General features: G+C 43.8%; 1 protein-coding gene across 1 annotated transcript; it reads right to left on the reverse strand.

The window, feature by feature from the left end:
- Nucleotides 1-24,220: 24,220 nt before the first annotated feature.
- pemt (phosphatidylethanolamine N-methyltransferase) lies at nt 24,221-167,919 on the reverse strand. The gene is made up of 7 exons (XM_078558691.1): nt 167,698-167,919; nt 148,085-148,192; nt 109,234-109,349; nt 88,586-88,731; nt 49,971-50,082; nt 32,947-33,021; nt 24,221-27,326 (listed from the first exon to the last, which is right to left on the reverse strand). Exons 2-7 carry the CDS (start codon nt 148,175-148,177, stop codon nt 27,272-27,274), a joined length of 597 nt encoding a protein of 198 aa, XP_078414817.1. The 5' UTR covers nt 148,178-148,192; nt 167,698-167,919; the 3' UTR covers nt 24,221-27,271.
- Between the last annotated feature and the right edge of the window lie 120,439 nt (nt 167,920-288,358).

The raw sequence follows: 288,358 nt of genomic DNA on the forward strand, positions 1-288,358 counted from the left end.
ACGGTGCCAGCAGACACCGCGTGCTCCCTCTCCAGGGAAACCCGGTCGGGAACATAGTCGCGGAAGAGGGGCAGACAGTCAGGTCGGATGACCCCCTCGATCGCCCGCTGCCTGGACCTGTTAATGGCCGACTTGGCCAGGCCCAGGAGCAGGTTCACGAGGAGGGCCTCCTCCCTCCCGGCCCCCCGCATCGGGTACCCGTAGATCAGGAGTGTGGGGCTGAAGTGCAAACAAAACAACAGTAAAAGATTTCTCAAGAAATTAAAAAGGGGGTGCAACCTACAACAACCAACGTTCCTGTGGTCCATGGACTTCACAAGGCTGCAATAGGTGTAGGCATCTTGGGAGTCCGTGAACCTACACATTCTCCAATTGTAGGGGACTGCTGCGTGCAACACCCTCTACCCCAGGTCCCCGATCGAAAAGGGGAGGACACCCCTGTAGAGGGCCCCCCACTGGGAACCTCCGCTGCCGGACGGCAACAAGGCACACCAAGGGGGTGTCCGGGCGGCAGGCGAGGGCAAAGAAGTGAAGGGTATGCAGCAGCAGCCGGTACAGGAAACCCCTCCACGCCGTGCTAAAGGGCATGGAGGGCATTTCCGTGAGGCGAGTTGGGTTGCGGGACACCGGCTCCCGAGGGAGGGTTTGGGGCTTGGGGCCAAGGTGGAATTCCGGCCGAACAGGGGTGTGCTTGGACAGAAGACCATCTCGTACCTGCACCACCTTGAGGCCCAGTATGATATCGGGTCCAAGCACCACCGTCCTGAGGTCATGGATGGCATTGGCCGCGAGCCGGACGTCCACCAACGCACGTTGTGCCAACTTCTGTGGAAGCATCCAGACCACTCCTCTGCCACCCAGCACGTCCTCGATCCTGGTCACCCCGGCAACCACAGCCCTCCTCTCCGCCAGCCACTGAAAAGGACGGAGGGGCAGATCCCTGAACAGCGGCTCTCTGACGATAGCTGCTACTCCTGATGGGGGAGAGCTGCGTTGCGAGGCGACCGTGTTACAGACTTTAATCAGGTCCTGGTAAAAGACGGGCAACAGCTGCAAGGAGCAACGAAGGCCCCTCAGGTCTACAAACAGGAGTTGCACCTCATAATTCAGGCCGTGCACCTGGTGGAAGAAATATGTCGCCAGGGCACACCATCTTGGAGGGGGCTCAATGTAAAGGTATCGCTGCAGGGCCTGAAGGTGGAAGGTCGCCACCTGGGTGCGTAGGCACACCAGCGCCTGACCGCCTTCCCTAAGCGGGAGACTCAGAACCTCAGTAGTGACCCAGTGCAGCCTTTTGTCCCAGAAGAAGTCGGTGAGCATTCCCTGGATTTTTGTGACAAAGTCCAGGGGAAGGGGTCAAAGTGACCAGCCGGTACCACAATATGGCAGCAATCAGCTGGTTTATGACCAGAACTCGACCCCGGTAAGACAGCACTCGGAGCAGTCCTGTCCAGCGCCACAGGCGAGGGATGACTTTGGTCTCCAGCTCCTGCCAATTCGCTGGCCAGGATTTCTCAGCAGGGCAGAGATGGACCCCCAGGTAGAGGAGGCTGGTCCTGCTCCAGGTGAAAGGCCTGAGCTCCTCGGGTAGGGGATCCATCTGCCACTGACCAACCGGGAGTCCAGAACACTTGCCTCAGTTGATCCTGGCAGAAGGCGCAGAAGAGTAGATCTCCTGGCAATCGCACATCCTCCGCAGGTCAGCCGGGTCGGTGAACATGAGGGGCACATCATCGGCGTAAGCCGAGAGGGCCACCCCAATGCCCGGCCCGCGCAAAACCAATCCCGAGAACCTCCTCCGCAAGAGGCGCAGGAAAGGCTCCACATGGATAGAATACGATTGGCCAGACAGGGGGCAGCCTTGACGTACCCCTCTCCCAAAGCGAAGGGGCTCCATCAGGGACCCGTTAACCTTAACTAGACACTCTGCGGCAGTGTACAGAAGTCGGATCCGGATGACGAAACGTGTCCCGAACCCGAATGCTCCCAGAGTCCCGAATAAATATTCGTGATCCACCCTGTCAAACGCTTTCTCCTGGTCAAGAGACAGGAAGGCGCTCGACAGACCAGCCCTCTGGGAAAAATGGATCATGTCCCAGAATAGATGAATATTGTCAAAGATGGTACGGCCCGGGATGGTGTAGGACTGGTCAGGGTGGATCATGTGGTCCAGCACGGTGCCCAGGCGAGAAGACATGGCCTTGGCAAAGATCTTGTAATCCGTGCTGACGAGGGAGGCTGAGCACGGGTTCTTAAGGTGGCGGAGATCCCCCGTCTTGGACAGCAGGGCAATGACTGCCCTGCGCCACGAGAGGGGCATCTCCCTGGTAGCGATACCCTCCCCCCGGACCCCCAAGCAGTCATTCCCCAGGACGTCCCAGAACGCCCTGAAGAACTCCACAGTCAGCCCGTCCAGCCCCGGGGATTTGCCCCTGGAGAGGCTGTCGAGGGCGCCGGTCAGCTCCCCCAGACTTATTGGGGAGTCAGGCTTTCCGGTGCCCTCCGGGCCGACCTGCGGCAGGTCCTCCCACAAAACTCTGTGAGCATCCTCGCTGGACGGATCCGGAGAGAACTCAGCAGTGTAATAGTCTCGGGTAATGGCCCTGATGCCCTCCGGATCCGAGACAAGGTCGAGCACTTCCTTCTCCAACTCCTCGACCCTGGATTTCCGCCTCTTTGTCGACCCCCTCGTGTACTCCTGACAGAAAATGCGGACGTGAGTCTTGCCCACGTCCCACCATAGCCTCAAGGAGGGGAAGTCTCCCCGCTTCCTTCTCCAGCCGGCCCAGAAACGACGGAACGAGTCCAGGAACCGCTCGTCCTCCAGCAGCAGGTTGTTAAAGTGCCAGTACACGGACCCCGTCCGAGCACAGGACAGAACAAGTTCGCCCACACCAGACAGTAGTCTGAGCACCATACCTGCTGCACGGAGACCACCGGAACGCAGGACACGTACACGCCTTAGAAATGTAAACACAGTCGAGTCTGGACGCTCCAGCTCCAGGCAACATGAAAGTGAAAACGCTGGAGTCGGGATGGAGATTTCGCCAGACGTCCACCAAGTCGAAGGACCTGACGAGGTCCTGCAACTTACTCACACCGAGCGAGCGGTGCTGGGCATTGAGATGGTCCCAGGCCTCGAGGGTACAGTTGAAATCCCCCCCGAGGACGATGCACTCGCCCGCGTCGATGGAGCCCAGATGAGTGGAAACTTCCTCAAAGAAGTTCACTTGCTGCTGCGCACCCAGGGGAACGTACACATTCACAAAGTGAAGCGCCGCGCCCCCCAGGCGCACAGTAAGGTGCAGCAACCGGCCTGGCACCGGCCCCTTCACCCCCAAGGTCTCCGGCTGAAAACGTGGGGCCAACAAGATAGCCACCCCAACAGAATTGGAGGCTGGGTGACTCATGTAGACCCCCCCTCGCCATTCCAGGAGCCATGTAGCTTTGTCTCCTGGAACGGTCTGGGTTTCCTGCAGGAAGCACACCGCATACTTCCCATCCCGGAGGACTGAGAAGTTCTGGAACCTGCGCTGTGTGTCTCTGCTGCCATGGATGTTGAGGCTGGCTATGGTAGTCTTCATTGTCAGAAGTATGTGCTACCTTCCCCATGCCTGGTGTAAGAAAGAGAGGATTATTTTAATCCTTCCTCTCCTTCAGGAGCCTAGCGAGAAATGTGTGGACCCTCCTCTTAGCGTTCTGGTCCAGCCCAGGAGCCTTGAGGGCCTCGCGGGCAGACCAGAACACAAGAGGAAAAGAATGCCACCTGTCTCGGTGACCACGGTTACTCGCTAAATAATCCTGGAGCGCCCATAAAGGGTTGAGAGGGGAATCGGTGGGGGCACCAGGGGATCCACGACCTCACCCGACAACGACTCTAAGATAAAGGCAAAATACTGCGGATGCTGGAAATCTGAAACAAAAACAAAAAGTGCTGAAAAAAACTCAGCAGGTCTGACAGCATCTGTGCAGAGAAAGGTGGTGTTAACATTTTGAGTCCGTTTGACTCTTCTTCAGAACTAAAGAGAAGTAAAAATATGGTGAAATATGTACTGTTTAAGGGGGGTGGGACAGGTGAAGCTGGAGGTAAAAAGGAGAGGTTGCAAACGATGTCATAAACAAAAGGTCGAAGGGGTGTTAATGGTGGTGATACTGGCTAAAGGAGGTGCTGATGGTGACATTAAGAGCAGAAAGCAGGATGAGTAGGAATGACTCTAAGTCTTCCCCGGTGCTCACCACTGAAACCCCATCCTCCTCCAAGTCATCGCCTTTAGCTTCCAACCCCTCCCCTGTATTGAGTACGGGGGCTGGTTCAGAGCTGCCATTTGGCTCCACTTCCACCTCGATCCCACCCCCAAGATCAAGGCCAGAGGGGTCCTCTCTGGTCTCCCTTTCAGGTTCTGGGCCACAAGGTGGCAGTGGCTCAGAGCCCTGCTCCCCCTCAGGCACCGGGTCGCCCGGCATCTCTGGGGTACAAGGTGGGTTGGGGTGGGGCAATGACACAAGGGCGATGACCTCACAAACTTCCGAGGGGCCCTGCTCAGAGGACTGCAGCAAGGGGTCGGGGATTTGGGCTCCCCCCAGAGGGCAGAGTGAGGACTTTCAGGGCAGAGATGCCACTACTTCACTGGGGGAGGGGACACATCCGACCACGCAAATCGTGAGGTCCTCCCCCTCCGAGGGGTGGCACCTCTTCCAGGGTAGGCTGGAGGCTGGGGATACCTCCATCTGCTGAGGCCCCCGCTGCCTTGTCCAACCCTCCCGGAGCCTCCACCCTGTGAGGTTTGGTCCCAGCACATGGCGCTGAGGCACACACAGGCCCGGGAACCCATCCCTAATTGCCCTTGAGAAGGTGGTGGCGAGCTGCCTTCTTGAAACGTTGCAGTCCATGTGGTGCAGGTACACCCACAGTGCTGTTAGGGAGGGAGTTCCAGGATTTTGACCCAGCGACAGTGAACCCCTGATAGCCCTTGTTTTCCTTGCCTCACAAGAATCAAACTCAGAGGATTCAGAACAAATATGCTCCCACAAAGAAAAAGGTTCATTATAGAATCACCGTACCCCCCACACTCCACGCCCCGCCAGATTGCAAAGAGCATGCAGAGTTAAATAAGGCAAAAAATGAAGGCTTATGTCAGATGCCAAAAGCTCAATACTTCAGAAAGTGTAAAGCAGTCTTAATTAGACTTAGTTCCTCCGGTCCTGTGCGGGACAATGGGCAGCAAGACTATATCACCAGCCCCGGACAATCGCACTCTCCTTCACTCTAGCCCAGGTGGTGTCCTGCTCTTGAAGGTCCTCCTTAAATGTACTTCACCAGGTCTTCTGTGGCCAGCCTTCTCTTCTTTTTCCATCTGATTGTGTCTGACACTCTGGTGGGACGTACTTCAAGGAGCCGAAATACATGTCCTGCCAGCCTCAGTCATCTCTCTGTCACAATGTCCCACAGGTGCTTCTGACCAGTCCTCTAAAGCACTTCCTCATTGGTGATGTTGTCTCTCCATGTGATGCCCAGGAACGTATGTAGGCAGTGCTGGTGAAAGACGTTCAACTTAAGTGGTATCTTTGCTGTCCTCTTCCATGTCTTGCTGACATAGATTGCTGTTGGTACTATTGTGGACATGTAGGGTCGCAGCTTCATGGCCGTGTTGATGGTTTTGGATGCCCAGACTGTGTGGAGCTGCAAGAAGACCGATACTGCTTTTGCCGATACTTGTGTGGACATCGATCTCTGCATCTCCTCCCTGGAGATGTTGCTTCCTAGGTAGGAGAAGTGGTCATACGAATTCATTGCAGGAGTAGGCCACTCGGCCCCTTGTGCCTGCTGTGCTAATTAATAAGATCATGAGTGATCTGATTGTAACCTCAAATCCACATTCCCACTTACCCTTGATAACCTTTCACCCCTTTGCTTATCAAGAATCTATCTAGCTCTGCCTTAAAGATATTCAAAGATTCTGCTTTCACTGCCTTTTGAGGAAGAGAGTTCCAAAGACACTCAGTCCTTTGAGAGAGAAAAATTCTCATCCCAGTCTTAAATGGGTGACCCCTTATTTTTAAACAGTGACCACTAGCTCTAGATATTCGCACAAGACGAAACATCTTCTTCACATCTACCTTGTCAAGATCCCTCAGGATCTTAGGTCTTTCAATAAAGTCACCTCTTACTCTTCTGAGCTCCAGTGGATACAAGCCTAGCCTGTCTAACCTTTCAACATAAGACAACCCACCTATTCTAGGTATTAGTCTAGTAAACCTCCTCTGAACTGCTTCCAATGCATTTACATCCTTCCTTAAATAATGAGACCAAAACTGTAAACATTATTCCAAATGTGGTCTCACTGATGCTCTATATAACCCCAAAGCATAACCTCCCTACTCATGTATTCAATTCCCCTTGAAAATAAATGATAAGATTCTATTAGCTTTCCTAATTACTTGCTGTACCTGCATGCTAACCGTTTGCTATTCAGACACTAATACACCCAAATCCCTCTGCATCTAAGAGTTCTGCAATCTCTCACCATTGAGACAATAACTTTTTTATTTTTTCTGCAAAAATGAACAATTTCTCATTTGCCCACATTATACTCCATTTGCCAGATTTTTGCCCACTCACTTAACCTATCTAAATCCCTTTGTAGCCTCTTTATGTTCTCTTCACATCTTACTTTCCTACTATTTTTGTGTCATCAGCAACCATACCTTTGGTTCTTTCATCCAAGTCATTTATATAAATTGTAGAGTTGAGGCCCCAGCACTGATCCCTGTGGCACACCACTCATCACATCCTGCCAACCAGAAAAAGACCCTTTTAAGCCTATTCTCTGCTTCGTGTTAGCTAACTAATCTTTTATCCATGCTAATATGTTACCCCCAACACCATGAGCTTTTATTTGTTGCAATAATCTTTGATGTGGCACCTTATCAAATGCTTTCTGGAAACCTAAGTAAAGTACATCCACCGGTTTCCCTTTATCCACAGCACATGTTATTTCTTCGAAGAACTCCAAAGAATTGGTTAAACATGATTTCCCTTTCACAAAACCATGTTGACTCAGCCTGATTACCATGAATTTTTCCAAGTGCCCTGCTATGATGTATTTAACAATAGCTTCTAACATTTTCCCTAAGACAGATGTTAAGCTGCAGTTTCCTGCTTTCTTTCTCCCCCCCTTTTTGAATAAATGGGTTACATTTGCTTCTTTCCTGTCTAATGGAACCTTCCCCAAATCTATGGAATTTTGGAAAATTAAAACCAATACATCAACTATCTCCCTAGCCACTTATTTTAAGACCCTAGCATGAAGTCCATCAGGACCCAGAGACTTGTCAGCCCACATCTCCAACTATTTGCTCAGTACCACTTCCCTGGTGATTGTAATTTTCTTGAGTTCCTCGTTTCCTTCTGTTTCCTGATTTACAGCTATTTCTGGGATGTTACTTGTATCCTCTATAATGAAGACTGATGCAAAATACCTGTTCAATATCCTCGGTGTTCTGTTGCCAGAAAGTGATAGGAAGGCCTTGCTGCCATCCAGCCATCGCTGTCTTGGTCTTCTCTCAGCTGATGAGAGACTAAACTTGGTTCCACTATTCTCCAGACTGGTGATCATGTCTTGGAGCACGTGCGATTCTTCAGTCCACAAGGTGATGTTGTCAGTGAAATCCAAGTCCATCAATCAATGGTGTTGCCATGGGATGTCAAAGTCTGCACCCACCATTGCCTTCCTCATGATGAAATTGATATCCAAGAGGAAAAGGAATAGGGATATGCAATCAACAGGGGAAAACCCAAAGGTGTTCAATAAATACATAAAAGCAAGAGCTAGTATGCAGATAAAGCAAGTAATTAGGAAAGCTAATTGAATGCTATCATTTATTGTAAGGGAAATTGATTGCAAAAGTAGGGAGATTGTGCTTCAGCTATACAGGCATTGGTGAGACCATATCTAGAGTACTGTGTGTATTGGTCTCCTTATTAAGGAAGGATATAAATGCATTAGAAGCAGTTCAGAGAAGGTTACTAGACTAATACCAGGAATGGGCAAGTTATCTTATGAGGAAAAGTTGTTAGGCTTGTATCCATTGGAGTTTAGAAGAGTATGAGGTGACTTGATTGAAATCTTTAAGACCTTGAGGGGTCTTGACAGGGTGGATGTGGACAGGGTGTTTCCTCTTCTGGGAGAATCTAGAGCTAAGAGTCATGGTTTAAAAATAAGGGGTCACTCATTTAAGACAGAGATGAGAAGAATTTTTTTCTCAGTGGCTCGAGAATCTTTGGAACTCTCTTCCGCAAAAGGCGGTGGAAGCAGAGTCTGAACTAGATAGGTCCTTAATTAACAAGGGTAAATTCTTAGCGTGTGTATGAGATAGGGAACAGACTATCTTAGATTTGATACTGTGCAATGAGAAGGGGTTAATTAATAATCTTGTTGTGCGGTGTCCTTTAGGGAACAGTGACCATAACATAAAATAATTTTTCATTAGGATGGAAAGTGAAGTGGTCTGATCTGAAACTAGGGTCCTAAATCTTAACAAAGGAAGGTACGAAGATACGAGGCATGAGTTGGCTAAAATAGATTGGGGAAATTCATCAAAAGGCATGATGGTGGATAGGCAATGGCTAATGTTTAAGGAACAAATGTATGCATTGCAACAGTTACACATTCTTTCTGGTGCAAAAACACAACAGGAAAAGTGCCCAACCATGGCTAACAAAAGAAATTAAGGAAAATATTAGATCCCAAGAAGAGTCATAAAAAGTTGCCAGGAAAAGTAGAAGCCTGTGGATTGGAGTTTAGAATTCAGCAAAGGAGAGCCAAGAGATTGATTAAGAGAGGAAAAATAGAGTATAAGAGTAAACTTGCATGGAACATAAAAACTGATTATAAAAGCTTCTATAAGTATGTAAAAGAAAAAGGTTAGTGAAGACAAATGTAGGTCGCTTACAGTCCAAAACTGGAGAATTCATAATAGAGAACAAGGAAATGGCAGAGCAATTAAACAAATGTCTTCACGAAGGAAGACACAAATAACTTCCAAGAAATATGAGGGAACTAAGGATCTATTAATAAGGAGGAATTGAAGGAAATTAGCATTACTAAAACAAAAGTGCTGGAGGAATTAATGGGACTGAAAGCCGATAAATCCCCAGGGCCTGATAATCTACATCCCAGGTTACTAAATGATGTGGCCATGGTAATAATGGATGCGTTAGTTGTCATCTTCCAAAATTCTGCAGATTCTAGAACAGTCCCTGCAGATTGGAGGGTGGCAAATGTAACTCCACTATTTAAATAAGAAGGGAGGAAGAAAATAGTGAATTACAGACCGGTTACCCTAACATCACTAATAGAGAAAATGTTAAAGTCTATTATAAAGGATCGTGATAACAGGACGCTTAGAAAATATCAACGGGATTAGACAAGTCAGCATGGATTTATGAAAGGGAAATCATGTTTGACAAACCTACCGGAGTTTTTTGAGGACGTAACAAGCAGAATAGATAAGGGAGAACCAGTGGATGTGGTGTATTTGGATTTTCAGAAAGCTTTTGATAAAGTTCCACATAAGAGGTTAGTGTGAAAAATTAAAGCACATTGGATTTGGGGTAATATATTTGCAAGGATTGAGAATTGGTTAGCAGACAGGAAACAGAGAGTAGAAATAAACAGGTCTTTTTCAGAATGGCAGGTGGTGACTAGTGTAGTACCTCAGGGATCAGTGCTTGGGCCTGTCAGGAAGATACAATAATTTTCATAATGTTATTGGGATTTATAGTAGAGTAATAGTGGGGTCTGTGTCTATGGGTGTGTGTGTGTGTGGGCAGAATCTTCGGCTTGGCGAGCAGGGGCGGGGCATGCTCGCCAAGGCATAAAATGACATGTGGTGACGTTGGGCGTGCGTCCCGAAGTCACCGCGCGTCATTCAGATTTTCAGTTCGGTGGGCGTGCAGGCAACTCAGCTGCATGCCCGCTGAACTGTCAAAGGCCTATTAAGGCTGGTTAACTATCAATTAAAATAATAAACTGAGCTGCCCGTCCAACATTAAGGTTTGTGGGCAGGCGAAGAGCCCAGGCGGCCTTCGCATTTTTCATGGAATCTCATCCACGGGCAGGATGAGGTTTCATGAAGGTTTTGAAACTTGTAAAAATTTTTAATAAAATTAATAGACATGCCCCAGCTCATGTGACAGTTTGAGGGGACATATCTTAAACATTTTTTTTCCCCCTTTATTAGTTTTGAACTTAAACTAATCTCCCTGAGGCACAGAGCTGCCTCAGGGAGATTACTGTGCTCTTTCACGTGCATGTGCGAAAGAGCGCAGGCTCCGACTCAGGCAACCCCCCCCTACCACTTGCACAGGGAGCGCTCAGCGTTTCCAGGCACGTGTAAAATGGCGGCACTCAGACAATTGTGGACGGCGATCATCTGCGCGCACGCCCATGCCCAATCCCGCCCAGTCTCCTCAACAGGGAGAAAATTCTCCCGTGTGTGTGTGTGTGTGTGACTTAACTGAATTAAAGGCAGTTGGTCTGAAGGCTTTGATGTGTCAGGAGATAAGCTAGGTTTTAACTGTTAAATAGGTAAACATGGGTGAAGTTTTAGAATGTGAGGTGTAAAGGGAATATTTGCATTTTAAATAAACCAGACTAGCTTGAATTCAAAAGAGGGGGTGAAATGTTTCACCTAGCCAGGAGAAGTTAAGAAACAGTGTGTTTATTTTTCCCAAAGATTACTGGTAAAATTGGAACTATGATAGATTTTTATTATTAGAGGGGTAAAGTCCAAAGACATAGTGAAACAATGGGAATTTGCATTCAAAGAGGAAAATATGTATAAAGGAGGGAAGGTTGTGTGTAAGGGCAGGAATTTTAAGATCTAACACGTGTGAAAAGCCTCCGGCACCTAAGCCTCAAGCTGCTGTCTACAAGGAACCAAAGCTGAGAAAAACTCATTTTGAATTCAACTGTCCAGGGTGTGTGCTTTTTCTGGGTCTGTTTAAATCTATGTTGTTTCACTGTTGCCTTAACGGGGGTGTAACGGTGAGTTAGATTAATAAAGGTTTAATTTAGTTTTGTAAGAAACCTATAAAACTCGGTTGGTCTTATTACTACTGAATTCAAGGCACACATCTCAAAATATATATATATTGCAAAACAGTTCTGGCAGTTGTTTCAAATTTCTCTTTGGGATTTGAACAACTCAGCATTTACCATCGATTGTGTCATAACAGGCCCCAGCTATTCACAATATGTATCAGGGATTTGGATGAGGAAACCACATGTAATATTTCCAAGTTTGCTGATGACATGAAACTTGGTGGGAAAGTGAGTGATGAGGTGGGTGTTAAGAGGCTTCAAGGTGATTTAGACGGGTTGAGTAAGTGGGCAAATACATGGCAGATGCAGTATAACATGAATAAGTTTGAAGTTATCCACGTCGGTCAGAAAAAACAGAAAGGCAGAGTATTATTTAAATGGTGATAGATTGGGAAATGTTGATGTACAAAGGGTCATGGGTGTCCTTGTAAACCAATCACTGAAAGTAAGCATGCAGGTACAGCAACCAGTTAGGAAGGCAAATGGTATGTTGGCCTTCATTGCGAAAGGACTTGAGTACAGGAGCAAGGTTGTATTACTGCAGCTGTACAGGGCCTTGGTGAGACCACACCTGGAGTGTTGTGTGCAGTTTTGGTCTCCTTACCTAAGAAAGGATATACTTGGGATTTAGAAGAATGAGAGGTGATCTTATTGATACATATAAAATCCTGAGGGACTTTTGAGGGTGGATTCTAAAAGGATGTTTCCCCTTGCGGGAGAGACTAGAATTAGGGACACCGTTTAAAAATAAGGGGCCTCCCATTTAAGATGAAGAAAACACATTTCTTTCAGAGGGCCGTGAGTCTATGGAACCCTTTTATCCCCAGAGAGCGGTAGGGGCAGGATCATTGAATATTTTTAAAGACGAGGTAGATAGATTCTTGACTAACAAGGGGATCAAAGGGTATCGGGGGTCGGCAGGATAGTGGCATTGAGGCCACAATCCAGATCAGCCACGATCTTGTTGAATGGCGGAGCAGGCTTGAGGGCCTGACTGTCCTACGCCTGCTAATTTGTATGTTTGTTTGTATTATGTACTCCTCCCTTAGTTATCCTCTTACGAACATAAGAATTAAGAGCAGTACTAGGCCACTCGGCCTCTCGAGCTTGATCTACCATTCAATAAGATCATGGCTGATCTGATTGTAACCTCCACTCCACATTCCTGCCTACCCCGATAATCTTTCACCTCTTAGAAACAGAGAAAATAGGAGCAGGATAAGGTCATTCAGCCCTTCGAGCCTGCTCTGCAATTCAATATGATCATGGCTGATGATCTATCTCAATACCGTACTCACATGGTCTCCCCATACCCCTTGATGCCTTTAGAGTCTAGAAATCTATCTGTTTCCTTCTTAAATATATTCAGTGAATTGGCCTCCACAACCTTCTGTGGTAGAGGTTCACCACCCTCTGAACAAAGAAGTTTCACCTCATCTCAGTCCTAAATGGCCTACCCTGTATCCTGAGACTGTGACCTCTTGTTCTAGACCTACCCCGCCCAGTCAGAGGAAACATCATTCCTGCTTCCAGTCTGTCCATCCCTGTCAGAATTTTATATGTTTCAATGAGATCCTCTCCCATTCTTCTGAACTCCAGTGAGTACAGGCCTATTTGACCCAAGCTGTCCTAATACAACAATCCTCCTATCCCAGGAATCAGTCTGGTGAACCTTCGCTGCATTCCCGCGGTATTGAGATAGATGATCAGCCATGATCATATTGAATTGCAGAGCAGGCTCGAAGGGCTGAATGACCTTATCCTGCTCCTATTTTCTCTGTTTCTAAGAGGTGAAAGATTATCGGGGTAGGCAGGAATGTGGAGTGGAGGTTACAATCAGATCAGCCATGATCTTATTGAACGGTGGAGCAAGCTCGAGAGGCCGAGTGGCCTAGTACTGCTCTTAATTCTTATGTTCGTAAGAGGATAACTAAGGGAGGGGTACATACATACATACAAACAAACATACAAATTAGCAGGCGTAGGACAGTCAGGCCCTCAAGCCTGCTCCGCCATTCAACAAGATCGTGGCTGATCTGGATTGTGGCCTCAATGCCACTATCCTCCCTACCCCCGATACCCTTTGATCCCCTTGTCAGTCAAGAATCTATCTACCTCGTCTTTAAAAATATTCAATGATCCTTCCCCCTCCGCTCTCTGGGGATAAAAGGGTTCCACAGACTCACGGCCCTCTGAAAGAAATGTGTTTTCTTCATCTTAAATGGGAGGCCCCTTATTTTTAAACTGTGTCCCTAATTCTGGTCTCTCCCGCAAGGGGAAACATCCTTTTAGAATCCACCCTGAAAAGTTCCTCAGGATTTTATATGTATCAATAAGATCACCTCTCATTCTTCTAAACTCCAATGGATACAGGCCCAGCCTGTCCAACCTTTCCTTCTAAGATAATCCCCTCATCCCAGGAATGAATCGAATGAACCTTTTCTGAACTGCTTCTAATGCAACTGTGTCCTTTCTTAAATAAGGAGGCCAAAATTGTACACAGTATGACAGATTTGGTAGGACTAATGAGAGTTTCAAAATGTTACTTGTGTGTGGAGATGGAAGATATGGTTGGCATGGTTCTTAGTGAATACTTTGCATTGTTTTCACATAAGGAAGCGAGGGAGCAGACATTGTAATTAAGGACGAATGTGAAATACTGGATAGGATAAAAATAGTGAGGGAGGAAATATTAAGGTATTTAGCATCCTTGAAATAAGTCACCAGGCCTGGATAAAATGTCTCCCAGGCTGCTAAGGGAAGAAATGGCTGAGGCTCTGATCATCATTTTCCTTTCCTCTCTAGCTACAGGTGTGGTGCCGGAGGACTGGGGAGCATTGTTTAAATAGGGAGGGGAAGATAATCTGAATAATTACAGCCGGCCAGCCTAACCTTAGGCTAATTATTGGAAAAAATTCTGCCAGATAGTATAGAAATTTAGGGAGGCATGAATTAATGAAGGGCAGTTAGCATGGATTTGTTAAGGGAAGGTCGTGTCTGACTAAGTTGATTGAATTCTTTGAGGAACGAACAAGGAGGATCAATAAGGGTAGAGTGTTTGATGTAGTCTAGATGGATCTTAGCAAGGCCTTCGGCATGGTCCCACATGGCAGATTGGTCATTAAATTAAAAGATCATGGGGTCCAAGGGAAAGTGGCAAATTGGATCTAAAAGGAAGGAAAGGCGATGGCCAATGAGTACTTTTGTATCTGGAGGCTGTTTCTAGTGGGTTTCCACAGAGCTCATTACTGGATCCTTTGCTGTTTGTGGTATATATCAATGAGTTGGACTTAAAGGTAAGGGTCATGATTAAGAAGTTTGCAGATGATATGAAAATTGGCTTTTTCCCGATAGTGAGGAAGAAAGCTATAGAGTGCAGGATGATGTCAGTGGTGGCCATGTGGGCAGAAGCATGGCAAATGGAATTCAATCCATAGAAGTGTGAGGTAATGCATTTGAGGAGGGCAAACAAGGCAAGGGAATACATAATAATTGGTAAGATTCTGAAAAGCATAAAGGAGCAAAGGGGCCTTGGAGTGCACACCCACAGATTCCTGAAGGTAGCAGGACAAGAAGATAAGGTGATTAAGAAGGCATACAAAATACTTTCCTTTATTGGCTGAGGCATAGAGCATAAGAGCAGGGAGGTTATGTTAGGATTGTATGAAACACTACTTAGGCTACAGCTAGAGTACTGTGTACAGTTCTGGTCACCGGGTTACAGGAAGGATGTGATTACACCTGAGAGGGTACAGAGGAGATTTATGAGGATGTTGCCAGAAATGGAGAATTTTTCCTATGAGGTAGGATTGGATCGGCTGTGATTGTTTTCTTTGAAACAGAGGAGGCCTAGATAGAGTGGATAGGAAGGACCTATTTTCATTAGTAGAGAAGTTAGTAACTAAGGGGCAAAGGTTCAAAGTAATTGGCAGAATGATTAGAGAAGAGTGGAGGAGAAGCTTTGTTATCTAGGGGGGTGGTGGGGGTCTGGATCTTTAATGCCTGAAAAGGTGGTAGAGGCAAAGACCCTCACCACAGTAAAAAAACACTTGAAAATGGACTTCAGGTGCTATTATCCACTGGGCAGTGGACCAAGAAGTGGAAGGTGGGATTAGGCTGGGTAACTATTGTGGCCGGCCCAGACAAAATGGGACAGGTGGCCTCCTTCCACTCTGTAAATGTTTACATGTTTCTCTTAAGTTTAGATTGTTTTTAAAGCATTTCTACAGTTTTTCCCTTGTAGTTATGATGAACAGAAGGATTTCAAAACTGAAATTGATGAATTTTGGCGAGGGTACTAAGAATTACAAAGCAAGATTAGATGGATGGGTTTGAGATTCAGGGCAACTATGATGTAATTAAACTGACTTGAGGGGCAGGATATTCTACTCCTGTTCCTAGAACCCTGCAGGAGTTCACCCTTTGAGAAATAGTTCCTCTGCTGTCACTGGGTCAAAATCCTGGAACTCCCTTCCAAACAGCACTGTGGGTGTACCTACACCACATGAACTGCTGCAGTTCAAAAAGGCAGCTCGTCACCACCTTTTCAAGGGTAATTAGGGATGGGCAATAAATACTGGCCTAGCCAGCAATGCCCACATCCCATGTATGAATACAAATTTTTTTTGATCATGTTGGATCATCATTGTCATTCATTAGAAAATACAACTAAATTACATACTTTAAATTCATTTTCTAGGCTGAGTTAAATATTCATTATATTTACTATCCTTGAGGTTAATGTTCATGTAGTAATTATGGTTTTATTTAGTGTGCAATGTACCTTTAAGAATAACACTTGTTAGGCAAGATCACATGATCTGTAGTAAACTATGGAGGGGTACCGAGGGCTACTTCAGCAGTCAGTGTAGAGATAGGGTTGGAGTTGAAAGCACATGTAGCTGCTGCTGAGTATATTGTAAATAAACTTAATATTTCCACCCAAGAAGTGTCTGCTGATCAACTCTATCATTAATAGTAAAACTCAGCCACCCTACAACAAACTGGTGATGAGGGTAAAACAGGATTAAACAGAAGAAATCAAGTTAAAAAGAAATCAGCACTATACCTTGCCCAATGATTGTAAGTAGCAAGGTCTGTTAGAATTGAAGAAGTTATTCCCTCTCAAAATGCCACAATTTTGGAGAATTGATCCTTTTGAACCTGCCAGATGATTGGTCTCAATACATAGGCCTCATGTCCTTTTTTCAGGCAAATGAGATTATGGGGGAAGAGGCGAGCGATCCTCTTGAGTACTTGTGGGAGCAAAACTTACAGTCTGATTTGAAGTTTGACGGCACCCAGTGCCTCAGATTCGAAGAATTTCAGTGAATTGGTGGACCTCGTGAAGGGTCACTTTCAACCCAAGCCCTCAGTCACAATGCTGAGGTTCAGGTTTAATTCACGAAATAGAGCCCCGGGTGAGACATTTGCGTGCTACGTGACAAATTTGAAGTAGCTAACGGAACATTGTGATTTCGGTACTACTCTGAATGACATACCCAGAGTATCGTTTAGTGTGTGGTGTGAAAGATGACTCTATTCAGAAAAGATTATTGTCCAGAGTGAATCTGGATATCAAGAATGAGCTAGAGATAGCGCTGGCCATGGAAAGTGCAGTACGAGATTCAAACGCAATACAAGGTGCGCAAAATGATGCCGTCCTCCACACTGGGCGGGAAACCTCAGCCAAAAGAGGCACGAAAAAGCAAGACTCCGCTGAGAAGTGGGAAGCAGCCCCCGCTAGCCGAAGAATAAAGAAAAATAACTTAGCAGTGAAATCGAAGAATAATTTTAATAGAGGTGGAAACAATCAGTCTTTTAGCAATTTAAAAAATTGTTTTAAAAGGCAGTTAAAAAAATTGAATGCCACTATTGTCATAGAAGTGGAATTATAGTGAGGCAGTGCAAGGAAAGATTCAAGCAGGCTTGTAAACAAAAGAAGAAGCCCAATGAAAAAGACCCTGAAACAACAAATTCGGACATTTACCCGTTGTTTAATCTGAAAGTTGGAAAGACAGAGCCAATATTTGTCACAGTGAAAGTAAATGGCAAACCTGTTAGAATGGAAGTGGACATGGGAGCTTCCACTACAGTAATTGGGGAACATACCTTCAGATACTTGAATGATGGTGAACATCAAATAAGTTTAGAAGAAACAGCCACCAAGCTAAAAACATACGGGTGAAGGCATTCAAGTAAAAGGCACAAGCAGAGTAACTGTTCATTATGGAAGCCAATCAGCAAAGATAGCCTTAATGGTGGTAGCAGGTGAAGGTGAAGCAAGCCTCCTGGGGCAAAATTGGTTAAAGGCAATTAATTTAGAAAGGGCTGAAATTTTCCAGTTGCGAGGAAGTGGGCTACCAGAGCTAATTAGAAAGTATGCCACCATCTTTAAGGATGAACTGGGGAAAATCCAGGGCTTGCAGGCCAAGATTCATGTGGATCCAGAAGCAACCCCTCGCTTCATGAAGGCGAGACCGGCGCCATATGTCCTGCGAGAAAAAGACAGACTAGAGAAATGGGGGGCAGAATCTTGCCCTTGGTGGGCGTGCGGGCCCCACCGGCTCGGCGGCGGGCGGACAGCCGACCCCCACCACCGAAACGGGGCCCCCCGCCAATTTGAGTGGCCGGGCCAATTAAGGCCCGCCCAGCGGCCTGCCCGACAGAAAGCGCTATGTGCTTCCTGTGCGGGGGGGGGGGGGGGGGGGGGTGTGGGAGGGAATCCCCAACTGTCAAAATGCACTCTTTCGCGCGCATGCGCACTGCTCCCTGAGACAAAGTGCTGTCTCAGGGAGATTACTGACAGTCCAAAAAAACTTTAAAAATAGAAAAATTAAAAAATTATTAACATGTCCCCCTCATGTGACAATGTCACATGAGATGGGACATGTTAATAAATGTCACATGAAATGTATTAAAGTTTTTAAAAACGGACATGAAACCTCATCCCGCCAGTGGATGAGGTTTCATTTATTATGAGAAGCCCACTGAGGCTCCTGGCCTGCCCGCCAGCCTTAAGGTTGGACGGGCAGGTCTTTAATTATCTTAATTACTCTGTCAATGGCCTCAATTTCGCTGTCTGCCCGCCTTCCTAAAAATTTAAAGGGACAGGGATGACGTCGGGGGTTCCTCCTGACTTCATCCCGCGTTATTTTCCCGTCATCGAGTGGGCCCTGCTCCCAAATCGCCGATGGGAAAATTCAGGCCTGAGTGTTTTACAAACTGTTCAGTTCTCAGAATGGGCAGTACCCACAGTCCCCATCCTTAAACCTAACCAAAGCGTCTGAATTTGTGGAGACAACATACTGATGGATAATAAGGTAGCTAAGCTAGACAGGCACCCCATTACAAAAATCGAAGACCTGTATGCCAAACTGGCAGGAGGGACAATGCACACAAAGCTTGACATGAGTCATGCTTATCAACAACTAGAGTTGGATAATACCTTCCAGGAATTTGTCACAATTAATACCCACAAAGGGTTGTACCAATATACACGATTGTCTTTTGGTGTCTCCTCTGCTTGTGCCATCTTTCAGACAACAATGGAAAGCTTACTGCAGGGACTGCCCCAGGTTGTAGTCTATTTAGACGATGTATCGGTATGATGTAATTCACTAAAAAAGGACCAAACTAAGAAGAAGTCTTAAAATGTTTCTTACAAGCTGGAGTGCATTTAAAAAAAGAAAATGCCCATTCCAAGCAAGGGAGCTAATCTATTTGGGTCACTGGGTAGGTTCACAGGGCCTCCACCTGGTTGAGGAGAAAGTGAGAACCATGAGAGGCACCTGCACCAAAGAATGCCTCAGAGCTCAAATCATTCCTGGGAATTGTAGGTGGTTCTTACCCAATTTGTTTACAGTGCTGGCCCCCCTGCATTCTCTACTCAAAAAGAACCAACGTTGGTCTTGGGAGGCGCCCCAGAAAGAAGCTTTCATAAAGGTGAAACAATTGTTGCACTCGTCCAATCTATTAGTGCATTATGACCAGATGAAAGAATTGGTGCTGACATGTGATGCATCTCCCTACGGAGCGGGAGCAGTGCTCTCTCATCGGATGGATGACAGCACAGAACAGCCAATAGGTTATGTATCAAGAACGTTCACCACAGCAGAAAAGGGATACTCGCAGATAGAAAATGGCCTGTCCATTATCTTTGGTGTCAAGAAATTTTACCAGTACCTACACGGCTGCCATTTTACAATTGTTTCAGACCACAAACCATTGCCAGGATTGTTTAGTGAGGACAAGGCTATACCACCCATAGCCTCAGCAAGAATACAATAATGGGCTTTAATTCTGGCAGCATACGAATACACTTTCGCACATAGGCCTGGCAATCAAATTGCAAACGCCGATGCCCTTAGTCGTTTGCCTTTACAAGAAAATGATGATCATGTCCCAGTTCCACAGGAACTTGTTATGCTGTTAAATTTCTTAGAGTCCTCACTGGTATGTGCTCGGCAGATCAGAGACTGGACAAGTTGGGACCCAGTCCAAGTATGAGAACAAGTGCTACATGGTTGGTCACAGGAGCCCGTATCTGACGAAATGAAACAGGTGACATGAAATAACCAGCCAGAATGGCATCTTATTGCGGGGAGCCCGAGTGATAGTTCCTTCAAAGGGAAGGGAGCCACTTTTAATTGAACTACACAGTGTCCATCCAGGAATTTCCCAAATGAAGACCATAGCACGCAGCTATCCATGGTGGCCTGGGATGGATGGCGAAATAGAGAGTTTAGTAAAGTCCTATGTGCAATGTCAGCAACTGCAAAAGTTTCCAGGTTCATTACACCCATGGGAATAGCCAGGTAGACCCTGGGTGCAGTTACACATTGACACCCTGGTCCACTCCTCCATCACCCCCTCCAGTTCAACCCCCTCCCATGGCACCTTCCCACGCAACCGCAGAAGGTGCAACACCTGCCCCTTTACTTCCCCCCTCCTCACCGTCCAAGGGCCCAAACACTCCTTTCATGTGAAGCAGCACTTCACTTGCACTTCCCTCAATTTAGTCTACTGCATTCGCTGCTCCCAATGCGGTCTCCTCTACATCGGAGAGACCAAACGGAGACTGGGTGACCGCTTTGCGGAACACCTTCGGTCTGTCCGCAAGCATGACCCAGACCTCCCTGTTGCTTGCCATTTCAACACACCAGCCCCCTCTCATGCCCACACGTCCGTCCTTGGCCTGCTGCAATGTTCCAGTGAAGCTCAACGCAAACTGGAGGAACAGCACCTCATCTTCTGACTGGGAACTTTACAGCCTTCCGGACTTAATGCTGAGTTCAACAATTTCAGATCATGAACTCCCTCCTCCATCCCCATCCCCTTTTTCCAATAATTTATAATTAAAAAAAATGTTTTTCTTTTCCCCCACCTATTTTTAAATTTATTTCGATCTATTGTTTTATCTCTACCTTTTAGCCCATTTCGATCCCTTCCCTCCACCCAACCCCCACTAGGGCCATCTGCCACTAGCTTGACCTGCTTGCTACCCTTAATGTCCCCATTAGCACATTCCTTAGATAATATCACCACCATCAACACCCCTTTGTCCTTTTGTCTATGACATCTTTGTCAATCTCTTCTTTGCCTCTACCTATCACTGGCCCCCTATCCAGCTCTACCTGTCCCACCCCCCTCTACCAGTTTATATTTCACCTCATTTCTCTATTTCCTTAGTTCTGATGAAGAGTCATATGGACTTGAAACATCAACTGCATTCCTCTCCGCAGATGCTGTCAGACCTGCTGAGTTTTTCCAGGTATTTTTGTTTTTGTTATACATTGACTACGTTGGACCTTTCCTGGGAACAATGTTTCTGCTCATTGTCGATGCCCATTCAAAATGGTTGGACGTATATGAGATGAAGTCACTAACGTCGGGCGCTACAATTGAGAAACTACGTCAGAGTTTTGTCATTCACGGACTACCAGATGTAGTCGTTTCCAATAAGGGCACAACATTTATGAGTGCGGAGGTTCAACTGTTTATCACTTTCAACAGTATCACTCATGTGAAGACTGCACTGTACCACCCTTCCTCAAATGGACTGGCCGAAAGGGCGGTTCAAACATTCAAGGCAGGCATGGAAATGCTAACAGGTGATTATTTGGCAACCAAGCTAGCACGCTTTCTTTTTCATTATAGGACTATCCCTCACACAGGTGTCACAGCCATGGAGTTATTGTTGAAACACCATCTCAGGGTGAGGATTGAGCTTAATAATGCTGAATTTAGAGGGGGAGGTGGAAAGGAGTCAGAGAAGCCAGAAAACTAGACAGGACTGGCAAAATTGCGAGAGGAAATTTACTGTGGAAGAGCCGGTACACGTGAAAAGTTTCGGTGGGTGGACCAAAGTGGTTACCAGGTGAAATAAGTGCGGTGACTGGACATCTATCTTACCACATGGAGGTGGAAGGCCTGATCATCCATAAACATGTGGACCATTTAAGGGAGAGAAAATCACTAAGATTTGGTTGCACCAGTGACCATGACCATGACAGTGACCATGTGCTTTCTGTTGAGCATACTTGACCCAGGACTGACATGTCAGATGTTCCTGTAAGAGTTGAGGATACAGAACTGCAAGTGCCCACAAAGTACCTGATGTTCAGGCAACTCCGAAAAAGGAGGTTCCTGACAAAGAATCTGAAGTTGTGGAGCTGCGACGTACCACACGAACCAGGAAACTACCTTAAAGACCGAACTTGTAAATTCCTCACCCAGTGTAAATATTATGTTGTCTTGGAAAATATGTACTTGTAAATATGTATAGACGAGTTAAAGGGGGAGCAATGTAGTAATTATGTTTTTTTTTAACTGTGTAATGTACCTTGAAGAATAATACTTGTTAGGCAAGATCACATGATCTTAGTAACCAATAGGAGAGTAGTGCGGGCTACAACAGGAGTCAGTGCAGAGTTAGAGTTGGAGTTGAAAGCACATGTGTAGTTGCTGCTGAGTATATTGTAAATAAATTTAATGTTTCCACCCAACAAGTGTCTGCTGATCACTTCTATCATCAATAATACAACTCAGCCACCCAACAACAGTTCATGGGAAATGATGTATTCAAAATGGGGATCATTTAAAAGTTTTTATTCCCAAACACCAGTACATGACCATTGGATTGTCTTCGGGTTAAATCCACTGGAGATGTCAAAATACTTCCTCAAATTCTTGCACACGCTTTTTTTATGTTCATACTGGATTGCCTATATATTATTCATATTTTCACATCAAATTCCTATATTCAATTGATATGTTTGCATCAAATTCCTCTAAATGCAATTTATGTATTTGTAGCTAACTGCTATTTTAACAAAGGTGCGTGAATTGGTCTGGTCACCAATTATGAAATCCCTTCTCTTAACACATGAAGTAAGATGTTACCAATAAAGTGCTTATATTATGGTGGAATTCTGTGCTGATCAAGATGAGATGTCTTTACTGAGGCATGGAAAGAGCTTGCACTTTTTTGGACCCAGTATAACCATTAACTGCTGACAGGTCAAGTAAATTACGTGCACAGTAAGTGAACCTTTACATTGATCCAACAAAGTGTCTCACTTTCCAACCTCAGAAGAATACTTGTACTGTATTTGTGCGGCACTCCTTTTTCCATTCCAGCTTCATGTTTTCTTCTACATGCCTTGGCTCTGAATCAAGGAAGTTTCAACATTGAACATTTGACCACTGATCCATGACTAAATTGACTCTCTGATGATGTCCGTTCATTGCGTAGATAAGCAAATTGCTTTTACAAAAATGTACGTTGCCTAACCAGTAAAATCATTGATGGATCAGTGTGTACTTGCACTATCTGATCCCACTGGATCATTGCCTGGAAAAGTTCATTCTAGACTCCCAAGGCCTATAGTGTCCTAGAGGCCAGATTAGTTCCCCGGCACCATGGTTTCTTTTCTAAGTTTAACTCTTTCAGTGCAAGCGAACAAAATTGTTGTGGGGAATTACCATTCAATTGTTAAAAGGGTCAATATGTTAGCAGGCAGCACTAAACAAAATAAAACTCACAATCATAATTACTATATAGGTCAATTCACAATTAAGGAAGGCACAGAATTAATAAGCAATAAAGTGACGTATGGATGACTTGTTTGCACAGAAGCTGTAAGTTGAAAGGCGTTAGTGTTGGTCAACATCAAGAGCTCGGAGGTCAGGTACCAGTACATCTACACTGCCAGATTGACTCTGGGTGAAGGCTTTGCTAAAGCATTCATGTAAATAAAATATCAACACTGCAGCTAGATGTTTTAAACAGCAGCAGCTCAGAGGTATTTTCAACCAGAAATAGCACAGGCAAAGCTGGAGAAGTGCTGCTCCTGCAAGACTCATTTTGTCTTTGAAGCAGATGGTGGCATAGTGGGAATGTCACTGGACTAGTAGCTTTGTTCAACTGGGACCAGAGACCTAGGCCAATGCTCTGGGGGCACGGGTTCAAGCCCCACCACGGCAGCTATTTAGGGATGGGCAACAAATGCTGGTCTCGACAGTGACTCCCATGAATGAACATATAAAAAAAAACCTGCGAAGCTCAGAAATGGCCTGATTATCTTTACATAAAGTCCTGAGAATAACATTATATTTTCAAGGTGTTTGGAAGAATACAACAGTATCATTGTGAAGCTGATTAAGGAGTATTTGGTGATCTTTACAATTGGATACATGACTCCAAAAACCACAATCAATTCCTTTATATGCTAGGCATGACTCTAGCCAGTGGGAAGTTTTCTCCTGATTCCCATTAACTTCAATTTTGCTAGGACTCCTTGATGCCACACTCAGTCAAATGTTGCCTTGATATGAAGGGCAGTCACTGTCCCCTCACCTCTGGAATTCAATTATTTTGACAATGTATGGACCGAGGGTGTAATGAGGTCTGGAGCTAAGTAGTCCTGGCAGAACCCAAACTGAGCATTGTTGAATACATTATTGATGAGTATATGTGCATGTTTGCATGTTGAGGACACCTTTCATCGCTTTGTTGATGATTGACAGATTTATCAGGAGCTAACTGGCTGGGACAGATAAACCCAATTATCTCCACTGTCATTGTAATACAAATAGATGCGAAACACTACAAGGAGAAGAAAATCTAATATTTAATTATACAAATCAACCAAAAATGTAAAAACAATTAACATTCTTGCACAAGATAAAAAACCACAAACATTGTAATGAAGAACACAGCAGAAAACATTTTACACTGTACCCAATGTTTCAAATTCACAAATATAGAATACACAGGAAATCTGCTTTAATAACATAGTTAGTAGTCTCTAATTATGTCCATGCTCTCAGAGTTCAATTGGTGGTCAGTCAGGGTCAAGTGTGGTTTCCTCCACTTTTCACAGATTGTGTTAGAGAGGAGAAGCTTTGAGGTTGTTCAAATTATAGCAAATTCTCTCCGCTAGTATTTTTCCACCGTGGTGGTAAGGAGTGAAAACGGAAAAGCTTTTTCCTCTTTTATGGAAGGTAGAGTATTTGGCATTTGATTTGTTTTGTTTATGCACCCAAAGTGATGGATAAATTAAATAGTAATATCTGCTATTACTTAGCATTGCTGTCCTTGTACTGAAGAATTACAGAGGTGATAACTTGAGTGCTTGGATTTACAATGTGAAATAAATGTCCCAGATAAAACATATAACATCAGTTAATCTGGTACAAATTATCTTTATCCTTTCAAAACAAAAATTGTGACACGCATTTTAAAAGGCTATAAATTGAAAGATATAAAACATATTTTAAATGGTAAGACTCCTCTGTAATCTGCTGCAAGTATTTATATAGTGTATATAGTATAAAGAGACTGGACGCACTGACCTCCTCAGTTTTTATAGAGCAGATGCAATGAAGTGAAAGGTCCTTGCCCATGTCACTCCAGCAATCTGTTACATGTGCCAGAAAGCAACAGAGGAATTCTGAAGATGGAAATAATTTTAAAACCTTGTGTTGTGTTAATGAAATATGATATGACACAGCTGGCATAGAATTGCTAATACACTGAAAATACACTTTCTGCAGAAGTAGAAACCTGCTCATACATTTGGGCAGGTTGGCTACAATCTAGTTATAAGATCTGATTACCTCATGTTGCTCAAACAGAAGTGCCTGTTAAAATGAGGCAGCTCGAAGGCTGCTACGGGGGACTTGGACCTGGTCTTTAGTACAAGGCAAGTGCATCGGTAGGTTCGGGGTGAGAGGGAATCATGGTGTGTAGCAGTGGAAACCTGGGGCAAGAGAATCCTTGTGGGTCTCAGAGGAGCAATCCTGCTTCACCTGGTTAACAAGGAAACCTGCAAACAAAAGCTAAAACTTTAAACTTACCTGGGCCTCCTCTGTTCCTGGAGTTGGATCCTGGCAGGTTTGGCCTTGTGGGAGAGCCACCGCTACTTTTTGTTCAGGCCTCAGGTGAAAATAAGGCAGAGGCCCTGTTGACATGATTGGAGCCCAGCCTACACATTTGAAAGACACTGCCTTCAGCTGCCAATCAGGTCAATGGAGAACATACTGGGTATAACACCCACTCCAATTTACTGCAACTTGCCAAGTTTCTGTCAGATGGAGGGAGTTAAAATCAACCCCATTATTTTATTCTTTTTGTGATACAAATGGAGAAAATTTTTGTTTTTCCACTATTAATAGCGAGATTGCAAGCATTACACCAACAGTCTTTTTACAATTTCACTATACCCCGCAGCAATTTTCCAAGACTTTTTTCGCCTTTTCTTAAAATGTTCTCCTCCCCCCCACTCCTTTTCAGTGAAGATGCTTAATAATTTTGAGTTACGGTGTCATACAGCACATTATAGAAATAGACATTCTTCACATGTAAGCTGAAGCATTCTGTTTCAGTATTCTATTTAACTGCTGGAGCTACTGAATCATGTTGTCCTCACCCAGAACTATACTTGTACATGTTCCATCAGAGGGTCACTGATAGTAATCAGGAACAGGAACTCCGGGTGATTTTTGCTTTCCCTTGCACAGAGACACTGGGGCCAAGTTCCTATTTCCAACCCAGGTGATATCAACTAAACCAGGACAGACCAGGAATTGAACTTGGAACTTTCCAGTCTATATGACATCAAAGTGTTTTTTACCATGATGGTTCAGTCAAGGATAATGGGGAACAGATTCTACTGTATATAAAAATACATATTTTTCTTATCCATTAATATAAAATACAATTTAGTATACATTAGAAATATCATTGTTCATAATATGCTCTTTCTGGCAGAATACTTTTTTTGTAATGCTACAATATTTTTAGACCTAGCAGGTTTGCACAATATCCAATAGCATGCAAGCGTTTGGAAATAAAAGGTCAGAAATGCTAACTGTGTAATATTTTCTATTAGTACTGTGTTCTAATGTAAGAATAAAAGAGATTTTAGCAGGTAATCTAATCTTCTTTCCATTTTTTACTGTGCCTGCAAGGATTCATAATACAATTCTTACTGTCCCACTGCAAGACTCATGATAGATTAATGGAAATGACAAGTCCAATTTCTATGAATGATTCCAATCTTGCCAGCTGTCAAAGAGGAACATATTTTTAAAAATCAGACTTACATGTTACCGTTATATCATCAGGTGTGAAGGCAACACTACATTCAGAAGGAATTTATGAGATCACTGGCATGGCAGCAAGAAATGTTCACGTAAATTTATCACTGACATAGCAAAATTGAATGACCTAGTTTGAGATTATTAGTTTAGGGAATGGCAATAACATGATTTGATATCTTTGGTTTAATAACCTGTCCAGGTCTTAACAGACTGATGTTAAGGCAGGTTCCATTTATATTTGCATTTACAGTGAGGTCATACCAAACAATTTGGTGCTTGTCCATTGGCAACATAAATGAGTCCATCATTACTTTGAATTGTAATAAATATTCTCGAACTCTCGTGATCAGGCATAAAGTACTAAGCATCATCCTTCAAATTTGGTTACAGAACTTTATATTTAAATGGACCATAATTAGTAGAGTATCACATCTTAACTAATTAATAGTTATTAAATATTGGAAGCCATTCAGAAATCACTGTGATTCCAAATTGAAGCAAAGCGAGGGATCCAACTGAATCCAATTAGATAGTGCCCTCTTATCAAATGTCCCAGCCATTCAGTTCTCCTTCATCGCCTTTTCTTTTTGACGATACACTTCATCTGTGAATGGGCTGACATTTACAAGAAAGAGATAAGTATCACAAAGGTTGTTAGAGTGTGGCTATAATTGAAAATGCTGTTAATGCAGTTCTATTCTCATATTTTGCCCAAAAGACTTCATCATCCTGTGAACACTAAATTTTAGTGTGTATGATATTATGTGAAAAGAACCAAAAGTATAGTGAAAAGGTAAAATTCCAATCTATTAATAATAGACTGACTTGGTTTTATATAATTTGATGTTTACTTCTTTTCCCAGAATATCTTTTTGAATTTTATATTGGTAATATAAATCCCCATTCCAGCCATGTTGTAACAGCCAACAAAATAACTCAAGTATGAAAATGAACAGGCATATAATTTATTCTTTTATATTGCTGGCAACATTTTATCCCTTGCCAATTTTCTTTCCTCTTTTTTTTTTCTGAAAGCATTGACTACTTGCTGAATTATAGCTTCCTGAGTGCAAGTTGCCACTCTGTGACATGGCCAAACAGCCAATATTCATGTGTGCACCTGAACTATGAATGTTGGCATGCTATTTGCCTTTGTGAGTTCAACCAGATTCTGTCCTTGATTGATAACCATAGATAAATGTTTCCATCAGAGGTTTCTGTATAGCAGGGACTCTAACCAAATTCCCTCTTCTTAAGACAGGGGGCTATGCTAATGTCCAGTTAATGTCATCTAAGTACTGACCTTTCTGCTGTGTACAGCTCAGCCACTGACTGGAGACTGTATTGATCCACTGAGGCAGTTGGATGGAGTTTTTTTTAATTCTAAAAGTGTACTAGTACCTTGATCAAAAGTTATAAAAGTCAAAGTGACTTACACATAATGATGACGTGCTTGAAAAGCTAGTCATTGGACTAGTAATCCAGAGGCCCCGGCTAATGCTCTGGGGGCGTGGGTTCAAATCCCACCACATGGCAGCTGGTGGACTTTAAATTCATTAATAAATCTGGAATTAAAATGTCACCATGAAACCATTGTCGTTTGTTTTAAAAACCCACCTGGTTCACTAGTGTCCTTTATTGAAGAAAATCTGCCGTCCTCACCTGGTCTGGCCTACATGAGACTCCAGACTCACAGCAATGTGGTTGACTCCTAAATTCCCTTTGAAATGGCTTAGCAAGCCACTCAATTGTATCAAACCACTAAGAAGTCTAAAATGAATGAAACTGGGTAGACCACCCGACGCCGGGAACGATAATGGCATACCCAGCCCTGTCAACCCTGCAAAGGCCTTATTATTGAACCTGGGGGCTTGTGCCAGACAGTTGCCCCAAAGACTAATCAAGCCTGACATAGTCATACTCTCGGAATCATAACTTACAGACAATGTCCCAGACACAACCATCACCATCCCTGGGTATGTCCTGACCCACTGACAGGACAGCGGCACCAGAGGTGGCAGCACAGTGGTATACAGTCGGAAAGGAATTTCCCTGGGAGTCCTCAACATCGACTCTGGACCCCATGAAGTCTCATGGCATCAGATCAAACGCGAGCTAGGAAGCCTCCTGCTGATCACCACATACTGTCCCCTGTCAGCTGGTGAATCAATGCTCCTCCACGTTGAACACCATTTGGAAGAAGCACTGAGGGTGGCAAGGGTGCAGAATGTGCTCTGGGTGGGGGACTTCAATGTTCATCACAAGAGTGGCTTGGTAGCACTACTACAGACAGAGCTGGCCAAGTCCTAAAGGATAAAGCTGCTAGTTTGGGTCTGCGGCAGGTGGTGAGGGAACCAACAAGAGGGAAAAACCTACCTGACCTCGTCCTCACTAATCTACCTGTTGGAGATGCATCTTCCATGACAGTATCAGTAGGAGTGACCACTGCAAAGTCCTTGTGGAGATGGAGTCCCTTCTTCACATTGAGGATACCCTCCATCCTGTTGTGCGGCACAGCCATTGTGCTAAATGGGATAGATTTTGACAGATCCAGCAACTCAAATCCATGAGGTGCTGTGGACCATCAGCAGCCGCAGAATCATACACAACCACAATCTGTAACCTCATGGCCCAGCATATCCCTCACTCTACCATTACCATCAAGTCCGGTGATCAACACTGGTTCAATGAAGAGTGCAGGAGGGCATGCCAGGTGCAGCACCAGGCACACCTAAAAACAAGATGTCAACCTGGTGAAGCTACAACACTGGACTATTTGCGTGCCAAACAGCGAAAGCAGCATGTGATAGACAGAGATAAGCGATTCCACAACCAACGGATCAGATCTGCAGTCCTGCCACATCCAGTCGTGAATGGTGGTGGCCAATTAAACAACCCATTGGAGGAGGAGGCTCCACAAATATCCCCATCCTCAATGATGAGGGAGCCCAGCACATCAGTGCAAAAGGCAAGCCTGATGCATTTGCCGTCGCTTTCAGTCAAAAGTGCCAAGTGGATAATCCATCTCGGCCTCCCCAGCATCACAGATGCCAATCTTCAGCCAATTCGATTCACTCCACATGATATCAAGAAATGGCTGAAGGCACTGGACATTGCAAAGGCTAAGGGCCCTGACAATATTCCGGCAATAGTGCTGAAGACTTGTGCTCCAGAACTTGCCGTGCCCTGAGCCAAGCTGTTCCAGTTCAGCTACAACACTAGCATCTATGCGACAATATGGAAAATTGCCCAGACATATCCTGGCCACAAAAAGCAAGACAAATCCAACCCGGCCAATTACTACCCCATTAGTCTACACTCGATTATCAGCAAAATGATGGAAGTTGTTGTCGACAGTGCTGTCAAGCAGCACTTGCTCAGTAATAACCTGCTCACTGATGTTCAGTTTGGGTTCTGCCAGGGCCACTCAGCTCCTGATCCGATTACAGCCTTGGTCTAAAGTGGACAAAATAGCTGAACTCAAGAGGTGAGGTGAGAGTGATTGCCCTTGACATCAAGCCAGCATTTGGCGGAGTGTGACATCAAAGCAAAACTAACATCCTAGCAAAACTGGAGTCATTGGGAATCTGGGGGTAAATGCTCCACTAGTTGGAGTCATACCTAGCAGAAAAGGAAGACAGTTGTGGTTGTTGGAGGTCAATCATCTCAGTCCCAGGATATCACTGCAGGAGTTCCTCAGGGTAGTGTCCTAGGCCCAACTATCTTCAGCTGTTGCATCCATGACCTTCCCTCCATCATACGGTCAGAAGTGGGGATGTTTGCAGATGATTGCAGTGTTCAGCACCATTTCTGACTCCACAGATTTTGAAACAGTCCATGTCCATATGCACCAAGACTTGAACAATATTCAGGCTTGGGCTGATAAGTGACAAGTAATAAACAGCTACACAACAGCCAGGTAATGACCATTTCCAACAAAAGAGAATGTAACTATCTCTCCTTGACATTCAATGGCATTACCATCACTAAATCCCCCACTATCAAATCCTGGAAATTATCATAACTGAACTGGACCAGCCATATAAATACTATAGCTACAAGAAGTCAGAGGCTGGGAATTTTGTGGAGAGTAACTCACTTCCTGACACCCCAAAGCCTGTCCACCATCTACAAGGCACAAGTCAGGAGTGTGATGGAACGCTCCCTACTTGCCTGGATGAATGCAGCTCCAACAACACTCAAGGAGCTCAATACCACCCAGGACAAAGCAGCCCGCTTGATTGGCACCCCATCCACCACCTTCAACATTCACTCCCTCCACCAGCGATGCACAATGGTAGCAGATCATCTACAAGATGCACTGCAGCAACTCACCAAGGCTCCTTTGACAGCATCTTCCAAACCCATAATGTCTGCCACCTAGAAGTACAAGGGCAGCAGACACACGGGAACACCACCACCCACATGTTCCCCTCCAAGTCACACACCATCCTGTCTTGGAATTATATCGCTGTTCCTTCACTGTTGCTGGGTCAAAATCCTGGAACTCCCGTCATAACAGCGCTGGGGGTGTTCCTACAACACATGGACTGCAGCGGTTCAAGAAGGTGGCTCACCACCACCTTCTTAAGAGCAATTAGGGATGGGTAATAAGTGCTAGCCTAGCCAGCAATACCCATATCACATGAAGGAATAAAAATCAGCCACAGCACACTAGAAATATTTCTTTTTTTGTAAATTCACTTTTTCATAAAGAACATGCCTTTGAGAGCAATGTGAAAGCACTTTCACCCTAAAAGTGTGTTGTCAATCCTCCAGTATTGACCTGGAGACTCTGGGAATAAAGATTAATTTCTTGGACACTATCATAAACAACCCAGGAGAAAATCCCAGGGAACATTAAAAGAATTGTGTGAATTCTTTTCATTTTCTCATTGAATAATTTTATTCATTAATTATATAAAAAAAAGATGTGAACAAATGTTTATTCACCGAATGACACAATTGGTGGCTGGAGGACACGTGATGAAACGCTCAAGAATACGTTCAAGCAGACAACTCAACTCACCTGTACCCATACTCCTGTCACCAGCATTCTGTAAAGTAATGGATAGGTCCAGGTTCACAGAGACCCAATGACAGGCCTTCACCTAAAACTAAACTCTCCTCTTCTAGTTATGGGAATCGTGGAACCCAGTCTCTTGATTATGAACAATGGGCATTAGCTAAAGCATACAAGACAGACAGTAGCAAACTCTCTAACAGCACTGTGGGGGTACCTACACCATATGGACTGCAGCAGTTCAAAAAGGCAGCTCACCACCACCATGTCAAGGACAATTAGGGATGGGCCATAAATGCTGGTCTAGCCAGCGACGCTCACATTCCCTGAAAGAATATATTTTTTAAAATCATCTCATGAAGGAAGCTGGCACACAATTGATCAGCAACAGCATTAGTGTAAAGCAAAGGCATAAAATGCTTTTTAGGCATGCAAAGAAATAAACTTGAACATGAAGCTATGGACTAGCATGTGTCCTTAAAGTATCGAGCACTGCAAAATATACTGTATATACTCTAGTAAAAGCCAATCTCATATAGAAGTCAACCCCAACTTTTGGTCAAAAAATCCTAACTCTTTCTACTTACCACCCACTTGCCACATCCCTCGCATGCTAACTCTTCTCCTTCTTGCTGACTCGCCCAGTTGCAGCCTCTCCCACAGGCTCACTCTTCTCCCTCTCACCGGCTCATCCAGTCGCTGCCTCTTCTGCAGGCTGACTCTCTCCCTCGTCGTTTTCTCTCCAGAACCTTTGCTGTAATTGGGAGAGGGACAGCAGGGAGGAGGAAGCGAGTGAAAGGAGCTGGGCGCAGGAGAGAGTCTCCGGAAGCAGAACATGCCTCTCCAAAATGGTGCCGATTGGGTCATGCACGTTCCGTTGGCACCGGTGCGAAACAACGGTAAATCTAAAGTCCCAAAGTATGTCATCATACCCAAGAACATACATGGAGTTCAATCTTTTGAAAATATTACTCATATAACTCAACCCTCTACTTTTGGTGTAAAAATTTGGGCTCAAAAAGTTAACTTTTAGATGAGTATATACGGGTACTTTATATATGAGTTAGTTAGCATATTTGGCACTATTACTTTATTCAAATGTACACTTGAAAAAAAATAATTAACCACGCGCGTAACAAACATTTCCAGAAGTCTCCATTTTGGGAAATCCAACTATGGAGATTAATCCAAAGCAGACAATACAATACCCACCTTTCAATCAGAATTGCAACCTTGTACACAGCTGCTACCCAAGCAGTGAGGACCAGTCCTGTTGGACTAGCGTTCCTGTTGATTTATACCAGAAGGGAGAGAGGTAAAACAAGGAAGATATTACTGCCAAATTACTCATAGGTCCTCTGAAATTAGATACTTGGTGAAAACAATTTCACAGAACAGCAATACAAAAGCAAAATACTGTGGATGCCGGGAATTTGAAATAAAAAGAGAAAATGTTGGAAATACACAGCAGGTCAGACAGCACCTGTGGAGACAGAAATAGAGGGGAGAATTTTCTCCCCATCGGGGTGGGGGGGGGCTGAACGGGAGCACAGCCGATCACTGCCCACGATTGGCTGTGTGCCGCCATTTTACGTGGGTAGGCGAATTAAGGCCCGCCCAGAGTGAGACACACCCGGAATCACTGAACGCTCCCTGTGCGGGCGGGGAGGGAGAGTCAGGGCCTGCGCTCTTTCGTGTATGCGCGCGAGAGAGCGCAGGAATCTCTCCGGGGCACGGAGCTGCCTCAGGGAGTTCAATTTCATTATGAAAAATTTAAATAGGGAAAAAAAAAATTCAGGTATGTCCCCTCATGTGACAGTGTCATCTGAGCTGGGACATGTCAATGAGTTTTAATTAAAAAATTTATTTGATTTACAAATCCTTCATGATCTCATCCCGTCTATGGATGAGGTTTCATAATAAATACGAAGGCCGCCTGGGCTCTTTGCCTGCCTGCCAACCTTAAGGTTGGACAGACAGCTCTGTTAATTCTTTTAATTAGTTTTTAAATGGTCTTAATAGGCCTTTGACAGTTCGGCAGGCGGGTAGCCGACTCTGGTGCTTGCCCGCCGAACTGAAGATCGGAATGGCGTGCAGTGATGTCGGGATGCACGCCCGACGTCACCACCCGTCATTTTACACCTCAGCGAGTGGAGCCTGCCCTCGCACGCCAACCAGAAGATTCAGGCCAGAGTTACTGTTTCAGGTCTGTGACATGATGAAAGATAATGACCTAAAACATTAACTCTCTTTCTTTCTACACCGATGCTGGCCGACTTGTTGGGAGAGAATTTTCCCCTTGTTGGGGGGTTGTGTGGGGGTGGGCGCGGGCCCAATCGGGTCCGTGCCGCCATTTTACATGGGCGGGCCAATTAAGGCCCGTCCAGCATGATGCGCGCCCGGAAGCGCTGATCGCTCCCTGTGCAAGCAGGGGGAGGGGGGGTTCCCCGAGTTGGGGGTGCGCTCTTTCGCGCATGCGCACGAAAGAGCACAGAAATCTTCCTGAGGTGCCTCAGGGAGATAAGTTTTAAGTTTTAAAAAGTTTAATAAAGAAAAATAAAATTCAAGATATGTGCCGTCATGTGACAGTGTCACATGAGCTGGGACATGTCAATTAACTTTAATGAAAAAATTTATTTAATTTATAACCCTTCATGAAACCTCATCCCGCCCATGGATGAGGTTCCATGAAAAATGGGATGGCTGTCGGGGCTCTCCGCCTGCCCGCCAACCTTAAGGTTGGACAGACAGCTTTCTCAATAGCCTTACTTAGTTAATTAATGGCCTTAACAGGCCTTTGACAGTTCAGCAGGCACGCAGACAACTCAGCTGCGTGCCTGCTGAACTGAAAATCTAAATGAAGCATGGTGACATTGGGCGCACGCCTGACGTCACCCAGTGTCATTTTACGCCTTGGTGACAGGACCTGCCCCAGTTCGCCGAGCCGAAAATTCTCCCTGCTGAGTATTTCCAGCATTTTCTGTTTTTATTCTTAAAACAGCAGTTTATCGATCGATTGTCAAATAGATGCAGTATCAGTTTTTGCACTTCAGTAAATCCCAGGATAAAATCATTGGATATTCCCAGGGAAATATTATTCAGGAAAAAAGTCAAGTTAATTTCTCAAGCCATTTTCCTCCTTATACCATGATCAACTTTAATTTCAGTTACACTGTCATGGTTATAACTTAGACTGCAAAAAAACCTTGAAAATTGTTCAGGTTTATTAATTTCATTAGACTTTATTCATCTGATGCTCTATTCTGCTTACTTCACCTTTAGTTATCATGTTGTATTGCCATCTTGCAAATAGAGCCAAAATCTAACTTGTTACAAGCACAATTTTACCTCACTTGGCAATGTTCTCACTTTCTTCTTTCCCCAAATCAATGACTTTGATTCTCCTCACCCAACAACTACAGGCAGGCAGACATTCCTGGTGATCCAAACTAATTCAATAATTATACATCACAAAATATAAAACTAGCAAACACTGCCCAACAGCTATAAAAATGCTAATATGTATAGGCCAATATGCAGTTGTGCTAAAATTTAATTATTTCACAAGGATTAGAACATTTTATGCTTTATTCCATTTATTCAATTATTTGCCCTGAAATTAATTTTATATTTATATATAAACATATATATATATATATATATATATATATATATATATATATAAAATATATTTTATATATATAACACCTGGAGCTCAAAATCATAGTAGCATGCCTTTTACAATGATATATTATAAAAGGAACGCATAAGTGAGGTACTTAGCAGGTAATGTGCCTGGAGAAACTGAGGAATTGATGTATGTTGCTAGTTTACAGAACAAAGCAATTATAAGCCAAATGGTTTATTAGGAATATTAAGGCTCCAGTCATAAAAAAAATTGCCATGAGATAAAGGATGCAGGAATAAGATTGTTAGGGATTTCCTATCCAGTGAGAGGGCTTCAAATGAATGACTCAAAGGACATTGTAGGTAACTTAGGAAGTCAAAACTACTTGCTGGATAAATGTACTTCGTGGGTCCTTTGAGCTTTCCGTTTATATGGTGGATATAATACTGGCACTATAAATGATAAGTTTAAAATAATCATCAGAAATTAACAGACATACTGGCATAATAATATAGAAACAGATTTATTCGCAGAAGAGGCCAATAAGCCTTTGCCTGAACATAAAGCATGTGGTCTCACTGGAACTCATCCAAGCTCATTTTTATTAGTTTAATACATGCTATCATTCTAAACCTGTAGAAATGTTTTTATGGGCAGAATTTTCCGTCTGGTGGGTGGAAGAGGGGGAGCAGGCATGGACCCGATCGCCACCATTTTACGCAGAAGGGCCAATTAAGGCCCGCTCAGCGTATTTCCCGACTCCCGAGATTAGCAGGAGTGTGCGGACAGCGGCGGGTGTGCACAGGCCGCCGGGTCCAATGGCGACCCGGCAATCTGTTTAAAAGGCCTACAGCTTTTTGTAGGCTGCTCACAATGGCCAGTGCTAGGCCGCAGAAGAGGGGTTCGGGTGAGCAGGCCAGGCTGGAGGGTAGGCCAGCAGGGGGCCAGTGCGCCCCTCACTTTTCTGCACTCTCCAAGGAGGTGGCAGCACGGCTGAAGGTGTTGGTCCCCCAGGATGGGAGGAGGAGGCCCCCCTACATGACGAAACGTGCCTGGGAGGAGGTGTTAAGCTCCCATGATGTGGACCGGCGCACCTGGATCCAGTGCCGCAAGGGCTTCAACAATTTGTTGCGCTCTGGTACGGTGAGTACCATGTTGGCATTGGTCACTTAACCCAGCAGGTAGCCTTACCCTCTGCACCCCCCACCCCACCCCTCCCTCCCCCCACCCTCCCAGTCTCAGTGTCATGACTGCATTGAATCATTGACGGCACTTTTCCTTTGCTGGGTGGGCAAGCGGATAGTGCCCATGCTGAGGTCAGCCTGAGTGGTTCATGAGGAGTGGAAGGGGAGTTTCAAGGTGGCGTGGCAACGAACCATCTGTTGCCCTCTACGTTGCACGTGCTTGTGCCTCCTTGCTATGGGAGGAAATACTGTGTGGTTCCTAATGTGATGTAGGCAGCATGTGTCCAGGGGGGGGGGGGGGGGGGGGGGGATGTGGAGCAGGCCTAGCATCTTTGTGTGAGTGATTGGCAGCGGCGGGGTGAGGAGGCACTGGAGGCCTGATATGTCCCACTCTGGTTGGGGTGTGCTGTGTGGGAACAGAGTCCATGTGCAATTTGCCCTAATCAATGCTTTTCTCTCTTTTTCAGAAGAAGAATGCGCACAACGAGGCCGAGCGTGTGAGGACTGGAGGTGACCAGGCACAGCTCTCCATAGTAAGCTGCTTCGAGCAGGAGGCCCTTGAACTGGAGAGGCGCCATGCGCCCAGATATACTGGTGTTGGTGAGGCTGGGGTGCCATGGCCAGGGATTTACGCCCAACAGTGAGGTCAGCATTGCCCTACCAACAGCCATAGCATTGATGATTGTTAAATTAGTTATTGTTGCAACATTGCTGGACCATTGCTTGTGGAAGGTTGAGCGCATAATGAGCAAGGGGGGAAAGGGATGAACTTTGTCATTATCTGGAAGCTAACTGATCCACTGTCCTTTTTCAGCATCATCAGAGCACGGCTGGCAGGAGGAGCAGCAGATGCCCCCTCTCACACCTGAAGTCTCACCAGCTTCACACCATTTCTGCGAGGCAGGCACCAGCACAGATACTAGCACCTCGGTGGGAATTAGAACAATGGCTAGTGTCCTGGGGCACAGTGGTGAGAGCACTTCACACTCGCTGGAGGAGCTGGCAGAGACAGAGAGTGCCCATAGCGCCAGCAGTCAGAGGACTGCAGGGGACCAGGCACATGCTCAGTCGGTGCCTGATGATTTGCCTCTGGAGTCCTCTGCGACGCAGCAGGGGCAGGAAATGCGGCCGGGTGTGCGGGAGCATCTGGGCGAGATACATGAGGCTACGCTTAGCATGGTCTCCGTGCTGGAGGAGTCCACGTGGACGCTCGCCGAAGCAATGAGCCACATGTCTGAGCACCAAGCGTCCTCCATGGATAGAGTGACGACTCTCATGGAGAGCCTACTCCAGGAAACCCGCCAGGGCTTCTTGGGGATGCACACTGACCAGCAAGCCCTCACATCAACAATGACCTCAGCTGGTCCGTGCCAGTGTGGGAGATGGTCTGGGCATCAAGCTTCCCAGCTCGGTGCCCATCCATCCACGGTGAGCAGGGAGGTCCGAAGCAACCTTACGTTGGTGCAGCAGCTGCCTGTCGTCTCCGCGGGCTCCTCTCAGGGCACTCCAGGTGAGGGCGGCAGCTCCTCCATTCCTCTCCCAGTGACCGTATCATCTGGTGAGGCTGCGACGACTGGGGAGATGCCAGCTGTGGAACTGGCAGCTCCCTCCCAGGCAGGACCAGCACAGGCTCCACGGGCCAGAGGACAACCGCCAAGGTCATCGAGGCCAACAGAACAGCAGAGTCAGCAGGCTGGCTCAGGTGCCACTCCGAGCGATGGGGCAACACCAAGATGTAGCACCTGGAAACGAAAGCATAAGGTGCCTTAGGCACACCACGGGTTTTTCACTGGCGCTTTTGTGTTGACCCGAGATGAGGTACTTATGATTTCTTTTTGATTGTTAACACTATTGTTTTCTCTTTGTGATGTTTTTTTGCTTCACACATTAAATGCAGATGTGTGACCATGGCTGAAGGTGCCTCGCTTCCTCTGCATGTGTATGGTTGACAAAAGTGTAATGAGTGATTTGTTGGACATTCAGCTTTATTTACAAGGCCCTTAGTTAGTGCTGCTGACCTGGCAGATTTAGCACTTAGGTGTCCAGTATCGAGGCGGCAGCCCAGGCTTGTCCTGGTGATCCATTTGTGTTGTGTTAGCTGAAGGTTCATTGGATTAAAGCATCCCGGGTGTCCTTGCCTCCCTGAAGTAGTCCCGGGTCAGTGTCTACCCCCTCAGCATTCACTGTATCTGCTCATCCTTGGAATCACTGCTGGGCTCATCGTGTGCAGCCGCAGCCACTGTGTCGTCTTCATCATCCACTGCATCCCCCCTTTCCAGCGCAAGATTGTGGAGAGTGCAGCATGCAACCACTATCACCGAGACACGATCTGGGGGGTACTGGATTGCGCCCCCTGAGCAGTCCAGGCATCAGAAGCACATCTTGAGAAGACCGATGGCTCTCTCCACCACAGCCCTTGTGGAGGTGTGGCTCCTATTGTAATGCTGCTCAGCTGCTGTTCTTAGATGGCGGAGAGGCGTCATAAGCCACCTTCTGAGGGGATAGACCTCGTCACCCAGCAGCCATCCATCAAGCCGGGCCGGAGGACTGAAGAGCCCCGGCACCTGGGAGTGTCTGAGGATGTAGGCATTGTGGGAGCTGCCTGGGTACCTTGTACAGACTTGTAGAATCAACATCCTGTGATCACACACTATCTGCACATTCATGGAGTGAAAGCCCTTCCTGTTGATGAAGGCAGGGTTCTCCTGCTGGCACCTTGATGGTCACATGTGTACAGTCTATTGCACCCTGGACGTGGGGAAGCCAGCAATGGCCGCAAAGCCTCTGGCTCGCTGTGTCTGGCTTGTCTGGTCCCAACGGAAGTGGACGAAGGTCAATACACGCCTGAACAGAGCGTCTGTGACCTGCTTGACACAAGTGTGGACAGCTGATTGGGACACGCGGCAAACATCACCCTCCGAGCCCTGGAAGGAGCTAGAGGTATAGAAGTTGAGGGCAGCCGTGACCTTCAGAGCCACTGGCATGGGGTGTCTGCCCAGACAGTTAGGAGAGATCTCAGGCCCAATCATTTGACAGATATAGTTGACTGTCTCCCTTGAGAGACGGAGCCTCCTTTGGCACTGCACCTCAGTCATATTGAGGTAACTGCTTCGCTGCCTGTATACCCTGGCAACAGGATAGTGGCATCTTCTGCGGCCACTTCCGCCTTGGACTAACTCTTGGCCCTGCGCCCCTTGTGCCTGCGCCTGTCCTCCCAAAGGTGGCTCCCCTGGAGGCTGAATGTGCACTCCTGGCCACCTCCCCCTTCTAGCCCTCCCTTCCTCCTCAGAGGAGCTTCCTCCAGTGGACAGATCAGCTCCCAGGCTAAGGGAAGGCGTCCTGAAACCTGCAGGCCTGGAAAAGATTCCTCACTGCAGAGTGCTGACCTGAAGGTTAAGAGTCCAGAGAAAGCAGCTGGGATGCATTCTGAAGTACTGCAGATCACACAGGCAAGTTTTAAAAACTTTCAACAATAAATACTTCACAGAGCAGATTCACGGCCCCAATGAGCCCTCTTATCCTGTGGATGAGGTTAATACAAATGTCTCTTACCCGCCTGCCTGCTGCGCCCGTGCGCTGACCCGAAGATTGCACGGGCGCCAAAAAATTGGTATCAATTGAACACTAAAGGGCCTTAAGTGGCCCGTTAATTAATGGCGGGCGCGCGTCAGACTTCATCGTGCACCTGCCCAACAAAATATCGCGATGGTGCACGGTGACGTCAGGATGCTCGCCCGACATCACTGCGCATGATTTTACACACGGACGTGCGGGGCCCGCCCGCACGTCACATGGAAAATTCTGCCCAATGGAACATGCAATTCTTTCTCACAAAGATTGTTGAAGGACAACTTGCAGCATTTTTAAAGGGGAAATTGGATAGATATGTATCCAATATAGAAAGAGAGAGATTTTGGTTGTGTGAGGGTGAGTGTGTAAGGAAGTGAGTGAGAAGCCATGCTTAAAAGATGTCTAAGAGGGCAGTAGAATACAGGTCATAATGCAAGAAGAAAGATACGCATGCGAAGTGAGTGGAAACAATCAATGTTGCCACTCTGAGAGCAATTGCTCTTAAGAGCTCCTGCTGACATCTTTGAGGCTACAGCGGTCTCCTGTGCCTTATGGATGTCCAACTTAACTACAATCTGAAATACCTGAGAGGAAACGAGCTCTACCTGCGTGTGAAATCTATGTTCCCGTTTTAAAGCCATGTTCATCATGAACTCCTTTGTGAACAATATTATTGAGTGCATCGTGAATGAAGCATCCTGCTTGGTCCATTATAACAGATGGCTGGGAGATTCAGATCCCTGTGTGTCTGCTGCTGCCCAGGGTGGCTGTTTCTGCATTCTACAGGAAAAGACACCTTTCTCCTCATTGTTCACTCCCAGCTTTCCCCACTCATTGATGTTCTATGGTTTCCTCTGTGATATTCCTTCTGTTGCATTAATTAGTGGGAGTCTCCAGGATTTTGCTTCATGAAGTAAAGTGCCATGACACTAGTTGGTGAATCAAGTACAATAATGGGCAATGTGGGCTGCTAGACTGCTCAACAGATCTTTTTTTCTCTAAAGTTCTAGCAGCTGTGAAGGATATTCAATTTAGGAGAACATCTTGCAATTTGTGAATCAGAAGTTGTGACAAGCAATGACGGAGAGCTTTCAAGATAGTCAGCATGTTTGCAAACAGCAAACGCATACAGTACTGTGATTTATCCAACCAATTCCAATCGGAACCTGAGAAATCTTCTCCAACTCTTGATTTCCCAGTGTCTTCCTGATGTGTCTGAAGAATTTCCCTATGTTGACTCTGGGACCTGTGATACTCCTTTATTTTGGTTGTGCATTTTCTTCTCCTTTGCAAAGAACATCATGATGTAGAAAGGCTGCAGGCTAATTCAGAGTGTTCTTTCACCCAGATGTCTGCAGGTATTCCATTGTGATCATGCTTTTAATAGTTGTGGAGTTTTACTTGGAGCTGGTGTACTTGTGGTCACAGCCTTTGGCATTTCTGACTTGACAAGCTTCCTGGGCGGCAGCAGCAGACACACAGGGATCTGAATCTCCCAGGCATCTGTTATAATGGACCAAGCAGGACGCTTCACCCATGATGCACACAACAATACTGTTCACAAAGGAGTTCATGATGATCGTGGCTTTGAAAGAGATGCTGTGTCTGAGCGAACCCGCTTCATCACTCTGTACATGTACAAATTCTCCTTCCTTGAGCTGCTCTGCTTCATTCCAGAATATGCTGTGACTTTACCCACTGTTTCCTTGATGCCTTTCCTGGGAGTGGCTTTCTTCTCAGTTACTTTCAAACTCAATTTTAATCGTGATTTCAGGTGCACGCAATGCAGCCACCTCCACTTTTCAGTTTCACACCACAGGAACTGTTATATGGAAGAGTGAAATGGTAGGAGGAAGATGTGTGAATGTGTGTAGAAGGGGCAGGCGTTTAGCAAGGTTCTATTGTGCTTAATGACAGTGTCCTTCATTTGTGTGGTCCTGGATGGTGTGGATATGAGCCATGCTTCCAGTAGTATTTCAGTGTGGGCTCTTGCTTATTTACTTTGAACAATCTGGGAAGGTCAGTCAAATGTTTACCGCATCGCACAGCCATTGGTGTGGTCACCTGAACCATCTCCTTTCTGAACCTCCTATTTCCGGGACTTCCTTTCCTCAGTGCCATTAACTGTGTCAACATGACCTCCATTGTAGCTTCAAAACATCTTGGGCCGGTGGGGGGGTGGGGGGGTGCGCGGTTTAGCTAATGTAGATCTTTGTTGCCCCTTCCTTCTGCCACCGGAATTGTAAACTGACCTCTAGCTCCAGCCCTCTCCTAATTAAATTACTGCGTTCCTGACTCTCTAAACTTGAGGTATATAACTATATAAGATCCTGTACGGTGTTGACAAGCTGGATGTGGAAAGGATGTTTTCTCTGGTGGGTGTGTCCAGAACTAGGAGACACTGTTTTAAAATTAGGGGTTGTCCTCTTACGGCAGAGATGAGAACAAATTTTCTTCTTTCAGAGGGTTGTGCGACTTTGGAACTCTCTTACTTCGAAGGCGGTGGAGGCGGGTCATTGAATATTTTTAAGGCAGAGGTAGATAAATTCTTGTTAGGCTAGGGAATCAAAGGTTATCGGGGGTAGATGGGAATGTGGAATTCGAAACACAAACAGATCAGCCATGATCTTATTGAATAGTGGAGCAGGCTTGAGGGGCCAAATGGCCTACTTCTGTTCCTACTTCATATGCTCGTATGTTCGTAGGCTGTTATCCCTTCATTGGTGAAGGAATGGGAGTCCCTATTATAAACTCACACTGAATAGTAACTCTCCCTCCAAAAGATGCAAGCAGGATCAGGTTGCTAGGTAGGGCTCTCAAAGTGATAGATCACAGTTAAGTGATTGTACCTGGCTTTATTCCAAACATTTATAGATAAAAACTCTTCATTCGTGATCTATAGTCATGGAGTTGAGACTGAATGGGCTAAAAATTAATAAAGGTGGGTATTAGAAAGGCTGGCTGTAGTTAGTAAGTCACCAGAACCAGAAAGGATGCATGAAAGCGTATTGAGAGAAATAAGGGTAAAATTTGTGGTGACACTGGTCATAATCTTCCAATCATCCTTAAGTAAGACCAGAGAACTGCAAATATTACATCCTTGTTCAAAAAAGGATGTAAGGATAAGTCCAGCAACTACAGTTTAACCTCAGTGGTGGGAAAACCGTTTAGAAACAACAATCCAGGACAAAATTAACAGACACTTGGACAAATGTGGATTAATTACGGGAAGCCAGTACAGATTTGTTAAGGGGAATTTGTGTTTAACTAATTTGATTGAGTTTTTTGATAAATTAACTGCGAGGGTTGATGAGGGTATTGCAGTTGATGCGATGTACATGGAATTCCAAAAGGCAATTGATAAAGTACCACATAACAGGCTTATCAGCAAAATTGAAGACCATGCAGTAAAAGAAACAGTGACAGCATGGATACAAAGCTGGCTGAATGACAGGAAACAGGGAGTAGTGGTAAACAGTAATTTTTCAAACTGGAAGAAGGTATATGGAAGCCCCAAGGATCTGTATTATGCTTTTCTTGACCTATATTAGTGAAGTAGACTTGGGTGTGTCAGGTACAAGAACAAAATTTGCATGACACAAAATTTATTGTATTGGTGATCTATGAGGTGGATAGTGATAGGCTTCAAGAACAAAAGTAAAAATATTTGCTGAAGATTAGATTGGAATGTAAACTGTGAGAAAGACACAAAGAGGCCATTGTGAGGCAGCCAAAAGGGGTAATTGGCACCTTTTTCAAATGACAATGAATCATTTGCTGCTAACACCTGCAACAGCTACGGTCTGATGACAGAATTAACTTCAGCTCAGAATGTGAGATATTTCCTAGCTGTCTGTTTTTGCAATGGTAAATATTGTATACAAAGGGGATATTCTGATGCCAACAAATAGATTTCTGCATTTTTGATATTACTGGTTCTGGGTTAGCATCCATTGAAGCAGTAATATTACTTATATAAAAGACTAGCATCTTGTCGATAAATTTAAATTGTATCTCTTTGGAAATGCAACAAAAATATTTTTAAAACCATGAAACAGTAATTAGAACAGAGAATACTGCAAAAATATATTATCTCAAGTTAAGTCAGGTAATTATTTAATCAAATAATCATCTGATTCTAATAAGGCTGATCCAGATTGTTTTTCAAATATTAACCTCATAGCTTTTGGACATTCAGTACATAACAAATGTATGATACAGATTTACAATGTCCCGTTCAAGGACATTAATTTCATTCCAAATACATAAAGGTCTTAATAAGTGATTTTGTACAAAATTTTAAATTATATGACCATGCATTTATTATGGACATTATGGAAAGGCCTATAAACTCTAGGAGCAGATCTGCATGTTTCATTGCAGCACTAAAGCCTGAAATTGTCAATTATTGCAGATAATGAGCAAATTTAAAATGCTAATTTATTACTATTTGATTAGCGCACCAGACTGGAATACTATTAGTTTGTTTAGTTATAATTTCATTATCTTTAAAGAGGAGAACTGGAAGTACTGCACAGTAAAGTAGCATGTTATAATAAAACAAAGTATCAGAGATCAAAGCACGCCAGCCAAGATCAAAATATATTTCTAACAATTATGAGGTAACATTAACAGCATTAAACAAATCCTTGGCATTCCCCTCCCAAGTAACACAAGATCCTGAGGCACTACAGGATGTCAGAGAAAGTTATATATTTTTCAGCACCTATATAGAATTTGCTGCAGGTCATTTATAGACTGGAAAGAGTCAAGGTATACTTTCCACATTCAATTTATTGTGCCAATTTAGCACATGCTAGACACAGCATGGTTAAAGACAATGCTACCAATTTGGTGGAAAAATAAAAAAAATAAACAATACAGTATGCCACAAAATTTCTGTTTAAACAACATAAAAGGTTTTGCCGACTAGATTGTGACAGAATGTAGTGAAGTACATGGGCAACCGATCAAACAGTTTTCTTAAACTGTCTAGCATGTGCTAAATTGGCACAATAAATTGAATATGGAAAGTTTACCGTTACTCTTTCCAGTCTATAAGTGATCTGTGTCAAATTCTATATGGGTGCTGGAAAATATATAACTTTCTCTGACATCCTGTAGTGCCTCAGGATCTTGTGTTACCTGGGAGGGGAACGCCAAGACTCTAAAATAACTATTAAACTCTTCATCCTTGAAATTATAAACAATGCATTCCATTTTTCATTATTTTACAAAATCATAAAACTTTACCACATAGAAGGTGGCCATTTGGCCTATCACAACTAGGATAGCTTTCTGAAAGAGTCCATTTAGTCTCATTAGCCCGCCCTTGCCCCATACATGTTTCTTATGTTTATAAACACTTATCCACTTCTTAAAAATTACTGTAGATGTAGTAGTGGTGCTTCCATCACTTTATTAGTAGGGCATTTTACATATTAAAAAAATCAAGCTCAAGTTTTCATTCTTTTGAATTATTTTAAATTTATGCTGTCTAGTTACCAACATACCAAGCACTGGAAATTGATTTTTCTTACCAAAAAACCCCTCGTACTTCTGAATGCTATCAATTTTCCTCCTAACCATCGCTATTCTATCGAAACCAGCCTCAGTCTCTCATGTCTCTTGACATAATTAAAGACTCTCATCCTTCATATCTTCTTGTTGAATCTCTTCTGTACCCACTTCACAGCTTTGACATCCTCCTAAATCAGTGTGTCCAAAACCGGACATGGTATTCTAACTGTGGTCTTACCAAAATCCTGTATGGATCAATCAATGCTCCTTTTATTTTTGTGCTCTGTGCTCCTATTTATAAACTTTCAAATCCTCTTTTTTTAAACAGTTATCAACTTGCTCTCCCACTTTCGAAGATTTGTATCACCTCTGTGGCTCTTTACACTCTTTCTTTCATTATTCTTTTCCCCCAAAAAGATGTCACTTTACAATTCTCGTAAATTTTCATCCTACATCAATTTGCACAATTTACTAATCTGTCTGTGTACCCTTGAATATATTGTACAGTCCTCCGCATTTAACTATGGTCCTTATTTGTGTCTTATACACACTGCGATATTATGTCCCGCAGTGCACCAAAGGGGTGGAATTTAATGCCCCCCGACCCTCAGGAGCAGGCTGAGAGGAGGGAAGGCATGGGGTGGGGAGCCCATTCCCTTCCTGACTCCGCCCAATTAAATCAGGGCAGGGAAAGTCGAGGTCAGCCTTCCTACCCCATAGGCCAATTGAGGCCCTTAAGTAGTCAATTAAGGGGCACCTAGGGGCCTCATCCTATTGCTGCTGCGAGGGTTAGGTGCTGGCTCAGATCACATGGGCAAGCTTGGGCCTGGGGATGTCCTCCTACTCGGGTACCCCATAGATGTCCCTGGCGGAGGCAAGGGCCGTCCCAGAGGGAAAAATCTTCATGCCCTCCACACAAACACCCCCGCGGTGGGCCTGTCTGACCGATCCTGGCAAGAACCACCCCCTGGCAACTTAGCTTGCCTCCATGGAATTTCCTCTTCCTAGTCCTCCTGCAGTACCAGCAGAGGCGCCACTGGTGCTGAAGAGGTGGAATTCTTGGTCTGAAGATCCCTGGAACCCTGGGGGCAGGCAGGCAAGTGCCTGATTGAGATTTAATCCTACCGGGACTCTCAGGAATGGCTGCAGCAGGGTTTCTACTGCCTCTCTGGCTGGTTAACAGGGCCTTCGCCTCAGCCATTAAGTTCAGTCTAATTTATCTACTAAAACAAGCAATGATCTCATAGATTATGAGAATGTCAAGAGAGCAGGGGTTCTCAAACCTTTTCATCCAACGACCACCTCAGCAGGACAAAAGACCCCGTAGGCCCCGGCTGGTCCTACCCCACCAGCTTTTGCTTGCCACCACAGAAGGCCAATCAGAATTAATGGGAAGAATAGCACTGCTTTTAAAGAGACACCAATGAGGTGATGTCTGGCTCCAAGCTAGAGAGCTTCAGTCTCACGTCAGTCTCCATGTTCAGCTCCACAATGCAATCACGCAGTTGCGTGTTGCTGACAGCGGCAGCAGGTGCTTCAGAGCTGCGTTGGCAAGTCCAGGATACTTGGACCGTGTGTGAAGCCAAAAGTCCATCAAACCTTTCTTGCCGAACACCATCTTTAACTGTTTCCTTGCACTTATGAAGTCTCATGCTGCGCATGTTTGTTTTGTGATGTCATGGGAGTGGTGGGGGCAAGCTTGTTCCCTCGTATGGCCTTGGTCATGGCATTGCACGCTAGTGACTCATTTTGAACCAGTCCATGGATCATATGGAGGACCCTTGCGAACTACCAGTGGTCCGGTGCTGAACCACTCACATTTTCAGAACCACTGCACTACAGCAGGTCAGAGACTGGGCATTGTGGTGAATGCTTCATCTACTGACCTCCCAAGGCCATTCTACCACCTATGGTAGAGTATGATGGAATATTCTCCACTTGTCTGAATGAGTGCAGGTGGAACAGCATACAAGGCCAGAACAATTGGCAGCCCATCCAACAACTTAAGTTCTTTAATAAAAACAAGTAACTACTGCGGATGCTGGAAATCCAAAACAAAAACAGAATTACCTGGAAAAACTCAGCAGGTCTGGCAGCATCGGCGGAGAAGAAAAGAGTTGATGTTTCGAGTCCTCATGACCCTTCAGCAGAACTGAGTATAGTAAGGAGAGGGGTGAAATATAAGCTGGTTTAAGGTGGGGGGGCGGGGGGGAGAGAAGTTGAGGGGGGTGGGTGGTTGTAGGGACAAGCAAGCAGTGATAGGAGCAGATAATCAAAAGATGTCACAGACGAAAGGATCAAAGAGGTGTTGAAGGTGGTGATATTATCTAAGAAAATGTGCTAATTAAGAATGGATGGCAGGACACTCAAGGTACAGCTCTAGTGGGGGTGGGGTGGAAAGACTGACAAGGTATTAGTTGTAGATTTAAAAATAATGGAAATAGGTGGGAAAAGAAAAATCTATATAAATTATTGAAAAAAACAAAAAGGAGGGGGAAGAAACGGGGTGGCGATGGGGGGAGGGAGTTTAAGATCTAAAGTTGTTGAATTCAATATTCAGCCTGGAAGGCTGTAAAGTACCTAGTCGGAAGATGAGGTGCTGTTTCTCCAGTTTGCGTTGGGCTTCACTGGAACAATGCAGCAAGCCAAGGACAGACTTGCTGCATTGTTCCAGTGAAGCCCAACGCAAACTGGAGGAACAGCACCTCATCTTCCGACTAGGCACTTTACAGCCTTCCGGGCTGAATATTAAATTCAACAACTTTAGATCTTAAACTCCCTCCCCCCATCGCCACCCCGTTTCTTCCCCCTCCCTTTTGTTTTTTTCAATAATTTATATAGATTTTTCTTTTCCCACCTATTTCCATTATTTTTAAATCTACAGTCAGTCAGTCTTTCCACCCCACCCCCACTAGAGCTGTACCTTGAGTGTCCTGCCATCCATTCTTAATTAGCACATTTTCTTAGATAATATCACCACCTCTTTGATCCTTTCGTCTGTGACATCTTTTGATTATCTGCTCCTATCACTGCTTGCTTGTCCCTACAACCACCCCCCCCCTCAACTTCTCTCCCCCCCCCACCCCCACCTTAAACCAGCTTATATTTCACCCCTCTCCTAACTATACTCAGTTCTGCTGAAGGGTCATGAGGACTCGAAACGTCAACTCTTTTCTTCTCCGCCGATGCTGCCAGATCTGCTGAGTTTTTCCAGGTAATTCTGTTTTAACTTAAATTCTTTCCCTTGCGTGGCTGCAGTATGTACTGTCGCCTGCAGCAACTCACCAAAGCTTCTTTGACAGCATCTCCCAAACCAGTCACCTCCCCTGTCTCAAAGGACAAGAACAGAAGGTGCTCGAGAACACCATCGCCTTCAAATTCTGCTCCAATTCACACACCATCCTGACTTGACATGTCAGCATTCCTTCATATCACTGAGTCAAAAGCCAGGAACTCCCAACCTAACACAATATAATAGCACCTTCACAACATGGGCTGCAGCAGTTCAAGAAGGTGACTCATCAACACCTTCTCAAGGGCAATTAGGGATGGATAATAAATGCCAATGTTTTTAGCGATGATCATTTAGGGGAGATTGTGGCATAATGGGAGTGTCACTGGACTAGTAATCCAGAGGCCCAGGCTAATGCTCTGGGGGACAGAAGTTCAAATCCCACCACAGCAGCTGGTGGAATTTAAATACAATTAATAAAAATCTGTAATTAAAAGCTAGTCTTACTAATAGTGACCATGAAATTGTCATTTATTGCCGTAAACCCATCTGGTTCACTAATGTCCTTAGGGAAGGAAATCTGCCATCCTTACCCGGTCTGACCTACGTGTGACTTCAGATCCACAACAATGTGGTTGACTCTTAACAAGCAACTCAGTTCAAAGGCAATTAGGGATGGGCAATGAATGCTAGCCTTGTCAGCGACGCCCACATCCCATGAAAGAATAAAAAATATCCCAAGAGTTTTTAAAAAAAATATGCTGCCAGTCCAAAAATAGCCATTAACCACTACTCCTCCATTTTTGTCCTTCAGTCAACTTCTCTTTAATATCACATGGTTTAACTTTAAGACAGCGCCTAATCAGATGTGTTTTAAAAATGATTCCTTTATTAATGTTCTCCTTTAATAAAAGTGTCAACTATTTTAACTCATGCTTTAAAAGAGTACACTGTAATAGCCACGTTAGCATTCGTCATCTCATCATCTCATGATAATGTCAAGGCCTCTCTGTGTTATGAAAGGAAAAATGAAACTTACAAGTGAGAGAGGAAGGTAAGAGGCAGGAAGAAATGCATGATGATTTTAAATTTACATACTCACATGACAGCCCAGCCCAAGTAGACTAATGTGCTCCCCCAATACATAGGATTCTCCATTATATTAAAAGGAAATGTCAGTACCTTGGCCTCCATCAAGACTCCAAAATAGTCTCCTGTGAAAAGTATATGCTAATTTTAGTTGGCTTGTACAATCAGCGCAAATCATTTCTTCAGCAAAGCTCAAGGTAAGTATGTTATGGGTTATACATAGATGTGCCGATAATCCACTGCTGGAAAACCTATACTTGTATCACAGAATTGTTACAGCGCAGGAGGGAGGCATTGGGCCCATCGTGTCTGCACTGGGTCTCTGAATGAACTCACCTAGTGCCATTCCCTGCAACCCTGCACATTCTTCCTTTTCAGATAACAGTCTCATTCCCTCTTGAATGCTTCAATTGAACCTGCCTCCACCACACTCCCAGGCAGTGCATTCCAAGTTATCTTTATGGTTAGGAAAGAAAGATGTGCATTTGTATAATACCTTTTACAAAGTCCTTGTCCCAAAGTGCTTTACAAGCAGTGAAGTAATTATCTGAGATGTAGGCACTGCTGTAATGTTTGAAAACATGGCAGCTAATTTGTGCACAGCAAGGTCGCACAAACAGCAATGAAATAAATGGTCAGATTATTTGTTTCAGTGACGTTGGTTGAGCAATAAATATAGGACAGAACCCGAAAAAACACCACCTGCTCTTCTTCAAAATCGTGCCATGGGTCTTTTATGTCTACCTGAGAGCGCAAATGGGGTTTGGTGGGAATGGGTGCGCAGAGGGGGCCCTAGGGAGATTGATGTAGAAGTCCATAGATGGAAAGCATGAATACAACTATGCGGAATTTTAAAAATTTGCATATTTAGCCAAATGCCAATGCAGGATAAGTTACTTCCAATGAAAGGTTTCCTGTACCACCCATAAGGCAGGAGAAAGTCTGCTAATAGTGACAGTGGAGCTAAAGGTGTGTGACGTCACAGCCATTGCTATAACAATTCAATTTACATCATGCCACTTCTATCACCCTCACTGTATTTTATATATATCTGGCACTAAGTTTAAAGCACTAATTTAATTTTACGCTGGTTTTTAATTTACTGTCACATTCACTAAAATATTCAGATATATGATTCATTGGCTCAGAGATGCAGAAGGCGAATCTCACTAGCGATAACTCCAAACCAGAACAGAATACAAAGAATTTTGTTTTAAAGCTGCAAGTAGCATAAGATAGACTTGCCCTTGTAGTTTATGCCATCAGAACCACCTGACTAAGTTACCACCTTAAAACTCAACTTCAGTCGCTTTTATGTATTTTCTAAAATGAGTGAAAATACTTCACACAATCTATCAACCTGTTTGGTTTCTGAGGTAACACTACTTGATACAGACCTTTACATCACTGAGCTATTCATTTATTGCAAAAAACACTGATAATTTTATGTTATAAAATAAAATATCAAGGTGGCTTTTTCAACTGTGATCTATCTACATGTTGAACCATGTCTGTTGTACGACACTTTATCAAATGCCTTTTGGAAATCCATGTGCACCACGTCAAAGGCATTATCCTCATCAACCCTCTCTGCTACCTCATGAAAAAACCCAAGCAAGTTGTTAAACATGGTTTGACCTTAATAAATCTGTGCTGGCTTTCCTTAATTAACCTGCATTTGCGCAAGTGACTATTAATATTATCCTGAATCACTGTTTCTAAAAGCTTCCCCATCACTGAGGTTAAAGTCATGGTGGAATGGGCAGACAAATGGCAAATGAAAACTAATGCACAGCAATGTGAAATGATTCATTTTGTTAGGAAGAATGTGGAGAGACAATATAAGTGAAAGGGGCCAATTCTAAAGGGGTGCAAGAGCATAGAGACCAAGGTGTAAACACATATAACCCAGAATGAAAAAACAGTAAAAACTAGGAAATAAGAACACCGGTCTGAACTATTTTTTCCTTCTGGGAAATCACACTGGGTGCTACACTTTAGGAATGATGTGAAGGCATTAGAGAGGTTGGAGAAAAGATTCACAAGAATAGTTCTAAGGATAAAGGTCTACAGTTACGTAGGTAGATTGCAGAGACTGGGACTCTTTTCCTGGGAAAAGAGATGGTGGAGAGGAGATTTGATAGAGGTGTTCAAAATCATGAGAAGACTAGACAGAGTAGATAGGGAGAAACTATTCCCAATGGAGGAAGGATCAAGAATGAGGGGGCACAGGTTTAAGGTATTTGGCAAAAGAAGCAATGGCAGCATGAAGAAACTTTTTTTTACGCAGTGAGTGGTTACGATCTGGAATGCACTGCCTGAGAGTGTAATGGGGGTAAATTCAATCATGGCCTTCAAAAGGGAATTGGTTCATTATCTGAAAAGGAAAATTTTACAGGGCTAGGGGGAAAAGGCAGGGTAGTGACACTCAGTGAATGGCTCTTGCAGAGCCAGTCCTGTAACCACTCTTTATAACCATGGAATGCGCAAATCTTTAGTGAACAAATTGGAAAGGTGGTATGCAGGGAGTTTCTACACAGCCCAACTAGCTCAATCAGTAGATAATGGGACTCTTAACCCCAGGGTCATGGTTTTGAGCCCCACATTGAGTGACAGAGTTTTTGTTAAAAGATTTTCAAAATACATTTTAAAAAAATTTTTACCAAATCATTAATTGGAATTCTGAGACAGCGTTAATAACCCTTTTTCCCAGTGCCAGCTCCAAGATCCATCTGAATTTGTTCCTAGATCAGTTTGTTATTAATAAATAGTTTTCTTATTTTGTTATTTATTTTAAACATAAATCCACTTCACTTTTATTTCTCCCAATGGTGCCACATTTACTTTAAAGAATTAGGGAACCAATTCCCTAACCCAGCCAGGTAGGATGTCACTGGCTATGATGCCATTGACTGCAAGTGTCAGATAATGTTCCTAGTGTTGTGGCATCAATAAATACAGCCTTGAGAAAAAAGGCATTTGGAGGTCGGAACAACCAAGGTGTAGAAAATTACAAGCAGGTGCACACAAGCCATTCTGATTTGCATGCAAACTACAAGCTATGAAAATACCAATTCAGAACAAAAACCTTTGAAAGTCTATCAATCGCTTAAATGTAGGCGGAAGGGCAAGGTGAAATCATGCAAAAAAGGCACGTGGTCAACAACAAGATGCATATTTTAAAACTTAAATTAAATGTGCATGTAATTAAATATTCCATGTGGCATCCAAGGAAAATAGAACTGAACTTTCCTGAACTTTTAACATTCTATCACTGTTTAAACTTAAACAAAATTGCAGTGCCTGAAGGAAAAGGGTTATATTCAAATAAAATCTTCAAAACAAATGGGTTGAGCCAGAACTTGTATAGAGATGCAAATGCTTGTACTGTTTGCATATTTCAGTAAACATCAGCACCTATCATGGAAACAAAACCTGATGGGGTGCAAAAACAAGTTATCAATTTGCAATTGTCCCATTTTGTGCCACTAACAAATGACCAAATTCACCTTTACAAAAACAAAATACTGTGGATGCTGGAGATCTGAAATAAAATCAGAACTGGCTGGAAATACTCAGCAGGTCGGGCAGGAACAATGATCTCAGGTCAATGATCCTTCAGCAGAACTGAAAAATGTTAGAAATAAAAACAAAAAGTGCTAGAAAAACCCAGCAGGTCTGGCAGTACCTGTGGAGAGAGAAACAGAGTTAAGGCTTCAAGTCCTACATGACTTCTTTTTGAACTCAAATGTTAAAGAGATGAAAAATGTTAGCGATGGAACAGGTTTCAGGCACGTTCGGAGGCTGGAGCTGTTGGGGGTGGGTGGTCTTGTGACGTAACCTCCCAGAATATGTCCAGAGTTAGCAACCATCAGTGGTATCAATAAGAGGTTCTAATCAGTAGAGTCAGGGCAGAAGAAGGAAGCACCCCAACCCCAAATTCCATTGTGGAGACCAGAGACCAAGTTCAGGATCTGAGTACCTGTGCACCTTCACTCCCAGAGCCTTAAGTAACATCACACCCCAATCTTCTTTTGCACAATGTCATGCAAGCAAATTCAACATGGTAAAAACAAAATACTGCGGATGCTGGAAATCTGAAACAAAAACAGAAAATGCTGAAAAACTCAGCAGGTCTAGCAGCATCTGTGGAGAGAGAAACAGAGTTAACGTTTCGAGTCCATATGATCCTTCTTCTGAGCTCTGAAATTCAACATGGTGGTACATTCAAAGCATGTCTATAAAATATTAATACTTGAAATTTCATATGAACACAATATTTTAGATATGTACTATAGAATCATACAGCACAGCAAGAGATCATTTGGCCATCATGGCTATGACAGCTCTCAGAAAGAGCTGCCAATTAGTCCCACTCCCCACATCTTTCCCCATGCAATTATTTCCTTTTTAAGTATTTATCTGATTTCATGTTGAATACTATTATTAGATCCACTGTTGCCACTGTTTCAGGCAGTGAATTCCAGATCATAACAATTTGCTGAATAAGAAAGGTTCTCATCTTTACCCTGGCATTTTGCGAATTATCTTAAATATTGCTAAAAAAGACACTTAATGTTGAAGCTTTTGAATTCCTGTAAAAAACAGATGTCAGATTATCCAAGGTAACATAGCTGCTGAAAATGATTCTTTACAAGAACAAAACTATATAGTTGCAATCTGTCAGTTTGACCAATGCAGTCCAATAGCTGTCAATATGTGTCGCAGGAGTAGTTGGCTAATGATTCTGTCTGCATGTGAAGACTACCTCGTAAAATATGTGTATTTTACAGTTCATCAAAGAGCCCTGAGACAATTCACAATAAATTCCCAGAAATTCTGAACGCCATGTTATTAAATAGTTTTTAATCCTCTTGGCATTAGAAAACAATGATTTAGAGCAAACATTTGTTCACTAACTTCTACCCTTATTTGAACATTATCATATATTTATAGGGAAGTGCTGCAGGCAATGAAACCTATACATATTTATAAAACATTATAAAAAAGGCATGCATTTTAATTAGCTATTTCTATGCTTTTTATGCTTTCACAGAATCACAGTGCAGAAGAGGCCCTTCGGCCCATTGAGTCTGCACCGACACGTGAGAAACACCTGACCTACCTACCTAATCCCATTTACCAGCACTTGGCCCATAGCCTTGAATGTTATGATGTGCCAAATGCTCACCCAGGTACTTTTTAAAGGATGTGAGGCAACCCGCCTCCACCACCCTCCCAGGCAGCGCATTCCAGACCGTCACCACCCTCTGGGTAAAAAGTTTTTCCTCACATCCCCCTAAACCTCCTGCCCCTCATCTTGAACTTATGCCCCCTTGTGACTGACCCTTCTACTAAGGGGAACAGTTGCTTCCTATCCACCCTATCCATGCCCCTTATCCAAAAATTATCAAGACAGATTATCAAAGAAAATGGCACAAACTGTTATTGCATTTTTTCGTTGCAAACTTGAAGATATTTAGATACGGAATCAGATTTCAAAAGTGTTTGTAATGATCATCATTGCCATAAAAAGGAAGCAAAGCCCTTCATTGAGCTATTTTTCAAACATTATCTTGCTGCTACATTTGGATTACTTGTGTCATCAAAGGCATCTCTGTAATGTTTGCATAATGTGCTTTTGCAGCATAGCAACAGGAGGATGCCATTCAGCACCTTGGGTCAGCTCTGGCATTCAGTGCTGATCAGCACTTTAGCTTCATTTACTCGTCTTTACTCCTTGGTATCTTTATCCAAAAAAGTCTGTCAACCACAATAGTGAAAAGTTCTAATTGTCCTAGCATTCACAATATTTTGGGGGAGAAATGGTGAAGGAGTAAAGATGGTAAAGTACATTACCAGCTGTGCTAGAGTCAACTTGTTTCTTTTCCTTCTAGGTTCCTTGGGCCTTTTCCACTTTACCAGTTTGTCATCCTTCCATTTTTACTCTTTTCATTCCCACAGCCACATGAATATGTTCCCCGAGTCTTATAAAGGTCTTTAATTTCTTTGCTTTCTCTTATCATGCTGGTCTCCTATGTTCCACTTATGTGTTTACCATGCCATTTATTTATTTTTCCCACATGTATGTACGTATGAGTGCGTACATGCAAGTGCATTCTCATTGCCTCTTCCTTTTTAAATGTAATAATACCCCTCAGTTTTGATAAAAGTCCATGTTCAAAATGTTATCTTATCCTTCTCTCCACAGATGCTGCCTGACCTGCTGTTTCCAACATTTTCCGGTTTGCTTCAGATTTCCAGAATCTGCAGTTTCTTGCTTCTTTTCACTAGCTGAGTGAACAACAGCAATAGCACATTTCAACTTATAGACTTTGATATTTCAGTTATAGTAACTTTATTCTATGCCAGTTCCCAGCTTAATGGAAGGATCTCTAGAGATTCAACAGCTTATTCATTATATAATATGGCTGGGTTTTGCTCTGAACAGCGAAGAAGTGATGCCAGCTTTTTGTTGCATTTGCACTTGCCCATGTAGTTTCTAAGGGTTTTTGCATGGCATGTTCCTGTCATCTAAGCAGCCAAAATGCATGGCATCATCCGCAGGGATCTCTGACCTCTTGATTGGGGGACAACTTTTAACTGCACATTAAGTCTTTATCACTGCCAAAAAAGTCTCTCTAGCAATGAAAATTAACTTTTCTATGTGTGGAATCCCATTCCTGTATGTATAGGACACACAACTGTGTAGAATCAGATTGAAGTAGTAGTGAAGAGTCAGAAACAGGAAGTACGAGTCTAAAATATTGAATTCAGTTACAGGAAGCAAAATATAAAGGGTGAAATATTAGATTAAGGAGGATAAAATATTTGTCTTTTTAAAAAATCTCTAACAATAATTAAAATCTGAAGGAATGGAATTCCACACTTAGAAAGTTAATTTTAATTGCCAGAGAGATTGCTTGAAAGTAATGAACACTTCATTAATTCAGTCAACATTAAAAAAAAGACTACTGTGAACAACTTGGCTGCTGAGAGTTCTACATTACAACAGTGAATACACTTCAAAAGCACTTAATTGACTGTGAAACATTTTGGGACAACCTGAAGTCGAGAAAGGTGCCTTATAAATACAATTCTTTCTTTTTTCTTTCTGCAAAGGTACTCATACTGGAATGGAAAAGCTCTAACCTTTTCTAGTGAGTTTAGTCTGTAGCATAAGTGCAACAACTTCATGGGCAGAGTCTTCTGCCTGTCAGGCGGGCTGGTCAGGAACGGGCACGGAGCCGATCGCTGCTCGCCACCATTTCACGTGGGCGGGCCAATTAAGGCCTGCCCAGTGTGGCGCGCACCCGGTAGCGCTCAGCCCTACCTGTGCAGGTGGGGGTAGGAGGGAGAATCGGGGCATATGCGTGAAGGAGCGCAGAAATCTCCCTGAGGCAACTCCGTGCCTCAGGGAGATTAAGTTCAATGTGAAACTTCAAAATAAAGAGAGTTAAAAATCATTTACACATGTCCCCTCATGTGACAGCACACATGAGCTGGGACATGTTTATGAAATGTTTGAAAAATATTTATTAATTTAATAAACCCTTCATGAAACCTTATCCCACCCATGGATGAGTTTCATGAAAAATGCAAAGGCCGCTTGGGCTCTTCGCCTGTACGCCAACCTTAAGGTTGGACGGCAGCCCTGTCAATTTTGTTAATTGGTTTATTAATGGCCTTGCAGGCATTAGACAGTTCGGTGGGTGCGCAGCCGACTCCGGTGTGCGCCCGCCAAGCGAAAGATCGGAATGACGCGCGGTGACATCGGGACGCATGCCCCTGCACGCTGAAGTGAAAATTCTGCCCCATGTCATTCAGTATATTTGACCAGTGCATCAGACAGCGAGATGCCATTTCGAGGCAGCTTAGGGAGGAATTTCAAATCTCGGACATTAAATTCCTGATTTCTGCTTTTAAATGTGCATGGATAGTCAGTGGAAGCTGTTGTCCAATTGCCACCTAAATAATGGCAAGCATGGTTAGCCTCTATTATTTTTACGGCAAAATCCAGCCAATAAAATGCAGCACAGTTTGTGCTGTTCAGTCAATTAAAAAAAGCAGGTACAATCTCCAAACTGAACCTTGACATGAAGAGCCAACACTAGAGGCCTTTAAAAATGTTAGGCAGTGTGTGAATGCGGATGTCCCTTCCTTCATTTATGGCAGATCCCATTTTTGCTGGCAGGGGAAGGACGCAGGGTGTGAATCACATAGGCAGGAAACCCAAACTCAGCAAGGCCATTTGAATTAAGTGCCGAGTTCAAACATAACCAATTTTTGCTGTTCCAAGGGCCTCAACTTGCAGTGTGGAAGTCACGCATTTATAGAGGAGGCATGAATGTCCTTGAAGAGTAGGTAAGGTCTGTTTAAGTATCATGATCTGAAGTTAGTTAAATACCCAGCTCTTTAAAAATGAAACAAAAGCAAGCTGCAACTTTCAGTTGAAGCAAAAAAGACACCCGCTGCTGGAGTGGATTGATTGACAAGCCATCTGGTGCAGCTTGTTAAAAAAAGCTATTTTTCATGCAGTTTCAATAGGCTTTACTTTATACTGTATGACTTTACATTAAGCTGTCTTTGATCTATTTAGTGAATAGAAGTGTGTTTGTTTTCGCAAACATATTGACCACTTAAGAGGATTTAAAATTCTTGAATGGGTTTCATGAATGACAGTTTTTGTCAGTATTAAGCGTGTATGGTTGAAAGCCCTCAGGTTGCTAGCAGTTTAATTTTTGTTCATCTCCATATGGCTCCCGAGGTCTGCCCATAGCGTATACTGGGTGAGCGTCTATGGAGATGGCATGGAGGTTATGGGGGACATGAAGGTGGCATGTGGGGCATGGAGGTTGGGTAAGAGGGGGGGGTGAAAGGTGAGAGCACGAGGGCTTAAGAGCCTTTTATACAAAAATCTCAGAGAACTGAGGCAGGCCTTCTAACCAGTGACCTCAGCACTTTCCCACCTCTGAATTGCCTCTGGAAGTGGTGGGCCCCATTTCAATCATACCTCTGCAGCCCTGGAGTGACAACTATGTCCATGAAGATGGGTCTGCCAAGTCAGGAGCCTCCCCGACTCAAACTTCCTGCTTGATGTTGAAAATCTGGTCCTAAATGCAACGTTCTCTGGGTTCCTGCCAGACATGACATTTCCAACATTTATAACAATACAGAAACTAATTGATTCAGCAAACTTCTCTCAGTGTTGCAATATGTGACGTACAGATTCCTGCTTAGTAAATGGTCCGGGGAATTGGTCAAATGTGGAAGAGAAATCTTATTCCTTTCCAAGCTTCTGAAAAATGCCTCTCTGGTTAGGGTTGTCAACTCTGGTTAGATGTGCTCCTGGAGGTTTAACCACTGACCTCCCATCTCTAACCAACCTGCCTCCGCACTCCCACAATTGGTCGCTCAACATGTCCATCCTGAAAATGTCCTCCTTTTCCATCCCTACATTGCACTGCTTTAGCATCCTGACAGTATCTTCCTTTTCCACCCTGACAATGTCTTCTTTCCCCATCCTGACAATGCATTGCTTTCCCATCCCAGTTGCATGCTGTTGCAGACTCTTCATTACTCGATTGACTGAGTCAATCCAACAAACCTTTATCCCCCAACACTAATGATTAATAAAAACAAAACCGTGGTAAAGAAAATTAAAATAAATCAACATTTTATTTTAATGTCCCTATGACTTCTCTCCATGGATGCTTTCAGTAGTGTCTAGGAGATTAATCTTTAATTCCTGGAGACTCCTGGATGATACTGGAGAGTTGGCACCCCTACTCTAGGCATTATCTTTAAAATGAACTTTACAAGTTCAACTGCTTTTCCCAAAAGCAATTGGTCCTCTAGAAATGATGCCCAGGTTCTATTTCTTATATTAACAGAACTACTACTTCCAGCCCCTCACTTCAATTCAAAAGAGAAATAGGCTAAATCACTTCGTTGTCATGGTGATAACACTTCCAGGTCTCTATCAGAATTATCTCAGGTCATAAGGTTTCTCTTACTAGTCAATTTCCTCCTGCCTAAGCATAATTGCTAAAACCAGAACTTGGTGATAAAATTTAAGAATTGCCTTATATGTGCATACCTCTACAAACATGATAATTTATTTTACAAGATAGCGGGTCAATCTGCGGCACCTTGTCTTTAACATATCATCAGTTTGGATCCAGACCAATTCTCTTTGACGCATCACTGAATGTCTTTTGAAGATCGTATTATACTTGGGCCTAGATATCATACTTTCCAAAAACAGCAGCTCCCCTTCATCAGGTGCTAAATCGCCTTGTAAGCCTCCAATATGGTGGGCAGTAAGTGCATGCTGATTACAAGTTGCACCCCCTGCCATACCTGTGGAGGCCAAAAAAATCAGCATGCAGTGTCCACGTGCGAGACAGGCATTATGCACTTTGCATATGCAAACAAGGGCTGAACGTCTGTTTGAAGCGCCACTGAGATTGATTTGTTCTGAGGTAGCTACACAATTTACATGCGACCTAACAGATTGTCCATAAATGGACTCAACTAAGGAAGGGTTCCAAAAATACTTACCTGAATGTCGAACCAAATGAAAAGGAACGCCTTCACTGTTCTTCTCAATCTCTCCAGTGCCATTATCTCTATTATCTGGTCAACACCTTGCTCTCAGTTAAATCTACTTACCAGTCACTCACAACTCCCCTCCTGCTTACCGCCACTTTCTCATGTACCAGATGCCAGCAGTGATCTGATCTTTAATCACTCTTTGCAGAAAATGGGCACACCTGAATTTCTAGGCCACCGCACTTTTATATATAAATCTCTGAACTAACTTTGTAAACTTTTAATGTTGATCATCAAGTACAATGGGATTAATTCTTAAAGAATTATGAATTTATATTAGCTTAAGAATAAACAATTGCATTAACTTTGTTCTAATTTTCATTATGGTGCATAAATCCTTTACATATCTTTGGATTTGATGTTTTGATAAGACAGTTTCCTTATGACTCTCACAGCTGTATTAAATGCTGTGGTGAATAGAACTAACGTTAATTCTACAAAAATACTTGGTTGATTACTGAATATTTTGGCAAATAGTATATAGTTAACAATATTTACTGCCAGGTATGATAACATGCAGTTGAAACCCAAAACATTAGGCTTGCTCTTTTTATAGAATGCCCCCTACTTAATATTGCCATCTTGGTGCAGTGTTAAGCAAACTTGCACTTGTGGGTTGGCAAGGTGATAAATTGAAGATGTGTCTGCAGCAATGATGGGCAATATTAATTGCAAAAAGAAAAAATTTTCAGTGCTCTGGTCAATCATTTCCCCATACAGCATCAGTTCTCCAAGAGTCTACTGTAAGCATCACAGTCTCAATTTTTAAAATGAAGAAAAACTATTAGCTGGCTTGCCTGCACCTGCACTGCAAAAGGGCTGGCCAAGCCCAAATTTCCAATAGGAATTGGAATCCCCACAATTTAATGGGCTGCAGGCTTCAGAAAAGCATGCTTGGAGAGCTTAGTTTGCAGCACACTTGGCTGGGGAATGGAAAGTCTGGCCAATGGGCAGGCCTTAAGAAGCTGCTGTTAGCCATTGAAGGGCAAGTTATAGAAGAAAACCAGTTATCATGGGGAAATTTATCATAATGACACAAGACATGTGGGCAACAATGTGCAGCTGGAAGTACTGCTGCAGAAGGCATCTCGATGGAGAACAAGGTCCTACTTGGGCCTGATGATCATTTGAAGCACAGGTACAAGAGACATCAAAGTAGGCTGCTGATCATGTTCATACAGCCAGGTTCCTTTCACCTTGCTGAAAGTGAACAAGAGGTTTTCTGGAATTAGGAGAACGGCTATGGTCAGTATGCTGCTTCCTGTTAGACTTATTTCTTTTGGGGCCTACAAAGAAGAGCAAGAAAGCTTTGTGCTGTGGAAACCTTCTTCATCCCTGTTCCTGATGTACCTGCAGATCACCATGCTACATCTTTGTAGACTTGTCTTGTGAAGGGGAAGCAAAAAAGCGATATCATCTGATGTGTCTTGTACATCACGTGGAGTGGACTGGAGTGGGAGGGTGGGGGGGGATGATGGTGTTGGTCTATAAAAGTGGATCCCAGGATTGTGAAAGGCATGAACAGACTACTGAGTCATGTTGCATCTATATTTCTGGCTCCTTGTCATATTTTCCTCATCGGAACGATCCAGCATGTTTGAAAACTGGCAAGGAATGGCCATGCTATTCAGATGCCCAGCAGCAATCAACATTAGTAGCAGCAAATAAGGAAACTTCAAAAAGATTGCAGAGGTGCCAGCAAAAATAACAAATGCATAAGGAAAAATGTAGCAACATATTTTAAAAAGAACAGGAAAACATTCAATGACCACTAGCTATCTATTTTTAGGAGACCTAGTTGAATAGTCTCACATCTGGAACGCCAAGTGCATCCATACAAAATGGGTGAGCAGCACACCGTGGGCGAGTCTCTGTTGGAAATCTGGTCAAGAGATCTAATTGGAATAATTATACAATCCAAATAAGGTCCACAAAAACTTTGAACATCCCCCAAATTATAATTATTTCCCAACTCTCGACCAGTGCGTCTGAGGCTCCACATGCCATGAACAGCCTTGGAAAATTTAATCTAAAATGTCATCACACTTGATCAATACCTTTAAACAAAAAAGATTTTTTTTCCAGGCTTTTTGCTTGAAGGTCAAATTATTTTGATGTTGGATAACTCCAGCCTGTGGCTGGACTAATCTAATGGGCTTTGCATTAATAATGCAGACTTTTTAAAAGGCTCCTTTCAAGGAACTGATATGCATCCTTACCCAATCAACTGTAAGCAGAACACAATAGCAATACACTGTAATTAATTTTTGCTCATCAAAAACTGATGCTGATAGTGGATGAATCCAAATGGCATTCCAATTGCTTAATGGTGCTTTTCATTTCTGACACATTTTTTAATGCACTTCAATGAAACACAAGAAATGATGTACAAGATTTTACCCAATGTGAATTGCCGAAAATTGGGTAAACATCCTTGTGAAGTACTGATGTGCCAGCTTCCCTGAACTCGTTTTCACATGTTGCTGCCCAGCATGAGCATTCCTGTCCCAGACTCAAGGTCATGGGTTCAAGTTCCACTTCAGAAACTTGAACACAAAATCTTGACATGGCACTCCAGTACAGTACTGAGGGAGTGCTGCATTGCTGGAACTGTCATGTTTTGGATGAGATAGTAAAGTAAGTCTGCCCTCTCGGTCAACATTAAAGCTCCCACGATATGACTCAAAAGGAGAGCATGGGAGTTAGTTCTCAGAGAGTCCAACATTAATCCCTCAACCACCACCTAAAACTGATTAAAAGTAAAAAACTGCAGATGCTGGAAATCCAAAACAAAAACAAAAATACCTGGAAAAATTCAGCAGGTCTGGCAGCATCTGTGGAGAGGAACACAGTTAACATTTCGAGTCTGAATGACCCTTCAACAGAACTAAGTAAAAATAGAAGAGAGGTGAAATATAAGCTGGTTTAAGGGGAGGGTGGGACAAGTAGAGCTGGATAGAGGGCCAGTGATAGGTGGAGATAACCAAAAGATGTCACAGACAAAAGGACAAAGAGGTGTTGAAGGTGGTGATATTATCTAAAGAATGTGCTAATTAAGGGTAGAAAGCAGGACAAGCAAGGTACAGATAGCCCTAGTGGGGGTGGGGTGGGGTGAAGGAATCGAAAAAGGCTAAAAGGTAGAGATAAAACAATGGATGGAAATACATTTAAAAATAATGGAAATAGGTGGGAAAAGAAAAATCTATATACATTATTGGAAAAAAAAGGGGGTGGAATTGGAAAGGGGGTGGGGTTGGAGGAGAGAGTTCATGATCTAAAATTGTTGAACTCAATATTCAGTCCGGAAGGCTGTAAAGTGCCTAGTTGGAAGATGAGGTGCTGTTCCTCCAGTTTGCGTTGAGCTTCACTGGAACAATGCAGCAAGCCAAGAACAGACATGTGGGCATGAGAGCAGGGTGGAGTGTTGAAATGGCCAGCGACCTAAAACTGATTATCTGGGCCAGGATTTTCCAGTCTTGCTAATTCCACCCAAAGTCAATAGACTTTTGGCTGCCTCTCAGAATTTTCTGCCCCATGCACGACTGGTCCCGCCATGGGCAGGACAGGAAAATCCCAGACCTGGTTATTGATTTAATTGCTGTTTATAGTACCTTGCTGTTGTAAAGATGCAGTTGCAATCAAGTTCAGTTGGCCAAGGCTTGCGAGTTCTACCTGACCAATCAAAACCAGCCAAAATTTGACCATAAGATCCAGCAGGCTTTGCAAGGGGGCCTGACATTAGAGGCAAAGACATTCTATGGAGACAAAAGTCAATCAACCTGGTGATCATCACAGTGTGTTTGTGCACAGGATGAAATTACTGATAAGCAAAGTTATGATGTCCAGCATCTCTTCCGATAAGAAGATATACAAAAGAATTGAGAACATGGGAGGTCGAAACCACGACGAATACTCAGCACAGATATATCTGCCGGACTTGAATCGGAGGAGGAAGTGGCAGTGTTTGACTGCTAGGATATTTGACTGCTTGGATATTGTGCTGAAGGAACATTCCAGCACACCCTGGGCGCTGTTTCAAAGCAGATAGATGATGTGTATTTGATTAACTAGCACCCGTCTCATTCAAAAGGAACATTCCAGTATGTCCCACTGAAGGTATAAAGCTTGAAGGACAAGTACAATATGGTCAACAGGAAGAGAAACGAAGAGAAGCAACAACCTGATCAAAGGGAGCTTTCAGCCACAATATTTATAAGCTACTCACCCTATGTCTGAATACTAGAAAGGTCAAGCAATAAATTGAATTTGAAACTATCTAGAATCATAGTCAATTTTATAACCCTAGAGTAAAAGAATTTGTATAAGAACTGGGCAGAGGTTTACCTTACACTGTCTACAAATTGGCTGCTACGTTTCCTGCATTTACAAGTGACTACATTTTGCATGTACTTCATTGATTATAACGCACATTGCAATGTCCTGAAGATGAGAAACGTGCTATAGTAAAAGCTTGCATTTCTTTCTTTAATATACAACTAATTGTACGACACTCATTGTACAAAATTGAAAAATCTAGAATATTCAATTGGAAAAGGAAGAAATGGCCAGCTGGGGCATGAAATGGAGGACAGTGAGTTATCACTTTTTTTTTTAAATTGTGGAGGAAAAAAGTTTCTTCCACACACAGTTTTGAGATACAAATCAGGAGGATCCAGGTTTGATCTCTAATCCACACTGAAGTGCATGTTAAGCATGTTATAAGAAAACATCATTAACCATTCAACCATTTCACAAATGTATTTGAAGAGAAGCTACTTAAATACTTGCTGGAGAATAGATTAGCAGGATATGTTTACAGATATGTTTTAGTGAATTAAGGTGAGGGGAGGCTCCTGTGGTGTATAACCACAAGCATGAACCAGCTGGCTCAAATGGCCTTGTTTCTGCACTGTAAATTCTATGTAATATTATCATAGTCTCATTGCTGTAGTTTCTAGTCTCTCAGCCAAGCACTCTGCTGTGCACTGCAGGGGATTTTTCAATCTAACACAGCTCAGTGCACACTATCTTACATTGTCTCTGTTGTGCTTGTTGGGTATCTGCTGAAGGCTGTGAAACCAGGAATAAACATCATGATAGGCAAGGATGGAACAGTGGTATCAAGCATATCAACAAAATAAAAGATGTTCAGGGTAGAAAGAAAGCTATGCCACAGTCACTTAAATGTAAAGCAGTTAACTTTATAGTCTCTGTTCAGTACTCCACCATTGTTCTACACTCTATCAAACAAACTTATTGGCACTCATGACTGTCTTATGAGTTTGGCTTAAACAACAAGTCCTTTCACTCAGGGCTGGCAAATAGTTCCTACTACTACAGCACGAGGCTGGTGTATTTCTTACACATTCCTTTATACCAATTTTTCTCCTCCCATCCCCTTCCAAAGAAGTAATGACTTACTGAGGTATTGTTCCACAGGAGCTGGTCATTGAGTGCGAGCTCTGACAGTGAAGTACTGGCAGGCCATTTGGCTGGGAATGGCTACAATATGACACAGCATCTTCAATGGGAGTCCACATGCACCTTTCCAGCAGTTGTTGATAGATACTGACTAAAATCATGGCTGATTTACTATCTCCAAGTCCAGGATGCCAAGGGTTTTTTTTGGTTTCCAACCTGAGATCATCTCACTCAATACAGACTATCAAATCTGGGACCTTCACTGGCCTATTCGCTGCCTAAATCAGCTGAGCAGATTTTCTAAGTAAAACTGTTCAACAGAAGCAATGTGTATACTCAATGTGGAATTGTGGAATTCTGGAATTCCATGGGGCAGAATTTTGCCCTAGGTTGGCGGGCGGGCCCCACCGGCTCGGGGGCGGGCAGGCAGCCGAACTCTGCCGCTGAAGCGGGCCCCACCGTCATTTTAAGTGGGCAGGCCAATTAAGGCCTGCCCAATGGGAAGCGCTATGTACTTCCTGTACGGGAGGTGGAGGGATTCCCCATCTGAGAAAGTGCGCTCTTTCGCGCATGTGCGCGAAAGAGCGCACTGCTCCCTGAGACTAAGTGCTGTCTCAGGGAGATCAGTGAAAGTTTTACAAACTTAAAAAATAGAAAAATAAAAAAATTAACATGTCCCCCTCATGTGACAATGTCACATGAGATGGGACATATTAATAAATATCACATAAAATATATTAAACATTTTTAAAGCGGACATGAAACCTCATCCCGCCAGTGGATGAGGTTTTATGTTTTTCCTATTGCCTGCTGGGGCTCCCGGCCTGCCCGCCAGCCTTAAGGTTGGACGGGCAGGGATTTTAACTACCTTAATTATCCTGTCAATGGCCTTAATTGGCCATTGACAGGTCGGCGGGTGAACAGCTGATTTCACTGTCCGCCCACCTTCCTCAAAATTTAAATGGACTGGGATGACATCGGGGGTTCCTCCCCACGTCATCTTGCGTCATTTTCCCGTCGGCGAGCGGGCCCCGCCCCCAAATCATCGATGGGAAAATTCAGGCCACGGTCTGAGGTTAAAATTAATACATCTAAAGTAAAAAGGTGCAAATATCTATATATTAAAAGTTTTGCATCTAACATGAATTTCCTGTTTGTCACACTAGGCCTAAATTTAATGGCTGCAGTGGTGAGCCTGTCCACTTACTAGAGAGGCGTTGGCAACCCTATCACAACCATTTCTAGGAGCCCCGATGGGATTAAACCCCAATTAGACACTTGCCTGCTATCGGGTTTCCCGGCTCTTTCTGAACAAAGATCCTGTCTCCAAGACTGGTCCCAGGGGAGGTTAGTTTGAAAGGGGGCTTTTCGCAGAATGGCCATTGTTACCAGCCCTCTATGGGGCAGAGTGTGCCAGATCCAGATGTCTCCCACCAAGCCTGCAGCTAGGCCAATAGGATATTCCTGTTGGCCTGCCGATATGGTGTGGGCCCCCTCTCCCGCTGCTGATAGAGGTGGAGGGATAAGGCTCTTAGGGCTATAAGTGACCCAATTGCCCACGAAAGGGCCTAAATTGGCCAAGGGGCAGGAAGGCAGACTTCGCTCTGCTCTGCCTTGGCTGTAAACAGGGTAGTTGAGGGGGCAATGGGCTCTCCATCCCACCTGATTAAACGGCTGCCTTCCCCATTTCCTAGCCTGCTCCCAGGGGTGGGGGGCATTAATTTCCATCCTTCCTTCCAGTATCAAGGCTATGGTGAAACACCTAGAAGAGCTTTTAAATTGAGGTTTGTATAAATTTCCAAACTTACAATTATTCATTTTTTATCTTTCTAGCCCAACCCCCTACCTTCGTTGCCTAATTTCTCCTCTAAAACTGATTTCAGCTCCACCATCAGCCTGTCCTACACTGAGACTTATCTTCAAAAATGTACTTGGTGTTGGAGGTCCTGTGGTGCAGTGGGTAGCATGCCTACCTCTGAGCCAGAAGCTTGGGGTTTGAGTCCCACCCAAGACTTGATGGCCAAGGAAGGTGTATTCGTAACGCAGCCAAACTGGTTGAGTATCAATCTGCAAATCCTTCCAACACACAAATGGCAGGCGGTAAGAGTGGGAGAGATTCCTGATCAGTCATGTGATGGAAAGAAAGTTGGAGCCTCTAATATCACTATCCATAGTTCCAGACTATAACATGCATGTAAAAGCTCATGTTTGCACCAGTGGTGTAGTGCCAAATTTTGAGGTGCAGGGGCTCTAAGAAAATGTGTTGGCCATATCATTTCTAAATCTACTATTACGGTGTTTTCCTATGAATTAATCATTTGAGTCCCCAAACGTCAGTAAAACTATGTTTCTAAAGTGAAAAATATTAGTGCTGGTAGGCATTTTATTTCGAACCATGTGGCATAAATGGGTCTTTTTCTGGTTGGCAGGATGTGACGAGTGGTGTGCCACAGGGATCAACTGGGACCTCAACTGTTTACAAATTATATAAATGACTTGGATGAAGGGATGGTTGCCAAATTTGATGACACAAAGATAGGTAGGAAAGTAAGTTATGAAGAGGACAAAAGGGGGCTACAAAACGATATACCTAGGTTAAATGAGTGGGCAAAGATCTGGCAAGTGGAGTATAATGTGGGAAAATGTGAAGCTGTCCATTTTGGCAGGAAGGATAAAAGAGAAGCATATTATCTAATTGGTGAGAGATTGCAGAGCTCTGAAATTCAGAGGGATCTGGGTGTCTTAGTGCATGAATTGCAAAAGGCTAATATGCAAGTACAGCAAGTAATTAGGAAAGCTAATAGAATGTTATCATTTATTGTTATGGGAATTGAATATAGGGAGGTCATGCCACATCTGGAGTGCTGTGTGCAGTACTGGTCACCTTACTTAAGTAAGGGTGGAAATATGTTGGAAGCAGTTCAGAGAAGGTTGACCAGACGAGTAACTGGGATAGGCGGGTTGTCTTATGAGGAAAGGTTGGACAGACTAGGCTTGTATCTGCTGGAGTTTAGAAGAGTAAGAGGCGACTTGACTGAAACATATAAGATCCTGTGGAGTCTTGACAGAGTGGATGTGGAGAAACTATAACTAGGGGTCGCTGTTTAAAAATAAGGGGTTGCCCATTTAAAACTGAGATGAGGTGAAATTTTTTCTCTCATCAGAGGGTCATGAGTCTTTGGAACTCCCTTCCTGAAAAGGCGGTGGAAGCAGACTCTTTGAATATTTTTAAGGCAGAGGTGGATAGATTCTTGATAAACAAGGGGGTGATAGGTTATTGGGGGTAGGTGGGATACAGGTTTAAAGTTACTATCAGATTAGTCATGATCTTATTAAATGCAGAGCAGGCTCAAGGGGCTGAATGGCCTACACCTGCTCCTTGTTCAGATGTTCATATTTTAAATCATTAGTCTTTAGCATAACTGGAATTTCATTATGCAACAGCTTAATTACTTCATACAAACCGACTAAAAACATGAATTACAGAAGACTTACTTCTGATTGGGGGATGGTCTATAGAGGTGCTACTGCTTTTCTTGATTTATATTTATAACCTAGATCTGGGTGTACGGGGCACAATTTCAAAATTTGAAGATGATGCAAGACTTAGAAGTATTTTGAACTGTAAAAAGGATAGTGATCGACTTCAAGAGGATATAGATAGGCTGGCGGAATGGGCAGACACATGGCAGATGAAATTTAATGTAGGGGAGTGTAAAGTGATACATTTTAGCCAGAAGAACAAGGAGGGATGACATAAAGTAAAGCATACAATTCTAAAGGAAATGCAGGAGCAGAGGGACCTGGGTGTATATGTGCATAAATAATTGAAGGTGGCAGGACAGGTTGAGAAGGCAGTTAATAAATTATACTGAATCCTGGGTTTTATAAATAGGGGCACAGAATACAAAAGCAAGTAAATTATAAACCTTCATAAAACACTGGTTCAGTCTCAACAGGAAGGATGTGAAGGTTTTAGAAAGAGTGCAGAAAAGATTTATGAGAATAGTTCCGACGATGAAAGACTTCAGTTATGTGGATAGATTGGCAAAGCTGGAGCTGTTCTCCTTGGGGAAGAGAAGATTGAGAGGAGATTTGTAAGGCGTATTCAAAATCATGAGGGGTCTGGAGAGCGTAAATGGGGAGGAATTGTTCCCATCGGCAGAAGATGGAGAACCCAAAGGTGATTAACAAAAGAACCAGAGGCAACATGAGGAAAAACTTCTTTATGCAACAAGTGGTTTGGATCTGGAACGCACTGCCTGAGCACGTGGTGGACATAGGTTCAATTGTGGTTTTCGAAAGGGAACTAGATAATTATCTGAAGAGAAAAGGTTTTACAGGGCTACAGGGAAAAGGTCAAAGAGTGGGGCTTGCTGAGTTGCTGCGGCAGAGAACTGACACAAAGACGATGTGGTGAATGGCCTCCTTCTGTACTATAACTATTCTATGATTCTAGTATAGATACTTCTAAGGAACTCGATAAACACATGAGGAAGAAAGAAGCTGAAGGTTACCCTGATAGTGTGGTCATGAAGGGTGGGAGGAAGTTTGTATGGAACATAAACAATGGCAAAAATGGGGTGGGCTAAATGGCCTGATTCTGTAAATTCCAGGTAAAGCTGCCAGCAGGAAATACAAATGCTATACTGTGTTTCACGTCCTCAGGCCATCACAGCCAAGGGAGTATGTGAATCACTCTCCCACCCCACCCCCTGCCACACTCTCCCCCTGCCACAGCCTCTCTCTCCATCTCTCCACACCACCACCCGCCCCCACCCCCCGTAATGGTCCATGATGGGATGAGTGCGCTGTGAATTCCAGTCCCATTTCTCCACAGGTTGCAACAATAGTTTAAATGCTGAATTCACTCTCAAAAGTAGCCAATTGTTACCTTTGATACTGTTATTCCCAGCATATAAAGACTCTAACCAAGCCTCTTTCAGTAAACACAAAAAAAATTGATTTATTATAAAATGAACATTTTTTAAAAACAAGCTAATAAACTGGTTAGCATATAAGTTGTAGTTTCGAAGTGTAACGATTTTCCTCTTTTTGAAAAAAAGATATTTGAACATGCGTGCACGCACACAGGCACACACACAAAACAGGACAAAATGAACCCAGTTCCCTGCAGAGGTTGGAGTATGGGAACATTTCTTTGAAAAGGATAAAATTTGACAAGATCTTGACACTGTTGATCAAACAGAATTCTGGTCACGATAGATCTGGATATTCCTTCAGACAGATGTTTTGGTGAAACTGTCCTTGATGACTCTTACATATCACAGCTTTGCAGACTTTAAAAAACAGATGAATAATCCTGATGAAACATTTCTGAGGAAAGTTTAACATAAAAGTGGGGCAGAGAGAGTGAAACAGAATATTTTCCTTTCAGCCTGCCTCTAAGGCACACACACTCTGACCGAGAGTTTTAAAAAGACTGAGATGTTTAAGGAATACTTCTCTTAGGCCAGGTGTTTTGAACCAATCAGCAAAAGCTTTTAGCCTGGCAACAGCAGTTCTTTGTTAACTTAGATATACAAAGTATTTTTTCCCTTTCCAGGTGTTCACTGCTGGACATCTATCTTGACCTGGGGATTTTTTGAAGAATGGCATATTTACAGCCCCAATTAATATTGCAAATTTTAAAATAACTCAGGAGGAAGAATGTCCACAATTCAACATCCTTCAAATTTTCCCCAAACCGGTTCTTTACACCCACCACACTCTCTCTCTCCCCCTCACACTCACTCACTCTCTCTCTCGCCCTCTCCTTCACACTCGCTTACTCAGATACTGGTGGGCCCCACCGCTCCAACTGTCTCGCGGTCTACTCAGGCTCCCCTGGGCCCTGCCACTCCAGCTTCCTCACTTGCCACTCGGGCTCCCCTGGGCCCTGTGCTCCAGCTGCCTCGCGCGCTGCTCGGACACCCCTGAGCTCCGCGCTCTGCTCGGGCTCCCCTGGGCATCTTGCCCCAGCTGCCTCGTGCTCTCCTCGGTCTCCCCTGAGCCCCAATGCTCCAGCTGCCTCATTCTCCCCTTGGGGTCCCCTGGGTCCCACCACTCCAGCTGCCTCATGCTCTAGGGCCTGGAACTTACCTTCAAAGCTTACCTTTCCACTCTTTGCTGCTCGTCTAATCATAGGCTGGTTTCTTCCTGCATTTGCTGCTTGATAGGCTCACTGCTGATAGTGGATGAGCAGCTTTACACCATTTTTCAAATATAAGTCATTTGAATGTCCAACGAGTTTGGCAGGCCACATGGAGTTGGACAAGTCTGCTTTAAATAGAAGGTGCAGGAGTGGTGCTGCGGTGCACTCCAGGAGCAATATACCATTGGTTGCCACAGCAACTTGGACTCCCCAAGTGATCCATGACAGGTCCTTGGTCCATAGTCTTTCGCTGCATTTCCTCATTGGTGCTCTCTTCAACCCCCATTCAGGCTTTCAGGAACCCATCTTTTATAGCTGTCCACACCAGCCTTCAGTGTCATGGCCATACTTGCAATCCCAGTACTTGCTGTTCCTCATTCAATTTGGCCTGTTGCATCCAGTTGCTGTCCTGTTTCAGCTTTTCTGTTCAGTTGAGGGACCATCTTTTCTCAGATTACTGTAGGGCTGGGCAATGAAGAGGTGGGGAGAAGAGCACCAGGCAACACTAGTCACAGCATGTTTACGAACCAGCATTCAGGAGTTTATCAATTTTTAATGTGAATTATACTGATCCAATAAAAACAAAATGTAAGTGCAGTTAGTGGTATTTTTTTCAAATGCTCAAAAATTGCAATAAAATACTCGGAAAAAATGACTGTGCTGGACATCTGGTTACAATTTGAAGGAAGTGGGTTGTAGAATATGAGTGCGCAGCAGGAATATATCATGGAGTGAAAGTGACCTGATATGAGCAGTATAAAGGGTGAAGCCGGCAAGTCTGTGGTCAGCCCACAGTAAAATGCTGGCAGTGACTGGAGAATTCTTCTAGTATAAAATCACTGATCTCCTTGGGAGTGGCAACTTCGAGCAATTTATATCAAGTAGCTTGGTTATCACTCAGTGTAATCTCACCTTATTGCCTGTGAGACTGCTCTTAACATGGGGTCTACATATTTAGCAGATGGTTGGAATACTAAGTAGGAGGTGCAGTATGCTCCAGCTCAGCAGCCTTTCACAAATATAAGTTTATAAGATTGTTATGTTTTGGGACTCTGTCATTTCTTTAGGGTAAAATGGAGGAATGAAGGGGGTCCTGAGACCTGCTCTGAATTCTGCTGACAAGAAGTCTAGGTGGCTTGATAAAGGGGATCCAGGTTGCTTTACTGGGAAGATGATGTGAGATATTCACACCTGTAAACAATCACCAGGGCAGTTGCGCTGACAGAGGATAGACTGTTAAGTCTCCAAATCACAGGGAAGTCTTAGGAATGTCTGGTTTTGTAAATAGTTATACATTAAAAGGTCTATTCAATTCTAAGATAGAATGGAGTAAAGGCTGAGAATTAGGAGTTAACTAATTGCTGAGGATACAGGATAAGCATTTGATGGGGGGAAGACTATGAAGAATGGGAGTGAGAGGGAAATAGGCTGTGAGTGAGTGTTAGTGATGTCGGTTGAGATGGAGATTTGAGAACAGAAAAGAAAGTGTGTTGGTCAGAGGAGTGCCATGCAGGAGAATGCTAAGGAGGTTAGAGATTAATGGTTGCCTGGCTGCATCTCACAAGATTATTAAATCTGTTCTGACACTGGATCGACTTCTCTCTCTGCCCTCACTTCATGAATCATCTCCTTCAGGGAGGAGGATGTGAACCAGGGGACAGACTTTCCGTCTTCCATCCTTACTTCAGGTCTTTGCTTCCGGTCTTTGCTCCCTCACCCTGCATTGTTTCCTGCAATCACTGCTGCCATTGAGAGAATGGCCAGGGTTCCTTTAAATACAAATCCTTCATTGCTAGTTTAGATGCATCAGCCCACCCACCCTCCCTCTGATATGTTTGGAAACCCAGGGGCAGGTGATCATTAGCTTGCTCTGAGAAAAAGCAATGTCAGGGCACACAATTTAGTTGGTTGGGCTCTCAACTCAATAGGGACTAAGTGGAAAAGATTCTGGCCCAGGTTTTCGTCCCTGGGTCGGGTGCGTAGAGTTGGGAGATTTCCTGGCTCAGCGAACCCGATTTTTAAAAATGTCTGCCTGCAGCTTGGATTTTTGGTCAGGTGTGGGGGGTGTTGGGTGCAGTGCTGAAATACAAGTTGGGGTGGGTGACCCAGAATGAGTGCGGAGGTTGCCAGGTGTGGAGGTGGGCTGGCGCAAGACCTGCCTCTGTGCCCCAGCACTGTTTTTAAGTAAATAAAAAAAAACATACATTCCTCCAGCCCTCAACCTCCACACACTCCCTATGCCCCATCCATGTCACCCCACCCAAACCCCCATGGCCCCTCACGCCTCCATGCCAACCCGTGCACCTTTACCCAACCCCATGGCTGCTCATACCCCTATGCAAACTTATTGTCAACTCATGCCCCTCACCCACCTTTGTCCTTATCCCCTCTCTGCCAAGTCACCTAGAATCCTTTGGCAGTTCCTTGACAGTTTTGATACTTCATGGACGATTCCTTGACGGCTATCTAGTTCCCTAATAGTTCCTTGACAACAGAATAGTTCCTTAACAGCTTAACAGTTCCAATGAGCTTGTGTGTAAAAAGTGAATAGCCATGTTTAATTCTAACAATCCCAAAGGGTGTCCCCTCCTCTCCCAAAGGTAGCTGGGAATCCAGAGGTCCTCTTACTTGGTCTAATCTGCACATTCCGGGATTCATGCAGCTAGAGTTCAAAAATTGGAAGCCATGAGGTATCTGGTATTTAAATAGCCAGCTGCCTCTGCGATTCACACATATGCGAACGCCAGGCCGACTGCAGTACCGTACCCATTAAGATGGGAAACGTAACAGTCAGGGAGGCGGGGGCGGGGTCTTTGAAATTTCAGCCACTTCTGGGATTTTTGCTAGAGAGCCTCTCCATCATGGCAAAAATCTGGGCCTCTGTCCTTTGCGTCCTTCTCACAGCTTACTTTCTGACCTAGATTTGTATCATCAGTGATCTTGGATACATTATACTTAGTCCCTTCATCTAAGTTATTGATATAAATTGTAGATAGCTGAAGCTCCAGAAACTTTCCTTACGATACCTTACTTGTAAGAACCTGCCAATCTTAAATGACCCTTTTATTCCTGCTGGCTGTTTTCTGTCCTTTGATCAATCCTCAATCCATACTTATATATTATTCACAACTCCATGACCCCTGATCATGTGCAACAACATTGTGTGCCACCTTATTCAATACATTCACGGACTCCTCTTCATCTACCCTACTAGTTACATCCTCAAAACACTCTAATAAATTTGTCAAACATGACTTCCCTTTCATAAAACAGTGTCACCTGCTAATACAATATGGCCGTGCAAGATGGCCACCGACACCCATCTGTGCATGCACACTGGTCCGCACATGCGCAGGAAACCAGCAACACTGTGCCCAGTGTATGACTTTGATTTATATTGCATATTCTGAGTATTTACATATTCTGTATCAGGCTGACTAAAGCTGTACTTTGCTACTTATGCATAGAAACAAGTCCAGCTCTCAAACCACCTCATTTATTTTGCCCTATTTTCCTTTCAAGTACTTAAGATAAAGAAACTCTTAATGCAACTGCATATGTCATACAATGAGAGTAGTGCAGTGCCACACAAACCTCAGAGCACCACTTCACAATTTAATTGTGCTATAGCTTCATCAATTTTATCTAATTATCACATTTAACAAGAAAGAAAATTAGACATTTTGGAGTTTGTGAGGGAAAACAACCCTGCATTCTGTCTTTGCTTGCTTTTTATTTATCAGCTTCTTGTAATGCATTTGAGGGCAGCTTGCTACTGCATTGCCGTAAGGAATCAGATGGAAATTAGAATCCCATAAGAGAACTACATGATCTTTTGAACCAAGATGAGACAACTCAAATTTGAATGGCCGAATGTACAATGGGTGCCTTCACTGATAAACAGTGAAGTCAGAAGTGTGTACACAGACATCACCAGCAAATGGAACCTGTCACTCGCAATGATGTCACGTTGATACAACTGCACATGCACTGCGATGGCAGCAAACATAACTTTCATAAAATCATGCTGATTCTCCTTCATCATATTTTGATTTTTGAAATGTCCTGTTAGCACTTGCTTAATAATGGACACTGGCACTTTCCCGGTGACTGCTATCTGGCAAACTGGCCTATGGTTCCGCTTTTGCTCTCTCCCTCTCTTCTTGAATAGTGGTGTTTTATTTGCTACCTTCCAACCCACTGGAACCTTTCCAGAATCTAGGGAATTTTCAAAGATCATGACAAATTCAATGGTTTAATGAAGAGTGCAGGAGAGCGTGCCAGGAGCAGCCCCAGGCACATCTAAAAATGAGGTGTCAACCTGGTGAAGCTATAACACAGGACTACTTGCATGCCAAACAGCATAAGCAGCAAGTGATAGACAGAGCTAAGCAATCCCACAACCAACGGATCAGACCTAAGCTCTGCAGTCCTGTCACATCCAGTCGTGAATGGTAGTGGACAATTAAACAACTCAATTAAACAATTCACTCACCACAAATATCCCCATCTTCAATGATGGAGAAATCCAGCACATCAGTGCAAAATATAAGGCTGAAGCATTTGCTACAATCTTCAGCTAGAAGTGCCGAGTGGATGATCCATCTCGGCCTCCTCTGGAAGTCCCCAGCATCACAGTTGCCAGTCTTTAGCCAATTCGATTCACTCCACGTGCTATCAAGAAATGACTGAAGGCACTAGATACTGCAAAGGCTATGGACCTTGACAATAGTACTTGTGCTCCAGACTTGTGCCCCAGAACTTGCCACGACCCTAGCCAAGCTGTTCCAGTACAGCTACAACACTGGCATCTACCCAGCTACGTGGAAAATTGCCCAGGTATGTCCTGTCCACAAAAACCAGCATGAATCCAACCCAGCCAATTACCGCCCCATCAGTCTACTCTTGATCATCAGTAAAGTAATGGAAAGGGTCATCAACACTGCTAACAAGCGGCACTTGCTTAGCAATAACCTGCTCACTGATGCCCAGGGCCACTCAGCTCCTGACCTCATTACAGCCTTGGTTCAAACATGGACAAAACAACTGAACTCCCCAGGTGAGGTGAGAGTGACTGCCCTTGACATTAAGGCTGTATTTGTCTGAGTGTGGCATCAAGGAGCCCTAGCAAAATTGGAGTCAATGGGAATCAGGGAAAACTCTCCGTTGGTTGGGAATAATACCTAGCACAAAGGAAGATGGCTGTGGTTGTTAGAGATCAGTCACTTAATCAGTCAATGCAGGAGTTCTTCAGGGTAGTATCCTCAGCCCAACCATCTTCAGCTGCTTCATTAATGACCTTCCTTCCAACATAAGGTCAGAAGTGGGGATGTTCGCTGATGATTGCACGACGTTCAGCACCATTTGTGACTCCTCAGATACTGAAGCAGTCCATGTCCAAATGCAGCAAGACCTGGACAATATCCAGGCTTGGGCTGACGGGTGGCAAGCAACATTTGCGCCACACATGTGTCAGGAAATGACCATCTCCAACAAGAGAGAATCCAACCATTGCCTCTTGACGTTCAATGACATTACCATCACTGAGTCCCCCACTATCAACGTCATGGGGGGGGGGTTACCATTGACCAGAAACTGAATTGGACTAGCCAGATAAATACTGTGGCTACAAGAGCAGGTCAGAGGCTAGGAATCCTGCAACAAATGACTCACCTCCTGACTCCCCAAAACCTGTCCACCATCTACAAGGCACAAGTCAGGAGTATGATGGAATACTCTCCACTTGCCTGGATGAGTGCAGCTCCCACAACACTGAAGCACTAGACACAGTCCAGGACAAAGCAACCTGCTTGATTGGCACCACATCCACAAACATTCACTCCCTTCACCACCGACGCATAGTAGCAGCAGTGTGTGCCATCTACAAGATGCACTGCAGGATCCTTTGATAGCACCTTCCAAACCCACAACCACTACCATCTAGAAGGACAAGGGGAGCAGATAGATGGGAACACCACTACCTGGAAGCTCCTCTCCAAGTCACTCACCATCTTGACTTGGCAATATATCGCCGTTCCTTCACTGTCGCTGGATCAAAATCCTGGAACTCCCTTCCTAACAGCACAGTGGGTGTACCTACACCACATGGACTGCAGTGGTTCAAGAAGGCAGCTCACACCACCTTCTCAAGGGCAATTAGGGATGGGCAATGAATGCTGGCTCAGCCAGCGAAGCCCACATCCCATGAATGAATAAAAAAGAAATGCATGCACTAATTCTGTAGCCACCTCCTTTAGAACCCCAGATGTAGACCATTGGGTCCAAGGGATTTGTCAACTTTCAGGCCCATTAATTTCTCAAGTACTTTTTCTTTACTAATATGAATTACTTTAAGTTCCTCACTCTCATTAGGTAGAACTCTGGTTCCTCACTCTTTCTATTGTGTGTTTTCTGTCTTCTACCATGAAGACAGACACAAAATATTTGTGTAACATGTTTGCTATTTCCTTATTCCCCATGATAATTTCCCCTTTTTCAGCCTCTAAGGGACCCGTATTTACCTTTGCTACTCTTTTCCTTTTTACATACTTGTAGAATCTCTTATCGTTTTTTTATATTTCTGGTTTGTTTACTCTCATTCTATTTTCTCCCTCTATCAATTTTTTGGTCATCCTTTGCTGGTATCTAAATTTATCCCAATCCTCAGGCTTACTACTCCTGGCAATATCATATCTCTCTCCTTTCAATGTTATCCTCTTTAGTTGGCCACAGATTAATCACTTTTCCCATGGGGCTTTTAATTTGCATTAGAATGTAGATTTGTTGAGGATTATGATTTTTTTTTAAAAATGCACACCATTGCTCAGCTACCATCATACTTTTAAATCTAATTTCTCAATATACTTTAGGAAACTTGGCTTTCAGGCCTATTATTTATTCAAGTTCAATACTCCAGTTTCGGACCTATGTATGCCATTCTCAGACTCAATGTGAAAATCTATCATATTATGATCACGGTTTCCCAGAGAACCCCTTACTATGGGATTACTAACTAATCCAGTCTCATTACACAAAACATGATGTACAATATCCTCTTTGCTGGTTGGTACCATGATGTATAATTCTAAAAAACTGTCTTGAATTTATTTAATAAACTTGTCTCTAAAATATTTTTGCTGATGTGATTTGTCCTGTCTACATGAAGATTAAAGTCCCTCACGTTTCTTGCACTGCTTTTGTTTTGAGCTCTTATTTGTTGATTAATGCTCTGTCCAGCAGTATAGCTACTGTTAGAGGCTTATAAACAGCTCCCACCAGCATTTTCTTATCTCTACCTACACTGATTGTATTTTCTGATCTTCTGAGCCAAGATCCTGCAACACTATTGTCCTTACATCATCCTTTATTCAATGGGCCACTCCACTCCTTGTTCCATTTTGTTCAGAATTAAATTGAATAGGCAGATAAAGAAAAGTGGTTAAAGGAATATCAGATGGTAAATGCCAAGCTGCCCAAATCCCAGAGTGAAACTTGAAGCAGCTGCCACAACTATCTGCAATTTGTACTTATTTCAAGATGCAGGCTTTGAATTCAGTAAAAAGGCAGCTGCCAAGTCTTACAGGTTTCTTAAAAACTAAATTAAAGCTTTATAAAAAAAAAATGATTTTAAGCACATACATAGATTAACAAATTACTACTATAATGACTTCTAGCTTCCCTGATTAATCTAACTCCCAGTTATACCTCCGTAAAGACAATAGTAAAACACATAGATTTAAAAAGACCCAGGCAAAGCACACACCCTGGACAGTCAAATTCAAAATTAGTTTTTCCTCAGCTTCAGTTCCTTGTGGACAGCAGCTTGAGGCTTAGATACTGGAGGCTTTTCACACTTGTTAGATCTTAGAATGCCTTCCCTTGCATACAGCCTTTTCTCCTTTGTACATATTTTCCCCATTGAATACAAGTTCCCATTGAAGACTGGCATTTGTGAATCTGGGAACCTCCAGAGGAGGCCGAGATGGATCATCCACTCAGCACTTCTGGCTGAAAATTGTAGCAAATGCTTCAGCCTTATCTTTTACACTGACGTGCTGGGCTCCCCCATCATTGAGGATGGGGATATTTGTGGAGTCTCCTCCTCCAGTGGTTTGTTTAATTGTCCACCACTATTCACGACTTGACGTGGCAGGACTGCAGAGCTTATATCTGATCCATTGGTTGTGGGATTGCTTAGCTCTGTCTATCACTTGCTGCTTATGCTGTTTGGCACACAAATAATCGTGTGTTATAGCTTCACTGGGTTGACACCTCATTTTTAGGTATGTCTAGTACTGCTCCTGGCATGCCCTCTTGCAGTCTTCATTGAACCAGGGTTGATCCCTTGGCTGGTAATGGTAGAGTGGGGGATATGCTGACCATGAGGTTACAGCTAGTGTTTAAGCACAATTCTGCTGCTGCTGATGGCCCACAGCACCTCATGCATGCCCAGTCTTAAGTTGCTAGATCTGTTCAAAATCTATCCCATTTAGCACGGTGGTAGTGCCACACAACACGATGGATGGCATCCTCAATGTGAAGGTGGGACTTCGTCTCCACAACGACCAAGCTACCGATAATGTTATGGACAGATGCATCTGTGGCAGGTAGGTTGGTGAGGATGAGATCAAATATGTTTTTCCCTCTTGTTGGTTCCCTCACCACTTGCCGTAGACCCTGCCTAGCAGCTATGTCCTTTAGGACTCGGCCAGCTCGGTCAGTAGTGGTGCTGCCGGGCCACACTATATCATGCTGTTGCTTGACTACTCTTGTGAGACAGCTCTCCCAATTTTGGCACTAGCCCCCATATGTTAGTAAGGAGGACTTTGTAGGGTCGACAGGGCTGAGTTTGCTGTTGTCGTTTTGGGTGCCTAGGTCGATGCCAGGTGGTCTGTCTGGTTTCATTCCTTTTTCAGTCCTTTCATTCCTTCATAAATGAAGGCCAACTCAATATCATGCATCACATTTTCTACAACCCCCTAACTCCATAAATTAACCTTCCTCTATATGAGGTGACCGATGGAAGGGTTATAGCCAGAATTGCACGGTCTTTCACATATCATGGTCATGCCCTGCATCCTGCTGTTCTGTGGTGTTCAGGGAACAAATAGCAACACGAATAATCTGACAAGTCTAGAGCTATAAGGTCAGTGCTAGCTCTTCTCATTCAAGAGAGAGTGTCTACAACCTCCAATACCCACCACCACCACTATGTAGGCTAGCATATCTCATATATCTCAATGCTAGTTGTAAGAAAATATATTTCTCTTGTGGTATAGTGAATAACAAACAGGTGAATTAAATATCTGTAGGTTATATGCCTATCAGAACTATAATGTGTATCCTCCACCTGGAACTGGGAATATACCAAGCAGTCTGGGGTTTGTTCTTGAAGACAGTTTGAGTTGAAGTAGTCTCCCACTCCTCAGCACAGCATCCCACCCAATGGCACTGAGCAGCACTGGACCCAGCTGATGTGGCCAATATATCAGGCTTATTCCATCTGGCTGAAATAACCTCAAGGTTCCAAAATCAAATAAGCTACTTTGACCCCTGAGCTGTATTACCCAGAGTACAAGCAGTTATCAGAAGAAACCTGGCTGTATCAGTCTTGCTCGCCTGCTAGCATATGTATATAGTGCACTTAAATCTACTGTGCCTCAAAAATATGTGTGAATGTATACGTAACTATAGTGTTTTCAAAAAAATTGTTTTCAATATGGAAACATGCACTTGAATACATAATGGCTGCATACAGTGGACTTGAAGTTGCTGAAAAAATAGCATCTGAATGACACACACCGTTATTAACTTGCAAATCTTCCAGCAATTAATGGCAAGGAAGCGATACCACATGAACTGTGAATTACCACAAGATGTCACCCGATTTGGGTTGATCTGGTGTTATCTTTGGGAAAACAGCCTCCCTGTGATTTGCATGAAGTTGTTGCACTTTCACATTTATACCCATTAAATTTACCACAGAACATTAAGTCTAGTAATTAACAGTGCAAGCATCCTTTTAATGCCTCGATAACTGTTAATTACTGCCAATTAACCTCTCTTACCAGAGTGTGAAAAATCAATAGGTGTGGGTTCTCATTCCTTCAAGTGTTGGGGGTTTTAAAGATACCCAATTTTACAATTAAAATTCTTTCCATCCTTTTCTTTTGTCTCTTTTTCTCTCTCTCTCTCAATGCAATCTTTCCTTCCCTCGCTTTATTTCCCTTTCTAATTTAACAATGAATTCACTTTAATTCACCCTCATTCTCAGCCCTTCCTCTATTTATTTCTGAATCTGTTAGTCTCATTGGCTGAGTCTCATCCCTGTTGGTCCCAATGTTACCCTTACCACAAGTTGTTGGCTGATTTGACAGTTAATCAGGTCTAACATCCAGGAACTTCGTGGCCAAGCCTTTGAGTTGATGGATATCAGAAAAAGTCTAACTAACAGGGCACACTAGTGGGATCCCTCCATCCCAGCAAATTCTTGGCTCAATGTACGCTTAGATTTACAATAGTTTCAAAAAAATATAGATGTGAATGTACTTTCTTGAAACCTCAATATAAACAATTGGAGAAGAAAAGCAGAAGAGGAGAGGAAAAGAAAATACGAACTGGGTTGAGGAAAATCAAAATAGCAACAAGAAGACAAAAGACACAGGTAGTAGAGACGTCATATATTGTTTTACAATGTAAAAAAGCCACAGGAGATACATGGGCACTTATAAACTTGCGGATACTTACTGCTGTGCTGTTTTGAGCTTGTGAGCCACACAATATAGTGCTGTGAGATTAGTTGCGTCACTCAGGCTTGGGAATGGAATGTCAAGGCAACATATAGTCCAGAGGGGAATGTATTTTCATCTTCTGTTGTATCATAATATATTATGCTAAGCTCTGCAAAGTTCTTTTAATCCAAACCTATTTTGAGTTGGCAACATATAATTTTAAAATTGAGGCAAGTTATAAATTAGTGGCAAGTATAACCACAACTATTGCTACAACTTGGCACTTGCTGCCCAGTGCATCATTCAAAATCTTATAGTGCAAACACTAGCCTTGATTTTAACTGTGGGTAGCAATTACGCAGGCTGGGGATGAGTGAGTGCTAAGCACCCCATCCCACCCCGTCCCATTTCCAGATCTTGGCAGCAATTTTGCTGCCCATCTGAAAACTGCTGTTTAGTTGCCCATTCAAAACAGGAAGCAGCAGCTGTTGAGCATGCAGAGGCAGAATCTAGGCAACAGGAGGCCACCAGCCAGCACTGAAGGACTGGTTCCTGGCAGCAAGGTAAATTGTGTGGGAAGAGTTTCAGGAGAGGTTCATGGGCAAGGTAGGCCTATACTTTCCTTGTGCAGTCCAGAGGAGCAGGAGAGCAGGGGAAAGAAACTTATGTGTTTGGCCTCTTCTGGCCCTGGACCCCCTTTCCGCAATCTTACTTAGCAGAAACGCAATGGTTTCCCTGATCAGGATCAGTGGATAAAATTGCAGTTATGGCCTGACAACATCATCAGGCCCAGATGTACATATTTTAAGATGGGTCCATCAACTTCTACTTCCATGTATTTTTCTGCATGCATAGGACAGGTATTGGGGTAGAAATTTGTCTCTGGCTGTGGCACAAATCGAGCGGTATCAGATTGGCTGCCAATTATACACAGAGCCTGTCACTTAATTCCATTAGCTGCAATGGAACTGAATATCAGAAATAAAGACTTGCATTTATACAGCACCTGTCATGACCATCTGACATCTCAAAACACTTTCAAATTGATGAAGTACTTTTTGAAGTGCAGTCACTGTTGTAATAAACACACACCAGCTTTTCCCTTGCCCCACCTCTACCTGCTCCAGGCTACACCTCCACCTGCTCCACACTCCGCTTGCCATGCTTGCCCATCCTGCCTGCCCGTCCCAAACTCCAACCACTCGACACACATCCCAACAGATTTTCCTTTCTATAGGCTTCAATTCCGTGGGCAGAGTCTTCGGCTCGGCGAGCGGCGTAAAATGACGCGCGGTGACATCCGGCGTGGGTCCCGACGTCACCACACATCATTTAGATTTTCAATTCGGCCGCCGCATTGTCAAAGGCTTATTAAGGCCATTTGAAAAGCCAGTAAAGCAATTAGCTGAGGTGCCCGTCCAACCTTAAGGGTGGCAGACAGGCGAAGAGCCCAGGTGGCCTTCACATTTTTCATGGAACCTCATCCACAGGTGGGATGAGGTTCCGAGAACATTTTTAAAGTGTTTGAAAAAATTTTAATAAAATTAATGGACATGTCCCAGCTCATGTGACAGTTTCACATGAGGGGACATGTCCTTAAATTTTTTTTAAACCTTTCTTCAATGTTTTATAAGTGAAAGTAATCTCCCTGAGGCACCTCTGTGCCTCAAGAAGATTTCTGCGCACTTTCGCAAAGAACACACTCCTTGACTCAGGCAACCCTCCCGCCCGCACAATGAGTGCTCAGTGCTTCTGGGCACGCATCACGCTGGGCGGACCAAAGGCCGGCCCACATAAAATAGTGGTGCCCGCCCGCGCCCAACTCCACCGACAGAAAGAAAATTCTCCCAGGTAAGTTTTCGCCAAAGTGAAAATTACCCCAAAAGTCTTCAGAAGACAGCCACAGAGAAAATCAATAAGTAACAGTCAGAAAGCAAGTTAAACAAGTACATAGTAAATTATAAATTCACTTAATTTTTCTTTCATTTAAAAAAGTTTCCTTAGAATTGGATAACAAGGACATGCACCTTTAACGTCCTCAGGATATCCCAAAGCATTCCACGACTAATTAATTGCTTTTGAAATGTCATCACTCTGGTTTTGTGCACAATTGCGGAAACCAATTTTACACATGTCAAGCTCCCACAAACGCCAAGCAAGATAAATGACTAAAAGAAAAGAAAGACAGACTTGCATTTATATAGCTCTTTTCATGACCACATCTGAAAAAGTCAAGGATGTCTTAAGCGGCTGAAGAGCACTCTGAGGGAGTAGGGTGAACAGCTTTAGGCCATGGTCCACATTGGTACCAGGTCGGTTAGCTCAGTTGGCTGGACGGCTGGTTTGTGATGCAGTATGACGCCAACAGCACGAGTTCAATTCCCGTACTGGCTGAGGTTATCCATGAAGGCCCCACCTTCTCAACTTCACCCCTCGCCTGAGGTGTGGTGACTCTCAGGTTAAACCCACCTCCAGTCGTTTCTCTCTGAGAGAATAACCTATGGTCCTCTGGGACTATGGCAAACTTTCATTCATTTCATATGTGGCAAGAAGGATGAGATCCTGCGGGATTTAGGAAAGAAACTAGCAAGCAGCACTTAAAAGGCAGCAATCTCCGGATTACTCCTGTGCATTGTGCACCAGCAAGCATAGAAACAGGAAGATAGTGCAGATGAGTGCCTGGAGAGGTGATGCAGGAGGGAGGGCTTTGGAATCCAGGAACATTGGGACCAGTTCTGAAGGAGATGGGATCTGTATTGGCCAGATCAGACGCATCTGAAGAAGGCTGGGATCAATGACATCGCGGATTTGAGAGTGCTATTGGGTAGGGTTCAAACTAACCCGGTCGGGGTGTGGGAACCAGGAGGTAATATAAGAGAGGAAAACCAAGGTGCACGGTGATTTGTGAAAGACTGATAGCACTAGAATAGAAAATACCAAGGTATTATAGTAAGGTATTCAAAGGGAGATGGTGGCACAATGGCAATGACACTGGGCTAGTGCATTGGACACCGAACAGGAGTTCAAATCCCACCGCGGTAGCAGGTGGAATTTAAATTCATTTAATTAATTCTGGAATTGAAAACAAGTCTCAGTGATAGGGACCATGGCTGGGATTTTCTATGCCCGCAGGCGTCAGGCGTGATCGTTGGCATGAGCAGACAATATGGCGAGAAGGCCAAAATCAGTTTCAAGATGTCGTGAAACCAGTTTGCGATCGTCCGCTCAGCCTGCAGATGATGGGCCGCGTTCCCCATCATCAGACGTTAGGAACCTCATTGTAATACATCAGCATATCATTATAAGGCCAGCCCGCCGGACTCACCCTCCCATTGGATCATCCGTCCACATCGGTGGGGAAACACACCGATGCGTTTCACAACAGCATATATAAGGCGTGCACTTGGCGGGTTGCACTTCCCTTGGGACTTCAAGGTTTGTTTTCCCACCTTGCTTAGGTCTGCACTCGCAGTCATCAACGCCATGCTTCACAGACAGCACCACATCACTTTTAGGGGGGCTTACAGGTAGGTCGCTACCTACTAGATCAGCCATATGTGGATGGCTTTTCAACGGCTGCAGGGCAAGGTCATGCTTGGGGAAGAGGGAGAAGTGGCCTCAGGCAAGGAAGAGGCTGTGGAATGACAGCTGTACTGGGGGTGGAGGATATCCCAAGGTGTGGGAGGGGACACATGATGATCTGTGCAAGTGGCCTCAAGATGGTGAGGGCTGAGGAGGCAGTCTCCAGAGGAGATGAGGCCAGAGGGTATGTATGTGAGAATGGGTGGTGGTGTCCCTTGAGCTGGCAGTGAGTGAGATGCCAGTGAATGTGTGATGGGCTTGAGTGTGTGAGTTTAGAGTGATGAGATGGTTGCCATTTCCTGGCTGTACAGATGAGATCATTCATCCTCTATCTGCATTGGATGGCAAACCTCTTCTGGGCAACATTGGCACTGATCACCACTGCCATCACCTACCAAGCTGGAGTGGTAATGTAGCTGCCCCTCCTGTGGTCAGAGTGGGGGCAGAGAACATCAAAGCGGCCTCCATGGCATCCGAAAGGTGCTCAAGGCCTGCAAGTCTTCTTGCCTTTCAGTCTTCTTGCTACAGTCCTGGGCTGACGTACTGAGCGTGGCTGTACTTTAAATGTGGAGCCTGGCATGATGAAGCGGCAAGGTGATGGCGTGGCAGGCAAAACGCCGTTTTACCCGCACGCTACTGCACTGGGACAATTCCGCCCCATGAAGCTATCATCGATTTCTGTAAAAATCCACCTGGTTCACTAATGTCCTTTAGGGAAGGAAATCTATCATCCTTACCTGGTCTGATCTACATGTGATTCCAGATCCAAAGCAATGTGGTTGACTGTTATCTGCCCTCTGAAATGGTTGAGCAAGACACTGAGCAGGGGCAATTAGGGATGGGCAACAACCCCACATCCCCTGAAAGAATAAATATATATTAGGTGGGGTCAGGATAAGAGGCAATGTAAGAAGGTCTAAAATTAGATGGATTGTGATAAATAGGGTTGGTGAGCTGCAGATGCAGATAAGACACTTGGAAATATAATGAAACTTGGCTCAAAAAAGAGCAGGACTGGATACTAAATATTCCTGGATTCAAGATTATTCAGGAAAGAAAAGGGTGGTATTATTGATTAAGGAGAATATTACAACGCTGGGGAGAGAGGATGTCTTAGAGGGGTCAAGGATAGAATCTATTTAATTACAGCTAAGAAATAACAAAGGTAGCATTACACTGCTGGGAGTACTCTACAGGCCATCAACTATGGGAAAGATGTGGAAGAACAAATTTGCAAGGAGGTGCAAGAATTATAGGGTAGTATTGGTGGGGGACTTCAATTATCTTAACATAGACTGGGCTATTAATAGTGTAAAGGGCAGAGAGAGGAAAAAGTTTCTAGAGTGTGTCCTGGAGGAGAATTTTCTACATCGGTATGTTTCCAGTACAAAGAGGAAAGAAGCATTGCTGGATCTGGTTGATTGAGGATATGTATTGGCCAGGACACCGGGGCTAACTCGCCTGCTCTTATTTAAAATAATGCCATGGGATGTTTTACATCCACCCAAGCAAGCAGATGGGGCCTCAATTAAACATCTTTATCCAAAAGTTGGCACCTCCAACAGTGCAGCACTGTACTGCACTAGAGTATCAAGGTTGATTTTGTGTTCAAGCCTTGAAGAAAGACTTGAATCTGGACCCTTGTGACTCAGGGGGGAGAAACAGTGCTACCATCATAGATGACACTAGTTAATTTGTTTTGTTCTTTTTGATTAAGGGATGAATGTTGGCCAGACAACCAGAAGAATTCCCCTCTTTAATTTTTTTTTTTTACATCCCCTAAAACAGCCTCAGGTCTTATCTAAAAGATGGCACCCCCAGAAATGCAACAGTCCCGCACCAAAAGTGTCAGCCTAGGTTATTTGCTCAAGTCCTGAAGAGTCTTCTGACAGGGGGAAACATGCTACCAATTGAGGCAATTGAGGCAAGCTGAATAAATACAAGATATTACTGTGAAAAGGATATTACTGAATAGGAAAATCTTAACTCTTGTAACACAGTAAATCATACTGACTATACACTAAGTGATTATGCGCCATAAAAATAATGGTAAGTTTAGATGAGAGAAGCTGAACTTAATGTAAGATGCTTATTTGCTTGGCTATCATCATCAATAATTGTTCTCACCTAGAAATGTACCGGTGAATCCCAGTGCAAAGAAGCTGCTCAGGACAAGGATGGTACCTAATAGTAACAGGATAAGGCCAATGTAAAATGCTGCAACACTGTCAAGGACTTGGACCTTGGGTTGAATCTTCATTGCTTCAGTAAAACTACAGGAAAGACACAGAACACACTTGTTAAGCAAATTAAATATGAATTGGCTTGAATAAACAGTTCTAGCTGTATTAGTTTCTGTAGCTGGATAAACAAGGTTTGGTTGTCCGTACTGCAGAAAGAGTCCGTGAAATTTAATTGCCTCGATTTTTGGGCACAAGCACGCTATGAACTGCAACCCTTGTACCTATTGTAAATGGGGTGAGTAAAACAGAACATTGGTCTATCCACTTCACTTCCATGATGGTGATGTGGAAAGGTGCAACCCTGGTGTTCATTTCTGTGCAAGCTTCAGAGGGCTGGGTGCTGTTTATTAGAAAGCATGTGTTCAGGCAGCCTCCCTTGTTTAAAGGTACAGTTCCTATATAAGGAAAATTGCAGCAATGCACTGCAGGCTACTGGACAATTGTTCTTGGCCGTCCACAGAGAAGCCATGTTGCTGCAAGGGAAGTAGAGGGCTCCCAGATTCAGCCACGCTACCCTACGGAAAGCTGAAGCCAGGAGGGAAGTCATGTTTCTCAGGGGTGGGTGGGTGGGTGGGGGGGGCGGGGGGGGGGGGAGCGTGCAAGATGCGCTCCAAAGTGGCCTTGAAAAGGGAATGGGAGCATGTCGCAAGGGTAGGCAACGCTCAGAATGTAGCACCATGGACCTGGCTTTGTGATTGAATTTCACAACCAGAGTGTTTGGCTACTGATGACTGAATTTAAATATGTAGAAAACAGGAAAATTATTCTACAGGTAAATTCTGGGATACTGAAAAAGAAGCATCATCAGTAAAAGCAAATTGACATGTCCATTATACTGCAGTTACTACGTCATGGTTCGAATTAAATTCATTACTTGTGGGTTAAAGTAAACCATCCTATATTTTGTTATACAAGGTAGAACATTATTTAAAAATATCACTGCACTGAATATCGCTAATCTGATCCTAATCTAAGGAAAAGCTTATCCTTTTAATGAGCTGTTATTCTGTGCAAACTGTAGCTTTTGGAAATCAGAAGTTACTACAGTACTGCTACTAAGTTAATGAAGTTTCTGTTCATTGAAGAGTTAAATGTAGGGTCCATTTTCTTACAATAGATATTATACAGCTCAGGAGTGAATAAAATTTTTAATATCTATCAAAGACAGAGTTGAGACTCTTGTTCCATTTGCTAGGTATTCCACAGAGTTCCAAATGTGAACAAACAATGTTTTAACTCACTATCTCCACACAACCTCTATTGAATTTGCTGTTTTTTTTATACCACATTGCCACCAACATTGATGTATTGTGCATTTCTTGGGCAGAATTTTGAGAGCACATGCCATGAATGGAACTTCATGCAAAACTGAAAACTTATTGGAAAGCTGTAATCTCTCATGTCAAATGAAGTCTCTGTGGTATGGGATTTCTGAAAGTTCCAGCCAGTGCACTGTAACCACTCTTCACTTTTCAGAATATCAGCTGTACAAGGTACAATTGGTAGTAGGAAATACATTTAGTTTAACATGAAATGCTCTTTTAATGCACTTCCCAATTTGGATGCTGCACTTGCAGTAGGAAGACAGGAGGAAATAGCAACAAAAAATATCAGCTAAACGATGAGTGAAGTTGTCATTTTCTGTGGATTTTTAAAATGAAAACAACATTTACATTTCGCATCTGCCTGCATTTGCTGTTATTGTCAACTTTCTCAATTATACATTCCTACATCTACAGTCATAACAGATGCTGCCTAAGTTAATGCGGCACACCATATCTACCCCTCCCCTCATCAGAAGCACGATAATGTCACCAATGTTATGAGGTGTAATTACGGCCTGACAAGTCCACATGAGCAGTTTCCATTTTAAGTGTGGACATAGTTATTTATAGTGGAAATACAAAACCAGGGACATAATGCATGACCTTAAATTGGGGGCTGAATCACATTTGTATGCTCTGGCTTAACTATCACCAGACTTCTAACCCATGTCATCTGAAAACTACACTTGCCCCGAGCTCAGCATTATGGGAGATCCACTACTCCATAAAATTAACAAATTTTGTGACTAACATATGTCCATAGCATCATATCTTATGAAGAAAGACACCTGGGGCAGAATTTTTCCCTCGTCAGGCAGGCTTGGCAGGAGCGGGCAGGGATGATCGGGAAGCCAAATGCCGCCCGCAACCAGCTCCGCACCGCGATTTCACGTGGGTGGACCAATAAAGGCCCGCCCTGCGTGGATCACGAGTGGCAGCGCTCAGCATTACCTGTGTGGGCGGGGCGAGGAGGGAGAGCAGGCCTGGCGCACAGTTCGCGCATGTGTGCGCAAGAGCACTTCAATCTCCCTGAGGCAGCTCCATGCCTCAGGAAGATTGAAGCGCTTTTTAAAAAAATTAATAAAAACAGTAAAAATTAAAAAAAAGTCCCCTCATGTGACTCTGTTGAAAGACAGAGTTAAGACTCTTGTTCCATTTGTTAGGTATTCCACAGAGTTCTCAATGTGAACAAACAATGTTTTAACTCACTATCTCCACACAACCTCTACTGAATTTGCTGTTTTTTTTAATACCACATTGCCACCAACATTGATGTATTGTGCATTTCTTGGACAGAATTTTGAGAGCACATGCCATGAATGGAACTTCATGCACAACAGAAAACTTATTGGAAAGCTGTAATCTCTCATGTCAAATGAATGACTCTGTCACATGAGATGAGACATGTTTTTAATTCCAAAGTAAAGTTTTTATTTATTGTTTATTTGCTTTAGGAAACCTCATCCTGCTCGTGGATGAGGTTTCCTAAAAAATGTAAAGGCTGCTTGGCCTTTTCGCCTGCCCGCCAGCCATAAGGTTGGACAGGCAGCGAAAATTTGATTTTAATTAGCTTGTTAGTGGTCTTAATAGGCCTTTCAGTTATTGGCGGGCGCGCAGCCGACTCTGGTGTGCGCCCACTGAATGAAATATTGCCCGAGTGCGCGATGACGTCGGGACACATGCCCGATGTCATCACGTGTCATTTTATGCTCGGGCATGTCGGGCACGTGCCCGTACGCTGAGCGGAATATTCTGCCCCTAGAAGTGTGAATTTAAAATGCTTCTAACCTTCAAATCATCATAGCATAGGATAAAAAAAACATGATTAGCTCAAATAATTGCTTACTGTTAAGTCACCAATCCAATACTGAACTGTGAACAAATCAAAATTATAAAATAGCAGCATTCAAATGCCTCAATTAGTCTTTAAAGTGATCATTTATGACTGGTAAAGGTACAAAATTAACCAATCAATTCACTCTAAAAGGCTCTTCTCACAGTCTTCAGCTGCCATTTTCTTCCTGCACTCAGGTCAGATACACCAGAAATAGCAATCTATAAAACAGCAAGATACCCAAGGGATAGTACTCAAAATTGGTTACTTAACGTTAGGAATGTCTACAAAATAGCTCCTTGCGTGTAGACCTGTCCTTTTTTCTGGATTTTTCCTAAGGCCTTGGCATTTAAAGAATTCTAGCCATATAGACAATTCCTGTGTGTGACTGTGAGAGATAAAGAGAGAGACTAAACACAAGGGTAAGATGCCTTGAGTTCTAGTTTCCCTGCTGTGCAAGTTCTTTGAAAGAGCTATCCAATTGGCCCCATTACCACGCTCTTTTGACATAACTGTGTGTGTCAATATTTACTAATAATTAATTTTATTTGCGTTGTCCAGATTTTGGACCTGTATCACTGTCTATTCATCTTTACATAACCCTTGTACAAGTTGCCCTGAGGCTTTTTGCCTTCCTTTGATGCTGAATTGAAAAGGGCATTATCCATGGTTGTGACCTTGGGCTTGTACTATTCTACCAATTCTGATGAACAACCTTGTATTAACTAAAAAGAATAGTGAAAATATTCTTATCATTAAGGTTAGAGACATTGGGCTGAATTTTAAGTCAAAAACGGGTGGGTTGGGGTCCAGATAGATGTTGTATTTGACTGAAAGCAGCAATGAAATCAAGACAAGGCTAGCAACTGCCTGTTCTACAACTCATCAGCTTAATGAACAATGGCGAGCATCCAACATCAACCTGCACTTGAAAAAGCAACTTGCAAAATCTCTGCTGTGGAGCATTGCACTGTATAGGTGAGAGAGCTGGACTCTCAAGAAGAGGCTCTGGCGAAAGGTCCTTCGAATAAGCCAGATAGAGCAAAGAACCAATGAGTTTGCCCACAGGAAGATCAGAGTCTCAGCATCTCACGGACTTTTAGCTGAAGCGAAGAAACGGAAAAGGAGAAAGTCTGACCACTGGAAAGGGTGGGGTGAGAGTCTGGTGTTGGTGACAATAGAAGGTGAAGCAGCAGGAAAGAACAGGCCAGGTCAGAGAACGACTGGATGGGTGGACAACATCAGAAACTTGTCGGAGGATGGAATTACAGCGGCACCAGAAGTGCAGTGGAGAGAGGGAGATGTCCACGGCCCTTTGTGGACAATGGCTAGTTATGAAATGGAAAGTGGAGGAAAGGTGATAATAGTTCCAAGTCAGGATGGTGTGTGGCTTGGTGAGGAAATTGCAAGTGGTGGTGCACCCACACGTCTACTTTTCTCTTTGTCCTTTTGACCGGTACAGGTCATGGCTTGGAAGGTGTTGTCAAAGGAGCCTTGGTGAGTTGTTGCATTGCATCTAAAAGGTGGAACACGTTGCTGCCACTATGTGCCGGTGATGGAGGGAGTGAATATTTAAAGAGGTGTATGGTGGTGCTGATCAAGCAGGCTGCTTTATCTTGGATGGTGCCGAACTTCTTGAGGTATTGGAGCTGCATTCATCCAGGGCAACTGAAGAGTGTTCCATCACATTCCTGACTTGTGCCTTGTGGATGATGGACAAGTTTTGGGGAGTCAGGAGGTGTATTACCCGCCACAGAATTCCCAGCCTCCGACCTGCTCTTGTAGCCACAGTATTCATATGGCTAGTCCAGTTCAGTCTCTGGTCAATGTTGATATTGGAGAAAATCAGCGATGGTAATGCCATTGAATGTTAAGGGGAGATGATTAGATTCTCTCTTGTTGGACATGGTCATGGTCTAGCAACTGTGTGGTATAAATGTTTCTTGCCACTTATCAGTCCAAGCCTGAATGTTGTCCAGGTATTGCTGCATGCATGCATGGACTGCTTCAGTGCATGAGGAGTTGCAAATGGTACTGAACACTGCAATCATCAGCAAGTATCCCCACTTCTAACCTTATGTTGCAAGGAGGTCATTGATGAAGCAGCCGAAGATGGTTGGGCCTAGGATACTATTCTGAGGAACTCCTGCAGCGATGTCCAGGGCCTGAGATGATTGGCCTTTAACAACCACAACCATCTTTCTTTGTGCTAGGTATGAACCCAACCAGTGGAAAGTCTTTCCCTGGACTTCTATTGGCTTCAACTTTCAAGGGCTCCTTGAAGCTACACTTCGTAAAATGCTGCTTTGATGCACGGTCACTCTCACCTCTGTAATTCATCTGGCCATGTTTGAACTAAGGCTGTAATGAGGTGGATAGTCAGGGACCCAAACTGAGCATCGATGAGCAGATCATTGCTGAGTAAGTGCCCATGATAGCACTGTTGGTGGCACCTTTCATCACTTAGCTGATGATTGAGAGTATTCTGGTTAGTTTAAGATGCATTGTTGGCATTGAACAGAAATAGTTTTATTCTGCAAATGATTGTCCATGACCTGAGAGTTCCTGTTGGTGATAAAGGAAGCCTGAAAAATGAAACATCATCATCACTTTTATGAGCACAAAAATTAGTAGCAGATTTCAGCCTGCAAAACAATAGGTTACAATTGGCTCTAATTCACCTGGATTGGTAAAGAGAACAATGGTCAGAACTCGTGATCATGATCAGTGTCCAATGGCCACAGCTGGAATTGAGCATGGGGTAAACATCATGGGGTAAACCAGTAATTCTCAGCAGTTATAGCCTACTGAGACTCATGATCAAAGTTCACGTATGAATAATACGCATTTGAGAGAGATATTGGACAGTGGCCAGTTCCCATGTGATGCAGCCTAACAAGGAAGAAAACTTCAAGAGGGGAGAAAATTGGCAGCCAAAAAATGTAAGAAAAGCAAAAACAAAATTGTGCATTGATTTGAATAGCAAGAGCAGTGGATTCAGCAGGAGCGTTTTAGTAAAATTTATCCCTCAAGTTGTCTAGTGCTTGTGGCTTTCAAATATCAACTCTGCTGCACATTACCAAGAAGAGTACTGAATTTTTGTCACCTTTTCAAATATCATGTGAATGACACAATTCTGTGAATTATCTAGCAGATGGATACATAAATCCTCCTTGCGATTACAATGTATAATTATAATAGCAGCCACTATTCTATAGAATATGAGCATACTTTCACTGCTCACAGGATTGTTATAACATCTCGCATGTGAAGTAACATTTAAGTATCATTATAAATATATACTTGCATTGCCATCCATAGTGTGAGGTTGCAAAAAAAGACTATTTTACTGGAAACAGCAAATGCCAGGCTTTAAAAGGAAATTAAATTTAAAAAAGCTTCATTAAAATTCACCTGTGATAATTACATTTCTGAGTTAATGCTCACATTCCTTCACAACCTCTAACTCATGATTCAGTCTTTTAAAAAATGTAATAAAAATTGCCCTTTATTACAAATAAGCAAACATTACTTCCAATGGTCAGTTGCATTCACACAGATGCCAACCATCTGTAATTTCCACAAATACAATGTCAGCAGTGTTCTAAACAGCAAACATCCCCCTGTTTGTAGACTCTGTTGGATAACAGTATATTACATTCTATGTTGCAGTGATTGCAAATTTAAATTTCACTATGTCCTTCAGGCAACTCAAAGCTGTTTCCTTTTCCTCCTGATCTTTGCCTTCTTACTGCGAGGCAGGCACCGTGATCTGATGATGAAGTTAAGATGATTTGGTTGATTTTCAACATCTTTTTGTTTTGAGATTGTCAGTGCAGTCCCTTAAAAGGGCTTATAGAATCATACAGCCCTGAAGCAGGCCATTCAGCCCATTGTGCCTCACTGGAGGCTCAATGACCCACTGAAAGAGTTACCAATTAGTCCAACTCCTTGATTTTTCCCCATAGCCCTGCAAATATTTCCTTTTTAAATTGAGGTTCAGTTCTCTTTTGAAAGTTACCTTGAATCTGCTTCCGCCACCCTTTCTGATTGTCCATTTCAGATCATAACAACTCAGAGTAAAAAATATGTCTCTTCATCTCCCTTTCCCCTCTGGCTTCTATGCAAATTATTTTAAATCTGTGTCCTCTGGTTCAGGGGTAGCTCAACAGTAATTATTAATGTGCTGCTGCCACTGGAGACATTTTCTCTCCATCTACTCCACCAAAATCCCTCATTGATATTTAACACCATTATCTCCTCTTCACCTTCTCGGCTTTAAGGACAACAACCCCAGCTTCTCCATTCTCTCTCCTCATAACTGAAGTTCCTCATCCCTTGTACCATTCCCCTAAAGCTCCTCTGTACCTTATCCAAGGCCTTGCCTATCTTGCTAAAATGTGATGCTCAGAATTGAACACGGTTTGAGGTCTAACCCAGTGATTTTTAAAGGTTTACCATAACTTCCTTGCTCTGGTAAAGTACTGGGAGTGAAAGCAGTTTGAGTAGTAGTGAATGGAAAGAAGTGAGCTGAGTACAGCGAGGAGTGACAGAAATTCTGACGAGGTATCAACATGTAAAAGCAGGAACAACCTGGAAACACCATTGAGTGTGAAACGCTCATTAATTAGGATGCCAGACATTGTAGGCAATGACGAGGAAATACAAACACTTCAAAAGCTGCACAGCATTAGATAAAGAAAGTGTGAGGTTTACAATTTTATCTACAGCATATTAAAATATTGCACATAGCATCCAGCTCCTTTAAGTTTTACATTTACTTCCTGTAATACTTATCCCATTGCACATTGTTCTTAATGCCTTGCTGTTGTAAAAGGACATATTGTCCGACTGACAGCGAGAAAAGCTGCTCTGCTGGTATTTATATAAATTACAAAACAACTAACAAAAAAAATGTACAAGGGGAGAAGGAACTCCAGTTGTTTGCTGCTGCTTTTTTTCTGACCTTGAAATTACTGAAAGATGCCAGTGAAGGACCCAAATGATACATCTGCTTTAGGATCAGGAGAATCTAGTCATCAGTGGGGAACATTTGTGGATTTGTTCCCAGAAATGTGCGCACACTGTCTGATTCCAAACAATTACCACGGGCTTATATCTTCCCACTACAATGTTTAAAAGTATCGTCACTCCATGAGAGTAGCTATGGCATGCATATCTCAGACAAATGTAACTTTCCATTTCAAGAGAAAATGCCTCATATTTTTCAGTCAGTGATGAAGCAAAGTCATTTTAAAGTAAGCTGCACTAAGATCTAGTGACCTCTGTAGTGTGGATTTCCCCTTTCCTGAAGTCAATTTGAACTAGCTGCCAGGAATCCAGCAAATGATGTCATCAAGCAAGGTAAGCAGCCAGTTATATTGAAGAATTCTCAGTGTGATGAAAGTATAATGATTTTCATAAGATTTTTCTGGTTTATTGTGAAGTAGCTTAATGGGGGTAAGTATAGTTGGGTCTGTGTGTGATGTAATTACATTTGGAGTCAAGTAGACTGCAAGTTTGAAATCATCAAAAGAAGCTAGGTGCTTGACATACTAATGAGTAAACATGGCTTAGCACGTAAGGTGTGAAGGTAATTTGCATTTTTAGATAAATTAAGGGATATTTGAACTTCAAAGGGATCTTAGCCTTTTTACAACTAGCCAGATAAGCAAAGCTAAGGAATGTGTTTATTTTTCCAAAGGTGACTGACAATATATATTGGCAACATGAAAGTTTTCATGTTATGAGGAAGATACAGTTTCAAAGACATATGGAACAATAGAATTTACATATTAAGAGAGAGATATACATAAAGGAGAATGAAAGGCTGTGTGTCAGAAGGCCATGTGAGATCTAACAGGAGTGTGTGAAATAGCCTTAATGAAGCCTCCAGCATTTGTGCATAAGTCTGTTATATAATGAAACTGAAGTTGGGGAAAAGCCATTTGGAATTCCACTGTCAAGTGGGTATTGTGTTAATTTGCTGGTTCTGTTTTAAATCTAAAATCTATTTTGGACTGTTGCCTTAAAGGGAGTGTAACTGGGGGACAGGTTAATAAGGAATTAAAGGAGTTTTTATAGTAGTAAGCAATTGTAGTCTTATGTATGTGCTCGAAATCTTTTATATTTTGTTAATAAATATTTTAGTTTAATTTTTAAAATCTCTAAAGGTTTTGGTGGACTAATTACTTCTGAATTCAGTGCACACATCTCGTAATACAAATTGCAAAACCGTTGTGATAGCGTGACCAAGTTTTTCTTGTGAATTTGGTCCACCTGGTACACATCATCTGCTACATCATAACAACAGACAGAAAACTAGTAAGTTAAAAGTATGTTTTAAGTATAATTTTACAGAGTAAAATAAAGATTGGAACGTACATATAAGATTAAGGTAGAAACGGATATATCATAAACTATTTAAAATTATTTTACAAATGTGAATTTTTATTTATCAATAGAGAAATTTAGCCATCCACAATTATAAAATCAGTTTTTCAAGTCTAGAGAGGTAATCAGCAATAATTATGAACATAGTACACTATTAAAAGCTAGTTCTACCTCATTCAACAAAGTGCAATTTTTTTCCAAGGGTTTTTACAGCGAGGCTAAGAGCATAAAAGGGCAACTTCTCATCAGTTCAGTGATTTCTAAATTGCAGTCTATAGGAACTCCAACAGTGCAACAGAATCACTGACAGCAACCTTTCAATTTCCATGTTTAATGACGTGTGTGCAGACTCTAGAATTTGCTGTTAGAATCGGAGGAATAATGACAATACCTCCATCATTCCTATGGCATGATCTGGGCCATTACCTCAAATGTTCATGAGTATACTCCCAGGCAGCGAAAAAGGAAACATCTCAGGTCTCTGGGCTGTTGAAGTATATCAATGTACCACTGTAACAGATTACACTGCACGAGAGGCTCCCACCTTTTCTTTGGTGAGCCTCCTTCACTGATTCATACTTTATGCATGTCTCCCTTTTTCTAAGGAGCAGTAGTTTTGCACAATTAATGTTAGCCTAGAAATAGGTGAAACCAAAATTTTCACTTCAGCTGTTTTTGATTTTAATATGAGGTCCAATCATATCACTGGAATTCACTGGCTGGGAAATTCCTCAGATCTGCTCCTACTTTGCAAGCATTACTTCACATGAGGTGCAGTGGATCCAGGAGCAGAACTGAGAAATATCCTAGCCTCTTCAACAATGTCAACTACTTCGTGGAAAACAAAACTGGCTCTTCTCTTTGTGCCTGTGATACGAGCCAGGTGCAGGATGTACAATCTTCCGCAGACAGAACTAGGGTGTGCCTGTGATCAGATTGTTTTGGGAATGGGACAGGGAGTAATGAATTGTTGGATTGCTTTGGAGGAGGTTTAATATAAGTTTAATATTCTTCTTTGTGCAAAGATTGAGAATCCAAGAGTGTGGATCATTCATTTCTCTCTCAATTTAAAGATTACACAAATCAAGCAGCAACTTAAATGAGAAGCAGGAAAAATAATTTCCCCAGAGAAATGCAGACCAAAGGGCAATAAAGTAATTTTGAGGCAGCAGCAAATTTTTAAAGGAGGGATACTTAATTATTGGCTGCATATAGCGACACCAGAAAACCCAGCCAGAATGGAGATGATTGGGAAATTGCCCCATCAATCACACCAAGAGCTGAAATGCTTTTTTTCTTGCCCATTTTTTCATGGAATACGTCACTGGCAAGGCCAGTATTTGTTGCCCATTCCTATTGTCCTTGAGAAGATGGTGGTGAGCTGCCTTCTTGAACCACTGTGGTCCATCTGGTGTAGCTGCACCCACAGTGCTGTCAGGGAGGGTGTTCCAGGTTTTTGACCCAGCGACATTAAAGCAATTATGATAAAATTCCAAGACAGGTTGGCATGTGACCTAGGGGGGAACTTGCAGGTTGTGATGTTCCCATGCATCTGCTGCCTGAGGTCATGGATTTGGAAGGTTGCAGGCGGCTTGGTGAGTTGCTGCAGTATATCTTGTATATGGTACACGCTGCTGCCACTGTGTGGTGGAGGAAGTGAATGTTTATGGTAGTGGATGGGGTGCTAATCCAGCTGGACGGTGTTCAGCTTCTTGAGTGTTGGAGCTGCATTCATCCAGGCAAGTGGAAAGCATTCCATTACATTCCTGACTTGTGCTTTGTAAATGGTGGACAGGCTTTGGGGAGCCTGGAGCTGAGTTACTCACTGCAGAATTCCCAGTCTCTGATGTGCTCTTGTAGCCACAGCTTTTAGGAGACTTGTCTAGTTAAGTTTCTGTTCAATGGTAACCCCTAGGATGTTGATGGTGGGGGAATTCAGCGATGATATTGCTGTTGAACTCCAAGGAGGGATGTTTCGAGTCTCTCTTGTTGTACACAGCCATTGTCTGGCACAAATGTTAGTTGTAACTTATCAGCCCAAGTCTGAACGCTGTCCAGGTCTTGTTGCATATGGACACAGACTGAGGAGTTGTGAATGCTACTGAATATTGTGCAATCATCTGCTAATATCCCCACCTCTGACCTTATTATGGAGGGTTGAAGCAACTGAAAATGGTTGAGCTTAGGATACTACCCTGAGGAACTCCTACAGCAACTCCTGGGGCTGAGATGATTGACCTCCAACAACCACAGCCATCTTCTTTTATGCTAGGTATGACTCCAACCAGTGGAGAGTTTTTCCCTCCTAATTCCCACTGACTAGCTTAGGCTGGAGTATTGGTCCTGTAACATTATCATCATGCCACCATCACTAATTGTCTGGGATTGATTTTAGGCACATTTTTATAGATAACCATTTTCCACTCATTGCATTTTCCCAGAGAAATAATCCTACTTTACTCAAGCAGCTTTGCTATAGTCTCATGATTTCTATGGCTGTGGTTGGTAAACACTCTGTTAAATAGACTATATGCTGAGTAATTAGACAGCCATAAAATAGACTGCTGCAAAACCTGCCTGATGTCCAATCCCAGCTTTAACTAATTGGTTGACACAGTGGTGTCAATGCTCACTTTGTTATTTATTCCTTCTAAATATCATGGAGACCCAAGGACTCATGAAGACCTTACTGCAAAAAATGTGGATATTTAAGAATAGTAGAACTTTGAGTAAAGAATCTGTTAACAGATTTTTGAAGCAGAATGTGGGGTGAGGGTTATTTTTTGCTGCTCTATTTATTTCTCTATGGCATTGGGACCCAGCGGTCATGAGCACTTTTGAAAAAACATTATGCTGCACATAGGTACACTGATGAGTACTGACAAATCTTGTAAATTTACAGCGGATACCTGAATGTTGAAGCGAAAAGCACCTGGAATCAACCCAAAAGAGTTGAGGAGAGCGCAACAGTGCCACCATGGAGAAAAGATGCATTGTAAAGATTACCAGTTAGTGCATTTCTTGGGAACTTCTGCACAATACCATTAAAAGTTAGTTCTGTTTATCAAAGCTAGGCAGGTACCCGTTGTGTCTATGTTGGCAGCTCTTAGTTAAAACAGATTAAAACAGTTTAGCACGGAGCTATTTGGATCACTCTGTAAGCATTAGCTGGTGCACCTTGGTGATAAAATTACTCAATATTACTCACATATCTATCCTTAGCTTGTTGCTTTGAAGCCTTGAAGTTTTTGATTGACAGGTTTGAGTTATTTTGAAATCATCCCTTTATCTTTTGTGGCGCCCTGTTCAAAAAAACCTGAAGATTTGCAAAGGTCGAGTCCTTGTTCACCAGTTCCTTTTTTGCTGTATCATTGTACAGCTGGAGGGAAATGGAAGGGTCAGTTGTTGCCTTCTCGAGCAAAAGCTTTTCTTTACACATGTATGCACCACGATTATGAAAATTAATGGTTCAGACACTGTTTTAAAACAATGAGTATTACTGAGAAATTATTGATTATTTAACAGTACATGGTCAGCTAATGAATCCATTCTGTGTGCTATTTCTATTTCTTCCTAAAATTGAGAATTTTCAACCCAAATCGTACCCCGTTTGTGTCTTATTTTTTGCTGACTTGAGAGATTAGCAGTGCTTCTGGAATGCTATGCGATTTCAATATTTCGTTAGCGAAAGGGTTCATCTTGTGTTCTACAAATTACTTTGTGCTTAGGATCATGCTTTGGTTCACAGGCAACAAGGGCTAGCAAAAGAAAACGGATTTGTGTATTAGGAATAAGAAAAAAAGTGTCCGGTGGGAGCTTAAATCGTAATAAGGTTGTCAAGCAGTTAAATAGTTGCTAACCTGAAGAATCTCATAACAATTAGCCCCTAATTGACCTCCGAACCTATAATCAGCCACTTCCCCACATTCAGTACCTGAATGGTGGCAGATGATGGGCCATGTTGAAAAACTGAACAACAACTTTCATTTGCATAATGGACTTAATACACAAAAATGTTCCAAGCCTCTTCATGCAGTGCAAAATTAAGGAAAAGTGAATGGACACTGAACCATTTTGGGATAGTTAGAAGAGGTAACCTCAAATATGTAGGTTTAAGATGCCTTTAAAAGGCAGAAGTAGAGGGGTGGAACTATTTATGGAGCGAGTGTGTGCATAAAGCTATCTTCTCTCTGGCTTGCAATAACAGTCTCAGGTGCTTGTCAAGGCCAAATGACTTAGAAGTTGCTATTTTTTCATAACAAATTCCTTTTTTAAAGTATATTTACATTCACACTTCCATTATCATTTGTAAAACCTAACACAAAATATTTATTTAACATCTCCACTCCACTATCATATTCCACAACCAGATTTCCCCTCCATTCCTGAGTGGATAAACTGTTGTTTTAATATACTTATTAAAAAAATTACCATCTGTTAATTTACGGCTCTTCTAATCTCCCTTTTCATTTTGCACCACACTTTTTAACTTCACCATGAATTCTTTTACTATTATTATCTCTAGTTTTATTAAATGCTCCCTTTTCCAATTTGATTAGTTTTAATCTGTTTATTCATGGAACTTGATTCTTTGATGATGTGACTCTTTCTGTTATAGGAATGTATCCATTGCAGCATATCATATTTGAAGGTTCGCACTACGGATCTATTATCTTCAGAGCCTCATTAATTTGAGCCAGATCCCTTCTTCCTTCACTGATTTTATTTGCCTTATTCCAATCCAACGCCCTTATCTTTAACTACTCAACATTCTTTTTTATTTTAATGCTGAATCTAACTACATTATGGTCATGATCTCCTAATTGTTCTGCCATTCTGATCAGTTAGAAGAAACAAATCTAGATTTTCTCGAGTTCAGCATCACAACATTCTCCAGTAAGCCATTCCCATTGCCCCTTATGATTCGAAGCTTACCTTAATAACCAACATTTACCTATACAGCAGTGTGATCCAGAGGGTCATAACTATGAATCAGCTTATGATATGAACTGCATGCTATAATCCTGCACATGCTACCATGCCCATTTCTCCAATCTTTTGAAAGGTAGATTGATTAACACTAAAACAAGGCCAAATATAGATCAATAAACAGGCTTATCCTATAGTCAGATTATTAAATGTCCTGTAAAATAATATAGTAAGTTCAAAAATATCACAAGTTCAAGCACTTTAATAGAATTCTTTATTAATTCTACCATTTCTTCTTCTTCTATCTACACCTCTTCTGAAACTGTTATTTCTAGAAATATTTAGTTCTCACTTACATCCAAACTAATGCTGTCATTTCAGTATTGCTGTTATAACACATTCCTTTGTCATTATTAACGCTTTCAACCCGATTTTATTTTGTATAGCCAATGCATATTACTCACTCTCAACACCATTTTCTTCAACATTAGCCTTTATTGTTTTACATAATTTTCTCATTTAACTGTTTGATATTCCTTGCCTTACCACTACAGTGTTTTTTTTACTCTCACTACTTCCCTTTTCTCCTCAGAAAATAGTTTCAGTAATGGTTTCTGCTACTATTCCAACAGCTCTATGAAGCCTGCTTCATTTCTCTCGTCACATGCCTCAACTTTCCCCACTCTGTCCAAGTAGGAATATATGAACCTAGTAGCAGGAGTAGGCCATTCAGCCCATCGAACCTGCTCTGCCATTCAGTGCGATCATAGCTGATCATTCACTTCAATATCTTATACCCACACTATCTCCATATACCTTTATGTCATTGGTATTTAGAAATCTGTCAATTTCTGCTTTAAACATACTTAATGACTGAGCTTCTACAGCCCTCTGGGGTACAGAATGCCAAAGATTCACAACCCTCTGGATAAAAAAATTCTCCTCATCTTGATCCTAAGTGGCTTCTCCCTTATTTTGAAATTGTCTCTCCTGGTTCTAGACTCCTCAACCAAATGAAACACCTCACTTGCATCTACCCCATCTATTCCTTTAAGTATTTTGCAGGTTTCAATGAGATAAAGTTTAAACCCCCTTTTAGCCTACATACTTGTTCAAGAACAATGGTGCCATTTGTGTTCAAGTGAAAAGCGCTCCTTTGGTATAACCTTTGCTGTTCCAGAAGTTTCCCCAATACACCAAGAACATCAAGCTCTCTCGTCCATATCAACACTGCAGCAATGTGTAAATCTGCTTCCACTTTCATTCTATAACCTAGCCAGAGTGTAACTCAAGAACCAAACTGGAGAGTAATTCTCCTGAGATTGTGTTTTTCAATCTAGAACCTATCTCCTTAAACGTGCTCTGCGAGACTTCAAATCTGCTTTGACTTGTACTCATCAGGTCAGGCAGCAACTGTGGTGAGAGAAATAGAGTTAACCAATTTCTGACAAAAGGTCACCAACCTGAAATGTTAACTGTCTCTCCGCACGTGGAAAATGGTGGCAATACTCAGATCAGGCAGCATGTGTGGAGGGACAGAGTGAACATTTCAGGTTGGTGACCTTTTGTCAGAACTCAGTTAACTCTATTTCTCTCTCCGCAGTTGCTGCCTGACCTGCTGAGTATTGCCACCATTTTCTGTTTTCATGTCAGATTTCTATCATCTACAGAATTTTGCATCTATCTGTAGCAACAACTTTTCACTACTGTCTTGCCCTCTCTTGCTAGTTTTACCACACATGCCATGAAATCTTTCACTCTGACATCAAGAAGGTTCTATACCATTTAGTATTCCAGTCAAGGCAGCAATAAGTGTCTCTAATCTTCAGATTAAAGGATTTTCCTCCTAGTCTTGTGATCCACCTGTGTTCTACAACTTGGATAGTCCTCTGCTCCATGGTACGATAATGCTGCTCAGAACCATTCTCCTCTGAGTCATAATCATTGTCCAACTCACAAATCCTGAACACTCTTATCTATTGAAAGGTTTCTATAAGTCAAGGGTTCCAAGCTTTCTGTCTGCCTCTTGTTGCCCCTACAGATGGTACCAAATTCTCTTTTTCTGCACTATTCCTGCACCCTGAACTATCTATCACAGCCTCTTGATTGACCACATTCAGGACAGTGTAATCTGAAAATGTCTCTCTCTTATTCTCTCTCTGACTAAGGCTTCGCGAAGTCAATTGCTCCCTGAGCATAAAAATGCTCTCCTTTGTAGGCTCAGTTTTCTAAATATTTTGTGAAGATGTGTTACACTTAAGACCCATAAAGGGACTCCACACATCTGTTTTTCACAAACGAGCTTAAAAATGTAGATAGTGTTAACCTTGACTCCCACTAACACCAAACTCTGTACTTACTCAGTAGTCTTATCTCTTATTCTCAGAGACATCGTACTGGGATTTGCCTTTCTTCCCCAGAATTTTTGTGATATTGGACACAGATTTTTCTCTGTTGGTTTTGGCTTCCCCACAAGAGTTATGATGACTAGTTATTGGGAAGGTGATGTACTAGAATGCACTGTCTAAAGACAGGATGTGTGGGTCTGTTAAACTTTTATTGTCCTTTTTTGCTGTTCTTTTCTTCAGTGAAAAGAAGATATTGCAAAGTTTTGCTGCTTTCTGCATGTGCTGATCTCTCAATTCTGTATTAACAAGGAAAACTTTTAAGTAATGATTTTCTACTACAAATATGATGGGCTGGATTTCCAATTCTGAGGGATGGGGTGGGGGGTTCCGTGCACAGTGTGCAGTCAGAGCAGAAATGGACGCAGCACAATTTACGATTTGAAAATTATGTTCCCCAAGGGCAGAACTGGACACTAACACCTCTGGAACATGGTGCGGTTCAATGCGAGGGCTGAAGGTGGTGGATCCGGGGCCGGGCCAGGGGGGGTGTGGTGGGATGGTCAGGAACCTACACGACCATATGGAGTGTCAGAAGCTTGTTGTTGAGCAAAGAAATCTCAGTGGACCAGTTTCAGATTTTCAACTGACAGTCACACAGGAAACGCAGGGCAGAATCGTCCCAGATTTGCACAAACTGCAGTAGCGGGCGGGAAAAAGAATGTTTTACCCACCGGCCACAATGGCAGCTTTTCACACCGTATCATCCCATTCCTGGTGTGTCCTGCCTCATTAATAATGCATTCATGGGAAACACGCAGGATCGCTGCCAGGCGGGCTTGGATTTGCCCACCATGCCGTGACCTCAGCGCTTGTTTGCTTCGGGCGCCATATTTAAAGCGTACCAGAGCGCAGCCTACTTCATGTCTACAGACCAGGACTGCTCCAGGTGACAGATGGCCTTGAAAGATGGGCGGAAGCCCCCAAATTTAATGACGCCTCTCTGAGGCACCTGCTGAATGCAGTGGAAGGCTGCCGCGATGTCCCTACCCCAGCTCTGGCCGCAGGAAGTCCACCACAGCCACCAATCCAGCCTGGGCGGCATTAGCAGCAGCGGTCAGTGCCACTGGAGCACAGAGGAGGTCAACCATCCAATGCAGAAAGAGAATGAGTGCTCTCATCCGTTCTGCCGGGTAAACCAAGTCAACCATCTCATCACTCTCAACTCACACGCTCACAAACCCATCACACATCCACAGGGATCTCATCTCAAGGGACAACACCACTAACTCTCACACACACCCTCACATCTCCATCAGGTTCAAATCCTCTGGAGCTCATACCCTCATCCTGTCCATGGCTCCGCTAATCTCACAAACATTCCACGCAGTGTCATGCGGCATGCTCACACCCTCTCCATCTGTTTTCACGCAGGAGAAGCTGGTTCACAACAGTAGGAAGAGGTCGCAGGCCTGGGGTGAGCGGCCCACATTAGACTCCTCACTCGCTTTGAGGAGTGTGCCATCGCGCTGACTGGTTAGGACACGGACCCTGCCTGCAGCGACGGTGAGGATGGCAGCAAACACCAACGTGAGGATCCTGAACCCTATCATCCCTCTCTCAACGCAACTTTGACTCTGCTGCCATGCACTAATTATCTCTACTCTGGTTTACAGTGAGTTCTGCCAAGGGACTGACGCCCTCAGCCAGCCAATCCCTCAGCTCCATCCACATCATCACCTCCAGCCAAGAGGACACCTCCTCCACTGAAGAGCTGGAAATAAGCAGCCCAGAAGACCTGTCACAGCGCTTACCCACACCCTGCACCAGCATAGAGACACACATCTCGTTGGGACCTAGATCTAGAGCAGGCTCAGGTTCACAATCTGGTGGTCACTGCATGGACATGTGTCCACAGCAGGAGGCAGGTTCAGTCGAGCTCTCAATGTGAGGACTGCTGGGGAAGAGACATCTGTGAGGATAGAGTCAGATGCCAAACCTCTGGAATCAGCCTTCCAACTCATCGTGGAGGGTCAACAGAAGGCGGAGGAAGCCCTTAGCAGAGTGGCACGCGAGTTGGAGGAGTGCATCCACCTGCTCTCTGATGAAGTGGTGCCCACATGTACACGCATGGAGGTCTCCATGGCGGGGATGGCGAACTCCATGGAGACCCTGGTCCAGCAAAACGCTGAGATGTGTGCAGACCTGCACCCCAATGTGGTAGCTATGGGTGAGTTCCTGCAATGGCAACGCGAGAGGGTCCGGTAACTGTCGGGCTCCAGCATCCTCTGATCCTCAGATGTCCGTGATCTGAGCAAGGGCCTAACTGTAAGTCCTGACTTCTGCACGTCGCACTTGTCCAGACGTGTTCTGGGCCGGCATGTTTTCCTGCCGGCATAACGGAAAATCTGGTGTGAAGGTCAATTCCGGTCAGGCCTTACTTTGCATCCCATTAGAGGGGTGCAAAGTGGGTTCACGCCCCCCTCCAGTGAGATTGACGTTCTGCCATGGCGGACACCATTGGATGAATCTGCTGTACTTTCACGCTGGCGTGAAACTGATTTTTGGCCTTCACGTCATATTGATGCCACCGCCCCCCTCTCCCACCCCCTCCAATCCCCCACCCCCGACCTGCCATGATGCCTGATGCCAAAGAGGCCGGCAAATTCCAGCCGCAGTGTCTAGAACACTGTTCCCATTTATACTCCCTCAGCTGGCACTCATTAGCTTATCAGGTCTTCCTTTGCCCACGGGTGGGATGAGGTTTCATGAAGGTTTTTAAAAATTTAATAGAAGTTTGAATAAAAGTGATGGACATGTCCCAACTCATGTGACAGTGTCACATGAGGGGGCATGTCAGAGAAATTTTATTTTTGTGCATTGAACATTTTTGAATTTGGTGTCGATCTCCCTGAGGCAGCGCTTAGCTTCGGAGATGAGTGCGCTCTTTCGTGCTTAGGGGATACCCCCCCACCCCTCCCCCAGTACCTGGCGGACGTCACGCTGAGCTGGCCTTAATTGGCCCGCCCACGTAAAATGGCGGCGCGTCCCCGATTGGGGGCGCCGATTAGAGGCGCACTGCACGCGCCCGCTCCTGCACTTCCCCCTGCCCGACGCGGGGAAAATTCTTCCCATGATCTATGGACTTTAATACAAAATACAGAGTGTAGTAGACTTTTCATTTTTATTCTCTAAATTAAGGAGACCTACATTTTGTAATGCATTGTAATTACTTGTATACTGGAATGCTCATAATTGTGCAATCCTGTTATATTTTATACTTTATTTTTATTTTAACGATTGTCTTTTACCATGAATTTTGATTACTTGTTTTATTTGTATTGTTATTACAATTCAACACCTGCCGCCATGATGATTTCTCAATTAACCAATTATCTATCTACCTAACAATAGAAATTACATTACATTACAATCCATGCCCACTTAGCAACAAATGACTTTTACAAAAAAAAAAGCCTAATGAGTCCTTTACAAGTGATAAAACACGAATATCTTATTATGGAATTACCTATAACATGTATATTTGATGCTAAACACCTTTATACAGGCAAATGGAACCTCTACGTCTTTGTAAAATTCTTTCCTTTCATCTCAACTCGTTACCCTCAACTTCATCTGTACTAGCACATTAAGAAAATAATCACGCTACTCACATTTTCGAAGAAACTATTGGCTATTGTCTCACCTGTAACTCCTGTAGAAGTTCAGCAGTAAAATTACAACTGCTACAGAGTAACACGCGGTGAAAGGAGAACCAAACAACTTAGTGAGAGATCTTGTTCTGTGTTCCCACCGTCCTACCTGTAAGATTAAAACAGATATGCTAGAACATCAGGCATGCATAAAAAATTCACTAATGTTTAATGTATTACGTCCATTTCACATCCACAACATATAGCCAGATAGCAGAAGGGCGGTAACAAATCTATTTTCACTGACAAACATTTTGGAAATTTAAACATTGCTAGTTTACTTCCTGTGTGGATGTATATCGATTTAAAACTGGGCAGCGGAAGTTTAATTTTGCGAAGGCCGAAAGTGGATCAGCTGCCTGTTATACACTCCGTAATGTTTCCTTTCCATTGAAATCAGTGGAAAGAAAAATTGAATGGCTATTCTGCACTTCTCTCAATGTTATATCCAGGTTAAGAAGGTTTGGAGGGCAGGGTGCTGGGGTGGAGTGGGCGGGGGAGACAAAGTAAAAGGCAGATAGAGGGAGGAAAAAGGAAGGGGTAATAGCAAACAGAGAGGTGGAGGAAAGAGTGGTGTGGGGCAAAAGGCAAATAAAAAACCTGTACGAGGAGAAACATCTTGGATTTTCATGTCTGTGCTGGGGAAGCTATACTGTTCCTTGGCCCCAAGTGCAGGTTCCTTCAAAAAGATCCAATTTTTGTTAGTGGGATATCCAAAACACAACTCGTGGGCTTTTGATATTTCAGCAAAGGATCTAAAGCTGCTGAAGTTATTAGTGTACCGTTTTAGAGAGGTCTAGGTACCCCTTTGGGAGAGTCAAATGTCCCTTTGAGGTTTCTAAAAGTCAGCATAAATGTGCTTAAAAATTGACTCAGTGGAACTGTCAAGGCATTTAAATCCCCAAGCTCTTTAAATTTTTGGGAAAAAAAATCATTCTGCTGTTACAAAAATAAATCAGTGCTTGCAATTTCACTAGCTGCCTGCAGGCACAAGCCTGCCAGCTGTTATTACACGATTAGTGCTACATGACTTTTAAAAATTCTTTCATGAGATGTGGGCATCGCTAGCTACACCAGCATTTATTGTCCATCCCTAATTGCGTTTGAGAAGGTGGTGAGCCACCTTTTTGAACCATTGCAGTCCATGTGGTGTCGGTACACCTACAGTACTGTTAGGGAGGGAGTCCTAGGATTTTGACCCAGTGATAGCGAAGGAAGGGCGATATAGTTCCAAGTTAGGATGGTGTGTGGCTTGGCAGGAACCTCCAGGTGGTGGTGTTCCCATGCATCTGCTGCCCTTATCCTTCTAGGTGGCAGAGAGTTTGGGAGGTGTTGTCAAAGGAGCCTTGGCGAGTTTCTGCAGTGCATCTTGTAGATGGTACACACTGCTGCTACTGTGCGTCAGCAGTGGAGGGAGTGGAGTGAAGGTGGTGAATGAGGTGCCAATTAAGCCGGCTGCTTTGTCTCAGATGGTGTCGAGCTTCTTGAGTGCTGTTGGAGCTGCACTCATCCAGGGAAGTGGAGAGTATTTCATCACACTTCTGACTTGTGCCTTGTAGATGGTGGACAGGCTTTGGGGAACTCAGGAGGTGAGTTACTCTCCACAGGATTCCCAGCCTCTGACCTGCTCTTGTAGCCACAGTATTTAAATGGCTAGTCCAATTCAGCTTCTGGTCAATGGTAACCCCCCAGGATGTTGATAGTGGGGTATTCCATGATGGCAATTTCATTGAAAGTCAAGGGTAGATGGTTACATTCTCTCTTGTTGGAAATGGTCATTGCCTGGCACTTGTATGGCACAAATGTTACTTGCCACTTATCAGCCCAAGCCCAAATGTTGTCCAGATCTTGCTGCCTATGGGCACAGACTGCTTCAGTTCTGAATGGTGCTGAACATTGTGCAATCATCAGAGAAATCCCCACTTTTGACCTTATGATGGAAGGAAGGTCATTGATGAAGCAGCCGGAGATGGTTGGGCCTAGAACGCTATCCTGAGGAACTCCTGCAGTGATGTCCTCGGACTGAGATGATTGACCTCTAAATCACAATCATCTCTCTTTGTGCTAGGTATGAATCCACCCAGTGGAGAGTTTTCCCCTCAATTCCCATTGACTCCAGTTTTGCCAGGGTTCCTTGATGCCACACTTGGTCAAATGCTGCCTTGACGTCAAGGGCAGTCACTCTCGTCTCACCTCTGTAGTTCAGCTCTTTTGTCCATGTTTGGACCAAGTCGGTTATGAGGTCAGGAGCTGAGTGGCCCTGGCGGAACCCAAACTGAGCATCAGTGAGCAGGTTGTTGCTGAGTAAATGCCACTTGATAGCACTGTCTATGACCCCTTCCATCACTTTGGAGCAGAATGGCCTACCTCTGGTCCTACTTTATATGTTCACATGTTTGTACGTGATTGAGAGTAGGCTGATGGGGCAGGTTGAGTTTTTCCTGCTTTTTGTGGCCAGGGCATACCTGAGCAATTTTCCAGATTGTTGCACTGATGCCAGTGTTGTAGCTGTACTGGAACCACTTGGCTAGGGGCGCAGCAAGTTCTGGAGCACAAGTCTTCAGTACTATTGCTGGAATATTGTCAGGGCCCATAGCCTTTGCAATGTCCAGCACCTTCAGTTGTTTCTTGATAGCACATGGAGCGAATCGGAGTGGCAGAAGACTGGCATCTGTGAAGCTGGGGACCTCTGGAGGAGGATGAGATGGATCATCCACTGAGCACTTCTGGCCGAAGATTGTTGCAAATGCTTCAACCTTATCTTTTGCACTGATGTGCTAGGCTCTTCCATCATTGAAAATGAAGTTATTTAATTGTCCACCACCATTAGCGGCTGAATGTGGCAGGACTGCAGAGCTTAGCTCTATCGCTTGCTGCTTTTGTTGTTTGGCATGCAAATAGTACTCTGTTGTAGCTTCACCAGATTCACATCTCATTTTTAGGTATGCCCTCCTGCACTCTTCGTTGAACCCGGGTTGATCCCTTGGTTTGATGGTAATGGTAGAGTGGGGCATATGCCAGACCATGAGATTACAGATTATAGTCGAGTACAATTCTGCTGGCACTGATGGCCGACAGCACCTCATGGTTGCCCAATTTTGAATTGCTAAATTTGTGACCATTTAGCACAGTGGTAGTGCCACACAACATGATGGATGGTATCCTCAATGTGAAGATGGGACTTCGTCTCCACAAGAACTGTGCGGTGGCCACTCCTACCAATACTGTCATGGGCAGATGCATCTGTGACAGGTAGATTGGTAAGGAAGAAATCAAGTAGTTTTTTCCCTCTTGCTGTTTCCCTCACCACCTGCTGCAGACCCAGTCTAGCAGCTATGTCTTTTCGGACTCGGCCAGCTCAGTCAGTTGTGGTGCCACCAAGCCACTCGGTGATGGATATTGAAGTCCCCACCCAGATACATTCTGTGCCCTTGCCATCCTCAGTGCTTCCTCCAAGTGATGCTCAACATGCAGGAGCACGGATTCATCAGCTGAGTGGGGGGTGGTTTCCTTGCTCACATTTGACCTGATACCATGGAGTCCAGAGTCTATGTTAAGAACACCCAGGACAACTCCCTCCCGACTATATAACACTGCGCCACCATCTCTGGTGGGGGTTGGGATGGTGATGGTGGTCATTGTCTGTAAGGTATGATTTGGTGAGCATGACTATGTCTGGCTGTTGTTTGACTAGTCTGCGGGGCAGCTCTCCCAATTTTGGTACAAGCCCCCAGATGTTAGAAAGAGGACTTTTCAGGGCTGATGTTGCCGTTTCCAGTGCCTATGTCAATGTTGGGCGATTCATCTGGTTTCATTCATTTTTTTGTAGACTTTGTAGTGGTTCAATACAATGGAGTGGCTTGTTAGGCCATTTCAGAGTGCAGTTAAGAGTCAACCACATTGCTGTGGATCTGGAGTCACATGTAGGCCAGACTAGGCAAGGATGGTAGATTTCCTTCCCTACAGGACATTAGTGAGTCAGATGGATTTTTACAACAATCGACAATGGTTACTATTACCAAGAATAGCATTAAATTCCATATTTATTAATTGAATTGATTTGAATTGAACCTGTGTCCTCAGAGCATTAGCCTGGGCTTCTGGAGTCTGGTGATATTACCACTATGCCACTGCCTCGCCTCCCCCTGCCCCGATCCCCCAATTCTACAACCTATCATTATCACGATGGGGGTTTGTAAATTCACTGTTTGATTGACAGCTCCAAGTCTTTGATGTGGGGCTATGAATACAAATGCAAATAGGGATTAGGTATTTGAATGAAATGTTTGTTTTAGAAGGTATTAACTTTTTGAAGGAATTTAAATATATTAAATTTTTACCAATGAGTGTGTTTTTTTTACTTAAAATAAAATCTGCAATAGGCACTTAGAACTTCATTTTATTTAATCTTGGAACAGCTTCTGAGGACTTCCTATGGTGGATACTGGATGAGTTGGCATGGACGGTTTAAGGGAGAAGGGTGCTAGGTGGGGGCATGGGTTGGCGTAACATTCTACCAAATGTGGCCCTTCACAAGGTCAACCATGCCAACATACCTCACAATTCTACCGTCACATGAAGGTGGATTACTGGCTGCAGTAGGTGAGAACCTTTTGATATATGTGCACATTATAGATAGTATTTGACATTGATTTATAAAGAGAATGTTAAACATTGAAACAAAGTTACTTTAATTAAATTGAGTGAGACAAATTATTTACAAACTACAAAGATAACATACCACACTGACCCATTCAGTGATCAACACAACAGAGCACTCCTAAGAAGTGCTCCCTTTGTTGCCCTGGAGGAAGTGGAGGCAACATGCTCACAACTCTGGTTCAGCAGCTCTGAGGACTGGTGGTTGGCATCGTTGTGCAGGGACCCACTGGGGCCCCGTGACTGCACTGCCTGCACCTTTAAGGGCAGCCATCGTCACTAGGACCTGTACCACAGATGGTCCCTTTTTCAGAGGGGCCAAGGAAGCCAAGGATGATGAGGATGCCGCAAGCTGCATGGAACCCTCAATCCTTCCCTTTCACATACATGGCCTTTGCTCAGTTTTCCCACTGGTTTGAAAGAGTCTGTTGCTGTGCTACAGCTGGTATCCCCTCTATTAACCATTGGGCCACCTGCACTTCTGTCCTATTTACGATCCACAGCTCCTCACGCACACTGTGCTTTGTATGTGATTTGTTCAAAATAAATTCTCAATTTTCATAGGAAATACAATTTTATAAATTATTTCTTTAGCCAAAATAACAAGAAAAATGCATGAGCTGAATCGGGCACCTTGCCTATTCCCATATATATTCTATCTTTATTGCTCATTTCCTCCTTTGGGGATTTTGGCAGTCTTTGGAAGCAGCCAACATCATCAGAAAAATCACTTGCAGAACAATGATTCTTATTCCAGAAAGCAGTTCTATAAACTGTCATGTTTTTACACGTAGGATTCGTTAAGTTTTGGGAGCGTACAGCAGAAAAGCAGTAGTTCCTGGAATGATGCATCTTTAGCATGGTCGGTTATAAATAACTATACATGGCAACTTTGTCAGGCTATCAACACCTAGAAACTTGATTGCACTGCACCTATTTTCCATATATAAAATGGACACCTAAGGGTCCTATAAAACACAAGAGCACCATCCATCATATTGGCATAGGTGCTGCACAGGAGGTCAGAGCACACAAACAGGCATTAAGCCTTTTGCACCTGAAAACTGGAGGCTTGATACCTATTTGAAGCCCTCTTTGCAAAATTTGTTTGTGACTGAATGTGTCATTGAAAAGGTAAGTTAACTTTTTTTTTAAAAAACGTGTCTTAATGTGGCTCAGGAATACAATAGCTGGCTCCAGATTAAATTCGCATGCTGCTGCCAATCACTGCTTGACCCCTTCGATTGCCTCCAGTCTTTTTACAACTTGACTGACCACAGAGCCATCTCATTTTGGTGCCTCCTGGCATCAGCAAGCTTCCTCTAGGTCAGCCTGCAGCTCACCAGCAGACTACTTTCCCCAGTCCTGTCAGCAGCCTCCTTATGCACCCCAATTCATTACATTAGCTTTGAAACCATAATTTTGCCCATTTAATAGAATTTAAGCCATTAAAAATAAAGACCCAGAAAGTTGTTTAAAATAGCGCACGAGGGCTGATTTTTCTAAGATTGCGCTACCAGTGGGGTTTATTCTCTAGCTAACAGATCACAAATTGTGGACCTTGCACCCACAATTTTCTATCCATTCACTTCATGGATGGAAAATTAAAACATGCACACGATTTCATGATATGATCAGCAGATCGATGAGGCTCTTTGTGGGTAGCACAAACTTGGAAATTTATCCTTAAGCTGTGACTTCTTTATGTTATAACTGCATAACTACAGTGAGATTTTACTTTTCTGAAACTTTTAGTATAATTTTAGATAATATCTGTGATGGCTAGTCATACATCATTGTAAATTAAAAAAACTTGCATTTCTATAATCTGTTCATCATGTTTCTCAGGAATATGTCAAAATACTTTTGTGTGCAGGGAAGTACTTTGTGCAGGGACTTGTTATATAAATAAACCTACTAGCCAATCTATATGAAACAAATGAAACAAAACCTCGCACAAAGCAAAATTTCACCCATAGCAATTGGATGTTAATTTGTTTTGGCGGTGTTACTGCAGAGAAGCATATTGGCCAGAATATTTCTTACTCTTCAAATGAACTTTGACTCCACATCTTATGAAACAAGAAAATAACTGAACAGAAATTCAACAGCATCTATTTAGAAACACAACCTTTTAGGGTCAGACTCGGCATCAGTGGTAGAACTCTTGCCACTGAGTCAAAAGGCTATGGGTTCTAGCACATATTCTAGGAGACACTTCAATGCAGTACTGAAAATGTGCAGCACTGTTGTTAAACTGTGGTATCATTTTCCCTCTCAGATTCCATGGCTCAATTCAGCAAAGAGCATTAAGTTCCCCTGATGTCCAAACAACATTCCTTAACCAATGTCACCAATAAAAAGGTTAACTGGCTATTTAACTCATTGCTGCTGTGGGGTCTTAACTTGCAAAAAAGTGGCTGCAGCATTTCACTATTTTGCAACACTACAAACAACAATTAGGCCCAGAACTTCTGTTCTTCGAGGTGGGGTGTGTGTGGGAGGGAGGGTTGGGGGGGGGGGGTCATACTTGGGAGGTAGCCCAAAAGCCAAAAGATACACTGGGCTCTGCCCCGGTAGTCCCCGCACAAGAACTGCACTGGAATTGCCTGGGAAGTTCAAACTTCCGATGGGCAATTACCCTACACTGTATCAGAGACTTTGGATATTTCTGACTTTCTTAGCAGAATAGTTACCCAGGAAAAGTTAGAAGGATTAAAACCACTTCTAATTCCTAGGTAACAATGGTACTGACACCCGTCCAACCAAACCCCCTCCCACCTCCACCGCACTGGACCCCCCAACTACCTCCCCCCACCTCTCCGCAACCCCCCCCACTATACCTCGCACCCTTTCCCCACGCGACTACCACCCCACACCCCCACCGACAAACGCCCCCCATACACCTGACTATTCCCCCACACCTGACTATTCCCCACACCCCACACAACCCTGCCTGACTACGCTCCGCACCACCCCCCAACTACTTTCCAATTATCACCCCCACCCTCTCCACACCCCCAACTACCTTCCAACCATCCCCTCTCCCCAACTACCCCACCCACCCCCGCTGACTAAATCCCCCACACCCCTGAATACCCTCCTAACCTCCCGACTGATTACCCAAACACCCAACTCATCCAAACGCACCCCCCTCATATCCCAACCCCCTCACTCACTTACCTTGCATACTTGCCTCTTCCTCGGCTTCTCAAAGCAGCCGGAACCGTTAAACTTATCTGCTTTACGGCAGCCAGTGCTGTAAAAAGTGGGTGTGGCTTTGCTTCACTTCCCCTGATGCTGCTATGCCTCACTGAAGATTCCAGGAGCCTGTACGCTGCACATTTCTTACCTGGCTCAAGTTAGAAAATTGGGTGAGAAATGTGCAGCTCTAGACTAAGATAATTAAAAAGAAACAGAGTGGTAACCCGACTGTGGTTACCACTCCTCAGAATTTCTGGCCCATAATTCAGAGGTGGTGAAGCATTTTTGGATGCTGAGGTTGTGGATGGGGCTCTATAAATTTAAGATATTCCTTTGTATTTTACATCCCCCGACCTCAAGTGACAACTTCATTTCTTTCAGCCCAAGGTGGCAAAAATGAAATGATTCCCTTATTCTATATGCCCATTTTGTTGCCTATAGTTTGTACAATAAACATTTAACAATGTTCATTAGTTAACAATTGCTCACTTTGTATGCTATGAGACAACATGAAAAAACAACAATGTACAGGATTACGACAAATCCTGTTACCAGAATCAATTCAGGACACGGAGAAATTGGAGAATAGACCAAAGACTTAGGAACATTACCGTTTCCTGACTTCTACTTAGTAGTTTTTATTACTGTTTGTCATTTGTTGATTGGTAGGTTTTGTAGAGGTTCAGCTGTGATTTAAGAGTTTTTTGAAAAGCATATTTAAACCAATCAGGTGCAAGCATGACCATCATCATGACTATCTGCTTTCACCTCTGTAATATTGCCCGTCTTTGCCCTTACTTCAGCCCATCTGCTGATGAATCACTCATCGACTCTCTTGTTAGCTCCAGACTCAACTATGTCAATGATCTCCTAGCCAGCCTCTCATCTTTCACCTTCAATAAATCTCAGCTAACCCAAAGTTCTACAGCCATCATCTGGACTCTCACCAAGTTCTGTCCACCCATCACCCATGTACTGACTAAACTATATTGGCTCACAGTCCAGCAACACCCCATAAATTTAAAATTATCATCCTTCTGTTCAAATCCCCCTACCACCACAACCCCCCCAAACCCCACCACATGGCCTCGCCCCATCCCTGAACGATTTGCCAGCCCTACAAAGCCTCAGAAATTTGCATTCTTCAAATTCTGGCCTTTTGTACATCCTTAATTTTCTCTGCCTTTCCCTTGGCAGGCCTTGACCTCAGCTGCCTAGGTCCTAAGCTCTGGAATTCCCTCCCTAAACTCCTCCTTTCAAGCACTTTGTTATCCTTTAAATGCTCATTAAAATTTACCTATTTGACCAAGCTTTTAGTCAGCTATCCTAATATCTCATGAGGCTCTGTGCCAAATTAATCTCATGGTGAAGCATCTTGGGATGTTAAAGATGCTATAAAATTGCAAGCTGTTATTGTAATTACTGGGTAAAAGCACGGGACACCTGTAAGTCAGGATAGTTCCAGCCACACTGAAAACAATTTAAACAATCTGCAAAAAATCAAATAATGCAGAGGCTGAAAATCTAAAAAACACAAACAAAAAAGAAAATGACACCCAAGAGGTCAGGCTGCATCTGTGGTGAAACAGAAGTCAGACCATTGATACTTCAGGTTTAAAACACTTCCTCAGGACTGGAAATGCAAACAATCTTCACGAGCACAGCATGCTCAAATTCCTGCTGCTTACTTCAACCTGAGATCATTATACTCTGCTCTCATTGGATCAATGCATTACAGCAACAGGGAAAAGCTATGTATCATGATTAACTCTTTTACACAAATTATATAAAAATTAATTTTTTCTATTCAAAGGAAACAATCAACAAATGCAAAATGAGATAACATTTTTATTATATTAGCCTGTTGTGTGCACCCATTACCTCAATAAGAAAAATCTATAAATGTATATTTTGGTGCCATTCATTACCAGAAAGACTTGTATCAAACTTTTCCCCCCCCCACCCCCCGAGTTGCTATACTTAAAGGAAATACTAGTATGGCACATACTATTGTGGGCCTGAGCATACGTTAGTTATGATCAATAAAACAAAAATATTTTGATGTTCCTGCCAATTAATCAAATAAATTACACAGGTACTTAAAGATGCAGTTATTACAGTACAACTTTGATTAATTCTCAGATTGAAAATTATCACAACCAGTCTAATTTCACATTAATTTAATTGACATTTTTTGAATTAACTGACAGTATGATTAAAGGCGATCTCTAACACCTAAAAGGACAAGGGCAGAACACTCCTGGGAACACCAGCACCTTCAAGCTCCCCTCCAAGTTACACACCATCCTGAATTGGAGCTATATCACCGTTCCTTCACTGTTGCTGGGTCAATATCCTGGAACTCCCTTCCTAACAGCACTGTAGATGTACCATCGGCAGATGGACTTTATCGGTTCAAGAGGGCAGCTCACCACCACCTTGTCAAGGACAATTATGGATGAGCAACAAATGCTGGCCTTGCCAGCAACACTCACATCCCATGAAAGAATAAAGAAAAGGCAAATCAGTATTTATTTATATAGGCAAATAAACTAACAAAGCCTTGGTTATGGGTTACCCTTACTGTACTATAATTAAACACAAAAAGTAAAATAGTAACAGCAAAAAGAAAACATGGGCGGAATTTTACACCGGCGGGATTTTATGGTCCCAATGAAGTTAATGGGCTTTTGAACAACTCACCGCATTTTATGGCCTGCTCCCGTCACAACAGAGCCATAAAATTCTACCCATGAATACAACAGCAATGCATTCAGTCAGACTGCAATGGTGATGTTCCTATTATTTGAAAATAAAATATATGAAAGTTCATTATGATTCATTTAGTGATATAGAGAATATTGACATATCTTTTCTGGGGAAACCCAAATGCAATAATTAGAAATTTTGCACCTACAGGTCAATAGATGTTGAAACAAATGTTTTCATAATATATTCTGGGACAACACTATGGCAATTCAAAACATAATAAAAACCAAAGTTTGATATGGGAAAAACAGACCACTGTTATTCAGAGATTTTATAATATATTTATGTTTTTAAGAGATAATGACTTTTTTTCACAAAATACAGTTTCTCCATAACAATGGATAAATACATATCTCATCTCAAATGCTGCTAAAACCCGGTTCTGTGATGGCAATCAAATAAAACGTAACCCTGAAAAAATCTGTGTGACATTTCAACTCTGCAAGGGAAAGGATATTAACAGTGGGAACTAGAACAAGTTTCCACTTTAGGCACCCTGCATCTGCCTCATTGACTCCCAGTCAGATATAGCATTCAGATATAGAGAAGCTCCCTTTTCTCTGTCTCAATGAATTGGCCTCATAAATGACATTTGTTTTCAATTCCCACATCAATCATTCAGTGAGCTTGTCAATTTAATGCCAGATTCAAGCTGGGTTATTTCATGTAGCAGCCTGTGGAAACTTTCGGCACTTACTTTTGCACGCGTATGGACCCAGATTCTTGACGTGAAAGCCCAGTGTTTAGTTTATTCCACTACAAGTCACCAAACAAAAATTACGTTTTCTACTTTGATCAAATTCACTTTAACAGTGATAGATTTTAATGAGCCAAAAAATCACAACTAATTAATTTTATAGAATGCATACTGTGATAACCCATGTGCTTTTGTGGAAAAAGCTATATTTTATGTTGAGTAATGGTCTCTTTAAGGACTAGGTTTCACTGGAAGGTGATCTCTTGTAAAAAGCGACTTGCTTCCAGGAACTGATCATGTGACCAGGCTACCTTGGAAATAAACAACAGAAAAAAGGGTCAACAAGAAGTTAATTACAGGGAGGAATTAGATTCCTGGTTATGGTTCTTTTTTTCCAAGTAGTTTAGGTAAAAACAAGCCGACAGTAGAGAACATTTCTTTCAAGCAGAATTCAGTTGAAATTCTGTGAACCAGCTAAAAGGATTAACGTCCTTGATAACTGAAGGTCTCTACTAATAGCGAGTTGGACTTCTGAGATAGAGGAAAGAGAGACAGTGCCTAGATGCAAGGCTCCAGAGTTAAAGAATATTAGAGCTAAGAAAGCTCTGACCCTAGGTAGCTCCTTAAGACGCTGGCAGCACCTGCGTTGAATTAGGAGTCTACAAACATGGGGTAACTGCAGGATATTTGAAGGGACAGCCTTACCGGAAGTAAGTGGAAGGCCCAAGAAATCTCAACTCTTCTGTGAATCTTTGAAACAATGCTCTGCTCAGGCCAAGTGGTTAATCTTCCAATTTCCGATAAATATTTGATTTGAGTTTTTTGGGATGCGAGACAAATAGGTATTAAAGAATAGGTTTGGAGTATAAGTAACTGTGTTCATTGTACTTTTAATATCTTTAACATAACTTACTACTTAAGATGAAGTGTAGTTAGTAGTATCAATGTTCTTTGGTTTTTGTGTAGTAAAAATCTTTTGTTTTAAACAGTGAATGTTGTGGCTTCATTCTTTTAGTAAATAACTGGGTTTCTGGATTTAAAAAATGTTACTGGTCTCTATTTAAGATCATAACAATATTGCCTTAAATATATAACAAGCTATGATCAGTATTTACTATATTATGTCAGAAGGTTCCGTACTCAAGTTTCAAACTAGGATTTGACCATAATTTATACTGAGATTTTTCAGTAACTCGTGCATTGTTAGAGGTAGCGTATTTCATGCTAGAAAATAAACTGAGGCCCTCTCTGTCTAATTGGGTGCAATAAAAGTTCCCACTGCACTACACAAAAAAAAACAAGGACTTCTGGTGCCCTTGCCAATATTCATCCATCAACCAATGACAGCAATCTGATTAAAATTTGAAATAAAAACAAAATACTTGAAATAGACAGCAAATCAATCAGTATCCATTTAGAGAAAAGGCAGCATGTGACAGTTAAGGTGCATGCCTTTCAAAGCTGATTGAAAGATAGACAGACATTTAAGTCAAATCAAGAAAAGGAGGAAAAAAAAAGAAAGGAAATAATTAAATTAAGGAATGTGACCTCAACGTTCCACCCATTATATCTTACGTCACTGTGGAATTAAGTTTATTAAATGCTACACAAAAAGGTGAACTTGTTCAATCTCACAGGAATTACTGAGTGACAATACAAACTTAGAATAAGACAAGTAACTCCACACTTTGTGCAATATTACAAAGTAAGGTTTATTGCTAAAGCCCCTACTCTACAAATAGCTGCTTTTCAGAAAGACAATAATAAGCATGCCCAGATTTCTACTCCTGCAACCCTGAGGCAACATATTCAAAGTTTCTTATTTCCACCCAATTTCCAGTTTTAGATGTCACCAATTTGTGATGGATAGGGCAAATTCTTATTTTTGCAGGTTCGTTGAACAAAACAGTACTCAGAGTGATGTAAAACACCATATCCCAATAAAAATCAATTCAAATCAAATTACTAGTGAAACCATTTATAAATAATTGTCAAGCTGAATTAGTTTGAAACTACAGGGCATAGATTCGTTACTTATCAAAGTCCTTATAATCAAAGCAATTTCAAGTACAAATGAAACTGACCTATGTTGGTAGCTAGATGTCTGCACAGAATCAATGTTCAAACAATGCAGAAGATAACATAGGATTAGGCAAATATATAAAACAGCTCTCAATTTTAATATTGTATGTATATATTCCGTGTTGACGTTTCAAGTTCCTAACTTGCTCTTACTCCAAATCTATAGTGTTAACCTTGTTTATAAGCTTCATCAGAGTTTCATCATTACTACAGTGCAGTAAGTGAGATACTTCACGTTATTATTGGTTCTCATCTGAAGACAGGCAAAAAACTGAAATTGGAACTTATCTGGGAGATTAAAACAGTAAAAAAAATATGAGGAGGAGAGGACATAACCATACTCTTGGAAAATACAAGAAAAAGCTTACTGAAATAAAAGGTGGGCATTAAATGTTCCCCAAATGCTTCTGAAGCCATGCAGGTCAAGCTTTACCAATACCTCTGACATTCTCACTCTTGATCAAAAGATATTTGCTGACTTGGCATAAAATTCTAAGCTATTTCAGGTGGTTTTGAGAGCTCGCTGAGGTCCTTCCACATTATGCCCTTCAAAAATTACATGTGAGTTCATTACACCTTTTAAAAAACAAATGACATTTAATTGATTCTCATGTGGTCAAGGAAATTACATTATTTCTTTACTTGCTGCAGAGGTTTCAAGCTTTACAGTAAAACCCAGTTGTTTATTTTTTCTTGCATTTTGTCTGAAAAGCATGCAGAAGTTTAAAAGAAAATCTGAACAGCCAGAGTTTCCTAAAAGGTCTTCAGTTATCACATTGATGGCATCTTGATTGTTCAAGATAGGGCCTGAATCAATATTTTATTGCTCCGCTCAAATCAATGATCACACAAGTAAATTTATGACAGTTATCCTACATAAGGTCAGGAGTAGTTTTCTTAGTCCTCACTCTGGTCAAGGGTAACAACTTGTGATATAAGGAAAATAGTTAGCCATAAGAAAAATATATCAGGCACCTCCAAAGTCAAAACTAAAATTATTCCCAGATTCAAATTTTACACTCTTATCTCAGATCATGGGCTGTTGCAATCTCAAGCTAGTGAGGTAGATAATATCGTCCAATTAATTTCCTCCCACCATGATTGTTCTTGTGAGGACTGACTCTCGACAGAAGCCTGGAACAAAATTATTGTGTAAAAAAATGGTTTTACATGAATGCAAAAATGCACTTGCAAGCACTTGTTCCATACAACACAAATACTAAAGGTGAAGATGAAGATAAGCGTTAACTACTTAATGAATGAACATAATACGTCACAGAAAAGTGTGAAATTATTTAAATGAAGGCATAAACGCTCACATCAATGAGCATCATGAAAACAACTTTTTTTATTGACTTGGATTCGACCATGGCCTGAAGACACAGGCCGTCTTTATCACAGGTAGACAATGTTTTCTAGTCCTTCTGAGAACAGATTTACTGAACACTTGGCCATTGTTATGTCTTGTGCTTCCCAGAAGTTCGAAATAATCACACTTTGAGACACAAAAGCTTCTGGAACTTTTTTCAAAAAAAGTGTTTGGAGGGTGAGGTAGTGAGGGCTGGAGGGCCTTTTTATTTTAACTGGGATGAAGTCCCACAGCACTGAGGTGGGCTTTTTAAACAGTCCACCTCTGCAACTAGCAGCCCTTGGCTGCCTCCAAACTTCTTCCCAGGTCGGCTGCCCCAACTTCAGCCCGCTCTCGCACCCGTCCCCAGCAATGAAGATCCTGCTTTTGTGGGCACTTTGTCTTGAGGCTAACAGTCCAAGCAGGGAATTTTCCCAACTCCCGCTACCTGCCTCGAGGATGAAAATCCATAGTTCCTAAATTATACTGGAATAACAAAATAACAGCCTTATTTCAGAACGAGAAAATTTATTCCACCTTACATTTATATAGTGCCTACAATGCAGGAAAGCATCCCAAAGGAGGCAAGCACACAAAAACTGATCAGAGAAAATGTTATTTGGGGAAATTACTAAAAGCTTGACCGAAGAGCACAAGAGGAAGGAGAAGCGATGAAGAGGCAAAGGTGTTTAAGGTGGGAATTCTAGAGTTTAGGGCCTAGATAACTAAAGGCATGTTCAGCTGTGGTGAGGTGAAGGGACTGGAGAAGGTTGCATGGATGGAGATTTCAGAGGTATGATCAGATGAAGCCATGGAGGAATTTCAACACGAGGATAAGATTTATAACTAGAGGCATTCATCAACCGGGAGCCATTGTTGGTCAACGTCTACAGGGGTGTTGGGTAGCAGCAGTCGGGGGGAGTGGGGGGGACGGGCAGTCTTCATGTCAGTCAGGATACAGGCATCAGAGTTTAGATGAGCTCAAGTTTATGGAGAATGCAAGATTGGAAGCAAATGCCAGGAGAGCATTGGAATATTTGAGAGGGGTGGGGGGGGGTGGTGGGGGGGGGTGGTGGTAACAAAACCATGGAAGACGCTTTCAGCAGCAGATAGGCTTAAGCAGGTGCAGAGATGGCCGATGTCACAGGAGTGGAATTAGACAGTCTTTGCGATGGAGAGGATTTGGGTACAGAAATCAGCTCAGGATAAAATAGGATATTTTTTTATTCGGCCACAGGGTGTGGGCTTCACTGGCTATTATACATCATTAATTGTCCTTGAGAAGGTGGTGGTGAACTGCCTTCTTGAATCACTGCAGTCCATGTGGTGTAGGTACACCCACAGTGCTGTTAGGGAGAGAGTTCCAGGATTTTGATCCAGCGACAGTGAAGGAATGGTGATATATTTCCACAGGCAATGTAGGAGTCAGGAGAAATGATGGAAAAATACAGCTGGGTAGCTTTTGTGTACACGTAGGCCCAGAAGTGAAGTATCCAATGATGTCACTGAGGGGAAGGAAAGAGCTGAGCAATAAGGGGAGGAGGCAAAGTTAAAGAGGTAGCCATGAATATGGGTAGGAGAATCTATGTGGAGGGAGAAGTAGGAGGACTAGAGGGCAATAAAATGAGAGGAGAAGGCAAGGTGGTTGAGATGGATGTTTAATTTACTGAGGAATTGGAGTCACTCAGTGGGGAGGCTGAGGGCAGAAAGTGAGGATACCGAGAAACTTGGGTGGTAGTCGAGAACGAAGGTTGTAATGGAGAGACAAGAAAGTGGAACAAAAGTACTCAAAGGAGATAGTGCCAGAGGAGCAGAGGAAACATCAGGGTGAGATTTGGTCATAAGGACCATAGCTGCATAATGGCACTTTGAATGCAGATGATGAAAAGTGCAGCTTGGTGCAGAGGCTTCAGTAAGAAGAAAGATGGCATCAAACATCAGCCAAGTTTTCATCAAGGACATGGATTGTCAATGCAATCATCCACAATTAACTTCATAGAGAGCAAGGGCCTTGGCTGACTGCAAGTGAATGGACATTTTGGAGATGTGGAGGAGATGGTGATTATTGATCTGCTAGCAGAGCCCAACGGCTAAGCGGTAGGACTGAGTGAGACAGGAAGGAAGTTGCTGAGATTAGCGCCCAGTGGGTGTAAGAGGTGGGAAGGAACAGAGAAAGGATGGAATGTTTGGAGTTGCTTCTCTTAAGGAAGGAGCAACAAATGTCTCAATGACCCTTTGAAGGATTCTGAGAGGGGCACGGAAGATCGTTGTGGGATGATCCAAGAGGGATTCAAATCTGGGACGTTGGAGGCAGAGTAGAAAGGCAGAAAAATAGTGAAGTGGAGTAGGAATTTGGAATGTGGAAAAAGAGTACTTGAGAGGGAACAAATGAAAAGTGAAATTACTGAGTCACATGAAGGGGAGGAGACAGGAGAGGAAGTCCAAGCGGATTAAAGAGAAAAATTTTAAAAAGGAGATAAAAGTAATGGGCTTAGGTCAGAAGTGGCAGCTAAAAAGGTATACAAGAGAAAACTCAGGTCATATAGCCACGACAAGGATATGGAGGGATATGTCCTGGTTGTCTCCTCTCTTTGCAATAAAAGATAGCCCAATATTAAAGTCAGACATTCCATGGTAGGGTGAAGTTGACTTGTAGATTTTTCAGTATAAAACCAAACCTTGTAGTACTCTCCTACATTTGCTTACTTTCATTCTGTGCCCATCCTTCGTGACTCATTACACACTGCAATGCAGCACTCTGCTGAAACAAGAGTGCTGGCAAACAAGTTGTGCTAAAATTTGAAAGAAAAACAGAAAATCCTAGAAATACACAACAGGCCAGTTGACAATGGTAAAAACAAACTAGCTTCAAATTTCAAGCATAGCCTTTCATCGGAACACTGCTATATTTTCCAGAATTTTCTGCTTTTCTCCCACATTTTTATCCATTGACAAAAATGTAAGAAATGGATAATGCATCTGCAATTTTCCAATGAGCCATACACAGCACATGATACCCAGCTAGTTCTTCAAGGTCTCAAAATTCCACCCAAGATGTTTGAACACAATGGGCAGACAGGAAAGTGTCAAGGGAAATAAATTTTACAGTGGATTCAAGACTTAATTCTAGCAATTTTTCCATGACTAAAGTCCCAATGGGGAATGGTACTTGTAGGGAATGCATCTCTGGAAACCATGAATGTCAGGCCCCAACTTTCAGTCCATTAATTTGTGAACCGAGACTCAAAGAATCATACAACACAGAAGGGCGCCATTCAGTCCATCAGGTTGTGCCATCTCTCTGAAAAAGCTATGCATTGGTCCCACTCCCCTGGTCTTTCCCAATAACGCTAAAAACTTTTTTCTTTTTAAGTAAAGATCCAATTCCCTTTTGAAAGCCGCTATTAATCCCCCAAGATGTGCCCTGTGCAAGCACCACATCCCTTTTATATTTTTAGTATTTACCAGTTTGTGTGTTTTGTATAACTTATCAATTAGAAATAAAAATATTATTTTGCTTTATTCTATAAACTTCTGGTCCACGCAATAATAGTCTCCAGTTAAAAGAAAGTTTGGTAGTGTAGCATGAGCTTATATTAAATAAGAACAGATAATGTCGGAAGTACTCAACAGGTCAGGTAGCACCACTGGGAGAGAGAAAGAGTTAATGTTTCGCGTCTGTGACCTTTCATTAAAATTCAGTGAACTATAGAAGCCTGTGTTACATTTAATAAGGTCACAGAAAAAGGGCATCCCTTTGGTACAAAGATTTAAAAGAAGGTACAGCTTCCAGATCAGTGGTGATGACATCCATTTACTGTCACTATTCCCAGACACTTGAAATAGCTTTGTGAAAATCTGAGTTAATCTATATGCTGCTGCAAGTTTATTGTCAAAGGAAATTAAAATCTCATTTTATTTTTCGGGTGTAGAAATGACACTGGGGTTGTTAAAATGTTTATCAGCAAATCAAAACGTTTGCAAGAAATCATCAGGAGCTTCACCAAAAAATAATTGATGTTGCAATAAAGACAAATCAGTCTAAAATGAAATTATACAATGAGGGCTCAGTGAAGTACAATTTCCTGATATCAGTGTGAAATCTGACCTCATACAACAATCCAGATAAGCAGTGCCGCCCCCGTCGCGACCCGGGCGCTCAATGCCAAGTTACAAGCATTTAAAAAGGAAGAATGCTTTGACCACCTGCTTTTATATTTTTCACAAACTTGTAATGTTTAAACAACTTTTGCAGCCACGATTTGCTTTCTATCAGGGCATACTGTTACAGAAGCAGATGGCTTTCATTCAATAAGATAGAAAGACCTGCATTTATATAGCATCTTATCATGTCTCTCATATAAAAGGGGACGCCTTGAAATGCAATGACTTGGCTCTATAGGTAAACAATCAGCCATTCTGCAAATAGCAATGACAATACTAGTTACTCAAACTGTTCTTTATGTTGCTGGCTGAGGAAGAAATGTTGGCCAAGACTAGAACACATTCAATGCCCATTTGAAAATGCAGATTGAGGCTTTTCCTGATGTTTCGCTCAAGGTAAATCTGACCACCACTTCCTCAAATTTTCAGTACCAGATTAAATTATTCATTGAAGTCTTGGAGTAGAGATTGAAACCCATAACCTTCTGACCAAGAATTACCAACTGAGCCAAGCTGACAAGAAAAAAAACATTTATCATTTATTAGCTTTCACTGTGCTCTGCATCTGTAAAATTATTTGCTTCACAAAAAATATTTTGTCCCAACTTTTCAGACAAAAGGGCCCCTAAAACATTTCTCCAGTTCCTCATCAGTTTAGGATCAAAGTTGTTACCTAGGGATATAATTAATTAATTTCATTAGCCTGTTAGTGAAGGGCATGCATTTTATTTGGTGTCCTGCTGCCCCCTTTTCAATGCATCTTTTAAAAGTTTATTAATTCATGAGATATGGGTGTCACCGGCAAGGCCAACATTTATTGCCCATCGCAAGTTACCTTTGAGAAGGTGGTGTTGAGCTACCTTCTTGAACCGCTGCAGTCCATGTTATGTAGGTACACTCACAATGCTGCTGGGGAGGGAGTTCCAGGATTTCAACGCAACAACAGTGAAGAAATTATGATATATGTCCAAGTCAGGACGGGATGCAACTTGAGGACAACTTGGAGATGATGGGCTTTGTCCTTCTAGCTGGCAGAGGTTGTGGGTTTGGACGGTGCTGTTGAAGAAGACTTGGGTGAGTTGCTGCAGTGCATCTTGTAGTTGGCACGCACTGCAGCCATGGTACGCCAGTGGTGGGGGGAGTAAACGCTTAAGGTGGTATATCAGGGGCCAACCGAGTGGACTGCTTCATCATGCATGTTGTTAATCTTCTTGAATGTTGTTGGAGCTGCACTCATCCAGGCAAATGGTGAATATTCCAACACACTCCTGACTTGTGGCTTGTAGATGGTGGAAAGGCTTTGGGAAATCGGGAAATGAGTCACTGAGCACAGAATACACAGCCTCTGACCTGTTCTTATAGCCACAGTATTTACTTACTTTGATTGTTACATAACCACAGGATCTTAACGGCACAGGAGGCCACCATTTGGCCCATCATGTCTGCACTGGCTCTCCACATGAGCATTATGACCTAGTGCCATTGCCCTGCCTTTTCCCCATATCCTTGCACAAAACAAATAATCATCTAATGCCCTCTTGAATGCCTCGATTGAACCTACCTCCACCACACTTCCAGGCAGTACATTCCAGACCCGAACCACTCGTTGTGTGAAAAAGTTTTTTCTCACATCACACTTGCTTCTTCTGCAAATCACTTTAAAACTGTGCCCTCTCGTTCTTGATCCTTTTACGAGTGGGAACAGCGTCTCCCTATCTACTCTGTCCAGCCCCCTCATGATTTTGAACATCTGTCAAATCTCCTCTCAGCTGCCTTCTCTCCAAGGAGAACAGTCCCAACCTTTCCAATCTATCCTCATAGCTGAAGTTTCTCATCCCTGGAACCATTCTTGTAAACCTCTTGTGTTAAATTTAAATTAATTTCTCATTTAAACCTTATATTAGCCATCAGTTACGATCAGGTGAGGAGGGGTTGAATGCTTCCTCTCTCTTCCCTCTTCTTGTTTGGCCACAACAGGCTTTTTTTAAAAAAAGATATATACTTGTCAACTTGCTAATTCAGTGAGGGTTTAACTGTTCACACACTTTGATCATAACAGAACCAGACAGGTTTTGACTTTAATAAAAAAAGAGGTTAGCTTTAAGTGAAACAATAAAATACTCTTCAAAGTCCACACACACACACACACACACACACACAACACACACACACACACGCGCGCGCGCGCACAAAATCAGGGGTGGTTGAGTCCAGAGAAATAAATGTAGCTTCAGGCCGAATTCAGTGGCCCTGGGACTTTCCCTTCTGGTCCCAATACTCCTGATTTAAAGATGTGGGCATCTGATTTGGCTGTTCTCTTGGAGACAACAGTGAGGGGTTGATTTCCTCCAAGGAGTCTCTGTCTGCAGCAGGGCAATCCAGAGTGGTCACAGTAGGCGAACAGGTTTTGAAACTTACAAGGAGGGGTGGAGAAAGAGTGAGAGAGGGAGGAAGGAGGAACCCCACTCGGGTCTTCTCTCATCAGCACCTCAGCTGCTTGTCCTCTTACTGCAGAGAAAGCAGAAGCTTAAACACACAAAGGGTGGTGCTGTCACATGACTATCACCCAGCGATTCAAATATGGTCGTTAGTGGTGTATTCCCACTTTTAATTTAATCAGTTCATGTCCAGGGACCCCCTCTCAGCTAAAGACCCTTTGTTCAAGCAATTAGGTTTAATGATTTGTGTCCACAAGTTGAATACCTCAGATGATTGCCTTGATGTCTTGCTAATGAGGATAGGGTCTATAGTTCACTCATATCCCCCAGGTCATTGTCCTTGATGGATCTTTGCAGACATGGTATCCCATCGCAATGGATTGGAATGTGGAAGGTGCAGTGATGCAAATTAGCGTAGTCAAATTTAGCTGCGAGCTCAAGTCACCTTTAGTCTCTATTTTTAGAAGTTCAATTTGGGTTTCCAGGCAGCGGATTAAAAATCATTATTTGACATAAAACACTGTTTTGTGACATTGATCAATTAAGTTTCTGGCCAACAGTGATCCCAGGATTACGATGGTGGAGGATTTGATAATGCGATTGAATGTCAAGAGCAGTTAGTTAGAATCTCTCTTGTTGGAGATGGTCATTGCCTGGCACTTGTGTAGCATGGATGTTGCTTGCCACTTATCAGTCCAAGCCTGAATGCTGCCCAGGTCTTACTGCCTGCAAACTGCTTCATTACCTGAGGAGTTACAAATGGAACTGAATACTGTGCAATCATCAGTGAACAACCCTTTCAACACTTACAACCTTAAGATGAAGGGAAGTCACTGATAAAGCAGCTAGTTGGGCCTAGGACACTACCCTGAGGAAATCCTGGATTTCCAACACCCACAGCCATTCTATGAGCTAAGTATGACTCAAGTCAAAGTTTTCCTCCTGATCCCCATTAACTTCAGTTTTATTCGGGCTCCTTAGTGCCACACTTAGTTAAATGCTACCTTGATTTCAACAGCACTCACTCTCACCTCACCTTCAGAATTCACCTGCTTTGCCCATTTTTGGACTAAGGCTGAAACAAAGTGGCAGAACCCATACTGAGCATCAGTGGACAAGTTATTGCTGAGCAATTACCGTTTGATAGTGCTGTAAGCAACACCTTCCATCACCCTGCTGATGATTGAGAGTAGACTTCTGGGGTGGTAACTGGCCAGATAAATTTGTCCTGCTTTTTGCAGACAGGACATACCTGAGTAATTTACCCTTTTGTCTGGTAAATGCAGTTAGTTTTGGAGCACAGGTTTTCAGCACTATAACAGGGTGAGTGTCGGGACCCATAGTCTTAAATAGGAATGAATCAAATTGGTTGAACACTGGCTTCTGTTATGGTGGCGATCTCAGGAAGTGGCTGTAATGGATCATCCAGTCAGAACTTCTGGCTGAAGACACTTGTGAAGCTTCAGCCTTGCCTTTTACACTGGGCTACACCAACATTGAGGACGGGGATGTTCATGGAACCTCCGAATCATTTTAGATGTTAATTGTCACCACCATTTATGACTGGACCTGGCAGGACTGCAGAGCATTTTCCTGTTCCATTGGTTGTTTGATCACTTAGCTGTCTATAGCATGCTGCTTTCATTGTTTAGCAGGCACTAATTCTGTACTGCAGCTTCACCAGGTTGACACCTCATTTTTACATATGCCTGTTGTTGCTTCAGGAATGCTTTTCTTCACTCATTAATCCCCTGGTTCAATAGTAAAGTGAGGGAGATGCCAGACCCTGTTACAGTTTATGGTGGAATATAATTCTGCTGTTGCCGCTAATGGCCCACAGCGCTTCATGGATGTCCAATTTTGAGCAATTAACGGCCAGCCAGTGTGAAAGGCATGCTGAAAGGTTCAGTGCTGCCGGGGTGGAGGCGGGAAGAGGGCGAGCACCAAAGTCAGCGTGGGCACAGGGGAGCACTCACAGAAAGCTTCCTGAAGGCAGAGAGCTGCCTCAGGGAGCTGAAGAATTCAAGTCCAATAATAACAGTTTTTAAAATCCGGGAAAAAATCCGGAAACAGTCACCTGGTCATATACAAGATGAAAATTTTGCGCAAACATTTTTTTTTAGTTAATATCGGAAATCTCACCCTGCCCTTGGAAGAGGTATCCTCAAAAAAGCAAAGGCTGCCTGGCCAATTCGCCCATCCGCCAACCAAAACGTTGGACAGACAGTGAAAAATCACAGTTGGTTAATATGTTAATGGCCTTAATAGGCCTCTTAATTGTCAATGGGCGAGCTGCCGACTGAAATATCGCGCGAATGCGTGATGATGTTGGGACATTCACCTGATGTCATCACGCGCTATTTCACACTCAAGCATGTCGGGCGTGCATCCACACGCCAAGTGAAAAATTCTGCCCCAAAAGTACTTTGTTAACTGGGATGAAGGAGTTGACTTAACAAGAATGGCTAAACAGGTTAGGCTGCTACTCATTAGAGTTTAGAAAAATGAGGGGTAATCAATCGAAACGTACAAGATTCTGAGGGGGCTTAACAGGGTAGATGTTGAGAAGGTGGCCACTAGTGGGCGAATCTCAAACTAGGGGACATAGTTACAGAATACAGGGACACTCATTTAAAATTGAGATGCGTAGGAATCTTCTTCTCTCAGAGGGTAGTGAATGTCTGGAATTCTCTACCCCAGAGAGTTGTGGAAGCTAGATCACAAAGTATTTAAAGAGAAGGTAGATAGCTTTTTGAAATATCAGGGAGTTGAGGGTTATGAGGACCTGGCACAAAAGAGGCCTGTGGCAGATCAGCCATGATCTTATTAAATGGCGGGCAGGCTTGAGGGGCCGAATGGCCTACTCCTGCTCCTATTTCTTATGTTCTAACTATGACCATGGGACAATCCGAGGTCATGAACTACATCTTTCTTTCATACAGGCCTCCGGATTACTGGTCTAGTTGCCTGGCTCCATAACACAAAGGGGAAATTCAAATCAGTTAAATTCAGTTTAAAAAAGAAAATCAACTGGCTACAACACGGTTGCCAATAAAAACTAAAGCCCTTGCTATACAAACATTACCATGCTGAACAGCTGGTGTAAAGTAGGGACACAATATTTTTAATGCTTAAAGCTTTCCTTGCATCACTTATCTTACACAAAATGTTAAAATGAGGAATTTCAGGAGGTTTGTATGTATTAATCCACAACATAATTTTGAGGGTGTAGAAATCAACATTATCAATGCATAATCTAGTACGTATCAGTCATACATGAGGAGACTAAGTCCTCATCCAGTATAGTTTTTATGAAATAGATATAAATAGCCATGAGGGTATCTATAAAATTTTTAAAACTAGACAAAGCCCCTTTAAAATGGTTGAATCTATGTCTGTCTGTGAACTTTGAACAATAGGAGGTATCTGGCATTATCAAAGAAATTTGCACCTCATTATCTCTGAACAGACATTAATGACATATTGTTGGCTGCACAGACCAAATTCAAAGAGAGCTATACAAAGGCCATCTGCATTTCATAACCCAGGTTGGCCAACGTGGGTCTAATCATCTACTAGGACAAAAGGCCCCGCCACCTTCCTTTCAATTCTTAATGGTTGAAACATTTAACCATCTCAGAGACCCAGACGAAAGATACACACCCTTTGTCAAAGACACTGAGTGGGAGTCATGTGACATGGACCTCTAGCTTGTGTAACCAATAATATTGCCTTGCTGTACTGAATAATCTCAGTCTGCCATTTTACCACCTAACTAGCTGTAACACAAAAAAGGAGCTCTGCCCAGGTTGACTACCTGGCCACATCTACGCTGTTTCTGCTGGAATTTCTGTACCATCGTCTACAATACTAATTCCTCTCTGGGGTGCTGATCTCATCATGTGTAGTCAACTCCACCAGAAAAGTGAATTATACAGCAGCGGTTTTCAACCTGCCAACTTCCATGAAAGACTACCTCCCTGGACATTGATTCTGGACTCTGGAACCCATGTGAAACATCATTTCTTTTCTCTATGGTCTCTGCACTGTAAATCTTTCTTTTCTCTATTCCTCTTTTATTGTATGAATGCAAAAGGGGCTACGTTGCAACCACCCTCCCGCATTTTGAGGATGTGCAAATAAACTAAACCTTTGAGTTTATTCCATCATGAGTTTGCTATGGGGCTATTTACAGAAATTGGATCACGCCAAAACCGAAGGGTTGGGAAACATTGCTTATAAAGAGGGAAGCAAACCAAAACACCTTTCTGTTTACGGACAGGTGGTAAGAGGAGAAAATAGCGCTGTTAAAATTAACCCCCCTCCTGTCTGTAACACATGGCTCAGTCATAGCTCTCGTGCCTCTGGAGTCAACAGGGTCCCCATTCCAGGGACTTGAACACAAAAATCTAGGCTGACGCTCCAGCACAGTACTGAGAGAATGTTGCACTGCTGGAGGTGTTGTCCTTTAAACTAGACTTTAAACTATTACCCCAACATTGGCCTCTGCTTGATAACAAGTGACGTTTCTTATTTTTATCGAAGGTGGCAAGTACTACTTTGTTCTTTCTCTATTCTTCCTTTAAGGCTTATAACTTTGTGGGAAATACCAAATTTTATCTGTCCCTTTTATTCCCTCCACCCTAATTGAATTAAATATCCTTCCTAAATAATCAGGAGAAATGAGCCTAGCATTCACGTGGAGAAGACTGAAGATATGATTCACTGCAGCCCTAGTTAGCCTCAGCCTTTTGATGCACTAACCCCTGATGCATTGAGGTATCTTTGATGCTATGTCAGGGAGATGGAGTATAACAAACAAAAACTAACAAAATCTGACTAATTTGGAGATATTCCATCTCCGGATTACCCTCCAGGGTAATACTGCTAACATCAAAGCTTGCGAGTGGAAATGGTCCCAGGTGACCTATAAACTCATTTACCCTCAATACGTACAGAGGAAACAGTTATTCACAGCCTTTCTGGCTGATAAATACCATTCCAACAGATTGTTTAGTAGCTTAAAGCATGAGCTAGACAATATTCATTACAAAGTAAAATTAAACAGGTAAGAGCAAACATGGCAGGTTTCACTAGATTGCAATAACATGTGCAATTTCTCACTAATATTTAACTCAATTTCAAAAATAATAAAACATCGACACTGAGAACTTCCATATCAGGAACAGCTTCCCTGTTGCATCTTACATTTTTAAAAAACTGATACAATATTTACACTAGTCCAAGTTCTTCCAACTGCTTAGTGAAGTGGAGATGCACTAAAGAAACCTTGATTTGAGACAATAGTATACCCTTGGATGGTTTTGACGCCCAAATTAGAATAGAGCAGAATCAAAAGAAATACTAACATACACAACCGTCAATCAAAATAGGGTTCACTGCAATTCGCCAATGCAATGTTTACAACTATACAGCAATATCTGAGTAAACACCTTTCACCCTCCCAGTGGTTCAGCGTTTTCAAATTGATTTTCTGTGTCTCCTTGTTATAGTAATCAATACTAATATCAAAATTAATCCCCGTCAAAAACCCAGGTGAACTCTAAACCATGCACCTCAACAGAGATGGCTTATCCACGCTTTGAAGTAGTTTTGGTTTAAGATAAATGATATGTATTTTAGTTTATAGAGAAGCTGTTTCTAGAATAATAAAATTAAAAGTGGTCGCCAAATGGGTCAACTACCAAAATCCAATAAGGAAATATTGAACGAATATGGTTTAAGATAAGAAAAATCTCCTATCTGTTGCATTCCAGTGACTTGAACACAGGGATCTAGGCTGTCGCTCCAGCACAGTACTGAGAGAATGTTGCACTGCTGGAGGTGTTTTCCTTTGAATGAGAAGTTAAACTGTTACCCCAACATTAGCCTTTGCTTTATAACAAGTAGCATTTCTTATTTTTACTGAAGGTGGCTTGTACTACTTTGTTCTTTCTCAGTTCTCCATTCTTGTCTTATTCCGGCGCATTTCCCATCCCCTTGATAATAACTAATCAAAAGCAAATTTTGATTTTGGTTACTTTTTTGGGTCATATGTAGTAGCATGGGGAATTTTTCTCAACATATTTGTTATGAGAGCAAAAATGAATGTGATTGGTCCAGGCCATAACTGACCCTAGTCTAAGGTCATGTGTTTCTTTACATCACACTGTGGACAGTACTGTTCCCTAATCCCACATTAACCCTTGCTATGCCAGATACCCTTATACTATGCTGGTGTTCACTGCTTCAAAGATCCATTGTCCATGCTTTTAATTTCAGATCATCCATCATATCCAAGGAATCTGGAGGTTATTAACTGTTGGATGGGAAGCACAGTTTTGAGTTTTTAATCAATAATACTAAAAATTTTGATTACATGTATTTTGTTTGTATTAACCAGAAACTGCAAACAATTTTGTATATCACTTGTAAAAAAAGAGTAATTTATCATCAGGATTTATAAAATCAATGTTTTTTAAATTATAAAACAAAAGTGATAGGTTATGAAAAATTAAAATCAAATGTGAATGTTGCAGTGTTTTCACTATTTGATTTACATTTTAGACCCTGTGTCTGATGCACCAAGTATTGAATTAACAATCCTTCTCCCTCCAATTTGTTTGTAAAATGTCTCTGAAGGACGAAAATTATATTCACACATCATTCTTACCCAAACTCATACATAAATTATCACCTATACAAGTAAAATCAAGGATTTTTTTCTTCTAAATTTTCAAAGAACTGGGCGTGTGAGTATTCGCTATACTAGCACAACCTTCCTTATCCTATTGTCAGCTTAGCTCAACAGGTGGCATTCTCACTGCTGGTCAGAGATTATTCATGGATGGTTCCCAAGGACTTTAAGCCAATATTCCAGGCTATAGTAAGGGCACGCCGCACTGTCGCCCGTGCTGGCTTCTGTGAACATTTACAATCCCAGTACATTATTTTCTGAGAGTCTTTATCAACATTTCTTCCAGTATCACAAAAGCAGTTGAGTGATTCTTCGCCTCACTGTTGTTTGTGGAGTTCTGCTGCACATAAATGGCTGTGCCTTTTGCCTTCTAAACAACAAGCACTGGATTTCAAAAGTATGAAGTACAAAGCATGTTGAGAGACGGCAGGTCATTTTTCTTTCTAAGGAACATGGGGAGGCCTGTTTCCCCTCTAAAGTACCAAGAAACACAGATGGAAGACTTCAGAACATAACTTCTGTTTCTATCCTAGATCTTAAAATACAGAATTCCATAGAAATTACAATATAGAAACAGATTTATTCTCCACACGAGCAACAGTCCAGTCTTTGAAGCTCCAAAATGTTAATGTTCATGTCATAAAATCACATGCCATTTTGAGACTTCCCTTCACCGTACTCCTTAAAACACGTACCATATACTATTTACTCAATTCCAATCTCCAAAGTGGTCACATCAAAGGCAAGTGACTGTGAATAAGCTGAGCAATGGTCAATATGAAGTTTTTGGATGAAAAGGGAATAAAAGTATTTTTTGTCTGCAGTGTTTTATATACAAATTATTTTTATAGATGAAGTAGAACAGAGGAGGGATTGACTATGATGAAAGCAAAATACTGCAGATGCTGGAAATCTGAAGCAAAAAACAGAAAATGCTGGAAAAACTCAGGTCTAACAGCATCTGTGGAGAGAGAAACTGAGTTAACGTTGAGGCCATACGACCTTTCTTCTCTGCTCTGAAGAAGTTTTTCCAGCATTTTGTGTTTTTGTGTGAGGGATTGACTATAATCTCCTTCACTTTTTATTCTAAAGATATCAAAACTGATGAGAACAGTCTTTTATTTTGAGGGTTTTCCATCTCTATAAAGACTGGAAAAAGTGAAGAACATGCTGTTCTTAAACGTGCATGAGAGAAGCTTTTCATGAGTTTGCTTTTCTGTTTTATTTTTCCTTCTATGAATTGGATGAGGTTAGCTGGCTATGGTGCAAGATGTGGATATGGTAAAAATACAAAAATAAATCTAAAGGCCATTCAGAGCTTCTGTTTCTGTTGTAATTGGTACTGCATAAAAGCTGATATTCTGACATAAACATTAATGTTCTCAAGAAAATCCCTGCTCATAAAAGCAATTATATTTGCACTCTATCTATTAAAGGCACTAGTTCTCAACTGATCATTTAACCCTCCTTACTTAACAAAAACTCTTAGGATATTGTGCACATATTCAACCGATCCTAAACAGTTCCAGTTCAGATTATTGTAACTTGAAACAACTATGAAAACTATGAAACACTTGTACAATCATAGCAACAGCAAAATCAACCAGCAACTAAATGGAAGTAGTCGATTATCCCTTTAAATAGCCATGGTGGGAGCTCTTCCTGCTGCTTAACATGTGGTCAGTTGTCTGAGGTTAAGAAAGGGTGTTGGCTGGAGTGTGGAGTGCTAAAATCATACTGCTGGCATCAAATCAGCATTGCTCGCTGATGGGCATTATGATCTACCTGCTCTGCATCCTTCTGGCAATAAAGTCTCCACCAATATGCCATCTGACACTGTGTGCAGCAGAAGACATGCAGTGATGCCACTTTGGTACCATGGACAGCCCCAAAGCACGCAAACAAAGGCACTATTGAGCCCAATTTCACGCCCCTCATCTCTTCCCCTGATCAAAGCACCTATTATATGAGCTGAAGTGTCGTCTTATGCACAAAGTAATCTGGGTGGTAATGTATCCAGGATAAATAGTAAGTCTCTTATACTAAATTCATTGAGCTTATCAGCAATATAAGCTACTTCACACTTGCCAATTTCCTTCAGCGGTTGGACAAATAACATTGACAAATCCCATATCAGAGGCAATAAACTATGGCCTGAATTTTTCAGGCGGCAGGTGGGCTCTGCGGGATCAGTCGCGGAGCCAATCACCGCCCATGATCGGCTCCGCTCCACCAGTTTATGCAGGCGGGCCAATTAAGGCCCGCCCAGCTTAAGACGTGACCGGTAGCACTCAGCGTTACCTGTGGGGGCAGAGGGGTGGAGGAGGGAGAGTCAGGGCCAGCGCTGTTTCGCGCATGCACAGAGCTGCCTCAGGGAGATTGAATCGATGTCCCCTCATGTGACTGTGTCACATGAGATGGGACATGTTTTTATATTTATGAACTTTTCTTATTTATTTAATAAAAGCTTTAGGAAACCTCATCCCGCTTGTGGATGAAGTTTCCTAAAAAACGCAAAGGCCGCTTGGGGCTTTTGCCTGCCCGCCAACCTTAAGGTTGGACAGGCAGCATTAACAATCAAAATAATTACTTTGTTAATGGCCTTAACAGGCCATTTACATTTCGGCAGGTGCGCAGCCGACTCCAATGCGCGTCCGCCGAGTGAAATATCGCAACTCAGCTCAATGATTTTGGGACACATCATCGTGCATTATTTTGCGCGTCGGCATGTCAGGCCCACCCCCATATGCCGACTGAAAAATTCTGCCCTATGACTTTGGTTTAAGAAATATAAGATTAGAAGAAGCAATAGACAAAACAAAAAATAATCAGAGTTTATGTACAAAAAAATTCCAGAAGTAGATCAAAACTTCAGTTTTTTTTTGTTTACCCAAATCATAGTAGGGTTGCCAACTCTGGTTGGACTTCTTCCTGGATGCTTCATCACATGACCTACCATTGACAATACCCAGTCAAAGGGGCTCTTAGCCATGTCCCAATACTTTCCTGCTGGTTTGGACACTACATCTGCATGCTAAATAATTGTCTTCTAAAGCAGATCTTCTTATGGATACTCTGAAGGCCTCATTGAAAAGGAGACAAATTGGTCTGGGGGACAAGTTGGCTAAACTGGATTGGGAAATTATACTAATAATATGACAGCAGATAGGAAATGGCAAACAGCTGAAATAATTTATAATTCTAAATAAATATACATTTCCTAGAAGAACTAAATCACCCTGGAAAAGTAGTCAACTGTGGCTAAGCAGAGAAGTTAAGGTATTTGATAAAAAGGGGCTTACAATGTTACAAAAGAATAATAAGCCTGACGATTGGGAGGGCTTTAAAAATAAGTAACCAATGAGCAAGCAATCGACAAAAAGCAAAAAAATAGAATGAGAGTAAACTAGCAAAAAATATTGGAAAAAGGATTGTTGATAAGTATGCAGAAAGGAAGATATTAGCAAAAGTATTTGCGAGTTCCTTACAACCAGAGACAGTAGAAATGACAATGGGGAATATGGAAAAGACATAGATGTAAAACAATGTTTTGTATCTATCTTCACAGTCAAAGACACAAAAACACAGGAGAAAGTGGGGAACCAAGGGTCTGGTGAAAGTGAGGAGGCAAAAGTAATCAAAATTAGTAAAGAAAAAGTACCTGAAAAATTAATATTACTAAAAGCCGTAATGTCTCTATGCCCTAATAGCTCTTTTAAAAACTGAGAATGTAGTCTGACTGCAGAGACATTGGATACATTGACTGATCTCCCAGGATTCTCCAGATGATAGAATAGTCCCCATGGAGTGCAAGGTAGCAAATGCAACCCGTTTAAGGAGTGAGAGAGAAAAAAGGAACCATAGGCCAGTTGGCCAGACATCAATAGTAGGGAAAATGCTAGAATCTATTATTAGTGATGTGGTAACAGAACACTTATATTAGGGAAAGTCAACAGTTTTATGAAAGGGAAATCATGTTTGACAAATCTATTGGAGTATTTTTGAAGGTGAAGTCTGACAGGATAAGTAAGGGGCAAAACGAGTAGATGTAGTATATTTGGATTTTCAGAAGGTATTTGATAAGGTAATAGACAAAGAGGCAGTTACACAAGATTATGGTTAAGAGATTGGGAGTCATATTGCGATGGATTAGCGAGTAGGAATAAATAAATCATTTTCAGAGTGCCAGATTGTAATTAGCCAGGGCCGGTGCTTGGGCCTCAGCTACTTAAAATCTAAGTCCAATGACTCAGATGAGAGGGTCATGTGCAACACATTCAAGTTTGCTGATGATACAAAGCTAGGTGGAAAAATAAGCTGTGATGATGCAACGAGGCTGCAAAGGTATACAGACTGCTTAAGTGATTTTGAGAGATGGTGGTATGTAATGTGTGGAAGGGCAGAATTATCCACTTTGGTAGGAGGAATAGAAAAGCATTATTTTTATAAAAAAAGGTGAGAGACTATTAAATGTTTGCATTCAAACGAATGTGGGTGTATTCATACAGGAATCACAAAGTTAACAAGCAGGTACACAAGCAGTTTGGAAGGGTAGGTTAGCTTTTATTGTAGGAAGGTTGGAGTATAAGAGTAAGGAAGTTTTACTGCAATTACATTTGGTTTTGATGAGACTGCATCTGAAGTAGTTGTGTGCAGATTTGGTCTCCTCACTGAAGGAAAATATACAGGCCTTGGAATTCAACAAAGGTTCACGACATTGATTTCTAGGAAGAGAGTGTTATCTTATGAGGAGAGATTTAGTACATTGAGCCTATGATCTCTGGAATTTAGTAGAATGAGGTGATCTCACTGAAATGTATAAAATTCTTGCAGTGTCTGGACACTATTTTGAACAGGAGTAGTGGGGTTATCCCCAGTGTCCCAGCCAACATTTATCCCTCAATCAACATCACAAACAACAGATTATCTGATCATTTCCGCATTGTTTTTGTGGGAGCTTGCTGTATGCAAATGGACTGCCACATTTCCTAGATTATAACAAGTGACCAAACTTCAAAATACTAGGCTGTAAAGCACTTTACAAAGTTCAGAGGCTACGAAAGGCACTACAGAAATGCAAGAGTTCAATTTTTTGACTTTTGAGAGGTTGTTTCCCCTAGCTGGTGAGTCTAGAACCAGGAGGCAATGTCTCTACATAAGGCAGCCATTCAGGACTGAGATGAGGAGAAATTCACTCACTCAGAGGTTTGAGAGTCTTTGAATCTCTATGATGTTGATGGCTTAATAGGTAAATCAGTTCAAGGTATGCAGCTGAGTCATTCAGATCAGAGAAATCTCAGCTTCCGTTCTCAGTACGCATGGAGTTGGCCAATTTCCAGCCAGAGCCACATTTGGAATGTTTCAATGGCCCTCAGTGGTGCTGCATAAAGCAAATTATCAGCCAGAGTTTCCCCGTACCAATTACTATCCTGTTGCAAAGTGTGCTTCTGCAGTCACAGGGGTGAGTCAGTGATGTCCTCCACAGGCAAAACCTTATCAAAAAAGCTTTTAAACCTGAAATTAAAATTCTTGAAAGTAAACTTGAAAATTAAATTAAAATGGGCCATTCTGTCATGAATAGCACCTTAGTAAGTAAAAGTAGTTAGCTATCTAATCAGCTGTCATCAATCTTTAAAAATCATTAACGACTGCACGGTTAGTGAAAGTTGAGAGAGCAGTGTTCTCCACACATGCTTCAGTATAGTGCACCTAGAAACATAGAAAATGGGAGCAGGAGTAAGTCATTTGGCCCTTCAAGCCTGCGCCGCCATTCAACATGATCATGGCTAATCCTCTATCTCAACGCCATACTCTTGTGGTCTCTCCATAGCCCTTGATGCCTTTAGGGTCTAAGGGCGTTACTTTCCCATCCTGCCCATGGCGGGTGGGAATGGAGAATCCAGCGGCAGGCAAAAAGTCGGAAATCCACCGGCGTCAAAATAGTTTGCAATTCTCCCAATGGTGAGTTAATGGCGGGTTGGTTATCCCGCCGACTAGTGGCGTGAACACCATTTGCATTCATTAACATCTCATGAATACTCATTAAAACAGCTGCTCGCCAGGATCTTGTCACGCCTTCTAATCTTCTATCACACCAGCAGGAAATTACATCGACTGCAAACCCATTTGAAAAGGAGTGGTGTGCACAAGTCGGACCTCGGTTTACTCGTAACTTCGAGGTGAGTGCAACATCCATAGCCTACCAGCCATAGCACTGCACTGGTCTTGTTGCGATGAATGTCACACTGCTGGAGCCTTAGGCTTGGTCTGGCCCTGCTCTTTGCCTACATTGTCCCGAGGAACACCACTGTGCTGTGGTACTCATGCAGGCATCCACTTTCAGACAGTGGCCAGTACTGCGGCCCGAGTTGGGGAGCGCAGGAGTCTTCTACTCCCGATGGTTGACACCATTGTTCACAAGGAAACCATTGTGCAGTGGTAGTCAGGAACTCCACTTTCAGAAACCAGCACTTCAACCAGGGCTGGGGTATGGGGCGAGGGTGGGGATAACGAACACAAGGTGGGCAATGGGCAAGGAAGGCTGTGGAAATTATGAGGGGGAAGGATGAACACAAGGGGGGCAAAGGAAGCGGAAGGCTGTGGAATGGCAGTGAGGGGGAAGGGCAAACACATGCGGGTTTTGTACAGAGCTAGGTGGATCACTCATCTCAATTAAACTGTAGCAGGGCTCAAGATGTTACATATCTGCGATGCCATCTTGGTCACCTCAATGTGTTGGCTAGTATCTCAGGGACATGGCGGCATCAACCACAATGCAAGTAGGGCTGGAAAAACTATGGACCCTTACAGTTTAAATACATTTCATCTTCTGAGCTTTACTTTTTTGCCCCTTGAATCATTAATATCTTCAAATGTTTCCTTTCAGATAGGAGGCAAAAGCACATATGGATCCAGGGCTCAAAGTTGCCTTTGACAGTTGGAGGAGGCGAAGAAGGGAGAAGTGACGCCGTGCGCAGCTCCAGCAGGAGGCCACACCTGAGGGGCATGGTCAAACTGAGCCAGAGCATGAAAAGGCGGGTAAGAAGGAGAGACCCCACCAATGGAGACGAATCGCCAGACTTAGGGTCTATCGTAGAAGAGTCTCCGATTTACAAATGAGTGAGAGGCAATGCTGCACACTTGTCCCAAGTGGAGGGTGCGTGAGAGCGCTGTGAGGGTTCTTCCAGAGCATCCTCTTCGAACGCGGTCTGGGGTTTTGGATGGTGCTCAGCTGCCTTGTGGGCCTCGATCTGCTGATGCCTAGAAAATAGAGTTTCAGTTGATGAGCATGAGCTGTGTAAAGCTCCATGTGAGTGTCTGTGATTGTCAAGGTTTGATCAAGTATTGGAGCTGTGATCCATACTGGGTTGCTGGAAGCGGTCGGTCTGCCCTTCCCCACAGAAGCGATCCCTGTCCTCCCCAGCCGGCTCAGCTGTAACCTCCTCAAACTCAGTGAGGGCGATGATGTTGGCCGACTCTCCCTGGTCTGCGATCTTACGCGCCTGTTGTGTGCTACCTTCACTTGTATGAAGAAGGAGGAAAGGCATGTGATGAGAAGGGATGGAGCGGAAGGTGGATAAGATGCATGTCCCCTGTGTGCGGTGAGCCCTCCCCAGAAGGTCTAGAGGATGGAGTGTGAGCAACATGATGGATGGGAAGGTGGTGATGTGAAAGTCTCGATGAGAGAATGAGTGTTGATATGTGTCCCCCGCTAATGGTTGCGTGAGATCCTTGAAGAGAGTTATCATTTGAGTGCATGATGCCGTGATGAGAGTTTGATATTGGAGGGAGTTGAAGGATGACTTACCCTGTCGGAGCAATTGTGATCATTCATCCTCTTCCTGCACTGGATGGCGTTTTGGGCACGGTTGCCAGCCGTGCTGACCTGCTCTGCGACGGCCACCCAGGCCAGAGATGTGAGGCTGCTGTGCTTCCTGAAGCCAACCCTGGGATACAGGATACACCTGTGGGTCTAGGCTCCTCTGAATATGGCCTGGAGGGCCTCGTGGGTAAAGGAGGGTGCTGCCTTCTTCTTGAGGCTTTTGGCCGTCTTCTTGTGGCTGGAAGACATCTCTGCATGTGTCCTGAAGACAGGTGGGCTGGAGAGAGTGAGATGTATGTGTTGGGCTGATGTTTAAGTGTGACGCCCGGACCTTCATCCCACTCCCCAGCTGATGGGGCAGGTGAATCAGCTCCTGACCCACCAAGTGATTTGGCCTGATACCCATGTGCATAACTAATGAGCTTCCAACCACAGAATTGGGCACGAGTTTCTACCATTCCAGCCAGCGGGGCAGGCGCCGCCAAAACCACCTGCCATCACACTTAGTCTCAGAAATGGAAAATTCCACCCTAGAAATCTATCTATTTCCATCTTAAATATATTCAGTGATTTGGCCTCCATCGCCATCTGTGGTAGAGAATGATGTTTCTCCTCATCTCAGTCCTAAATAGCCTACCCTGTATCCTGAAGCTGTGACCCCTTGTTCTAGAACCACCCCCCCAAGCCATGACCCTTGCATCCAGTCTATCCAGCCCTGTCAAAATTTTATACGTTTCAATGAGATCCCCTCTCATTCTTCTAAACTCTAATGAGTACAGGCCTATTCAACCCAATCTCTCTTCATATGACAATCCTGGCATCCCAGGAGTCAGTCTGGTGAGCCTTCGCTGCATTCCCTCTATGGCAAGTACATCCTCCATTAGGTAAGGAGACCAAAACTGCACATAATACTCCAGGTGTGGTCTCACCAAGGCCCTGTGCAGCTGCAGTAAGACATCCTTGCTCCTGTACTCAAATCCTTTCGCAATGAAGGTCAACATGCCATTTGCTTTCTTAACTGCTTGCTGCACCTGCATGCTTGCTTTCAGTGATTAGTGTACAAGGACACCCAGGTCCCTTTGTACATCAACATTTCCCAATCAATCACCACTTAAATGATATTCTGCCATTCCGTTTTTCCAACCAAAGTAGATAACTTAACACTTGTCCAAGTTATACTGCATCTGCCATGTATTTGCCCACTCACTCAACCCATCTAACTCACCTTGGAGCCTCTCAACACCCTCCTCATCACTGACATTCCCACCAAGTTTTGTGTCGTCAGCAAACTTGGAAATGTTACATTTGGCTCCCTCATCCAAATCACTGATGTATATTGTGAATAGCTAGGACCCTAGCACTGATCCCTGCGGTACCCCACTGCCACTCCGAAAGACCCATTTATTCCTACTCTGTTTCCTGTTTGCTAATCAATTCTCAGTCCATGCCGATATATTACCTCCAATCCCATATGCATTAATTTACACACTAATCTCTTATGTGGGACTTTATTAAAAGCTTTCTGAAAATCAAAATACACATCATCTATTCTGCTAGTTATGTCCTCAAAAAACTCCAGTAGGTTCATTAAACGCTATTTCCCTTTGTTAAATCCACATTGACTTTGTTTAACCCCAACTTCACAATATGAACAAGCACTGAAAACAAGATACACACATCCAGTGTAAAATAAAGGAAATACTGCACTGTTTATTGTATTGTAAATTGTTTATTTCCTTCTTTTGTCATTTCTCTTCACAGCCCATCCGCTTATGAAATTTATCGGTATTGCTCTGTAATACCTTTCCCCCTCCTTTTATCACTGTCCAGCAAAAGCAAATTGGATCTGTACAAGTCCAGCATCTGTAGTGCAAGTATAAGTACTATATATTAGATGAGCACCTCCACAGGAGTTCATAGGGATTTTTAAAAAACCCAATACAGGAAAATTATAATTTCCCCCACATCTTTCAATGATAATTTCTCATTTTGATTTTACATTGATTTTTTTGGTTTCAATTTATGCTTTTTCTCGTATGGCTTATTTAAATTTTTACCTCAGTATTTGACTTTTCCATGACTTTTTTGCATTGTTTCTTTTTAGAATGTTTTTGTTCTATTCAAAATTACATATTTCATAATATGCATTTGTTAACACTTTGATTTTTACGAAGGTCATACTTGGGAAAATCCTTTTTTGTTTCTGCTGTCTCTGAGCTTTCAGAGTGCATTCACAGCTTGAACCAGAAAGCGAAGTTGGAGAAAAATATCAAATACAGCAAAGGCTGCAGGAGATTCTGAGTGAAGGCACAAAGGGCACTTGAGTGCTTGTGTGGGGGCCTGAAAATTTATATATTTGCTGAGACCACAGAATTATCAGACCCAACTTTCAGGTTCTGGGAACACGACAGATACAAGCCAGTGTTCTGGAACGATGAGAGTAAAGAATTAGTGAAGGGATTCGAAAGTTGGAATGAGTTATCGTATTGATCATTTTGCTCACAAAAGGTTGTGTGTGTTTATTATGCAATAAACTATATTTTCAAAGGTATATGCTGGGGTGATGAGGAACTAACATAGGCATTTGAAGGACTTCAGAAACATTCTTTCCAGGGATCTAATTGGTTGCTTATAATGTTGTTCATTATTTACTTTTTACTGAATTCAGTTGTAATAAAATTAATGCTTTATCGTTTGTAATTTTGAATGTTTTTTAGTAAATGTGATGCTTGAGCAATTCAACATCCTTTACGTGCCAAGATCCTTCCTATTGGACGCTTCTTGTGAATATCCACCAAGTGTATTTTTCTTTTACATTTTATATAGATAGGTCTATATTTCTCTCATCATGGTACCTGGGTGGGGATTGCTGGAATGAGTCCACTCTTGACAAATGGTACGAAAATACATCAAACAAAGAATGAGTGACTATGCAGAACAGTATAAGTAATATCCAATACTCACAATATTCCAGAACAATGGGTTGAAAGCGACAGCCAAGATAGCTTTATTAAACTTCAAGTCTGTCCAATCGAAGTAACTGAAAATATCGGCCATTATTGAAATATCGATCTGAAAGAAATATTTTTAAGTTTCTATTTTTGGCAAATGCAAATAAGACTCAAATCAGGTAGTACAACTTTTAGCAGTTTAATGTTCATTTTACAATTTAGAAAGGTCATTAAAATGTCAGCAATGATTCAGCTGGTTAAAGTACAAGCATCTCAGTCGTAAAGAGCAGCAGGAGCACAGGTATAATTCCATGTCTGAGCCAGAATAGTTGATCTCAACTTGAAAGCCTATACATCCTGGGCTTGGGACAGGAAAAACGTATTGGTTGCCATTGCTGATTACCATTAACGACTTTGACAAGAAGAACACATCAAGTGATTGGGATTGAGTGTGATGTCTTCCACAGTCAAATAGTCAGTTGAAGTAACACAAATGACCAATTGGGTGAGACACTGCCATTTTTAGAACCGCACTTTCTCTCTAGTCAATGCTCTGAAAACAGGAGATGGACTTTTAAAAATAGTGGAAAAAATCCTCACATCGGTGGATCAAAAAACTCGAGCATAACATTACAGATGACAAAAAAAAGTGTCAGCACAGCCTGTAAGTATGTAATACTGTGGAAGAAGAAAGTCAAGTTTAATTAAAAGCAGTTGCGGTTTGGAAATGTGAACTGTAATTCTCAAAACTATTAAGCAAATTATAGTAATTGTTACTGTAAGGAACATATCTTTATTTCTGTTGGACTGTTGTAAAGAACATATCTTTTTATTTTCTGTTGGACTGTGCAGCCATTGCAATTTTAATTCAGTTTGAAAGACATGACCACTGGGATCACTGGGATGAGAGATATATACAAGGTTGCAGTCCTGGAACAGTGTGTGCCATGAAAGACAAGATGGTGCCAAGGAAGAGTCCTGGGCCAAGGGAGCTGCCTGGCAGCAGCATTTTAATTGGCTCCTGACCAGATGACCAGGTTTTGTGAGAGAGCAGGGAGGCTACTAGCCTGAAAGGAACAAGGCCTAAAACCTCTTTCTCCTGTGTGTGGAAGATTCCAGTAATTCCAGAATAGAAAGCCCCAAGCCTGCAAAGAGAAAACAACTAAAATCTCTCTTCCTTATATCTCCATAACCTGCCCTCTCCCTGAGGAAACCCCTGTAAAAAGTACAAGGGGAAAACCACTGTTAGAGACATTGAAAAGCAAGTTCTCAACCAGGGAATGAAATACTGAAAGCGCTGGAAGACCACCTTGTGTCATCAACAAGAACTGAAAGGAATTTCGAAGACATCGATCAAAATCAACCCATGGAGTTAGCAGTTAATATTTCTTTCTCTTGTCACTAACTAAAGACAATTTGTTCAATAAACAGTAAATACTTATTAAGTCTACAAATCTGGTGCTCATATTCTGTTAACCTAAATTAAACAATTAGATAGAATTGGGGCAATCTGGTGGTTTGGTCAAACTTTTCACATTTGTCGCGGCTTGGGGAACAGTAGGGCTTAATATTACAGCGCACTATCCCCAGTGAGTTGTGACATTATACTAACTTCACTTTCTCAAATTTGGAACATAACATAGAGTGACAATAAACAGTGATAATAAACATATGATTCTGCTATTAGTTTTAAGGTAGCATTTTAATCTAATTTCATTTGACTGGCTCTGTGAAATACAAAATATTGAAGGCCACTATAGATACTCTTAAAAGCTATTTTAATAACAATGAGAAAATTAGTACAATCTTTGTTAATTAGTCCTCGCAATCACTTAAGAAAATAGTCACTGTGTGTAACAATCAGTCGAGAGATAATTTAGAATGCTGCCTTCAGAGTCAAGAAGTCTTGTGCCATTGCCAATATTTTTACAATGCTGTAATATATTTCAACATAATTGCATCAGAGTGGGTGCTAAATACAGAAAACAGCTGTACCTCGCAATTCTCATCAAAATGAATGCTTCTTCAGATTAAGTTGGGGGGGGGGGAATTATAATTTCAAATAGCAACAGCTTGACTGGCTGTAAAACAAACAGTTTGGCCTAGATTTTCATCTGTGTGTCAGACCTGCAGAGTCGAGAGGAACATAGGAATAGGATCAGGAGTAGGCCATTCGGCCCACCGAGTCTGCTCCGCCATTCAAGTAGATCATGGCTGATCATCTACATTTATGCTATTTTTCCCCACTATCGCCATATCCCTTGATGTCATTATTATCCAGAAATCTATCGATTTCTGTCTTGAAAATGCTCAACGATTGAGCTTCCACAGTCCTCTGCAGTAGAGACACCACCCACAGTGAAGAAATTCCTCCTCATCTCAGTCTTAAATGGCCTACCTGTTATTCTGAGACTGTGTCCTCTTTTTCTAGAACCAACAGCCAGGGTAAACATCCTATCCTCATTTATCCTGTCATGCCTTGTAAGACTTTTCAATGAGATCATCGCTCATTCTTCGAAACTCTAGAGAATACAGGCCCAGTTTCCTCAATCACTCCTCATAAGACAATCTTGCCATTGCAGGGATTAATGTGGTATTGCACTCCCTCTATAGCAAATATATCCTTCCTCAGGTAAGGAGACCGAAACTGCTCACAATACTCCAGATGCATTCTCACCAAGGCTCTATACAATTGCAGCAAGACACCTTTACTCATGTTCAAATCCTCTTGCAATGAAGGCCAACGTACGATTTGCCTTCTTAATTGCTTGCTACACCTGAATGCTAGCTTTTAGTGACTCATGAACAAGGACTCAGAGGTCCCTTGGGGCATCAACATTTTCCAATCTCTCACCGTTTAAGAAATACTCTGCTTTCGTTTTTCCTACCAAAGTGGAAAACTTATTTATTCACATTATATTCCATCTGCCATGTTCTTGCCCATTCACTTAGCGTGTCAAATCTCTTTGAAGCCTGCTTGCATCCTCCTCAGAACTTAACATTTCCATATAGTGTTGCGTCATCAGCAAATTTGGAAATATTACATTTGGTCCCCACATCCTAAGCATTGATCCTTGCAGTACCTCACAAGGCAATTCCCAACTCTGTGAGCCTGACTTCTAAAAATGCCTGACCAAAATGTCCAGGGAGGGGTGGGGACTCTATTAGGAAAAGGGACAGGTGACCCGGAACTAGTGAAGAGTTGGAGGCGGACCAGTCACAGATTGGGTGACTTGGGCACAGATAAATAGCAGGGCCTCAAAGGCCCATATGAGAGATTGTTCATCCATGGTGAAGTCCCTGTGCCTTGGAGGAGATGTCATTGACTTATCAGGTGAGTGGGAACGCTGTACATACTGTCCAATTATTAGCTGACCCTGGAACGGATGGCCCATCATGGGCTTTCCCTAGGAATTACTGCCTATTCGCACTGTACTGAAATCATGGAGTGGATTCAGAAGACACAACCTTGGAGATGGCACTGCTTTGCCACCACTACCTGGTACAGAGTTAGCTGCCAAACGCAATGGATGGATGGAGAACAGTGCCATGATCATCATCCCATCCACTTGCCTTCTTGTCACCCATCTATAAGGATGCACCTACATAGTTGAGCCTTGACCAGGTTCCTCACATCTGAACACTGTCATGGCACAACAGTATGACAGAGTAGGCCAGTAGGGCTATCAATGGTTGCTCAGCACAGCATGTTACCTTGGAGTTACAGCTGCAACATACATAGCACCAAGCAATTGCACAGAGCCATTTTCTCCACCACACCTTAATAGTAATCATTGATGTGGTGAAAATGATTATTGCATATAAGCACACAAAAGTGAATGAGAGCATTGTAATCTGAATGGCTCATGACCCTTTTCATCTGAGAAATTATATCAATATAAATCTAATAGAGGAGATGCAAGGAAATGATAGGTCCAGCTGCCCCATGCTTTTATGGTCAGAGCCTTCAGGTTTTATTGGGCCAGGTCCAGAAGGGGAGAGCAGTGCTGTACCCTGTTGGCCACCATAATCCACCTGCAACAACCAAGAAGGCCTGGATTCAAATATCGGCTGCGGTGAGTACAGCAGGAGACCACGAGGAAAAAGTTCAATGGGCAGAATTCTTTTTCTATTTGTTCATGGGATATCAGTGTTGCTGACTGGGCCAGCATTTATTGCCCATCCCTAATTGCCCTGGTTCAGAGGGCATTTCAGAGTCAACCACATTGCTGTGGGTCTGGAGTCACATGTAGGCCAGGCTAGGTAAAGGCGGCAGAATTCCTTCCCAAAAGGGCATTAGTGAGCCAGATGGGATTTTACAGCAATCAGCAATGGTTTCATGGTCATCATCAGACTTTAAATTGCAGATTTTTACTGAATTCAAATTCCACCATCTGCTGTGGTGGGATTCGAACCCTGGTCCCCAGAACATTACACTGGATCTCTGGATTACCAGTCCAGTGACAATACTACTATGCCACCACCTCCCCGAATGAAACAAAGTGTGGTGGTGGGTGGTTTCAGCAAAGCCCAGCCCGCTGTCCGTAATGGTGGCAAATCGGGTCTGATTCTGCGCTTAGAACCTCATTAATTATGCAAAGGTGTGTTTCGCATCGAATCGCCTGCCAAGTCAGGAGTTGATTCATCCGTCCACCGTCAGCTGGCAGATTTGAAGGTCCAGGAGCCATATTTAAAAGCCAGTCCAACATACAATCTCAATCTTTCTAGCTCACCAGAGACGTCTGCAACCCATAAGAGAAAGGCTGAGAGCATCAGGGCAAAATCTGCATCCCACTTCACCCACCAGGCGCTCCAGGCCTTGGTCAGAGGGGTGCAGGAACAACAGGATAGCTGCAAGGAGCACGGCAGTCTCACTTCTCGGGCCTGGGACACCATGGCGGAGCAGGTCAACGTGGCTGGCAACTGTACCTGAAATGCCATCCAGTGCAGGGAGATGATGAATGCTCTCATTCGCCCCGCCAGGGTAAGTCATCCTTCAACTTCCTCCAATATCAAATGGCATCGTGCACTTGAACGGCGGCTCCCTTCAGGGGTTTCACGCAACCATTAGCAGGGGACATATATCAACACTCGTTCTCTCACCGAGACGTTTACATCACCACCATCCCATCTATCATGCTGCTCAAACTCCATCCATTGGCCCTTCTGAGGGGCACACCACACACAGGGGATATACATCTCGCCCAACCTCTGCTCAATCCCTTCTCATCACGTGCTTTCCTTTCTTCTTCATACAGGCCAAGCTGTTGCACAATAGGCACGAGAGAACACAGAATGGGGAGGGACAGCCGACATCGCCCTCACTGAGTTTGAGGAGGTTGCAGAAGACAGGAATCGCTCCTGCGGGAAAGGGGAGATCGGCCTCTCCAACCAACCTAGTACAGGTCACAGCTCCATCATCTCATCAAATCCTGACATTCACTGAGTCACATGCAGTCTTATCAAGCTCATACTCATTAACTGAAACTCTTTTCTTTTTGCTAGGCACAAACACATTGAGGCCCAAGCCTTTCCAGCATCACCAGTGCAACCCCCCAGGCCACGTGCAAAGAGGAAGCTCTGGAAGAACTGTCACGACACTCACCCACACCCTCCACCAGCTCAGACGCACACACGCACACACACCAGTGCGGCACAGATATAGACTAGGCTCAGGCTCACTTTCTAGGGAACGGCTCACTGACACGTCCCTGCAGCAGTTGGAGTAGGGACAGCCCAGGTCTGCGGCATTCGGAGAGCTGCCGGAGACCAGCCACCCATTTCAGATGATGAGTCTCTAGAAATGGCCACCAAATCTATGCTGGAGATGCAATAACAGGCGGCAGAACAGAGGCAGAGATTCAGCAGTCACTCAGCAGACTAGAGTGAACGATGAAGGAGTTTGTCCGCGTTCTGTCTGATGTCGTGGATCCAACATGCAAGCACTTTGAGGTCACCACGGGATGGCTGGCATCCATCATGGAGACCTTGACCCAGTAGGTCTTGCCGGATTTGCGCTCGGCCCTGCACTCCATGGCCACACACCCTGGTGGGCACCATCAGGTTGTAGGCAACATGGCAACGAGGCATCTTGACCTCCCTCCAGGTGCACAATCTCCTGCAGGAGTCAGGACGGGGTCCTCAGACACCCACTGGGAGAATCAACGTCTGCTGGACACCCCAGGGGCATCCTGTCAGGGAACTCCACGGGTGTGCAACTGGTCATAGCCCCCTCTGCCTGTGACCCCATCCACTCCAGCTTCTCAGGCTACCAAGGGTGCTTCAGCCCCTGAGCAGGCGAGTCTCATCAGGCCGGGGCACTCCAGGTCACAGGCCACCAGAGTGTTTCCAACAAGGTCATCACAAACATCAGGATGTAGCAGTCAGCAGGCTGCCTCCACCTCTGCTGCAGACGTCAAGGCTGCACCCTGGAGTAGCGCTCGAGTTAGGAAAGTTAAGAAAAATTGATGTCATTTTTAGGTCATGGGTGTGCTAGACATGTAACTAAATCGCACTTTTGTTAATACACTTGATGATTATGTTAATGTTCCTGTCAACCTTAGTCGTTGTGATTTTGTGCTTTGGAGTCCTCTTATTTCAAGGTTTAGCCTACTTCTACTCAGATTCACATTCCTGTGATATCAACCCCAGTTCAACGAGTATCTGTGCCCCTTGTGTGATGTCAAGGTGTTGTGTTTAAATCTTTATTGGAAGTGTGAGATGTCAGCATTTCTCACCTTTCTTCCTCAAAGAACACCATTGAGTGAGGGCAGCTCATCAGCCTTGATAACCTAGCAGCATGTGTGCCTCCTCAGCGGAGGTGGCAGAAGAAAAGACATGCACGGCAGGAGATCATCCCTAGGCATGTTCGCATCTCAGTCGCAGCAGTGTTAGTATCATTAGACGGCAGAGATGGCAGGAGGGTGGTCATTCCGAGTTGAAAGAAGATGGCATTGAGGACTAGGAGGGATGTGGCCATATGCCCTCACTTGGCTTTGCTCATTCTGGAACCTGTCAGCGATTAATATATTACAGGCATGTCTCCCACGTTTTCCTTCCTCCATGGTGTGATCATGCTCATACTGACCTTCAGCAGCCTTCTGAGGCTCCTGAGCCTCCAGATCTTCATCCTCCAATGAGCTGTCATCCTCCTCCAGTTCATCCTCTGGCAGGGGTGTCACCTCTTTGCGTAGCCAGATTGTGAAGGGCACAACACAAAGCGATGATGCGGGAAATCCTGTCAGGAATGTATTGTAGCGAGTTATCCGATCGGCCCAAGCATCTGAAATCCATCTTCAGAAGCCCTATGGTCTGCTTTATAAAGGGAGTGTGTGGAGCTGAGAGAAGCATTGTACCTCTCCTCGGAACAACTTGAGGGCGACGCACCGGTGTCATCAGCCAGCGTTTCAGTGGGTGCCCCTTATCGCCAAGCAGCCATCCCTGCAGACGTAATGGCCCCTCAAAAATCTCAGGCTCTTGGGAGTGACTCAGGGATGACAACTTCCAGGGCACCATGCACAAATGTGCAGTATATGCTTCCGGTGTTCACACACCAGTTGCAAGTTGATGGAATAATAGCCCTTGTGGTTTATAATCATTAGGGGCAGCTGCCATGGAGCCCGCATAGCCTCCTGGGTGCGGTCTCTTACACCTTGCACTCTAGGGAAGCCGGAGATGGCAGCAAATCCGACGAACGTCTGGCTATCTTCATCCAGAGCAAACCCGACAGAATGATAGGCCTTCCTGTAAAAGGCATCTGTGACCTCCTTTATGCATTGATGTGTTGCGGACTGAGAGATGCCATACAGGTTGCCGTTGATGCTTGAAAAGAACCAGGGGCCAAGAAATTGAGTGCAGCAGTCACCTTCAAAGCCACTGGCAGGGGATACCCTCCAACTCCACGTCGTCTCAGGTCTTCAAAAAGAATGTGGCATACGTGATGCATCAGATCTCGGGACAACTGCAGACGTGCACGGCATTGCCTCTCGCTCATTTGTAAATAGAAGATTCTTCTATAGTAAACCCTAGGTCTGGCATGGTTGTTTGGGTCCCTCCTCCTGACCCTCCTGTTCATGCTGTGGCTCCGCTTGACCATGTCCCTTCTGCTGAAGCTGCGTGCAGAGTTGCCTCTCCCTCCTTTGCCTCCTCCATTGCAATAGGCCCCTGACAAAGACAACATTGAGCCCTGGATCCATATCTGCTTTTGCCTTCTCTTTGAAAGGAAACATTGAAGATATTAAATGATTCAAGGGGCAAGAAAGTGAAGCTCAGAGGATGACATGTTTGGAGACTGCAAGGTTCCATAGTTTTTCCTGCTCTATTTGCATGGTGGCTGATGCCACCTTGTCCCCAAGGCACTAGCACAACATCGAGGTGACTGAGCCAGCATCACAGATGTGTAACATCTTGAGTCCTGCGTGGCATGCTAAAATTTAAGTGAGATGACTGACCAACCTAGTTTTCTGCTCCAATCTCTGATAGTATCACAGTATCTTTACAATAGGCAGCCATTCGGCTCACTGAGTCTGCCTTATCCCTGTAACCTTGCAAATTCTTTTTCAGGTAGCAATCCAATTCCTTTTTGAATATCTCGATCGAACCTGCCTCCACCACCCTCTCAGGAAGTTTGTTCCAGACTCCAACCATCCTCTGGGTGAAAAAAATTTTCCTCCACATTTTCTCCTTTTGCTAATTATTTTGAATCTGTGCCTCTAGTTCTTATGTTCTCTTGAGTGGGAACAGTTTATCACTATCTACCTTGTCCATGCCCCCTCAGGATCATGAATATCTCTGTCAAGACTCCTGCTTTTCTCCAGCTTTCTTTTCTCCAGGGAAAAGTGCCAACCTCTCCAATCTATCCTCATAGCTACAGTTCTTTATACCTGGAATCATTCTTGTGAATCTCCTCTGTACTCTCTCCAAAACCTTCACATTCTTCCTCAAGTATGGCACCCAGAACTGGGTGCAGTACTCCAGGTGAGGCCTAACTAGTATCTTATACAAGTTCAACATGACCTCCTTACTCTTGTACTCAATGACCCTATTAATAAAGCCTAAGATACTATATGCTTTATTAACTGCTCTCTCAACATGCTTTGCAATCTTCAATGGTCTATGCACGTATACACCGAGGTCCCTCTGTTCCTGCACCTCCTTTAGAGGCTCTCCCTTTATTTTACACTGTCTCACTATATCTTTCCTGCCAAAATGAATCACCTCACACTTCTCTGCACTGAACTTCATCTGCCACTTGTCTGCCCAATCCATCAACGTGTCTATGTTCTTTTGAAGTTCAAGACTAGCCCCATCTTAGTTGACAACATTTCTGATCTTCATATGATCTGCAAATTTTGAAATCATGCCCTGCACACCACAGTCTAGGTCATTAATATAAGAGGAAGAGCAAGGGTTCCAATGCCGACCCCTGGGGAACTCCACTACAAACCTTCCTCCAATCTGAAAACCAACCATTTATCACTACTCTGTTTCCTGTCACTTAGCCAATTTCTTATCCAAGTGCCCACTTTCCCTTTTATTCCATGAGCTAGAATTTTGCTCACAAGTCTGTTGTGTGGTTCTGTATCAAATGCCTTTTGAAAATCCATAACACATCAACAGCATTTCCCTTATCAACCTTCTCTGTTACCTGCTCAAAAAAGTGCAACAAGTTAGTTGAACATAATTTTCCCTTAATGAGTCCATGCTGGCTTTCCTTAATTTATTCTGCGCCTGTCTAAGTGACTATTGATTTTATCCTGTACTGTAGTTTCCAGATGTTTCCCGACCACTGAGGTCAAACTGACAGGTCTGTAGCTTCCAGCTTTATTCCTGCACCCCTTTTTGAACAAGGGTGTAACACTGGCAATTCTCCAGTCTTCTGGCACCTCCCCTTTTTCTAAGGAAGACTGGAAGATTATCACCAGTGACTCTGCAATTTCCACTCTCACTTCCCTCAGTACCCTTGATGCATCTCATCCGGTCCTGGTACCTTATCTATTTTAAGCAATGATAGCCTGTCCAACACCTCCTTCCTCTCAATTGTAAGCTCTTCTATTGTACCAGTTATCTCCTCTCTCACCTCGGACTGGGTAGCATCTTCTTCCTTTGCAAAGACAGATGCAAAGTACTCATTCAACACTTCCACTATTTCTCCAGCCTCCAAATGCATGTCCCCTTTTTTTCCCCTAATTGACCCTATTTTTTCTTTTACCACCCTTTTATTATTTACATGCCGATAGAAGACCTTGAAATTCCCCTTTATGTTCGCTGCCAGCCTCTATTCATGCTCTCTCCTGGTTTTTCTTATTAGTTTCTTCACTTCCCCTCTGGTCCTCTATATTCAGCCTGATTCTCCATTGTATTTTCTACCTGACATTTGTCATACGCGCACTTTTTCCTTTTCATCTTTACTTCTAGCTCTCTTGCCTTCCAGGGCGCTCTGGATTTATTTGTCCTACCTTTCCCCTTCAAGGGAATATATCTTGACATTGCCTGCAATATTTTTTCTTTGAAGGTGGCCCATTGTTCAGCCACTGTCTTTTCTGCCAACATTTGATTTCAACTCACTCGACTCAGATGTATTTTCATCCCATCAAAGTTGGCTTTCCACTAATTAATTATCCCTGCTCTGGATTGTTCCCTGTCCTTTTCCATGATTAACCTGAACCTTATGATACAATGGTCACGGTCCCCAAGAGGCTCTCCCACTGATATTTGATCCACTTGGGCCAACTCATTCCCCAGAGTCAGGTCCAAAAGCGCATGTCCTCTCAATAAACTGGAAACACACTGATGCAGAAAATTATCTTGAACATGTTCCAGGAGCTCTCACCCCTCTTGTCCCTTTGTACTATTCCTATCCCAGTCTATCTTTGGATAATTGGATGAAGTCCCCCATTATGATTACTCCATAATTCTTGTATCTCTATAATTTCTTTGCAAATTTGTTTCTCCACATCCCTTCCACTAGTTGGTGCTCTATATACTACATCTTTTTCAATCCTTACCTCTTGCCAGAGACATTCCACTCTTGACCCCTCTGGAACATCCTCACTCCCAGGTACTGTAATGCTATCTTTAATCAATATTGCTACTCCCACCTCCCTTTTCTTCCTTCCTGTCTCTCTTAAACACCTTGTACCAGGATTATTGAATGCCCAGCCCTGCCCTTCTTTGAGTCAGGTCTCTGTTACAGCAATATCATAATTCCATTTGACAACCTGTGCCTGCAGTTCGCCATTCTTATTAACCCCACTCCGTGCATTCACATACATGCACATTAGCCCTGATTTAGGTTTTTTCACTTTTCCTCCCTTATTCTGACCCCATCTAATGAGTTACTAATGCTCCAAGTGTTCTATTTATCTTGATACTGCTCTCTGATATATCCTCATCAGTTTATACCTCACTACTTCCCACTGCCAGTTTTTCTCCTCTGCACTCTGAATTTCCCCTCCGATTCCCATCCCCCTGCCAATCTGGTTTAAACCCTCCCAAACTAGCAAATGTCCCTGCAAGCACATTAGTCCTAGTCCTGTTAAGGTGTAACCCATCCTCCTTGTACAGCTCTCACCTGCCCCATAACCGATCCCAATCCCTCAGAAATCTAAAGCCCTCCCTCCTACCCCATTCCCCCAGCCATGCGCTGAACTACTCAAATCTTCCTATTCTCATGCTCACTAGCACATGGCAACTAGAGTAATCCTGAGATTACTGCTCTTGAGGCGCTGTTCTTCAATTCCCTTCCTAATTCCCTAAAATCTGCTTTCAGGACCCCATCCCTTTTCCTACCCATGTTATTGGGACCAATGTGGACCACGAGCTCTGGCTGTTCACCATCCCCCAAAAGAATGTCCTGCAGCCACTCAGGCATTCTTGACCCTGGCACCAGGGAGGCAACATAACATTCCTAGTCTACAGCCACAGAAATGCCTGTCTGCTCCCTTAACAATGAAATCCCCTACTACTATAGCACTTCCACTTTCCCTCCTCCTCCCCCCCACCCATGCAGCTGAGCCACGGACTTGGCTCTTGCTACAGTCCTCTGAGGAACCATCTCGCTCACCAGTATCCAAAATGGAAAAGCGGTTAGAGAGCAAGATAGCTTCAGGGGGTTCCTGCACTACCTGCCTGTTTCTCTTAGATACTCTGGTGGTCACCCATTCCCTCTCTGCATGTGTACTACTTAGCTGCGGTGTGACCACATCTCTAAATGTGCTTTCCACGTAATCCTCAGCCTTGCGGATGCAAAGTGACTCCAGCTGCCGCTCATGCTCCGCAACTCAGAGCTCATGTTTCTGCAGCTGGTGACACTTCCTGCAGATGGAGTCACCTGCGCGACTTCCCACATCCTGCAAGATGCACATTCCACATGGCCGAGCTACACTGATATACCTTAAACTTTATATGAAACTTTTACTACAGTATTTATTAATTTATTTTAATTTGCTAATTTATGTTAATTATTTCCTTAATTAATGATGTGGCATATTAATGACCAGTTGCTCATGGTCATTGCATGGATGCCCTTTGTCCCTTTAGGAGTGTTACATCTGATAAACACGTGACAGGCCTTCATTGATGGAATGCCATATATGATACAGTTGTGCCTCCTTCACTATTGCCTGCATTCCCAAATTCTACATTCCAATGTGTCACACTTGAGATGCCATGACTATGATGTGAAGCCACTGAGTTCTGAGTAGCTCTTGAACAGTGCTAATGAAGCCATTGGCTTTAAGTGGCTTTCATCGCAAGGAGGTCTTCCTCCTTTCTTTCTAAGCAGATTCCTGCTCACTACAGCGGCAAAAAGAGGCTAGAGGGCAAGTCCAGAAAGGCCCCCCTCATGTTTGCCCTTCCCCGACTGCCATTCCACAGCCTTCCCTCCCCGTTGACCCCCATGTGTTTCTCAGCCTGACCCCTCACAGCCCGAACCCTCACAGCCCATCCCTGGTAGAACTGCTAGTCTCTGAAAGTGGAGGCCTGCATGAAGCCTGCACAGTTGGTGCTCCTTGGAATAATGAAAGCAAAGAGGAGCAGTCCAACCCTACAATCCCAACAAGACCGGCACAGCTCTATGGCAGGTATGTTCCACTCACCGCAAAGCTACCAGCGAACTGAGGATCAACTTGCGCACGCCACACCTTTTCAAACGGGTTTGACACCGACGTGATTTCCCGCTGGAAGATTGGAGTGTGGCAAGTTCGGGTGAGCAGCTGTTTTAATGGGCATTCATGACATGCTAATGAATGCAAATGGCGTTCGCACCACTAGTCGGCGGGATAACCAACCCGGCATGAAAACATTGTCAGGAGAATTGCGAGCTGCTTTTTAGACAGTGGGTTTCCGTTTTTTTGCCTCCCACTGGATTCTCTGCTCCTGTCCGCCACAAAACCCACCGCAGGCAGGATGGAGAATTCTGCCCAATTACTTGCTGCATTCCAGCAAGGTGGGTAGCTTGGCTTATCTACAGAGGTCCAAGGGAAGGATGGCATCTGTATGCTTCAGCTAAGGTGCAAGACCAGGCACTTACAATCCTCAATGCTGAAGCAAAGGTATGTGTACACAGGGCAGATGTGAACAGGCACAGAGAGAGTGAAGAGACATACCGCTGCATGCACTATATACCAGGCTAACATGAAATCATGTTTTCACTGCAGTTGAAAAGGGTGAAGAATGCAAAGGAGATGGCCCGAGCTGGGGTGGCTCAGCCTGTCCAAGAACAATTCGCTCAGTTGAACAGACGGCCATGGAAATTGCAGGGTGCCTCACTAGCTGACTTGTCTGATGGTGAATTGCTGGTAGCAGATGCTAAAGGTGGTGTTAAAATCACCCTGGAACGTGGTGGCTATGGTGGTGGTCATGAGGTCAGTTCACTGAGCACAAGGGTATATTGGAATGAGGAGTGCTAGGATGGGGTGGCATCATACAGGCAGCGCAAGCATGGTTAAGTACAATGGCATGCATCAAAGCGTGCTTTCACAATGAGAAGGGCTATATCTAAATAATTACTTTTGTGTCTCACACAGGTCCCAACTCTGCACCCCCACCACCTTCACTCTCCACCACCACCTCCACTCCCCACTCCCACCACCAGGCTAGATCATCCCTCGGGCATCAGGAGAAGAGGAGATGTCTGAGGAGACAGCATCACATCATGCTAGATCACACTCTGCCAACTCAGATGCCAGCACTTTGGAGGGATGTAGCACACCTGTAGAGTCGGTGGCACAGGGTGAAAGTCACCACCACCTTCACACTGGTGTGGTATCAGCGTCAGAGACACCTGTGCACAGTCCCCCTCAGAGAATTCAGAATGATGCTCCAGTGGACAGGAATGTGGAGCCTCAGGAGTCATCTTTTGGGGCACAATATTTAGACACTCAACAGCAGATGTGTGGACATCTGGCAGAGTTCCTTGAGGCAGCAGGAGCTCTAGGTCTGTGAAAGGAGGAATTCATCGCCGTCATGAGTCCAACATTGCCCAAGGGACTCAACTGCTTGAACTCTGACCATGAGAGATTGGCCACTGTCATGGACAGACACAAGCAGCAACACTCAAGAGTGGATGCAAGAGCAGCATCCTGGCCAGGAAAGAGTGCAAGTCTCCCTCAGTAGCCTGGATTAGCCGGTCAGAGTATGAGTGCTGACATTAATAGAATAGGTGAGGGGTGGGTATCCTTAACAGGGCAGTTACGTTGTTGGCACAGCGGTTGTTAGAATGGACGACTGCTGCGCACCAGCAACTAATCCCAACAGCCCCACCTGAAGGCCAACCCAGGGTTGTGGAATGAGCTGAGGAGGATGAAGGTAACCAGGGGCGGAATTTTGCTGTTGGCGAGCAGGGGCCGGGGCCCGCTTGCCGACACGTAAAATGACGCAGGATGACGTCGGGCGGAACCCCCGACGTCACCCCGCCCCATTTAAATTTTCGGGAAGGCGGGGGCACAGCAAAATCAGCTGCAGGCCCGCCAACCTGTCGATAGCCAATTCAGGCCATTGACAGGATCATTTAGACAATTAAAGGACCTGCCCGTCCAACCTTAAGGTTGGTGGGCAGGCCAGGAGCCCCGGCGGCAAATAGAGAAAACATGAAACCTCATCCAGCGGCGGGATGAAGTTTCATGCAGGGTTTTAAAAATTTTAATAAAGTTATTGTGTAAATTATGAACATGTCCCAACTCATGTGACATGTTAGGGATTTTTTTTCTTTTTTTAACATTTTTCAAAGTCCAGGCGATCTCCCCGAGGCAGCAATTAGCCTCAGGGAGATGTGCGCTCTTTCATGCACATGCGTGAAAGAGCACACTCTCTGGATGTCACGCTGGGCGGGCCTTAATTAGCCCGCCCACATAAAATGGTGGTGCAGCCCGCTTCGCTGGTGGGGATCGGCTTTGCGCCCGCCGGAGATTGAGTCGGGCCCACCCGCCCGACAGGCAGAAAATTCTGCCCCAGGAGATCTCAGTACCCTCATCATCTTCCACCTCACCGGCCCCTTCACCAAAGCCCTTGTCTGCCCAACTTGTGCCAGTGACCATGACTGCCCATGCAAGATGCAGAGGCCGTACTCTGAAGGAAGTCCCAAACATGTGCTTGCATGACGAGGCCGGCCGCCACACTCCCCACTGCTATTTGGAATGAGAAGTGAACAGCCTGCCTCCACCTCCTCCAAGGCATCTTGTCTAGAGCACTAATGGGTTCACCGTGGTTAGACTTTTCATGTTGTAAATATCACATTTCAGCACTTCCAGTCATCTATCAGTGTATGTAAATATACTGTTTTTTTTTTTGTTCGATTATGGAATGTAGGCATCGCTGGCTGGGCCAGCATTTTTTGCCCATCCCTAGTTGCTCTTGACAAGGTGATGGTGAGCTGCCTTCTTGAACCACCGCAGTCCACGTGGTGTAGGTACACACACAGTGCTGTTAGGAAGGGAGTCCCAGGACTTTGACCCAGCGACATATTTAAAAGGCACCCAATCAGACACTCAATCAACGCAGGCCAGGCGCTCCACATTACACCTACAGAGTCCTTGCAGCTGCAGCTCGTGCTGGGGAAGCTGGCAGATCAGAGCAATCACACCCTGGGACATATGAGGGTGCCTCTGGCATTGCCTTCACTCATCTCTAGTTAAGAGCACCTTTGCCGATACACCCATTGTTGGACCAATGCTCTCCTTTGCAGTGGTCCATGCTCGCCGGCATCTTGACCTTCTAGAGAACCCAATTCCTACTCTCGCTCCTCATAGCTCTGTGCCAAACAGCAATGAGACCTCTTTCTCTTCATTTGGATGAGAGCCAAGACAAAGGCAGGGTTGTCTGCAGCCTGCATCATCGATGCCTCAGTGGATGTGTGAATGAATTGAAGTGATACCTTGAGAGAGCACGTCCTTTACTGGTTTCCCTCCATCTCAAAGCCAGCAGGCCAGGATTAAGCCCTTTGCCTCGCCTCCATCTAGTCATGGCAACCCCACCCCACCTCTTCAAGGTAAGGACATCCTGGAGGACCACAGATGGATATTCCTCCTGTTCATGCATGTCTGCATATGGAGACAATCCTGTGACCAGGATGATGAGAACCATATGCAAGAAGCCTCCCTCTGACACTATTCCACTTGTCTCCACTACCCTTGAGACTCTATAGTGAGACCATTGCCTTAGCAGCATGTGTCAGCCAAGGCCATTCACCTGGGAGGATGGAGGTTTGGAGTCACAAGCTGGCTGCCATCCAGCAGCTGTGTCCTTTGGAGGCATCCACCTCCATTCCTCCCTTCATCATTACTTCTGACTGCACCCGATGACAAATGGCACAGGGTGAACGGCAGTTCCACACCTTGCTGGGATCTCAATGTTATGAGTTCCATGAGTTGGGAACAAACCTGCTCCAATCCAGGCTTCACAGTAGAGAGGAGAACAATTAAGCATGATCAACATCAAGTTGTCTCATAATTATTAGGACATCCCTTTCGCTGGCCACTTGTGCTGACCTTGAGCTCCACCCACCCGAAAAGACCCTCCTCCCACTTCAAGGGATCTTACTAACTGGTCAAGGTCAGACTGGAGAAATGGCGCACATCACCTTTCAAACTTGCTCCACTGCCTTCTACCCTCCCTGTTAATTTCTCCTCCCCCCCCATTGTGCTAGATCCACCTAATATCACCATTCCTCTCCCCCGGCTCCACCCTTCACGTGCCTCCTGCTTCCAGCCTTGATGCAGTGTTTGCTACCAGCACTTGACTGAAGCTAGGTGAGGTCCCCAAGAAGGAGAAAGCAACATCTACTGACCTCAAAGTCATGGAAGAGGTGAAGCTCACGCCACTTATATACAGTTGTAAAACTGAACGTTCAAATTAAGTTCACTGCCAGTGAGAATTTAGGAGGACGAACTTAATTCCAGTGAGGTGGCCTTTTAATTAGCATGCATGAGATGCCAATGAATGCAAATGGAGTTCCCAACATTGTTTGTCAGGAAACTCAATCTACCTTTACCCTGTCAAAGTTGGGAGAACAAAATTCCAAACTAATTTTCTGCCAGCAGGAAAGTGATTTTTTCAATCACGCCAAATTAAGTGCCCCTGCCTTCCACAAATCCCACTGCCGGCAGGGGCCAAAAATTCCATCCTATGTTTGCGGCCACCTGTAGCAGAGTGAAAAAGGCACCACTTGTAACAAGTAGAATACTTTGAAAGTAGTGGTTTCTATTTTTCTATCACATTAAAAATGATAAGCAGATGTGTACGCAATATCATTAAATGAATGAAAGATTTACATAAGTAACACATTAAAACACAGAAGGGGATTAAGAAAATGAAGTACAAGCAGAAGAGTGGGACTAGACCTAGGCTCCACATAGGGAGAAGGAAGGACTTGATGGGTCAAGTGACCAATTTTTATGCTGTAACATTTCATGATTCAGTGCAAATCTTAAAAGATAAGAAGTTAATCTGACAATTGAAGACGCTGGTGTCATTAGAATAGAACATAATTCAAGGAAGCTGCGCGGGGGTTGGAAGAAGTGTGAAAATCAGAAACAAATTGCCAGCCAGAGGATTCCAGGATTGCTCGACAGATGAAGCTGTGAACAAAGACATGATAATAGTACAGACTGTAGGGACAACTTGTTACGGACACCATACATGGGAGGCTGAGTTACTTGTGATGTTCAGATCAAGGATTGCAAAGTTCCGACAACAGCACAATTTGTACAGGGCTAAAAAAAAACCATAATAGAGGCACATCCTATCTTTGTCGATGAATCATCCTGGTGATAATGATCAGTATTAAATAATTTCACTTTACATTTGTAAACACACTGCAGCATATAGAAAATATGATTTATATGGGTCTTTAAGAGTTGGCATAATGACACAGCAGATAACTAAAATCTAGCTGATTCTTTTCTTGGAAGGCAAAATGGCACTTAATTCTTTCAGGGAAATGATCAGACTTGAGTGAATTAATATTAAATGTGCTTAAAAGTGATTAATTTTTAACATGCAGATTGCAGTCCTGCAAGTATGAAGCCACAGGACTGTTACTGTCAGCACTTTTACAATGCAATGGAAATACTTTATATATCTGAAAGTACAAGTGACTTATAATATCCAAAATTCAGAACTCACAACCCCAAAACAGGTAAATGGATGTCAAAATAGCAAGATCCACTTTTTTTCATACTATTTTATTTTCAACTTGGTTAATTAATCTTTAATTCTTTCATGGGACATAGCTGTTGATGACAAGGCCAGCAGTTGCTGCCAATCCCTAATTTCCCTTGAACTGTGTCCTTTGCTGGAGAATTTCAGAGGAAACTACATTAAACACATTAAAACCGAAGATTGTCCAACTGCCATTGCACCATAAGATCAGTGACCGTTCTTACAGTCCATTTTTATCTCTTGATTATATACACATAGTACACCATGACTGATGCATGCTTTTCACACAACAAACTGATAGTTTGTTAAAACTGGCAAATTCCAACTTTTGAGGAGTTTAGGCTAGCTAAAACTGGCAAATCCCAGGGTTGCTTGTGAGTTTAGCATATTACTTTATTTAACAATTGAGTGCAATTCTGAATTGTCGCTGGACAATTGGAAATCCTTGTTAAAGTAAAATAACATTACACAAACTCTCAGAACACCTGAAAAATGCTTGGAAATGGATGGCAGAATATTTAATCGAAAACGACTGAGTTGTGATGTCACTGTCAAAGGGACATTCAATTTCAGAACAGCGGGAAGCATTTCCCAATAGTGACATAATGTTTCTCGTTCAGATTTGAGCATTTGATTTTTTTTTAAAAACTTCACCAGTAATTGTAATGTATGTAGAATTATTGTTTAAAAAGAGGTTCAGCAGGTAGCTGCAGCTCAGGTGGGGAGGTTGGTTAGTGAGGTGGAGTTTAAATGCAATTTAGAACAACAGATCCCCCAAACACCCCTGTCATGTATTGGGGGGGGGGGGGTGCGTGACTGAAGACGTTCTCTGTCCCTCCCCGGGCACAGTTCGGAAGGGGTGAAGGGCAGGTGGGGAAGCACATTTAAAGATGCAACCGTGGGGAGGGGGACGGGAACCATGGCAACCACGCGGCCTGCACGGGCTGGCTGCGGAGTGATGAGCGATACCTTGCGATAATCCAGATTGGCGAACCCTCCACAGCACTCCACGTCTAAATCGCTGACAGACCTCAGGAGATCTTCGGGGCTCCGGGCACGTTGGACTTGGAGTGCGGTTCCGTTAGGCGGTATTTATTTTCGCCTCTCCCGCTTCTCGATAGCGATGAATTTTCGCGGTGACCGCCGTCTGAAATGCAGCGACTGCCGGTATGCGCATGCGCCCCGCTCGGCACTCTGGGATACGTAGTCCCAATTGGCTCAGGGTCAGTGGACCACATTCGGCCACCTTGCACCTGCCAAAGCACATCTCCACTCTGTGAGGAGGTCACTGTTGTAACTCTTTCAGAGTTAAAACAATAAACTAAATTAACAAAATAAGGGGTAAATCAAGCACAGCCCCTAAGTCAGGTCAGCTGTAAAATCAAGGAAAAACTTTAAAGGAACCTTACAAACATCAAACCAAAATGTGATTAAAGGGGTCAACAAAACACCCCAGTCCCCGCGGTGCCCACCGGGAACGGAGAGGTCACTGTTGTAGAGAAACACTGGAGCTAATTGATATAAATGACCAGAGCTGAGACAATCTGATTTGGTGATGTTGATTGAGTGATAAATGTTGGTTAGGACATACCAGAACAACTCTCCTGCCCTTCTTGGAACAGGGTCCAATTTTCTTACTTCATTTAGGACATTTTAACTATTCTTTCTAATCAACTTTTTTTTCAATAGACAAGGAGTCTGTTACAAAAAGAATTGGCGTGACTTCATGCCTGTTTTCAAAAATCAACCGGGCTTTAATCAAAATGTTCAAGGCCAAATTTCCTTACTTCATTTAGGAGTGATCACTATTTGCGTGCCTGTAACTGCCCTTTGTACCCAGCTTTGTGTACCAAGCAACTTTGCATTTGTGTTCAGGCCAGTGAAATTTTCAACTTCCTGAGAGATCTAATATGCTTCCCCCTCCTCGGGATGCCCCAAATTCATTATTTTGAAGTGCAGTTGTTTTGTGGTTATTTGAGGTAACCAGTTGCACAGGGCAATTTGCACTAGTTAATCTGCACCAATGATGTTGGTTCAGGGCGAATTATGGCCAGAACAGAACTTAATAAACCTCTTTTGTTGCTGTTCAAAAAATCCCATGGGATCTATCCACATGAACAGGCTGACAGGGCCTTGATTCAACATCTTATCAAAAAGTAATCATCTTAATAATGCAAGACTTCTTCAGGATTAGACTGAAGTGTCACCCTAGATTATGAACTCACTTTCTGTAGTTGGGCTTGATCTTACTAGTTTTTATACAATATACTCAGAAATGTAGATACTCTCCTTATGAGCTTATAAAAAACTGTAGCATATTTTAACTAATCTTTCTAATCAACTTTTTTTTTTCAACAGACAAGGAACTTTTTACAAAAAATAAGCATGACTTCATATCTGTTTTCAAAAATCGAACAAACTTTACTCTAAAGGTTCAGGTCAAATTTCTTGGTTCAGGTCAAATTTCTTTACCCCATTTGGAAATGGTCACTATTTGCATGCCTGTCACTGCCTTTTGTACCCAGCTTTGTGTACAAAGCAGCTTTGCATTTGTGTTCAGGTCAGTGAAGTTTTCTATTTTCAGTTATTCTCATCTGTATCCAGCAGAGTTTAGCTCATTAGCTTGTGCCTATAATTAGCAATTTTGCACAGTATTTTGTGTCAATTAGCAACAGTTATTTTCCTAGAATTTATCAAGTGTGTGCAAGTCAATAGCTAAAGGTTGGCTACACTGGAAAAATATGCATTAAAATGACCAAAGGATGTTTTGTGGACTTATAAAGTGAATAAATCGAAGTGAAGATAAACTTAATATGGATTTATCGCACAGGTTAAATTTTCTTGGCTGTGCTCTTTCAACAAGCACCAATGTATTGATCAATTTATTAACTTATTTTCTATCAGTTATAAATAAGAAGAGGAATTTAACAACACTTCTAGCTTCATAATCCTCCTGAAAACTATTATTGTGTATGGAAGAAAAAAAGGCTTGCATTTATATAGTGCTTTTCACAACCACAAAGCACTTTATGTCAATGAAGTATGTTTGAAGTGTAGACATTGTCGTAATGTAAGAAATGCAGCAGTCAATTTGCGCACAGTAAGGTCCCACAAACAGTATGATAATAACCAGGTAATCTGATTTTTGTGACGATGATTGAGCAATAAATATTGGCCAGGGCCAATAACTCCCCCACTCTTCTTTGAAATAGTGCTATGGGATCTTTTATGTCCTTCTGATAGAACAGATGGGGCTTGTATGAGTTTGTATAAATGGATAATTTTGAATAATTTTATCTCCATTCTCAATGAACATTAATACAGTAAATTTATACAGCAGCTTTAATGTAGTAAAACATACCAAGGCACTTCACAGTGATCAGTCAAAAATGGACACTAAATCAAATTGGAAGCAAAATAAGTAGAAACAAATTGGTGCTCCCTTTGAAATTTGGTATTCTTGCATCTGTCCTGATGACAACATGAATTTTTTTTCAGCAATGCTCAAGTTCTTTACTGCCAAGTGACCATTTCATATTTTCCAACATTTTTAATGAAAACTTGCTTTCTTTTAAACTTCACTCTCCTACACTCCACTGGAATAAATTTATGCTTGGAGGAAAACTGTCATTGATGCTGTCCCCATTCAGACTGGATCATGTAATAATTAGGAAGGTTATTCCCCCACAAACAGCAGAACCCCCACCCCCTGTGCACTCTTTTGCCACCCACATTATCACCAATGTAAGAACTGACTCCTCCTCAGGCTCCAGTTAGTTCTTTTTCCCAGATCAATTGTTTTGTAAATCCACCTTTCTATCTCTTAGTGCACATCAGCTTCCAATATGAGCCAAGGACCAAGAATTCCTGAGCTCGTGAGCCCCGTGTGCACAATTTTTTTCACATGGTCTTGAGAAGGAGGAAAAAATTGGGGGACCAGACCACCAGTGTTGAGCTCGGACCCATAGAAAGATTCAGTGGGAGAAGGATGAAGTGGGGAAGGAGAAAATCAATGACTCACAAGTTGCACTTGTGCACTTGTTGTTCATAGTGTTGGTGCTGGGTGGGACTGTCCTCACCAACTCGGAGAGCGAGATTGAGACATGAGCAAGGCAAGGGCAGAACTGGATACTGCCTGGGCCTCAGTCCAGAGCTTACTGCATTCCAGTCTCGAAGGAGGGGGAGCTCGTGACCCCCCCCCCCCCCCCCCCCCCCCGCTGTCTTTGTGACCCCATTTGGGGTTGCAACCCACAGTTTGGGAACAGCTGGGCTAGTGAAGGAAGTTTGTGGCCATGGTCTTCCCAGGGGTAATTATGACTCGTCTAGGACTAGATGTAAGATAACCAGTATGACAACACAGAGGCAGTAACAGTGTCAAGAATTGGTGATGAAGTATAACTGGGTGTCATCAGTGCGCATGTGGAATTGTCAGTAGAAAAGATGAGAAATACATTTCCGTTTTACTGTAGAAGTTGTTTATAAAAAAAAAATCATTCTTGAGGAATGGGTATCATTGGCAAGGCTGGCATTTATTGTCCATCCTAAGTTGTGCTTGAGTAGATGAGCTACCACCTTCTTAAACAGCTGTAATCCATATGGTTAAGGTACTCCCACAGAGCTGTTAGGGAGTATCAGGATTTTGACCTGGCCTGAATGAAGCAACAATGATATATACCCAAGTCAGGAGGGTTTGTGACTTGGGAGGGAAATTTGGAGATGGTTCTGCTCCCATACACCAGCTGCCCTGTAATTTGAGGGTTTGGGAGATGCTGTCAAAGAAACCACGATGGGTTGCTGCCCCATTCATCCTGTAGATAGTCCACACTGCAGTCAAGGTACAACAATGCTGAAGAGTGGGTGTTTAACCAATAATTAGAGTCCTGATGAGGTGTACTGCTTTGTCCTGGATGATATTGAATTCCTTGAGTGTTGCTGGACCTGTGCTTATCCAGGCAAGTGGAGAGCACTTCATCACACTTGTGCTTTGTAGGCAGTGATGGCTTGTGGAGCTGAGCTACTCATGCAGAATACCCAACCTCTGGCCTGCTCCAGTAACCAATGCATTTATGTGGTTGGTCCAGTTAAGTTTCTGGTCAATGGTAACCCCTAGTAATTGATGATTGGGCCTTGTCAATGCTAAAGCAATTGAAATATCACGGGGAAGTTGTTATGCTGTCTCTTGTTGGTGATGGTCAATATATGATATTTGTGTGGTATGTATGTTGTTTGCCACTTAGCCGACCAGAGGTCTTATTGCATGTGAGCACAGACTGCTGCCTTATTTGAGGAATTGCAACTGGAGCTGACACTATGCTATCATCAGTGGCAGAGAGAAGATCATTGAAGCAGCTGATGATAATTGGGTCAGCGATATTATCAGCTACATTCCCCTTAGGAACACAGAGAGACGTTTTACAACCTCGGCATATCCCAAAGTGCTTTACAACCAATAAAGCACTTTTGAAGAGTGATAATGTAGGAAATGCAGCAACTAATTTGCAAACAACAAAGTGACCATGACCAAATAATCTGTGTTGGTGATGTTGATAGAGTGTCAAATGTTGGCCATTTTTTTTATCCTTATAGTTCTTTTGAAAAAACACCAAGAGGATGCCCTCTGTTTTCATTTGAATAGTGCCAAGGGATCATTTACATCCACCTGAGAGGGCAGATGGGTCATTGGCTTAATGTCTCTTCAAAAAGACGACGCCTTTGACAATGCAGCAGTCCTTTAATCAGTCTAGATTATGTGCTGAAATCTCTGGAGTGGGACTTGACCTTCTGACTCGGGCAGGGTGGTACCAGGGAACCACAGCTGACACAAGTTGATGTGTTGCGTGGAGCTCCAGCCAGCTATTTGGGATGCACCATCTTGCTGCAGGTAGATAGAAGCAAATATTTGAGAGATAGAACACTTTGCTGGAAATTGAATGTTATGGGCTGAATTTTCTGCAGGGGCGGGCAGCAGATGCAAAAATTCTCGCTGCTGGTCAGCATGCCAGTTTGCCGGCACTATGCCGCCCCAGGGCCATTTCCTTGGAGGCAGGACTCGGTCGGAAGTGACAGGTAGCCACTTGAAGTTAGTTAAATAGCCATTTACAGAGCCTCTCCCACCACCGTGTCAGTTGACTGGAGGTGCCCTGCCAGCAGCAGACAGGAAGCTAATGCTCCAGGCAGGCTTTTGAGGTTCTCCCTCCACAATAGTGACTCGGCTGCTGAGGCTGCTTCTTTAATTTGAAACTTGAAAGTTGCAGGGAAGGCATCTCTCTTTCTCATGCCTGAAATGGCAGGCTGCTGCTCCTTCCATGGTGGAGGGCCACCTGTTGGCCGTCAAGCTTTGAGAGCCTGCCCACAGTCCTTAATTGGATGGTAAGCCTGCCCTCTGGCCAGCCAGTGCAAGGAAAATCACAGCCGGGTGTCTGTTCCCCACACACTGCAGCGTTAGGACCCCTATTTGACCCCGACATTGGGGTCCCAACCCAAAGCTCAAAATCCTGCCCTATATGTTAGACTTGTGTTTTCCTTGATAATTTGTTATCTTTTTACTTATCTTACTTGACACTCTTCATTATTGTCGCTCTTGTTTTGTAAGGCTTAACAGGCACTCATATGATTTATTTTTTATTAGAGCATAAATTTATTTTCCTCGCACTTGTTTAATTTTTTTATTATCCCAGTTCTTTTTGTGCCTGTAACAATTCCAATTGTACAGCTGAGATAATAAATGTAGAACTGGCATCAAAATTCTGAGCATTTTATAGCGTCATAGAGGTCTACAGCACAGAAAAAGGCCCTTCGGCCCATCAAGTCTTCGCCGGTCAAACAAGTATCTAACTATTATAATCCCATTTTCCAGCACTAGGCCCATAGCCTTGTATGCCATGGCATCCTAAGTGCACATCTAAATAATTCTTAAATGTTATGAGGGTTTCTGCCTCTACCACCCTTTCAGACAGTGAGTTCCAGATTCCCACCACCCTCTGGGTGAAAAAATTCTTCCTCACATCCCCTCTAAACCTCCTGCCCCTTATCTTAATTCTATGCCCCTGGCTATTGATCCCTCCACCAAGGTGAAAAGTTCCTTCCTGTCTATCCTATCTATGCCCCTCATAATTTTATACACCTCAATCATGTCCCCCCTCAATCTCCTCTGCTCCAAGGAAAATAACCCCAGTCTATACAATCTCCCCATATAATTAAAACTCCTCAGCCCAGGCAACATCCTGGTAAATCTCCTCTGCACTCTCTCTAGTACAATCACATCCTTCCTATAATGCAGATTCCAGAATTGCACGCAATATTCTAGCTGTGGCCTAACCAGCGTTTTTTACAGTTCCAGCATAACCTCCCTGCTCCTATATTCTTTGCCTCGGCTAATAAAGGCAAGTATCCCACATGCCTTCTTAACCACCTTATCTACCTGTCCCGCTACCTTAAGGGACTGGTGGACATGCACACCAAGATCCCTCTGATCCTCGGTACTTCCCAGGGTCCTACCATTCATCGTGTATTCCTGTGCCTTGTTTGTCCTGCCCAAGTGCATCATCTCACACTTATCTGGATTAAATTCCATTTGCCACTGATCAGCCCATCTGACCAGCCCATCTATATCCTCCTGTAATCTAAGGCTATCCTCCTCACCATTTACCACCCCACCAATTTTACTGTCATCCGCGAACTTACTACATTCAAGTCTGAATCGTTTATATATACCGGAAACAGCAAGGGACCCAACACCGATCCCTGTGGAACACCACTGGACACAGGCAGCCAGTCACAAAAAACACTCCTTGACCATCAACCTCAGCTTCCTGCCACTCAGCCAATTCTGGATCCAATTTGCCAAATTGCCTTGGATCCCATGGGCTCTTCCCTTCGTTATCAGTCTCCCATGCAGGACATTATCAAAAGCCTTGCTGAAGTCCAAATAGACTACGTCAAATGCATTGCCCTCATCTACAAACTTGGTCAGCTCTTCGCAAAATTCAATCAAATTGGTCAGACATGACATCCCCTTAACAAAACCATGCTGACTGTCCTTGATTAATCCCTGCCTCTCCAAGTGTAGATTAAGTCTGCGCCTCAGAATTACTTCCAATAGTTTCCCCTGACTGGTTTGTAGTTTCCTGGTTTATCCCTTCCTCCCTTCCTGAATAATGGTACCACATTGGCTGTCCTCCAGTCCTCTGGCACCTCTCCTGTGGCCAGAGAGGTGTTGAAAATTATTGTCAGCGCCCCTGCTATCAACTCCCTTGCCTCACTCAACAGCCTGGGATACATTTCATCCAGGCCTGGAGATTTATCTACTTTTAAGCTTGCCAGATCACTTAGAACCTCCTCCCTTTCTATGCTAATTTCTTTAATTATATCACAGTCCTTCTGCCTAATTTCCATACCCATGTCGTCCCGCTTACTTGTGAACACTGACACAAAGTATTCATTTAGAACCCTACCTACGTCTTCCGGCTCCACACACAAATTACCACTATGGCCCTTAATGGGTCCTACTCTTTCCCTATTTATCCTCTTACTCTTAATGTACTCTCACTGTGTTTAACCATTTACATGCTTCTTGGAAAGAAACTAGTCTGGCAGGCTTTCTTGAGCTTTAACACAAGAAAGAGTTAGTTTTTACTGAGTTAAAAACCCATCCAGGGAAAGATAGCAAAATATTTAAAAAGGTAATCCCACAGACCTTGACCCTTCGCAACCCACATGCACAACACGCAACGCACACAATCACGCAAAAATTACCAGTTAATACTGTAGGTAGTTATTTTCTTAGCCAAATTAAAGTTCAGTGTTGAAATGTAAAAAATTAAGTGTTCACTGTTTATGAGTCCTTTGGTCACTGGCTGCAACAGAAATTTTTCTAGGTTCGCTTTTAGATTCCAGGAGTTGAGTTGAAGCCCATGTGACTGAAATTGTTGGAGAAATTTCTTTTTAATCTGTAATCCGTCTTTTCCAAAAAGTCAATGATTTTTGCACCTGAGGTTCCTTTGGATGGAAATTAACTATCTCTGTGCTGGATTTTTAAACTAACAGAGATAGGGTCCTAATTTGGGAGAGGAGAGAAGGGAGCTCCTTACTGCTTCATCAGCAGCTTTTCCAGACTACTGACTACTTCTGTCTTTAGCAGCTTGTAATAAAGAGATTTCAAAATGGCTACTTCAGTCACATGGCCTCTCCCAATAACCATTTTGGAAGGGGTTTGTTTATTTGTTGTATGAACCAGTGGTTACTCTTGTTTCACTGCCTGGGGTTGAGCAGATTCTGTAATATCCCAACCATTAACCTGCTGAATGAGTCACTACCCATCTTGATGAGATAGGAAGACATATTTTCATATATCCATTGTTCTGTCAGACTTTCTGTCCCTGCTGGAGAGGTAGTCTTGTAGAAATGCAAATGCTATGTTCAATACATTTCAGTAAATCCCTTTGAAGTGGTTCTTGACATCCTCAGATGTGAAATTTCAGAGAAGGATGTCATGGCATCTCTGAATTGCAATTCCCAGTGGAACTTAGAAGCTGGTCAACATACAACACCAGACATCAGGTGACCTGTGGCAACCATCTTTAGTCAGTGTTTTTCTTTTCTTTAAAAAGTCTTTTTTAAACTTTTCAGTATGTGTTTGGTCAGCTGGTGAAATTAACCTCACTCATGCAAAAGTGACATCATCATGACAATATTAACATGAGTCCTTTTGAGGAATGTTTGATTACTTTTTCAAGCTACACACCACACCTGTGTGCAGAAGCTATGGGCAACAGGCTGCTCTCTGACTTCTGTAATTGTTGCCTCAGAGGAAATGACTCTATCTCATTTTGCCTCAGTTGGTTTGTGGGAAGTGCTTGTTCTCCTGAACACCTCCTTGTCATAGCACAGTTAAAAGTCAAAGGCATTTAAATGAATTTAAAGGCATTCCCTCTCTATATCTTATTGCATTGGAACTCCATGGCATGCCATTGAGTTCTGACAGTTCTGCTAAGTAACTGGGGAGTTTCCAATTTATGTTAATACCATTAACATTGCAAGCAATCTGACACTAGTTTTCACGGGAGAATGGTTGGAAATTAGTTCTTAGAATGGCTCTTAGGAAGACTTAAAATAAATGAGATTGTTCACAACTCTTCCTCCCCCATCAACACAATGCTCTCAAGCTATTTACCACTAAGGATATCACACATTATTAATTCTAAATTTCTGATTTCAAGGCAAGTTAAACATTGGCCTTGCTGCAATGGTTAACAAGTATCACTCCAATTATCATGGATTTTGAATGAGTTGAAAAGGTAATTCTCTAACACAACACGAATCAATAATACACAATGGACAACAATGGAAATAATGGAAAGGGTCATCAAAAGTGCTATCAAGCGGCACTTGCTCAGCAATAACCTGCACACTGATGCCCAGTTTGGGTTTTGCCAGGGCCACTCAGCTCCTGGCCTCATTACAGCCTTCGTTCAAACAGGGACAAAAGTGCTGAACTCGCGAGGTGAGATGAGAGTGACTGCCCTTGACATCAAGGCAGCATTTGACTGAGTCAGGCATCAAGAAGCCTTGGCAAAACTGGAGTCAATGGGAATCAGGGGGAAAACTCTCTGCTGATTGGAGTCACACCTAGCACAAAGGAAGATTGTTGTGGTTGTTGGAGGTCAGTCATCTCAGCTCCAGGGCATCACTGCAGGAGTTCCTCAAGGTAGTATCCTCGGTCCAACCATATTCAGCTGCTTCATCAATGACCTTCCCTCTATCATAATGTCAGAAATGGGGATGTTTGATGATGATTGCACAATGTTCAGCACCATTCGCGACTCCTCAGATACTGAAACAGTTTATGTCCAAATGCAGCAAGACCTGGACAATATCCAGGCTTGGGCTGACAAGTGGTAAGTAACATTCACACCACACAAGTGTCAGGCAATGACCATCTCCAACGAGAGAGAATCCAACCATCGCCCCTTGATGTTCAGTGGCATTACCATCACTGAATCTCCCACTATCAACATCCTGGCGATTACCATTGACCAGAAACTGAACTGGTCTAGCCATATAAATATTGTGGCTACAAGAGCAGGTCAGATGCTAGGAATAGTACGACGAGTAACCCACCTCCTGACTCCCCAAAGTCTGTCCACCATCTACAAGGCACAAATCAGGAGTGTGGTGGAATTCTCCCCACTTGCCTGGATGAGTGCAGCTCCCACAACACTCAAGAAACTTGACACCACCCAGGTCAAAGCAGTCGCTTGATTGGCACCACATCTACAAATATTCACCCCTTCCACCACCGATGCACAGTAGCAGCAGTGTGTACCATCTACTAGATGCACTGCAGGAATTCGCCAAGGCTCCTTCGACAGCACCTTCCAAATCCATGACCACTACCATCTAGAAGGACGGGGGCAGCAGATAGAAGGGAACAACACCACCTGGAAGTTCCCCTCCAAGTTACTCACCATCCTGACCTGGAAATATATCGCCATTTCTTCACTGTCGCTGGGTCAATATCCTGGACCTCATTGCTAACAGCACTGTGGGTGTACCTACACCACACAGATTGTAGCAGTTCAAGAAGGCAGCTCACCACCACCTTCTCAAGGGCAACTAGGGATGGGCAAGAAATGCTGGCCCAGCCAGCGAAGCCCACATCCCATGAATGAATAAAAAAAAACAATCCTTCATAACTTCAAAAAAATGTTTACCAAAGAAATAATGTCAGGTTGATGATATCTTGATCTAAATTTCTGATTTACCATATACTGGGCTTGATTAGTTAGGTGGGAAATAAAGCTATCGAAAAATATAATTGTGATCCCGCTGAAACTGAATCCGTTACTTACAATTAAATTATTATTAAATGACTTTTTAATTTGTAAAACTAAAGGGCAGAATTTTATGTTCCCCTGCTGGCAGGTTTGCAGGCAGAGGGGACCTGTAAAATTCCTCGGATGGCCTACCCATCAGGATCTTGCCTGCCCTGACACCACAACAATTTCACAGTGGGATGAGTGAGGCCTAGGCCGGCCTGCCCCACCTTTGCATCAACTGAAGCTCTTAAGTTGACCACGTAAGGGCCATTTCCCACCCAGCCTCGGTTTTCAGGATGGAGGGAGGAGTTCAGAAGCAGGGGAAAGGCCTGGAAAGTGACCCTGCTCAGGCTTCCAGTGGGAAGGGGGGTGGGGGGGTGGGGTGTGGGGTGGGGGGGGGTGGGAGGTGGCAAGCCTCTATCAACAGCCTCCTTTCAACTTTGGGCACCCTCCACAAGGTCTGGCCCCTGCACGTGCTCCTGCTCCCTTGGCCTTTGCATCAAAACCCCCACCCCCCTCTGCCCAAACCCCGAGGTCTCAGCTCCCCTTTCCATCCTGAGACCCCAACACTTACCTGGTCCTGGACTCCTGAGTCTCAGACTCTGGGGACTGTTTGTAGTCCCAGTCCTGTCCACTGCAGCTTCTGGTGCTGCTGGGACAACAGAGCTGCTGGTCAATCACATTGGTCAGCAGCTCTCTGAGGTGGAACTTCCTCCAGACTCAGAGGCAGAAGTCCCATCTCCAGCTAATTAATGCTCATTGGAGCCATTTATGGGAGGCGGTGCAATGGCCATCAACTCTTTGGTGGCAGGAATGGAAACCCCGCCATCTTAAGGGCCTGAATTTTACCCGTGGCAGGCGTACGTGATCAGCGGGCCTGGGATCATTCGGGAAATGGATTGCCAACCACGATCGGCCCCGGACTGCGATTTCACACTGGCTGGCCAATTAACAGCCAGCTAGCGTGAAATGCGCGCTGAAATGCTCAACACTACCAGGGTGAGGGTGGGCAATGACATCACCGCGGGCACGGGTGAGCGCTGCGAGAGAGCTCCCTGAAGGCAGACAGCTGCCTCAGGGAGCTGCAGACCTTCAAATGATTAAATAAAGGTTTAAAAAGCTGCCAAAAAATGTCCATGCATCACAATCAAGCAACTGAAAATCTATCTGATAAAAATGCTGTCCACCAATATTTATTTTTATTTTATTTCATAGCAGAGATTTCATCCTGCCCTTGGACGAGGTTTGATGAAAATTGCAAAGGCCGCCTGGCCGATTCACCCGTCCGCCAATCCTAAGGTTGGACGGGCCATGAAAAATCGGAGACAATTGCGCTGTTAAAGCCTCGCCAAAGTTACCAAGAGCAATAGTGAAATACCTCCCTAATGAAAATCAATAAATCTAAAGAAACATGATCACTATTTAGTGAATGATGGAGTGCAATCACCTGTTAATGAGTTAGGAAATCTGATTATTTATTAATGGAATTATTCATTCAGTTTTACTAGTAATTGGAATTAGTCAGTGTGATCTCTGGAATTATTCAATGTTATCAATTGTCGGTGCAATCATTTGTCAACTCTGATCAAAATGATTCATCTTAATATTGAAAGTCTTCTACTGTGTAAATCCTCAGAGCAAATAGTGACTTTACAATATTTTAATGCCTACATTTTGTCTGCTAAACTCTTAACAGACCATCTACAAAAATCTACAATTTTTTCTCAGGATAATGCCTTTTATTTTAAATCACGCCCACCTCGCCTTCTTGTTCAGCAAACACTTAGATCAGGGCCTCTACCCCTGGACAATAAATTCATAATAAATTCCAGCCCTTTCATTTTGGAACTGCACCTGCTGACAATGGTTGACAGAGGTCCTATGATGTTGGTAAATGAAGAGACATTTTCCCTGTTTATATAAGTAGATAGAGATTCAACAGAGATCTATTCGTCCAAATTGAACTTATTTGAAACTGAGTTTACATTGAAGACTAATTTAAATTTTATGTTCTGCAGTTGGATCAGACATTGACAAGGATCTGCATCAAGCTCCTTTATGGTCATGCCTGCTTTTCAACCCATGACGGAATGTGCACAGTTTTGATTTCCAGCAATAGCAGAGTAACAAGCATGTGCACGTTAGATTTTCCGCTAGATTACGCTTTATTTTTCATTCAATTTGTCCAAAATCGGGGTAACCTAAATTGCAGAATTTCAAGTGTAAATTATGTTCAGCCCAAATCGACTTACATGATCTTTTGCATTACTTTAAAACCATTGTGCTAGAAGCCAGTCCCTCCCTCAAAACTGACCATGCTCTCTGGATGAATTAATTGCCTTTAGAAGCTTCTGCTCATTGTATTTATTTGCCAGCCTTTGAGTAGCCTCTAAAAATTAAGCTGGATCTTTTGGGCATAAGGACATGTTTTAAAAGCCTTGTATGTATTTTTACTTAATTTATTAAAATCTTATTATTGTACCAATATATAACTAGAAAATACTTCTGCATAGTTAAGTCATTTTCAGTAATTTAAAATTGGATTACTCACAGGTGGATTGACACAAATTAAAAATGTTTTTTTGTGATAAACCCATTTTTAGCTGTATTAATAAAGTTCCCACTCTTAAATATATGTAAATTATTGGGGGGGGAGTGGAGGCAAGAATGGAATTTGGTGAAATTATAATCACTAGGGAAGCAGTACTGAACAAACTGATGGAGCTGTGGGCTGACAAATCTCCAGGTCCAGATGGGCTTCATCCTAGGGTCGTAAAAGAGGTGGCTAATGAGGTAGTAGATGTGTTGGTGTTAATTTTCCAAAATTCCTTAGATTCTGGAAAGGTTCCAACAGGCTGGAAAGTAGCAAATATAACCTCTCTGTTCAAGAAGGGAGAGAGGCCGAAAACAGGAAACTATAGGCCAGTTAGCTTGACATCTATCATGGGGAAAGTGTTAGAATTACTCATTAAAGAGATTATTGCTGGGCACTTAGAGAAACTGAAGGTAATCGGGAAGAGTCAGCCTGGTTTTATAAAAGGGAAATCATGTTTAACCAAGTTACTAGGGTTCTTTGAAGGAGCAACATGTGCTGTGGATAAAGGGGAGTGTCATGACTCACTGGAGACAGTGCGCTGTAGTATCAAGGCCCACTGTTCCTCGAGCCGTGACAAATGTGAAAAGTTTGATTAGACCATTAAATCATCCGAATCCTACCTAACTGTTTAATTTAGGTTAAGAGAATACGAGCACCAGGTTTGTAAACTCAACAAGTAAATAACTGTTTATTAAACAAATTGATGTTAACCGGTGGCGAAAGAAGGAAATGTGAACTGCTAACTTTTAACTCTATAACTTTAACTCTACCGCTTCTTAAACCCCTATACATGAACACACACACACACACATGCGCACACACAAACACATGACACACAAAACATGGATTTTAGGGGTAAGATAAAACAGTTCAATAACACCAATCTGGATGTTCAGGATTAGATGGGTTGACTTTGATTGCTTTCTCCCAAATTCCTTGCAGGTTGTTATGGCTGACATGAGGTGGTCTCCCATCACTTGCAGTCTATGGTTCTCTGATTGAAGCTTGCTTTTAATGTCTCTTTTAATGTTTCCCCTTTTCCTCCTGATTGGGGTTTCTCGAAGAAAGTTGGACACAGCAATGTGAGGAATAGCCAGCTAGCTACCTTGGCAGGATTACTGAAGGTCTTACAAAACACAGGAGAGAGGGATTTCAGGTCTTTCCTCTTTTCAGGCTAGGGGCTTATCTACTGCACTATCCTCACACAAAACCTGGCCACTTGGTCAGGAGTCAATCAAAGCACCATTGCTAGGCAAACCCCTCTTAAACCAGGTCCCCTTTCCAGCACGATTCTGTTCAACCTGGCACACACTGTTCCAGGATAGCAACATTGTAGATTTTCTTCTTCCTGCTCCATTGAACATCTCTTTTAAACTGCAGCCATGGTATTTTTAAAGCCACAGTCCAATCTTAAAGCCACAGTCCAAAAAATAAAAATATGTTCTTTACAGGAGCCTGTAGACTTACTGTACTTGGATTTCCAGAAAGCATTTGACAAGGTGCCACGTCAAAGGTTGTTGCAGAAAATAAGAGTGTATGATGTAGGGGGTAACATATTAGCCTTATAGAAGATTGGCCGGCTGGCAGAAAACAGAGAGAATGCACATATGGGTCTTTGTCTGATTGGCAGGATGTGATGAGTGGAGTCCCGCAGGGGTCTGTGCTGGGGCCTCAACTTTTTACAATTTACAGCAATGAGTTAGGTGAGGGGAGCAGAGGCATGCTAGCTAAATTTGCAGACCACACAAAAATAGGTAGGCAAGTATGTTGTGAAGAAGACATAAGGAGTTTGCAGACAGATATAGATAGGTTGATTGAGTGGGCAAAATTCTGGCAGATGGAGTATAATGCCAGGAAATGTGAAATTGTTCACTTTGGCAGGAAGAATAAGAAAGCAGAGTATTATTTAAACGGAGAACGACTGTAGAATTCCGAGGTGTAGAGAGATCCAGGTTTTCTCATGCATGAGTCACAAAAAGTTAGAATGCAGGTACAGCATGTCATCAAGAAGACTAATGGAATGCTAACCTTTATTACGAGAGGAATGGAATATAAAAGTAAGGATGTTATGGGCTGAATTTTCCCACCGTTGGGGGGGAAAGTTGATGGGTGGGTGCATGCGGGCACGCTTCCAATCGGCGCCCCCAATCGGAGGCGTGGAGCCAGTTTACGTGGGCGGGCCAATTAAGGCCCGCCCAGCGTGACATTCGCAGGGAAGTGCTATGTGCTTCAAGTGCGGGCAGGGGAAAGCCTAAAATCAAGAGCGCCCTCTTTCGCGCATGCGCACAAAAGAGTGCGCTCATCTCCCTGAGGCTAAGTGCTGCCTCAGGGAGTTCACCTCTACTTTCAAAAATATTAAAAATAGAAATAAGTTCCCTCACATGTCCCCTCATGTCACATGAGTTGGGGCATGTTCATAATTTCCAAAAAAACGTTATTAAAATTTTTAAAACTCTACATGAAACCTCATCCTGCCTGTGAATGAGGTTTCACGTTTTTTCTACTTCCCACCGGGGCTCCTGGCCTGCCCGCCAACCTTAAGTTTGGATGGGCAGGTCCACTGATTACTTTAATTGCTCTGTCAATGGCCTCAATTGGCCATTGAAAGGTTGGTGGGCGCGCAGCTAATTTTGCTGCGCCCCTGCCTTCCTGAAAATTTAAATGGGGCGCGGTGATGTCGGGAGTCCCGCCCGACGTCACCGCGTGTCATTTTACACCGGCGAGTGGGCCCCGCCCCCGCTTGCTGACAGTAAAAAAATCCAGCCCTGTGTTTCAGTTATACAGAGCATTGGTGAGACCGCATTTTGAATACTTTGTGCAGTTTTGACCTCCATATTTAAGGAAGGATGTAAATGCATTGGAGGCGGTTCAGAGGAGGTTTACTAGATTGATACTTGGAATGAGCAGGTTGCCCTATGAGATTAGGCTGGACAGGCTGGGCTGTTTCCATTAGAATTTAGACAAGTGAGGGGTGACTAAATTGAAGTATATAAGATCCTAAATGGTCTTGACAAGATAGACGTGGAAAGGATGTTTCCTCTTGTCGGTGAGTTCAGAAGTAGGGGCACTGTTTTAAAATTAGGAGTCATCTTTATAGGCAGAGATGAGGAGAAACTTTTTTCTGAGGGTTGTGCGATTTTGGGACTCCCTGCCTTAGCAGCCGGGTCATTGAATATTTTTACGGCAGAGGTAGATAGATTCTTGTTTGGCAAGGAAATCAAAGGTTATGGCGGGGGGTTAGATGGGAATGTGGAACTCGAAACACAAATAGATCAGCCATGATCTTATTGAATGACGAGCAGACTCGAGAGGCCAAATGGCCTACTTCTGCTCCAATTCCTATGTTCATATATTAAGAGAAGTTTTTTAAAGTAACTTTTAAAAAAAGTTAACATTTAACATGCTGCCTAATTGCATTGGTTCATGGCAGATTTTTCATCTGGAAATATGCAAATAAGTTTGAACAGAACCTTGAAGAAGAAAATACTTCTCAAACCGATGGTTTGAGCACAATTTACTCCTGGATTGCTGATTGCGTCCAACGTGGAAACCCTACCCCATAATGTTTACTCCATATTTTTTTAATTGTTAATTTTATTGTTTCAATAAAATCTAAAAAGGCAAAAGAACAAAAGGAAAGAAAGAGTAATCCAATGCATGCTTAATCCTAATTTTAAGTATATGACTGGACTGTGGTACTAAATTACATTAAATTGAATCTTAATTATTACAGCAAGGCTGCCCTACAATGGCAATAAATGTTTTATGAAGCTAGCAGGATTCTCATATTACTTATTTTACACAATGCTTTATTTTCCAGTCTTCTTTCCTTTCTTCCTGATGAGCAAATCATGCTGGAAACAGTTTCATGAGCAATGACAGCTCGCCCAGATGGCCTTTTTTCATATTTGAGTCTGGACTGTTTCCAATTTTAAGTCTGAAACATTCTGGGAGCAAGAGTAGAGTCCATTTGTGCACAGCAAACCCAGAAATAATTGCAACATTTCTGTCAGCGGCATTTTAACTCTGCCATCTCTATCATTTTGCATCTGGGTTTCCTGTCTAATCAGCGGCATTGGGCATCATGTGGATCCGCGTGACACGGTCTCAACTCCAGTATTTAAAAGGACAATCCAAACTTGCAGGTTGAAGGAGTTGGAGTCTGCTATAAGGGAATTGCAAGTGTCGGAATGGAGTCCAAAGTCGGCACCCTGTTTCATTGATGCCTTCCTGGATGTGCTACTGGGGGCTGTCAGGATTGGAGAGAGATACACTTGCCCATCAATGGGAGGAAGAAGCTTGCTGCTGAGACAAGGTGTGGTTGGAAGTTGCCGAGGAGGTTAGTAGGACTGCGGTGCTGTGCTCCTGGATTCAATGCAGAAAGTGCTTTAATCACATATGCAGATCGGGGAAGGTCAGTACCGACATATTCAATTACGTCCTGTTGTGCACAACACTCCACCCCCTCACTCTGCTTTCTCAAACCTCCAGCGCATCACTTCTCACACCTAACCATGCAGATGCACCCATCTTCTCTGTCTATGCAATTCCTCACATCCCCACCTATCCATCCAACATTCCAATCATAGTCACCCTCACCAAATGCACTCCATCCATCAGATGAACACATGCCACTACACTCACTTGTACATCCCTTCTTTCCTATCTAGCAGGAGAAGAGGTCACAGGACACCTCGGAGACGGAGAGAACCAGAAGGAGCCCTCCGCAAGTCACGAAACCCACAGCTGCAGGGTAGGAGGTGTTGGAAATAAATGGAGTTACAGTGTCTGCAGTCATTGGATATGGGAAGAGAGGAAGTGCCCTGTTGGCATAATTAAAAAGTGACATGTTATTCAGCTCTCAGTCGTGTTGACTTTGTTTCAACAATGAGTTAAATATGATCATCTTTATCATGATAAGTTGCAACATTTTTATCTTGCCAGGACTAATTCATATCTTATCTCCCACAGAGCCTTCAAGTGTGTAGCAGGATTCGGTGAATGTGGAAGGCACATCCTCAGAGGAGCTGAGTCCTTTTGAGGGTGCACAGTCACAGGACTCGTTCAGACCATGCACCAACTCAGATTCTTACACTTTGATGGCATCAATAAGGCTGATAGTTGGATCTTCACCTGTGTAGTGAGCAAGAGCAGATGATGCTGGGAGGGGCGGCAGTGGGGAGCCCACATTGAAGGCTGCAGCCCTCTCCAAGCTCCTGGACATAAGGGCTGTTGATGAAGAGGAGAATCACTGAGCAGTAGCAGAGAATGTGTAATGCACTGACAATCCTTCAAAGTAGACTCACCATGGAGAAGATTGGAGGAGACTACATCAATCATAAGGGGTTGATGTTGCAGGCCATTTGTTGATATTTTCCATGGATAAAGTGTCATGTGTCACATACCATACATTCCAATCCATCCACACCTTGAACACAACTGTGCAGATTCTGAATGCCAACATGTCTGACACCTTAAGTAGGCAGGCAGATACCTTAGCTTTGGCCTTACCCCAAGGGCTGTTCTCCAGAATGTGGTAGCAGGGAAATGCGGCTGGACCATGAGAGGGCTGTGATGGCAAAACGGGTCATAGAAGTGGGGACTCCACTCAAAGCCCTTCCACTTGTCAACCATGACCAGCATTCCTCAGTCACATGCTGTCTCATCTCCCAGTGGCTGAGTTTGTCCCTGTACAGGTCCAGGTGGTGTCATCTCCAAAGGATTGACCATGAGCATCTGAGCCATTAGAGCAGGGATTTGTGCAGCCTGTCCCTGCCTCCGCTGAAACCAAGGGGTTGCACCACATAAGGGTAGCAGAATAAGAGGAGTTGCACAAGAGTAAGTACATGAGCGTTTGAGAAAGTGTTGTTTCAACAAGTTTCTGATCTTTATTTAGCTCTTCAGTTAATAAATGTTATTCTTTTTCACTACTCTCCTGTCCTGACCATTCTTGGATATTGGGCAGTAAGAGACCTCCTAACTTGTTTGATGGTGAATGTGAAGGCATTAATTCATGGGAACCCTTCAGGACTCATCATTGGCTGTGCCATTGGTTACCTAAACCCAAACTTCTCCTACCATCTACCTCCCTATCCTTTAAGATGCTCCTTAATACATACCTCTTTGACCTAGCTTTTGGTCAGCTGTCCTGCTTTGATCATGCTTGCTTAAATCGCCTTGGAAATTGTCTCAGGCTCAAGACAGAGAGAGAGGAATTGGTGGGAGTGTGGGCGACTGGGCAATACATCAACAATTAAAACTGTAAATTAAGTACAGCGCACTAAGTGTGCAAAGATTAAGGATGTGGGAGTTGCTATCAAACACAGCAGACGTGGAAACCTGGATAGAAACCAGGAAGAGGCATTGAGCCCTAGGCCTATGGCTCACCCTGAATCTTCTGGTGAATAGTGTCTAGAGGTACAGCAACAAGATTTAGAAGCTCCTTTTGGGGTTTACCATGAAGCAAGCCAACAAACAGAGAAAAGCAGGCTCGAAGCTAGGAGCAATGGAGTGACTGTGCAAGGGAAGCCAACTGGAGGTTCAGAGATGGGCTGGAAGAAAAGGAGAGGAACGTAAATTAAAGTGAAATTATAAAAGACAAAAAGAAATACAATTCAATGGCAAAATAGCAATCAGCAATCAAACTTCTTTTCACAGGAAAATTCAAGCTCTTATTTGTCTTACCGCTCAGCTGTGCAATACTTATTCAGGATACAACGAACAAGACCCTAGCTTTACTAACAAAAACAAAAATACCTGGAAAAACTCAGCAGGTCTGACAGCAACTGCGGAAAGGAATACAGTTAACGTTTCAAGTCCGCATGACTCTTCACCAGAACTAAGGAAAAATAGAAAAGAGGTGAAATATAAGTTGGTTTAAGGTGGGGTGGGACAGGTAGAGCTGGATAGAGGGCCAGTGATAGGTGGAGATTGCCAAAAGATGTCACAGACAAAAGGACAAAGAGGTGTTAACGGTGGCGATATTAGCTAAGAAATGTGCTATTGGTGACATTAAGGATAGAAAGCAGGACAAGCAAGGGACAGATAGCCCTAGTGGGGGTGGTGGGGTGGGGGGGGCGGGGGGGGGGGGGGGGAGGGATCGAAATAGCCTAAAAGGTAGAGATAAAACAATGGATGGAAATACATTTAAAAATAATAGAAATAGGTGGGAAAAGAAAAATATATATAAATTATTGGAAAAAGGGGGATCGGAAAGGGGGTGCTAGCCTTACTGAGATGGTGTCAGAGCTGGCTCAAGTAAGTCAGAAGCAAAATACTGCAGCTGTTGGATATCTGAAATTAAAAGGGAAGTTGTTGTAAGTCCTCAGCAGGTCAGAAAAAAAGGTTTGTCAAACTGAAACATTGGGCAGAATTTTTGTCCCCCATATGGGAAACTCTTTTGAGTTATCAACAGTCACAGATTGCATCTCTTTCGAGTACAATCACAGTTCTTGGTTTCCGGGAGTGGGACATGCACCCACAACCCTCTGATTCAAAGGCGAGGGTGCTATGAACTGAGCCACAGCTGACAATGAGAACAAAGGTCAGAGGTGCAGAAATGAATGCCGCCGGCCTTCGTGCTTGTTTGCCATCGCTATTCTGACTGTCACTGACTTTTGCTCGGTTGGGCAGGGGGGGGCGGGGGGGTGATGGAGGTGGTGGGGGGGGGGATGGAGGTGGTGGGGGGTGGGGGAGGGGGGATGGTGGTTGGTGACGTGGGAAGGTGGGACCAAGCAGCCCAACCCGATTCTGATATATGGCCAATTAAGCTAATTAACAAGCTTGTTGTCAGCTTGTCAAGCACCAGTAGGCAATTTTTGCAAGGAGGCATGGGTTAGCTGATGGATCAGGAACAGTCCAAGTGGAAGGAGGCAACAACACAGTAAGGAGCCAGTCATGGCTGTGTCATTCAATTAGGTGAGCTTATAAAATGTGCAGGGCTGAGAGAGGCACTCAGCCATTGCCACACAGGTACCATTGGGTAAGCAAAGTTAGTGGATCAAATCTATGTGTGCTTGATTAGTGGAGGGTATTGTGACCCCCTCCCCCCAGGGATTGCGGGACCATAAAAAAGGAGGCGGGGGGAGGAGCGGCAGCAAGCATTGTCAGTGCCGCTGACCGCAAGCAAGGCAACAGCTGGACATGGGATTAAAGTATTTGGAGAAAGGGACCGGGAGCAATGAGGATCAGCATCCTCCGCAGCAGAGGCAGAGTCCTGGGTGTGAGGAGGGAAGAGGAGAGGAATGAGGGGCAGAAAGGCCACAAAGGTTATACACTCAGTATTGAGTGTACTGCCAAAGAAGAAGTTACCTGGATATGTCAGAGAATCAGTGCTGCAGGAGATTGCATTTATCTGGACAGATTGTAACTCAGGTTTGTGCCTTTGTTGAGGAAGAGCTCAGACCCCACAGTACTGCTCGCCATGCCCTGTCGGTAAAAGTCACAGTGACTTTGAACTTGGTTCACCTCTAGCTCATTCCAACAATCAGTAGCAAACTCAGCAGGTCTAGCAGCATCTGTGGAGAGAGAAACTTAACATTTCAAGTCTGTATGACCCTCCTTCAGAGCTGAATAGATGAGAAGTAACACACTCGACCTCTCTCTCCAGCAGCACCAACTTATGCTATCTCAAAGCTGTCCTTGTCCCCAGTTTCGTTTTATTCTTCGTCTCATCTGACGCCTTAACAAAAAACTTTTCCTCTTCCTTTCGGATGCCAAGGAACGCAAGCTCCAACAACTTATCGATACCAATGCCCATCCTGGACCCTCCACCCCTTCCTGTCCCTCTGACCCCATCTTGTCTTCCAATCCCAGCCCTTGCCGTGTATTCACCATACCCTCTTACCTTTCCCTCTCTGATACTGAACGTTCAGTACTCAGCAAAGGACACAGTTTCATACCCTTACACCCTCATCTCAATGAATTTCAGGCTCGGCACAACGCTGAACTCTTCTTCTGCCGCCTTCGTCTCCGTGCTCACTTCTTTGGGCAGGAGTCCCCTCCCCGTTCAACAGATCATTTCATCCGCCTCCAGTATTCTCCCTCCACCTGGACAACCTCCCACTGGCCTCTAACCTGCTCTCGATCTTTTCATTGAGAACTGCCGGCATGACATCGGCCATCTCAATTTCTCTGCCCTGCTCACCCACTCTCACCTGTCTCCTTCTGAACTTGCTGCATTCCATTCTCTTAGGTCCAACCCTGACTTTGTTATCAAACCTGCCGACAAGGGTGGTGCGGCGTACAGGCCTCTATCTCGCAGAGGCTGAGCGCCAACTCTCAGGCACTTCTCTCTACCTCCCCCTGGACTATGACCCCGCCACCAAACATCAAGCCATTGTTTCCAGGACTGTTACTGACCTCACCTCCTCTGGAGATCTTCCCTACATAGCTTCCAACCTCATAGTCTCTCAACCTCAGACAGCCCGCTTCTACCTCCTCCCCAAAATCCACAAACAGGACTGGCCCGCTAGACCGATCGTGTCAGCCTGTTCCTGCCCCATGGAACTCGTTTCTTCCTATCTTGACTCCGTTCTCTCTCCCCTTGTCCAGTCTCTTCCCGCCTATATCCACGATTCTTCTGATGCTCTATGTCATATCAACAATTTCCAGTTCCCTGGTCCTAACGGCCTCTTCTTCACCATGGACGTCCAATCCCTCTAAACCTCCATCCCCCACCGGGATGGTCTGAGGGCTCTCCTCTTCTTTCTTAAACAGAGGCCCGAACAATCCCCATCCACCACCGCTCTCTTCCGCCTGGCTGAACTTGTTCTCTCACTGAACAATTTCTCCTTAAGCTTGTCTCACTTCTTCCAAATAAAAGGTGTGGCTATGGGTACCCGCATGGATCCCAGTCATGCCTGTCTCTTCATGGGGTATGTGGAACATTCCTTGTTCCAGCCCTACTCAGGCCCCCTTCCACAAATCTTTCTTTGGTACATCGATGACTGTTTCAGTGCCGCTTCATGTACTCATCTGAACCTGGAAAAATTTATCAATTTTGCTTCCAATTTCCACCCCTTTATCATCTTCACATAGTCCATCTCCGACACTTCCCTTCCCTTCCTTGATCCCTCTGTCTCCAATTCTGGTGATAGACTGTCCACCAATATTCATTACAAGCCCACCGACTCCCACAGCTACCTCGACTACAGCTCCTCACACCCTGCTTCCTGTCAGGACTCCATCGCATTCTCTGTTCCTTCACCTCCGTCACATCTGAACCAGAGATGCCATTTTCACTGCCTGTGAAAACATAACCATTGAATACGTCCTTGAATAGATCCACTCTTTCCAGCGATCTGTGCCCCTGTACAAATACTGCTGCTTCCATAAACCACTTCTTTCCTCTTTTGCAGTCATACCAAGCACCATGTCTCAATATTTCCGGCGTTATTAATAAATTACAATGTGCATATGCAAGAGTGAAAAATAAACCCCAGTGAACCACTCAGTGCTCTGACTGACATGATGGCGTCTGCTCTCAGCAGCTTTTAGACGGTGCTTCTCTTGTGGCCTCGAATGCGGAGGAGGCAGCCTCCTCGCTTGTGCCTTTGCAGCTGACATGTCCCTGGCAGTTGTCCTCATCATAGAGGTACCAATGTTGGGACAGCGTCACAGGGCCCATCTGCATAGATTGTCCCTTGGTCAGAGAGGCCAAAGAGGTCAATGATGGTGATGGCACCCCATCAGGGCTGGCGCCCTCATCCTCCTTGGTGACTGCCTCAGCCCTTGAATGGTGTTCTGGCTGGACAGGACCACCAGCTGGGGTGAAACTGGCATCTACTGCATGCGTCTGCACCAACAGCGCAGTGCTATAGAGCATTGCATGCATTCTGTCCATGCCAGTACACTGTTCCTGCATCCACTAGTGTTGCCGCATATAGCTCTCCCTGAGGTTGATCCCTCTCAATGGAGTAGCTCATGGGTCAAAGCCCTGAGCCATGGGAGTGCACTTGAGCTGAATGGATCCCTCCATTCACTGCCCATGACTCTGCACTGTTTTAGGGAACTTTGATATGTAGGTACACATCACATGCTGCTGGTCAAAGTAGAGCCACTATGCTGTGCCTCACATCTGCACCCAGCTGTGTTTGACCTTAGAGGGGAACTGCCCACAGCTTGAATTTTTAAAAATTCTTTCTCAGAATGTGGCTGTTGCTGGCTAGGCCAGCACTTATTGCCCATCTCTAATTGCTCTTGAGAAGGTGGTGGTGAGCTGCCTTCTTGAACCACTGCAGTCCACGTGATGTAGGAATACCAACAGTGCTGTTATGAAGGGAGTTCCAGGATTTTGACCCAGCGACAGTGAAGGAATGGGCCCACACCACCCCCCCACCACCACCACCCTCCCCCACAAATGGCCATATGGGAGGCACGAGAAGGAGATCATGAGAACTTGCCTGTCAGCAGATACCTCTGCAGATCTGAGAGTTCCCAATGCAGCTGTCAAATGAGTTGAGGAGGGGTGGGGGGGGAGGAACTCCACCCCCTTCATCTACAGAATTCAATATCTTTTCATCCTCTCCTCCAGGTATTCCAATCTCTGTTCCCCACTTTGTCATCCAGCACTCACAATATCAATTGCTGTCTTTCTGTAGCAGTCACGATGGCGAGCTGGAACTCTTTCTCCTGTGCGCGTCTTCTCCCATGAGTTCTGGATGCCTTTCTCTCACAAGGACAAAAGAAAAAGAGAGAGATAAGGTAATGCTGGCCTCTCTCACCAGCGCCAGCAGCCTATTTGCATAAGAAGCTGCACATATTTGTGCTGTCAGATTCTCAATAGTGTTAGGACTCTGGACATTATTAATGTATCAATAATTATCCTGGGAACACAACTTTCCCATGCACGAGAGCATCATGCTTAACTGGTGTGTCAGCTGGTGGCTGTAGGCCAGGTAGCCTGTCATGTGGGTGTTCCCTACACTCACCTTACCAACACGAAGAAGGTCGTTAAACCTTTTTTTGCAGCATTGTACACAGGTCTTCCAGACAACACATCGGCTCCTGACAAGTTCTGCCACCTCCAGCCAGCACCGCTTAGTTTGACTGGCTGGCCCTCTGCTTCCAGCCTCTGGGAACAAGACCTCAAGGGTTGCATCAGCAAACTGTAGGGCAGCCCTACCATGGGTGCCAAGCCTTGGCTGCTCCTGGGGCTTCCATAGCTGTGCAAGACATTTGCCACAGAAATGGCTGCCATTATGCCTTTAAATCGGATCCACACTTGTAGAATTCCACCTCCATACCATGCCACTAATTGACCACAAAACCCACTTTCCAGCCAATTAGCTGCCAACCCAGCCCCAGGCAAAATTGTGGGCTGTGACTGCTTTGCTCCCCGGCGCATTGTCGGGACACAGAAATGGTTCCTGACCCCAAAAGCAAGCTCCTGCCTGTTAACTAATTTGACCTGCTGATTATTTCCAGTATTTTCTGTTTTTATACAGACAGGTCAGATTTACTTCACTGGCTGCCCAATGGCCAGATAGTTGAATTACATAGCATTAGATGTTTACATGGGCAAAGCTCATCATAAATGTGGACATAGCAACTCATAATGGGAATGAGTTGACACAAAGGACAGGATTTTGGGTTGGGACCCAAACATCAGGGTCAAATGGGAGTCCGGATACCACACAGTATCTGGAGCAATATTCAATTATTTTGAATCTGTGCCCGCTAGTTCTTGATGTTCTCAAGTTGGAACAGTTTCTCACTATTTACCCTGTCCATATCCCTCAGGATCTTGAATATCTCTATCAAGTCTCCTCTCAGCCTTCTTTTCTGCAAGGAAAACAGTCCCAACCTCTCCAATCGATCCTCAAGCTGCAGTTCTTCATCCCGGGAATCATTCTTGTGAATCTCCTCTGCACTCTCTCTAATGCCTTCCCATCTTTCTGCAAGTATGGCACCCAGAACTGGGCGCAGTACTCCAGATGAGGCCTAACTAGTCTTATAGGCCCGGATTTCCCGGTCGGTGAGTGGGGGGGCAGGGCCCGCTCTCCGACACGTAAAATGATGCGGGATGACGTCAGGCGGAACTCCCAACGTCACCCCGCCTCATTTCAATTTTCAGGTCGGTGAGGGATCAGCAGAATCAGCTGTGCGCCCGCCAACCTGTCAATGGCCAATTAAGGCCATTGACAAAGTAGTTAAAGTGATTAATGGACCTGCCCGTCCAACCTTAAGGTTGGCAGGCAGGCAGGCCAGGAGCCCTGGCAGGCTTAAGAAAAAGCATGAAACCTCATCCACGGGCAGTATGAGGTTTCATGTAGGTTTTAAAATTTTTAATATAAGTGTCAATGAAAGTGATGGACATGTCCCAACTCATGTGACAGTGTCACATGAGGGGACATGTCAGGGGAATTTATCTGTTATGTTTTTAAGATTTTTTTCACACAGGAGCTGATCTCCCTGAGGCAGCACTTAGCCTCAGGGAGATGAGTGTGCTCTTTCGCGCGAAAGAGCGCACCCCCAGCTCAGGGAATCCCCTCCCTGCCTGCACAGGGAGCACATAACGCTTCCTTGCGGATGTCACAAGGCCTGCCCACTTAAAATGGTGGTGCTCCCCCAATCAGGGGCACTGATCGGAGGCGCACCTCCGTGCGCCTAACCTTTCCTCCCCAACGGGGGGGGAAAATTCTGTTCAACATGACCTCCTTACTCTTGTATCAATGCCCCTATTAATAAAGCCTAAGATACTATATGCTTTACTAACTGCTCTCTCAACTTGCCCCACCATCTTCAATGACCTATGTACGTATACACCGAGGTCCCTCTGTTCCTGCATCTCCTTTAGAGTCTCTCCCTTTATTTTATACTGTCTCACTATATCTTTCCTGCTAAAATGAATTACCGCACACTCTTCTGCATTGAACTTCATCTGCCACTTGCCTACCTAATCCATTAACATGTCTATGTCCTTTTGAAGTTCAAGACTATCCTCATCAGAGTTGACAACATTTTCAATCTTCGTATCATCTGCAATTTTTGAAATCATGCTCTGCACACCACAGTCTAGGTCATTAATATATATCAGGAAAGGCAAGGGTCCCAACACTGACCCCTGGGGATAAAAAGGGCAAACATTTTACCTAAAATGTGTCACAAAAATGTGACAACAGGAAATTAAGTTGTGCAGACAGGCAGTTGGTACGTACAGATGTTCTCTCACTTTCAAAAGCTTATAATCTGAGACGATTTCTCCAGCTGCCTACTAAAATTGCTGTTTTGTGCAACTAACCAAAAGTCCAATTAGCTCTTGCTGTGGCTAAGATGGAACCATTTTTTAGACTATTTCTTTCACTTCCTGGCTTTCTGCCAAGACATGAGCACACTCTCACTGATGGCCATGAAGCAACTGAAAGCTAGTAATTACCATTCAACTCGGTACATTGTCATTTTGATTCCTTTTCAATATTGCAACAATCCTGATTGAAGAGACTGATGTGAAGTATAGATCAAGCTCTGAGTGATTAACTAGTCATAATGAAAAACAAATTGGTTGAATTTTCTTTCAAAGAGACTTATTAGATTGTTGATTGCTATTTTTAGGTATGATTTCACAATCAAAATCACAGCGTTTCAAACAAAAATAGAATCAATGACCAGTTCATTGTATAATTTCGTGTACAATTCACAATGCTTAACAACCGAAAAATTGCCCATGATGGGACTGAAAATTGAAATGGGATAAAATGTCCTTAGACCATTAACATTGCACTTAAATGAGATTTTTTTCTCATTCATTCTAATTCACTGATAGGACTGAGTAATGTTATTTTATGAACTTTACCCACTTCTGTGTTGCTTGTGATGCATTAGGAGCTAACAGCCCATTAGACATTACATAGGATATATGGCACAGAAACAGGCCATTCAACCCAACCAGTCCATGCTGGTCTTTGTGCACCACCCGAGCCTCCCCCCATCTTTCCTCATCTAAACCTATCATCACAACTCTCTATTCCCTTTTCCCTCATATACTTATCTAGCTTCTCCTTAGATGCATCTACATCATACACTTCAACCACCCGCTATGGTAACGAATTCCACATTCTTACCATTCTTTGGGTAAAGGAGTTTCTTCTGAATTCCCTATTGGATTTCTTGGTGACTATCTTATATTAATGACCTCTAGTTATGCTCTTCCTCACAAGAAGAAACATACTCTCTGCATTTATTCTATCAAAACCCTTCATAATCTTAAAGATCTCGATTAAATCACCCATCAGCCTTCTTTTTTCAAGAGAAAAGAGACCCAGCCTGTCAATCCTTTCCTGATATGTATACCCACGTATTTCTGGAAATCTTCTCTGCATCCCTTCCAATGCCTCTATATCCTTTTTATAATACAGCAACTAGAACTGCATACATTATTCTAAGTGTGGTCTAAGCAAGGTTCGATACATAACTTCCCTATTTTTCAGTTCTATCCCTTTAGAAATAAACCTTAGTACTTGGTTTGCTTTTTTAATCACCTTAACCTGTGGCACAACTTTTAGTGATTAGTGTATTTTCACTCTGACATTCCTTTGTTCCTTTATCTCATTTAGATTTGCACCTTCCAAGTAATAAGTGGTCTCCTTATTCGTCCCACCAAAATGTCCTACCTTACATTTATCTGTGTTGAACATCATTTGCCACATATTTGCCCATTCTGCTAATTTATTTCTGTTGAAGAGTCATATGGACTCGAAACGTTGGCTTTGTTCCTCTCCGCGGATGCTGCCAGACCTGCTGGGTTTTTCCGGGTATTTTTGTTTTTGTTCTGCAAATTTATTATGTCCTTCTGTAATTTGTTGCAGTCCTCCTCGGTGCTGATTATACCCCCCCCCCCCCCCCCCCCCCCCCCAATTTGGTGTCATCTGTGAATTTAGAACTTGTGTTTTTGATCTCAAAGCCCACATCGTTAATATAGATTGAACAACAGTGGTCCCAGTACTGAGCCTTGTGGAACACCAGTCCCCACCTTCTGCTACTCTGAGTAAGTACCCTTTATTCCCACTCTCTGCTTTCTGTCTTGAAGCCAGCTAGCAAGCCATCTGTAACTTTTCCCCTGATTCCACATTCTTTGACCTTTTTCAGTATTATGGGACACCTTATCAAAGACGTTTTGAAAATCCAGATAAATTACATTAACTGCATTATCATTGCCTACTCTCCTTGTTACCTCCTCAAAAAATTCAATAAGGTTGTGCAGGCAAGATTTTCCCTTTTGAAATCCATGCTAACTATTCATTATTATATTTTTGGTTTCTAGATGCTCTTTATTCCAACTTTTAGTAGGGATTCCATTATTTTCCAACCACTGATGTTACACAAACAGTAATGTTGAAAGTAGCAGTTACACACAATACATTAATCAAGCTCTACAGTGTCTACTTTCATTACTACTGTATATACTCATGTAAAAGTCGAGTTTCTAAGACTAAGGTCAGGATTTTCCTGCTGAAGGGCCCTGAAAATCCTGCCCTAAATTTTTAGTCCAAAAGTAGGGGGTCAACTTTTACACAAATAATATTTTAAGAGGGGTTGAAATCTATGCTCTTCCATCATCTCACTGTCGTAGAGTTGCCTGGTCAAAGACTGTTTCTGTCAACCCTGCCTCCAACAGTAATGCAAAAGGAGCCAACAGTATTTTTATTATTAAGTTTTTATTGATAAATAAATAATAACCTCCATGGAGACAGACATTAATTTTTGTACGCTAGGTTCATCAAATTTATCAAATTCATCAAAATCAAATGTCATACAAACCAAAAAGATACAAATAAAGTTTTTTTCACAGTACAGGGAAGAATATTACTTAGCAGCAGAGCATGCACTGAACGTATGTTAAAATCCATAAAAATCATCCTCCTCCTCATCTTCAGAACTGAAAATACTGAAAACCAATTTAAGATTATCAGTCAGGCTTGCAGTGTGGCTCACTTGTGCATACTAGAAGCCACATATATTCACATACAGGGCCCTGTCCTTTGGCGAAGGAACATGTCCACACGTGGCACCTTTTTCAACTCAACAAAAGGTTGGGCAATAGTCATTTCCTGGCTCTTTCCCCAGGGCAATGCCTTGACCAATCAGAATCGACCTGCCCATTTTGAATTTGAACAAATCTGGGTAGTTAACTGTTCCATGCTGCATTCTCCATGACAGTGGCTCCACCAATCAGAGTGCACTTGCCAACCAGTCAGCACTCTCTTCTCATGCAGTATAAATTGTTGTTCCCCTTTTACTAATGGTAATTTCTTGCAAGCTGCCCTGATGAGTGCAAGACAAAAAGCTTTGATAGCATGTCTCTTTTTTCAGCAATAAACAGATATGTCTTTTAGTTTCTTTGTGTCCCACAAGGAATGTTTATGTCCCCTTCCTGCATGTGTGCCATTCTCAAGCCTCCTTCCTGCAACTTACCTGAGTGCCAGTTACCTTTCTTTCAGTACCAGCCAGCTGCATTCTTCTACCTGAAATTCCATTCATTTAGCAGTGTGTCAGCAGCTGACCAGGAGAATGCATATGAGGACTGGGAGTTAAAATGGCTGAGGCCTGATGCTGCCAAGGTTAGACGACTTTGGCACTTACCTCATCCCTCTGCCTTTCCGATTCCGGCTAGAGGTTTAAGCCGGGGCTATAGTTTTTGTCACCTGTTTCTTACAGAAGGATTGGGTCGAATTAACCTATTCCATTTGGCTTGATGCTGACTTGTTTACAACCTCAACAACAACAATTTACATTTATATAGTACTTTTAATGTAATGAAACATCCTAAGGTGCTACACAGGAGCATTATAAAACAAAACAAAAACAGAATTACCTGGAAAAACTCAGCAGGTCTGGCAGCATCGGCGGAGAAGAAAAGAGTCGACGTTTCGAGTCCACATGACCCTTCAACATCTGTTTTTGTTTTGGATTTCCAGCATCCGCAGTAGCTTTTTGTTTTTATTATAAAACAAAGTCTGATACCAAGCCATGTAAGGAGATATTAGATCTGATGGCATAAAGCTTGGCCAAAGAGGTAGGTTTTAAGAAATGTCTTAAAGGAGGAAAGCGAGGTAGAGAGGCGGAGAGGTATAGAGAGGGAATTCCGGAGCTTGGGGGCTAGATAACTGAAGGCACAGCCACCAATAGTGAAGCAATTATGATTAGGAATGAGACAAGAGGCCACAAGTAGATGAGCACCAGTATCTCGGAGTGTTGAAGGTTGGAGGATATTGAAGAAATAGAGGGGGGCAAGGAAATGGAGGGATTTGAGAACAAGGATGACAACTTTAAAATCAAGACAGCGCTTGTTTGGGAGCCAATGTAGGTCAGTGAGCATTGGGATGACAGGAAACTGGACTTGATGCAAGTTTTAGATGACCTCAAGTTTACAGAGAGTAGAATGCAGGAGATCAGCCAGGAATGTGCTCGAATAGTTGGAGTTTAGAGGTAATAAAGGCATGGAATGAGGGGTTCAGTAGCAGATAAACTGAGACAGGGGCAAAGTCGAGCGATGTTATGGAGGTGAAAATTGGCCGTCTTAGTGGCGGCACAAATATGAGGTCAGAGGCTCATCTCAGGATAAGATATGACACCTATGCTGCAAACAGACTGGCTTAATCACAGACAGAAGCCAGGGAGAGTGATGGAGCTGGAAGGTAGGTAACGGAGTTTGGAGTGGGGACTGAAAACAATGGCTTCACTCTTCCCATTATTTAATTAGAGAAAATTTCTGCTCATCAGAACTGGGTGTTGGATAAGCAGTCTGATAATTTAGCAGCAGTGGAGGAGTGGAGAGAGGTGGTGGTGATGTAGAGCTGGGTATCGCTAGTGTATGTGTGAAAACTAATGCCATGCCTTTGGATGATGTCAACAAGGGACAGCATGTAGATCAGAAATAGGAGCATTACCTCATTTATTAACCACGATTGCTTAACTACACAGGTGAAGCTTTTACCGTTAAGGAGTATGTGCTGGTTTTGCTTTATACAAAGTACTTCTCTGAATACAGAAGTAAAATATTGTGGATGTTGGAAATTGAAATAAAAGCAGAAAATGCTGGAAACACTCAGCAGGCCTGGCAGCATCTGTTGAGAAAGAAACAGAGCTAACATTTCAGGTAGGTGACTTTCATCAAAACTGTTTCACCTGAATCTCAACTGAGTGCCAGTGAACCAGTGAAGTCAACCAGCACACCTATTCCTTTTAATATGGACTCATTGAGGAGCTGTACTGGTTATGTGTTATAAATCAGAAGCAAATTACCATGGCATTGTCATAAATCATGCTAAATCCACACAATGCATAATGGGATTAAACAAATGTGCTGAAATTCCAGCCCTTCATGTTTTAACTTCTGGGCATCATTAACATGTTTCTATACTGACCTCAGCCCAAAGCCCGTGGGAAGAACAGCACGATAGACAGGTACGCAATTCCATGGGGCAGGGGGAATGTCTACAGTTCAGCCCAGTTATGATTACTGGGGGGAGGGTGGGAATGTGTCGGGAATACAGTGTGAATCTTCCCACCTGGAGTTGGTTTAGGGAAGGTACCTTTGCAGATGTGGATCAGAGCTCGAGGGAAATGGAAGAGCTTTGGTTTCCAATGAAAGACGCTCTGGATACTGCCTGGTGCATCAGTCTTTGTTGCTGCATTTGTGGTTCAGCAGCTTATTCCTCATTGTCACTTTCACCCTCCTGCCCCGAAATAACATCACCATCCTATCCTTTCACCTTCCTGATGATGCCTCTTTGCAGAGTAAAGTTATTAAGAGACAATAATTATTAATGACATTCTTGGGGACTGTACCCTGATCAGCCAAGACACCCAAAGCATTGCTTCAAGTTTCCAATCTCCAATTCCGATCATTCTGATTTTAACATGAGCCTCTCTGTACCTGTGTGTTTAGAACTGCTGCAGTGTTTGAATATATTCTAAGTGGTTTCATGGATTCAGTTTATACTTAATAAACTCCAAAAAAGCATTTGTGAACCTGGCTGAGCCAATCGTGCTCACTAAAATCATTCAAGGCAAAATATCTAAAGAAAATTTCAATAATAAGTAATGCGTGTTTTAACCTTTCCAGTATAATGAAATCTAATGGTTGATTTAACCTTTAGTTTGTTGAAAATTGTTTTGAATGTACTTTAAAAATCCATTTATTACACTTGAACTAATCATGAAATATAATTCAGGTTTATTTTTATGTATGATGCCTAATTACATATTTGAACACCCTATAAGACTAAAAGACGTAGGAGCAGAAGTAGGCCATTCAGCCCATCGAGCCTGCTCCGCCATTTAATGAGGTCATGGCTGATCTGGTAATCCTCAACTCCACTTTCCTGCCTTTTCCCCGTAACCCTTGATTCTCTCACTGATTAAAAATCTGACTATCTCAGCCTTAAATATACTTAACGACCCAGCCTCCACAGCCCTCTGCGGTAAAGAATTCCACAGATTGACTACCCCCTGAGAGAAGAAATTCCTCCTCATCTCTGTTTTAAATGGGTGCCCCCTTACTCTGAGATTATGCCCCCTGGTCCTAGACTCTCCCACAAGGGGAAGCAACCTCTCAGCATCTACCCTGTCAAGCCCACTGAGAATCTTATATGTTTCACTAAGGCCACCTCTCATGCCTTTAAACGCCAATGAGTACAGGCCCAACCTGCTCAACCTCTCCTCATAAGAAAATTCCTCCATCCCTGAGATCAACCTAGTGAACCTTCTCTGGACTGCCTCCAGGGCCTGTATATCTTTCCTTAGATAAGGGGACCAAAACTGTCCACAGTATTCCAGGTGTGGTCTAACTAGTGCCTTGTATAGTTTTAGCAAGACTTCCCTATTTTTATACTCCATTCCCTCTGAAATAAAGGCCAACATTCCATTTGCCTTACCTATCACCTGCTGAATTTGTATGTTAGCTTTTTGTGATTCATGCACAAGAACTCCCAAAACCCTCTGTGGTGCAGCTTTCTTCAGTCTTTCTCCATTTAAGTAATATTCAGCTCCTCCATTCTTCCTGCCAAAGTGCATAACCTGACATTTTCCCACATTATATTCCATCTGCCACGTTTTTGCCCACTCACTTAACCTGCCTATATCGCTCTATAGACTCTTTGTGTCATTCTCACTACTTGCCTTCCCACCAATTTTTGTTTCATCCACAAACTTGGCAATAGTACATTCATTTCCCTCATCCAAGCCATGGATACATATTGTAAATAATTGTGGCCCCAGCACTGACCCCTGTGGCACTCCACCAGTTACAGTTTGCCATCCTGAAAATATCCCCCGCACCCCAACTCTCTGTCTTCTATTAGTAAGCCGGTCCTCTAAACTTGTTAATATACTATCCCCAACACCATGGGCTCTTATCTTATTAAGTAGCCTTATGTATGGTACCTTATCGAATGCCTTTTGGAAATCCAAATATATTACATCTACTGGTTCCCCTTTATCTATCCTGCTTGTTACCTCCTCAAAGAAGTAGAATAAATTTGTCAGTCATGATTTCCCCTTCATGAAGCCACACTAACTCTGCTTGATTATGTTATGCATTTCTAAATGCTCTGCTATTACATCCTTTATAATAGACTCTAACATCTTCCGAATGACAGATGTTAAGCTAACTGGCCTATTGTTACCCGTTTTTGTCTTCCTCCCTTTCTGAATAAGGGTGTTACATTGGCAGTTTTCCAATCCTCTGGGACTTTTCCAGAATCTAAGGATTCTTGGAAGATTACTACCAGTGCATCCAATATCTCTGCAGCTATTTCCTTTAATATCCTAGGATGCAACCCATCAGGTCCAGGGGACTTATCAGCCTTTAGCCCCATTAGTTTCCCTAGTACTTTTTCTCTAGTGATAGTTATTATATTTATTTCCTCCCCGTCTTTTGCCCCATGATTATTTAGTATTTTTGGATTGCTATTAGTGCCTTTCACCGTGAAGACTGATGCAAAGTATTTATTCAAGTCCTCTGCCATTTCCTGGTTCCCCATTATTATTTCGCCAGCCTCATTCTCTAAGGGGTCTATATTGACTTTGGCCTCTCTCTTCCTTTTTGTATATTCAAATAAGCTCTTACTGCCTGTTTTTATATTACTTTCTAGTTTACCCTCAAAGTTTATTTTCTCCCTCTTTATTTTTTTTGGTCAGCTTTTGTTGGTTTTTAAAACTTTCCCAATCCCCTAGCTTACCAGTAATCTTTGCCACATTGTATGTTTTTTCTTTCACTTTGGTACTATCCATAACCTCCTTGGTTAACCATGGTTGGTTTATCCCCTTCCTAGAATCCTTCTTCCTCACTGGGATATATCTTTGTTGTGAGTCATGAAATATTTTCTTAAATGCCTGCCATTGTTCATCAACCGTCTTTTCTGCTAAACTCCTTTCCCAGTCCACTCCAGCCAACTCTGCCTTCATTCCTTTGTAATTACTCTTATTTAAGTTTAGCACAGTTGTTTCCGAACTAAGTTTCTCACTCTCAAGCTGACTGCAAAATTCCACCATGTTATGGTCATTGTTTCCTAGGGGATCTTTTACTCTGAGATAATTTATTAAACCTGCCTCATTACGCATTACCAGATCCAAAATAGCCTGATCCCTGGTTGGATCCACAACATATTGTTCTAGGAAACAGTCCCGAATACAGTCTATGGATTCTTGCTCATGGCTACCTCTGCCATATTTGATTTTCCCAATCTACATGAAGATTAAAGTCACGCATGATTAATATACTGCCTTTTTTACGTACCCTCATTATCTCCTGATTTATTCTCTGTCCTACAGCATAGCCACTGTTAGGGGGCCTATAGACTACTCCCACCAGTGTCTTCTTCCCCTTGTTATTTCTTACCTCCACCCATATGGATTCTACATATTCCAATCCAAGACGATTTCTTGCTATCGTACTTATTCCATCTTGTGCTAACAAAGCTACCCCACCACCCTTTCCTTTCTGCCTGTCATTTCGAAAAGTCACATGCCCCTGAATATTTAGTTCCCAGCTTTGATCTTGTAATCATGTCTCCATAATGGCTATAAGATCATACCCATTAACCTCTATTTGTGCTGTTAATTCATTTATTTTGTTCTGAAAACTGCGTGCATTTAAGTAAAGAGCCATTCATTTTGCCTTTTTACCATTTTTCCCCCTTTAACCCTATTTGCTGCTTTTTTTTTTATGTTTGTACACCTCTAACCCTTCCTGTCACAGTCTGTATCATTACCTAAGTAGCTATCCTGCAATGCTGCCATATCCTTTTGCTTTGTAAGCCTACTTATCCCCTCTCCAGAACCTCCCCCCGCCCCACTCTGTTTAGTTTAAAGCCCTCTCTACAGCCCTAGCTATTCGATTCACCAGGACACTGGTCTCAGCATGGTTCAAGTGAAGCCCATCCCACCGGAACAGCTCCCTTCTACCCCAGTACTGATGCCAGTGCCCCATGAACTGAAACCCATTCCTCTCACACCAATCTTTGAGCCACGCATTTAACTCCTTAATTTTATTTACCCTATGCCAGTTTGCCCATGGTTTAGGTAGTAATCCTGAGATTATTACAATGGAGGTTCTGCTTTTTAATTTAGCTCCTAATTGTTCAAATTCTTTCAGACTTCCTTTCTAGTCCTATTAACGTCATTGATACCAACGTGGATGACGACAACTGGATCCCTCCCCTCCCACTTCAAGTTCTTCTCCAGCCCTGAGGAGATGTTCTTAACCCTGGCACCAGGCAGGCAACACAGCCTTTGGGACTCACGCTCATGGCTGCAGAGAACACTATCTATCCCCCTAATTATACTATCCCCTACCACTACTACGTTCCTTTTTCCTCCCTTCACTTGAATGGCTCCCTTACCATGGTGCCATGGTCAGTTCGCTCATCCTCCCTGCAGTCCCGGCTCTCTTCCACACAGCTTGCAAGAACCTTGTAACTGTTGGACAGTTGCAGGGGCTGAGGCTCCTTGAACGCTACCCCCTAGGTCCCCATACCTGCTTCACCTGCAGTCACACCCTCCTGTCTCTGATCTCAGACCAAATTTGAATGACCTAATCTGAGGGGTGTGACCGCCTCCTGGAGTAAAGTGTCCAAATTTCCCCCTCCCTGATGTGGCGCAATGTCTGCAGCTCAGACGCCAACTCATTAACTATATAAACAATTTAGTTAAAAAAAAGGAAATCCTTTCTCAACTTATTTGATATGATACATGGATTGACCGCCAATAGACGTATCAAAAAATTCAATCCCAAAGGTAATGACGAAAAGAATGCAGAATATCAATCTAATGGTGCAATCTACATTTAATTAATTCTGTGATGGGTCCCCTATTATTTTTCCTTTATATAAACGACATAGATGACTATGTGGGGGGGTAGGAATAGTAAATTTGTGGATGACACAAAGATTGGCCGGGTGGTTAATAGTGAGGTTGAGTGTCTTGGGCTACAGGAAAATATAGACGGGATGGTCAAATGGGCAGATAATTGGCAGATGGAATTTAACCCTGAAAAGTGTGAGGTGATACACTTTGGAAGGAGTAATTTGACAAGGAAGTATTCAATGAATGGCATGACATTAGGAAGTTCTGAGGAACAAAGGGACCTTGGCGTGTGTGTCCATAGATCTCTGAAGGCAGACGGACATGTTCGTGGGGTGGTGAAAAAGGCATATGGGACACTTGCCTTTATTAATCGAGGCATAGATTACAAAAGTAGGGAGATCATGTTGGAGTTGTATAGAACCTTGGTGAGGCCACAGCTGGAGTACTGTGTGCAGTTCTGGTCACCACATTATAGGAAGGATGTGATTGTATTAGAGGGGGTTTAAAGGAGATCCACCAGGATGTTGCCTGGGATGAAACATTTAAGTTATGAAGCGAGGTTGGATAGACTTGGGTTGTTTTAGTTGGAGCAGAGAAGACTGAAGGGCAACCTGATCGAGGTGTACAAGATTATGAGGGGCATGGACAGGGTGGATAGGGAGCAGCTGTTCCCCTTAGTTGAAGGGTCAGTCACGAGGGGACATAAGTTCAAGGTGAGGGGCAGGAGGTTTAGGGGGATGTGAGGAAAAACGTTTTTACCCAGAGGGTGGTGACGGTCTGGAATGCACTGCCTGGGAGGGTGGTGGAGGCGGGTTGCCTCGCACCCTTTAAAAAGTACCTGGATGAGCACTTGGCACGTCATAACCTTCAAGGCTATGGATCAAGTGCTGGTAAATGGGATTAGGTAGGTAGGTCAGGTGTTTCTCACATGTCGGTGCAGACACAATGGGCCGAAGGGCCTCTTCTGCACTGTGTGATTCTGTGATTCTGGTCAGCACAGTAGCAGCTGATTTGCCCCTCACTTTGATTCTCCCTCTCCCAGGCTGGCTTTCTGACCAACACCTCCTAATGATGATAAAGTTAAAATCAGGAATTTGACACATGAGAAAGCTATGCTCTTCCCAGTTTTTGCCTCTCTCAAGATATTGCATAGCTGCCTGATGGGTGTGGGTCCATTTAGGGCCATGATCAGGCTCAGCTGCAACCTGTCTGTATGAGACAGATTCAATTACCAGTCTTTTCCTGTCTGGCATTTCTGTACATTTGCATGTTCTGTTTTGATGTGTGATATTCAGGTGATATAGGGGAGAAAGACCAGTGTGAAATTTAACCCCATCTGCTCAGCAATAACTAGGCAATTAAAATGTTTTGAGTTACTTACCCATCCTGTAGCCACCAGGATCCTGCCTTCGTGAATTTTAACCTAAGTACATTTGCTCAAATCTTCCGGGGTTCTTCTTTATAAATGCATGTCAAGTCTCAATGATTTGCTGAGTTTGACAGCTTTATCTCCTGCATCTTTCCCAGGAGACTTCCAAAGAGCAAAACTAGGATTGTTTATTATATACCAGCAATGTCTGAGGCTATTATATCTGCTGATTGCTTTCTATAAAACACAAAGAGAAATTGCTACTGTTGTTCCTGTATGGTCAAAAACAAAGATTATAGTAAATATAGTAGATTGTTTCCTGACTCAAAATGTTAGTGATGTAACCAGGGATAATCATATATTTGACCTAGTGTTTGGTAGTGAGCCTGACTAAATATTGTGCTCCAACCAGGTGAGCATCTGAGTAACAGTGATCACAACATTTAATGCTTTCAATTGGCTGATAGAACTCAAAGGTTCAGAGTACTGCAACTCATACAGGATTTCAGACAGGCAAACTTTGCAAAAATGGCAGATGATTTGGAATGGGTAAGTTGGCTAATCCTATTGGATGTTTTTATTTTTTAGTAACTAATAAACTTACTCTTTCCTTGGCTCAAGAAAGCCTGGTTAAATTGGTTGCTTCTAAAACATAAATACATTTGGACTGGGAAAAGATATCCACAGAGGGAAGGGATGCCTCTTAAATTAACCTTGTTGTGACCAACCTAGATGATTGAATAAAGGAGTGGAGCCAGCTCATTCCTCCTTACCCAGGAGCATAACAAAATTGGGGTCTCATTTGGGAAGTTGGGGGACCTTGCCTGGGGACTGTTGTAACAGCATGCACAATGAAATGCTTGGTGTATTGGCAGGCCTGCCAGATAACCTGCTCTCACAGTGATGGAGAATGGAGAGTCCAGCTCCTGTTTGGCACAGAGCTTTATGAAGAGCTTGGAGCCCATCCTTTCCAACAAGGAAGTGCATGACCATGATACAGCACTTGATGTTTTATGTCTCAGCTTCCATTGCAGTTCATGCAGAAGTAACCCAACATCTGAGTGTGTCATTGGACACTTGGACTGAGGTCATGAAACCTCAGCTGTTTGCCATGCAAGCTCAGACACCTGCCATACAGACTCAGACTACTGTCATCGTTGCTCTGATACCAGTGTTCAAAACAGTTATAGTGCCTCACAGCAGTTCAGCAATCTGTCTTCCAGCATATTACCAGGTTGCCGTCCAGAAGGCGTGGCAGTTGCAGCGACTTTGGACCTCCACCTAGCCACCCGCCCACTCCACAATTTACCTGGATTGGAGCCAGCTTCTCCATGACTTGTGATTAATGGTCCCTCAGAGGAGTCGTGAATCATAGCCTGGATTCAGGCACCAGTAAGTTAAAATGGCCTTACTCAAGCCCTCCAGCCACTCTACATGGCCCCTCATGCCCCCATGCCAACTCATGCCCCAGTTACTCCCCATGGCTGTTCATACTCTATGCCAGCACAATGCCAACTCATAACCCCATGCCAACTCAAGGCCAACTCATGTCCCTTCCATGCTCATTCAACTAGTATGCACCATGTATTTAACCAATAAGCCATTTCATAACAATAGCAAGTATGGTACAGGTGAGAAAAAAACACCCATTCAGAAATGTTCTTTCAAAAAAATACTAATATTACTACAACCCTATTAAAGTGCTAATCAGCCAGACCATTAAAGTATCAATAACAGAGGCTTCAAACACTTTACACCTCTTAATCTTGTCCAAATAAAACATTGAAACATTGACAAAACAAATCAAAGAAAGAAAAACTTATTATAACCACTTAAAGATGCCAATCAAGCAAAGTCAGCAATTCATTTCATTTGTCAAAACAGATTCCTTGCTGAGCTAATGCTTTTATTAGCCTGTGCTCTCAGCCAAGCATGCATAATGAGGACAGTTGGAAAGTTGTGAAGCAACTTAACTGCCACCCTACCCCCTCACCCATTTACCTCGCACTCTACCCCTTCACCCACACAGATTGGAAGTTCTGGGCCTATGATTTCAAGTCTCTGGAGTGGTTTGTGAATTCCTAACCTGGCTCAAATTCAAATGTGAGTACCTGATTCAAGCTAAACATCTTACAGGTGTATTCAGTGATGGCAAATAATTCAAAACCTATACACACCAAAACCTAATTATTTTAATTTACAAAAGATAGATGACTAAGCCAAATCGTTCATAAAATGGGTGATAATAAGTCACAAGCTTTGTAATAAATGGTCATAAAGAAAAACATGCTGAATTACAGTAAATTGGGTGAAATAAATAAAGATTGATGGTGGTTTGTCCATCATTGTTGACAACAGCTTCTGATTCATCTCCAGTTACACAGGTTGTGTGTTCTCATATGACAGTTAAGTTTAATTTTCACATGGAATCTTTTCTTAAGCTCGAGACAGCCAAGGCCGACTGACCTAAGGGCTTATCTTTGATCCTTTTGGGCTCTTGTTTCTTTGACAAGCTAGATATGATCTTCTTGAAGCTTTGCTTTGACATTGTGAATCATGTTTGGCCACGTTTTCCTGTCAAGGGCATCATGCTCCCTTGTGTCAGTTGACATGCAATGTTTTTTTAGATTAGTTTTAAGAAAATCCTGACATCTTTTGAATTGATCACCGTCAAGCTTGAGCTCACTCTATAATATCAGCCTGGTTAATCTAACATCAAACATTTGGACTAAGTGACCAGACTATATCAGCTGTGCATTTATTATGATTACTTGTACGCCTGGCATATTTTCTCTTCTGAGGACCTTGGTGTCTCAAATCAGGTACCACCATTGAGTATTCATGTAACTGAATTTTACACAGTGGGTGGAGTCTTCATCTCCTAGCGTAAAAGTTAGGGGTGAGCCCGCTTGTGCTTGACTGGCTCACCCCACTGCCATTTGATGACTATTACAGAATCACAGAATTACACAGTGCAGAAGAGGCCCTTTGGCCCATCGCGTCTGCACCCACACGTGAGAAACACCTGACCTACCTACCTAATCCCATTTACCAGCACTTGGGCCATAGTCTTGAATGTTATGACGTGCCAAGTGCGCATCCAGGTACATTTTAAAGGATGTGAGGCAACTCGCCTCCACCACCCTCCCAGGTAGTGCATTCCAGACCATCACCACCCTCTGGATAAAAAGGTTTTTCCTCACATTCCCCTAAACCTCCTGCCCCTTACCTTGAACTTGTGTCCCTTCGTGACTGACCCTACAACCAAGGGGAACAGCTGCTCCCTATTCACCCTGTCTATGCCCCTCATAATCTTGTACACCTCGATCAGGTCGCCCCCCACTCCGAGTCTTCTGTGCTCCAGCTAAAACAACCCAAGTCTATCCAGCCTCTCTTCATAACTTAAATGTTTCATCCCAGGCAACATCTTGGTGAATCTCCCCTGCACCCCCTCCAGTGCAATCACATCCTTCCTATAATGTGGCGACCAGAACTGCACACAGTACTCCAGCTGTGGCCTCACCAAGGTTCTATACAACTCCAACATGATCTCCCTACTTTTGTAATCTATGCCTCGATTGATAAAGGGAAGTGTCCCATGTGCCTTTTTCACCACCCCACTAACATGCCCCTCCACCTTCAGAGATCTATAGACACACATGCCAAGGTCCCTTTGTTCCTCAGAACTTCCTAGTGTCATGCCATTCATTGAATACTTCCTTGTCAAATTACTCCTTCCAAAGTGTATCACCTCACACTTTTCAGGGTTAAATTCCATCTGCCAATTATCTGCCCATTTGACCATCCCATCTATATCTTCCTGTAGCCCAAGACACTCAACCTCATTGTTAACCACCCGGCCAATCTTTGTGTCATCCGCAAACTTACTAGTCACCTATGTCGTTTATATAAATGACGAATAATAGAGGATCCAGCACAGATCCTTGTGGTACGCCACTGGACACTGGCTTCCAGTCACTAAAGCATCCTTCTCTCATCACCCTCTGTCTCCTACAACTAAGCCAATTTTGAATCCATCTTATCAAATTACCCTGTATCCCATGTGCATTTGCCTTCTTTATAAGTCTCCCATGTGGGACCTTGTCAAAGGCTTTGCTGAAATCCATATAAACTACATCAACTGCACTACCCTCATCAACACACCTGGTCACCTCCTCAAAAAATTCAATCAAATTTGTTAGGCATGACCTCCCTCTGACAAAGCCATGCTGACTATCCCTGATCAAATCTTACCTCTCCAAGTGGAGATAGATACTCTCCTTCAGAAATTTCTCCAATAGTTTCCCGACCACTGACGTGAGACTCACTGGCTTGAAGTTCCCTGGTTTATCTCTACAACCCTTCTTAAATATCGGAACCACATTAGCTCTTCTCCAGCCCTCTGGCACCTCCCCCGTGGCCAGAGAGGGATTAAAAATTTGGGTCAGAGCCCCTGCGATGTCTTCCCTTGTCTCCCTCAGCAGTGTGGGACACAAATCATCCGGACCTGGGATTTGTCCACTTTTAAGCCTGCCAACACCTCCAATAGCTTGTCACTCTGTATATCAGTTTGCTCAAGAACCTCACAGTCTCTCTCCCTGAGTTCCATACCTTCCTCCTCATTCTCTTGGGTGAAGATGGAGGTGAAGTATTCGTTCAACACTCTACCGATGTCCTCTGGCTTCACCCATAGATTGCCCCCTTGGTCCCTAATAGGCCCTACTCTTTCTCTGGTTATCCTCTTCCCATTGATATACTTATAGAATATCTTGGGATTTTCCCTACTTTTACCAGCCAGAGTTTTCTCATATCCCCTCTTTGATCTCCTAATTGCTTTCTTAAGCTCCACCCTACACCTTCTGTACTCCGCTAATGCCTCCGCTGATTTGTTCCCCTTGTACCTGCTCAAAGCCTTTCTTTTCCTCCTCATTGTATCCTGAATATCTCTGGTCATCCATGGTACTCTGGGCTTGTTACTTCTTCCTATCACCCTAGAGGGAACATGTTGAGTCTGTACCCTCCCCATTTCCTTTTTGAATGCCCCCCACTGCTCTTCTGTGGATTTCCCCAGAAGTAGCTGTTCCCAGTCTACCTTGGCCAGATCCTGCCTTATTTTACTAAAATCCGCTCTCCCCCAATCCAAAACATTTTTTTGCAATTTGTCTACGTCTTTGTTCATAACAAACTTAAACTGTACCATGTTGTGGTCGCTATCACTAAAATACTCCCCACCATCACCTCAGCCACCTGTCCGGCTTCATTCCCTAGAATTAGGTCCAGCACTGCGACGTCCCTTGTTGGACCCTCTACATATTGACCTAAAAAGTTCTCCTGTACACATTTCAAGAAATCCACTCCATCCAAGCCCTTAACACTATGTCTATCCCAATTAATGTTGGGAAAGTTGAAATCACCTAATATAATTACCCTATTGTTATTGCTTTTACATACCTCTGCAAATTGTGCACCTCAATATTTGCTCCTCAATTTCCCACTGACTATCTGGGGGTCTATGATAAACACCTAACAATGTGGGTGCCCCTTTTTTACTCCTAAGCTCTACCCACAAAGCTTCATTCGATGCCCCCTCCAAGATATCATCCCTCCTTACTGCAGAAACTGACTCCTTAACTAAGAATGCAACACCTCCTCCTCTTTTACCCCTCCTCTGTCTCACCTGAAGATTCTATATTCTTGAATGTTGAGCTGCCAATCCTGCCCCTCCCTCAACCACGTCTGATGGCTAATATATCACAATTCCACATGTCATTCCCTCCCTTAACTCATCCATTTTATACTCCTGGCACTAAAATAGAGGCCATCCAGCCTTGCCTTACCCCCTTGAAACTTAATGCAGCTGTACTCCCTCTGACTTGATTGTTTTACTGTATTATGATGTGTCCCTATTCTGCTAACATTCTGTGTCCCCTCCCCCTGATAAATTAGTTTAAACTCCTCCCAACAGCACTAGCAAACCTGCCCACAAGGATGTTAGTCCCGTTCTGGTTCAGATGTAGACTGTCCCGCTTGTACAGGCCCCACCTTCACCAGAAATGGTCCCAGTGATCCAGGAATGTAAAACCCTCCCTCCTGCACCAACTCTTAAGCCACGTATTCATCTGTGCTATTTTCATAATTCTGAGCTTGCTAGCACGTGGCACTGGGAGTAATCCAGAGATTACAACCCAAGAGGTCCTGCTTTTTAGTCTGCTGCCTAACTCCTTGAATTATCCCTGAATGAACTCCGTGACTATTGGTCCTTTAATTAGATTGAGGTGGGCGTTCCACCCCCCTCCGAGAGAAAGGCCCACTTCCTAGACCTGTCAGCCAATCAAATGGAATAACCTTTGATGGAGCATGCTTGAAGGGCCAAATGGTCTATTCCTGCTCCTATTTCTTATGTTGTCTAATTTGTTTTCCTCTTCTCTTTTCCTAAGTCTGCTGGATGTCCTGAATGTGGGGTAAGCTTTTCTGTTTTACTTAATTATCAAATTAAAAGCTAATTGATTAGCATTTTTTGGCTGCTGTTGTTTGTATTTTAAATTGCTTACAATTCCTCACAGTATGAAGAGTATGAAGCTCCTGTTTATTATGCACATTCTTCCATAATGTAGAGAGCTGCTCAGCAAGACCAGTGGTAAGAAGATCATGGAGTACAAGTTAACACATTTATTGACAAGAAGAAGAATTCTTATCCATGCACAGTAAAACAAGCCACGGTACATGTCAGTTGAGACGTGTCACTTACATCAAGGCGTATGAAATACTTACTTTAAGTGTTAAAAGCAAACAACAAAAGAAAGGCATGCAGGGTTTGAAATTACCATTGGGCAATATTAATGGACAAATACTTCTCATGTTTATATGTCACTACAGATGTCAACCACTTTAGATTAACAGGTGAGTGTCCATTAAAATAGCTGGCATAGGAATGTCTTGTGAACATGTTAACCATTCATCCAGTAATATTGCCAACGGTAATTCCTGCCCAATAGACAAATATATTGACATGCAAATCAATACAGCTATCAACAGATGGAAAGAAGAGGTAAAAGATAAATACATTTTAGACAACCATATATATATAGCTAACTGATAGTGAGATAGAAAGCAAAAGAAGGAAAGAAGACACTACATAAAGGAAATGCACGTGTAATGATATGAAGTGTTCAGACACAATGTATCTCAGAATCACAGAGGCTATTTCTAATATAGGACTGTTTAGATAATGGTGAGCTGAATGTTGTTTATGGACCAGTAACTCAAAACCTAGAGACATAACCTTATGTTACTAAGGTGACTTCTAATAACTGGTGAACTACCATGGTGACAGAAGTCTCATGCACAGTTTGATATGCACACGTGAGGAGAACAAGAAAAAAAGAGCCTATCCCAATGCTCGACCCTATTAAAAGGCAGACAATTAACTCTCACTTATGTCTTTAAGAATTCTTTGCTTTCATGTTCTAGGTGAAGTGATTGCCCCTCATTTATAAAGTAGAGCCAACAAAAAAAATCCTATTTCTACATGGGTGACTTAGATAAAAGGGCTAACCACCTGGACCCAAAGCAGGTATGAATTTGTCTTGGGCAACAACACAAAACAAGCCATAGTGAATCTGCAGCACATTTTTCACTCTGTCTGATTTTATTTTCCACAACGGAAAAGAGAATTGGATGGAGTGTAGAACTGCAGCTGATTGGCTACTACCCTTTTTGCATTCTGTCCAAGGCAATTTTGAACCCAATTTGTTCTTGAGGGAGAAGATTAACTTTAAAGGAGATTGTATCTTTAGGCTGCTGAAAGGTATTTTACAGAATACATCTAAAGAACCAAAGTAAATAATAACTAATGGGCAAGTGCAAATTGCATTCAATGCATAGAAAATGTTAAAAAACATATATAGCATTGTATTTTGTGCTGTGTGCTGCATTGCAAAGTCATTTGAAGGAAGTGATGCCACTAGGACTGTTGATAATGGAGTATTGGGTCTTGCATAATTTTTATGTTTTCAATATAACAGGCAGATGCATGGGAAATGAGAGCACATTATAATTCACTTAAACATTTTATTTGTGATCATCAGTGAAAACTCAAACAAATGTCTTGGTTGTCATTGCGAGACCCAGAGCATAAAGCCACTTAAAAGGAAACATGTGATGAAGGTGCCACAGTAGAATTGTTGAAACTTTGGGGATTAAATTGAGTATTTTTTTTTAAATGGTTAGTGAAATGACTGGTTCTTTAATTTGCAGTGCTGTCTGAATCATCTTAAACCATAAAATCTCTTTCAACGTTTTTTGCGTGGTTGCATCAGAATCCATGGAGCAGTTTTCAATTGATTAGTGGTGGTGAATTATAAGATTTGTTTTGAAAGTTTAAATTGACATCAAGGAGAATATATTTAATGCTAATTAAACATCAAAGACAATTGGATCCTGAAGACATTTGTTGCTCATCATTTAGAAAGCAAGTGTGGTAGTGTTGTAATATACCTTACTGACACTAAATACCAAATACATCTGCTTCTGTTTATGACATTGGAAGAGTGAATGGGAAGTGTGTGAAATAAAGTACATAACATAGAATAAGATTTGATAGTTTTATTCAGCAATATAATTACTTAAGAATATTTCAAAGTGCTATAAACCGCCTCCCTCAGTGTCAATCTCAATCATCCTCCCTCTTACTCCTGCTCAAGCTGGATCCTCAATAGTGAAATCCTTTGGGATATTTTGTTACATTAAAAAAATTACATAAATGAAAATTGCTGTTCTTTATATGTTTATGATTCTACTACTTCTGTCTATAGTCTCCCCCTCATTTTTTAAAAGGGGGGTATTCTAGAAGCAAAGAAAATAAAACGCGTGTGTCGATTTTACTGGCAGGAATGGAATTGGTGGGTGGGAGAAACAGGCAGTGTAGTTGGATATTGTAAAGAAAGCAAAGACTAACCAATTTGAACAGTCAGACCTAATAAGAATAAGATTGGTGGGCTTGCACATAATAGGGTGTGCTGAATCCTACACTTCCCTATCAGAGAGGATTGTAGCTGCAGGAGGTAAATGAGCAAGAAGAAGCATCATCTGCAGAGGAACAAAGGAGTGAAGGTGAGACAGAGGAAGAAGAGATAATACAATGGGTGGAGAAGGAGGAGATGCTTTACTTGCTCTCAATGGTTCAGATGAACAACTCAGTCCCCTTCCAGTGACATTCCTGGGACCCTCCGTCACCACAACTTTAATCTTGCATTCTCGAACACTGAAAACATTCAGCCAACTTTCACATCAATAAATTACTGACAAGGCAGGAGTATAACCATCAGCAGAACCAAGTGCTAATGGTGATGGAGCTTTTAATGTGAATCTAACCATAATTCTTTGCATAAAATCATTGAGGACACAAGTGTCAACCCATAGTGCCTTTTTTAAAAGGAAGTTTACTCACTCTACTAATTTTATGAAATGCTCCTCCAGTGGCTTCAGCAGGGCTGACAGTAGGCTGCTGTCATGTTGGGAATTTTGAGATGCCCATGGCCTGACACCCCTGGCAGCCTGAGCTCATGCAAACTGGAGAACCTCTGCTACTGCCAGGGTTGCCTCACTCAACTGGATTTCAAGAAGCATGATGGATACAATTTTAGGGGGTGTTGAAGGCTTGTTACCATCCTGCAGTGCACTGTCATTCCCATCAAGCTGTGGGTTATTGCTTCTAACGATTTGAAGGAGAGCAGATATTGTAGATATTGAGAGTTAAGGATTATGAGGGGCAGTCAGGAAAGTGGAGTTGAGACCACAACTAGATCAGTTATGATCTTATTGAATGGCAGAGCAGGCTCAAAGGGCTGAATGGTCTACTCCTGCTCCTAAGTCCAATGTTTCATAGTAAATGGGAAAGTTTCCATAGGAAATGTTTCTGGAGAGGTCAATCAGCCTTCCTGAAATTTCTCATGAGTGTCTGTCTCTCTGTCTGATCATTGTATATGTGTATATGAAAGATTATATATAACCTTTCTATGTGACCTACCTATCTATCCATGTCAAAGTTAGACGATACGTTGGAGTCCAGAGTCTGAATGGCAGATGTCTAAGTTTCCTTCAAAGCTGCATAAGCTGTTGGCATGGACTCCTACAGTGGGAGCATGGCTGCAGTGTCCCTGGAGGTGACCATACACTCTATCTTAGGTTGCAGAATGGAAATACCAGGCAACTTGGCGGATTTTGAATGTGGACTCCTCTGTTCTGTCAGACATGGTACTCAATGTCTTTGGAAGGCCTTCCAATACATCATATGATCACAGCTGTGCCACAAGCATTTATTTTTCATAGTCAGAACCTGGAGATTCACATCTCTGTCCCACTAGGAGAGGATATTCTCTTCTGTTAAGTCTCCATGCTTCCACTACCTGCTCCTGAGATGTGAGTTTCGCCATGTACTGGCCTCTCTAATTTTCTTTCTAGTCAACCAGTGCTTAAGATGGATTTAGGTTGTGGTTCCACAGGAGGTATGCTGTCCTACAAGGTCACTTTGTTTTGATCTTATTGGTGATTCTTGTTGCGAAGAAGGATCTGGAAAAAAGAAGAGGACTAGAGTTAGGATGGTAATGGGAGGCTGGACATTTACAATAATAGGCTTGACGATTTGAAATTTTAAAAATTCTTTCAATGGCATTTGGGCATTGCTGGAAAGGCCCCCATTTGTTGACCTTGAACTGAATGACTATTTCAGAGGGCAATTGAGAGTCAACCACATTACTGTGGGTCTAGGGTTACATGTAGGCCAGACCAGGTAAGGATAACAGATTTCCTTCCCTAAAGGACATTATGGAACTAGATGGGTTTTTATGACAATCAATGATCACCAGAAGTGAGATTAGCTTTTATATTCCAGATTTTTTTATTAACCAGCTGTCATGGTGGGATTTGAACCCATTTTCCCTGAGCCTCTAGATTGGGCCTCTGAATTACCAGTTTGGTGACATTACCACTGCATCACCATCACCCCCTAATAAACCTCCCCTTAATTTGGCTGAAGGCATAATTGCTTGTGGTACATCTAATGGTACAAGTGCTAACCAGCCACCCTGCTCAGCAGAGCCAAAAACCTTGCCATCTCCAATCCTCATCCCTCTAGATATGCCACTTATTACAAGGGCTTCCTTTTCTACTTAAGTGAGGTTGACTACGTATTAGCTACTCCTCAACCAGACCTAGTTCCCTCCCTTTTGGAATTTCTACTGCATTATACAGGAGAGAGCTATAAGTGACTCCTGAGAGGCAGAAGGTGCAGAAAAATGGGGATAGCTTCATTAAAACTTCTCCCAGCATCACAAAGAAAACCTTAGCCACTGTTGCCTGGGACTCCCCAGTTCACAACAATGCAACAACCCCCAATTCCCCCCCTCCACCGTTGCAACTACACCTGCCAGCACCAAGGTATCTGGGCCCTGTAATTTTGACCTACCTGAAGCTGCCCAGCTGCTAACGGGCATGCTGTTAGATGGTGAAAGACAAATTAAATGGGTGTCCAAATAGCCCAGGTTTCAAACTGATGACATTGGATGGGTTTAATTCTCAACCAACCCCCTATCTGCCTGAAATCATCTTTGAGTTAAACGCCACTATTTTTTCTTAATTTACAGTTGTTATTTTTCTGGTGCTTCTGCAACCAGGGAGCCATTTAAAACAAGGGAACCACAGATTTCCTGAAGCAAAAGTTAGTACTAAGTTATTGATTGAAATGTATGCAACTGCAATCTAAAATTATCTAAAGCAAGCTGGATAATATGCTTCATGCTTCTGAAATCAGTCACTAATTGGTATGAGGTTCTATCATTTATTACAAGCCAAGTGTTCTTTGCTATTGGGATGTGCTTTATTAAACAATCTTTCATTTTAAAGACCAAGACACTTTAATGATCAAACCGAAATAAATATAATTAAATTACTTTCTAAATTCAGAATAGAATGAAAAATTGTAAAATTGCTCTTGCTGACTTGTAGAACGAGTAGCATTATAACGATGTATCATCTGACATTTTATGTAATCATCATACTGTGTTTTTATTGGGATTCACGGCAAAAAGTGAGCCTTGCATGACTCACTTCCAGAGGAATAGCTTCATAAATGTTATCGTGTTGCACCCACAGTTAGGGAAAAAACATTTCACCACTGAAAACAGTGGACCACCGCTTGCAGGGCCCTATAAAACATAGTAGCATTAGTATTGTCTGGGAAGTTAAAGAGGAATAGAACCACAGAGAGGATGTTTTCAATTTATTAAACTTTAATTTTATATGCCTCTCATGCTAAGCTTAAAATATTGCCTGTTAGATAAGATTGCAGATTAGTCTAACTCAACTTCAGGAGACTTACTTCTGGTCTTGAGATCAACTCAGCAGCAAGGAATTCAGACACGTGGGCCTGAGTTTTCACGACCACGGTAAGCCTCTCGATTATTGCAAAAACGGGAAGAGGCCGAAATACGGTAGCCCCATTTCCGAACATGGCACCTACCATTTTCACAGGAGTGGTACTGGAACCAGGTCCAGATTTGCACATACGTGTTTTGCGGAGGCAGATGTCCACTTAAAACACCAGCTGCCTCCAGTCATGTCTGATTTCCATCAGTTAAGAGTGGGAAGTAGGTGCGCAGGTTAGACCAGGTAGGAGCAAGTCTAAACTTTGCAGAGTCCTTTGGAGACATGGGGTATGCTTTTGGACAGGTAGGGTACCCCTTTGGTATGTCCCCAGGACACCTTTGGGAGAGGTAAGGTGCCCTTTGGGCTGTTAAAAGTGGACATGAATATGTGTAAAAAGCACATAAACTGATTGGAACTGTCAAGAGGAACTGTCAAAAGCGTCAAGACGAACTGTCAAGTTAAATTGTCAAAAGCAACTGTCAAATTTCCAGGCTTTTCAAATCCCTGCCCTTTAAATCTTTGGAAAAACTGTGTGGCGTTAAAAAAACTCATTGCTTGCTATTTCACTCTGCCTGTTGACATTAACTTGAGGGTTATCATCACTGGATTTATGCTTCATGCCTGATTTCACAACCTTCACTTATCACAGTGGGGGGCCTTCCATCTCACAGTTTGATTGACAGCTCCAAGGGTTATAGACTCTGAAATGGGACTACAAATTCCAATGCTTGTATTTGTAAGAGGTTAAGAACTTGAATGAAATGTTTGTTCTTATAAGGGATTATGTAGTTGAAGGAATGGAAATGCAGTGATTGGGTTTTTATTAATGAGGTTGTTTTTTTAAAACAAAATAAAAACAGAATTACCTGGAAAAACTCAGCAAGTCCGGCAGCATCGGCGGAGAAGAAACCAGTCAACGTTTCGAGCCCTCATGGCCCTTCAGCAGAACTGAAGCATAGTTTCAACAAGGGAGAAATATAAATTGGTTTAAGGTGGGTGGGGGGGAAGAGACACATTGAGGGTGTGGTGTGAGCAGATAATCAAAAGATGTCAGAGACAAAAGGGTCAAAGAGGTGTTGAAGGTGGTGGTCTTTGTCTGAGAAAAGTGCTAATTAAGAATGCAAGACAGGATATTCAAAGTACAGCTCTAGTGGGGGTGGGGTGGAAAGACTAAAGGTTTTAGTTTTAGATTTAAAAATAATGGAAATAGGTGGGGAAAGAAGAATCTATATAAATTATTGAAAAAAAGGCGGGTGGGGGGGGAAAAGAAACGGGGTGGGGATGGGGGGAGGGGAGTTTAAGATCTAAAGTTGTTGAATTCAATATTCAGCCCAGAAGGCTGTAAAGTGCCTAGTCGGAAGATGAGGTGCTGTTCCTCCAGTTTGCGTTGGGCTTCACTGGAACAATGCAGCAAGCCAAGGACAGACATGTGGGCAAGAGAACAGGGTGGAGTGTTAAAATGGCAAGCGACAGGGAGGTTTGGGTCTTTCTTGCGGACAGACCGCAGGTGTTCCGCAAAACGGTCGCCCAGTTTGCGTTTGGTCTCTCCAATGTAGAGGAGACCGCATTGGGAGCAACGAATGCAGTAGACTAAGTTAGGGGAAATGCAAGTGAAATGCTGCTTCACTTGAAAGGAGTGTTTGGGCCCTTGGACGGTGAGGAGAGAGGAAGTGAAGGGGCAGGTGTTGCATCTTCTGCGTGGGCATGGGGAGGTGCCATAAGTGGGGGTTGAGGAGTAGGGGGTGATGGAGGAGTGGACCAGGGTGTCCCGGAGGGAACGATCCCTACGGAATGCCGTCAAGGGGGGTGAAGGGAAGATGTGTTTGGTGGTGGCATCATGCTGGAGTTGGCGGAAATGGCGGAGGATGATCCTTTGAATGCGGAGGCTGGTGGGGTGATAAGTGAGGACAAGGGGGACCCTATCATGTTTCTGGGAAGGAGGAGAAGGCGTGAGGGAGGATGCGCGGGATATGGGCCGGACACGGTTGAGGGCCCTGTCAACGATTACAGGTATCTCCGGGACATAAAACGTTTCTCGGACTGCTGTTCCCGTCGCATTCTGAGATCCACACTCAGTGCCATGCGCCGCCATATGAACACACTCGACCTCTCCCTCCAGCAGCACCGCCGCACCCTTTTTCAAAGCTGCGCGTGCCCCCAGTTTCATTTTATTCTTCGCCTCATCCGTCGCCTCAACAAGAAACTTTTTCTCTTTCTCTCAAGTGCTAAGGAACGCAAGCTCCAACAACTCATCGACTCCAACACCCATCGGGGACCCTCCACCCCTGCTTGTCCCTCCGTCCTCACCCCATCTTCCAATCCCAGCCCCAGCCGCGTATTCACTATACCCCCTGACCTTCCCCTCTCCGATGCTGAACGTTCAGTGCTCAGCAAAGGACTTAGTTTCATACCCTTACGCCCTCATCTCAATGAATTTCGGGCTCGGCATGATGCTGAACTCTTCTTCCGCCGTCTTCGTCTCCGTGCTCACTTCTTTGGGCAGGAGTCCTCTCCCCGTTCAACGGATCCTTTTACCCACCTCCAATATTCTCCCTCCACTTGGACCCCTCCCTCTGGATTCTTACCTTCTCTTGATCTTTTCATTGAGAACTGTCGGCGTGACATTAGCCGTCTCAATTTCTCTGCTCCTCTCACCCATTCTAATCTGTCTCTCTCTGAACTCACTGCACTCCGTTCTCTCAGGTCCAACCCCAACATTGTCATCAAACCCGCTGACAAGGGTGGTACTGTTGTTGTCTGGAGCACTGACCTCTACCTCGCGGAGGCTGAGCGTCAACTCGCAGACGTTTCCTCCTACCTCTCCCTGGACCATGACCCCACCACAGAACATCAAGCCATTGTTTCCAGGACTGTCACTGACCTCATCTCCTCTGGAGATCTTCCTCCCACAGCTTCCAACCTGATAGTCGCCCAACCTCGGACGGCCCGCTTCTACCTCCTACCCAAAATCCACAAACAGAACTGTCCTGGCAGACCGATCGTGTCAGCCTGTTCCTGCCCCACGGAACTCATTTCTCGTTATCTTGACTCCCTTCTCTCTCCCCTTGTCCAGTCCCTTCCCACCTACATCCGTGATTCCTCTGACACCTTACGTCACATCAACAATTTCCAGTTCCCTGGCCCCAACCGCTTCCTCTTCACCATGGATGTCCAATCCCTCTACACCTCCATCTCCCACCAGGATGGTCTGAGGGCCCTTAGCTTCTTCCTTGAACAGAGGCCCCAACAATCCCCATCCACCACTACTCTCCTCCGTCTGGCTGAACTTGTTCTCACACTGAACAATTTCTCCTTTAACTCCTCTCACTTCCTCCAAATAAAAGGTGTGGCTATGGGTACCCGCATGGGCCCCAGCTATGCCTGTCTCTTTATGGGGTATGTGGAACATTCCTTGTTCCAGTCCTACTCAGGCCCCCTCCCACAACTCTTTCTCCGGTACATCGATCATTACTTCGGTGCTGCTTCATGCTCTCGTCGGGACCTGGAAAAATTTATTAATTTTGCTTCCAATCTCCACCCCTCCATCATCTTCACATGGTCCATCTCTGACACTTCTCTTCCCTTCCTTGACCTCTCTGTCTCAATTTCTGATGATAGACTGTCCACCAATATCCATTACAAGCCTACCGACTCCCACAGCTACCTCGACTACAGCTCCTCACACCCCGCTTTCTGTAAAGACTCCATCCCATTCTCTCAGTTCCTTCGCCTCCGTCGCATCTGTTCTGATGACGCTACCTTCAAAAACAGCTCCTCTGACATGTCCTCCTTCTTCCTTAACCGAGGTTTTCCATCCACGGTCGTTGACAGGGCCCTCAACCGTGTCCGGCCCATATCCCGCGCATCCTCCCTCACGCCTTCTCCTCCTTCCCAGAAACATGATAGGGTCCCCCTTGTCCTCACTTATCACCCCACCAGCCTCCGCATTCAAAGGATCATCCTCCGCCATTTCCGCCAACTCCAGCATGATGCCACCACCAAACACATCTTCCCTTCACCCCCCTTGACGGCATTCCGTAGGGATCGTTCCCTCCGGGACACCCTGGTCCACTCCTCCATCACCCCCTACTCCTCAACCCCCACTTATGGCACCTCCCCATGCCCACGCAGAAGATGCAACACCTGCCCCTTCACTTCCTCTCTCCTCACCGTCCAAGGGCCCAAACACTCCTTTCAAGTGAAGCAGCATTTCACTTGCATTTCCCCTAACTTAGTCTACTGCATTCGTTGCTCCCAATGCGGTCTCCTCTACATTGGAGAGACCAAACGCAAACTGGGCGACCGTTTTGCGGAACACCTGCGGTCTGTCCGCAAGAAAGACCCAAACCTCCCTGTCGCTTGCCATTTTAACACTCCACCCTGTTCTCTTGCCCACATGTCTGTCCTTGGCTTGCTGCATTGTTCCAGTGAAGCCCAACGCAAACTGGAGGAACAGCACCTCATCTTCCGACTAGGCACTTTACAGCCTTCTGGGCTGAATATTGAATTCAACAACTTTAGATCTTAAACTCCCCTCCCCCCATCCCCACCCCGTTTCTTTTCCCCCCCCACCCGCCTTTTTTTCAATAATTTATATAGATTCTTCTTTCCCCACCTATTTCCATTATTTTTAAATCTAAAACTAAAACCTTTAGTCTTTCCACCCCACCCCCACTAGAGCTGTACTTTGAATATCCTGTCTTGCATTCTTAATTAGCACTTTTCTCAGACAAAGACCACCACCTTCAACACCTCTTTGACCCTTTTGTCTCTGACATCTTTTGATTATCTGCTCACACCACACCCTCAATGTGTCTCTTCCCCCCCACCCACCTTAAACCAATTTATATTTCTCCCTTGTTGAAACTATGCTTCAGTTCTGCTGAAGGGCCATGAGGGCTCGAAACGTTGACTGGTTTCTTCTCCGCCGATGCTGCCGGACTTGCTGAATTTTTCCAGGTAATTCTGTTTTTATTTTGTTTTGGATTTCCAGCATCCGCAGTAGCTTTTAGCTTTTTGTTTTTATCTTTGTTTTTTTAAAGTCTGCAATAGGTACTTAGGTCAGAATTTTACGTCTCACAGTCGGGGCCTGCAACCGACCTGATCAGACATGAAATAGCGTAAGATGATTTTGGGCAAGTGTCCCGACATCATCCCACACGTGAGCAATCTTCAGGTTGGCGGGCACGTGCACGTGTCAGAGTCGTGCCTGCCAACAATTAAAGGGCCACTTAAGGCCATTAAAAAGGCAATTGATCACGCTTTTATGTTGCCTGTGCGATTTAGCACTCGTTTTAACAAAACCACATCCAAGGGTAGGATAAAAAAAGGTCTGCAGCATTGCCATTGTAAGTTGTGAGGAGTTTAGGAGATAGTTTGCTGCTGGTTCCTTATTTGAACTTTGCAGCTTCATCTCTGTTCTGAGCTTCAGTCTTAGCATTTCTAGGCTTCATTTCAGGACTCATCATGTCTCCAAGGCCCCTGGGAGATTTTGGCCATGTGGACCCTTCCAGGCACCGGACAGCCTTCTGTTACCCTGGTAATGGGGATTGTGGCCTTCGCAGATGGCACCTCCTCTGAAGAGGAAGAGAGGGGCAGAAGGGAGAGGAGGCCAGGTGTCCATAGGCAGCATCCAAGGGAGCGACCTGTGGGAGGAGAGGTGCAGGCAGAAGGGGTGCAGGGCCAGCGGGAAGTCCAAGGTGGAAGGGGCCGCAGAAGACGCCACTATCCTGCTGCCAGGGTTTACAGGCAGTGATACAGCTACCTCAACATGTCCGAGGTGCAATGCCGAAGGAGGGTCTGCCTCTCCAGGTAGACTGACCTTCATTTATCAGATGATTGGGCCTGAGATCACCTCCAATTTGTGGGTGGATGCCCCATGCTAGTGACTCTGAAGGTCACAGTGGCCCTCAACTTCTATGTCTCTGGCTCTTTCCAGTGGTCAGTGGGGGATCTGTGTGGAATGTCCCAATCAGCTGTTCACAGTTGCGTCAAGCTGGTGACAGAAGCTCTGCTCAGGCGGGTAATGACATTTATTCATTTCTGGACAGACGAGGGCAGCCAGACTGAGCGAACCAGAGGGCTTGCAGCGATTGCTGGGTTCCCCTGCATCCAGGGTGCAATTGACTGCACACATGTAGCCATCAAGGCACCAGCGGGTCAACCAGGTGCCTTTGTCAACAGAAAGGGCTTCCACTTGATAAAGGTCCAGATAGTTTGTGACCACAAGACACAGATTCTGAAAGTCTGTGCAAGATACCTTGCCAACTCTCATGACACTTACATCCTCAGACACTCACAAGTGCCAAAGCTGTTCACTGCTCCAGACTGGATGGATAGCTGCTGGGTGACAAGGGCTATCTGTTGAAAAGGTAGTTTATGATTCCTCTCTGCCACCCAGGAACAGAGGCTGAGCAGCATTATAATAAGAATCATGCTTCCACAAGGCCATATGATAGATAGAACCAGTCATTGCAGCCTCATCAGGTGCCACGGTCACTGGCAGAGGGGCAGAGGAGCTGCTGCCGTCATCCAGAGCGCCCTGAGAGGAGCCCGCAGAGATGACAAGCAGCTTGTGCGCCAACGTGAGGTCACTCTGGACATCTCTGCTCATCATTGATGGATGGGCATCTAGCTGAGATATTGGGTGCCTCATCCATCTCCCACACTAGTACTGACCTCTTGTGGTCATTGCTTGTGTGAGGGTTTGCAGGTCCGAGCGCAACCCCAGGAACATCCCATTCTGTCCTTGGAGTTGCCTCTCCATGAGAGTTGCCACTCTGTCTATGGAGGAGGCAGTGTTCTCGGCCATGAGGGTCAGCGCAGTGCTTATGCTCCGCATGGACTCCTCCATAACGGAGACCATGGTACACATACTCTCATGGATCTCCACCAGATTCTCCCTGACATCTCGCTGGATATTCAGCATCTGCCGCCTAATGGATGACTCCACAGGCTCATCATCTGCCTTCGAATCAGCATCGTCCTGATTTCAAGCAATCCTCCGACTGCTGGCGCCCTGGGCACTCTCTGCTTCTGCCTGCTCCTCAGGTGAGTGTGAAGTGCCCTCACCGCTATGCACTGACAATCTTATGCCCGCTGAGGTGCTGGTATCTGTGCTGGTGCTTGGTGCAGAAACTGGGTGTGACGCAGGTGCATATAAAGCCCAGTGGTCCTCTGGTGTCAAGAGTGGCTCTTCGGGGTGCTGCGTTCATGGGCAAGTGGGGACTCTAGGAGAGAACAACAACATGTCATTAGTTTAAGTCATCACACTGCATGCCTGGCGCCCTGATGAGACAATGGAGATCTGCACCTTGGTGCCATCATCTTTCAATGATCAATGGGGGCTCCAGGTTTGAGGCTCCCATTAACAATGAAACTGCACAAGAATGTTTGCACAATCTGACACTCTCACCTCTCTGCACTGCACTGCTACCTTCGTCAGAGACCCCTGTCTCTTCACGACCAGCACTCCACCTCCAGGATGTCCATCTCGTACCTCGTCAAAATGAGGAGGTTTGGGGGGGCTCCACCTGTCTTAGTTCTTTCATTGGTGTTATAGCTTCTGTTCTCCTGAAATGACAGAGGAGCATTGATTTGTCCACTCTACCTGCAGTGCCATTGCAGCCTGGCAAAGCCCCCCTTCTGGGACACCTTGCAGGGCACATCGTGACTCTTGACCCACAAGGCACTCGGGCCAAGTAGCCAGGGCTCACCCCCTTGGCTGGCATCGGTGTCAGTGACAATTGGCACTCAGACTCTAATACCCCTGAGCTCCATGGGGGAATGGCCAACCCTTAACACTTCTCCACACTGATCCATGCCAACTCGGTACTCCCCCTTGCTGAGCACAGCAGTTCATTGAACCTTTTGCAGCACTGCATCCATGTGCGCTGCACAATGTCATGGCCGATGACCTCAGCTGCCACCTCCTCCCAAGCTTTTTTGGTCAGGTGCGGTGGCCTCCTCCTGCCTTCCCTGGGTACTAGAGTGCCCCGCCTGACATCGACCTCCCCCACAAGGACCCTGAGGAACTCGTCCGAGAAACGGGGGACTGAGTGCCCACCTGACTTGCTCTCCCACCTGACATCTCCAGCCGCTGTAAAGGCTGTTCGAATGAAACAGACTCCAATGATTCTCCTCTGCCAGACTTCAGGGAGCTGCCTCTGCTGGTTTTAAAGTGCCCACCAGGTCGCCATTGGACCAGGCGCCTGCCCCCTCCTGGCTCTTCCCGACATTTGGGAAGGTGCGCTTCATGCTGGGCGGACCTTAATTGATCATCCATCATGAAATTGCATTTGTAATGCAACTGCAACAAGGAGCGGATTCCACTTCCGTTCCCGTCGACTTGGCGCGCATGTCAGGCATGAAATTCAGGCCTTAGAACTGTATTTTACTTTATCTTGGCATGGTCCCTGCTCCTGAGGTCTACCCATGGAGGATACTGGGTGAGTTGGCATGGTAGGTTTAAGGGCAAAGGGTGATGGGTGGGGGGGGCAATGGGTTGGCACTAAGCTGACATAGACGGTGGGGTGTTATGTGGGGTGGGTGGAGAGACATAGGTTGACATGGAGGGTATGGGAAGTGTGAGGGCTGCAGGACTGTTTTTGTTTTAATGCTTTTTCAAAATCTTTGACAAAGTGCCAGTGCCCCAAGGTAAGCCTTGCACCCAGCCCGCCTCCGAACCTGGCAGCCTCTGCACTTGTTTCAGGATCGCTTGGCCCAACTCCCAGAGAACCCCACCACACTGGAATGGAATGAAAATTCCAACTTCTGGAGCAATTTCTCCTGGATCAGGTTTGCGGAGCCAGGAAATGCCCTGAATCTGCATTCCTGAAGCGGGTGTGAAAATTCAGCCTAAGCATCCGATTAGATAGGAAAGGATTTCATGGTTTCAGCCTGGCTCAGTGGGTAGCAATCTTTCCTCTGCCTGATAAGGTTCCAGGTTCAAGTCCCACTCCAGGAATTGAGCAAAAAAAGTCAAGGCTAACACTCCAGTGGATGAGATGCTGAATTGAGGCTCAATCTCTCTGTTTGGGCGAATGCAAAAGATCCCATTGCACTACTTTGAAGAGGAGCTGGGGAACAATATCCCTCAATCAGCATTACAAAAACAGATTATCTGGTCATTTTGTGGGAGTATGCTGTGTGCATATTGGTTGGTGTGTTTCCAAGATTACAACAGTGACCACACTTTAATAAGTACTTCATTGGCTGTAAAGCACTTTGAGTCATCCATTGGTCATGAAAAGCGCTATATAAATGGAAGACTTTATTTTTCAATATTACCAAGTTTCAACTGTAAAACATTCCCTGATCCACTGCTGGCTGCCGTTGACACATCCAGTTATGGGGTCGGCAATGAACACTGCTCCCAAAATAGTGGGTAAAAGGAACACTAGGGCCTATTCTATTCCTGCAGACTGTCACTAACACTAAGGCTGACGTTGGATCATTAGAGAAGATGAGCTGTTTTTGTTGGTTCAAGATTTGTCTTCCAGTCTGGAGTTTCTGGATAAAAGCAAAATACTGCGGATGCTGGAAATCTAGAACAAAAACAAAAATACCTGGCAAAACTCAGCAGGTCTGACAGCACCTGCAGAGAGGGATACAGTTGACGTTTCAAGTCCGTATGACCCTTCGTCAGAACTATGACATATAGAAATTTCTATATGTCTCAGTTCTGACGAAGGGTCATACGGACTTGAAACGTCAACTGTATCCCTCTCTGCAGATGCTGTCAGGCCTGCTGAGTTTTTCCAGCTTTTTTAGTTTTTGTTCTGGAGTTTCTGGAGTTCTTTTTTGGGATGCCATTTGCATTTCACAGGAGAAATTTTGATGCACATGCTTCACAATATATAACAGCCTGCATTTATACAATACCTTTAGCATAGAAAAACATCCCAAATCTACATAATGTATACATGTGTTTTTACTCACGCTCTTAAGAATTCTGTCCAACGGCAACTATTTTTTCCTCTGAGTGTGAGCCTTTACACTGTTGCAAAGATGAGTGTCCTGAACTTTACCTGCTTCTTTCTTGCTAATTATATACAATCCCTACCGATGTGGGAGAAGATTTCATTAGTGCGCTTGGTGTGACAAAATCGTAAGGGTGTTTATCAAAAACAGAATTCGCTACACCTGGAGCCTCTTGGAAATGATCGACACAGTTGTTAAATTTGGTCATTTGGAATCTCAATGTTTTGCAGGTTCTTATAAAAATTATTTCCAAGCAAGGAAAACATATCTCTGTCACACTAGAACTAAGCCAGTTGTATTAGACACACTTAAGTCTACGCCCCTTGGACTTGACAGAGTGAAGATAGCTGTAGAGATATTGTGGTGAATGGAGGACCAAAGGCAAGGTAGTTAGGATTTTGAAATTGACTTTGAGGAGATTTTCCAGTGGAGGAATCTGGAGGAAGTGGAGCTGGAAGTGGGTAGAGGGATGTGAATGGTTAGGGATAAAAGGAAGTAGCCAGAGTTAATCTTGTCAATAATCAAGGACATGGGAGCAGAAAAGCCATGGGATATAGCTAGATCAAGGCATTGACCGCAAATGTAAATAGGAAAATTTATGTGAAAGGAGAGGTTTAAGGAGGATAGAAGGTCGTTAAATTTAGAGATTACAGAGCAGTTCAAATGGGAGACAAAATTCATCAAGGATGGGGAGTTGGTCACAAGAATATTCCATGATTCGCTTAACAATGCGAAGGTCAAACGAGGGTGGGATTCAGTTTGTAAATTACCTGTTAGCTTAGTTAAAATAAAAAATAAAAATATTTTTGTTCATTCAGGAAATTTCGTTAAGGGGATTAAATTGTTTACATCCAATTACCCCAGAGAGCAGTGGAAGCTGGGTCATTGAATAAATTCAAGGTTGAATTAGACAGGTTTTTGATAGACAAGTGAATCAAGGGTTATGGGGGCAGACAGGAAAGTGGAGTTGAGGCCATAGTCAGATGAGCCATTATCTTACTGAATGAGGGAGCAGCCTCGAGGAACCAAATGGCCTACTCCTGCTCTTATTTTTATGATCTTGTGAAATTACATAGAAACTACAGCAAAGAATGAGGCCATTCAGCACAACTTGTCTATGCTGGTGTTTATGCTGCTTCCTCATACCCTACTTCATCTCACCATATCGCCATAATCTTCTATTCCTTTCTCCCTCATGTACTCAGATAGCTTCCCCTTAAATGCATCATTCTGTTTGCCCCAATTATTCCATGTGGTAGTAAATTCCATGTTCTCACAACTCTCCGGGTGAAGAAATTTCTCCTGAATTCACTATTGGATTTATTAGTGACTATCTTATATTTATGACCCCTTAGGCAGTATTTTGTCAATGGCATGCCATTCCCGACAATGTAACCGGAAGTGTGCCCCACTTCTGCTGTCTTGCTTTTTCTCATTCCCCATGCGATTACAATTCCAATTTAAAGTGCCGGCAGCTTGTACAGGAAACACGTGTGATTCCACCATGGGGGATGCTTTTCAGTGGTGGAACCCCACTGTCAGCTGACAATACAGCAGGTCAGGGGGGCCATTGGGGGGGTGGTGGTGGGTGGGATTATAACAGAGTCTCCTGGTCAAACAGGGAGGCTAGGCTCTTCATCGTAGACAAAGCATTCCCACACAACTCCATTGCCAATAACATAAGACTTATTGAGACCACAAAGGTGGCATGGGTGTTTTTTCACATTTAAGTTTTACTTGTAAATAATTCACATTACTTTGTTTTCATTTTATTCATATGTGCATTATCATCATTTGTTGAGACTCATGGCATGCCCAGTGAAGGCATTTCCTATTCATAACTTTAAACACGGACTGTGTTCATATGGAAGCTTCTGGAACTGTCTTTACATTTTAAAATACACACAGATGAGCTGTTAAATAGCTGCCAAGAGTCAGTGGACCTTTGTTTATTCAAGATAGACTATCTCAAACCTTCTGGGAAGTTCCTGCTTTAATAATCATGCATAAGGACCTCCCCCTTGAACGGACACACCCAAACGGGAACCTATCTGCGGAATTTATACTTGCTGTTGTTTGGAGATTCACCCAAACCACAAGTACAGATCCATGATTCCGGGTTGGAGCCCTAACAATGAGAGCTGGCCAGAAACCAATTTCTCCTGAGTAAGTGCAAAGAACTCACCCATTATCTCCATTGTTTAGAAATGGCTTTCAGTCAAGCCACGGACAATACAAGTACTAGTCATGTGATTAAAACTGGCTTGAGATAACAAATTTATCTAATAGTCATTTGGTAGTACAGAACTTGAGTATTGCTGAAAAAAGACATTTTTTGTTGAAACTATTTGTCTTGCACTCATCAGGATGATTCGCAAGAAATTATCAATGTCGGGGGAACAACATATTTATACTATATGAGAAGTGAGTGCTGATTGGTTGGCAAGCGGACTCTGATTGGAAGAGGCATTGCCATGGAGAATGTACTAGCTGATGGTGACTGACAGTTAACTGCCAAGCTTAGTTTGAAATTTAAGCCAGGCAGCTTGACTCTGATAGGCCACGAAATTGCCCTGGACAATGAGCCAATGAATGACTGTCACTTATTTTGTTTGGCTGAAACAGGCGCAATGTATGTACATGTTCTTTGCAGACAGAAAGATGAGACAGAAAGAGGGTGAAACAGTAACCTAATTTGTGACCCATCTGAAGCAGGCATCAGATGGATGAAATTATGTACGACAGATCTGAATAACCAGATCATGAATCAGGTATTCCAACATTGCAAGTCAGATAAATTGAGACATAAGCTGCTGAAAAGAGGAGGTGACTTAACATTGGATGACACTTTGAAAATAGCAGCTGCATTTGAAGCATTGGATGGACAATTTCACAGCAAGAAACTTGGTCCCACCTTTGCCTTTGGCAAGATAAAAGTTGATGCTAACTGAGTAGCACAACGGAATCCAGTTATGTGTAAATGTAAGCAACAAAAGTCTGAGAGAGAGTGTTTCAGATGTGGAAACTTGGGGAACCACAGGAAAGATGCCAACTGCTGTGCCAAGGAAAAGATATCCTGAAAATGTGTGAGCAAAGAACATTTTGCCAAAAAATGCAGAAGCAAAGCTGAATGGAGAGGGAAGCCTGGCAAACCACTTAAAGGAAAGTAGCACAACTGTGAGATGGGCTGCAGAAGCTGCAGAGAGTGGGGACACGAAAAACAATTATGGATACATGTTTTCTGTCAACAGAAGCAACCATGAGAAAGTTCCAGTGATTGTTGGTAGTGTTGAAGTGAGCATTATTGTAGATTCAGCCAGTGACAGTAATGTAATTGACAGAGCACTGTGGGAGGAACTGAAGACAAAGAGAATCAAGTGAACATCTTGAAAATGTGTCAAAAAGCTCTATTCTTACATGTCTAAAACCTCACTTCAAATTGTTGGATGCTTCATTGTAGATTTGAGAACTGGGATTTAGAGTGTAAGATACAGAATTTGTGGTGATTGAGGAGATTGGTGAGCCTTTCCTTGAGCAGAAAAATTGACCAACCCTTGGAATGCTACACATCGGATTGAAAGTGAACTCTGTGAAATGCTATGCGATGCTCAGAGAGGAATTTGGACCAGTACTTCAGGGAACTGGAAAGTTACACAACTGTCAAGTGGGATTAACCATTGAAGCCTGTAGCTCCACCTGTATACAGAACATCTTTTGGTCTGAGAGAGAAAGTTGAGGAAAAGATCAAGGACAACCAAGGCATCAATGAGCAAGTTGAAAGACCAACACCGTGGGTGAGCCCTGTTGTGGTCACACCTAAACCAAATGGTGAGATAAGACTCTGTATTGAAATGCAACAGGTGAATGAAGCAGCAGTGGAAAAATGTCACCCAATTCCCATTGTGAACGAAGTCTTTCAAGAGTTTGCAACAAATTAGACTTAAAGTGGGGATATCTCCACCTGGAGCTTCATCCTGATTCAAGGAAGGTGACAATTTTTGTCACTCCTTTTTGCCGATACAAGAAATTGCTATTTGACATCAAGAAGGCAGCAGAGATTTACTGACACAAAATCCATAAGATGAAACAAGGGATTCCAGGAACAGCCAATATCTCAGATGACATCATTATTCATGGAGCCGATAGAAAGGGAACATAATGAGATGCTCAGGTTAGTATTGGCTAGATTATAACCAGCAGAATTTACGGTAAATTCAGACAAGTACTTGCTAGACGTGACAGAACTAATGTTCATGGGCATAAACTCAGGAGCGGCAGAATCAATCCAGTCGAAGACAAGATAGAAGCAATAGCAGAGGCACTTGAACTGCAAAGTGCCAGCGAAGTGAGAAGTTCTTTGGGACTTGTGAACTATCGTACAAGGTACATCCCAAACTTCACTACCCTGGCTGATTCATTGAGGAAGTTGACCAGAAAGAATGAACAGTTCAGATTTGATGAAAAACAGAAAGCTGCCTTCAGAACTTTGAAAGACAGCTTGACAAATGCATGAACCCTGGGATACTATGATCCAAGTGCACCAATGAAAGTCATAGCAGATGCTTAGGAGCAACGGTGATGCCAATTCATATACTGAAGGCCCAAGAATCATTGCCTATCAGAGCAGATCTCTGATAGATGTGTAGATATTCTCAGGTGAATTGGTGTGGGCATGTTAGTATACTTGTTCGGTATTGAGTTTGAATTAGTGTTGGATCACATGTATAGAGCAAATCCAAGCACTATGATGGGAAAGAGCCCAGCGGAGTTCCTATTTGGATGCAAAATATGCACCAAGTTTCCAGAGCTGAGGGACATCAGTGTTGACCAGGAGGTTCAAGATCATGATGCTGAGAAAAAGGCTGCTGCAAAGTTTCATGCAGACTATAGAAGGGGAGCTAAACATTCTGATGTGATGCTAGGTAATGAAATATTGCTGAAACAGGAGAGTCCGTGTAAGATGGATACACCATTTTACCCCAAGCTTCACACTTTCATTGCCAAGAAGGGAAACAATGTGACTGCAGTTGCCAGAAGGAGTACTGTATGACAGAAATTCTCCATGTGTCAAAAAGTATCATGGTGACAAAGACACAGCAGCAGATGAACCAGATGTTGGAGCTCAGGGGAAGCTGACATCCAGCAATCCAGAAGTCCAAGCCAGCAATGTTGATGGCAGGGAGACAGCATGCTATCCAGAGGGAAAAACATCAGTTCCAGGGGAATGACGACACTTACTAAACCTACGTGATGACCGGGGTTCCTGAGCCAGCAGGCAGACCACAGCATGAGAGGATACCACCAAAGTGATATGAAGATTTTGTGTGATGTAGTGACAGAGCTTGAAGTGGTAATCAGTTTGGAGCAAAGATTTGTGACTTAGAACAATGTGATTTTAAGTTGAAAAGCAGCAAATCTTGATACAAACGATGTGCCGAGATGTAAGGGTTTTATGTATTGTGATTATGTTCAAAACAAAAAGGTGTACATTGAACACTGCCCTTGTGATTTTGAAGTTCCTGTTTGTGATGTTTGTAGGTACGCGAGAAAGCAATTGGATAAGATCTTTTTTTTATTAATTTATGGGATGTGGGCACCATTGGCAAGGGCAGCATTTATTGCCCATCCCCAATTGCCTTTGAGGAGGTGGTGGTGAGCTGCCTTCTTGAACTGCTGCAGTCCATGTGTTGTAGGCACATCCACAGTGTTGCTGGGGAGGGAGTATCCATTATTTTTACCCAGCGACAGTGAAAGAACAGCGATATATTTCCAGGCCAGGGTGGTGTATGGTTTGGAGGGGAACTTCCAGGTGGTGGTGTTACCATCTATCTGCTGCCGTTGTCCTTCTAGTTGGTAGTAGTCATGGGTTTGGAAGGTGCTGTTGAAGGAGCCTTGGTGAATTCCTGCAGTGCACCTTGTAGTTAGTACACACTGCTGTTACTGGGCATCACTGGTGGAGCGAGTGAATATTTGTGGATAAGGGCACAAAAGGAGACAGGTGACTTCGTCAGAATGAGACGGAGACTGAATGAGTAGCAAATTAAGTTCACGTGGGAATTCGGTGCATGGGGGAAAGAGGTGTGGTACACAGAAGAATTATTCAAAGTTAATTAAGAAAGCAATTAAATTAAGTTAGCTAAATAACATAAGGAGCAATGGCAGGACAGGTGTTATGTTGCAGCTGTGGAATGTGGGACCTTTGGAACGCTAAGGCGATTCAGGACAAACACATCTGCAGAAAGTGTAAGCAGCTTGATCCGGATCAGGATTATCGATGTGGAAGCTGAACTGCAGACACTGCGCAACATAAGGGAGAGGGAGAAATACCTGGACACTCTGTTCCAGAAGATGGTCACGCCTCTTAGAATAGGGTCGTCTGTTTCGGTCAGCAGTGAGGGACAGGAGATGTGACCATGAGTGAGGCAGGTAATGGGACTGAGCAGGCAGTAGTGGAGGAGCCTCAGACTTTGCAGTTGTCAAACAGGTTTGTAGATGAAAGCGAGGTCTGCAAGGTGGATGAGCAGCTGGCCGTGGCACCATGGTTCAGAAAGCTGTTCAAGATGGGGGGGAGCAAAGACTAATATAGTGGTAGTAGGGGACAGAATAGTGAGGGGGATTGACACTGTTATCTGCAACAAAAAGTGAGAGCCCAGAAGGCTGTGTTGCCTGCCCAGTGCCAGGGTTCGGGACATCTACTCAGGGCTGGAGAGGAACAGACAGTGGGAGAGGGAGGATCCAGTCATTGTGGTCCATGTAGGTACCAACGACATAGGCAGGACAAGGAAGGAAGTTCTGCGTAGTCAGTATGAGAAGCTAGGCACCAAATTCAGAAGCAGAATTTCAAATGTAATAATCTCTGGATTATCACCTGAGCCAGGGGAAAATTAGCATAGGGCAAGTAAGATTAGGGAGACAAATGTATGGCTCAAAGACTGGTGTGGGAGAAATAGGTTCTGGTTTGTGGGGCACTGGCACCAGCACTGGGGAAAGTGGGGGCTATGCCGTTGGGACGGTCTACACCTGAACCGTGCTGGGACATATGTTCTTGTGAATCGCATAACTAGGGAAGTAGAGAAGGCTTTAAACTAAACAATGGGGGTGAAGGATCAAGTTTGGGTAGGTGTGGCAAATCAAGGGGTAGATTCAAGGCAGGAGACCATAATATTAATATGGGAAATGAAGGTCATAAAGTAGCGGGAAGGGGACAGAGATAAAACCTAAGAATGTACCAATAGTCAAGATTGGATGTTACAAAAGTAACAAAAAGTCAAGACTAAAGGCTCTGTACCTGAATGTGCGTAGCATTCATAACAAAGTTAATGAATTGATAGTGCACATAAATAAATAAATATGACCTGATAGCCATTACGGCGACATGGCTGCAGGATGACAAGGATGGGGTCCTGAATATTGAGGGGTATATAACATTCAAAAAGAGTAGGAAACTAGGTAAAGGTGGAAGGATAGCACTGTTCGTCAAGGATGGCATTTGTGCAATAGTTTGAGATGACCATGGTTCAGGAGATCAGGATGTAGAATCGGTTTGGGTGGAAATGAGGAATAGTGGGGGAAAGAAGTCACTAGTGAGAACGATCTACAGGCCCCCTAACAGTAACCACAATTTAGGACAAAGTATACATGAAGAAATATTGGGTGCTTGTGATAAAGGGATGACAATAATCATGGGTGATTTTAATCTACATATAAACTGGATAAATCAGATTGGCAGTAGCAGCCTGGATGAGGATTCTTTCGAGATAGTTTCTTAGAGCAGCATATCCTGGAACCAACCAGCAAGCAGGTTATACTAGACTTGGTATTGTGTAATGTGATAGGACTAATTAATGACTTCAGATTGAAGGCACTGCTAGATAGCAGCAACCACAATATGATTGAATTGATCACAAGCAATATGATCACAATATGATTGACCGCAGGGGAATATACTGGGGCCTCAACTTTTTATGATTTACATCAATGACTTAGGTGAGTGGAGTGAAGACATGGTAGCTAAATTTACAGATGACACAAAGATAGGTAGGAAAGTATGTTGTGAAGAGGACATGAGGAGGTTGCAGTTGGATATAGATAGGTTGAATGAATGGGCAAAGATCTGGCAAATGGAGTTTAATGTGGGAAAATGTGAAGTTGTTCACTTTGACAGGAAGAACAAAAAAATCACAGTATTGCTTAAATGGAGAATGGTTGCATAGTTCTGAGGTGCAGAGGGATCTAGATGTTCTAGTGCATGAGTCACAAAAAGTTAGTATGCAGGTACAGCAAGTAATTAAGAAGGCTAATGGAATGCTATCCTTTATTACAGGAGGGATTGAACATAAAAATGAGGATATTATTCTTCAGTTGTACATGGCATTGGTGAGACCGCACCTTGAATACTGTGTGCAGTTTTGGTCTCCTTATTTAAGGAAGGATGTAAATGCATTATAGGTGGTTCAAAGGAGGTTTACTAGATTGATACCTGGAATGAGTGGGTTGTCTTATGAGGGAAGGTTGGACAGACTGGGCTTGCTTCCACTGGAATTTAGAAGAGTAAGGGGTGATTTGATTAAAGTATACAAGATCCTGAACGGCCTTGACAAGGTGGAATTTGAAAGATGTTTCCTCTTGTGGGTGAGTCCAGAATGAGGAGACACTGTTTTAAAATTAGGGGTCGCCTTTTTAGGACAGAGATGAGGGGAATTTTTTTCTCTCAGAGAGTTGTGCGACTTTAGAATTCTCTGCCTCAGAAGGTGGTGGAGTCTGGGTCACTGAATATTTTTAAGGCAGAGGTAGATAGATTCTTGTTAGGCAAGGGAATCAAAGGTTACCTGAGGAGCATCCAATTACACATTGATGATTATCACAAGGAATGTGACAATTAAATAGTGAAAGAAATAACAGTTCGAGAAAATGAAATATTGATCGAAAGACTGAAACTATATTGGACTGTGATGCATTAAACTTACCTGACATTCTTAACTGAAGAAATTTATTTATTCAGTGAGTTAGGGAAATAATGATGTATAAGTTTGTTTGCAAAATTTATTGCAGTAGGCTTAGTAAGGAATGGAGTCTGAGCTACATACACCAAGCAGAAAATTTATGATGTGTTTTTGGTCTCATAAGGGAAGGATGTCATAATAATAGCAGATTGTGTGTGAATTTGAGCATTAGGCACCATATGGTACTGTAATCTGCACTCTGGTACTGTATGGTACTGTATTATGCAATGTACTACACATAGGATAACCTGACCTGGGGATTGAGGGTCAGATAGCACATGCTAGGGAGTTAGCCAGCATGTCAGATTAAATGATGTTCTTGCAGTTAAATCTGTGACTTTGAGTCTTGTTAGGATCTAGGGAAGAGGTTCTGCTGAGGAAATAAGAGCAGCTAAATTAAAAAGCAGAACCTCAAAGGGAATAATCTTTGGATTACCAGATGAGCCACGAGCAAATTGGCATAGGGTAAATCAGATTAGAGGGTTAAATGCATGGCTCAAAGATTGGTGTGGGAGAAATGGGTTTCAATTCATGGGGCAGTGGCACCAGTATTGGGGAAAGTGGGAGCTGTACCGTTGGGATGGTTTCCACCTAAAATATGCTTGGATGGGCGTTCTGGCGAGACATACAACTCGGGCGATAAAGAAGGTTTTCAACTAAATAGAGACAATATAAACTAAATGGTACAATTTGAAAGAGAGCTCTGTTTAGGACTTTAAACTAAATAGTGGAGGCAAGGGATAAAGCTTGGATGTGACAAATTACACAAAGAAGACAAGACAAAAGAGCAAAGTAGGAATAAGGGAAATGATGATCAGAGCATTGCAGGAAGGAACAGAGTGTACAAACCTAAGCATGCACCAGCAGATAAGGCTAGGGATTACAAAAAAAGTAAAAAGACAGAACTAAAGGCTCTATATCTGAGTGTGTGTAGTATTTGTAACAAAACAGGTGAATTGACAGCGCAAATAGAAATAAGTATGTATGATCTGATAGCCATGACAGAGACATGGCTGTAGGATAACAAAGACTGGGACCTGAATATTCAAGAGTACATGACATTTAGGAAGGACAGGAATCTAGGAAAATGTGGAGGGGTAGCTCTGTTAATTAAGGATGACATTGGTGCAATACAGAGAGATGACCTTAGTTCTGGAGACCAAGATGTAGAATCAGTTTAGGCAGAGTTGAAAAACAGTAAAGGTAAAAAGTCACTTGAGGAAGTAGTTTATAGGCCCCCTAACACTAACCACACTGTAGGATGAGGTATACAGGGAGAAATAATGGGGGCTTATGAGAAAGGTACAGCGATAATCATGGGTGATTTTAATCTACATATATATTGGATTAATCAGATTAGCAAAGGGAGCCTGGATAATGGATTCATAAGGCAGAATTTTGCCCTTGACAGGCAGACTCGGCGGGGGCGGTCGGGAATCCAACCGTCGCCCGCAATTGACACCGGACCGTGATTTCACGCTGGTGGGCCAATTAAGGCCCACTCAGCATAAAATGCAAGCGGCAGCACTGAGCGCTGCCTGTGCAGGGGTGGGGGGAGGAGGGCAAACGGGTCAAGCACAAACTTTACACATGCACGTGAGTGAGTGCTTCATAATCTTCCTGAGGCACAAAAAAAATTTAAAAATGTAATAAAACATGTCCCCTCATGTGACTCTGTCACCAAGAGCAGGGATATGTTATTAATGAAAAATTAAATTAATTTTATTTTTATTTGCTTTTGGAAACCTCATCCCGCCGCTTGGCCTTTTCACCTGCCCGCCAATCATTAGGTTGGACAGAAAATGTAAAATTTACATTAATTGATTACTTAATGGCCTTAACAGGGTTTTTAATTGTTGGCAGGCACGCTATTGGCCCCGGCACGCACCCGTTGACCAAACTATCGCGTGACTGCGCATTGACGTCAGCGTGCTCAGCCGACATCAACACACGTCATTTCACGTTCGAGCGGGTCAGGCGTGTGCCTGCCGAGCGAAAATTTTTGCCCATAGAGTGTTTTCAGGACAATTTCTTAGAGTAACATGTTCTAGCACCAACTGGAGAGTAGGCCATAGATCTGGTTATGTTCAATGAGACAGGATGAATAATGACCTCAGGGTGAATGTGCCCCTAGGTAGCATTGATTATAATATAATTGAATTTCATATTCAGTTTGAAGGGGAGAAGAGTGGATCCAAGACTAGCGTTTTGTTTTGAACTTCTAGTGACTAGTGTTTTGAACTTCAATAAGGACATGAAGACAGAGCTTGCTAAAGTGAACTGGGAAACTAGGTGAAGGGATATGTCAGTGACAGACATTTAAGGAGATATTTCAGAGTACTCAGAAAAGATACATTCCAATGGGAAAGAAAGATTCTAAGAGAAGGATGCGCAATCCACTGCCAACTAAGGAATTTAAAGATAGTATCAAATTGAAAGAAAATGCATATAATTCCGCATAGATGAATGGTAGGGCACATCATTGGATAGAATATAAAAAACAGAAAAGAATGACTAAAAGATGTAGGAGGTTCTCATTCCTGTTTCCCCCTTACAGATGATTCTTGACTTTAGGATTTTTAGAAAGGACAAAGTTACACAGACACATGGGTCGGGATTTTCTGGACCTGCCATGGGCGAGGCAGCGCCCCAGCCAGAAGCCCATTGACTTGCAGCAGGACCGGAAGATGGCAGCAGTGGGCAGGTGTGGAAAATCCCGCTGATGGTTTGGCTATACTACAAACTTGTTGTTTATTAAAAAAAAACCTCCTAACGCCCTAATACAAAGACCTCTAAACTTGTTTAAATGACACCACATAACATCTTAGTTGGTTAGGCCAATTTAAATCCCTCCACGATTTAACCTCGGCTCCCGCCCAAGCATTCAAAGTCACCACGAGTTATTAGAAAACTTTTACTGAAAAACCACGAGCAAAACCCCATGTTTCTACCCCAAACCTTCCTCAATTCAAACCCAAACCCCAGGATTTGGTTGTCACACTTAAGTTACTTTAAGACTTCTGCCCCAATACTGCTCAGATTTGGCTGATGACTTACAACCCTCCCACACAGTTGGTCCTTTCCGGTGTGAATTGTAGGTCCGCGAGCCAGGTTGACCGTTCCTGACCCTCCTTCTTGACTGCAGTCCACAAAACCTCAGACCAATCTCACTACGATTTGGCCGAAACCACTTACAATCCCCAACACAACTGGCCTGTCCCATGTTGATTGTTGGCCCTGAGTCAAGGTGACCAGCCCTGACCCTTCTTCTGACTCCAGACCCAAACCCTTCCATCTTGTCCTTTTTATGATGATTCATATCGGAATATCATAAACACATTTCCTGAGGCCATCCTGCTGGATGGTCAGTGCTTAGCACCTTTCAATCCTTTTAGGCCATTACATGCCCTGGTCCAGACAGACTCCCTCAGTACTGATGTTATTTCCATCACCAAAAACAATGGACTCCACCCAGGTGAGATATCTCTAGCTCCAAAGGTGATGGGCATGTCAATGTTTTTTTCTTCTCCCTTGATAGGAATGAATGTTGCTATGTAATGGCCATCATCTGGGGCTGTTATGCCAATGGAATTCCCATTTTCTTAATTGGGCTATGTGATGGCAGCCATCCTGTACCATTGTATATGATTCAGTCCTTTCACTACATCAGGCAGAAGCAGTTACCTTGCACCATTGTTGTGATAAGGCTCTCCTTTCCAGTCTCTTAACTGTGTCAGTTCTTGTTGTGATGTTGAAATGTTTGAAATTAACACCTCACAGTATAGCCTGCCTCTGTATGTTTTATGTTGAGTTTTGGCTTTTATTTACAGTACTTGTGTCCATGGGCTTTTTTGGTGGGCTTTTCATGCTTCACCAAGTCCAGTTGGAGGGCATTCTGATCCCACAGAGATTAATAAGGAGGGAGAAATTAGAGTATGAGAGAAATTTAGCTCAAAATATAAAAAACACTAAGAGTTTCTACAGATAGTAAGAGTTTCTACAGGTATTTAAAGAGGAAAAGAAGTAGGTAAATTGAATGTTAGGCCTCTAGCGAGTGAGAATCAGAATTAATAATGGAAAATAAGGAAATGGCGGGTGAATTGATCAGATATTTGGCGTCTGCCTTTGCTGTAACATCCCGGAAATAATTGTGAATCAGGAGGTGAAATGGAGGAAGGAACATAAAATGATTACAATCACCAGAGAAAGGGTACTGAGAAAATTATTAGAACTAAAAGCTGACAAGTCCCTTGGTCCTGATTCACTTCATCCTCGGGTCTTAAAAGAAGTGGCTGCTGAGATAGTAGATGCATTGCTTTTAATTTTCCAAAATTCCCTAGATTCTGGAAAGGTCCCATCAGATTGGAAAATAGTGAATGTGACCCCCTCTATTCAAGAAAGGGTGGAGGCAGAAAGCAGTGAACTACAGGCCAGTTAGCGTAATATCCGTAGTCGGGAAATTGCTGGAATCTATTGTAAGGAGGTTATAGTGGGGTGCTTAGAAAATCTCAATGCAATCAAGCAAAGTCAACATGGCTTTGTGAAAGGGAAATCGTGTTTGACTAATTTATCAGAGTTCTATGAGGAAGTAACAAAGTTCATAAAGGGGAATCTGTGGGCAGGAGAGTAAGTGGTGAAGAGGACATAAGGAGTCTGCAAAGGGACGTGGATAGGTTAAGTGAGTGGGCAAAAATATGGCTGATGGAGTATAATGTGGGAAAATGTCCACTTCTCCACCCTGGCAGGAAGAATAAAAAAACAGCGTATTATTTAAATGGAGGGAGATTGCAGAACTCTGAGCTATAGAGGGATCTTGGTATCCTGGTATATGAATCACAAAAAGTTAGTATGCAGGTACAGCAAGCGATTAGGAAGGCAAATGGAACGTTGTCATTTATTGCAAGGGGAATGGTATATAAAAGTAGGGATGTAGGGATGTTGTTGAGAACACATCTGGAGTACTGAGTACAGTTTTGGTTTCCTTATTTAAGAAAGGATATATGTGCGTGAGAAGCAGTTCAGAGAAGGTTTGCTTCACTCATTTCTGGGATGGGATGCTATCTTATGAGGAAAGGTTGGACAGGCTGGGCCTGAATCCATTGAAGTTTAGAAGAATGAGAAGTGATTTTACTGAAATATGTAAGACCATAAGACCATAAGACATAGGAGCAGAAATTAGGCCATTCGGCCCATCGAGTCTGCTCCGCCATTCAATCATGGCTGATAAATTGCTCAATCCTAATCTCCCGCCTTCTCCCTGTAACCTTTGATCCCCTTACCAATCAAGAACCTATCTATCTCGGTCTTATATACACTCAATGACCTGGCCTCCACAGCCTCCTGTGGCAATGAATTCCATAGATTCACCACTCTCTGGCTAAAGAGGTTTCTCCTCATCTCTGTTCTAAAAGGTCTTCCCTTTACTCTGAGGCTGTGTCCTTGGGTCCTAGTCTCTCCTAATAATGGAAACATCTTCCCCGCTTCCACTCTATCCAGGCCTTTCAGTATTCGAAAGGATTTTGAGGGATTCTGGGGAGGGGGGGGGGAGTGAGGGTGTGGAACTTCCCTGTCTCTGTCACTCCAGCTTTCTCTCTATCTCTCTCTTTCCAGATATTTCTTTCTCTACTTCATCTTGTAATAAACTGATAAGTAATTCCCAATGTGATTTGTCGATATTTGAATTGGGGTAGAGGGGAGGATGGAGGGCGTTGGGGTGGGGGTGAGGGGGAGTGGGTCCCATTTCCCTCTCACTCCTTCCGGCCCTGTCTGTGAGGTTTGGGCTGAGCTGTGGAGGGAGAGGAATGTTCTGTTAGACTGGGGCCTGTCCCTGTCCCTGAGCTTTAATGCAGCCTCTATGACTAGGCCCAATTCAAGGCCTAATTTCAGGCCCCTCGGGAGGGGCTGTGCATTGTCTGAACTCTCCAATAATGCCTGTGTTTTAGGCCATGAATGTGACGGTGAAACAAAATGTGCAGCAGCCACTTGAATTCATTTGATTTGAGGCTGTGATTGTACGTTTTCTTGCCCTCTCTCTCTCTCTCTCTCTCCCCCCCATCTTTCTCTTTCGATTGTTAGTTATCAGGGAGGGAGGGAGAGAGAAAGGGGAGAGGCATGGAAACAGGGAGGGAAGAGACGAGGATCTGGGGGTCTCCGGCGTGCAGTCACTGCCCGGCTCCCAGCCTCTAGAGAAAAGACCTTCACTCCCAGCCTCTCAGAAGGTTGGATTTGTGAAAAGAAACTGTGTCACTGAGGGCCAATCTGTGCCATTTTGTTTAAATATATTTCCCTGCCTTTCCTTTTTCATCAATTCTCAACCTAAAACACTTTGACCCAAATGTGAGCACGTTACAGTGTGTGGGATCTTTCTGTGCGCAAATACCAAACAGGGTTTCCTAAATGACCGGCAGTGAGCACACTTTGAAAATTAATTCAGCGACTGGTGAAGCTGGTGGGAGGGCCTGATGTGAAACTTGTTCACGTGAGGATGTTTCCCCGAATAACGCTGCTGTTTTAGACACTTCAATGAATTGAGGCTTTAATGAAATGTATGGGAACCATTTTGAATTGAGTTTATTGAGTGTGGTTTTCTCTCTCTCTCTCTGCCTTTCCATATTCTGGCATGTGAGAAACAGAGAGAGGGAGAGAGAGAGCGAGTTGGGAAAGAGGATATATTGAGGGAAATAGTGGTGGGAGGGGGAGTGGTGGTTCAGAAAGGGGGAGACAGGATTTGAGGTTCCTCCGGTGAGACCATGGTGGGGATATTTATGGGATCCTGCTGTGCACTGCAATTGTAAACATTTAGGTATTGACTTTCCAATGTATCTGAGTTCCTGGAATTGAATTTCTAAATGTGACACTGTGTAAACGCTTGTAATTTTTATATTGTTTATTTATTCTTATGTTTACAGTGTTGAAGGTCATATGATCAAATGAACAGGAGCAGAGCGAGGGGGAGGGGGGTTGAATTGCACTCACTCATTTCTCTGAAGCCTGTCCGCCCGCCTTCTTGAATATTTAAATGGGGTGCGATGATGTCGGTGGTTCCCCCCAACGTCATCCCACGTCATTTTCGCGTTGGCGAGCAGGCCCCGCCCCCAGCTCGCTGATGGAAAAATTCTGGCCAATGTTGTGTTTTTTTTTGTTTTATCTTAATTGAGTATTCATGCTAGTGTCCAGTTTTGTACTTGCTAATCTGTGGGACATGGCTGAATTTACAGATTCATCAGGACCTCCCTTCTATCGAGTGTAAAGGACAATGTCCGAGATCACTCTCAGGGGGCTATGTTGTAATTTTGAAGGTGAACTTAAAGCCCTGTAAGGACTTTTGCCAGCCAACACCTGCGATGGTTTCACATTTGGACAGTACTGACACCGCTCTTTAGGCCCCACATTTTCATACCTTGATTGACTGTCCCTATCAACTCCCCACCACAGCCAGGACACAAGGCCCCCAACACCCGCTCAGCTTTGCACCCCCCAGGAGATGGAAACATCTTCTATATGTTTACCCTATCAATCTCCTTCATAATTTTAAAGACCTCCATCAAGTCACCCTTCAGCCTTATCTTTTTAATAGAAAACAGTACCAGCCTGTTCAGTCTTTCCTGGTAGTTATAACCTCTCAACCCTGGTATCAGGCTTGTAAAAATTTTTTGCACGTTCTCCATGGTCTCTATATCCTTTTGTAACTTAGAAACCAGAACCATCAACAATACTGCAAGTGTGGTCTAACCAAGCTTCTATATATATTTAATACGACTTCTCTGTTTTTCAATCCCCTACAGAATTTTCACAGTGATTAAAGTGGAAAACATGTTTGTACACGGGATGAGTCATTAGCAGTAAAATTTGATATTGCCTGATTCTAATCAAGACTAAGCATATGTACCAATTTATTTGCAATTATGAAGAAATCATGTATCTGCATGAAACATGCATTTACTGTATTGAAACTTGAAAGCTTCATTTAAAAAAAAAATCAGGATTATAGCCAGGCTTCTAATGAGCCATTTAACCTCAAATAATTATCCATATGTAGAGGGCCATTAAAATGAACTAATACTATTATTCCAGTATTACCATGAAATCCTTGTGATGTACAGCAAATCCTTCAGAAGCTCTGATGATGTTTTACAGTTTTGCAGATTGCTGAGATTTTCCTCTTTATGAAAAGCACTTGGGCGATGGATTACGCCTCAGTAGATAAAGGCATCCACTGTTTCCATGATTTGTCCATCTGTCCATGAATATGAAGGATTAGAGAGAGTGCAGAAAAAAATCACGAGAATGGTTCCAGGGACGAGGAACTTCAGTTATGTGGATAGATTGGAGAAGTTAGGACTGTTCTTCTTAGAGAAGAGAAAGTTGAGAAGAGATTTGATAGAGGTATGCAAAATCATGAGCTATCTGGACAGAGTAGATTGGGAGAAACTGTTCCCACTGGTGAAAGGATCACAAGCAAAAGCTCACATATTTAAGGTGATTGGCAAAAGAAGCAACGGCGACATGAGGAAAAACTTGTTTAACCCAGCAAGTGGTTAGGATCTGTCTGAGAGTGGGATGGAAGCAGATTCATTCATGGCTTTCAAAAGAGAGTTAGATCATTATCTGAAGAGAAATAATTTGAAGTGCGACAGGGAAAGGGCCAGGGAGTGGGACCAGGTGAGTTGCTTTTGCAGAGAACCAGCACAGACATGTGGGGCTGAATGGTCTTCTGTGCTGTAAATAGCTAGAAATCTGCATCACTTAATTTCTCTATTTGCCCTAATCACCTTTTTCATCAGTCAATTTGTATTTTTAAACTCTTCACACAGAAGATTCTTTCATCAATCCTTGTCACAAAGGCAGTGGTTATTAACTGTAGCAGAAATTCAACGGTTTAAGGTCAATGTTTCAGATTGAATTAAAAACAAGAAAAGCACTCAGTATGCTCAATGTCATTTTTTTTACATTACTAACTGGTGCTTTGTTTATCTATCTTCTTTTTGCGTCTGGAATTACTATGGAGAACATGTTCTGGTTATATGCAGTATTTGAACAACATTTTGCTTTCTTAGACCTTAGATTCAGGTTCATTGAAGAAGTATTTAATTTTCAGGATGGCAACCTGTAACTAGTGGACTGCCACAGGGATCAATGCTGGAGCCTCAACAATTTACAATCTATATGAATGACTTGGATGGAGGGACTGTCTGTATAGTAGCCAAATTTTCTGACAATATGAAGATAGGTAGAAAAACAAGTTGCGAAGGGGATACAAAGAGTCTGCAAAGGGATATTGATAGGTTAAGTGAATGGGCAAAAATTTAGCCAATGGAGTGTAAAGTGGGAAAACATGAGGTTGTCCACTTTGGCAGGAAGAATAGAAAAGTGGAATATTATTTAAATGGAGAGAAAGTACAGAATGCTGCAGTACAGAGGCATCTGGGTATCTTTGATCACGAATCACAAAAAGTCAGCACACAGGTTCAGCAAGTAATTAGGAAGGCAAACGGAATGTTGGCCTTTATTGCAAGGGGAATGGAGTATAAAAGTAGGGAAGTCTTGCCACAACTGTACAGGGTGCTTGTGAGACCACACCTAGAGTACTGTGAATAGTTTTGGTTACCTTACTTAAGGAGGGACATACTTGCATTGGAAGCAGTTTCAGAGAATGTTCACTAGGCTGATTTCTGGGAGGAAGGGTTATGAGGAAAGGTTGAGCAGGTTGGGCCTGTGCACATTGGAGTTTAGAAGAATAAGAGGCAATCTTATTGAAAAATATAAGATTCTGAGGAGATTTGACAGGCTAGATGCTGAGAGGATATTTTCTCACATTGGGCAATCTAGAACGTCGGCCCAGCTTAAAAATAAGGGGTCTCCCACTTAAGATGGAGATGAGGAGGACTTTCTTCTCTCAGAGAGATGTTAGTCTTTGGAATTCCCTTCTCTAGGAAGCAGTGGAGGCTGGGTCATTGAATATATTCAAGGCTGAGTTAGATTTTTGATTGACAAGGGAGTTAAGAGTTATGGGAGTCAGGCAGGGAAGTGAGGTTAACGTGACAATCAGATCAACCGTGATCTTATTGAATAATGAAGCAGGCTCAAGAGGTCGAATGGCCCACTCACTCCTTTTTTAATGTTACATTCTTACAAGTCTCTAACCATAGAACACTGTTTGCAGTTTTGATCATCATAGCTCAAAAAAGGAGATTAAAGCTATAGTGATCATTTTGCATTTTGCACTCAGGTGTCAAGGTCACTTCAGAGGGGGTCATTTCAGAGGGCAGTTAAGAGTCAACCACATTGTTGTGGCTCTGGAACCACATGTAGGCCAGACCAGGTAAGGATGGCAGATTTCCTTCCCTAAAGGACATTGGTGAACTAGATGGGTTTAATGACAATCAGTGATAGTTTCATAGTCACCATTACTGAGACTAGCATTATATTTCAGGTTTATTAGCTAAATTCAAATTCAAATTCCACCAGTTGCCATGGTGGGATTTGAACCCAGGTCCCCAGAGCATTAGTCTGGCTCTCTCGATTACTAGTCCATCGACATTACCACTATGCTTCCATTATGATCCTACCCAATTTTTTAAAAACACTGCTACAGACATTAAGATACTGTGGCATACTGTCTTATTCTGCAGGTGCTACACCATTAACATCTAATCCAGTACAACAGTTAAATTAGAAAAATGGTTAGGAATATCATGAAATTATGGAGTTTGGAAACAGAACAGACTTCCACAGTGAACAATCTGAAAGGCCTAGCTTCGCTAAGCAGATCCCTGCATTATTAATCGAATATAAATAGAACCAATATGTCTGTTCATTGGGAACAATAAGGATTAAGCATCCGATTTTGGTTATTTAATTGTTTTTACATTTTTGTCAGAAGGATAAGTTAGACTTTTTTGACAAACACAACAGAATAAATCAATTAATTAATCCTACAGAGTTCTTTCTGTCTCATTGGAGCCCTTGAAATTTATGGCCATGCTAAACCATTGCAGTCCTGACTTCAAACAATGCCACTATTTCAAGGAAACTTCATACAAAGTTATTAGCTTACTTATAAACTTTGTTTAGTTTTGTAGAGGATGCTGAATTGGGTGGGCCTTAATTGGCCATTGACAGGTCGGCGGGCGGACAGCTGATTTCGCTGTCCGCCCGCCTTCCTTAAGATTTAAATGTTCCGGGATGACGTTGGGGATTCCTCCCAACCTCATCCCACGTCACTTTCCCCTTGGCGAGCAGGCCCCGCCCTCAAATCGCCGATGGGAAAATCCTGGCTCATATTTCTATTATGGCAACCACTCATTTTATTGCAACATTAACCCAGCAGGGACAAAACCAAACTGTTAATTAGCTACCTGCAGCTGAGATATGTTGGCAAAATAGTTGCTTATTTATTGCCAGTCACTTTCGATTCAAAACAGTGTGAATACTCCAGGAAAACGGTCAGTTGAGAAGAACTTTAGTCTAACAATAAAGATCATGCCTTTCAATCTTGATTAGTAGCTATTCTTGTTTGAGAGATATATTGAGGGCGGGGGCATTTCCTACTGCCGAATGGCTGCTTGTTGCCTGACAAACAAACAGTTGACAGGAAATCTGGTGGCAACCTTAAGAATCCATTTGCCCACCTGAATTAGTTTTTAGGCAGATATTTAAATGGTGATCCAACATTCCTGATTTGGTAGGGCCATAATTGCAATTTTCCTGGAGAGAAGTGGGTCAAACATATTGGGCGGACATACATACAAACATACGGCCCTCCTGCTAGCGGGATTTTCCAGTCTCACCAAAGTCAATGGACTTTTGAATGGCTCACTGCATTTTCCGGCCCTGCCCTTGACGCAATAGGGTGGTAAAATTCCGCCCATAGAATACAAAGTAGACTCACATCTTTCCAGATGTTGAGAAGCTGAATGTAGCATTTGAAGTGTCCACTGGGGCCCTTTCCAAAAATTTAGGTTTTGTTTTTAAGATCTTTATGGGACCAGGAGCAGGAAGAGTTCTCCTCCAAGCATCACAAAAATCTCTTCACCTGATGCCAACCTGTTTTCATCCCCATCCTTGGCATTTGACCCACTTCAACAGGCCTTACCTTCCATAGTTGCATCCCTAGCTGGCCAATTTCTACCTAAGCAGAGCACACCAGAGATCATTAGAAAAGTACTAATGAGGCCAGAACTGAAAACTGTTATTTTTTTACTATTCTTTTACAGGGGGCAGAATTTTCTGCCTGTCGGGCGGGCGGGCCCGACCCAATCACCGGCAGACGCGGAGCTGATCCCCTCCAGCGAAGCGGGCTGCACTGCCATTTTACGTGGGCGGGCCAATTAAGGCCTGCCCAGCGTGACATCCGTCAGGCGGGGGCGATTCCCCAAAAGCAAGAGTGCGTTCTTTCGCGCATGCGCACGAAAGAGCGCGCATCTCCCTGAGGCTAGGTGCAGTCTCAGGGAGATCGCTTCGGCTTTTAAAACTATTAAAAATTGAGAAAAGAAAAATCCCTTACATGTCCCCTCATGTGACAATGTCACATGAGTTGGGACATGTTCATAATTTACAGAATAACTTTATTACAATTTTTAAAACCCTGCATGAAACCTCATCCCGTCACTGGATGAAGTTTCATGTTTTCTCTATTTGCCGCCGGGGCTCCTGGCCTGCCCGCCAACCTTAAGGTTGGACGGGCAGGTCCTTTAATTGGTTAAATGATCCTGTCAATGGCCTCAATTGACCATTGACAGGTTGGCGGGCCCGCAACTGATTTTGCTGTGCCCCCGCCTTCCTGAAAATTTAAATGGGATGGGGTGACGTCGGGGGTTCCGCCTGACATCATCCCGCGTCATTTTACATGTTGGCCCCTGCTCATCGATGGCAAAATTCTGCCCAGGGTGTGGGTGTCACTGGCTAGGCCAGCATTTACTGCCTATCTCTAATTGCCCTTGAGAAGGGAACTGCCATAGTTCATGTGGTGTAGGTACACCCACAGTGTTGTTTGGAAGAAAATTCCATTCCCTTTTGACTCTGTAGTGGTTTGATTGGCTATGTAAGAGTCAACCCCATTGCTATGGATCTGGAGTCACATGTAGGGCTGACCAGATGAGGACAGCAGGTTTCCTTCCCTAAAGGGTATCAATGAACCAGACAGGTTTTTAAGACAATTGATGGTCATCATGAGTGAGAGTAGCTTTTAATTCCAGATTTATTAATTCCAGTAGCTGTCAAGATGGAATTTGAGCCCATGTCCTCAGGGTTACTAGTCCAGTAACATTACCACTGCACCACCACCTCCCCTAGTCAAGCCGCCTGACAATTGCATTGGGTAGTTGCCATAGATACACCACTGATGGTGCACCTGTCTGGCTCCTAAGTAGAAAATCTACCCAATTACTTTCCACAGTTCTATCGGTAAGCTGTCCAGAGTTCTCAGAGACTAACAGTTCAGTATGCTAAACCCAGCCATACAGTCTTAATGCAGTTGACAGAGATGTTTCTCTCACATAAGAGAGTAGTGAAGGGTGCCTTAGCAACCAATAACAGAAAGGGTGGATATTTTGAACAGCTTGTCCTGAAAGTTGACCCATGTCTATTATGCATACTTATTATATAGGAGTGAGTTTCCACAATTTCAGTTACCCCCTTTCTGGGCTTCCAAGGTTCAGTTCCGTTTCAGGACCATAAATCATATCATTAGCAGGATCCTCACAATGTGAAAAAAGAACCATGTAGTAAAATTCATCTGTATTTACGGCACAAATCCAAGTGTTTGAAACTCGTGTGCAGGTTCACAGTGAGCTCCTGTTTTTGCAAGGCTACAGGCAGAGTGGTTCGAATCATCCAGAAATTTGTGATGATTCCCAGCTCATGGAGTACCTTTTCCTTGTAATAAATTGCTGTATTTTTTTAAATCATTAATCGTGGCAGATGCTGTGAAATTGCCATTATTTTTGCAGCAGTCTTTGGCTATTATAAAATAATCTGCAACACTCAGTCAGGAGGTGGCAGACTCAACTGGATCCGATGTCTCATTTAATACACGCCCATTGAATAATCTATTAACTTAAAACAAAAGCTACTGTTTCACCTGCCTCAATCCAGTCACCGCCAGTTTTCTGAATTCAGCAGAAGAGACCGAGGAAATGGAATGAAACAAGTGATCAGCAGAGAGATAATGATGGAGATAGGAGACATCATCCATAGAGTGCACTTAACTGAATCCTGGTAACCATTATTAATGGATGAAAGGATTAAAGTGTTTTTCTGTGAATCAAGGCATTCAAGGACTTGGCCTCTTTGGTAGTGCTTTTAAAAAACTATCCTCTCTATCCTCCTTCTCTCCCTTGCTGTCCTTAAGGTCCCCTTTGACTAGAGAGCAGTCCTCTTGGTGCTGATCACCTCAAATTATCTCAGCCAAGAATCCATTATTCAAGACTAAACCATCACAGTTAACGTTGGCAGATTGAGGGGGACATCATTGTCAGGTGATACAAGTGAGACACTTGTTCACCTGAAATGCTGCACAGAATTTGCCTCAGAAAGTTAGAGATATTTACATTTTAAGTACGTTTAGTTAACTCTTACCACTGGCCCAATTTTCTATTCATGACCTACCAATTGCCAGGCTAACATTAGGGTTTTACCCTCCATCAAATGATTCCACTATTAAATTCAATTTAAACCACTGGCTTGTTTTAATCTTTGCCGGCCTAATTTTCTGTTACCAACTTATCACGGTTATGGGAGGGATGATGTCCTTTGGAAAAGTTCTGAGCATTAATTTATTGGTCACTGTACTTCAAACAACTCCAAGCCTCCTCAAGTTGGTGCTGGGATTCCTCAGGATGGGCTGTTGCCCTGCAAGTATGCTGGCTTGGTCAGGTACAAACATGCCTCACCTGTCAAAAAATGTCATTAGCTGGCACGGAGCCACACCTAACCTCAGCCCTCCCCAGCACTCACATAATGGGCAGCTCCAGCAGCAGAATTCTGACCGATTTTCTCTTTTCTAACCCAGGGACATTGCGACCGGATGCAACAACGCAACTACTGCTTGGACTGAGATCAGCTGATACCTGGGATGTGTGCGTACACATGAACAGAGGAACTGAGTGAAAGTAAGGTCTATTTATAGAGAGGATCTTGGTTGTAGACAAAGTATTGAAATTAGTTTTCATTAATTAGCAAGAAAACCTGATGTAGGGATTTTCCAGAATCCTTACACAGTGAGTAGAGCATTTCCATTCACTGAGTCTTGGGTTTGAACGCAGTTTCCTTTGATGACAGAAAGTTTCTTCATTGTCCATAAGTACCCAAACTATAATAAATAATTATAGAATGCTAGAGCCATAAGGTGCTGAAAGAAGCCATTTTGTCCATCATGTCTTTGCTGGTTCTTTTAGAGAGCCATCCAATTAAGTGACCTTGCTCTTTTCCCATTGCAATTTATTTCCTTGCAAATATTTATCCAATTTGCTTTTGAAGTCATCATTGAATCTGCTTCCCCAATCGTTTCAGACAGTACATTCCAGATCATTGTGAAAAGTGCATTAAAAAGTTCTCATCTCTCTTCCAGTTCTTTTGCCATTCACCTCTGTGTCCTTTGGTTGCCGACCCTGCCAGTAGAAAGTTTCTCCCTATTTTGTGTCAGTGTCAAATGCTGTTCAGTTGATAACACACTTATGCTGAGTCAGAAGGTTCAAGGATCAAATCCCACTACAGACACTTAAGGTGGAATCATCCCGGATTCGCACTAAGTGCAGTAGCGGGCGAGAAAATGAACATTTTACCTGCCGGCCACAATGGTGGCTTTTCACGCTGTATCATCCCAGCCCTGCCTCCTTAACCACACATTCCTGGGAAACATGCCGTTTCAATGGTGGGCGGGCTCTCATTTGCACACCACACCGTCACCTCACTGCTTCCTCAAGGCGAGTGCCATATTTAAAGTGCATGTACACCTCTCAGTATTTCCAGCCCAGGGCTGCTGCACAGAAGATATGGCCCCGAAAGACAAAAGTCTGCAGCCCTCTGATTCAGCGACATGTCCCTGAAATGCCTTTTGGATGCTGTGGTGGCCTGTCTTGATGTCGTCTACCCCCACTCTGGCCGCAGGAGGGGCAGCAATCTCACCATTCCGGCTTGGTAGGCTATGGCAGTGGTGATCAGTGCCAATGCTGCACAGAAGAGGTTGGCCATCCATTGCAGAAAGAGGATGAATGATCTCATCCATGCAGCCAGGGTATGCCCACCATCCCATCACTGTAAGCTCACACATTCAAGCCCATCACACATTCACTGGTATCTCACTCAGCTCAAGGGACATCACCACTCACTCTCTTGCACAAGCCCTCACATCTCCATCTGGCCTCATCTCCTTTGGAGACTGCCTCCTCAGCCCTCACCGTCTTTAGGCCACTTGCACAGATCAACATGTGCCCCCACACACACCCTGGGATACCCCCATTTCCCAGTACAGCTCTCATCCTGCAGCCTCTTCCCTTGCCTGAGGCCACTTCTCCCCCTTCTCCAAGCAAGCCCTAGCCCTGCAGCCGTTGAAAAGCCACCCCTGCCTAATGGCTGGTCTGGTAGGTAGTACCTGCTCATGAGCCCCCGTAAAAGTGATGTGGTGCTGCCTGGGAAGCCTGGCACTGATGATCACAAGTGCTGCCCGAAGCAAGGTAGGCAAATAAACCTCGAAGTCCCAAGCGAAGTGCAGCTCACCAGGGGCACATCACTGTGTAGTTGTGCAGTTGTGAAACACGTTGGCGTGCAATCACATGAACGTGCTCGGATGATTCAGCGTGTGAGGATGATTCCAGCGAGCTGGGCTTATAATGATATGCAGATGTATTACAATGAAGTTCCCAACGTCCGATGGCAGGAAACACGGCCCACCACTGGCGGACTGAGCGGATGATTGCAAGCTGGTTTCACAATGTCATGAAACCGATTTTTGGCCTTCTCACCATAATGTCCGTTCACGCCGCCAAATGTGCCCGCTGCCAATGGGCATGGAAATTTCCACCCTTCGTGCAAAAATCTAAGCTGGCACCCCAGTGCAATACTGAGGGAGTGCTGCACTGTCAGAGGCGCCGTCTTTCATATGAGAATTTAAACTGCGAACTTTCTCAGGTGGGCATAAAAGATCCCAGGGCACTATTTCGGAGAAGAGCAGGGGAGTTCTCCCTGGAGTTCTGGCCAATATTATCCTTCAATCAAATCACTTAAATAAAGGAATAAGGTTATTTGATCAGCACTGTCTCTGGGGGCTTGCTGTGCACAAATTGGCTGCTCCATTTTCTGCCTCATTCATGTCTCTAAAATACTTTAAAACATCCTCAGGCTTTGAAAGGTACTAAGTAAATACAAGTAATTTTTTTTACCATTAATATCCCTCATTAAAATTTAATTTTCATTTTAATGGCTCCACTATTGGCGACTGTGCTTTCAGCTACTATCATTTCCTCTTTAAATTTCTCTACCTCTCTTTCCTTCTTTAAGATGTCCTTTAAAACCTTGATCAAGTTTTTGGTCATCTAATCTGATATCTCCTTCCACGGCCCAATGTTTTTATTGATATGCTCTTGATAAACTCCTTGATTTTTTTAATGTTAAATGTACCATGCAAAGCTAAGTTATTGCTGTTCTTCATGATTTTCAACGGCACAAATAAATCTGCCTTTAATCTTCTCTGCTCGAAGAACAATCCCAGCTTCTCTAGTCTGTCCAAATAACTGACGTCTCTCCTTCCCTGAACCAATTCAGGTCAACCTCCTCTGCACTCTCTTCAAGACTTTAACATCCTTTGTAAAGTGTGGTGGTGCCCAAAGTTAGTCTCAATGCTCCAGCTGAGGCCAAACCAATGATTTATAAAGCCTTAGCATAACCTCTTTGCTCTATGGGCCAGATTTTGGCTACCAAGGCAGGTCACTCAAGTCGGGAAATTCCCTGACTCACCTCAGTCAAATATTGCCCCATTATGTGTGATTTTCACTTTGGGGGGGCTGTGGTATAGAGTCGGGCCCACTGACCCTGAAACAGAGTGTAGGTGGCCATGGGTAGGTTGGAAGGTCCACCTCAGTTCTCTGGGACTTTGTCCCAGTTAAGAAGTTGTTTTGGAAGTTGTTCAATCTTCTAGCCCTCACCCTTCACACCCTGTCACTTCCCACCCAGCCCACATGGCTCCTCATACCCTCCATATCAACTCAATTTCAACTCATGCCACCACCCACCCCTCCCATGACCATCATGGCCTCCATGCCAACTCAATGCTAACTCGTACACCCTACCCACCCACTGAGGCCTTTCATACCCTCCATTCCAACCCATACCCTCCATGCCATCTCCATTGCCACTTATCAATTATCTACCATGGGCAGACTTCTAACAATCTAATATAGCTCTCACTCCGACACACCTGATAGTGGAAAAAATCCCATACATAAAATCCATTTAAAGATTTTCTATCTCCTTAAGTGGTTAATCTCTTATTAAAACAAATACATTTCTATTCAGTAGCTGCACCAAAGACATATAATTCTTTAATAGCCTCTTTAAGCTGTCAATCAAACCATGAACTCAGAAACCCCTGCTGAGATAATTGTCGATTTTGAAACTCAGCTAGGAATTCATATTGACATAATGATAACCCATGGGGAAATGTCAACAAAGAATACTAATGAAACTGTATGAACAGGTGCTTTTTTTTTAAACCTACTCCTGTCAATCATTACAGTCCAGCAGAGGTTTATTTTAACTCTCGCAGAAAGCTGCAGCCTATTTTTTTTAATCTAAAGTGTGGGGCCTTTAAAAAAGCTTCAGATCAAGACAGTTTTGCAGACCTTATCCATCCTTCAAGAGCATTTATGTCTACTCCATCAATTTGTGGCTCCCACACTGTGTGTTAAAGACCTTGGACCAGCCAAAATGGGGTCTGTTTGAACTTAGCACTGAGTTCAAATGGCCCTGCTGCATTTGGGTTTCCCTCATGTGCAAATCACACGCTGTCCCTTTCTCCCAGCTTTCTACTACAATGTATTTACTATTTCAGCAGCCACTTCTTTTAAGACCCAAGGATGAAGTCTGTCAGGACCTGGGGACTTGTCAGCTTTTAATTCTAATAATTTTCTCAGTACCTTTTCCCTGATGATTGTAATTGTTTTAAGTTCCTCTCTCCTTTACACCTCCTGATTCACAACTATTTCCGGGGTGTTGTTTGTACCCTCTACAGTGAAGACAGGTGCAAAATATCTGTTCAATTCATCCACCATTTCCTTATTTGCTGTTATTATTTCCCGTTCTCACTTTCTAGAGGCCCAAGCTCAACTTATTTCCTCTTTTCCTTTTTAAATATCTGTAGAAACTCTTACAAACTGCTTTTATATTTCTAGCTAACTTTCTTGCATACTCTAATTTCTCCCTGCTTATTAATCTTTTAGTCATTCTTTGCTGTTCTTTACATTTTGTCCAATCTTCTGACCTGTCATTCATCTTTGAGGAATTATATATTTTTTCTTTCAATTTGATACTATCATTAACTGCTTTATTTAGCCAAGGATGGTGTGCCCTTCCCTTCAAGTCTTTCTTTCTCACTGGAATGTATCCTTTCTGAGTGGTCTGAAATATCTCCTTAAATGTCTGCCACTGCATCTCTATTTACCTATCCCTTCACCTAATTTCCCAGGTCATGTTAGCCAGCTCTGTGTTCATGCCCACATAATTGCCTTTATTTAAATTTAAAATACTAGTCTTAGACCCACTCCTCTCTCCCTCAAACTGAATGTGAAATTCAATTATATTATGATCACTGCTACCCAGCGGCACCTTCACTATGAGGTCATTAATTAATCCTGTCTCACTTCACATTACCCAATCTAGTATAGCCTGTTCTCTGGTTGCTGCTGAAATGTGCTGCTCTAAGAAACTATCCTGAAAACACTCTATGAGCTCATCATCTTGGCTATCTTTTCCAATCTAATTTGTCCAATCTGCATGTAGATTAAAATCACCCAGCATTATCGTTGTACCTTTCTTACAAACCCTCATTATTTCTTCCCCCATCCTCTAGTGTGGTTAATGTTAGGGGGCTTATAAACCACTCACACAAGAGACTTTTTACCTTTACCATTTCTCATCACTATGCAAACTGATTCTGCATCTTGATCTCCAGAACTAAAGTGATCTATTTCGATTGTACCAATGTCATCCTTAATTAATGGAGCTACCCCTCTGCCTTTTCCTGGCTTCCTGCCCCTTCCTAAATGCCATGTATGCTTGAATATTCAGGCCCCAGTCTTTGTCACCTTGCAGCTATGTCTCTGTAATGGTTATCAGATCATGCAAATTTTTTTCTATTTGTTCTGTCAGTTCATCTGTTTTGTTACAAATGCTATGTGCATTCAGATAGAAAGCCTTTAATTCTGTCTTTTTGCTTTTGACATAGCCTTTTGCCTTCTCTGCTGGTGCACTCTTTGGTTTGTACACTCTGTCCCTTCCTGCCACACTCTGATCATCATTTCCCATATCCCTACCTTCTCTTTTGCCTTGTCTTCTCTATTTAATTCATCAAACCTTTCAAAGCTTGATCCCTTGCCCCCACTATTTAGTTTAAAGCCCTATATAGAATGCTCTTTAAAATTTTACCATTCTGTCTCCCCCAATTCTTCTTTGCAAAATATATCACTGCATATCAGTGCACTAAATTCATCTGCCATATGTCTGTTTATTTCACCCTATTTAACCCATCTCTCCCTGTCCTCCTGAAGTATGTTACTACTCTCCAGACTATGTCCTACATTTCCAAATTTCATGTGATCTGCAAACTTTGAATCATTAATCAAAGCAGTGGTCCTGATACCGACCCATAGGGGACATTGCACACATCCCTCCAGTTTGAAAAACAATTGTTCACCACTACAGTGTGCTTTCTGTCACTTTGCCGATGCTGTAGCTATGCTGTCACTGGCCCTTTTAGTCTCATAGGCTTCAATTTCATTAACAAGTCTATTATGTGGCACTTTTTCTAAAGTCTTTTGAAGCCCCATATGCACTATCAACTGTACAATCCTCATCAACCCACTTCATCAAAGAACTCTATCAAATTTGCCTGACATGATTTGTCTTTAATAAATCTGTGCTTGCTGCCATTTATTGACCAATGCTTTTCAAAGTGGCAATTAATTTCAGCCCAGATTATCTTCTTTAATTTCCCCATCACTGATGTTAGGTTAACTACTCTATAGTTAATGTATTTATCTCTCTCTATTTTTCTTAACATGATGTAACATTTTCAACTCTCCATACCCAGAGGATTGGAAGATTGTGGCCAGAAAATCTGCTATTTCCATAATTAGTTCCCTCAGCAGCTAGGATGCCCCTCTAGACCAGATAGTTTATCTACTTTGAGTAGGGCCAACCTCTTAAGTAGTTCTTTATCTATTTTTAACCCTATCCAATTTCTTTACTGTTTCCTCCTACTGTAGCATTGACAGCACCTCTCCTTTTGTGATGATAGATGCAAAACACTCAGTTAGTACCTCAGCCATGCCCTCTGTCCGCACAAAGTCTCTTTTTTGGTCCTGAATTGGATCCTCTCCTTAGCTTATCCTTCGTTATTTTTATATGTTTATAAAACACTTTAGTGCTCCCTGTAATGTTACCAGGTAATCTCTTTTCATACACTCTCTTTGTCCCATTAATTTCCTTCTTTGGTTCTCCCCCACCCTTTCTGAATTCTGCTCGACTCTCTACTGTGTGATGAATCAGACATTTATTGTGACCTCTTTTGCTCATTTATTTTAATCTGTATAATTCCAGTCATCTTCACTTCGTTAGGAAGATTTTATTTTTTAATAGGGCTAAGCAGATGTGAGTCCATTGGCATAACACTGCTCAAAAGTTGGTACTAATTGGCAAACTTACTCATGAAGCCAAAAGAATGGCTGTGTGGGTAGTGAAAATGTCACACAGATGTAGCAGAGATGCCCTTCGTTGCCGGGAATATATTGATGTATCAGAATAGAAAGAAACTTGTTCTACATTTAACCCTTACTGCACCTAACCTTTGCCTACAATTCCGTTAATGTATATCAGGAAAAAATTGTTCTGTGAAACACTTTAGGAGGTCTTGACCAAATAAACGATTATATAAACGCAATGTTTTGTTTCAATCTGGGACAGAAAGAAAACCCCTTCCTCTATTGTGCAATGAGGTTTAAAGTACAGTACAGTAGGAGGGACAGTAGCAGTGTATTGCAAATTAATCTTTAATTTTTTTTTGCCCAATGATAAAGCCAGGATATATCTTTAAAGCACAAAAGTTATGGGAGAGCTCCTGGGGAAAATCCCAACCTTGGTCGTGCCTGAATAAGTCAAATTACATTTTTATATGAGATTCCAGGTTTTTACCTTATAAAACCATAGAAAAGTTACTGCGCAGAAAGAGGCCATTCAGCCCCTCATGTCTGTTTTAGCCAAAAAAGAGAGGAAAAAAAGAAACTAGCTGCTCATTTTAATCCCACTTTCTAGCACCTGGTCCATAGCCTAGCAGGTTACAGCACTTCAGGTGCAGATCCAGGTACCTTTTAAATGAGTTGAGCATTTCAGCCTCAACCACCAATTTAGGCAGTGAATTCCAAACGCCCACCACCCTCTGGGTGAAAAAGTTTATCCTCATGTCCCCTCTAATCCTTCTAACAATCTATGCCTCCTGATAATTGACCCCTCAGCTAGGGGAAACAGGTCTTTCCTGTCTACCCTGTCTAGGCCCCACATAATTTTGTACACCTCAAGTAGATCAGCCCTCTGCCTCCTCTGACCTAAGGAAAACAGCCCTAGCCTATCCAATCTTTCTTCATAGCTGCAATTTTCAAGCATTCTTATAAATCTCTTCTATGCCCTTTCTGGAGCGATTATGTCCTTGCTAGAATGTGGCGACCAGAGCTGTACACAAAATTCTAGCTGTGGCCTAACCAGCATTTTATACAGTTCCAGCATTACAACCCTGCTTTTGTATTCAATACCTTGTCCAATAAAGGAAAGCATTCCATATGCTTTCTTTACCACCTTATCAGGTGGATTAAAAGAATTGCGGCAGCTGCCAGCATATTTGACATTCACATTCTGTTATGTTGGCCACTTATGTGTTGAACGTTCAATGAAAGTCAGGCTTTTCTGTTCAGGTAATTGAATGGATTAACTCATGGCTACATAAGTGCCATCTATTACTTACTGGAGCCTGGAAAAGCCAATCAATTGGCAGAACTGCACTGCCCTCTCATTCTCCTGCGGGCGGGATAGCCCAAAGTCAATGATGAGTGTACTGATGCCTAGACAAATGGCCTCAAACTGACTTATGTTGCTAAGCTCCTCTGCTTCACCTTGAATGGTGATGTTTACAGGGACTGAAAGCGCTAACTGGATGTTTGGCCTAGGTTAAGGTCTGCCAATAGTGGAACACATAGCTCATATGGTGCTCCTGTTTTGAAGTGCATCCTCCTTAGCTCACATCATGGAAGGAGTGTTGATAACTATATATGCTTGTAGCTGGGTAATAGCCCCATCCACTGTTACATATGTTTGACAATGGAGGAATTTCATAACATCTCTTTTGGGAATGAGTCAGCATAAAAGTGTTAAAATGAAAAGTTAAAATTTATGCATTTAGAACTAATGCATCTTCCTTCCAAAGAGGCAATTGTCGAGTGACAGCTAGATACCATTCTTAGGAATTGTGGTGGGCAATTAAACCACTCACTGGAGGAGGAGGCCCCATAAATATCACCATCCTCAATGATGGAGGAGCCCAGCACATCAGTGCAGAAGATAAGGCTGAAACATTTGCTACAAAGTGCTGAGTGGATGATCCATCTTGGCCTCCTCTGGAGATCCTCAGCATCATAGATGCCAGTCTTCAGCCAATTCGATTCACTCCACGTGATATCAAGAAATGGCTGAAGGCACTGGATGCTGCAAAAGCTACAGAATATTGACAATATTCCAGCAATAGCACTGAAGACTTGTGCTCCAGAACTTGCTGTGTCCCTAGCCAAGCTGTTCCAGCACAGGTACAACACTGGCATCTACCCAGCTATGTGGAAAATTGCCCAGGTATTTCCTGTCCACAAAAAGCAGAACAAATCCAACCCAGCAATTACCGCCCCATCAGTCTACTCTCCATCATCAGTAAAGTGATGGAAGGGGTTTTCAACAGTGCTATCAAGTGGCACTTGCTTAGCAATAAACTGCTCACTGATGCCCAGTTTGGGTTCCGCCAGGGCCACTCAGCTCCTGACCTCATTACAGCCTGGGTTCAAACATGGACAAAAGAGTTGAACTCCCGAAGTGAGGTGAGAGTGACTGCCCTTGACATCAAGGCAGCATTTGACCGAGTGTGGCATCAAGGAGCCCTAGCAAAACTGGATTCAATGGGAATCAGGGGGAAAACTCTCCGCTGGTTGGAGTCATACCTAGCACAAAGGAAGATGGCTGTGGTTGTTGATGGTCAGTCATCTCAGCTCCAGGACATCACTGCAGGAGTTCCTCAGGGTAATGTCCTCGGCCCAACCATCTTCAGCTGCTTCATCAATGACCTTCCTTCCATCATAAGGTCAGAAGTGGGAATGTTCGCTGATGATTGCACAATGTTCAGAACCATTCGTGACTCCTCAGATACTGAATCAGTCCATGTCCAAATGCAGCAAGACCTGGACAATATCCAGGCTTGGGCTGACAAGTGGCAAATAACATTCACCCCACACAAGTGCCAGGCAATGACCATCTCCAACAAAAGAGAATCTAACCATTGCCCTTTGATGTTCAAAGGCATTACCATCAATGAATCCCCCTTTAACAACAACCTGGGGGTTACCATTGACCAGAAACTGAACTGGACTAGCCATATAAATACTGTGGCTACAAGAGCAGGTCAGAGGCTAGGAATAGTGTGAATGAGTAACTCACTTCCTGACTCCCCAAAGCCTGTCCACCATCTACAAGGCGCAAGTCAAGAGTGTGATGGAATACTCCCATGAGTGCAGCTCTGACAACACTTAAGAAGATTGACACTGTCCAGGGCAAAGCAGCCTGCTTCATTGGCACCATATCTACAAACATTCACTCCCTCCAACACTGACGCACTGTGGCAGCAGTGTGTACCATCTACAGGATGCACTGCAGGGAATTCACCAAGGCTCCTTCAACAGCACCTTCCAAACCCACGACCACTACCATCTAGAAGGACAAGGGCAGCAGATAGATGGGGACGCCGCTCCGTGCAAGTTCCCCTCCAATCCATTCATCATCCTGACTTGGAAATATATCACCGTTCTTTCACTGTCACTGGGTCAAAATCCTGGAACTCCCTTGCTAACAGCATGGTGTGTGTACCTACACCACATGAACTGCAGTGGTTCAGGAAGGCAGCTCACCACCACCTTCTCAAAAGCAACTGGGGATGGGCAATAAATGCTGGCCCAGCCAGTGAAGCCCACATCCCGTGAATGAATAAAAATAAAAGGAGGCACTTAAAGATGGAAATGGCAGTGAAACTGTGCACATTGAGCATGACACATCACTTCCATTAGCGCCAAGTGGTGGGGGTGACTGAGCATCTGGTCATTTTGGGACCAGGGGAAGGAAGAGAAACCATTCCAGTTTCTCCTCTCCCTATTTTAGGTTTAATTCTGACTTCCAGTCACCGTTCCCTCTAATTCCTCTTCGCTGTGCCTGGTCCATTTGCTGCACTGCACAGTCCCTTTGAGACTGCCACCAGACCTTGCATGTGCACATCTTAAAGGGACTGCTGCTTTTATTTGGCCTGTTTTCTCCCTGCGCGGCACATTTCCGATTGTTGTGGCCACACACCTACACAATCTAGAGAGAACATTGCTTTTAGTTCGGTTCAGCCAGGGAGCTCCCCTTTTGAACAAGCTTATTATCTCCATAGAGGCCTGAAGTATTTTCAGGTCAACCACTGATTCCGCATCTCCTATGGGCGTGTTCAAACTTGTTCCTGTATCCAAAAACACATTCTAAATATTTTCTGTACAAGGCACTTGGTCCCCTAAACACACTGCATGCCAATCAGAGAACGGCTATGACTTTGTTGAGGAAGTAAACTTTTGCTTGTGTTATCTAAATGCCAAGCAGTTTCAGCTTTTCTTTGACATAAAATTTGTGACACAACCACTTTTGCCAACCCACAAAACTCACAAAGGGTGACAGAGAATGATTTGTTGGGTGATGCTGGCAAGTCAGCATTTATTGCCCATTTCTAATTGCCCACGAGGGTGGCAGTAGCCACCTTCTTGAACTGTTGAACTCTTTGTGGCGCTGATGCTCCCAAAATAGTGTTAGGTAAAGCGAAGACTCTGACCCAACAATGACGAGGGGCAAGTACTACATTTCCAAGCCAGGGTGCTGTGAGATTCAGAGAGTAATTTGGAGATGACGGTGTTATCACAATATTGCTATTCTCATCCTTCATAGTGGTAAAGACCACAATGGAGGCAAGTGATGTCGAAGTAACCTTGCTGAGTTGCTGCAGTACGTTGTACAGATATACACATATGCAGCAGCCATGGTATGTCAGTGGTGGGAGGGTGGATATTGATTGCAGTGGCACTGCATTAAAAAAAATGAACTGCACTGAGACTTGGCATTTTCATCCACTGCCAGCACAAGTACTAACCAAAACTTAAATAACCTGTGATTAGAAGTGTAGGCCAGAATTTTGAAGTCGGCAGGCAGGCGCGGTCAGCAGGCCCAGGAGCGGCTGGGAAACGGCCTATCACCCGCGATTGGCCTCCAACTGCGATTCCACGCTGACTGGCCAATTAGCCAGCGTGAAAGGCGTGCTGAAATGTTCAGCACTGCCGAGGTGGGGGGTGCGGGAGGAGGGCGAGTGCTGAAGTCAGCATGGGTGCCGGGAAGCGCTCACAGAAAGCTCCCTGAAGGCAGAGAGCTGCCTCAGGGAGCTGAACAATTCACATTCAATAAAAACAGACTTTAAAATCTGGAAAAAAAATGCCCACGCATAAGAAACAGTCGCCTGAATGTGTTCAACATGAAAATTCTGTGCAAACTTTTAAAAAACATTTTTTAAAAATTTAATGTTGGAAACCTCATCCCGCCCTTGGATGAGGTTCCCTGAAAAATGCAAAGGCCGCCTGGCCGATTCGCCCGCCCGCCAACCGTAACGTTGGACGGGCAGCAAAAAAAAAATCCCAGTTAATTGTGCCATTAATGGGCTTAATAGCCCTCTGAATTGTCGTCTGGCGCACTTCTGAGTTTAGCGCGCGCCCGCTGACCGAAATATTGCACGAGTGAGTGATGACGTCAGAACTCTCACCCGACATCATCGCACACTATTTTACACTCAAGTGTGTTGGGCATGCGCCTGTACGCCAAGCAAAACATTCTGCCCATACAAATTAATGACTTCCCAACTGAGATATAATGGAACATAAAGGAGAGCATCAAACTGCTTGAACTTTGCTCTTGCCTTTCATGATATTAGCTGCAATCAATTATTATATTAACTGATTAAAATTTATTATATGTCTATTGACTTGGGTTTTTGGTGATGCATTACCTATAGGCACCAATGAATCTTGTCCCTGTTCCTTTCCTAATTAACATTGTAACATTATTGTCATAGACCTTCTGCTTCTGTGAGTCAATAGTTGGGTATTGGTGGAGAGCAGTTGGCAGCACTGATCGCAAAGTCTTTCCATTTGGCCCTCCAATCCTGCTTCTTACCATGCAGAATGGGTTGTGCAATGCATTTTACCTGTGTTAGTCAAGATTAAATCAGAATGTCCTTCCTTTCTTTTCTGACTGATTACATTCAGTTACTGAGAACACCCACATGCTGACCCCAAACAACCCGATGTTGAGTATTTTCTTCAACAATCTTAATATTGTTAAAGGAAGCTATAAAATGCCATTTGAGTTAAAACAAGTGGCGACTGTTACTTCAATTTTTCACATTCATTTCAAGGGATGCAGTAACTTAACCTTTGTTAAGTGTCATGTGCTGAATGTGGCAGATGTACACATCATGCAGTCAGCATTTTAGAGGTAGTGTTTGTCTTTTACAAAATTACATCTGTAATGTAACATGCTTCATTTCTCTTAATGACGGTAATGCGTTCAAATTTCAAAACAGGAGATAAAACCCTCCTTGAATATAAATTTCATCATTTAATTCAATTTTTCAGTTTCAGAACCAAAACACCATAAGCCTTCTGAAATCCTTTAACAAAGATGAACCATGGCTAATTTTTTCCATACTTAATATATTTTGTTTACAATCCTTTCCTTTAGGTCTTCCCACGCACATAGTTTTGCTAGCAGCGGCAAACCTGTTAACACTACGCTTGATAAAGCTGTTGGGCAGTGTAAGAAACCATTGCGAAGTTGTTTTGCCCTCTGTCCCTTATATGCGTCTCCCTCACCCCCTTCCCTCCGATGGTAAGACCAAGGCTGTGAACTCCTTAAATGAGGAATTTTGAACCTGTACCTGTAGCTTTGTGGCAAAGCATGTGTCAATGAATGGCCAAGTAATTACACAAGCAAAATCAAATCAAATATGGAACCACATGTGGGTTTGACATTTTGATTAATGGATCAATATTCATATATTAACATAAATAACAATAAACTTTTAATTCATTATATTCCTCAGTGTTACAATACTGAGCAGTTGGAAACATTATAACATTACAACAACTGATGGACGGAATTCATCAAGCACCACAACACAAATTGGTGTAAAATCCCACTTGAGTAACCAACTATGGGCAGAATTTTACGTCCCGTGGGTGGGCGCGCGTGCGACCCGATTGGGCGTAAACTAGTGCGTGATGACACCAGGCAAGCGTCCCGATGTCATCGTGCACTCGCGCGATATTTTGGTCAGCAGGCGGACACGAGAGTCAGCAACGTGTCCACCAACAATTAAGAGGCCTATTAAGGCTATTAATAAATTAATTTAACCCTATTTTTCGCTGCCCGTTCAACCTTACGGTTGGCGGGCGGGCGGGCGGGCGAATAGGCTGGGTGGCCTTTGCATTTTTGAGGAAACCTCATCCACAGGTGGGGTGAGGTTTCCAGCAGTCATTTAAAAAATAATAAAAATTTTGAAACATCGACCAGAATTTTCCGGCTGGTGTGCGGGTGGTGGAGCCCGCACGTCAGCGCTTAAAATGTTGCGTGTGGATGTCGCGCGAGTGTCCTGACGTCAACGCGTGGCACCGCAATATTTTGGTCGGCGGGCGCGCTCAGCAGCGGGGTGTTCACCTGCCATTAATTGAAGGCCTCGTTAAGGCCCTTAACTTGCCAATCGTCCTGGATTTTGAGGGGCCCGTGCGAACTTCAGGTCGGAACACAGGCCCAACGGGCAGGCGGGTAGGAGATTTTTTAAGAAAACTAATGCAATGTCGGGATATGTGGACTCAGAGGGGTTGTTCATGTATTACACATAGTTTTAATTGCTGAAAGTGTTTAAAAGTTGCCTGTGTGATTGTTAGCAGTTCTCATCGATTTCCAAGAGCTACTTGTGTATTTTGAAACCAGTCTGCAGACAGTAATCTTTCTCGAGCCTGCAGCTTTCCGGAGGCTCCCATTTAGCCTGGGGGTATGGGTTCTGACCTCTCCACTGGAGGCAGCTCCCCTGAGGAGGAAGGGAGGGATAGAATAAGGAGGAGGCCAGGACTGGACAATCAGCCTCCAGGGGAGCCACCTTTGGGAGGCCAGGTGCAGGCACAAGGTGTGCAGAGCCAAGAGGTTGTCGAAGGTGGAAGGGGCTGCAGAAGATGCCACTATCCTGTTGCCAGGGTTTACAGGCGGCGAAGCAGTTACCTCAATATGACTGAGGTGCAGTGCCGAAGGAGGCTCCGACTCTCAAGGGAGACAGTCAACTATATTTGTCAGATTATTGGCCCTGAGATCTCCCCTAACTGTGTGGATGGACACCCCATGACAGCGGCTCTGAAGCTCACAGTTGCCCTCCACTTCTATGCCTCTGGCTCCTTCCAGGGCTCAGTGGGTGATCTTTGCGGTGTATCCCAAGCAGCTGTCCACACTTGTGTCGAGCAGGTTACAGACGCTCTGTTCAGATGGGTATCCACATTCATCCACTTCCCCTGCGACCAGGCAAGTCAGGCACAGTGAACCAGAGGCTTCACGGCCATTGCTGGCTTCCCCCGTGTCCAGGGTGCAATAGACTGTACACATGTGGCCATCAAGGCACCAGTAGGTGAGCCCAGTACCTTCGTCAACAGGAAGGGCTTCCACTCCATGAACGTGCAGATAGTGTGTGATCACAGGATGCAGATTCTACAAGTCTGTGCAAAGTACCCAGCCAGGTCCCACGATGCCTACATCCTCAGACACTCCCAGGTGCCGGGGCTCTTCAGTGCTCCGGCTCGGCTGGATGGTTGGCTGCTGGGTGACAAGGGCTATCCCCTGCGAAGGTGGCTTATGACGCCACTACGTCATCCAAGAACAGAAGCTGAGCAGCATTACAATAGGAGCCACACCTCCACAAGGGCTGTGGTGGAGAGAGCCATTGGTCTTCTCAAGATGCACTTCCATTGCGTGGACTGCTCAGGGGGCGCACTCCAGTACCCCCCAGATCACGTCTCTGTGATAGCAGTAGTTTGCAGGGCCCTGCACAATCTTGCGCTGGAAAGGGGGGATGCAGTTGACGATGAAGACCTTGACGCCCTGGATGAGGCAGCGCATGATGAATCCAACAGTGCCTCAGAGGATGAGGAAGCACAGGGCAATGATGAGGGGCAGAACGACGACCCGCTACTACACCAAGGAGGCAGGGACACCTGGGAAAATTTAATCCAAAGAACCTTCAGTTGGCTCCACACACATGGATCAGCAGGAACAGCATTGCCTGGCACTTCCACATGTGGCACATCTTCCACCTGTTCAGCTGCAACTAAGGGCTTAGTACAGAAACATCAATGTCCACTCAAACGCTCATGATAAATATGTGAAAAAGAAAAATGCACCACAAACAAAAGACCCTCAGCCATGGTAACAAAGGTGGACTTTATTCTGTCCAAAAAAAAAGCAAACAACACTCCATTGCAATAAGAAAAATTTGGGTCCCTATTCTAAAGGCAACACAAAATCACCAGTGACATACCCGTGGAGTGCCTAAGGTGCCTCATGCTTTCGTTTGCGGGTGCTACGTCGGTGCCGCCCCATCGCTCAGAGTGGCTTGAGAGACAGCCTGCTGACTGCTGTCCTAATGGCCTTGATGACTTTGGCGGGCGTCCTCTGGCCCGTGGAGCCTGTGATGGCTCAGCCTGGTGGGAGTGGCCAGTTCCTGAACTGGCACCTCCCCAGTTGTCGCAGCCTCAACGGAAGAAACGTTGACTGGCAGAGGGGCAGAGGAGCTGCTGCCGTCATCCGGAGCGCCCTGAGAGGAGCTTGCAGAGACGACAGGCAGCTGCTGCGCTGACGTGAGGTCACATTGGACCTCCTTGCTCAACGCAGATGCATGGGCACCGAGCGCCGACGCTTGGTGCCCCAACATTTCCCACATTGGGAATGACCACCCGTGGCCAGTACCGCTGTGAGAGCTTGCAGGTCAGAGCGTATCCCAATCATAAAATGTTCCATTCGATTGAAGCCCCTTTCTATGAGAGTTGTCAATCTCTTATTGAAGGAAGCCTGAAGCTCTGCCCTGAGGGTCAAACCTTCATGTGCATTCTGCCTGGACCCCTCCGTCGCAGTGAGCAACTGAAGTGTTCCCTCATGCAACCCTGCCAGATGCAAACGCTCTTCCTGCTGCCTGTCCTGCAGCTGCTGCATTGGGGACAACTCCAGAGGCAAGTCATCAGTGCCGGACTCAGCATGTGCCTCGTCCCCTGCAGCCCTCCGGCTGCTGGCGCCATCGGCACTCTCTGCCCCTACCATCTCCTCCAGCAATCGTGATGTGCCCTCTCCACAGTGACCCGGGACACTAGCCGACGGTAAAGTCCCCACCGAGGTGTGTGTGTCTGCGCTGGTGCCTGGCTGGCTGAAATGATGTGCCGCAAGTTGCACATGTTGGCCCTCAGGTGTGGAGGGGGGACTGCAGGGTCGAGGTGCGGGTCGCTCTGGTGGTGATGCTGAAATTAACAACAAGGACACTGCATCAGTTAGCGTAGATTCAGTTCAACCTTTCATCCCTTTCCCCCCCAGCCTCATAAGTCGCTCACCCTTCAAGACCGTAAGGAGGCAAACATTGGTGAGGTGGGAAAGAGTCAAGAGGAGCCCCAACCATTAAATGCACATGCAGACAGGCTGGTCAGATGGCCTCAGGAATGCCTCATGGCATGTTATGTACCATAGGAGTGGGGAGAGTGCAGAGGTACCTGACCTGGATGCATTGTGGCATGGATAGTTGCGGGGTTAAGGAAACATCACAAACAGTTGCGATATTTGCCGTGGATCACAGGAGTTTGAAAGGTCACATTATTGGCCTTCATTCTGTTAGGAGGGGCATAGACCGGGTGGGCAGAAGGCAACATTTCCCTTTGGTGCAGGGATGACTAACGTGGTGGCATTTATCTAAGTTGAGTGCCATGAGGTTCACAGCTGAGGTGCAGAGGACCTTTTGGACAGAGTAATGTGGGGCGCACTGGCTGAAAGGGTGCTGGAGGCCCAAACCCCCTAAGATGCAATAACTCTTTGGCTGTGCAGCAGCGATCCAATGGCATGTTAGACCATGGTGATAGTGGTCACAAATGGGATAAGGTGACTCTGGAAGGTGGTGGAGACGCAAATCCTCAAGGGGACGAGGGTCCCTTCTGTATGACCCACATGTCAGAATGTCTCAGTCTGTCAATGAGCATTGTTTCAGCATTAACGATTCCAGCAACCATCAGTGGTTTGGATGGTGGGGAGACAGAGTGGATGGGACTGTGGACCTCAAATACCTGGCCGCTGGACCCCAGCCTCGCCGCCCCTGGCCACCCTGGCCGCCTGCCTCCTGCCGAGCTCCATGGCCTGCTGTTCAAAGGTTGTGAGGTGCTGGAGGAAGGCATGCCCACCTTCAGTCCTCTGGCGCTCCCGGGCATTGTGGTGACTTTTTGCCTGCAAAGCAGAGAAGAGGATTTATTGGGGCTAATTGTTCATGTACTCTGCATGCGCACGCCGCACCCCAACCACAGTGGCCCATCTGAGGCCTCCAGCGGCTCCTGTCCACACTACTGGTGATCAGTCCCCAGAAGATAGTACGGCTGTTCCCAACTCCCTCCCCCAACAGCCACCTTGGACACATCCGGCGTCCATCATTTTGAATAGCACATGGGTCTTAGCACCCATGGCAAGGAGACGCAACTAGGTGCGGTGCCGATGCCAGCAGATGCCAATTGGCCAAAACACCTTGAGGCACCCCTTGCACCATCTCATTACCATCAATATGACATGTGTTGGAGTTCTGAGTATGTGCCTAGCGGCCTCCCCTGCAGGTTGCTCCCAGACTACTCAAATGCCACAAACACCAACATATGCTGCGGGGAGAACCCTTCTTCTCCTCAACCACTAAGGCTGATGTAAGCATGGTCAGTACCCATTTGCCCACACTGCGTGCGCCAGATGCCCTATGCAGTAACGACAGCAGGTCATGATGGGGGGCTCAAAGTCTAAGGCTGCCTTCTGGGTCAAATGGCCAAGAGAGACATGGGTACTCACCCATCCAGAGCGCAGCAAATCATTGAATCTTTAACTGCACTGTGTGCCAGTGCACCACACATCATCATGGGCACTTATAGCATCACCCAACTCCTCCCACGCCTGGCTGGTGACATGGGGGGGCCTCCTCCTCCCATCCTCCGGATACAGCAGGTGCCGACCGATAGACACCTCTTGGAGGAGGACAGCAAGGCAGGCATCTGGAAATCAGGGGGCACAGTGGCCTCCCGCTGGCCTCTCCTGCAGCCTGCCCCCCTCCTCCTGCTCATGCTGCTGTGCAATCGGTCCTCCCTCCCTCTCTCCCCCTGAGTGGCCATGGTGCACTGCCTTAAGCAGGCTGCCTGGCCACTCTTTATACAGGCTGCCGGCTCCCCATTGGAACCGGCGGTCTGAGGCTGCCCGGCCCCCGCGACTATTTTCCCGTTCTCCACGGGAGTCGCTTACCCACTGGGCAGGCCTCAATTGGCCCGCCCACGGAAAATGGCGGCGTGGCCCGTTTCTCCAGCGGCAATCGCCCGCCTGCCCTCCCCCGAGCTGGTCCGACCCGCCCGACCGGCAAACGGAAAATCCTGCCCATTGTTTTTAATATGTCCCTGTTCTTGTGACTGAGTCACATGTGAGGACATGTTTCCCTTATTTTTAAAATCTTCATTTTTCATTTTAAATTCCTTCAGCTCCCTGAGGCAGCTCTGTGCCTTCAGGGGACTTTCAGCACCCATTCCCCCCGCGCACGCGCAGACCTCCACGCTCGCACTCCTCCCACCCCCACCCCGACAGTGCTGAGGCTCCCAGCACACATGTCAGGCTGGCTGGCCGTTATTTGGCCCCCCACCCAGCGCGAAATTGCAGTCGTGGCTGTTCCCGGGCCCACCCGACTGCCCAACAAAGGGAAAATCCTGCCCTATGTGAAGTATTAGCAAGAAAAGGTGGAACAAGAAAATGCAATGGTCTTGAACTTGGACGGTGTTGCCTCTGACTGCCCTGGCATCAAACCGTTAAACAAAGCCAACTCTCGCCATAATAACTGTGCTGTAAAGGAACCGGAGCATGTTAATCATAAAGAAATTCAGCACTGCAGGAACAATTGAGAAGAATATACTTGCAGATGGACCAGCAATCAAAAAGAAATTCTTAATTTAGTATGACAACTGTAAAACTGTGTCACACTGCTTTGAGCTGGTTCATTTGACTTTTATAGTCGTGATATCATAATTGACTATTTGCTTTATTCTGCTGCTTCTAGAACCAGTTGAAGCCAGTCTAAACCAGTATAGACATGTATCATTCATTAAGCTAGCTGTGAAATGAGCTGTGAAACTCCTCTCTCAGTTTTAGTCACTGCCATATTGCTGGTAGAATGATGCTGCTTGATAGTCCTAAATATGTTGTTTGAGCTGTAATCTGAAATGTAAGTCTAATATCAATCCTTTGTATGATTAAAAGGTCAAGTAGATTTGTTCATGCAAAATAACAGAGAAAAAATGGACTGCAAAAATAATTTACAAGCAGGAGTCACAGGCACAAAGGAAACCATAACTGCAAAAGGCCAATTTGAATATCACGACTATGATGAGTTGACATGTTAGTGGTTTTGCAAATATTCAATAAACATGTTTTTAAAAATGGTGTATACAATCAGCAACTTTTAAGAGTCAAATATACGAGGAAAATTGAAAATCGGTTAAATGATGAATTTAGTCTCAGTGCAGGGGGTCTCATGGTGCAGAGGTTGTGACCCTACCTCTGAGCCGGAAGCTCCAGGTTCAAGTCCCACTTCAGGACTTGATGGCCACAGATGTGTTTGAACCAGAAAAACAGGTTGATTGTCAATTTGTAAATCCTTTCAATATGTCTATCACAAGCAGTAAGTGTGGGAGAGTTTCCTGGTCAGCCTGTGCAGAAGGCAATGGGCAGACCACTGCAGAACCAGGCCAAGCATAACCATGGACCAACTGCAGAAGTCTATGGTTGCCAATACCCTTTCAGGGCATGGTGCCTGCAGGGAGAGATTATTGGCGCAGTTTGGCCACAATTTCTCAAACTCAAGCAGCACATGTCTGTTTTAAAACTCTGGACAACAAAACTGAAGTATGTGGAGTCTTGCTCATGAAAGTCTGAGTTCCTGTTCCTTGCTTACTGTTAAGGACATGACATTGAACAGATGCTTGATGTTTTCCCACAGAGCAAGGATAACCTCTCCTAAGGGAAACCCGTCTTCTGTGCCATGCTGTGTAGAAAAGCCTGTGATTTAGTCCTTGGAATATGCTGAATTACAGTCAATTGCCACTGGAGCAGTAGTAGGATCACTGTAATAACAGCTCTCTATCCACAGATTAGGGAAGGGAATGTCAGCCAAGGTTCCCTTTCATAATTGCGGTGTAAGACTGACTCCCTGTTGGAAAGTGCATATGCAAGGATGTTAGTTTAGAAGAGGAGAAGTCTCTGATGCCCTGCACATCTGACCAAGCCCGGGATTTCCCAGTCCCGCCTGCAGCCGGGATTTTCCAGTCCTGCCCGCGGCCAGGATTTTCCGGTGCCACTGAAGTCAATGGGCTTTTGGCTGGCTCTCCAAATTCTCCATTCTCGCCCGTGACAGGTCCCGAAAATCCCAGCCCAACACTCACGGTCAACATTTGCGCAGATCCTAGGGTACCAGTGGGTGACTGGTGCCTGTGGAACATATTCTATTAAAGTTAAAGGAAAAGGAGATGGGAGAAAGTGAAAGAGAAATAAAAAAATAATGAATGAAGAATTGGATAGCACATTCGACAAACTGTGGATGTCCCAGCAGCTAAAATTAAGAGTAGCATGGCCTTGACATAAGGAACTTTACTGATTGTGTTAAGATGTCTGATTTTATGAACAGAATTAGTCCTCATTTTATATGGAGAAATAGAGAACAGGAGGAAATAAACACAATAAAAACAGGAGACGAGACTCTGATCTCACGATATGAGAGTTAATTTTCATTTCCTTGATAATTTTGGCTTAGATATTTTCAATTCATGAATTTGGACATGAAACTAATAGACAAGTATATCATGCTAATTTACAGATATAATTTGGCATGGAAGGCCTAATACCTGTATGAATTCTGAAATGTGAAAAACTAATCTAGATTTGAAAGATAGTATCAGTAATGGTGACCATGGGCAGAATTTTCTGCCTGTTGGGCGGGTGTGGACCTGATCAGCGCCCACGATCGGGTCCGTGCTGCCATTTTGTGCAGGCGGGCCAATTAAGGCCCGCCCAGTGCACTTCCCGATTCCCGTGGATAGCGGGAGAGTGCAGGCGGCGGACGTGCACAGGCCGCTGGGTCCAATCGCAATCCGCAGTCTGTTTAAAGGAAGGCCTGGCAGCCTCCTGTAGGCTGCTCACAATGGCCGCTTCCAGGTCACACACTGCAGGGGGTTGGCTGAGCAGGGCACACTGGAGGGAAGGGCAGAGGAGCAGGGCAGGCTGCAGGGTCTGCCACAGGAGCAGGGCAGGCTGCAGGGTCTGCCACAGGAGCAGGGCAGGCTGCAGGGTAGGCCAGCAGGGTGTCAATGCGCCCCTTGTTTTTCTGATGACTGCCTTACTGCCCTCCTCAAGTAGGTGGCAGCACAGTGGGAGGTGTTGGTCCCCCAGGATGGGAGGAGGAGGCCCCCCCCCACATGACCAAACGTGACTGGAAGAAGGTGGCGGAGGTGGTGAGCTCCCGTGATGTGGTGCGGTGCACCTGGATCCAGTGCCACAAGGGCTTCAACGATTTGTTGCACTCTGGAAGGGTGAGGACCATGTTGGCATTGGGCATTTAACCAGCAGGTAGGCTTAGCCTTTGAGGCCCCCACACATCCCCCCCTACAACCCACCCCCCCCACCCCCCCCCACCCCCCACGCCCAAGTCCCCCCCCTCACCCCCAAGTCTTACTGTTATGACTGCATTGAATCACGTTGGGATTTTTTCTTCACTGGGTGGGCAAGCAGATAGTGCCCATGCTTACATCAGCCTGAGTGGTTCATGAGGAGATGAATTCTCCTCGCACCATGTGTTGCTCTTAGTCACACATGACTAGTCTGGGGGCAACCTGTAGGAGATGCAGCTAGGCGCATACTCAGAACTCCAACACATGTCCTATTCATGGTGATGAGATTGTGGAAGGGGAGCCTCAAGGTGTCGTGGCCAAGAACCATCTGCTGCCCTCGACGCTGCACGTAGTTGCGCCTCCTTGCTATGGGATTAAAAACCGTGTGTTTCCTAAAGTGATGTACGCAGAATGTTTTCAATGTGGCCGTTGGGGGGGTTTGGGAGCAGGCGTACTATCTTTGTGTGACTGATCAGCAGTAGCGGGGAGAGGAGGCACTGGAGGCCTGATATGGGCCACTGTAATTGGGGTGCAGCGTGCGCGTGCAGAGTCCATGTGCAATTAGCCGCAATGAATGGTCTTCTCTGTTTTTCAGGAGAAGAATGCTCACAGTGCGTCTGAGCGTTCGAGGACTGGAGGCGGCCAGGTCCAGCACTTGTTAAGCGCTTCGAACAGGAGGCCCTGGAGCTTGAGAGGCGCCATGCGCCCAGGTCAACTGGTGTCAGTGAGGCTGGGGTTGAACGGCCAGGTATTTGAGGCCAACAATGAGATCCGCAATGTCCTCCCAACATCTGTAGCACTGCTGACTGTTTGATTTGTGATTGTTGCAACATTGCTCGGTCACAGAGTGATAGAGGCAGAGGTGTGGATCATAGAAAAATGCTCTTCGGCCCTTCAAAGATGCGCGCGTCAAACACCTCCCAAAGTCACCTCATCCCATTTCCCAGCACTATGCCCATGGCCTTGTATGCCATGGCATCGCAACTGCACATTCAAATACTTATTACACATTAGGAGGGTTTCTGCGTCCACCACCCTTTCAGGCAGCGCGTTCCACATTCCCAACACACTCTGTGTGCAAAAGTTGCTCATCACATCACCTGTCAACCTCATGCCCCTTACCATAAATCTATGGTTACTCATCCCTGCACCAAGGGAAAAGTTCCTTTCTGTCGACCCTAGCTATGCTCTTCATAATGTTATAAACCTCAATAATGTCACCCCTCAATCTCCTCTGCCCCAGGGGAAATAACCCCAGTCTATGCTATGTCTCCTCATAAGTCAAACTCTCCAGCCCAGCCAGCACCCTGGTCAACGACCTCTGCACTCTCTCCACTCCAGTTACATCCCTCCCGTGAAGCGCATTTCACAACTGCACACAGAACTATAGCTGTGGCCTAGGCAGCGTTTTCTGCACTTGGACATTACCTCCCTGTTCCTATATTCTATTCCTCGGCTAATAAAGGCAGGTATGGCATTTACCTTCTTAAACACCTTATGTACCTGTCCTGCTACCTTAACGAGCCTATCGACATGCACAGCAAGGTCCCTCTGATCCTCCTTACTTTCCATGGTCCTACCATTCATCGTGTATTCCCGTGCCTTGTTTATCCTGCCCAAGTGCATCACCTCACACTTATCCACAGAACATTCCATTTGGCATTCCTTAAGCCATCCGACCAGCCGGTCTAAATCCGCCTGTAATGTAAGGGTATCATCCTCACTATTTGCCACCCCACTAATGTTCATGTCCATAGGGTCTGGGAGGTTGAGTGCATAATGAGCCAGGGGAAAGGGTTGAAGTATGTCACTGTGTGCACGCTAACTGATTCACTGTCCTTGCTGTTCATTTCAGCATCATCAGAGCATGGCCACCAGGAGGAATTGCAGATGCCCCCTCTCACACCTGAGGGCCCTCAAGTGTCACCTGTGCCACACCATTTCTGCGAGGCAGGCACCAGCGCAGATACTAGCATCTCAGTGGGCATTGCAACATCGGCTAGTGTCCTGGGGCACAGTGGAGAGGGCACTTCACAATCGCTGGAGGAGCTGGCAGAGACAGAGAGTGCCGATGGCGCCAGTGGTCAGAATACTGCAGGGGACCAGGCACATGCTCAGTCGGGGCCTGATGATGTGCCTCTGGAGTCGTCCGCGATGCAGCAGTTTCAGGAAATGCGGCTGGGTGTGCGGGAGCATCTGGAAGTGATACATGAGGCTATACTTCACTTGCTGTCCATGGTGGAGGAGTCCACACGGAGCATCACTGATGCAATGAGCCTCATGGCGGAGCGTCATGCTTCCTCCATGGAGAGAGTGGCGACTCTTGTGGAGAGGCACCTCCAGGAGAACAAGCAGGTCCTCCTGGGGCTACGCTTGGACCTGCAAGCCCTCACAGCGTCGGTGGCCACAGCTGGTCAGTACCAATGTGGAAGATGGTGTGGGCTTCAAGCTTCGCAGCTCATTGCCCATCCATCGACGGTGAGCTAGGAGGTCCAGGGCGACCTCACGTCGGTGCTGCAGCTGCCTGTTGTACCTGTGGGCTCCTCTCACGGTGTTCCGGAAGAGGGTACCAGCTGCTCCGCCCCTCTCCCAGTGACCGCTTCATCGGGTGAGGCTACGACGACTGGGGAGATGCCAGCTGTGGAACTGGCAGCCCCCTCCCAGGCGGGCCCAGCACAGGCTCCACGGGCCAGAGGACAACCGCCAAGGTCATCGAGGCCAACAGGACAGCAGAGTCAGCAGGCTGGCTCAGAAGCCACTCTGAGCGATGGGGCGGCACCAAGGCGTAGCACCCTAAATGTAAGCATAAGGCACCTTAGGCACACCATGGGTTGCTCACTGGTGCTTTTGTGTTGGCCCGAGATTAGGTCCTTATTATTTGTTTCAGCTTCATTAACGTTTTATTTTGAATTTCTGAGAATTTCTGATGGTGAAAATTTAAACCAGATGTGTTACCATGGCTGAGGGTGGCTCCTTTGTTTTGCATTTGTATGCTTTAGATAAATGTCATGAGTGTTTGTTTCGACATTGAAGTTTATGTCCAAAGCCCTTAGTTGCAGCTGATGACTTGGCAGATTTAGCACTTAGGTGCCAAGTATGGAAGTGCCAGGCAAGGCTGGTCCTCCTGATCCATTTGTGTGGAGCTAGCTGAAGGTTTGTTGGATTAAAGTCTCCCGGGTGTCCCTGCCTCCTTGGTGTAGTCCCGGGTCAGCGTTTAGCCCCTCAGCATTCCCCTGTGCTTCCTCATCCTCAGAATCAGTGCTGGACTCATCATGTGCAGCTACATCCACTGCGTCAATGTCTTCATCGTCCACTGCGTTCCCCCCTTTCCAGTGCAAGAATGTGGAGAGTGCAGCATGCTTGCCAATTCAGTGAGAGTTTAACTGTTCGTGTGCTGTGACCGTAAACGACACAAACAGACAGGATTCCATGCATTTGTTTAACAAGGAAAAGAGGATAGTTTTCATTGTACTTAACCCAATCTAAGAAAAATAATACAAAATGCTTGAACTTTCACACGCATACATACTTAGGCTCACACATACAAAAATAGGCTACAAAGTGGGAGGATAAGTTAAGTGATATTGTTAAAGGCCAGTAAAGATTAAAGTTACACGGTTCTCTTAGGCTGATGAGATTGGGGGTCCTCCTGGTTTTAGCGCCAAGGTGATTTAAAGATGCTGATGGACAATTTATCTGTTCTTCTGGAGACAGTAGCTGCTGGGTTGAGTTCTTTAAAAACCCCTGCCTGTGGCACACCAATAGTCAAACTGCAGATTGGGCTCGAGCTTGTAAAATAGGTGGAGGTAGAGAGAGAGAGGAAGGTCCACAATGGGGTCTTCTGTTCTGTTTGTTTACAGACTCCTTGTTTCCACCTGGTCCTTGGAATAAATAAGATTTGATATCTGAAATCAGTTTCAGTCATGTGACCACATGATCAATACTTCCATCGTTCACATAAATGATTCAAAGTTAGAAGTCGTTGCTACACAATGGGGGATGGATGGTGACTATTCAATCCTACTTATGGTGAAATAGTTCCTCTGCAGTTTCCTTTTTTCGGCATCACTTGGAGACATGGAGTCTGGACTTTGAGTTTTGGGTAAGCGTACAGATAATAGCAGGTGTGAATGCCACAACTGGTTTTGTCTCAGCATGTCCATTCAAGGGGTGGGGGGGCACCACAGGGCCATTTAATTACGAACTTCCTGGGGACGAATTAATTCTTCATCTGTGCAGAAATTTAAAAAGTCACTTGACTCCTGGAGGCCATCTTAACTGCTTTCTGTTATAGTCATTTTAAAACTTAGTCACTGATTTTCAGCTTGTGAATACATAAATTTATTTTTATAAAGCATGGCTTCGTAACATTGTGCATTCAATACCAAATTGCACTGTTTATTTCCAACTCTGCTTGGTGTTTAAGATCAGCTGAGTGAATTAAATACGTTGATGTTGTGCACCTTATTCTCCATTCATTGAGTAAAAGGATGAAGAATCAGGCAGGCCCTTTTACAGGCTTGACCTTCCTTCATTTGCTGTAATCATGCAATCCAATATTCCCAGGTACAAAAAAAGAATTTACTCCCAAATGTATTAGTAAGGCATATAGACTTAGCAGATATTTACAGAGGATTGAATGTATTTATACATGATGAATAATTTTCTTATGTCTTGCTGCTGTGAGAAGCATTGCCCACCAACGATGTGTATGGGAAATTCAGTCTGTGCGTGGGACCTCCAACCCGAATGGCATTCAATCCTTTAATTAGATTCTTGATTAGATTTTATTTATTCAACTTTGATCACTTCTCAGATCCAGATTGTCAAACAGAACAGAACACAGAATAAAGTTTGATATGAGTGCCAAAAAAGTAACATAATTATGTTATTATACAAAAGACCAATTTCCTCTGTTCTGGCTTATGCTAATATATAAAACATATACTCCATATTTCCAGCAGCCTTTGTTTTTCTGTGTAACCCCTTTGGAAATTGCTACTATAGGTGAGAGCATGAAGTCTGTAGATCTGCAACAGGAAGGGACATTATGATTTATCCAATTGTTATAAATATATTGATCCTTTGTGACACGTCTATAATTGATGCACTCCAATCTTTCTCTGGATTCAGGCCAGCTCGTGAAACTAAATAATTTTATGTTCTGTTTTTGTGGTAGTTAAAGTGTACAAGATAAATCTCAAATCACAGGGGCAGTGGGCCGAATACTGGTGGAGGCGATGGGTGTCTCGGCCATGGGCTGGATAGCCGGCGAGACCCTCCCTGCTGCCTCTTTTTGAGAAGGCCCACCGCATGATGTGCCAATAAGGCACTTAACAGGCTAGTGGTGGTCCTTCCCCTGGGATCAAGGTCTCTGGGGCGCAAGTCCTGTCCATCAAGAACTGCCAGCCAAGCAGAAGCTGGTATTGTTTTGTACTCAGCAGTGCCACCAGGGAGGTGGTGGATGCCATGGGTACTACAGCCACCCGAGGCCTCAGATCGAGAAGGCACAGGTGAATGATGGCGGGAAAGGGGAGTTACATTGGCAACAAGGGCGGAAGTGGGGGGTGTGTTTCAGCAGGCCCTCCCCCTTCCTGGATTCCTCGATCAGGCACTAAGTGCCTTTGAATGAGGGACTCCCCCTGAAAGCCCGCAAGCAAACACATCAGGGTTTGCTTGTTGTGCTCTCCGCATGGTATGCCCTTAGCTGGGTTAATACTAGTAGTGGGATGAGACCATTAAGTAGGCATTAATTGCTACATAAGGGCCTCAATTAGCAATGGGGGAAGGAAGGCCTTCCATGAGCCTTCCTGCCACAAACTTAATCGGGGTGGAGGCAGGTAGGTGGTGGGACCCCAACCCATCAGCCCCCACCCCCTCCCCCCCACCCCCACTGCCACCAAGTTATTAACCCCGGCACATGGGAGGGCATACCCAGTTGCTGCGGAATGAATCCAGGATCTTTTGGATTTAGTTGCTCTGGGGATGGTATGATGAGGGGTATGGTGGAGCAGGGAGAACGTAGGAGGGAAGAAATACCACAAATGCAGCTTCCTAACATAGGTATGGGTTCAAATTGTGAACTTAATTTGCATGTAGAATAACAGTCACTGCACTCCCCAAAGTAATCCAATATATGAAATGTGTTTAGGAATTTAGATCATATAATGAGGCAATTTATGAGAAATTTTCCAACTTCGCATTGCTGCCAGAGAGCTGCATCCAGCGGTTATATTGGAAATTCAGTCATGTGCTATGTATGATTTTCCAAATATTTAAATATTCCTAACACTTGGAAGATTGCACACAGCGTTCACCCACATGTACCATTTGTACTCCTGGTGGAGGGCAAAGTGAGGAAAATTACTCCATTAACCCTTTAATTTGCAGGTGCATCCTATGTACATGACATTTAAGGTTACTTTTAATGTCGGGATTTTTAAGAAGTGCAATCTGGTAAAGCAGGTATTAAATGGTTTCGTTGTTTTCAACAATATAAGCATACATAACGCATATTTAGCACACAGTTAGGGCGATTGTTTGGAAAGAATTAAGGTGAAATGTGGTTTCAGAAGCCTAGCCTCTTAAAACATTGGATTATCCTGCACAAATTGAGCCGGTCATTTCAGGTAAAGGTCTGTTTTGTAACCATCCTTCTGATCATTCCCCTTTCCCTAATGAAGTTTTCAATAATGTTAATATCACTCCGTCCCTCGGATAACAAGGCAATTATCAACAGAGTACTCCCAGAGGGCAACAAAGGCCCAGTTTTAATGAGCAGCACACTGCTTGAATAGTCATTGACTCCTTGTACTTTGTCAATTAAATGTTATTAATTTTACCTGTGTTGCTTGTTATTTGTATTGTGCAGCTGCTTGTGTAGGTGTGCACTTGCCCTACATAAAACCTGCACAAAACCAATCTGGTTCTACATGGAGGGATTCAAATGTAACTCATATTAACAGATGGTGTGTCTCCTTACAAAAAAATGGAAAGCATCATTTATATTAACAACTTACAGATATATTTGTTGCAATAAATTCCATATCAGAACAAACTTTGCTGACCTATTTTCTCATCTCCCTCCCTCTCCTGAGTTGGTGAATCATATTTGGTTCAGCTCTAGTACACTGGCAGCTCTCTGATACTTCTTGTGAGTGACCATTCTTCAAGCGAGTTAATAAAATTCAGCAGGGGATGTTACAAATCTTGCCTTGTAACTCTAATGGGAGGTCGGCAGAACTCCAAGGGAGTTGGAGTAAATGTCCAATTATGTCATTGCCCTGTAATGGGTTGGCGGTGACCTGACAGTCTCCTGCTCGAATTACGATGGGAGACTGGTAAAATCCTTCTAGAATTTCAAGGCTTGAATGTTGGGAGGCTGCACACAAATAGCCACTTTCCAGTGCTGGTCACTTAATAGTAATCAGGAACAGGCACTCTGCTTTTGCTTTGCACTCCTTGGATCAGGTATCCAATTGTAGTAACTTTCCCTCACCGTCAAGAATGTGCGGTTTATGTAATGTAGGAAAAGATTGTAAGGGATAGCACAAAGGCATAATCAGGAAGAAATTAAGGAGCTGAGCCAAAGGAGGAAATATTAAAAGGGGTGACCAAAAGCTTGGTGTAAGGGAGGAGTGCTAAGGAGGGTCTTAAAGGAGGCGACAGTGAGGCAGAGTGGCTTAGGAAAGACATTCCAGATAATAAGGCATAGGCAGCTGAAAGCGCGGGTGACAAGAGAAGTGCAAAGGGAAGGAGATGCCCAAGAAGGCAGAGTTGAGGGAATGGGGAGCTCGGGGGGGCTGCTGTAGGGTTGGAGCAAGTTACAGAAGTGGCAAAACCATGAAGGGCTCAGCTCCTGATTTGCAGATCCTATAACGCAAAGGCAGGTACATTTTATTTGTTTCTCGAGACCTTGTGAACCTTACAAGTTGTGAAACCGATCAATTGCCCTTATATCCACCTCATGCAACATCACACTGGGTGGAACCTTGTGGAGACGACGGGAATCTTAACTGCCAGCTGGAAAGGCCCACTGACCATGAGCTAATCAGGCAGTTGAGAGGCCACTGGCAGGCCTTTCCACGGGATCAGGACTTCGGGGTGGAGGTCCTGCCTCCAGAGAGCTGCTGGCCAAACTCTTTTGCTCAGCAACATCTCTGGGGAGGTGGTGGCTGCTACTGGAATTACAGCCACCAGAAACCCAGAATTGAGGAGTGACCCAGGCCAGAGTTAAGTAATGGCAGGAGGGGTTTTGCAGGGTTCATGGGTAAGGTGTGTAAAGGAGTGGGACGCTGTGGTGAGGTGCAGTTCTATGTGCCTTTAACAGAATTTAGTTAATCGACCACGTGACTGTATCAACCAATTGCTTTACAGCACGGGCTACTTTTGGTAATGTAAGTCTAGAGCTGGAGGTGATTGAAGAAGCACACAATGTGTTTGTGCTCTGTTCTCAGCTCCAATAAACCACCAGTGTTTGTTAAGTACATCGGTCTCTCTCTGCCTGTTTGTTAGGTCTCTCTCTGCCTGTTTGTTAGGTTTCTCTCTCTGCCTGTTTGTTAGGTCTCTCTCTGCCTGTTTGTTAGGTCTCTCTCTCTGCCTGTTTGTTAGGTCTCTCTCTCTGCCTGTTTGTTAGGTCTCTCTCTGCCTGTTTGTTAGGTCTCTCTCTCTGCCTGTTTGTTATGTCTTTCTCTGCCTATCTTGTTTCAAGTACCGACAAGTGTGTAGATATAAAGGATGCAGCTCACGTTCACGGGACACAGTGAACCTGATTATCCAAAACATAAAAGCAGCACAGGCTGGGGGGTGGTGGTGCCTCTCAGTGCCACCCCCGCAACCCGCCCCCTCCCCTCCCCCAGTTCCCAATGCTGGGTCCCTTGATCAGGCACTGAGTGCTTTTGAAGGAGAGGACCCCCCCCCACCTCCATCCGGAGACCACAAGCAGCCCACACCAGTTTACTTGTCATGCTCCCTGCGTAGTGACAGGCCTGCCCGCAGCTGGGTCAATACTAGCAACAGTGGGATGAGGCCCTTAAATGGTCATTCATTGTCCACTTAAGGGCCTCAATTCACAGTGGGGCAGGAAGGCTGACCATGAGCTTTCCTGCCCCAGACTTAATTGAGGTGGAGGCAAGAGGGTGGAAGAGTGCTCACTTGCCATCCCACTGCCCAATTAAATGCCCTATCTACTTCTAAACACGCCACCAGAGAGGGCGGAAGATTTCACCCACTGCATTTACCAGTGATCAAACAAGAAAGCTGGAGACATTGGAACTTCAGGGCTGCTAACAGACAATTTAATGTGCTGCACTTTTAGGCTTCCCTCTGTTTGCTTTTGCCACCACCGATAACCCCCACCCCACCCCGCACCCCCCCACCCTCCCACCCCGCTTCTTCCCCCTGCCCTTCAACCCCAGTGCCAATAAATCCTAGGCTCAGAGGTAGAACTCTCAGCTCTGAGTTAGGTTGTGGGATCAAACCCATCTCCAAAGATTTGAGCACTTAATCCAAGCTAACATTTCAGTACAATCGGGAGAGTGCTGCGCTGTCAAAAGTGCTGTCTTTCAGACGTGATTTCAAACAAAGGCCATATATGCCCTTTTAGGTTAACGTAAAAGATTCAAGGGTATTATTCAAAGAAGAGCAGAAGAGTTGCCCTGGTCAATGCCTTTTTAGCGCTTCTACAGAAGTTCAAGTCACCAGAATTGTTGGATGCAATTATTGCAGAATTGCTTTGATCATCTACATGGAGCATGTGCTACAGCTGGCAACAGTCCTCCTGCACTCCCAATGGACTAAAAACGGCACTTTTGTATCACAGAAATTCTTCTGTCTGACACCACATGTCTTACCTCCCAATATAATGGAACATCTTATCTCGAATGTTTGTAGACTTGCACCATTAGAGACAAAATTGTGTTATTTCACAATTGCTCAAGGTGTTATTTGAATGAGCCTTTCACTATCTTGAAACTTTTAGATATTAAAAACCAAAAGCATACTTTTCCCTATCTTTCCAGTACACTGAATTGGTGAGTGCTAAACATCATGATACTCACAACTCATGGAGGAACTATAGGGCTCTGTAACATCTGTATTTTAGCCTTAGGCAGCCTTCTAACAGCCAAAAATGAGACCCGAGATGTGTGCGTACATTTTCACCAGGAATTGCAAAGAATACCGTCTTGGTAAAGGGGTTTCCATGCATGCACACTTATTGTGCCAACAGCATGTAGAGCAGGCGGATTATGATGTCAGTGTGCAATGCCACGCTGGCCACCAGTGCCGCAATTTTTGCACTTCATATTCCAGCCTATGCCCTGTCTTAACCATGCACTGGTGGACATGTCTTAAACAAAGTAAAGGATCCCCCACTCCAACAACCCGCTCCCCCCTCCCCTCACCAGCACTATTCAAAGGAATCAGGAACTACTACTGCATTAGTTGTTGCATTATTTCTTCTAGCTATTGTATGTGTTCTTTGGAGCATTCCTATACTTGCTTAAAGTTTGAATCCTCTTTGGGGAGTGGTTAGGTTGCTGTTGAAGAACTTTCTTGTTGATTTAAAGGCTTGTGCTGAAAGAAATTGCTTCCAGACATGGGTGGCCTGTTGGTCCTCCTCTGTGAATTGAGTATAACTGAGGAACTGAAGAGAGGCGGTGCAAAGCAGGACAAGCTGCTAGAAGAGGGAGGAGGATGGGGGGGGGAAGAAGGGCTCTCAGCAGGAGGCCATATTCACCAAGGGTTTTTAGGGAGCAATCCCTTTGCCTAAAGAAGGCCCTGTTAACAAAACCTGCCTTGATCCCAGTCAGAAAGGTGATTCCACCAATTGCGCTCAATAATTGCGGGGTGGGTGGGGAGAGAGTGGTTTCAGCACATTGTATTTAGATGTACAGACAATTGGGCACTGGTGGACACATGAATCCAGAGCTAATCACAGTGGTTTCAATTGACCAACAGTGGCTAACAATTGAAGCTATTAACCAGGCCTGATCTGCTACTGCAGAAATCATGAGTTGATAAAGTTTTACCCTTATCTTTTATAAAACCGAATCCCATCAGCTGGAGGTCCCATTCACCCTGTTCCAGTCAGGAATCGATGACACTGCTTGCTTGTGCTGACTAATGGGAGATTTTACATTTGGTGATTATGTGAATGAATTTGCATGGAAACTTGAATGTACCTTCACCCTGGCAAAGCCAGCAGGTCCATGCAGACAGTTGCAGAGCTCTGCAAACTCCCGCAACGGAACCTGCTGCTGGCTCGACCGAAGGATGTGCTTTCCGAATTGTTGTCAAAGTTCCTTGAAGTTCTTCACTGCTGCCTCCTTTCAGTCTGCTCTAGGGGATGCTAGACAGATTTTGTTAATCTGTAGTAGCCAGCTCACCTGCCCCATTGACTTTAACTGTCAACAGCAGAGAGCTTGGGGATTTGTGGCAGTGTCCCTTCATCCAGGGTATTATTGGGTGCACACAGATTGCCATCAGGGCACCTGAATGCTAGATAACAGCAGTGATCATTAGAAAAAGCCACCACTCCATTAACATCCAGCTAATGTCCAATCACAGAAATAGGATCATACAAATTTGTTCAAGGAACTCAGGCAATTGCTATAATAGATTTATCCTGCAACAGCTCATTATTTCTCCAGTTCTGACCCTTTCAGGAATATGTCAGGATGGTTGCTGGGAGACAAGGGCCATGATGTTTCATAACCCCACATACCCAAGCAACACAGACATAATCAAAGACAGGGAACTCCCATGATCATAATTGAGTTCAACTTAGGAGTGCTGAAGTGGAACTTGAAATGTCTCAGCAGGCCTAGTAGCTCCCTACAATATGCTCCATGACAATCTACATCGAACTGCACAACTCCTGCTCTACAGGGAGACTTGCATTTGGAAGAGGCACAGTAGGAGCGGCAATCTACATTGAGTGAAGAAAGCAAGGAAGCAGCTGAAAATGGAGGACAACTTCCAAGGTCTTGCAAAAAGACATTGTGAAGATTAGCTAATCACTCAGTGATTCCTTTGAGCTGCCCTCAAACATTACATAAGAGAGTTAGGATTTTACAGTCAATGTCATATCCCCAACACTTGTTTAATCCTGCATTAAAGAATATTTAGAAAATTTAGACAACTTCCGTATCAATGCCAAGCTGACAATGCACACTCGGAATCTCCTATATAGCCACCCAGCAGACCTAAGTGCCATATCTGATAAAGGAAATTTATTTAATGACAATCATAATAATTTCCTTCCATTAATTCACCCAAGTGGTCAATCCATTCTGCTTTTCTGAAATGTATGTTTCCTAACTATTTTACTCCTATGAAGTGTTCCCATGTAGCTTTGGGTAATTTGTTAGAAGGGCTGCTATAGTGCATTTTAGAATCCTCGTGGTTGTGACCCTCGTCATTTCTGGCCGCTTGAGCCTCTATGGCCCTAGCTGCAGCTTGTTGCACCTCAACTGCAGATGGGCCGCTCTAGCCCAGATAGCTTGCTGGCAACCCTGGCAGGCATTGGTTAAGGAGGTGGGGAAAGAGCAGACATGTTGACATCCTGAGAGAGGACAAAGTGTGCAGCTGCCATT

The sequence above is a fragment of the Cetorhinus maximus genome, chromosome 15 (genome assembly GCF_964194155.1).
Source record: "Cetorhinus maximus chromosome 15, sCetMax3.hap1.1, whole genome shotgun sequence".
NCBI lineage: Eukaryota > Metazoa > Chordata > Chondrichthyes > Lamniformes > Cetorhinidae > Cetorhinus > Cetorhinus maximus.

Excerpts from the sequence above, each read along its gene's own strand:
- pemt (XM_078558691.1), bottom strand. The coding sequence starts at position 148,177 with ATGGCCGATATTTTCAGTTACTTCGATTGGACAGACTTGAAGTTTAAT. Across the intron at positions 109,350-148,084 it reads ACCCATTGTTCTGGAATATT|GTAGGACGGTGGGAACACAG; the intron begins GTGAGTATTGGA and ends TTAATCTTACAG. Across the intron at positions 27,327-32,946 it reads GTTGCAATTCTGATTGAAAG|CCCATTCACAGATGAAGTGT; the intron begins GTGGGTATTGTA and ends TGTAAATGTCAG.